The sequence below is a fragment of the Pogoniulus pusillus genome, chromosome 3 (genome assembly GCF_015220805.1).
Source record: "Pogoniulus pusillus isolate bPogPus1 chromosome 3, bPogPus1.pri, whole genome shotgun sequence".
Classification (NCBI taxonomy): Eukaryota; Metazoa; Chordata; class Aves; order Piciformes; family Lybiidae; genus Pogoniulus; species Pogoniulus pusillus.
The window spans coordinates 18936595-19168583 of NC_087266.1; the positions used below are offsets into that span (position 1 = coordinate 18936595).

Sequence of the window (231989 nt, forward strand, 5' to 3'; positions counted from 1 at the left end):
TGCTTTACAGATTAATATTTACTTTTCTGGGCTAATTCTATGATACCAGTGGGATTTGCAATGCCTTCAGCGATGGCCTCATTCTCATCTAAATGAAGGATAATTGAGTATGATGATTGCAGAATGTGTTTCCTTCATTTACTGCATTATACTTTTGGATCTGTGTCAAATCCTGCATGGTCCAATGCTGCCTTCCAAGTTAACTCAGACAGGGAAAGAGTACACTACTAATACATCAGTAATGCTTCTAATGGTATTTGCCACGTTTTGTAGGAGCATATTTTACCTTTGCCCTGGTAAGCCTGTCAGTGCTGTCCCCAGCAGCAGAGTGACCTCTTTGCCAGGTTAACAGTCAGTATACTGCTTCTTGTTAGGAAAATGCTGTACAAATTAGCATACCATTGGCAGAACACTGAAGCATTAACTTATTCATGCCTTCTTCAAAGTGGACTCGTTACCAGTGACTTCTAGAAATATGCAGAACTCTAGAAAACACTCTGTAAGCTGTAACCCTTCATCCTCACAGGAAACTGGATACCCTAATAAGTATATCCTAACTGTGTTAGACTTCAGCACCTGTGGCCTCTGAGACATCAGGCCAGGAAGAAAGGTGTCTAGCATCATCTTGAAAAGCATATTAGTCTTTACTTGGGTATTAACAAGGTTGTAGAGAACTGATGTATGACTCTAGCCCATGCCTGTAAGATAAATGTGTGTGAAGCAGTTCAGTCATCAAGAAGAGATGATTAAAGACATTGACTAATCCTATCTCTCTCACACCCACTGTACCAGCCCCATTCCCTACACTTTATTAATGAGTGCACCATTGGAAAATCCATTATCAGTGTTCTTATTATGCAAAGGTCACAGACTGCATTAGCATTTGCAATATAGCAGTTATTTTCCTAGAGGTTATGCAAGTCAGTCACTTGCCAGGCAAGCTACCATATAAAGAACCCATCATCTTTCTTACATTCACTCCTGACTAGACTTAAAGCAGAATCTAGCAGAAATCAAGAATTTCATGAGCATCAAGCAGTCAACATATCTCACATCTCCTCTGTGATGCCCATTTCTTGCAAAATATCTGCCTATGGTGATCTGAAAAGCAAGACGGTTGAAACTGTCTATGTGCCAATATGTACAAACAAATGTCTGTGTATTCTCAGGATGTGATTTTGTGACTGCTACTAAGTTCTCAAACAAATGCCAGTGCTGTTCTCAAAGCAGAAGACAAATTGGGAAGGAAAACATAGCATCTTTTCTTAAGAGTTGCCAAACTTTACAGAAGTCTGAGGTCAAAAGATGACATTCAGATCTTGATAATGAACATGACATTTCCAGTTGTCCTCTCTAAACGTCAAAACACAGTACAACAGCCGTGATGCATCTGTACGCTCAGAGTGGATCTGGTATCACAGTATCACAGTATCACCAAGGTTGGAAGAGACCTCACAGATCATCAAGTCCAACCCTTTACCACAGAGCTCAAGGCTAGACCATGGCACCAAGTGCCACGTCCAACCTTGCCTTGAACAGCCCCAGGGACGGCGACTCCACCACCTCCCCGGGCAGCCCATTCCAGTGCCCAATGACTCTCTCAGTGAAGAACTTTCTCCTCACCTCCAGCCTAAATTTCCCCTGGTGCAGCTTGAGGCTGTGTCCTCTCGTTCTGGTGCTGGCCACCTGAGAGAAGAGAGCAACCTCCTCCTGGCCACAACCACCCCTCAGGTAGTTGTAGACAGCAATAAGGTCACCCCTGAGCCTCCTCTTCTCCAGGCTAAACAATCCCAGCTCCCTCAGCCTCTCCTCGTAGGGCTGTGCTCAAGGCCTCTCACCAGCCTCGTCGCCCTTCTCTGGACATGCTTAAGCATCTCAATGTCCCTCCTAAACTGGGGGGCCCAGAACTGAACACAGTACTCAAGGTGTGGTCTAACCAGTGCAGAGTACAGGGGCAGAATGACCTCTCTGCTCCTGCTGACCACACCATTCCTGATGCAGGCCAGGATGCCACTGGGTCTCTTGGCCACCTGGGTCTTTTATTCCCTCACATCAGTTTTACATCCCTTTGACTTCACTCAGATTAACAGAATCTTAAAACGTAATTTGAAACATTTTAAAATACACCTACACCCCCCCCCCCCCCCCAAAAAAAAAAAAAAAGCAACCAAACAAAAATTTAAATGGAGGAACACAGCAGAGGGATGGAGCCAGTAACAATTTCTGTGGCAAACATTTAACTAAGATATCTTGGACATCGTAACAGCTGCAAAGATTATTATATTTCAGGAAGAAGTCAGCTCAGCTGTCCTATAATATTTCAGGCAGTACAATGTCTGGGGCTTTGCTCAGATGTAAACCAAAACTGACACTTTCCCTTGTACTTGGTACCTCTGTTAATTACCTGAACTAATCTGAACTAGACTTGCAGGACATCTATAAAGTGGCAAGCAGAAAATGAAAAGAGTAAACCAAAGAGAAAGAATCAAACTCCAAAATATTGATGCAGTGGGTTCGGAACTTTCTTTCCCACTATTGAAATCTACCAGAAGTAAGATGAAGCTACATTTACAGCTACATAAAAATTACACAATATATGTATGAGTATTTACAATTACATACAACTGAGATATAATACAGGAACCCAAACTCCCTCCCAAAGGAACCCGCCCAGAAGGGGCTCAAAGCCTCCTCTCTTTCTCCCTCTACTTTCCCAGACAGACAAACAAAACAACCAGCAAAGCTTACTTTGTCTTCTGTTAGCCGATATTAGTAGAAAGATCATAGAATCATAGAATCAACCAGGTTGGAAGAGACCTCCAAGACCATCCAGTCCAACCTAGAAGCCAGCCCCATCCAATCAACTAGACCATGGCACCGAGTGCCTCATTCAGTCTTTTCTTGAACACCTCCAGGAATGGTGACTCCACCACCTCCCTGGGCAGCCCATTCCAATGCCAATCACTCTCTCTGGCAAGAACTTCCTCCTAACATCCAGCCTAGACTTCCCCTGGCACAACTTGAGACTGTGTCCCCTTGTTCTATTGGTGATTGTCTGGGAGACCAACCCTCACCTGGCTACAGCCTCCCTTCAGGGAGTTGTAGACAGCAATGAGGTCACCCCTGAGCCTCCTCTTCTCCAGGCTAAACAACCCCAGCTCCCTCAGCTTCTCCTCATAGGGTTTGTGTTCCAGGCCCCTCACTAGCCTTGTTGCCCTTCTCTGGACACGTTCCAGCACCTCAACATCTATCTCAAATTGAGAGGCCCAGAACTGGACACAGTACTCAAGGTGTGGCCTGACCAGTGTTGAGTACAGGGGAAGAATAACTTCCCTCGTCCTACTGGCCACGCTAGCACAGAGTGAAGAGGAAGCAAATAGATCCAGTGTCATAGAACAGAGTGAGAAAAAATGTTGACATTTTGGCTTTTAATCCCTCTCAGTAAACCAATGAATGATATAGACTGCATCATTATTTTCTTTACAGAACCAACTATTTTCTTTCATTAAAATATTCCAATTACCCTCAAACCAGCACAACAGCCTTCAACACAATCAGTTCAGAAACTGCACCCTTTTTTATGAGAATACTTGGTTGAAACTATCAGACAGATATGGGTACATGGACAGTCAGAGGAGCTACCCTGCTGAGACCATCTGTCATTATCACCTTCCATTACACAAGCAAAACCTTTTAGTGAGGTTAACACAGTCCCTGGCTCCTTATTGCTATCAGTTTACCTTTGGCACATCACATGATTAGAGTCAGAACCTGTTGCACAATAAAGAGGGAGCACTTCAGTTTTAGATCTCTACTTGATTCTCCCCATACTGTCATAACAATGTTCATACTCTTATGATATTTTCCCTTTAAGTCCCTTTTCAAAGGTATAATTACACGAATACATACATAAAAAGCTTTGACAAACTCATGCATCCACAAAGCAGTGAAAAAAACAATCTGTGTAATTTGGCAGATGAGAAATTCTACTTTAGAAAGCAGAAAAAATTACAAGGGTGTGACAAGGTAACCAACTGAATATGAGCTGAGTGTGATTTAACTTTAGCCAAGAGCAATTTTATTTTAGCAAATGAGAGCAAAAAGACAACCTCACAGTGCATTAACAAGCACAGTGCAGCAAAAGCAGTAAAGTGGTACTCATTGGGTACACAGCACTTTGTGCAGTCCTCATGTCACACAAGCAAAGGGTCAGAAAGCTGTTCTTGCAGATGTGCCAAGTAATACATCCAGATACAGCTCTGTAATAAAAGTAAGGTTTACACAGTCTACACAGCAGAGATGTTTCTCAATGTAGAAGGAACTTCTAGCTAGCAGAGGAAAGATGTGAGGTTCAATACGTCAGAGGAAAGAGACTCAACACCTAGATATAAAAATTGGAGGTTTTGGCCTAAAAGCAGGCAGAAATCATGAACATGGAATTTAATAATTTTCTGATCAATCTTTAATTTACAATGTTTAAAGCAAAACTAGGTGATGTTCTAAAGGCCATTAATACCCATGGCAGTTAAGATCTAGCACAAAAGACAGTGAAGAATAGCGAGAGTGATTTTTTTTTCATAAATATCTAGCTGCTTTAATTCAGCACATTTAAAACACAGCCAACATAACTGGTAACAAAAGCTACATGACCTACAAATTATTGCAAGAAAATTCAAACCCACAGTCTTCAGGTTCCATGTGTTGAGCTAAAAATACTTGGGACAGTTGGAATTCCAGTTGACTCTTCTCCCAAAGCTGTTGGCTTTTCACCATTTAAAGAAAATCACGCATTGCAAGTGATATTTCCCACATGCAACTGCTCAAATGTGCTTTCTCCATTGATGTTAACCACATTGTTGATGTTAGTCACATTTTGTTCAGAGAGCAAGTAAGAAGAAAATGCCCATTTTCAGAAAAGGCAACAGAATGAATAAGACGAGGAAGAAATTCCAGCCAAGTTAACTATGGTCTAATACAAAACCTCACCTGTCTATCACATCTCACACAGCTGGACACATCTCAGCAGGATGCATAGATATCAGAGATCAGGCACATGGAGAGCTCACCACCAGCAAAGCAAGAACTGTGGGCAGTAATTTCTCCTTGCTTCCTTAGATAAAGTGTATTTCTCTTGTACAATGAGCCTGATCTTTTCTAATTAATTCTGCTTGGAATAAATAGTAGTTCTGATAGATGACACCTTACATTAGCATGGTGTTAAGATGTAAGCATTACCTGTTCTTTATCTTGTATGGTGTCATAATAATTAACTTCAAAATTCTTTTTGTTAAAAAGGCTGTTCCTGATACCTGCAATTTAATAGACTCTGATGAACAAAGAAATAAAAATACAAGTAACTACTAAGTACAGCATTCCTCAAAATGTTTTAATTAATCATTTACTAACTTATTAGTAATTCAGATCTTAATGGTATTCTTTGGAAGAGTTTATATCGCTGCAGGTACGTATCCTTATACACTTCTAGCATCCTTCTCACAAATGCCATCACTCATTAGTTAAAAGAAGAGACAGGAACATGCAATGTCTACATATTTAAAAACATTTTAAATTATTATGAGAATAGTTCTGCATAAAAAATTCTTTCTTCCTCATGCATTTTCTAGCTCCCACACATCATCTATCTCATCATCTTCAGGATATCTGTTCTGGCCCTCTGAGAAGGAACTATCTCTCACATCAAATGTCAAAACTGCAGATTCGGTCTAGTATTTGACCACTGCACAGCTAACAGGCAGCTCTTGCTAACATGATTACATATTGTTGCTTAGCTTTGCACAGTTGAGTACAAATCCAGTAAAACACATTTGTTGGACTGTCTTCATTGTGGATGCCAACACTCAGCCAGATCATTACCAAATTCATCATTTTGATAAAAGGTTTATTTCTAAGTTCTTAAATGCATGGGGAACACTTAGGAAATGTTAAATAGTAAGATTATTAAGATTCCAAGAGCAGTGAGACCACAGACAGTAACTTACTGAGAAGGCCACTACAAGATATCTAACCAGGCACACAGATCCAGTGCTTGTCCTAAATCTGCTGGGGACAGCCATAATTCAAACTACTGGAGGCAAATCCCCTGGTGTCTTAGAGGCGATTCTACATCAGGAGGACAAGAATCTACTGCCAGTGGACCTGCCTTAACCTGACAATATTTTATATATCTTTGTGCATTGCACATTTTTCTAAGGGGCAGGTGTTAATTCCTGAGTGGCTGCTTGTAGCCTCTGGCAGGACCAACGTTTCAAGAACATTTCCACCTTCATAGACTGAAAAGTATGCTACTCTATTTGGAATTAATTTCTTTATGCTTCTACAGCTACCAGTTAATGGGGCCTTTCTGATATTAAAACCATTTATACTGAATCTTCTGTTTATTTACTTTTCTTCCTGAACTTTCTCTTTCTCAGTCCTGTGTTCACATTTTACCAGAAATAAAGCAGTTTCACGTGAGCGATGTAAGATCATAAAAGATATAGAGAATATTTCACTTCTTAGCAGAGCAAAAATATTCCAGAACCTTTGGCAGTGACAATTGTCTTTTCCTTGCCCTGTCCATCCTTGTATGGGCAATACTGTCAGAATATAGGTTGTTTCCTTCTTCATGGTTTTTAAAATGAAAAATCTATATTAAGGATTGAATTAGATTAGACTGGAACAGATCAGATTGGATTAGATTAATGGTCAGTACTGATTCCTCCTAACCTAGTCTCCTTTTCAGTTTGCCTTAAAAAGCCTCTTCACAAGGGTCTTCTCCAGGGCCTTGTACACAGTAGTATTCTTAGGGTATGCAGTGCACTGTCCTCAAGCATACTAAATATCTCCTATGTGAGCCCTATCAGCTCTGACAGTGGGTGTCAGCATGCTTTTGAACCTATGAGTGCTCTTCCCTTCAATCCTGCACAGCAGGCCAGCCTTCATCTGCAGTCCAAACAGCAGAACTCCCATGGAGAAGCCTGTCACAGTGAAGATGCCGAGAGATGTTTCCTGACCTTTTCCATGTAGACACAGCAGGACAGTTACTCCAGATCTCCCATATCCCTTGTGCTGGAAATATCCTTCTGCTTGAACTCCATTTCATATAGGAAAGCTGAGGTCCCTGCACATTCTTCATCTTTCTAATTTACGGCTCTGGAGATTCATGAAGAGGCAGGGGTTGCAGAAAGGGATGCGGAGATAATGCTCTTAATGCTCTGGCTCAGCAGGACACTGGGTTACCACCTCTGCATCTGGTTTTGTCTGTATTATCTGTACCTCAGTAAGGCTGGAAAGGACCTCTGGATCATCCACTCCAACATCTTTGCTCAAAGTGGGGTCACCTAGAATGGGCTGATCACAGAATTACAGAATTAACCAGACTGGAAAAGACCTCTGAGATCACCAAGTCCAACCTATCACCTAACCCTTCTAATTAACTAAACCATGGCACTAAGTGCCTCATCCAGCCTCCTTTTAAACACCTTCAGGAATGGTGCCTCCACCATCTCCCCAGGCAGCCCATTCCAATGGCAAATCACTCTTTCTGTGAAGAACTTCTTCCTAACATCCAGACTAAACATGCCCTGGCACAGTTTGAGACCATGCCCTCAGCTGGATTGCAAATATCTTCAAGGAGACTCTACAGTCTGTCTGGGTAACTTTTTTTCCAGTGTTTCACCACCTTTACAGTAAGAAATCTTTTTCTCATGTTGAAAAACAATTGCCCATTTTTCCATCACAGTATCACACAGTATCACAGTATCATCAGGGTTGGAAGAGACCTCACAGATCATCAAGTCCAACCCTTTACCACAGAGCTCAAGGCTAGACCATGGCACCAAGTGCCACGTCCAACCTTGCCTTGAACAGCCCCAGGGACGGCGACTCCACCACCTCCTCGGGCAGCCCATTCCAGTGTCCAATGACTCTCTCAGTGAAGAACTTTCTCCTCACCTCGAGCCTAAATCTCCCCTGGCGCAGCCTGAGGCTGTGTCCTCTCATTCTGGCGCTGGCCACCTGAGAGAAGAGAGCAACCTCCTCCTGGCCACAACCACCCCTCAGGTAGTTGTAGACAGCAATAAGGTCACCCCTGAGCCTCCTCTTCTCCAGGCTAAACAATCCCAGCTCCCTCAGCCTCTCCTCGTAGGGCTGTGCTCAAGGCCTCTCCCCAGCCTCGTCGCCCTTCTCTGGACACGCTCAAGCATCTCAATGTCCCTCCTAAACTGGGGGGCCCAGAACTGAACACAGTACTCAAGGTGTGGTCTAACCAGTGCAGAGTACAGGGGCAGAATGACCTCCCTGCTCCTGCTGGCCACACCATTCCTGATGCAGGCCAGGATGCCACTGGCTCTCTTGGCCACCTGGGCACACTGCTGGCTCATGTTCAGGCAGGTATCAATCAGCACCCCCAGATCCCTCTCTGTCTGGCTGCTCTCCAGCCACTCCGACCCCAGCCTGTATCTCTGCATGGGGTTGTTGTGGCCAAAGTGCAGCACCCTGCAGTTGGAGCTATTGGACGCCATCCCATTGGACTCTGCCCATCTGTCCAGGCGGTCAAGGTCCCGCTGCAGAGCCCTTCTGCCTTCCAACCCAGTCACATCTGCCCCCAGCTTGGTGTCATCTGCAAACTTGCTGATGACTGACTCGATGCCCATGTGCATGCATTGCCTCTTATCCTGTCACTGGATACTACTGAAAAGTTGCTGGCCCCATTTTCTTTGCTCCCTCCCGTCAGGTATTTATCAAGACTGATGAAGACCTCTAAGTCTTCCCCAGGATAAACAGTCTCAGCTCTCTAAGCTTCTCCTCATATGGAAGATGCTTAAAGACCTTAACCATGGCAGTGGCCCTTCATGGACATGTTCCAGTATGCCCACCACATTCTTGTACTCCTCATCCTTATCTTCCCATCTTGTGTTTCCAAAGCAGCTACCCTGCCACATCTCTGTGATGACAGTGGGATTGTAACCCTGTCTCTATATGCACACCTCTAACTCCACCTGTTCACTCCCCATCTGGCATACACTAGCATACAGACACTCCAGAGAGGTATTTGGTCATGCTGATTTAAGTGGCTCAATCCTGTGGCTTTGCTCTGATCCTGCAAGGCTACTGTTATGGTTTAAGCCCAGGCAGCAACTAAGCACCACACAGCCACTTGCTCATTCCCTCCTACCAGTGAAATAGGTGGGAGAATCAGTACAAGTGAGAATATTTGTGGGTTGAGATAAAAACAGTTTAACAATTAAACTGAAATAAAAATAATCACAGAATCACAGAATGTCAGAGGCTGGAAGGGACTTCAAAAGATCATCTAGTCCAATCCCCCTGCCAGAGCAGGATCACACAAGGAACACATCCAGGTGGGTTTTGAGAATCTCCAGAGATGGAGATTGCACAAGCCCCCTGGGCAGCCTGTTCTGGTGTCCAGTGAGAAAAAAAAAATTCCAAGTTGTCAGAAAAAGAGGGAAAAAATAACAAACAGAGAGAAAAATAAGTCCTATGACAGACAAGTGATGCAAATGAAAACAACTGCTCACTACCAACTGAATGACCAGTCCCTGAACAGTGGGCCCACATCAACTTCCCCCTTAGTTTTACTGCTGAGCATGACATTGCATTGTATGGGATATCCCTTTGGCCAGTTAGGGTCCAGCTATGGTCCCAACCCAACTTCTTGTGCATGTGTACCCTCAGCCTACTCACTGGTGGGGCAAGAAGCAGAAGATGCCTTGACTCCATGTAAGCCCTTCTCAGCAGTATCTAAAACACCCCAGTGTTATCAACATTGCTTTCATCACAAATCCAGAATACAGCCTCATACTAGCTACTGTGAAGATGACTACCTATCCCAGCCAGCTGCTCTTAGAAACTGGTGCTTTGAGTTTTTAACTTTTCAGGGTCAATGTTATAGCTAGTTACAACAAAATTATAGCTAATATGTTGATAAGTAACATTATAAGGTCACGGTCCAACACCTCTCTCTAATATGGTTGCTGAGAGATGTTTTTTAATGTATCTTTAAAACATGGTAGCAGTTTCAAACATCAATTATTTCACTAAGTGCTCATCTCTTCCTAATATTTGAATGCATTTCCACAGCATTTGACCTAACTAGCCTTCACTTCAGCTGAAGTCCAAACTTTGTTCATTTAAAGCTCCTGGAAGGATTTTCCTTCTTTAGCGAACATGGAATGCAGTACAACTTCTGGTACCTTTTATGTATTACAAGACAACCCATCTCACTGTTGATGGTTAGAGAGGTGATTCTGCTACTTTATTCTACCTTGGTAAGACCTCACCCTGGAGTACTGCATCCAGTTCTAGAGCCCAAATACTGGAAGGACAGGGACCTGATGGATCAGGTCCAGAAGAGGACCACAAAAATGAGCAGGGGTTTGGAACATCTCTCGTATGAAGACAGGCTGAGGGAGCTGGGGTTGTTCAGCTGGGAGAAAAGAAGGCTTCAGGGAGACCTAATAGCAACATTCCAATGCCCAAAGAGGGCCTACAAGAAGGATGGAGAGAGACTGTTTACAAAAGCCTGTAGTGACAGAACAAGAGGCAATGGTTTCAGACTAGCGAAGAGTAGATTTAGATTGGACATTAGAAGTTTATTACCATGAGAGAACACTGCAACAGGTTGCTCAAGGAGGCTGTGGATGTCCCATTCCTGGAGACATTCAAGATCAGGTTTGATGGGGCACTGAGCAAAGTGATCAGGGGCAAGATGAATATTTAAAAGTATGTATGCATATGTATCTCCATAGGAGCTGTCAAAAGCTTCTGTTCCTGCACACATAGGGGCATAGGAATCATGTAATGAAAGTGCTAATGCCACTGTGTTCTACTGGCCTTCTGGTAGAGTAGCACTTCTGAAAACCAGACGTGTCTAAGCTAATTTTAGCACAGCACAGCACATTAATGACATTAAATTAGGTCACCTTGTCTTTCAATGATCATTTTCACTTCCTCCTTTGATAGAGCATGTAATTCAAACTTCCCTTCGGAGCAGAAGCTTAGATGAGTATTAGCATTATAGTCAGAGCAAGGATAAAAGAAAGAAACACAAGGGAATATCAGCTACATTTGGGTTCTGAAGGGAATTATGAGTATTACAAAGACACTATAGCATTCAGGCCTGGAACTAGGAACTGAGTAGCATTGCTCCTGCTAGTGATTAGGCAGGTGATGAAGATAAGGTGTTTACAAATTCAGGTGATCTTGGAAGTAAAACTTTCTGTGAAATTAGGTCTTCCATTCCCTCTAGTTCACTCTTTCTCAGAAAAGCTCTCACAGATTGCCAAAATCCTACTATTTATTAACCTGCAGATTTCTCTGTTGTAGACAAAAAAAAGACCCAAACCACAAAACCTAATTTTAAAGTATTGCAGTTGATACTCTATCTTAGGCAGAAAGCAGACAGCAATATCCATCAGTCTTTAAATCCCCTTGCTTATTGTATCACTAGACTTTACGTAATGCTGTTTTTCTTCCTTTTGTGCATGTGCCAGTGATATGAAATGATCACAGTGTAATATCCTAAATGTTTTCATCATGTGTAATTATTCATAGAAAGGAATCATAGAATCAACCAGGTTGGAAGAGACCTCCAAGATCAGCCAGTCCAACCTATCACCCAGCTCTATCCAGTCAACTAGACCATGGCACTAAGTGCCTCATCCAGGCTTCTCTTGAAGACCTCCAGGGACGGTGCCTCCACCACCTCCCTGGGCAGCCCATTCCAATGCCAATCACTCTCTCTGTGAAGAACTTCCTCCTAACATCCAGCCTAGACTTTCCCTACCACAACTTGAGACTGTGTCCCCCTGTTCTATTGCTGGTTGTCTGGGAGAAGAGACCAACCCCCACCTGGCTACAGCCTCCCTTCAGGTAGTTGTAGACAGCAATGAGGTCACCCCTAAGCCTCCTCTTCTCCAGGCTAAACACCCCCAGCTCCCTCAGCCTCTCCTCATAGGGTTTGTGTTCCAGGCCCCTCACCAGCTTTTTTGCCCTTCTCTGGACACCTTCCAGCACCTCAACATCTCTCTTGAATTGAGAGGCCCAGAACTGGACACAGTACTCAAGGTGTGGCCTGACCAGTGCTGAGTATAGGGGCAGAATAGCCTCCCTTGTCCTACTGGCCACACTGTTCCTGATCCAGGCCAGGATGCCATTAGCTCTCTTGGCCACCTGGCACACTGCTGCCTCATCTTCAGCCTACTATCTATCAGTACCCCCAGGTCCCTTTCCTCCTGGCTGCTTTCCAGCCACTCAGTCCCCAGCCTGTAGCTCTGCTTGGGATTGTTGTGGCCAAAGTGCAGAACCCTGCACTTGGCCTTGTTAAATCTCATCCCATTGATGCTCATGCCACTCTGAAATCCTAGGCAGACTGCTGACTTGATGATCATGTGTTCCCCCACCAAAATACTTAGCAGACAAGAGACAAAAGCGTTAGAAGGATCAGAAGTAGAACTGTTTACATAACCTGTCACTTGAATCATCAGAAAGTAAATGCTCTATAAAAAAACAAAACCAAGCTTTTCTTGATGGCTTTTTATTCATTCTTTGCTGTAAACGTTTATCAATTAATTACAGTGATAATTACAAACAGGAATTACAGCAAAACAAAGAAACAAACTAGAAGTCAAACTGACTGAAGTAATTTGTACCACCTTTGCAAAATCTGCTGAAAGATTGACGTGTAATTTCAGCTAATGTTATTAATTTAATTGAATGCCTCTAGTACTGCAGTTCTATTAATTCAATTTACAACTATTTGCAAACAAATTTACAGTGTAGGCCCTAGTTTTTAAACTGAACAGAGAGAAATGAGTTAGAACATCATAAGTTTCAAAAATAAGTAAGATATTATGTGAATCTTTCAAAAAATAATGCTCAATAAATTCTTATACTAGATCTAAATTTAATGCTTGCCATCAGAGTGGATAAAAATACATGACCTCAAGAGAATGGGGGTTGCTCTTCTGAATGTCACAGCATGAAAAACATGTGCTCTCTCTTGCCATATTATTTTATCACTTGGGTTGAACTAATTCAACTTTGAAAATTCAATTGCTGGATGAGCATAAAATGAAACCTTTGCTTTTTGTCTAGGGACTTAGTTTTCAGGCTCCACTGGTATTTTTGCTCATTTCACTTGTAGTAAACAATTGCACTTTGGTCTTTCCTCAGTTGTGCTTGAAAAAGTTAATAAATCCCAATCTCAGTATATGGCTAATGTGCATGGGCATGGAATGCAAGAGAACTTATACAGGCTGGAGAGAAAACTTTTCCAAACATATTAGTTATCAGAATCATTCAGCTGGAATTCACCTCAGCTAAAGGCTGTAATGTAGATGTCCCCTTCTCAGCTAGTCTAAGGTCCCTTTATGGTCAGTGGAGACAAATAGGCACAGTTTTGATTAATCTGTTTTGTTTTAAATGTCTTCTTAAGAATGCAAACACTGGTATTCTACAGAGTGTTTATTTCTCTTTCCTAGCCACAAGAGGGTGGTCAGATAAACCATGTCCTGGATGTAAAGATCTAGGAAGCCACATGCTTATAAACTGACCCTTGAGGTGACACAAAAAACACCTGCTATGGTTGCAGACATGACAGCTCTTCCTCACAAACAGAAGAGGTCATGTATTCTCCACTTCTCTGGGCATGCCATTCCTGCCAGCTTATTCACAAGTAATCGTTAGACAAGTCAGTTTATTCACAAGTAGGGCTAAACAAGGGCTTGAAACTGCAATCATTGACTTTTTGCAGGGAACCAGCACCACCTGGAAAATGCTATTCTGTACACTCATTTCTGCCTAGGCTTTTCTGTGTCCCTGACTTCCTTTAGAGGATGTCAAATGGATGACACGAGGGAGAAGAATTATTTAGCCAGACATGTTTTCAAACTTTTTCATGTGATGCCTTTGAGAATCTTCAGGAAGAACCTAGTGAAGCCATACTGATGTTTTGCTGTCATTATTTCTTTCCAGCCTTACAGAGATAACTTATAATGAGGACCAATATTGCTCAACAGTACTCTGTACAAGTTCTGGAATTCCTTTCGAAGGTGAACCTTTTAATAACACTGCAGGAAACCTAGAAAATACCATGTTCTTAATAGCCTCAAGAGCTACTAAAACTTAGGGGCTCTTACCAGACCTAAAAAGACCTCTGCTCCCACCTACACTTTAACGAACACCATAGCTCCTTTCTTCTTAAGTAATCTCCTTTCAAATCCACATCCAGAGGCTGCTGAACCAACTTGACTTAATTACATTCCTCAACTGCAAACTCCACACAGAATCCCATCTAAGACAGATAGGATTTTTAGAAGTGTTAAAAAAAAACAATCACACACACTTTCAAATCAATCTACTGGACCTTTCATGGACTCATTTGCAGCTCCAGCATAAGCACAACTGGATGGGGGGGTTCTAAACATGTGCCCAGCACTCTTGGAACTACGACCTGCTTGGAAAGACTGAAAATAACTGGCCAGGGATGAACTGATCAGTTTGTGTCTGGAATGTGACTAAGCTCCCCTTTGGAAATACATGGAAATATACTCTGTGGAATTTCTAACATTTCTGATTGTATCCTAGTATTTATCATTATTTTAACTGAAGTCTGCCTGAAAAGTTTGGATTTGTTTTTCTCCTTATTTCCTCCTTATTAATTTTGATATTCAGAATTCTTGCCACCCCCAACCACTAATTTTAATAGTAATTGGTTCTTGCATGGTCATGGAAACATTTTACAGATAATAACCGGATCTAGTAATAACCAGCAAAATACATAAACATTACCTAAACTGGAAGAGGAGATTCCTGCGGCTGAATGCCACTTGCAGTCAATATACTGCTTACCCACTAGATGGATTCTAGGAGCTCCTTTCTGCTTATGGCAGAAAGCAATGGAGAATACAAAGAGGCTTTAAGCATTTACTTACAAAATTATTATTACTTGACTCACAAGGCTAGACACAGTCCCAGAAAGATGTTGAGGTGCTGGAACATGTCCAGAGAAGAGTGACAAAGCTGGTGAGGGGCCTGGAACACAAACCCTCTCAGGAGAGGCTGAGGGAGCTGGGGTTGTTTAGCCTGGAGAAGAGGAGGCTCAGGGGTGACCTCATTGCTGTCTACAACTACCTGAAGGGAGGCTGTAGCCAGGTGGGGGTTGGTCTCTTCTCCCAGGCAACCAGCAACAGAACAAGGGGACACAGTCCTAAGTTGTGCCAGGGGAAGTATAGGCTGGATGTTAGGAGGAAGCTCTTCACAGAAAGAGTAATTGGTATTGGAATGGGCTGCCCAGGGAGGTGGTGGAGTCACCATCCCTGGAGGTCTTCAAGAAAAGCCTGGATGAGGCACTTGGTGCCATGGTCTAGTTGATTGGATAGGGCTGGGGAATAGTTTGGCCTGGATGATCTTGGAGATCTCTTCCCACCTGGTTGATTCTATGATTCTATGAATATCCAAACGCTTTCAGGGAACTCTTTCTTGTCGGCCACTGAGACTTGATTCTTCCCAGGATTCTGGGGAAAGGAGGCACACATTTTCTGACCTTGTCTCTTGGCTCCTCTGGACAATCTGTGTATCTCCAGGACTTCTCATCTTGCCAGGAGACTTTCAGATGTAGGCAGGATGTCTTGTGGTGTGCAGTCTTAGCACGATGTTGCACTGGCTATGCAGGCCAATCACATGGAGGCATTTAGAGCCTGTCCCTGGTAAACTCACAACAGTGGAGTTTCCAGGCAAACAATAAGGCAGTAAGCAATAACAGCAGTCAACAGCAGGCACAAATACAATGGCAGAGCACAGCAGAGCACACTGCATTTACCTGTGTATTTCTTTTATCAAAGTGGGCTGACACTAACGGGTCTTTGGACACAGAATAGCCAATCAGAATGGCAGTTAGCCAAGCCTGACCATATTAGGTCAAGGCATAGGCTTGCTTTACCCAAATTTGGGAAAAGCACAGATCTTGTACAAGGCAGGCACGAGCTAAGTGTGTATACCTTGTTTACCACAGGACCAAGACAAGTCTGGGCAGGCCAGACTCCCTAGACTTAGCTGCTCCAGGTTCTTCTGTCTTCTTTCCCATGGTTGCGTCTCCCCATAACAGAAGAAGGGAGAGCTGAAAAAAGTGCCTGGGCAAGCCAGGACATGTATAAGCCTATTTCTGGCCCATCATGCCTCTGACAACAGCGCTACAAGCTTGAGATACGTTGTAAGAATTCATCAAAAACCAGTAAGGTGTCAGTGTGCCTATCATAGAAATGCAAGTCTGCACTTTGACTACTCTTCATGATTCCCCATTGCACCCCATCAGCAAGCCACCAGTCTATACTGGAAGGATTGTATTTTCATAGTAAGAATGTTTTTTCTCATTCTCACCTCAGGGGCAACCTTGCTAAAGCTAGTGTATTCACCAAAATATTAACTATTTACCCAACCAGGGGATACATTAAAATTCAAAACATAGAAAGCATAAAAAATGTATTTTAGTGACACTACCAAATAGATTATGTGTAGCTATGTAGTCACTGTTATCATAAATGGATTTAAACAATGTATAAAAAACTAATCACACACCTGAAATATGTGTAAAAAAATGTATTGGATGTGTGCTGAAGCATTTTGTGACCTGGCTGAATTTAGTTCTCCAGGAAGTAAGGCAATATGTCACAGTAAAACCCTACAATACTAACTTTGTATTAGACCCTTAATAGATTCTTGGGGTCAGAATCTATTAGCTTGGAAAGAAAAGGGAAAATATACTGGTCCTTACCAAAAGACAATTTGAGAAAAGGCTCCATATCTCTTACTGTGGCCAAAAGTGAATGTTTAGAGCAAACATGAAAATAGCCACATGTGGAACAGTGTTTCCTTTAGTAGATTCTCTTGCTGTGAGCAATGGGAAACTAACAGGGTTATAATAGATCATGTGTGTATCATCATTTTTAATAGTTCTTGTGGTTCAATTCATGTACCATAAAATTAACAGATTATATTTTAATGAATTTATAATCCTGATGGAGGTATGTTTCGTTGTTGTTGTTAAATTATGGGTTGTTTTCAAATTCACTTATTGCTTAATTTGTATCTCTCATTGTATCATTTTGTCAGATGCCTCCTGGTTCTTATGTTAAGTAGAAGGAATGAACAACCACCCCTGTCCATGTTCATACCTAAAACTCTATCCTATACTCCATTCTTCTACAATATCTAGCTTCAGAGTTATAACCCATGCACATCTTTTCCAATGGAAACTTTTGCATATTTTTAATCATTCACAGTGATTTTTACCTCTAACCTCAAATGCAAAGGACAAAAATGTATGGTTCTGTAAGTGATTTGTAGTAATTTTTCCTTAAATGTGGTTACCAACCTCGATTTTATGCTCAGCAATATATGAATGTGCTAAAACAACCTTTTCATCAATAAAAGTTATTAAATACCTATTTCAATTATTAGTCCAGAAACAAATCAGGATTATTAAGTCCATGAAAGATGAAGCAGCCAGTTGTATCAGCCAAGGTAAACAAAAAGATTTTCTATTCATTATATTTTCTTGCATTTTGAAAGGAAGTGTAACTTAAAATATGGATTTTTTTTGTTTTTAAATTCAGCAAAAGCTCTGGGTGTATCAATTCTCATATGCTGTATACATAGCAGCAACACTTTACACTTGCTCAAGTAGCACAAGTGTATCCAAAATAAACGAAGAACACAAAATCATTTCTGGGAACAGTAGGTACAAGAAGCATAGAAGCATAGATTTCTCTGGGATCACAAACATTGTGTTTCTTGGATTTTTAATTTTATATCTTGTGTAGAGAGTTTTAAATTTACAATACACTCCCGAGAATGTGCCCCACATGCTTAGCAGTCTCTTGCAATTCAGACTCTCTGTTTGTCATTGATTCCATTTCTTTTCCTCTGTGCATAAACAACAGAAAAAGCTTAAGACACAGAGTACCTTCCAGTAAAATATTTAAATACCTTTCCTAGAACAGGAAGAATTAATTTTATAGCAATTTCAATGCCAGAGATTGGAAGGGGTATGCCATGGGGTGGTAACCCTGGTTTCAAACAACATCCCTTTCATTGCTAAATCAACAGTATTCAGAACCAATGGGATATTTCCTACAGGTATCATAATCCCTAATAACTACTATTTTGTCTGCAGTTTTGGAGAAACCATCACAAAACAACCAAAACAGACCAGGGGAACTGATGACAAAGTAGCTAACTAAATCAACACAAGGAGTTAGTGAAGTATTACTATACTAAATGGTCAATACCCAACCTCATCAGACAAAGCCTTATTAACCACAGGAATAATCCATATTGTCCCTTCATCATACTAATTTTCAATGCATTGTGAAGAATTCTAACTAGTAAATCCTCTAAATGCCTTTTTAAGAAATCAACTATTTTCTATATGGTGCTTACAAAAGACAAAGAAGCTGCCAACTTTGTCTTATGGAGAGGTAGAGTAAGAGACACTAAAGCTGAGCAGCCCAGTAGGATGCTGAGCAGTTTATACAGACACACATGGTAAATTGTATTTTCAACAGTCTGCTGTCAGAGCAATCTCACTGTGTATTCGTACCTTGAACGGCAGAAACTTTGTGCACAGGCACTGAAAGATCATTCACCTTTAATCTCACCTAGGCAATTCAAGCAATCTTCTAATAAATTTGGCTCTTTAGCAAAAGAAGATAATTTGTTGAGAGCACTCTTTATATGTCTGCATTTACTTGAGCATCCACTGCAGCATAGCTACTGACTTAGACTCCAAAGGAGAGGAGTGTCTTCTCTGTCCATTTCAGGTAAGGCATTCTGACTACCCACAGCCTTTGCAGACAGTGTCTCAGCGTGGGTCATAAGCCAAATCTCCCTCCAGCATGTTTTCAGCTGTCAGAAGACACCATGTCTGTTTTTCACAGTGGTTATGCTCTTCCTAAGCCTTTGTCCCCACCACCTCTGTTTGCGACTGGCAAATAATTTTCGTCTTTGTCTCTGAATAACATAGTGCAGAGAGGATGCAGCTGCAACATGCATTTAACTACTTTGGACCCAGCTACTTCCAACAGTAATACATGAGAAGATGACACTATAAGCCTGTGTGCACTGCTCAACAGCAAGTCTGGTTGCCCAGGTTACCACATGTTCAGTCTCTTTCAAGCAAGCTCCATAAAACATAGCTCTAGTTGTTCTTCCTGTGCACAAGCAGAAATATGTCACTCAAAACTACGTGCAGCCTTTGCAGCACAGTGTGTTGTACTATTTTCTGCAATATTATATCCCACAGACTATGGAATTGCTACAAATATAGTCTGTCATCTCATTTGGTTTCTGAAAGCACTGACAGAGAGTCATTCTGGTTTTTTTTACTGGAGAGTTTGTAGTGATTCTGGACTACACAAGCATGCATGCAGTTGAAATACTCACTTCTAAAAAGCACAGCTTAGCATTAGTCACAGTTGGGTTCTCATGTTTTTTGAATACTGGTATTCCTTAGGCTCTAATAAAGTCTCCTGAAGGCTTCATGTACTGCCTTCAGCATTTTTGAAGCTGTGTTTCAAAACTGCATAACAACAGATGAGCTTAGAAGTACATTATATGACAGGGTAAAACCAAGTAACAAACCTGCTCACCAGCATGTTCCCGTTAGCTATTTGTTTACACCCTACAAACTCAGAGGTTTTTTTCCTCTGTTATACTAGCTAAACAATAATTTATGGTCCAAATTTTGGACTAGAAATAACATTTTATGAAGAATTTCATCAGGTGGATTTTTTTTTCTGTGAACCCGAATTTCTTAAAGAACAAACGAAAAAGCTTGGTTTGTCTTGAGGCAGAATTTCATCTTCAATGAGCCTAACTGGCTGATCTGCAACACATATTTCAGAAAGACTCCTACATCTTGTGCACATCTACACATGTGCAAACATAACTTAGCTCCAAATTTTGGTGCCTTCAGTCAGATCTCATAGGATACCAGTCTCTGATGCTCATTTCTGTGTTAGGGCCCAATGCATTTCAGAAGTTGAAAGTTAAACTCAGACAAAGATTTTCTGCTTGTTTAGCAAGTCTTTATTTCCAGATATTCCTATTTACACTTTGTGGGTCAAGACGTGTTGTAGTCTTTTCAGTAGTGAATAAAAGTTGAGATATATGCTTAATCTCGCCACTGGCTGACCTGGAGGGGAAGAGTTCCAACAGCCTCACCTCTGTCAAGCTCCCAGTTTCAGTTGTCTTATCAGTATCATAATGACATTTTAAATTAAGTGCTTCTATACCTGTGAATTTTCATGTCATATTTTTACTATTAATAAATCTAAAGACAGACTCAGCAAATCTCCTGCACCATGCTTCAGACAGAAAAGAAAGATTCTACAGAGAAAAGAAAGTAGTGTGAGTGCAGCACTAACGTCAGAGAAGTGCCTAGGACTAAACTCTCCACCATTACCTTCACAGATAGTTTGTTGTTTGTAACCAACAGGGTGGGTGAGGAAAAAACTATCTGGCATACTTTTCAGTGAAAAAAAAAATCATCTGTAGTATTAAAGAGTTAGAAATTATGCACACTGAGTAATTCTAGCAATCACCAATATGTACAACCTAGCAACAAAAAGACCCAATGATGCTGATTTTTTTTTATCCCTTTCATAATGTAAATAACATGAAACTTGAATAATTAGGGAAGATAATTGCAAATATTATGAATCAGGTGAGGAGTTAAGATTACAACATGTCCCACAGGTATTAGTGTGTCTCTGTTAAATAACATTTTGAAACTACTTGTCAAACTCATGTGAAACTTAGAAACCAAGTAGTTCAGATCTTAATGCTATGTTATTGGCATTTCATTGATTAAATCGCACTTACAGTACAGCAACACAGGATCATTGCATCTGGCCCTGACTGCAGTGATATAGAAGGTCTCCTTCCTTCTCCAAATGCACATCCACTCCCTCACTCCATATTTAGGGGAAAACTGTTTTTCTACTTACCATGTAATCACATGGCCATACCATAGAAAAAAATCGATAGTGATTACATACCAAATAACCAACATAAATATTTGCAGAATCTATCATCTTAATTACAGAGGAAGATAAAACAAACAAAGCCCCAGAACAAACAACTCCCCCCCAAAAAAAATCAAACAAGCAAGCAAGCAAACGAACACATAAACAAAAAAATCAACCCAAAAGCCCATCACTGGTCGGTTTTAGTATATTTAGCCATTAAATCTGGAAAGCAGAAATTCTTGCTGGGAAAAGGCAAGACACAGACAACAGCATACATTTTAAGAAATAACAACTAGTTGGAAAGATTTAGAATTATAACATGTGGGTGGGTGGGTGTATATATATGTGTGTGTGTGTGTGTGTGTGTGTTTTCAACTTGTATTTGACTCTGATTTTAAACACAACTACACTGTTCACTCCAGAGACAACAGTCTGTCTAATACAGGGCACTAACAGAGACAACGCGAAGGAAGTGGCTCAGGTCGAAGGAGAAAGGGAAGCGTGAGTCCACCTAAGCTTAGTCCATGCTGCCACCTTGTGGTTGTCTGCGCTAGAATCACTGGCTTTACACTGGCGACTATGGTGGAAAATTCATTGATGTTGTCTGAAGAGCTAAAGGCACGGGCAGAAGGCATTCCTTCCTCTCTGGAAATCCGCGCTTACCTTTTCATACTTGTCTTCAGATATTCAGGGCACAAAACTGAAAGGGTACATGCATGTTTATTTATTCTTTCATAGAACCATAGAATCGATCAAGTTGGGAGAGACCTCGAAGATCATCCAGCCCAACCTAGCACCCAGCCCTATCCAGTCAACTAGACCATAGCACTAAGTGCCTCATCCAGGCTTTGCTTCAACACCTCCAGGGACGGCGACTCCACCACCTCCCTGGGCAGCCCATTCCAATGCCAATCACTCTCTCTGGCAAGAATTTCCTCCTAACACCCAGCCTATACTTCCCCTGGCACAACTTGAGACTCTGTTCTGTTGCTGGTTGCCTGGGAGAGGAGACCAACCCCACCTGCTACAGCCTCCCTTCAGGTAGTTGTAGACATCAGTGAGGTCTGCCCTGAGCCTCCTCTTCTGTAGGCTGCACACCCCCAGCTCCCTCAGCTTCTCCTCATAGGGTTTGTGCTCCAGGCCCCTCACTGCACAGTGTAGCACTGTGCTGTTCGAGATGTTAATACACTGCCTTAGTTTAGCTAAATACACTTCAGCAGACATACAGCCTATTCAGAAGCAAAAAGAAAGATGCTTACCGACAGAAACATAAACTAGTGTAACACATGCACAATATAAACATAGCAGATACATTTATCTTTCATAATTGTTTGTAATGGCATAGAGACCATAATGTGCAGATATGTTATTAATGTTAACAAGCCCATAAGCAGAAAACGATGACATGATGCTGTTGTTCATTTAATTATCAAATATCACAGTATCACAGTATCATCAGGGTTGGAAGAGACCTCACAGATCATCAAGTCCAACCCTTTACCACAGAGCTCAAGGCTAGACCATGGCACCAAGTGCCACGTCCAATCCTGCCTTGAGCAGCCCCAGGGACGGCGACTCCACCACCTCCCCGGGCAGCCCATTCCAGTGTCCAATGACTCTCTCAGTGAAGAACTTTCTCCTCACCTTGAGCCTAAATTTCCCCTGGAGCAGCCAGGATGCACTGTCTTCCAATCAAAGAGCTAATTAGGCCTAATTAGGCTTCTCATCAAAGAATTGGTTAAGCTTCTTTTTAGACATTCCTGTACACTGCTTGTTTAAAACCGCATTCAGTCCTTAAGCTGAGGCAATCCTTACCACCGCTTCCCTTTCTCTGCTACATCCACAAGCCTGCCATCAGTCACTCTAGATTTTAACCCTCTGCTGCTGTATTCTTATATGTTCTTAAGTAATGCTTATAGAAGTTAATTTTTAAGTGGCAATTTACATAGAATACATGAGACAAAATTCTTGGTGCGCAAACCTTTCATCTCCTTTGAAATGAAGCAACCAATTGCCAGAAAGTGCCTCAGATTTTAAAAATCCCAGGATTGCAAAAGTCAGTTGAAAATTCTGACAAAAAAAGACAGCTGGTATTTACAGAGCAGAAAGGTGTTTAGCTCTTATAGGGCAGAGAAAGGGGATTGATTTGTTGCCCATACAGTACAGGCTAACTGATGAGAATGTGCTATAGAACCAATATCTCACTTGACTACGTAAATTTTCATGTTAAGGAGAAACAAGAATTTCAATACTTGTCTTTTGACAATATTTTACAGGAGGTTGTTCCTGGAAAACACACTACTGGTAAAGAGGATGTTTACACTGCAGGTACAAGTTCACCCTAGTGCATACTGATTCATCAGTCTCGCAAACTGATTTTTCTGTAGCTTTCCTACAATTTCTGTAGGTCTAAGCACACCAAATGGAATCAGTGTATAAGACACCACTGTAAAATCCAGTGACATATCTCCACAATGTTTTTATATAAAGTCAGATCTAATCGTGTCCAACCACAAGACTTCTGAAGGAAATTTAGAGAATTAGTCACTTTGAGGACAACTTCTGTAAAGTTTTGTTCATCACAAACTCATCGAGTGTAGATAAACAAAAACAGTGCAAGCTTGCCTGATTTGAGTGTGTGATGGTTTGGGTGTTCCCTGCCCCCATACACTTTGGAAGTCACCCAGATTAGACTCAGCCAGCTCTGAAAATTGAATGAAGCTTATATTTACAGCTTAGCACAATATACAAACAGATATTTACAGTATATACAGTTATAGACTGAAATATCCAAGGTAAAAGGTATTACAGAAACACAACTCCCCTCCCAGAAACCTGAGTCCCAGGAGGGGCTCCCAACTGGTTCTCATATTCTTATATTCTGCTTTGCCATTCTTTTATTGACACGGGTACCATTTTTCACAATGGCTAAAACTTGTGGGAGATGATCAGTTTCTTTTTTAGAACTTTTACCGAACAGAAAACTAGACAGTGCCACGCTCCCCACACCTAATGCAGGAATAGTAAAGCACTGCAAAAGCATCTCTTACTCTGCAAATAATGAACGCACGTACACGTAGCACAAAGCAACGCCGAAGCACAGCTTCTGTCTGGCCCACGAAACGTCCTCCCATTGAAGACGTCCGGCAGAAAGACGGCGGGAGAGGCCGGGAGAAGCCGAGAAAGGGCGAGGCGAGGCAGCGCCCAGCCGAGCAGCGGAACGCAGCGGAACGCAACAGCCCGGCCCCGCCCCCTCCCTCCGGCCGCGCCCTGATTGGCTACGCGGGGAACGCGGGCGCGCCGAGCGCGCGGGGGCCGCCGGTTGAGGCGGCTGGTTTTGGCGCGCGGTGGGCGTCGCGTGGCTGCGTCGTGTGGGCCTGCCGGTGACACTCGCAGGGGCACGGCCGCCTCTGCCCTGCCGTCCCGTCCCGGTATGTCCCTGCGCCAGCCAGCCGCCAGCCGGCGGCTTCGTAGCGCCTTCAGCAGCAACGGGGATTTAGGCGAGAGGAAAAGAAAAAGGGGGGGGGGGGGAGGGAGGAGGGAGAAGGGAGGGGGGAGGGGGTAGGGGGTAGGGCCTGAAGGGTAGGGGTTGCCGGAGTGGGGTAGGTGCTGCGTGTAAACAAAGGTAGAAGGCAGGATAGCAGGCCTTGAAGGAGCGGCGTTGGGGTCACTGTGCATGCTGGATTGCAAATGGCGTGAACCTACAGTACTGAGGTCCCTGTGCATGCTGGATTGCAAACGGCGTGAACCTACACTATTGAGATACTTCAGAGAAGTCATCGTACTGAGAATATATGGTCAGTAAGGAGGTTTGAAGTAGTGGCGTTTCCTGCTGTGCCCCGTAGCGGTAAGGTGGAGCAGCGTAGCTGGATAGTGTAAAACGGGCCGATGGTTTGCTGCATTTAAAAGCGTTGGTTTTTAGAGAGGAAAATAAGCATATGTTTTCAGGGAATTTTGTGCCCTTTTTTTGTAGCTTGCTCTTTAGGGTGCTGTAACTAACCTGTAGTGTTTGCTCAAGCGATGAAATGGCATGTCACAGATAATTTGCCACCTTGTTTTTCAAAGTTAGAGGGAGTCATGAGTAGAAAAGAGTTTCACTTGGATGACGGTGAAGACCTTAAAAGAAAACTAAAAGCTATAAGGTATGTACATTGTGAGATTATTCTAGTGACTGCTTTAAGTATCTATGTAAGTATAATAGCATTGGGGAAATTTAGAAAACAGTGCTTGCTTTTTGCGTTGTTATGAGTCATGTGTTAGGGGTGTGTGTAAAACATGCAGTTGGTGGAAAACGCTAGCATTTGGAATAGGTTCAGGGAAAAACACATTTCAAATGCATCCTGGATTATTATGAAATAGTTTCTGGGATGCCAATATCTCATATTGACCTGTATGGGTATGTTACAAGTAAACAAATCACTGCTGAATTTCTCAATGTGTGTTTTCAGTTAAGTGAATATAGAATTAATGTGATTAAAATGGATTACATAATAACTCAATTGGTTTAGTTATCTGATGTGATGTGTACCTGTAAGTACCACCTTTATGGATGATGAAATCAGTAGAGTTAATTTTTTTCTCCATTGGGTGGGAGAGTAACCAAATTTTTATGTACATGTTGTGTATTTCATTAATGGCAGTTTCTTCATGTCATTTGGTAAAAGCAAGCAAGTTTAAGAGAGCTGAAAATCACAACTCATGTTTGGTCCATAGCCCTCACGATTTTAAACCTTTTAATTCTGAAGGCAATGTCTTAAGATGCTAGAAGAGGATGTTACAGAAGCAAATCAGAGAAACAGTGGTTTGTGTCACATGTCAAAAGGTGCAACTGTGAAGGGTAAGGCTTTTGGATCCTTTATTTCAGCAGTTTTGTGGTGTGCAATATTCACTCTTATTTATGTTTCTTATGGGCTGTTAAAGGCAATAGATGGGCTGCCAGATTTCATTAAATGTTGGTTATTTACTGGTTTTCCATTACTTGGCCACAACAATCAACAACTTTTTCTTCCCATCCTGTTGTTTTTCCTTGGCAAAGCTGCTAAAAAGTTTGCTTTAAAAGAATTCTGACTTTTTCCCTTATATTTTTTGCTTGAATTTTTTCTTGCTTCCAGAAGTTGCAAAATTGTATTAAGTACATGGATTTGTGAACGTTTTGAATTCTTTCGCCTTTTTGCTTTCCTTGTTGTGTGTTTATCCTGTCCTAAATGTAGCAATGAAATACAGCTAATCATGCAGATAATGTCCTAGTCATTTAATGCAAGTAAGTTTTTGTCCAGGTAACTTTCATATCTATTAACCTGAACTTCCATTCCTAGCTTTAAAATTCTGTCATGAAAGTCAAATGTTCAAATTCCCATTGATGAGATACATGGTCACTGGAGCAGCTTTCTAGATGGTTTGTATTCCTGTTTATCTCATTGATTGAGGTTAACAGTTAACATTCACAGCTGTACTTCCTATACTTGTTTTGACAGCATTTCTTGATGTGAAAGATGAAGACAGCAATTTCTTTTGTTCCTCTTCTACAAAAGTAAGTTGATAAAAAGTTTTTGTTCAGCAGTTACTGTGATGGTGAAATAGTAGTATTCACAGGACCTTTTGCATTTACATTGGGATTGATTGAGCAAGCTTGGAAGGGCCTGCACTTCATAACCACCTGCTTCTCAGCAAGTCTTCACTAGCATTTCTATATGTGAAATGTAGCTATGCAGACCACATCTGATGTCCGAAGTCTGTTTTTAAGAAGATTTACAGTATTCATTAATGCCAGCTCCATTCCACGTAATGTGCAAGAAAGTGGCTGATGCATATCTATGTTGTGGAGTTGGTTGGTTGGTTTGTTTGTTTGTTTTTGTTATTAATCTTTTTCCTGGTCAGCTCCCAAATCAAAACATTTTATTTTTTTTAAAGAAAAACAACTTTATGTGATAGTACATAATGTGGGATTATATTTTTGTTGCTGCATTTGAAAAATATGCAATTTTCTTTTGTGTAATGACATGTTAATACCGTTTGTTAAAAAAAATCTATATTTTGGACAACTATAAAGGGGTTCTATGCAAACCATATGGTGTGGCCATTCCTTTTTTTTCCTGCTATGAAATGAAAATTTAACCTTTATTGTGAAAGACAAGTTAAATCTTTGGAATTAGGTTCCATTATTAAATCTTATTGAAAAGAAGCTGTTATCAGGTTCAATAATGCAGTACACTAGAAGTTGTGTGTAATAGTGGGGAAAATACTAAGAGCAAGCAGAAAACCAGTATTCATTTTGCTATTAACTCTTCACATTTATCACAAAGAGACTGATGGCTACAGGGCTTTGGCTTAGAAGCTGCATTCTTGCACCTCTCATTGCTCAGTGCGTTCAGCGGTACTACTTTGAAGCTTAATGAAATGCAGGGAGGGAGCTGATGGTGAAAACAGCTTATAGAGCATTTTTAAATTTGGGCTTAGGTTTAACCCTCTATTTGGTCTTTACTGTTCCTCTGAATGTAGACCAGAGCTGATTTCGAAGTTGGGCTGTGTGATGACAACTCGCAAAGGCCAGCAAGGTAAACCTTTACTAACTGAGCTGGTTTTCATCTCTTTAGATGCCAGACTAGGAGGGACTTGATAAAGCAAGCATTTCTAGATATTTCTCTTGGTCTTTGTTGTTTGGAGTTATTAATATGTTCTTTAAACTTCGTTAGCATATCCTCAGTCTGAGTGTCTAGTAATGTGGGAACACAACTTGCTTGATACTTGAGTACTAAAAACATTTCACTGAAATGCAAAAAGAAATATATTGGTTTAGCTTAAAAACATTTGGAACTGAAAGTTTTCAAGCACTGTGATAACTGCATGGTTCAGAGGGAGAGTAGAGAACTACTGAAATGCCAGGCTGTGGCAGGTAGGACTGTGTAATTGATGTACCTCCTTCTCCTCCCAGCCCCCTGCTGCTGACATTGCACCTTCCACTCAGATAACCAGACATAACTATAAATGGCAGCAGTTGCCGTATCTAAATTATATTCACTTGCCTATGTGAACTTGAAGGAAGTCTTAGAGTGAGTGACTTTCCTCCCACTGATATTGCTGTGGAGATTGACATTGAAAAAAAATGGGAATAGGCCCAGAAAATTCTTATCTGTTACATGAGGTATCTCTGCTATACAGATCTGTTCTGTAAGGGAGGTATAGGAAGTATTGGTACATAAAAGATGCATCGCTAGCCTTGCCCAAAGTCAAGATTTTTTACAAGTCCTCTGACAGTCCATCAGAAAAAACAGCTCGAGAAGAACACCACAGTGCTTTCTTCCTATGAGTGGGCCAGCTTTTAGAGACTGTTTTTTGAGACTCTTGCAGCTATTTAGCTGCATGTGTACTTGACAGAAGAGCAGATATGGGTCACCATACAACATTTTAAGAGCTTTCCTAGCAGGTTGTCAGTAAATGATGTTGTAATCTGTAGGCTAAAGATTTCACCAGCTTAATCACTATCAGATGGGATGTCTAAAAATAAATATTTGGGCAACAATAAAATAATGAATCTTGTAATGTTAATAGTTGTGCATTTTACTCTCACTGAGGATAAACATCACTACCACCTACTAAAGCTTTATTCAGCCTTGCCAAAATTGTCAGATGAAGAATAATTGGTAAAGATGAATTTTAAGATTATACTAATGAAAAAGAAACTTTTAAAAAGAAAATGAGGTCTCTGTAGTGTACCAGTGGTAATTCTGCTGTTTAAAAATGTGTGTGTGTGTGTATACATGTATATAATGACAAATTTTAAAATCTGCAAGGTATGTCTAAATATTTATGGGAAGTTTGATACTTTGTTTAAAATATGTAGATTTTTTTCCTTAAATCTTTGTTTTGCAGGCACCTCAGTCGCAATACTGAAGAGAAAAATGTTCAGCATGTAGTTCCTTCAAATGGTGCTCTAGCAGCAGACATGGTACGTTAATATGGAACTTCCTTACGTTCTCACTCATTTTCTTACACACATCTCTAACACATCACCTTTTAATACAAAACCCTGCAGCCTTAAAATTATGTGCTATTATTCCATCTTACTAGAATTATCTTCAGATGCAGTCTTAATAAAATAACTTGACAAAATGGAAAGCAGTTCAAACCCAACCATATCATAGCTAAGGAGGGCTAACACATTCAGCTGCCTGTGAAACTGCATTTTGAGTTTAATTTTTCTTAAAAGACACCTGAAGCTTCACAATACCTAGTCTAGGGGCTTTTCTTGTTTCCCTTTAAATTCAAGACAGCTGCAAGGTTCATGCAACACATCTTTAAGGTGGTTATTCAGGGCCACAGTGGTGTTGGATGAATGTATGTCATTCAAAGATATATTCTGAATGAATATATGTTTTTTTGAGTTTTGGAAGTGTTTTTGTTCCTCTGTCATTGATTGTTGTGAGAAGCATGAGGGGGAGAAATGGAATTCCATGACACTTTTACATCTCCTTGAATCTGCTCAGAGTAGAATGAGAATAGCTGTTACAAGCAAGTATTTCTAACACAGTTCCCATCTGAGTTACAGGATGAAGGATTTTATTTTCTTTATATGATCCCAAAAAGGAAATACAATTAGTCTGAGGCGTTCATGTATTCTAACTGTTCTAGAGATGGAGATGATAACAAACGTCCTTAATAAACACCATAATGATGCGTGTGACTAAGAGGTCTCTCTCGGATCGTGGGCAGCGCTTCCTTTCACTTACTACACCAGTGTCTGGTCAAAGACAGGATCAACTTTTTTAATCTGAGCTTTAATTTCTCTAGTTGGTGTTTGTTTACCTTAACACTAGTGAGGAACCGTTTAGAAACTTGAGATGATCAGGGAGCTGGAGCACCTCTGCTGTGAGGAGACACTGAGGGAGTTGGGGCTGTTCAGTCTGGAGAGGAGAAGGCTCCAAGATGACCTTATTGTGACCCTACAAGAAATCTGGAGAAGGACTTTTTAGGATGTCAGGTAGTGATAGGGCAGGATGAGGCTCTAGACAGCCTGATCTAGTGTGAGGTGTCCCTGCCTATGGCCGGGGGGAGAGGTGGGATTGGAGCTAGATGATCCTTGTGGTCTCTTCCAACCCTGACTGATTCTGTGTTTACATATTAGTTAAGTTGCCCTTTGACAAGGTGAACTGGTTGCCCATTATAGCAATTAGACCTAGACAGCACCATACCTGACTTTGTGGGGTCATCCCTGGCTGATCATCTTATTTTGCTTTTAGCAAAGTAGCAGTGATCCAAACAGTACTCTTTAACACTAGCTTTAGTAGTGCCAGTAACAAGACATTTCTGTGTCTAGATTTACTTTTATGGCAATTCATAATGCAATCATTTTCTTGTATTTTCTGGCATCAGCGTAATGCTAGGAGCTTAGAATGTTAACTATTTTTTCCCAAAATAATATTCCTAAATACTCTACTTTTTTTTTCTAGACTGCAGTATTCCAGTTCTTCAATCTTGCATGTTTTCTTTCTCCTGTATTGTTAATTTTATCTTAGTTTTCCTTCACGTACTATCTTTTTCATTTGGTTTTTTTGTGTGTTTGTGCAAATAAATGGTATATGTTTAACAAGCAAAAAACTATGGAAATACAGTATGAATGTTCTCGCTGAGCTAAGTATTTTGGGCCTATTTGCAGAAACAGAACTGCTCAAATCCTTACACAGATCATCAGTCACCCATATCAAGCATATGGGAAATGAGTATAGCATATCTTGTCTTTTAATACTTGCAACTCTACATTCATTTGCAAATCTTTCCCCAGGACAGCAAAACTACGGAAGATATTGATGAAGCTCTATGCATAGGTCTTTGTAATCTCCGCCATTTGTATGATGCAGATGAGGTGGGTTAAAATAATTTAAATAACCAAAGAAATACTAAATCCTTGACCAAAGCTTTTTGTTGTGAGTAGTCACATGTTAACGTCATATTTAAACACACTTTTACTGCCTGTCTTTCAATTTGTTGTGCTATTTCTGTGAATATTCAGCTTTAAATTCCTGACTGTAATCTGGAGGTAAGAAGTCTATCATCTTATCCATAAATTTTAAAGTTAATAGGGTCGGTCCACACATTTAGGAGAACTGTATATGTGCCAGTCTTTAAGTATTAAACTTGGGTTTCCATAAGCGAGGGTAGAATTCAGCATTTAACTGTAGCAGCTATGCTAACCACATAGCATTCTTGTGCCTCTTTCTGGATTTAAAGGTGGAAAAGAAATTACATGGGCCACAGGAGTAATAATTTTAACAGGCACAAGATTCATTAAAGCCCTAAATCATGTAATGCATTTTTCTGCACAGTACAAAGTCTAGGAAGAATCCTAAAGTACTGGAAAATGCTGTTAGGTTTTATTGAATAACCTATGAACTTGTTCAAAGATAATTATTTAAACTTTAACTGATACTAAATGTGCTGTGGTAAAGCTTGCAGTTCTATCTTTGCCTGGAAATGTAGGTACATTTTACATATATTTTAAGATACCCCGGTATAGATGTGTTTAATGATCCAAAAGTCTAATGAAAGTTCATCCTAATAAGTATGGCATGAAATGTCCTTAAAACCTGTTCGCCATTTCCTTTCTAACTCATTTTGTTGAAGTTGCCAGTTTGTCAGTTTAGCGAAGTTACACTAATAGCATCTTATGAAAAACAGCCATTTCAGCAGCTCTAATATAATAACTCATGCATATGCCTGTGATCTTCAGACAGCTTTTCAACACAGACTGAGACTTAGCAAATCAATATTGCAGTACTGAGACTGTTTTCCAGTCTCCTCATTAAATGTAACTGGGACATCAAAACTGATGCTTAGCCAGAGGAAGAATCTGGTCTACTTAAGGGTTTTTTTATCCCTTATGCTCACAGAGAGTTTCAGAAAAACAGTAGAAATGCTGGAATGGTAGTTTTCTGTGTATGGTGCTGTATTGAAATGTCAGGTAAGAAAAGTGAGGCAGTGGGCCTCATAGACCTCGTGATGTTTTGCCTCACAGACCTGAAGACTTCAGCTGACATGAGGATCCAGACAGTGATCTGACTAGAAGTTAGAGAACACAAGGGAATTAATGGACGATAATTGATTCATATGTCACTCCTAAGTGGCTTAGTGTCAGTCTGCTGGAGTATTGATCACATTTCATTGCTTCTGATTTTTTTTTAAGTAGTATGAGAATAATAATTAATATTGAAATAGCTAATGCATGTTTATTCAATACTGCACAAAATAGATGCTGAAACATTTGAAAGTAAAGCAGGAAGGAAGAGAAGTTGCAGAAACTGCAGAGAGAATATTTGATGAACTTCTTGCTTCTCTTCTCTCAAGGTAGTAATCTGGTTTGTAGGATGGAAGGGGTGTGAGTTACTTTTACCAAGGAGCTGTTTCTAATTCAGATTAAACAATTTAAATAAAACTTTAGTCTTCCTCATAGGAGTATGTCCTTTCTTCATTTTTTTTGCCCTTTCATAGTGACATCTTGAAGCTGGTTCGCTTGGTTCAAGAACATTAATGCAGCCTCTGCTTTTCAATAAAAGAATAAACTTAGTGAGGTTACTTTTCTGAAACTTTTTTTTTAATTGACTGCAGATTTTCAAGCTCATAGAAGGCCAGGGGAAAGGATATCAAACCTTAGGATTTCAGAAGAGTCTCTAAGAGGCGAATCTGATGTCTTAATAGACCGAGTTGTAAAATCCAGCTGTCTAGTTTGCAGTTGGACATGTATGAAAATACCAGGAGGCTTAAATGGAAATGTACTTAAATATTTCATAAAGAAAATGTTTCTTCAAAGAAAGTGACTTCTCAGTGTGAACTCTTAACTTTGTAGTTCTGGTTAGCTGTGGATTTTCCATGCTTTCTGTTTTTCATTGTTTGAAGAAAATGATATTTAAGTGTGTGATGCATTTACTCTGTATTTTAGTGCAACTGCCAATTGCATTTTATAATTGAAATTTGAATCTGTGTCAGTGAGTGCTTACTAAACTCTGAAAAGTAATTTTTTTAACACAGGAGAGGGAAATTGTGTGCAGAAATAATGAAGGGCATCAGCAGCTACAGTGCTGATATTGCAAAAGCTAAAGAAGTTATTGAAGAGAAGAAAAAGCACTTGGCTGGTGCCATTAAGATTGCAAAAGAATTAAAAATTACGCCTTCTCTAAGAGCCTGTTGTGATCTCTCTCAGGTAGTTAACATTTTTGCACTGTGGAGCAGTTTATTTGTAACGTGTAGGTTCAGCTTTGGATTGAAAGTTTCTGTGATCTGCCTTTCAGTTTGCAAACATAATATTGAGACTTCTGCAGTAATGTGTTCTTATCCCACCTTGATGCACATACACAGAGTTTATATTTGGTCTTGGTAAGAAATTTTAAATCCAGTGGCTGGTGTGAAACAAAGATGGTCCTTTCCTCAACTTTCTATCTCAAACAGCAAGTGGAGGGGGAGGACAGAAAGATAGTGACACAGTACTGATCAAAATAAAAGGGCAACATTTCAGCCCTTCAGAAGTCTAAGGTTTTCTTATTTCAGTGCCGTCCAGTCTCTTCACTGAACTACTTCAGAACTAATAGCCGTGCTGTCCTAATCATCTTGGTCACAGATGTTTGCTTGCATTCTTCCTCCTCATTACACCTGCTTTTCATAGAACCCCACATTACCTGCCATGCTGTTGAAGTCTCCTATCTGACAGTAAAGAGGAAAAGATGGCTTGGAGAAAGAATCTAAGAACCTGGGCACTTAGTAAATATAGGAATTTGAAGGTTAATGGTTTTATAATTGGTAGGTTATATCAGGGTTGCTACACTGAACAAATATTACATCATTCTCTTGAAAGGTTGTGTGGCACTTCTTGAAGACTTTGTAATGCTTGTGGCTGTGTGGGATTGATGCGTGTGTACATATATACATAAATGGTACTTAAATGCAGTGGCGAGGAGTGTTCCATTATAATACTAGGTGCATATAAAATATTTCCTTCTGTTCTTTATAAATGTGCTACTCAATTATTTCATTTAGAGCCTTTGTAGTCCTTATGTTGACAAAAATAATAACTGGTCTTGTCATTCTTTGAATGACTTATGCTGTGGATAATACAGATGTATAATCTGCTTTTGTGTAGTAAAAGCTAAAGCTGTACCTCTTAATTTCAGGTTATTTATCTTTTAAAGTTACCAGTTGAGGCTGAGCTCTCAAGAGTGCATAGTTTGAGTGAAAATGTATTTCCAAGGTAAGTGACTGGTGGCTGAGTTATATTGGGAGGTAAATGGATGCATTGGTTATTTTAATTACAAAAACTGCTCATAAAACAGGTAAACAACAGAAATTGAGCTTCTTCACCTTTACTGCAAAAACTACTCATTGAAATGTGTATTAACTCATCGTGAATTGAGCTGAGAAACCTTGGACTGTTTAGTCCAGAGAGGGGAGATCTTGTCAATGTATACAGATATCTGAAGGGTGGATGGGGCCAATTTCTTCTTGGTAGTCCATAGCAATAAGACAAGGAGCAGTGGCTACAAATTCGAACATAGAAGGTTTCACCTCAACATGAGGAGACACCTCTTTACAGTGAGGGTGACAGATCACTGAAGCAGGCTGTCCAGAGAGATTGTGAAGATTTTGAAAACCTGCTGGGATGTATTTATGTGCAAACTACCCTAGGGAATCCTGCCTTGGCAGGGTGGTTGGACTCGATATCTCGGGGTCCCTGCTAGCCTGTAAGCTTCTGTGATCACTAACCAGGGGTCTAGTAGCCTTTGTCTGAGAAAGCACATGCCGTTTACTGGTATGTAAAAAAGTATATGCATTTTAAAAGTTTGTAACAGACTTATGACACTTAAAATTCCTCTCATTCACTTAGAAATAAATGAGGGAAACAGTGGACTTTTTTTTTTAAATCTCTTTTTCTTGCTCAGTAAAGACGTGCATGTGTTTCAGGGCACTGATGTCCAAGAAGAAATTTATGGATGATCCTACTTACTCTGTTAGCCTCAGTGGAAGTGACAGATCTTATTTCTAGATCAGAAATGACTGAGAAACATGTCATGGCTGTTGTATGGCAGACCCTGTGCAGCTTGGTTATAGGACTGGTTGAAGTGTTGAAAGCCTAGCGTATAAAGGCCATGGTCCTGAATAAGGAAGGAGGACAGAACAAAGATGGGGTTAGATTGGAACATCTTGGGGATGCCATTGTTTCAATGTGTGGAACCACTTTAGAGAATAGAGTTTTTGTATGCCATCAGATTCTGACTGGCACAGAAAAATGAAGCTTTTAAGTTGATCACTTGTATGCAAAGTGCAAAACATTCTCAGAATCTTAAGTAGGGGAAGCCCGTTTGAGATCATTTGAGTCCAGCTCTTAACCTAGTACTACCAAGTTCACCGCTAAACCATGTCACTAACCCACCATGTCTTACAGGTCTTTTGAATCACAGAATTGGAATAGTTTGGGTTGTAAGGGACCTTTAAATGTTACAGAATGGTCTGGTTGAAAGATCATCTAGTCCAACACCTGTTGCAGTAAGCAGGGGCATCCTCGACTAGGTCAGGTTGCCTAGAGGCCCTCTTGAGTCTCACCTTGACTATTTCCAGATATGAGGCCCCACCCTCCTCCTTGGGCAATGATGCTCCACCACCCTCCTCCTTGGGCAATGATGCTCCACCACCCTCCTCCTTGGGCAATGATGCTCCACCACCCTCATAGTAAAGAAAACCTGTTCCTAACATCCAATCTCAGTCTTATGTAGTGTGAAGCTGTCACCCCTCAATCTATCACCACAGGCCTTCCTAAGCAAGTCTCTCTCTCCGTCTTTCTTGTGGCCCCCCTTCAGGTATTGAAAGGCCACTGTTAAGTCTTCCTGGAGCCTTATCCAGATTGAAGAACCCCAGCTCCCTAAGCCTGTCCTTGTAGCAGAGGTGCTCCAACCCTGTGATCATAAAGCCCTCATGTGGTGGTGCCACTCAGAAATCCCAACTAAGATAAAAATCAGAACTAGGAGACGCATAGGACTTGGCACATTTTGTAGACATTAACATAGTGTAGACATATTCCTGACAGAGGTTCAGAGAAGAAAATGGGCTGTTCGATACTGCTTCCACTTTAGTTTTCACAAATAGCTCATTGTTACTGGACAGCAAAGCAAAGGATTTGACTGTGTGGCATTGTATTTGCAGTTCTTTTAGCCTAACTTCAAAGATTTTCCTGGATGTCATTGGTAAATGGAACAACTGTTCATTACTGTGACAATAAACAGAACAGGAGGTTCTGGGCTTCAGTTACAGTTTTATTCTTCAGAACTGTTGGAGAAATTCTTTTTCTCCATGCAGAATAATTTAACTAAACTGGGTATATGTAAAACTGAGTAAATGAATGTTGTAGTAGTCTATGTATGACAGATAAAGCGAAAAGTAACAGTATGAATGTGAAGATAAATAAGTGACCAAATCTGTTATTAGGACGGAAAAAAATGAAACCAGAGTGTTCTACTCCTTCATGAGTATTGTTCTAAAAAATGCCATAACATGTCAGAGTGCTTTAGGTATTCATGTCACCTTCTGTAATGTTTTTTTCTCTCGAGATTCTTCCTAAACACTGAGATTATATCTTTGTTAGAAAATTTGGGCAAGACTGAATGGGGAGCAGCAGAGATGTAAGTTGTTGGGTTTTTGTTTGTTTTTTTAATATAGGATAGGTACAGTAACTTAGTTGTTCTTCAAATGATTAATATTCAGTGGAGATTAAATATAAAAAGACTTGTATATGCTTCTGGGTTCCTAAGAGTACAGTGAAAGAAAGCAAAACTTCAGGTACTGGTATTTCAATTCCAGTTAACATGAAGTTTAACATTCCAGTTAACCCAGTTAGTGTCTCAGTTCTGACACTCCAGTTGTATTGGTGTTTAACCCAGCTGTATTTTACTGTATCAGTGAAGTCATCAAGATTTTGTTTTATACTGTGTGCTTTTCAGCTTTGACATTGAATAATACAGTCAGAAATTTAGGTTGGAAAAGAGCGTTACCTCAAGTCCAATCATAAACCTAACACTGCCACATTCACTATTAAACTAAGCTACTACACATTTATGTTCTTAGTGCATGAGATAGACATGTTTATTATTTCAGCATACAAGAACTACTGATAAAAATTGAAATAAAATCAGCATCAGATTCTAAAATTTAAAGTATTTCCTCTTAAGAGTTTAGATACCGATTGCATCAAATGCCAAAAGAAGTTACTTAAGATTAACTTTTACCAGAGAAAACCTGAATTCTATGTTTAAAAATACAATTTCTTTTATTTTATTAGTTCCTATTTTATAGTTCTTTATTTTTCTCTGCAGCCTTTGACAAAAACTTGAGAAAATGGAATGAAGTTGCTGTTAGAGCTGTTATCACTGGTTATGTTAAAAAAGGCTGTAATATTTGCACATTCTCTATATTCCAGTAAAGAAAAAATGTTAAGACAAAATCATATGATGTGCTTTTTGTTTTTGACGTGAACTACTGCATTAGTCACTTCTATTTCTTCCCCCCCCAAATAATTTATATCAACTACATTCAAATAATTCTCTGATCATTTAAGCAGGGATAGTTGTTGTACTGAGCTATGCTCAAGAATATGTGCCATTTCTGTGTCAATTCTTTTTAGGTTTCAGAAGTCATGTTACTGTGGTAGTCATCTTGGTATTTAAAAACATAACACAGTTTATTCCAGCCAACTCTTATGAGATGTTTTCTTGACACAGCAATATGTTCTTAAAACCTCTAATTTGACTTCTGTGTTTTTCTAAAACCAGACTGGATTACGTGAATGTGTCTCCAAATAAATGTTTTGCCAAATACAGTGAAGGTAATGGACAACACGCTCTTTCCCTTTGTGACAAAGAAATTGCAGGCTGCAATACTCAGTCGTCTGTGGAGGATACGTTTCCAGCACTTAGCAAAGAGAGTAAAATAAAGGCTCTTGAAAATAAACTCAGTGTTGACAAAGAAGTGAAAAGTACTCAAGTTCATCATCAGAACACACCTGCTCTAACCATGTCTTCATTCAGCCCTGATCTCATAATTGAGGAAATATTTGAGGATGATACGGAAAGTAAGTTTGTTACTACCAAAGCTTTCCATGTTCTGTTCTTCAGTGTGATGTTTGTTTGTGTCTGTAGTTGTACATGACTCATCTGAATCCTTCAGTGGTGTCTCTCTCTAAGAAAAGTTGTAAGTTCCTGTGTCTGTCAATTATTCTCTTTGACTCTTAGTTTTTGATAGCCCTTCTTAAAGTTTCTGACTTTGGCTACTGGAGAATGCTTTTCTGACATTCCGTTTGTCTTCGTGAATCTTCTCCCAGAACATTGTCCTTCATTAACTGGCAATAATAATTTAGGTTCATCAGCTTGTTGGGTTTTCCTTGGACTATATTAGAAAGAGCATGGCTAATAGATGCAGAAAGTGATCTTTCCCTTGTGTAAGGCTCATACGAGACAGAATCTGGGGTGTTGTGTCCAGGTTTGGATCTTGAGGCATTGGAAATCACTATCATCCTGAAGCAAGTCCAGCAGTGTGTACCCTCAGGGATAGGGCTCAAAAGTATTAGGAATGAGGTAGAATCACGAGGGAGGGGCAGTAGATAGAAGTAGTCCATTTAACTGGGATGCTTGAATTGAGAATATTCTATGTCCACAACATACTGAGAAAAGCCCTATGGTTACTAATGCTTAGGGAAGATGAAGAGGAGGATAGGGGTAGTACGTGTGAAAGTAATTGTAGCATATATCTGTGATCAAGGGGAGGTAAATGTCAAAGCTTGGATGCAACTATTTAAAAAACAGCATAACCCAGAATCTCACAGAACTCTCATGAAAACTAAATGCCTTCAAACTGTAGCATTATGTGCGTTTTGCACATCTTGAATCTTAAGAATTCTCATGATAGCTTTGTAGTCTTGTGCATAGTCACTGTATGTGCATCTGTTTCAGTCACATTGGATATAAGAGTTTTTGCCATATGCAGTTCATCTTTACTGTGTTTGCTGCTTTACTACGTGTGTATGACTTAGTTAACTAACTGCTTTCATTGAAACTTCTCAAACAAAGATGACGACCTTCCCACGGAATGTCATGCTGATGAACAGAGAAAGAATCTCATCAAGGAAATGCCTTTTCAACACAAAGCTGGTAAACTGTTTCGTTTAATAGAAAAATCTTATCCTCTAAATAGTGAGAGCAGACACTGGAATTTGTCGGAGAGTTGGACACATATGTTAGAATCTTAGTTCAGATTAAGAATGTACTAGGAAACATATCTCCTACTCTGAACCAGCTGGTTAGTTCAGCAGTTTTACTATACAAAATGAGTCCCTGGTCTGCTCTTCTTGCTACTGTAAAGACTACAGTCTTTCAAGATTTGTCCTAAAATCACTTAAAAGATGTGATACTGGAGTTTCCAAGCAACATTCAGAAACTCAGCACTGGTAGTGTTTCTCAACACCTGGCAGATAAGATAACAGAAGCAGTGCTTGCAGTCAACAGTGGAACGCATTTTTTAGGTCAGTATATACAGAGTTCTGAAAGTTTGTTCTTCCTCCACCAATGGCATTACAAATTAGTGGATAAATGTACAAAACAGTAATTTAAGGAACTAAGTTACTTCATTCATAGGTTCTCTAGACTCAGATTGTGCTTTTAGCTTTTATTGAGTGTAAATTGCAATGAAGGGTAGAGATTGCAGTTTTGGGAAAGAAAGAAAGAAAGAAACTGACTGAAGAAGTTGACAGAACAAGCTCAGCTGCAAAAGTGTGTGCCTTCAATCTAGGATGCAAAATAAGAAAGATTAAGGAAATAATTTTTGTTTGTTCATTTTTTTGTTTGGAATTTTTTCTTTTTTTTCTTTTCCTAATGTGGATGTTGTTTATCTGGACATGAATAAAAGCCTTTGACACCATTCTCCACAGCATCCTACTAGAGAAACTAGATACTTAGAGCTTGGATGGGTGGATGATTTGCTGGATTAAGAACTGTCTGGATGGCCAGGCTTAAAGAATGGTGGTGAATGAAGCTAAATCCAGTTGGTGGCCAGTCACTAGCTGCATTCCCTGGGGCTCAGTTTTAGGGCTAGTTCTCTTCAATATCTTAATGATCTGGACAAGGCAATTGAGTACACCCTCAGTAAGTTTGCAGGTGACACTAAATTGGATGGGAGTGTTCATCTGTTTGAGGATAGGAAGGCTCTGCGAAGAGTTCTGTACAGGCTGGATTGATGGGCCAAGGTCAGTTGTATCAGGTTTAACAAAGCTGAGTACCAGTTCCTGCAGTTGTCACACGAACTCCACGCAGTGCTACAGGCTTGCAGCAAAGTGGCTGGAAAGTTGCCTGGAAGAGAAGAAGCTCAGGGTATTGCTTCACAGCCATTTGAACACAAGCCAGCAATATGTGGCCGAGAAGGCCAGCAGGAGTAGGAATGTGATCATCCACCCTGCACTTGGCACTGGTGAGGCCTTGCCTTGAATACTCTGTTCAGTTTTGGGCCTCTCACTACAAAAATGACATTGAGTTGCTGCAGCATGTCCAGAGAAGGGCAACAGAGATGGTGAAGGGTCTGAAGAACAAGCTTTATGAGGAATAGCTGAGGAAATGGATTGTTTAGTCTGCAGAAGAGGATGAGGGGAGACTTCATTGCTCTATACACCTGAAAGGTGTTTGTAGTGAGGTGGGGTTTGGTCTCTAGTATCAGGTGATAGGATAAGGCAATAGCCTGAAATTGTGCCAGGGGAGGTTTATATTGGATATTAGGAAAAGTTTGTTTTCTGAAAGCTTGGTGAAGCTTTGGAATAGACTGCCAAGGAAGGCAGTGAAGTCATCATCCCCAAAGGTATTAGTGAAACGTGTAGACAGGGTGCTCTGGAATGTGTTTTAATGGCCATGGTGGTGTTAGGTTCAGAAGGTGGACTCTGAACTTAGAGGTGTTTTCCAACCAAAACAATTCTTTGGTTCTGTGAATACAAACACCATATTACTCATTTGAATTCAGGCTTACCACTTTGTAAGCAGTTCATCTTTTATTTTGCAAGAGTAGGATATGGGAAGTAGTTCAAAAGAACAGATTTAATCAGAAAGCAAACAGTAACTAGTTTGGACCAAGTGTAAGCAGACTTGTCAAATTAAAAGATATTTAAGGTAATCATATGATTAGTGGAACAGAAACCTAATCACATGTCTGATAATACTTGTTGGAGGCACTTGGGAAATGTCTGATAATCTGTTTTATGTCTCATTCAGGTTCATCAGAACTAGTGACAGTAAGTCATGTTACAAATCCATGCCACTTCTATATTCAGAGATTCTTACAGAGGAGAGAAGCAGAGATTTTGGAGAAGAAACTGAAAAACTTCTGTTGTAGTGAGAATTCATATCTCTTGCCTTCAGATGTTTTGGAATTAGGTGAATTAATTATTTCTAAAGGTCTATGTTAGTATAAAACACTATCTTGCAGTTTGTCTTCCTTAGTATAAGCTTTTTCTCCTTCCCTCTGTTCCTTAGTAAAGTAATTCTTACATGATTTGGAAGCTACAGTTAGTGCTTTTCCAGAAACACTGTTGTGATGGTTTGGGGGTTACCCCGCCCCCCCACACTTTTGTATTTGCCCCAGCTAACTCAGACGGACCCTGGGAATATAGATGAAGCAATTTATTTACAGCTAGCAGAATTTACAAGCAGCTATTTACAATATATACAGTTATATACAATTATATACAGAAATATACAAAGGATAAACAATACAAAAAGCACAACTCCCCTCCCAGAAACCTGAGTCCCCAGGAGGGGCTCTCAAACCACCCCAACACCTCCCCCCGGCCCTCTCAACCTTACCCCAGTTCTCAGGAAGAGGAGAGGTGCAGCCAAGAGGTTAGGGAGCAAGGTTAGTAGGAGCAGGGTTAATGAGATGTGACCAGGTCTAAGGCAAAAGCAAGAGTGAGTAACAAAATGGAGAAAAAGTCTTTCTTCTTCCCAGAGCTCTCAGCGAGACTGTGAGAGAAGTTGACATCAATTGTTTTCATTTCACTGCCCGTTATCTAGTTCTGCTACCAAAACATTCCAGCTTGCTTCAAACTAGCACAACTGTACACATTGTTTGGTAAAGTAGGCTTGTATTAAATCATATAAATGGAAATAGCAACAGTGAAAAAGACAGCAGTTCTTCTGGACCTTAACAAGTCAAGTGCTTAGAGTAACAAGCAGTTGAAACACCTGGCTGTAAACTTAATGATTTTCAGCTTTAGATAATGTTAACTGATCAGTATACTGATTTTAATGAGTAGCTTGGTTCTTCTATTACTCAGTAAATCAGCTTTTTGTCATGCAAGCAACGTTTTCCCTTTTAAGTTGATAGATGAATTTTACTAAAGTTCACTAAGTGAATGGAAACTATTCTGAAACTAAAATACAACAGTACATTACTATATTGTTAAAATTATTTTCTAGCCCACATGTTGACAATAATTACTCACTTGTAGAAGATGTTTAGAAAACTGTTTAAAAGTATGTAATAACCCTCAACTTCAGTGTTTTATTTGCCACTTTACTAAGAGATATAGAAAATTATACAGAAATGACGTACAAGCCAAACACCTCCTCACCTTACAGACATTGTATAAATGAATGTTGGGAGAGAACTTCTAGTGGCTCTGAAGACAAGGTATTTTAATATCTCATGTCTTTATTTTAGAAGTAGCACTTTCACTTCTTGTGTGGAAGACAGGCAACAATGGAACATTATGCAGCGCTCTAACAATACTTCAGTGTGAAATACTGAATACAAATACTGAATTTAGTCTTGCTTTTTTCTCTTTGCCTCTGTATAGGTGCTGAAACTTTTGTTAAAAGTAAGGAAACTGGAATGTGGTGCCGTGGAACTATCACTGAACTAATTCCTCTAAAAAGTGAAAATAAAAGGAAGCCTTTTGGTCCAAAAAGATGCAAAATTTGTGATATTGCACTGCTGGAAGTATTCCTGGTTGATTTTGGGAGCTCTGTAGTTCTGACTTCCTCAGGGTATGTTTACAGAGAAAGGTTTATGTCTACAGTTGTCCTCGGCTGTTGTCACTCAAAACTTTTACTAAGAAAGAAGCCCTCCATCAGCTTCACTCAGACAAACAGATATCCAAATGAACTTAGATTCTGTATGTATGTATTTCCCACAGGAAAAGTGTCAGCATATGTTGCTCATAAATACAGAAGCCTTCACGTGCTAAAATGATCAACTTAGACTTGCATCTCAAGAAAGAATATGTCACTCCTCAATGCTTTTTGAGAAAAGAAAAAGGGCCTTTCATTGAGACTTTGATTTGGCTTCAGTCACATGATGTGATGCCAGTTATTGCAGTTACTTTATTTTTTCTGGACTTTGGTTTTGATATTTTTTTAGTATTGGTATTTCTTTGCTCTACTTTTAAGCTATTGCTGGTTATATTCCCATTGAATAACAGATACGATCCCACTGAAAGACCTGAACCTGCTGCTCTGCAAACCACTGAATCGGATGACATTTGTCTGTTTGTGAGGAAGCCTGATCGGCACATTAAGGTGGAACTTGCAGCTGTTCCTCCTTTAGCAGTGCGGTGTTCATTGAAGGATGTCGTTCCCAAAAATGCAGTATGTAAAACTTTGTACTATTTCAGGACTTTTTTTGTCCTCCTTAAGATTTATTTTAAAGACCTTAAAAATTTGCATTACATACTTTACAGTGATCTTACTCCATTATAAACAGAAGGAATCTGGAGAATAGTACAGGATTTTTTTTTAAGTGTCATCTCTGGTAAAACGATGGGTTGTGTTTCTTTCATTGGAAAGGAAATAAAGAGCTTTTAGCAGTCCATGTTTACAAGTACATATGTCAGGGCTGAATCTCACTGCTTATTCTAGACACATTGTTTTGTTAAAATCAAACTACAGAATGTATATTCCACAGCTATTTGTTAACTTTATGCAAGTAGTAATTTTCAAAAATCATCCAAAGAAGAAACAGCTTCCAAAATTTCAAGAGAATATTTTCAGTGGTTGTTGTTGCTTACAGGTGCCACATGTTGAAAAGTGTTGTTTGTTCTGTTTCAGTATAACAACAAATAAAGTACCGTCAGCCCTTTATTCACATAGGAAAAGCACATATTGCTGTATTATTTTCAATATTCAGTTACATACTGTTTCTGACAGTATAAATGATGGTTGGTTTCACATTTGTTTTTTAACAAGGCTAGTGTTGTCTGAAATAGCCTTAAATGGGAAAGATCTGGAACAGTTTTCACAAATGTGGGTAAAATGCCTTCCTTGTATGTGCTTTCATTTCGTTCACACCTAAAAAGCAAAGCTTTGCAGTGTCAAAAAGAAAAATGCATTAATTTGATCCAAGATAAATACAGAGAGGCTTTTTCAAGGTAGGTAAAATGATAAGAAAGGTATTGAGAAGGAATGTGGAAATGGACCAAACTATGTTGTACGTTTGTATAAACACACAAAAAGATGAGAATAGTGTTTGTAATTTTTTGTTTTAAGATTCTCTAACATCTTCGGTAACTTTTTGTCTACCACAGAGTGAAGGTTGGGGAAAGGAAGTAAAGACAAAATTTTTAGAAATAGTTAAGAACAAAGTTGTTTTAATGACCATATATAGAGAAGAGGATGGTATTCTCATTGTGGATTTGAAAAAATCACCATTTAGTAAAGCAGATGACATGCCAGTGTCTCTCAAGGATGCATTAGTTTTTTTAGACTTGGCAAGGTATGTGTTTTTCTTTAGTTTATGCTCTTAAAACAAATAATAGTGCCATCATACTTACAAAATTAAGTTTAGCAAGCAAGTTGTTTTTTGCACTGTTTGATATATTGACACGTAATGTATTAATCTTCAGCACTATGTATTGATTTCCTTTATTCACCTTTAGTAGTATGTACTGTGGTACACTCAATTGGCACAAGTCTGGGCTTCATTTATGTAGTAAACTTTATTTTAGAATATGATAAAACTTAATTTCTCTGCAAGATTGAATAACAGGGGTGAAAGGATAAGCCCATAGGGTCTACCATGAACAGAAAAACATACAGAAGTCAGTTTCATATCTGCGTGGCTTGGCTGGTAGGCAGTGACAGGCTAGTCAGCGTGTCTGAGCCAGTCACATGATGTGGCACGTACAGCACAAAGAAAACAGGAGAAACAACAATAAGGCATAGGTGGGAGATTGATGTTGGCATTAAGTCAGAGGAGAGTTGCTTTGAAGTCACCAGTGGAAAGTGACAGAACAGCGTGAGCCTTTTGGTGTTTGGATACAGGAGTATGTCATGCAAACCTGTACAAAATAATAGCTCACACAAATGTCTTTGTTTATATTGGAACATAACTAGTCAGTGGTGAGATCAATGGAGATAATCTTTTGCTGTATCTGTGTTCCTTAGGCAATTGCTTTTCCTCACAAGTGTGGAAAAGAAAATCTGAAAGAAATTGGTTTTGTCAGAGTAGTATAAATTACAGAATCACAAAACTATTGAGGCTGGAATAGACCTCTGAGATCAAGTCCAGCCCATGACTTAGTACCACCCCATCAACTAGACCATGTCACTGAGTGCCAGATCTCATCTTAAACATCTCCAGGGATGGCAGCTTCACGTCTGTCTGCCCCGGGCAGTCCATTCCAGTGTCTAATCACCCTTTCTGTGAGGAAGTGCTTCCAAACATCCACCTTAACCCTCCTTTAGTGCAGCTTTAGGTTATGTCCTCTCATCTTGTTACAAGTTGCCTGAGAGAAGAGCCTGACCCCCACCTTACTACACCTTCCCCTTGTGATAAAGTTCCCCCCCGAGTCTCCTCCGTGCTAAACAACCCAAGCTCCCTCAGCCTCTCTTCGTAAGACTTTCTTTCCAGTCCCTTCACCAATGTCATAGCTCTCCTCTGGGTCCGCTTCAGCATCTCAGTATCTTTCTTGAAGTGAGGGCCCCAGAACTGCACATAGTACTCCAGGTGAGGTCTCACCTGTGCTGAGTACAGGGGCACAATTACATTTCTAGTCCTGCTGGCCCCACTGTTACTGATACAAGCTGAGATGCCATTGGCTTTCTGTGCCAGCTGATGTTCAGCTAGTTGTCAGCCAGCACTCCCAGGTCCCTCTCTGCCAGGCCACTATTCAGTCATTCCTCTCCCAGTCTGTAGCACTGCATGAGGGTATTATGGCCAAAATGTAGGACTCGCACTTGGCCTAATTAATCCTCATACCATTGGTGCCTCAGCTCATTGACACAGACTATTCAGGTCCCTCTTCAGTGTCTTCTTATCTTCCAGCAGATTGACATTACCTCTCAACTTGATGCCACCCACAATTTCACTGATAGTAGACACAATCCCCTCATCCAAGTGATCAGTAAAGATATTGAATAGAACTGGGCATAGTACTGATCCCTGGGGGACACCACTGGTCACCAGACAGCAATTGGATGTCTCACCATTCACAACCACTCTCTGTGGCTGGTCATCCAGCCAGTTTTTAACCCAGTGAAGGGTGCACCTGTCCAGGCCATGGGCTGTCAGCTTTTCCAGGAAGGTGCTGTTAGAGACTCTGTCAAAGGCTTTGCTGAAGTTTAGGTACACCACATCCACAGCCCTGCCCTTGTCTACTGGGTCACCCAGTCATAGAATGAGACCAGATTGGTTAGGCAGGACCTTAATTTCCTATACTCATGTTGTCTGGGCCTGATTTCCCTGGTTGTCTTGTACACACTGCTTGATGGCCCTCAGGATGAGCTGTTCCATAACCTTGCCAGGAGCTGAGGTCAGGCTGACAGGCCTGTAGTTCCCAGATTCTCCTTCTGGCCCTTTTGGATGGGTGTCACACTGGCCAACCTCTTGTCATCTGGGACCTCCCCAGTTGATTTTAGCCTTGTAGTTTGGGGGATTTTTTAACATTTTAAATGTATGCTACTGCATCCTAACTAACAAAATCTCAGGGGCCAGTTTCCTTATACAGTTCTTCATATATTACATTTGCAACAGAGGAACGTTGGGTAGAATTGGCTGGACCAATTGACAAGAAGGAAAGTGAAAGCTGTTCATACAAACATGAATCAAGTTATTTTTGTATGACCATTTTGGGTTTTTTGTTTGGAAAGTTGACATTTTAATGTAAGAATTCTTCCTTAATTCTGACAAAATTTGGTCACAATTTCATTTTTCCTTTTTTTTAACTTTAGGTTTAGATCACAGCTTCCCAGTAATTCAGAAAATAATACTATCTTGCAGTATAGTCCACCTAAGATTCCACAAGAAGGAGAAGTTGTCTCTGTCATAGTTTGTCACATTAATAGTCCAAGTGATTTCTATGTTCAGTTGGTAAGTTTCGAAGGTCTATTTAAATAAAACTCTGAACAGATATTTTGAAGTTGAGTTACTTGTAGTTTATGTTAAATAAGCTGCAATTTCCATTAACTTCTACCACTTGTTACCAGTTTCAAGATTCCTGGATGAGATTAATTCCTACAATGCTAGATTAATACTGTATTCTCATAATTCCCATGATGTTCACTTTTTTGTTAATCTTGTTACTTGGCTAATTCCTGTGTGAGTCTGTAATGTTTTACTGTTCTGATTGGATTGAACAGGACAACAGTCCACTATTGTTCATCTCTTTGATTCACTTTATGTATTTGTAGCCACTGTTGAATATGGAGGGCTGCAAAGACTAGCAAGTACACTTTTACAAGTGTACACTTGCAAGAGCCAAAATACCATTTATAAACCATGCATACCACGTTATAAAAAACTCTACTGTGTACATAGGTTTTGTTGTTCTTGTTTTAGGAAGATAACCAGGATATGTTAGATCTTTCAAAGAAAATTCAGGAGGTGTATAAACGTGATTATGGGAATCACGTGGAAATTCTCTGCCCGTTTGAAGGCCAAGCCTGTATTGCAAAACAGGAAGATGGGAGTTGGTGCAGAGCACGGATTACTGGTGAAGTATTGGTTCTTTCACTTTAATGCTAGGTTGCAAAATCAGATGTGGTACTAGAAAGGTCATATAGTGTAAATGAATGGTAACAGCTGGGTTTTTTTTTACTAGATGTTTGCATAGGTTCATAAAGTCAGTAGTACTAATTCACATTCTATTCTTTTGCTATTAATAGAGTTTTATACTATTTTTAAAACAAAGAGAATAATTATACTTTGCTTTATATATATTCTGGTTCAAGGTTAATTAGAATATTTTAGTAAGAGATACTAGATTATTGGCTGTGAAAAGAAATTACAGTGATGTCTATGTTACCAGTTCCTTCTGCTGGCACATATAAAAGCAAGGACACAAACACAGATTGTGCCTGGCTATTGCTGTATTAACTCTTCTGCCTGACCCTGCACATTTTCCAATTAATCGTTCTGCTTCTAACACCCCTTGTGGACCTTTTAAGCTCACCCTGAACATAAGAGACATTCTGAGATAAGGGAGAGGGTGGAAAAAAAGTGGAGGAATGATTTGGAGCCCCTCCTGGGCACTCTTGACTTCTGCAAGGGATCTTGTATTTCTGTATTACTTTTCACTTGTATATAACTATTTATGGTTGTAAATATATGCTTGTAGATTGTGCTAAGCTGTAAATATAAAGCTTCATTCTTTAACTTCCAGCCAGCTGAGTTTATTCCAGGTGACACCCAGACCCACCACAATATATATAATTGAAATTCTATGACATAATTATTTTCAATAGTGTTTCATGTACTATTACAACTTTGTCCGTTATTGCCAATCTCTGAGTGTAATTGTTGTGGGTTAATAGTTCTCCATGGCAATTTCAAAGAGATCAGTGGATGGGTTTCTGATGACATCTGTGTTACCTGTATAGTTATGTCTGTTTGATGTGTATTTAAACTGCCAGCATCTCATAATGTGATTAGATGGGAAAGAAACTCAAAAGAGCTGGCTTTTAAAGAATGTATTTTTCTAACAGTGTTATGGAACATTTAAAGATGAAATGTTTTGTGATTACATGATGTAAATGTGGATTTTGCTCTGTAATTCTGGTGCTTTTAACTTGTATCAGATGCTCATTCTGTATTTTAATAACTTCAGTTGTTTTGTTTTTTTTGGAGGGTTTCCAAATGATCAGGAAGTAACGGTCAAATATGTTGACTTTGGCAGCATTGCTCACTTAACTCTTAAAGACATATGCACAATCAAAAAGGAGTTCTTGAGCTTTCCAGAAAAGGTAAAATAGTGCTTGCCTGAATTATGCAAAATCAGTATAATCTCAGTGGATGGAAGGAGCCTTGTTTGAGAACAAGGGCAAGGAGGCATTCTGAGAATGTAAAATATTCTTGCAGCTGCTGTGTCTTAATGCTTCAGATCTGAGTGCATAATGAAGAAGGGTGTTTAGACTACATATGAGTAGGGGTAGATGACCACTAGAGAATGGGACTTGAACCCATTAGTTATTCTCCAGTCTCAGTATTCTTGTGTCATGTATAGATAGGGCTCCTGGTGAAATACTCTGGTAACTTGGAAGCTTGCACAAGAAACAGCAAGTTCCTTTTGCTATTAGCTTTAACAGGAGTAATAGAAAGACAAGTAAAGTTAATTTTGCTAATGTGTTACTATGATTTTAGATATTTTCTATTTAAAAAATATTTTAAAGAATTTTGAGTTCATTGAAATACAGTGGAACACAAGACTGCAAAAGCAGGCATTCACAAAGTTGGAGTATCAGAAGTGAGATTGCATAGGTAAATATTCATACACGATGACATAGTGCATTGCCTCAAATGTAAGCTAATTGTTTACAAGATTAGAAATAGGCTGCTGTAGTGGAAGTTGGGCTTTTGCTAGCCAGTTAGTACATTTTCATTGACTTAGGTGGTGCAGAAATCTTGGCCAAGACTGGAATGAGCAGTGCTTAATGTAGTGTTGGTTCTTTCTTTTAGTGGTTATTTAACCTGTTGGTCAGACATATTCTCATATTCCTGACTGTATCCTAAGAATATCTGCACAAAACATTCTTATTTTCTGTTTCCTTTTTCTTTGTTTCCTTTTTTCCCCTCCCTTTTCATTTACCTGTGTTACTCTTGCATTTCTTGGTGCAATGAGCAAGACAGAAGAAACAGTAATATTCATGGGTGATACAAAGTTGAACCAGGGTGTAGCCACCAAAGGTTGCATTAAAGGTGGTGCTAAACAAAAAAAAAATATTCGAAGTACTTAATCTGATTTCCTGTGGTGTTTGGTTTTTTTTTTTCCCTCCTAATTAACAACTTTCAAAACTCTGGCAAGAATTTTTTGGTAGAAGTACTGTGGTGCCTTTCTTCAGCACCTCTCTGCAGTAATTTTTCCTGACTCTGCACCAATTCTATTCCTAACCTTAAAGAGAGGCAAGAAGTGAGCAAGAATTCGTATGAATCTGATTTTGATGCTCAGCTGCCAGCAGGGGGGGCAAGGAGCACGTTAAATCAAACCAAGTAACGGTATCATAGAATCACATCTGGAACTATAAGCCAAGGTCTTGCTGTCTTGTCCTGCGTGAGTGCAAAGCTAAGGCTGTGATTCAGCTGTAATGAGAGGGTCTTGGTGATAGATAATTTGGGTTATTCTTTAGGCAATCGGGTGCAGGCTGGCTTTCATTGGGCCCTGTAAAGGGACAAATGAGTGGAGCAGAAAAGCCAAGGAAAGATTTGAAGAAATGACTGTGGATAAACCTATGCTGTGTTCAGTTGTTGGTAAGTTGTCAAAAGTGTGTTGGTTTATATTTAAATATTACGGAATTGACTCAGATGCAGAAATGTGAACTTCAGTGTTTTAACTCGTATTTATTTGAAATACTTGCGTGAGGACATGAAAAAGGTAACCCAGAGCGATGATACCTAAATAGGAGCTACTATGAGGACACTTAGCATATAACTTGTGACAGAAGCTCTTAAGTGATGTAAGTATCCTGATTTATTAAGATGGGCTTGTTTCCAGAATTTCTAGCTGTCCTTGATTTTTCCAGATGTATTGGTAGCTGTGAGTGTGATTGCTGCTGCTCTAAAACATGAGGGAGGAATCAGACAACAGATACATGCCTTAATAGATTTTTCTCAATATCATTTTTTGTTAATGTACAGCTGTATTTTTTTCCAAAAACTGTGGTATCATGGATTGGAGCCCATCTAATAGATGAAATAAGGTGTAGTAGTTGGTGTCTTTGTAGAAAAATATTTTGCAGTTATGGGTGTATTGTAAGTTAATTTCATAGAGATGTGCAAAGATAAGCTTATATATATTGTTGATGTTCAGAGCAAATAATCAAATGTAATTCTACAAAACTGTCTTCTGGTACCATTTCCAGTGCCTTCAAAGCTGTAAATAATGTCTATACTATAATTAAGTGGCTCTAATGATGTTTATATTACTAATTCACAGAAATTTTAGGCAATAACATCATAGCTGTTGAGCTGTTTGATTCCTCTGCTGTTCGTGGAAGAAGCTTTAGTATTAACTGCCAGCTAGTTGAAGAAGACCTAGCATCCTACATATCTGGGTAAGTACATTGAGCATAATTTGAGGTATTTGGTATTACTGAATTTGTATCACAAAATTATTGGCTTTGGTATGTCATCTCTGGTGAGTCAAATTTACCACAATTCTGACCAATTCACTACAAATAACATTCATCAACTAACGTTAAGTTACAGAGAGTAACTCTGAAGTTTGGTGTAGTTGAATCCTCAAACTAAATCTTGGCTAGCATAATAAATTGTAAGCATTTCAAAAGTTGGGATGAAACATTTATATCATACTTGTAGTGTGGGTAAGTGCTGGATTTTCCAAACTAGCTATCATTAAGCTTCTGTTTCCCTTGTAGTAAGAAAAGATACGCTGCTTCTATGCATGTAACTTGTACGTAGGATAAGTCATCTCTTTGGGAGGCCTTACTGGAAAACAAATACTCCAGTAACCAGCTATGATAGCAACAGACAGAAGAGTTGGGAAGCCTGATGCAGGAGATGGGATTCATTATGGGATTGTACTGCTGAATTTAATTTGTTGGCATTTAGAAGATAATTCATGTACTATATGATTGAAAATAGATAATCACTCTTCCATTAATAGTTTCTGAATACTGTTGTGGTTTTTTTTTAATTGTTTTGTGTAGAGTTCTTATTCCAAAAAGGAATTCCTGAACTGGCTTCTTTCAGGAGAGGGCAAATAAGTGGGTTTTCATGTCTTTTCTCAGAAACAGAAATAAATCCTAGGAACACTTTTCTTGTACTAGTCACAATCTTTAGTAAGATTTTTGTATAGTTAAGCAGCTCTATTTAAACCTGTAGAGCTGCACTGTTTTGTTGTCACTAGGGTATTTTTTGTTGTCATGGCCATACGTAGATAACTGCTGCACGCTACACATAGGTGAGTTTATTACTATCATATCAATTACTGTGTAACCATTCAGTGATGTGGATTTTGTGGTCACTCATCCTTCTTTAATTTGGCTGGGGAAAAACAAAATAGAAGAAACAGATGCAAGAAGGCAGCAAAATCGCTTACCAAGTCCTGTTGCAAACAAAAGAGGCTAAATTTAACTTTATTACTAATTAGTATCTGTATTTCATTACCAATCCAGGCACTGGGACACGAAAGACAAACACTTCTCGCACCTACCCTCCCCCTTTCCCAGACTCCTCCTGCACTTAGACCCAGATTACATTCAGGCCTCTAAGTGAGACTCTGAACTGTGCAGGGCATGGGAGTCAAGACATGGAAATTTCTACCTGGTGCTCATTCTTACTTTCTCTTTTCTTCTTGAGCTCTAGCTTGGGCCCTCTACAGCCCTTAGTCTCTTCAGGAGTATGCTTCTTCCCCCACAAAATACACTCTTCTTACCTTGAGGTTCTCTGTTATTTCTTTTCTGTTCCCTCCTCTCTCTGCCTGGCACTTTCTACTCCTCATTAAATTAGAGGTGCCACCAGCCTCATTGAAGGGTTCAGCCATGTGTTGTAGAGGATCTGTTGCAGACGGCTGAAATGAGCACTGTCCATCATGGGGCAGCACCTGTCCTCCTCGGAGGTAGCTGCTGCAGCCTCTTTCCTAGATACCAACACCTTACCATTTACATACAGGGCACTTTGTCTTTTAATTGAATGATGTTTCCATTTGGAAAAAGAGTTTTGGGGGAAGCAAAGGGGTTGTTCTGGAGCAGTTTGGGACAGTTTTGATTTTCTTTTCTAGTGCACGTTGCCCTCCAGAGCTCTTATGTCCCACATTTCCACTGTATTTTCAGTTTGTGAAGATGGATATCTGTCAAGGGGCATGACACTAGTGAATAATTTAAACCTGCTGTAGGTCATTTAGAATTACATTTGGGTTATGATTACTGTTAAATACTGTTAGGGACACCTGGGTCAGCTCTGACAGCAGGAGCAGAACAGCACAGTGCTGCATTGAAGCTGACTTCCTCATAAACAAACGTCAGGAACCTTATCCTTGCATTGGGTTAGGAAGGAGGCTATAGAGAGTTCCAGGAAGAAATCTTGGAGTCTGAAGCTCATTCCAGATTGAGTGTTTTTTCTAATGGATCTGCAGTGATAATGCTACACTAGAGTTTAGTACTAGGGAGTGGATTGTTAAGACGTAAAACATGTGTTCCACTTGGGAGAACTCTGCAGCATGTTGTCCATTTCATAGTTCAGACTAGCGCTATGGAAGGTAAGAGTATTTGTGAGCCCTTGTGTTGCCATTTCTTTCCTAGTTTTACAAGGTACTTGTTTTACCCAGCACTTTCCGAAGACCTGCATCTGGCAGGTTTGCATAAATAATAGTGTAGCAGCATATAATGGATGATTCAGTACTTGGAATTTTACGTCTGACAGAGCAGTTTGTTTCCTTTCTGTGAAGGAAAAGACAGGTGGTAGGTCTCTGAAAACAAAAGAGTTTCTGCTGGCAAACTTATTGCATAGTGCTCTCATCTGTCAGTAGAATGTGCAAGGATACTTTCTGAAGGATAATAAAAGTCAGCTGCTACCATGAGTGTTTCAGAAGTAGCATTTGGAAATAGTGTTGTGTTTTGTTATGATTTTATTTTGCTTTTTTGAGTTACTCATTTTTCTTCACTTTTTTTCATGTTGAACGATGCCTGTCATGTAGGACAATGCCTGTGATTTTTTGAGCTGCTCTTCATTGTTTAAAGTACTTTTGAACTGACAATTCAAATTCCTTTCCACTATTCACAGGTACACAGCAAGTACTGCTGTACAATCCAATGAAACACAGGATATTGCTGTAGAAGAAATTCCCGAAACCTTGGAAACTTTAAATCCCATGGACATGGAATCTTGGGATGAAGGAGATTTGAAATCACTTTCTAAGAAAGAGATACAAGCGAGAGTTACTCATATTGTATCTCCTAGTAAAGTTTTTATACGGTGGCTGTCATCAGAATGTATAATGAAAAGGTATTAAAATGCAAAGAACTTCTCTCAAAGCATTCTTACTACAAACTGGTGCAGAATAGTTGGAACAAACTGGTTAGGGTTGCATTTCACACTGGCTACTCCTTCAGATGCCTAATTTCCTTTATTGAGGAAAGTGTAGGAACAGAAGACAGGTTCTGGTTTATTAAGTGTGATTCCAAATTAAGTATATGATTTAACCTGTATTTCAAATCAGTTTTGATGTATTAAATATTAGGGCCTGATAAATGCACCACTGTACAGAAAGATTAAATCTTTTTGCTCTTTCTTTTCTTATCCTCCTTCCTTTATTAGGTATTTTGTTAAACAATACTTATATCCCAAGTCACAGTTTAATCAAGCTACTTCTTTGTGATGGTTTGGGTGTTACTCCACACTTAACAAAGTCACTCAAACTAAACTCATCAATCTGGAAATTGAAGAATGAAGCTATATTTGTAGCTTAGCACAGTATACAAGCAGATATTTACAGTATGTACAGGTATATAAGGAAATGTACAAATTAAAAAGTAATACAGAAACACAACACCCCTCCCAGAAACCAGAGTTCCCAGGAGAGGCTCCCAACCACCCTTCCACCTTCTTCCCGTCCCTCTACGTTATCCCAGACTTCACCCTATGTTCACGGTGAGTTTGGAGGATCGGCCAAGGGGATTAGTTAGATGGATTAGTTAGCAAGTTAGACAAAGAAGTGCATGCAGCTAGAGCCAGAATGAGAGCAACTGTGTTATCTGTATTTGTGTTCTTGTTCTTACACAGCTCAGCAAGCCTATGAGTGAACATCACCATTGTTTCCTTTTCATAGCCTGTAGTTTAATTCTTCTCACCAAAATGTCCCAGCTAGGCTCAAACTAGGACATTCTTCCAACATCATACTAATATGCCATTGGGAAATTTTGAAGGCAATTTCTCTATACTCATTTGGTAGACATTTAGGCAAGATTTAGGTTAGTGCCTAATGTTAAACAGAAATACCTTTGCTTAGTTCAAGATACATATTTTCTGTCTCTTATTTGTCCTTTCATTTTTTCACTTGTAGCTATGTAGAGTTCAATTGAATTAGTCATGACATTAAGTCATGCTCAAATAATTGATAGAAAATAGTGCATCTTTCAAACAGTGCCATACAGAAGAGTCAGGGTCACTCAAATTAATTCCATTGTTTAAGAAAGCATGGTTTTTTTAGAGACTTTTTATCAGATTGCATGTGTTTTGAAGCTCCATTTATTTCTAACATTTATAAAGAAAAACTGCAATACTATGTGTCTATGTAACTTTTACTGTGTGCTGCTTAGGTAGTAGTTGACTAAAGATACCCTTTATTCAGCAAATAAATTTTTACCTCTAGAAAAATGGGATTTCTTAATCTTAGTTTGCAGGAGAAGATGGCCACAATCTATAAAGAATCCCAGCCACAGCCTGTTAAGTGGGAAACCAGTATGCACTGTGCTGTTTACCTGCAGGATTTGGAACAGTGGCAAAGAGGTCAGATAAGCAGAATTGTCTCCGAAACAAGTGCAGAGGTAAACTTCTTACCATAACAGGGTTCATAATTTTGTTTCTGAAGCAAAAGTTTATGATCTAAGTAATGCCAAATCCTTGCTTCTTTCTTCTGTGTCCATCTGTACTCACACCTTTTTTTGCTTTTGGCAAGAGTTACTTTGTACATTTCTGCAAAATAAATTTACAGCTTCATCAAAGCTCATATGCTTTTAGCAGAGGATCTGTTAGTTGAGGAAAGCTCCTGAGGCTCGCTACACTTTGCAGCATGGTATAGATTCCCAAGCTAGAGCCTAGCAGTTTATTTTAGATTCCAGAAGCTGTTTGAACCTGCAGGTCATGTTAATTCACACTTACTGCAGACTGAAAAATTGAGCCAGCTGTAGTAAGTGCAGTGCCCCAGGAATACCTGTAATCACATGCTGTGTGAACCCTAACCCCATGCACTATGCAGCTGTAACATTTTTAAAATGCGTTTAGTTAAAATAATTTGAAAACAGGAGCATGAGAGGAGGCCTTTCATGAATAGATAACTACTTGTCTCAGATGTAAGAATATATTTTTTGATCATACAGATAATAGCAGATCATCCAAGACTGCATTGCTGTTGGTTCTCACTGCCATCATCATATTATGCCCACAAGTATTGTTAGCAGGAATCAGAAATAGGGCTTCTGTCCTTCATCATCTGCTTTCTAAGGCTAAGAGCCCTCAAACAGCTGTTTAACCATGTCAGAATGAAAACCTAAGTGTAAAGGGAAGTTATTTTAGCATTTCTAGGTTTACAAATTTAAATTCAACATAGCCTTTGTAAAGTCAATGGACCCCATTTGAGCAGATTTGTGGTTTGTCCTCTTGGTACACTGTGGTGGTACTTCAGTACAAAGACCATTTGTTGGTTCCTGGTAATATGTATTTGAATTTTATTGACCTATTCAGGCATGTTTTGAATTCTAAGAGATTTTTTTTCCTGTTTCATTTCTTGTCTGTAACAGGTACTACTTTATGATTCTGGGCCTGAAAGAACAGTAGATATCAGCTGTCTAAGAAAGCTTGAGGAAAGCATGAAGATAATTAAGACATTAGCAATAGAATGCTCCTTGGCAGACATAAGGTAGTGTTTTCCTTATGGCAAGTGACAGTATTAGAAACCTATTAATAAGATAACTTAATGTCTTCCTGTCTTAGCAGTATTTATTTGAGATTCTGATGTGGTTTGCTTTGGGAATAAAGAAGAAATGGGATGGTGGCTGAGTGAGCAGAGTTACACTGCACAGAAACTCTTCTGTAGAAAGAAGGAATACTTACAGTACAAATTCTGAACTACTGTACAGATGATAGAGGTTTTTGTTATTTTGTTGACTGTCTTCTTTGCTCAGAATTTGAGATTAATTAGATCTCATGAAAATGTACAGGAGGTTTCTCTCTGCTGTACTGTAGACCAAAGAGAACCAATACATTGCCCTGTGCATTCCTGTATGTGCTGTCTGCATTGTGAAATAAAAAACAAGTTTGTAACACCTGTTTGCTTTGACCCATTGAGACAGGTGTCAGACTTCTGGAACTCATTATTCCTTCTCATTTTGAAGTTTTGGGGTTCTGGTTTTGAGTTCTTTCTGTCATATAGATACCAAGATTAATAACCATTTCTTTTTACTGTTGACTGTAACATTGTTTGGGTTTTTTTGTTCTTCTGAAATTTATGCAATTTAAAAAATAAATCTCAGTAAGGGGAAGGGGTTTGTTGTTAAACTCAGGAGATACCAGCTTCTCTTGTACTAAAGATCAGTTTTTTTCTGTTAGGCCGACAGGTGGAAGCACACAGTGGACAGCAACAGTGTGCGAATATTTATCCTATTACCTAATGGGGGCACAAGTGAAAATAATCATACAGGTTTGTAATCAAAGCCAGCAGTGTTTGTAAAATTTATTCAAACTGTCTATTAATCCATTTTTTTTTTCTGAATGTTTTTACTGTTCAAAAGTCCTGAGTGGAAGTTACTTAGGTTGCTTTTTACTGTAGGGGAAAGATGTTTTGGTTTTTTTTTCCGCTTTACTTTTATTACTCGTTGGAGCATTAGAACAGTTTAGCTACCCAGTGTAGGAAGAACACAGGCTAAGATATGTTTACTTACTGAAGAGCAAGATTTATGTCTTTGGATATAAATACTATCTTTGGATGTGAACAGATGAGCAAGACTGTCATGTTCTTAGCAAGAATTATTTCAGCAGCTACTGTATCAGTTTTCAAGCCTGAGAAGCTGAAAGAACCAGTCTGCTGCATGAACATCATTAGTAATTTCTTTGCCTGGTGAAAGAATCACAGAATGTTAGAGGCTGAAAGGGACCTTGGAAAAAAAAATACTCCTCATGTTTAAATGAAACTTCCTGTACTTCAGCTTCCACCCACTGCCCCTTGTCCTGTCATCAGGTATCACTGAGAAGAACCTGTTCCATCCTCCTGGCACTCATATTTATAAACATTGATGGGGTCACCTCTCAGTCTCTCTTCATAAGAGAGGTTCCACTGCCTTCTTCATCTTTGTGCCTCCAGGATGGACTCTCTCAAGCAGTTCTGTATCCCTCATGAGCTGGGCTGGGGGAAGCAGAGCTGGACACAGTACTCTGGTTTGAAAAAAAAAAATTAATGAGGGTTTGATTTGCTTACTATCTATTGGCAGCTGTCAGTGAGGCTTTACAGTGTGCCTGGGAGTATAAGCACTGATAAGCCAAGTTGCTTGTGAGTGGGTTTAAAGTTCCTGATGGAGGAAAACAAGCATTTGGCAATTCGTGCTAATAGCTGAGGGGAGAAGAAAGGTTTTTACTCTGTTACTTTTTCTTTTCAGTGTAATGTCTAGAACAGTTGGTAAAATGTGATGGTTTGGGAGTTATCCACTCCACCCCCCCATGAATTCACCCAGACTAGACTCAGCCAGCTGGAATTTAAGGAATGAAGCTTTATATTCACAGCTTAGCACAATATACAAGCAGATATTTACAATACATTACAAATATTTACAGCTATATACAGAAATACACAAGTTAAAAGTAATACAGAAACACAGTACCCATCCCAGAAATCAGAGTCCCCAGGAGGGGCCCCCACCACCCTTCCAGCCCCTCCCTTATTCCAGAGTCTGCCTTACATGCAAGGTGAGTTAGAAGGATCAGCTAGAGGGTTAGAATCATGAGGAGGAGTTGGGTTACACAGAATCCAAGCAGAAGCCAGAGAGAGACACGGGTACAGACTCCAACAGACTGGCTTATCTATGTTTGTGTCCGTGTTTTTATACATCTCAGCAAATGTATGAGTGAAGTAGGCATCACCATTGTTTTCTTCTCACAGCCTATAATCTAATTTCTCATTAAAATATTCCACTTAGCTTCAAACCAGCATATAAAATGCTGGGGACTGTGATGTGAATAAAATAAATTTTGTGTCTTCTGGTGTTGTGCTAGTTTGAAGCTAGCTAGAGTGTTTTGGTGAGAAGAATTAGATTACAGGCTGTGAAAGAGAAACAGTGGTGATGTCTACTTCGCTCACAGGCTTACTGAGATATATAAGATCTGGAGTGTAAACATAGATAAAGCAGACACTCTGTGTCTGGGCTGTGGGCTGCATTTCTCTAACCTAACCTGCCGTCTCTCTGATTGATCCACCTGCTTCCTAACCGCCCATGCCGACCCCTCAGTCATCCTTGGGCACAAAGCAACATTCTGGGTAAGGTAGAGAGGGGTGGGAGAAGGTGGAAGGGTGGTTGAGAGCCCCTTCTGGAGACTGGTTTCTGGGAGGGGTGTTGTGTTTCTGTATTACCTTTTAACTTGTATATTCCTGTATATAACTGTATATATTGTAAATATCTGCTTTTGTATTGTGCTAAACTGTACATGTAAAGCTTCATTCAATTTCCAGAGATGGCTGAGTCTCGTCTGGGTGATTTCCAAAGTAGGGGGGGGGGGGGGGCGGGTAACACCCAAACCATCATAGATGTGGATATCAGTTGTTTAGCAAAGTCTGATTTGCAGTCAGTACCAAAAGAATGTACAGCATGCCTGTAGCTTATGCACTGTAGTGTCCAGCCCTCTCACCTTTTTCTTTTTCTTCCAGGAAAGTGATGTGGCTTGTGCACTGCCTGTAAAAATACTTTGCAAAGATGAAATGGGAAAGTTGACTGATATTTCTGAACACCTTGTTAAAATGGGTTTAGCTTTTAGAAACAAAAGGTTTGGATGCTTTTCTTTTATAGTCTTTGAAACTCTCATATTCTTCACTATATGATAAACTAACAAGTAAAAGAAAATTTTGGATTGTCTTATACAGCATATGTAGCAACAGAGCCCCCATGTTTAGTAAACTTATCTGAGTATAATATCCATTGCATGGTTCAGTTCTCTAAGTTGGTAGATGTTTGACAGTGTTTTAAGGTGCATTATCCATCTTTGTGTGTTTGGAGTTTTATTTCTTTTGTTTTATTCATTGCACTTTTCAAATTCTTTGTCAGTTAATATGTTGATATGATCTCGTTCAATCTGCCAGAACTGATGAAGCTAATGTGACTTGCTCAGTCTCCGAGGAACATCTTAAAGTACACTTAGAGCAAGAGAACACACGAATGAATGGTTGTCATTCAGAAACTCCATGTGCAAGAAGCATCACTGCTCCAGAGGAAAAAATGATTGTTTCAGAGAGTGAACGGAAATCATGCCAAACATACGAGTCACCACTTCATTCAGGAATAGATGAAACATATAAATCCCCCATTATACCCAGAGAGAAGATTTTCCAAGCTGCAGTAAGTTACGTTGGACATGATGGAACTATTTACATAATACCAAAATCATATGGTAAGAAAATATGTTATGACCATAATAGCTTTGATATACCAGAATGCACCAAATGCATGTTCTAGTTTGTGTAATGGATCAGAACGCAATTCTGGAAGATTCCTGGTGGGGAGGATTACTACTGTGAGGAGATGAAACCTGTGGCGTCAGGAGTGAGATATGTGCTGGTGCTTTACAGCAGTGGGGAGAGGTCTGGCACTCCCTGGCAGGTGGCACCTTGTCCTTAAGCCCACTAGAAAGGGCTCTTCTGGTCCTCCACCCTCCCAGGCATCAAAACCCCAAGTGCTCAGGCAAGCAGGTCACTGCCTCTCAGCACTGAGTAAAGCAGTAAGGATCATCTAGTTCCATCCACTGCCATGGGCTGGGACACCCTACCCTAGATCAGGCTGCCCACAGCCTCATCCAGCCTGGCCTTAAACACCTCCAGGAATGGGGCCTCAACCACCACCCTGGGCAACCCATTCCAGCCTCTCACCATTCTCATAATGAAGAACTTCCTCCTCACATCCAGCCTGAATCTACCCACCTCCAGCTTTGCTCCATTCTCCCTAGTCCTCTCACTCCCTGATATCCTAAAAAGTCCCCAGCTTTTTTGTAGGCCCCCTTCAGGTACTGGAAGGCCACAATAAGGTCAGCTCAGAGCCTCCTCTTCTGCACACTGAACAGCCCCAACTCTTTCAGTCTGTCCTCATAGCAGAGGTGCTCCATCCCTCTGATCATCCTCATGGCCCTTCTCTGGACACACTCCAGCTATGTCCCCATCTCTCATGTAACAGGGACTCCAGAACTGGATGCAGTACTCCGGTATCATATAATAAAAAATTGAAATCCAGCCTGCTCCCTTTGTCTGACTGTATTCTTGCCATTGTTGCTGCAGACTGCAGCCATAGCAGAAGGGAATCTTCTGGACACCTCTTTTCTCTGGCTTCATGGTGTTTCCCTGCCGCTGTTTTTGCAAATACGTTGTCTTGTTCTTGGAGAGGCTCTTGTATCAGTGCTGCCAAAGGGTCAGTGACAAAATTTATAGAGCCTTCTTCTCTGAGGTTAGAATCCAGAATTGCTAACGGCTTTGCAACTGGAAATGCACTTTTTGTTTAAATCAGTAACTTGTTTACATATACTAGACATTGAATATACATGTTGTATCAGTGTTGAAAAACAGCTTTTGGAGTAGCACATGTATTGCATGTTTGCACATCTTTGTCTCAGTCTGCTGAGTTTCAGTGATTGAAATAATTTGCACTAATAATAGACATTGGGAATTTTTTTTTTTAACACTCTTTCCTCCAGAAATTGCACTAAAGAAATTGATGGTAGAAATACAGAGTGCCTTCAGATGCCTTGGTCTTCTGGAATCATACCACTGGAAAAAGGGAGAAGCTTGTGTTGTAAGAGGTTCAGATACCATGTGGTATCGAGGTAAAGTGGTACAAGTTGGTGGTAGTACTCTCCAGGTAGGTTTGATTATATAAAGGGGAATGTGTGCATGAACATGTGCATGTGTATGTTATAAAAAAAAAAAAGAAAATAATCTGATCTTCCAAAATAAATTTATGATCACATTTTTTTTTCATTTAGCTGACCTCACTCTACAAATGCTCATTCTGCTTTGAAGTATGATAATTATCCTGATTTTCACACTTATTTTAGAGATTAATTTTATTTCAGTTGTTACTAGTTTTCCCATAGTTTTCCTGGTGATGATAAATGTTCTTAAGTAAAATCCTACCCATGATCACCTAAATCCCTTATAGGTTGTTTTTTTTCTTCTTTTGGTGTTACTGTATGTGGAATGCTTTGAAAGTATTTGGGTTTAGATTCCACTCACCCTGTCCCCACTTGGGAAGTAGTGGGGGGTCTTTGTTTTGAATTCTTTCTGCTGCTTGAGTCTCACATGCTTTCTGAACATACGTTTGTAAATCTGACACTATCCTAATTCACAGACATTTTGATTCTCTAAGTTTTAAACTGCTGTAGTTATTTCTTGCAAGGCAAGTTTAGAAACTGAACTTTTAATCTGCCATACCATTTTTTTTAATCCTTCATGTCCACTCTGTGACAACACCTACTTAACAGCAAACCATTATTTTTTCCTCCAGAAGAGTGAATGCTGTGAGTGTTTTCTTTCATTAAACTTACATAAATTATTTCAGGAACACTTTTTTTTTTGGTGCAGGTACAGTACGTAGATGTTGGTTGCACTGAGGATGTTCTTCCATGTCATCTGTATCCAACTACATTGTATACTGCTATTCCTCCATTTTGCATACCTTGTCAACTCTACAAGACAGTACCAGTGAGTAATGATAAATATGAAGATATTTTAGTAGGTTAGTAGGTAGATACTCAAATGGATGCACTATGTGTTTAGTCATGCAAACGCTGAAATTAGTTGCTGGCATTTTTTTCTTGCCTACAGGGATTCAGATAATAGTTGTTGAGGATTGTTTGAGCAAGGCAGACTCTTAGCAGGAGCAGCCAAATTGCTTTATGAAATAAGTGTCCATGCCTCAAAAGCAGCTGTCATTGGAGTTAAATCTTTGTGAAACAGGACACTGTAGTAGTTGACAGAATGATACTCTGCAGTGATAGTTTGTTTTGCAGTAGCTGTAACAAGAAGCAAGTCATGAATTTCTTAATGTTAAATGACCAGAAAAAGTCTTGCCTGCAAAAGTGTATGTATCATTCTGAACTTAGCTGTGTAGGAAACAATCTGTTTTGCTAAACTAACTCAAGTGAATTGTTTTGGGGGGATGTTAGTAATAATTGATACATAAATAGCATCTTCACATGTCACCATATCTAATCAAATTTGAATGGTGCATTTAGTGAGTGAGTTACTGAAGTTACTAGTTCACTCTTAACTTCCTTTTAAATAAACCTTTTTTATTACTGGAAGCAGTTCAACTGATAAATACTTTTGGAAGGCAAACAGATATTGCAGGGAATAAAATATTTAAAGTATTATCTGTTTGCTGTTGTCTGTTAAGTTATCTTGTGTTAATTCTGTATCTTTGGGTTCTGCTTGGGGTAACTGCACATGTATGTTATCATCTACATAGTAAAGGTTGGCAAGCAGCGTTTCTAAGCCAGTTAAATGTCTGAAAATTGCTGCATGGCTCTGTCACAGGAATTTGTAATGTACCAAATAGCAGATAATGTTTAAACCATTGTAGACAAATCAGTCTAATGATTTATGTTTTCAAATAAGTTTTGCAATTGTAGCCACATATTTTGATCTTACCATGTTAAAAATAGTAAGAGTATTATTTGTCAGAATCCTAATGTGAGGGGTTCTTGCTTTTCACCACATAGATTGGAAATTTTTGGCAGCAGGATGCAGTAGATTGCCTTCAGGAACTACTTACAAAAGAAGAGGTTGAAATACATGTTCAGGTAGCTTAATTTATTCATAGGTGTGGAATGAGGCCTAGTTTTGGTTCTTTTTTTAAAATTTTTCTACTTTGAATTAACAACAATAGGTGTAGGAGCAGTATATGTATTTCTTAAAATCCAAAATTCATGTTATTTCTCTAAGACTTTACTTCTAATATAGTTTCAGGCCTTAAGTGTGTCTGTTAAAGTTAGTAATTTTTTTTGGTCCTCTTTGTATTGTGTGCTTACATTCTGACAACCTACACACCAACAGCATAAATTCTCCTACATTCGATTTTAAATGATGAAAATTTGGCATAACTAAATATAGACATGCTTAAATTAATATTTTAACATTACAGGGAAACATAGTCTGTACTGTCTGAAAACCTATGATTTCAGATAGCTTAATTACTTGCTATTATTTGTGAAAGAGAAGAGTTTCAAGCTGAGTGAGCAAACATGAGATAATGTTTCAGAGAGTGAGTACTTGGTGTTGCCTTTCCAGAGAGATGCATTCCGATTTGTAACAATAACTGATGTTAATAGCCATCCTTACAGATTTTGTGTCTCTGATGAATGAGTATATTGGCATATAAGAATGACAGGTTTGAATTTCCTAGTCACTGTTTCTAAAACCTCAGTCACACTGTTACAATCTTATTTTGTCTTAACTAGGAATTACCAGGCAACCCATGGGATAAATTGTCCATCAGCCTGTATTTTGGTGGAACGTCGCTCTCTTCCCTCATGGCTTACCGGAAGTACTGCATTGCTGAGGATTGTGAGGATGCATCAAAGCTGGTGGGATATGTGTGTGTCTTTTGCTGTTGTTATTCTGACATTAAAAAGATTGCTCAGTTGCTTGTTGCGATTATTTGATAATTCTTTTATTATTTCTGTCCAGTTTTGTGATGTTAGCTAGAGTAAAGCTAAGTACACAGCTCTGTCACATAACAAACGTGGATAGGATGTGTTGATAAGGTTGTATGGAATAGTGAACTCCCAAGAGTTTGTTCATGAGCTCCTTACTGAAAAGTGATCTTTGCATTTCTTTTATAAGTCCACTTACTTTTCATGTTCCCCTTAAACATAATTGGAACAGTGTAATGCTTTTGTCACTCAAAGGGATTAATTAATTGTAGAAATACATTGAAGGATGGAGATGTTTAAAATATTTCAAAGGGAGTTACCTAGGTACTTCATTTCAAGTGTCTGGGATATTAATCTGATGTTCTTTAGGGGACTTAAGTATTTACCAAACTTGCTTGTCACACCACAGAAAAAAAATAGAGAAGCAATTTCTCTGGGTTTTTTCCCCTTGAAATCTGGGCATCAGGTTTATTTAAATTCTGCATGATTTGTTGCTGTGTTTTCCTCTTAAGTCTGCTTCAGCTTGCCAGTGTTTTTCTCCTTCCAACAGCAGTCTCTGCTTCATAAAGTATTTTTTACAGTGCACACTGCTGTCACTGATGTAAGTCTTGGCATGTGTGCCAGTGGGCTTGTGATACAGTTAGAAAGATCTCTGTATTAGAACTGAGCATGGAAAACTTTCAATGAACTGAATATGGATCTTGAAATGAGATTTGTACTCAAAAATGAAATTGGAAAAACAAAGCTTTGTAAGAAGGTCATAAGCAAGCCTGAAATGCTTTCCACAAAAGTATGGCATTGAGAAGATCCATTCCCAAAATAATAGGTTCAGAATAGTTTGTAAGAAAATGCATATCAGAGATGTTTGGTTGTGGACCAGAAAAGGAGCAAGGTGTCCAGAGTTTGAACTGGTTCCAGAAGCAGAATCTTTGGAATAGCAGAAGTGGGAAGCATGCATACTTTCAGTGGAGAAGCCTTATATTATCCTTTGCCTTAAGATTTCTTAAGGGCTAACTTGCTCTGGCAGACTGCAGTAACATGGAGTGTGACATTTAGAGTAGTCTGTGCCAATTAATTGCAATTGTTGTAGTTTTTCTTTCTAAATATTTTCTCTCTTTAGATGGAATTCCATATTTAATGGATTTTTTTTTAATTAACATCAATTAAATTAGCAACTCAGTATGTTAGGAACATTTCAAATACATATACTTTATATTTTAAGATTGACTCATTCTGTTTTGTAATCTTTTATCTAAAGCTTTTTTATAACACAAGTCCTAGTTACTTACTTTTTTTCCTCAGGGACACACTGTTTACATTAAGAGAAAACTCATTTGAACCAGAAATCATTCCAAAGCTAGTTTGCATTTTGTTGCTCGATATGATGCATGACCAGAGTCTGTCTTGGTATAGGTGCTTCCTGAAGGAGATGCTCCTGGTTCGCCTTCATACATCTTGCCACAGCTACCTGTTCCAGGAGATACCTTTCCTGTCAGAGTTAGCCATTTGGTGTCCCCTAAGGAGGTATGTTTTGTAAATATCTCATGTATGCTGCAGAGAGGAAATGCTGCAGTATTACCCTGCTGGTGAGAAGTAAATCATGGCCAACATGGTGCTATTTGGTTTACAGATTTACCAAAACAGGCACAAGGACTTCAATATAAATCAATCCATTTGAAGGTCTTAGATTTTGTAACACAATCAGCTTCTCACTGTTTCCTGTTCCCATTTCATCATGCAACATTCAAAGTCCACACAAGAATCTTTTATTTGAGCAGTGAATCTTTTGCCTGGGAGACCAGAGGAAAGCTATGTGGGTTTACACAAAAATCAATGACCAGTTTTGGGCTCCCAAGTCCAAGAGAGACAGGGACCATCTGGAAAGAGTCCAGCAGAGAGCCAAAATGCTCTAGGAAGGCAAACAACATCCTGTCCTGTATCAGAAACAATGTGGCCAGCAGGAATAGGGAAACGATTGTACCCCTATACTCATCACTTACGAGGCTACACCTCAAATACTGTGTTCAGTTTGGGGCTTCTCACTACAAGAGAGACATTCATGTGCTAAGAGTGTCCAGAGACAGGCTATGAAGTTGGTAAAGGGTCTAGAAAACAAGCCTTCTGAGGGCAGCTGAGGGAACAGGAGAAACAGAGAGTAATAAAGTCTCTTCTCAACCTCTACAACTACGTGAAAGGAGGTTGTGGCAAAGTGAGTATTGGTCTCTTCTCCATAGTATCAAGTGATAGAACAAGAGGAAATGTCCTTGACTTTACATGGGGAGATTTAGATTGGATATTAGGGGGAAAAGTCTTTACTGAAAGGTTGGTAAGGTATTGGAGCAGGCTGCCCAGGGAAGTGGTTGTCACCATCCCTGGAAGGTGGAGTTTTTTGTTTGGTTGGGTTTTTTTTTGTTGTTATTTTTTTTAACATGTATAGATGTAGCACTTAAGGACATAGTTTAGTAGTGGACTTGACAGAGTTAGGTTTGTGGTTGGCCTTCTACAACCTAAATGATTCTAATGTTCTATAAGGTACAGCTATTTTGATCAGATACAAGATGGAAACACTTGCATCTCTTAGGAAAGGGCTTTTTTTTAATTGTGTGTTTGTTTCCTCTTAGAGGAGAAGCATAATTGATACTTTCTGTTCCTTTTCTCCAAGTGATTTGAACCTTGGTGTTGATCATGATATGTAATGCCAAACATTAGATCCTGCTCTGCTTTCCTGTGTCCTTAACAGTTGTGGTGCAATGGAGTTACAACTTAGTTAATTGCATACAAATTAGAAAATCAACTTTCTTCCTGACTAGTGAATTATAATGCTGGGTTTAGAAAAAATAGTAACCCACTCATTAATTTGTTTTGGACTGCTAGTAAAATATTTTAATGTTACCAAAGCACAGAATCACAGAAACATTCCAGTTGGAAAAGACACTCAGGATGACCAAGTCCAACCAATATCCCTGTTCTGCAAGGTTCATCCACATCTCCAGGCACCACATCCAAACAACTTTTAAACATCCAGGGTTGGTGACTCGGCCACCTCCCTGGGCAGCCCATTCCAATGCCTGACCACTCTTTCTGTGAAAAAACGTTCAGTCTAAACCTATCCAGTTGCAGTTTGATGCCATTCTTCCTTGTTCTATCACTATTGAGCTGTGAGAATAGGCTAGCACCAGCCTCTCCACAATGTCCTTTCAGGTAGCCGTAGACAGTGGTGAGATCTTCTCTCAGCCTCCTCTTTTTCAAACTAAACAGCCCCAGCTCCCTCAGTTGCTCCTGATAAGATTTATTCTCCAGGCCCTTCACCAGTTTCGTTGCCCTCCTCTGCACTTGCTCCAGTACCTCCACATCTCTCGTGTATTCAGGTGCCCAAAACCGAACACAGTACTCATGGTATGGCCTCACCAGCACCAAGTACAACGGGACAATCACCTCCCTACTCCCCCTGGACACAGCATTTCTGATACAAGCCAGAATGCCATTGGCTTGCTTGGCCACCTGGGCACACTGCTTGCTCATACTGGCTGCTCGTGTATTACAAACCTTGGGTCCCTTGCCACTAGGCAGCTTTCCAGCCACACTTCCTCAAGCCTGTAGTGTTGCTTGGGGTTGGTGTGGCCCAAGTGCAGGACCTGGCAATTTGGCTTTGTTGAAGCTCATGCCATTAACACTGGCCCATCGAGCCAATCTATCCAAGCCCCTCTGTAGAGCCTCCCTACCCTTATGACGATCAGCACTGCAGTGGCTTTGTGGTTTGATATTTTGTTGGTTGGTTGTTAGAAGCTGTTATACAGGCATTTAAATTTCACAGAATCACAGAATTAACTAGGCTGGAAAAGACCTTTGAGATCATTGAGTCCAACTTACCACCCAACAGCTTCTAATCAACTAAACCATGACACTGAGTGCCTCATCCAATCTCCTTTTAAACACCTCTAGGAGTGGTGAATCCACTACCTCCCCAGGCAGCCCATTCCAATGTCAGTCACTCTTTCTGTGAAGAACTTCTTCCTAACGTCCAGCCCAAACCTGCCCTGGCACAGTGAGACTGTGTCCTCTTGTTCTGCCACTAGATGCCTGGGAGAAGAGACCAACCCCCACCTGGCTACAGCCTCCCTTCAGGTAGTTGTAGAGAGCAATAAGGTCTCCCCTGAGCCTCCTCTTCTCCAGGTTGAACAACTCCAGCTCCCTCAGCATCTCCTTGTAGGGCTTGTGCTCCAGCCCCCTCACCAGCCTTGTTGCTCTTCTCTGGACACGTTCAAGTGCCTCAACATCTTTCTTAAATTGAGGGGCCCAGAACTGGACATGTTACTTAAACTTGCATTTCCTTGACCTACACCATTATCCTAATGATCCAGTTCTAAACAGAGTGAATGGAATGTCTTTTCACAGCAAACAAAGCACCATTTCAAGAGTTCCTCTGTTAGTTTAATCTTTGGTTTGATACTATGAGGTCAGATTATTTAGAGAGCAGGAGGGAGGAATCCTGGTAAGACACAGCTGTGGAATCTTACATGGGTATATTTTCTAGTTTGTGCATTCCTTTAATTCTTAACACTTCTAACACTGAAATGTGATGCTAGTGAGTCATGGCTCTCTTCTGCTGTTGGAAAAAAATGTAAATATGAAATTATTAACATCAATTGAGTAAAGAGAGGAGCAAGGATGTGCTTTTTCTGTTTTCTAGTAATGTTCTTTTTAAGTGATGGAATTTGAAGGTTGTAAGTCATCTGCAAAATAATTAATCTGAGAGCCTTTTCTTTGAGTAGGTGTATATTTGCTTTGATCCTTCAAAGAGCCACGTGAAGCAGTCTGACACACAGGGAGATGTCAATTGCCTTTCTGAGTTGGAGAGCTTTGATGAAGCCCTGAAGCGGTGCAATGAAACTGTGGAGTCTCTTCCTGTAGTAACACACTTCCAAAAAGGTATGTTAGCATGTTTGTTTTCCATGTAGTTTCATGTGGGTGTGCAAAAAGCCTGAAAGCCTTTTTGAAGGATCTGAGTAGTTATATTTCTCTATATCTTTAACTAAAACTACTACTATGCTTTTTTACTTTCCATAAAATTGAGACTCTTTTGTCACTCTGCTCCACTGGCAAATAAGGAAAGGAACTTGGACTTCTGATGCCAGTGAACGCTGAGTTTAGATTGTGTATGATAGTGGTACAGCTTCAGTGACAGTGCCCTTAAGGGAAAAGTTTTAACTATGAATATTTTGCCATTAAATATTAAAAAGAAAGTTATGTACAGAAAATTATATTACCAGAAGTTATAAATTATGTGAACTCTAAAGAGCATCACTTCAATTCTGGATTTCTCCATTTAGGCAGACAATGGACTTTAATTGTCTTGTCTGTAGCTGTTGAGCCTAAAATAATGTAAAGATGTGGCTCTAATACTTAATGACGAAAAAAAAATTACTGCTAGTACTTGGTTCCAGCAGCTAGTAAAATTCTGCTTGAGGCTTTGGGCATCATCTGCCTTGTGTCCTCCAAACTGTTGTCTATTCTCTTATCGGTAGTCCATTTACTAAATGAAATGTGCAAGTCAGTAAAGTTGGAGAATTTAAAGAGTTTGGATCACTATCATGGACTAGCAGTTTCTGCTTGCCATGTGAGGTAGAGAAACTTGAGTTAAATTGCGTACAAACAATTGTGAATTCAAGTTCGGAGAGAACAAAATAGCATGAATTTCAGACAAGGGAAATAAAAGATTAAGTCAAAGTAAAATGGATTTTCAAGTTCACTTTGTACTGCACTGTGGAGTATATTTTGGGGTGTTGGTTGTTTTTTTCTGTTTACAGAAATGCCCTGCCTTGTAAAATACCAGGATGATTTATGGTACAGAGCAAAGCTTCTTTCAGTTAAAGAATTGGATCCTGTTCAGATCCTGGTTCAGTTCGTTGATTATGGTAATTTTTCAGTTGTCCCAACGCAGAGGTAAATACTCAGGAAAAACATTTGAAATGTCTCCATGTGTACAGTTACACTATCAAATATGTACTTAAAAGTAAGCATACGTTATCTTTTAGCTTTCATTTATTTGTACATAACACTAGACATTTAGAATAATTTAGTTTTAGCTTCCAGTTGGAGAGAATTTTGGCTAGTTAAATAATTTCTGTCACCTGGTGATGGGGTTGCAGACCTGCTTCTCTTCTCCAGGTTGCTTTGAGAAGCACATTGTTATGACATCAGATTTCCTCTTCAGATTACTTAACCTGTGAAATAGGCTCAGGTTTATAATCTTTTGCACCCAAGAAGCCCTCCAAGTGTACAAACAAATCCTCCAATTCAATGCAGCTGCATAAAACAGCTAGGGAATAAGGAAGTATCTTAGTGGGATGCACACTACAGTGCTTGTGTGGAAAGAAGTTCAAATCGCTGTTCTGCCTGCCGCTGAGATACTGTAGGAACTGCTCTTGTGCTGACACACAGATACTAACTAAATGTCTCAAATGCCCCAGAATTTTGGGGCACCCTAAGCTTCTCTGAATTTTCTTTGAAACCCATTCAATTTTTTTATATATGCTGCTTAATCCCATTGACTTGCTCTTAAACTCATTGAGAAATCTACAAGTCCTTGCTGAAAAATGTGGTAAAATGGGTATTTGAAGAGATTTGCTCCTTTGCAGACTATTAGGGTCATGAGAGACAGTGTGTAATTTATTTCAGAGTTGCATTTCCTGCTCTGCTTTCCCATTCCCTTGCTTCTGAGATGGGAAGGTAGAATAGGGAAATGATGACATAAAGCAAAACATATTCCTAGTAATGTGTCTAGAGCACATCCAGGTATGAAGCATTTTGGACCACAGCAATCTGTATCCAGACACACTGGATTTGGAACCTGCATTCTAATGACTTGCATTTGCATTCCTATGCTTAAATCTGTATTAGGCACCTCAAGCTTTGTAATAAGAGTCATTGACAGGCTCAGGGGTCAGCAGTTATTGTGCTGAAGTCTGTCAGAGGGTCTAGCCCCACCTGATTAAGTATTCAGTCTGACATTGGCATGCTAGTGTAGGGCAGGGACTCTGATTCTGTGGCTGAGCCCAGTTTCTACACCGTAAATCTACTGCATGAACCATTAAGACATGCTTAGGTTCATGCCCTACAGCATAGCTTGATGGGTGGATTGTTAGAGGCAGCTGTTTCTCGCCTTTGTTTTAGATTGCGCCACATACCTTACTACCTGCTGAAGTATCCTGTACGAGCAGTACGAGTGCTATTGGCTGGATTTAAACCTGCTGTGTATGACGAAAACGTGAAAAGGATTCCTTATTCTCCAGAATGGAGCATGGAAGCACTGTGGGCTATGATGGAGAGTGTTGAAGGAAAACAGCTCTCTGCTTCCATACTTGTGAGAAACATTCTGTTTTCCATCTAGTTCTTGCTTGGCCTAAAACTCTTACTAGCCCTCTACGTATAATTTCTGGATATGTTTTATTGTGAACCCTCACAATTGAAATCGTGGACTGTTTACCATAAAGAGTTGCTGAGTAGAGAAAATCCTGTGGCACTCTTAATCCTACAACCAAAGTTTCTAAGCATTCCTGTTATTTTCAAACCCTTTCCCTCTAAGTACAGAAATATTCTTCATATATTCACAGCTCCCATTTAAGCAGTGAGTATAGCCAGTAAAGTTACTTTCGCTATTGGTTAGCTTGAGCTTTAACTCTCTTACTGTCAAAACTCTGTCAATTTCTGGTTTTCAGGCTCTTTCACCAGACATCACCATTTCTTTGTTCGAAGATGACAAAAATCCCGTTCATATGAAACTGGTGGAAATGGGACTTGCAGAGTTGGATGAGTGACATGTAAGTACAATGAGTATTAACTACAAATCCATACTGTTGCAAATGCAAGGTCTCAGAAGGTTTGAGTGAAGTCTAACTTGTCATTAACGTTGACAACTAGAACTGGTTTTTTGAAGTTTTCTCTCCTCCCTTTTACTCTCTTAATTAAATTTGTTTAACAGCATTTAAGTTTTCTTTATTGTACATATTTCACCCACAGTATAGCTTTAGGAACTAAGAGATAATGAAACAAAATGCCTTCAGGTAATAGAACAGAAAAAGCTTCTGCTGCTACATAACAGAAGGTAACTTGATATGTGGCAATGTACTCTGGCTTAATCACAATTAATTGTTTTTCTTTGTTTTCAGCATGTCATCTTGATGTCCTGTGCCAGTTGTTCTGGAATTGATTCTCAATGACATACAGATTGCTGCAAATCTAGTCAAACACTGAATATTTTAAATCAGAATCCTTGCACTAGGAGACTTGGATCTTCAAATTTCTTGGTCAAGTCTGTTGTCATTTTTCCTCCCATTTAATAAGCATTCTCCTAGTTGATGTTTAGAGTTAATGTTCCTAATGCTTTTTGATACACTGAAATTATACTTTCACTTCTAAATCTCTGATCTTTTAGTGTTAGGTATTGCTCTATCACATCCTTTTCATAAGAGTAGATAGAATGAGTGTGTGTAGGCAGAGTAGTAAAGAAATAGATTAAAAAAAGCTGATGCTTGTGCACTTGGTTCTCATACATTTTGTTAAAAGACTTGGAGGGAAGATGATAGCTTTATTACTGTGCTATAACTCTTGTTTTTTGGAGGGCAAATTTCACTACCAGAGTCTGAAACTGAGATTGAACAGTTGGAGATGTTTAGTGTTGTGTTACTAGCTTTATTTTGGAATAAATTTGCATTGTTGATGTGTTTTCTGTTTTCAGTCATAAGGAGATGGATGTGTTTTGGGTGTCCTTGCACCTCCTTTCTGCTCCAGGAACTGCAGTGTTCATTTGAAAGGGTTGGAATAAACAAAAGCTTGCTCAACATCCATCTGAAAGATTGTTTTCCTTTACTGCTATAATAGGTAAGATTGCTCTGGATGTCTAGGGTACTATCTCACTCACATTTTAAAGCCCAGTCTCCCCACAGAGACTTTTGTCTAGGTTGCCAGGGAAAAAAAACATGCATGCTGAAGCCTCCACAACCTTTCTGGACAGCTGGTCACCCTCACAGTAGAAAAGTGATGGTCAGAGGCAACCTCCTATGCGTGTGGTTGTGCACAGATACGTGTAACCTTACACATGTCTCTCTCCTTAAGCTCACAAGTGTACAAAACTTAATACAACAGTGCTGCCAATGCATGCTGCAGGGGTAGCGTGCCTGCCGACGCTAGCAGTGGAAGGATCCTTACAGAGCTTTGGTACATATTTTGCCATTAATCAGGCGTGCTCCACGTTGTTCTAAATACTCAGAGCTGTTGTGCACTGTCTTCAACATGGGTTTGTTTCTTTATTTGCTTTTTAAAAAAGCCAAACACCCAACCACACTTTCTTATTAATCATCATTAAAGGGTTTTAGCCCTGAATTACATAGGAGCTGCTGGTTACGATTGCCAGGAGCTGCTTATCCACTCTACCAAGCACCTTCTAGTTTTGAGTGTGAGCTTAGGTCCTACTACTGCAAGTTGATATACTCACCCCAAGTTAAAAATGACACAGGCATGTTAACTAAAGAGCTTGCTTTCCCTGAGGAGAATGGGCAGAATGAGGCACACATGGCAGAAAGTATCTTGTACTGTTATAGGAAAAAAAAAATTCTTCAGCTACCAACTGCAATGGAGAGTTAGGGCAGACACTAGCAGGACCACTTTGACCTGTCTTAAAATTTTCCAGTATCTGCAACCAGCTTAAAAATGGATGAGATGACCTTTGTTCATGGTGTTTCCTCCCACAATTTTAAGTAGCTTGGAGAAGTAATCTGTCCCACAGACTCACCTGTCCTAGCCTAGTGAATATTACAGAAGGGCAGTTTACAGAAGAGACTGGAGTCTGCTAGTACTGTGGCCTCCTTACTGTGAGATGAATTTAAAAAAAGTATGAGGAATGAAGAATAGCCAAAGGGTCACTGAAAAGGAATGCTGCCATTTGTTTACTCTTAAGCAATAAGGAAGCTGATAACCAGACTCTCACGTCTGGTCACCTGTATTTTACCAGAGCAGGGGCTTCCGCAGCAAAATTTTACCCTAATGAAAAAAAAACCACCACAAGTTTTTTTCTGAGATGTCTAAAATTAGGTCATCTACAGCTTTTTGGTGACTCTTTGGTAACAGATGAGGATTTACATAAACTGCATGTAACAGAATACTGAATCAAGCTGCTGCTTAGAAGTAGAAATGGGGAAAAAATTAGAAAAAGCTCTGATATATTAAGACCCACTGAAAAATTTATTTGAGGACAAACTATAAACAATATATACACAAGCTTAAAGCCTTGTTTACAAAGCCTCATTTACAGAAATTTACATTACTTTTGCCTTTATCTACACCTTTGTGTCCATGATAACATTACCATCCTTGTCCTTTACTCTGACTCTCCCAGAGACATACTTTGTTTCCTGCTGTCCATTCATGTACACAGTCTTGACGGTCCCATCTGGATACTCCCGTCTCTTGAACTGTGATGTATGTAGTTCTCTCTGTCCATTATTGAACTCTATGCTTTTGCTTCCATCTCTACATTAAATGAGCATACAGAAGAAAAAAAAAAACAGCCTTATAAGGACTGTAGATAAGCTTAGCTTTAACCTCAGAAAACAACATTAAATATGCAAGCCTCAATGAAGGAAAAACTTGTAAAATACAGTATTTGTTAAATATAATCAACAGAGTTTAAAACAATGTTTTGAGCATGATCAGACATCAGTCAGACCTGCTTGCAGCACCAGGTACGTTCTCACATGTTCTCTACAGTTAAGTTGTCCTGGAGTCCTGTATACCCCTAAATTCCTCTCCCTCTGTGGTTTGAATGGGAGAGGAAAAGGAGTGAAAAGACCTGTTTCCCCCCCCCATGCCCTGCAGGTGTGAAGGGGGGGAGCAAGGGGCTCTTCCATGCAGTGCCCGTGCTGGAATCGGGCTGGGGATTGGCTGTGGTCTTCGCGCCTAGGAAGTGGTAACTCTGCTCTTTGTCTAGGAAGGGTATAAATATTGGGGGACATCCCGCCTTAGAGTTCTCCCCCGCCTGGATAGATTCTGCAGAAGGAGCCCCTGGCGCTCTGCTCTGAAGGAGGCTTCCCACCATTAGCACCCTTTAAGCAGGCTTAGTAGGCCTTAACGACCCTCCTACGGCCTCTGAAAGAAAGCGAGGGGACAAGCAGCTGGACCGCGCTTGCTTTCAGCCAGTCGACTCACCTGTGAGTAATTTTGGCTCAGCTTTATTATTAAGTGGGAAGTGCTATCATTTAATAGCTCAAGCCTTTTTCCAACTTCTGACTTCAAAAATAGACAAATTACCTATGGTATCCTTGTAGATCTTCTCAACCAACTGAATCTGCTAATTAAAACTAAATTAATTTCTGTATATAGTTTTAGGGGCAGGTTTGCAGGAAAATAATTTTATTTTTATATAAAATTCCTGACTCAGCCATGTTAATTCCCTGCCTCCACAACATATGTCCAAATAGGCTCCCTGCTCCCTCTTATCAGTGAGCCTTTGCATTGCAAGGTTAGGGTATCCAACAAAGTAAAGCTTACCGCTGAATACGAACAATAGTCCCATCTGGAAAGATACTTTCTTCTTGCCCATCCGCAAATAAGTTTTTAATAGTTTGATCAGGGAAGGTAATTTCTTTCTTGCCATCAGGATAATGCTTCTCTGAAATGTATTTTGAGACAATGTACTTTTTACATAAATACAGTTAAATATGTGGGCAGCAGTTCTGGGGGTTGGTTGGGTAATTTCTTACCTATTTGTCCATTTGAAAACTGCAGAACCTCTAACCCATCAGAGTATGTAGTATGTGTAGTCTTAGAGTCAGCATAATAATAAATCTGCAGAAAAGAGATTTCCTGTTAGTGTGAAATTCCTTGTGTGCGCACCCATGTGGGCACAAGGCTTTGTAGGAAGATGCCAAAAGCGTAGGATACCTACCACTGTGCCATCGGGCATCATCTGCTTCACATCCCCATTGAAGAACGTTACAGTGATGGTCTTCCCATCAGAACCCACTTTTTTCCATGTGCCATTAGGGAAAAATACGAGGTGACAGCCATTTTTCAAGACCTTTTCGACCTAATGGATACATTACCGAAAGGTCAGGATTGGAGCCATCACATTCACATACTCATCCCTCTTTACAAGGACTGTCTTGTGGAATTTCAGGAGTGCTGAGCTCTCATTTTACCTTCCCATCAGGGTAAGTAGTCTCTCTTTCTATCTCTTCACCAGCTGTATATGCAGGTCCAGGCAATAGTGACACGTGAGCTTCATTAGTAGAACCATCCTGAAATGACAACAGTAAGCAGAAACTCTTTTAAAGAGAGCTTTGTCTTTATCCGTGGTTCTTCTCCTAAGCTGACACATACTTCAGGAAACAGGAAGCACCAAGAGAAGATGATGAGTATGGGAAGGTATAAGCACAATCTGGGATTTATGCAATTCCCGGTGTAATTCAAGTGGTAAAACAGACTCAGCAGTAAATGTTTGTCAGCTGTACTGTGGACTAAAGTGAAATTTGGTGGTGTATTTTCACCTGGGTTAACTGCCTTAAGTCATCTATGTCCATATGAAATTCCATAAAGCTTAAATGCTACCTACAAAAAGTAATGCAAGAATGAACTATTGACAAGAGGCTCACATGGTTGCCGTACACAGAGCATGTAAACATCCATTTTTCCCCTCTCTCAAAAGACAATGTTTTGCACAGTTCAGAGGAGCAGGAGCTTATTTTCTTTCCTCATCCAAGAAATGTTGCACTACTGGACACAGGTGAAAACACTCTGCATTGCCATTTTCTGGTATGACAATAACATTGCAGGTGAACACAAGAAAGCGAGTCAATAGTTTTACCCGTCACCTCCAAATATTTAAGTAAATATTGGTTTAGGCTTTTCCCTTCCCCTTAGATCAAGATAACTTACTCCCATAAAAGTCCTGGAAGAGTTTTCTAGTGCTGTCATTGTCTCAGAGTTGTTTCCATTACTCACAGGTCCCAAGGCTGGTGTTTTAGAAAGCTTTCCTACTCAGATACATATAATACAGTTAATTTAAGTGTCATCAGTTATATATGAGATTAAGCTGTAAGGAACAGTCACATTAAATGCAGTAGAAACTGAAAGCAGTACATTTATGAAAAGAATGATCACAAGCCACCTCAGGCAGGTCATTGCTTCAGGTGTGTTAACAAGGAGCTACAACTGAGGAATTGTTGCAACAGGCATAATATTTGCACTTTCCTATTTCATCTCTGCCAATTTACAGAGGATTTTTCCCCCCAAGTCATCTAGAAACTTAACTAAGCCTTCTAGAGAAAAAAAGAAAGATTACCAAAACAAAATTAACAAGGGCCTCCATTCCAGGTACACTTCTTTAACAATTAACAGGATGGTTGCCTCAGGTGTCAAGCACCTCCTAGTTACATTCTGAATGTTTTTATTCATTTGGAAGGGGCAAAACAGCCAACAGCTTTTGCTCCCAGCTATGAACAACTGCTATGCCACTGCCCACATGATTACCGATCCTGATACCAGAAGGTTCTGAAGAGACATAGCAGTTCCCATGCTATCAATGTAGTCATCTAGTCAACATCTTGGAGAACATCAAGGCTGAATGCCATTTTGGATCACAGAACACAGCTTTTGGTATGCTCCAGACCACCAAATACAACCAGAAGCCCTTTTGCTCTGAGAATGGTCTTGTCACAGCCCTGTGAAGCATTTATCCACTTGCTTGAGTCCATTGTAACTATTCTCTATCTACCCTTGAGGTGGTAATGCACTCTTTCAGTACAAACAAAACCCAACATTAACTTCTATTTAAAGGGTTAACGGAATTATCTGATTAGACAAACATTTATACCTTTTGCCTGTGAGTAACTTCTGCCATTTAGCTTGCTGCATTTCTGTACTGTAGGAAGAGGAGATGCAGTTTGACTTCTGGGGCCTGTACTTGGTAGACACTAAAATAAAGGAAGTTGTGTGTAGTTTACATGACATTTATTAGTAACCATACAGTGGCAACAAAATTTATATACATGTGACATGGAATTTACTGGGAGGTTTCTTCACAAACAAACCGTTTTTGAGATTCAGCATGCATGATGCAGCCCAAGGTATACTTTGGAACTCATCCCATCTGTTGTCTCTCTACCAACAACTGCAGAATGTTTGGTGTGAGCAATCCAGAGCAATAGTTACAGCTTCAAAACTAAATATAACTGCTTTGGGCAGTAATGAACTGCCTGTTTTGCCCAGCTGATGCTTAAGGTGCAGGAGTTCACATGTTAGATCACATCAATGTTTTTCTCCTGTAACTGCACCACTTAGAATTTCTAAGATAATGGATACTGCGTATCGTAAACAACTTTTGAAGAGATTGTGACATTAACAAAAGTTTGTGTCCATCATCACTAGTGAAGTCCAAAGATGAGTCAAATACAAGTAAACATCTAAGTTGATGCTAATGGATTAGAAATTTATAATCCAAGGAGCATTCACAGATTAAAAACACCAAGATTAGTAACTTACAGACTCTGCTCTTTTTAGAGTCGTCCCAGAATTTTCTGTTTTCCTCTTGCTTCCAGCAGCTTCTGCTTTCTTCCAGGATTCTAGACGAAACCTCTCCATAATTTTTACTTCCTCTTTGAGCTCCATATTCTCTTCTACTAAAGCTTCTATTTGATCTTTCAGGCGTCGATGGGTGGTTGACCATTTTGCCTCTTTTCGCTTCAACTCATCCTGTAACTCTGCAATCTGCTGCTTTAAAGCCTTAGAAAAATGGATATTTATTAACAGCTTTCTTTCAAGAGGGTAAATGATTTTAATGTTCTAATCTAAATAAAAAAAATCAGTGTCAAAAAGATCAACTTAATGATGCAGACAGTAAAAGACAGAAGCATCCTTCCTTGGAAGACATATTATTTACTTCAGTTTACCAACATTATTAGCTCAACTTCAGCCACAGGACTTGTCTTTCTTGCCCTCTCAGCATGCTTTACACTTTGTACCTTAGCCAGTACAAGCACACTTGAGACAGAAGCATAGAATCTTTAAGGCCACCCTTGAGAGGACCCTTCAAAAATCTTGCCACAAGAAAACAGGCAGGGCACAATCACATAAAGGGCTTGGGAATCAGTCTAGACAATTTAGCAAATGCCAGTTTCTGCTGAAGTAAGGAAAATTTGTAAGGAATGAGGAGGGAAATCTGCATATGTTTAATATGACTTGTCTATACAAATCATGTACCATACATCCTGACAATGAGGGAACAAACACATCTTGTTGCTTACATCCCTTATACATTAAGACCTCCAAGTAACAGTGAAGGGTAAATCAAACTTGTAGAAGATTAATACATTTACTGTACAAAAGTTACAGGCATAATAAGAAAGCACAGTTCCAGTCTGTGCTTTGTATCAGAGTTGAAGATCGTTCTGCCATAGCTGTGAACAATTTTGAAAATGGAAATGTGGCAAAAAGAATTGCTCATCAGTCTTACAATCATCAAAACAGCATTATGAAGGCTGTAGTACCCTCCTCAATTAGACCACATTTACAAACAGTCACCTTTCCATTAAGTTAGAATATTGTTCTTGACTGCCTTTCAATGAATTCCTGTGTTTAAATGAGTTCCTGTGTGGACTACAAAAATAAGACATTTTTATACCTGGATTTCATCTCGTTCTTTTTTATCTGGAATTGCTCTAGCTTCTGTGGTGTATTTTTCAAAAACTCTACGCTCCTTTTGCAGTTTTTTCATTGCCTTTTTTTTATACTCCTCTATGTCAGCCAGTTCTTGAGCTTTCTGCTGTTGAAAGTCTGCAATTTCTTTCCTATAATTATGAAACAAAACAAATACTTCAGATAGGAAATTTTAAGGAAGAAAAAGAGGACTGTATTTTGTGGCCATTGATTCCAACTCAGCATCTCTTACCTTCAGAAAGGCAGACCTATAAATGGTATTACTCATTTAAAGAGTAAGAATTGTCACACCAGTTAATGTTGAAAGTCCAACAATTTCTATTTTTATATCTTAGTCACAAAAGTTTTCCTTAACAAATGTTTGGCTAACATCTTCCAGCATTCTTTAAAGCAGAAAAACACCACTCCCTCAAATGTAGCAGAATTTGCTAACAGCAGGAGGTCCCAAATTAAAACATTAACCAACAATATGATGCTTTTTGCAAACAAAAAGAGACTTTGGTCACAACAGGTGTGCCACATTTAAGTCTCCAGAGATAAATATTCTGCTCTATATGTCACTGATAAGACCCCCAATTCAAATGAAAATATTCTCTGTACACACAAACATCTGATCCCAATGAAGAACATCAATCACATTGACATGAAGATCTGTTTTGCAAGACCAGTTTAGGGCTGTGTTATCACTCAGAACAAAAGTGTACACATTCTGCTAAGCATAGCCTTTAAGGATATCATACTAAACTAACAAGGGTTCTTAATATCACAGTCTGTGAGTAGTAATAATCGTTTAATACATACATGCAGCAACAGCCAGTTTCTTGACCTGTGTCTCCACTGAAGCACACCAAGTATTTACCTGTGCTGTTGGTAACTGGACATAATGATAGTCTGGAACATATGCAAGTGAATACACCAGAATGTTTCAATTAGGATTACCTGATATTTGCCAAGGCACGCTCTCTTTCTTCACGGAGCCTAGCAAGAGTCGCGTTTTCAGCTCTGAATCTCTCTATTTCAGTTTCCAGTTCAATGATTCTCTCTCTCAGTATCTGGGATGGAACAGTGTTTCCTGTCAAAGAACAGCCAGATGCAAGTTACTTAAGCAAAATCCACAAGACTGAAGTAAACAATTAGCACACACCCACTGAAAACAAAACCCTGATACTATTTTAGACAGAAATATTACCCGGGAAAAAAATGTATTCAAGTAACATAGGATTGACATGATTCTATGATTTTAAAGCACTCTGCAGTATTTATTGATCCCTCGAGTGTTGAGAATATCTGTCATCTTTGTAGAACTAAATTTATATTAGGAATTGAAATGTGAAGGGCTTCACATCAAGCTAGAGAAAATAAATGAAGGTATAAGGGCCAGAGTCATCAAACAGGGAAGTTTATGGATGCAAGCTTTTCTTTCTAAATTTTATTCACCACAAAGTCTGCTTACACCTATCACCCTTGTGAAATCCACTAGAGGTCAATAATAGTATTTATGGGGTTCTTCTCAAAAACCTAAGGGAAAAAAAAGTGTTAAGCATTCATTGGAGCAAAGTTTGAAACCAAGATCTCACCACCTTACAAAGAAGGGACTTCGACGCTAAGACTATGCTCTGATGCCTCCATGGAACAAGTGTACTTTAATGATCTTAAGTAAAGGCAGTAGCTGCAACAGGACCTTTTAGAAATAATCCTTCCCCAGAATAGAATCATGTAATTGACATTAACTTAGGCAAACCAGAAAAAGCAACCCATGGTTCCCATATTCCATGTGAATTCCCTAGATACTATACTACCATCATTAATAAAAAAAGAGGTTTGCTGCCTCCTTGTATTTTACAGATGTGAACAAGCAAACCTAACAGTGTGTAGCATTACCCTACTGTGGTGTAAACATGCACTGTAGTGGAAAGGGGGCTAATACTTCATTTACACTATGCCTTTGGTATTTCTTTCGACTTGGAAACACTCATCTAGCAGCTCCAGATCAAGTTAGTTCAGTGAGCTGGTCTGACAGAAAAATAGCTTCTAGGAAAAAAATTGGTTTCACTGATCACACTCATTTTACAAGCTGCAAACTATTAGATCTGTCATCAGAGATGCAATCAGGAGAGGAACTGAAAGGTGAGAACAGCAGAAGTTTGTGCTTAAAAACTTTGGTGTAATGTCAGGTTGCAGCTTAAGCATTAGGAGGAGAGACTTGTAATGTGGGACTTCAACATTTCCTACCAATTGCTGTTTTTTCACCTCCTGGCTCCTGGTCCACATTTGATTTGATTTCATGCTCTGAATGACAGCCTGCCTTCAGTTTTGGTTTCAGTGAAGGAAAGAGTTTTGTCATCAAGTTTGATACAGGAGGTCCATTCAAATCACTGTCCACTGCAGAGTCTTTGGATGCTTCATCTCCCCTCTTTGAGGCAACTTTTCTCTTTATTGCTCTATCTGGGACAGCTGTATCATTCTTAGTGGAAAAGTCCATCTGTAAAGGCATTTTATTACATTTTTCAGGTAAATCACTGTTAACATAATTTTCATCGAGATCACTCCATGTTCTTTCATCATCAAACTCAAACTTACTCCTACTCATACAAGGCATGCTACTCTGGTGGTCTGAAGATTTTCTAAGTGTGTTCTTTGACAGTGCACTGTGATCTTTGTCTGGCAAGCCGAGGTCAGCATCTCCATTTTCACTTTCTTTGCTGATGTCTGTAACAGGACCTTCACAATCAAGAGATTCTGGATCATTTTCTCTATGGCTCATAAAAGATGCCTTAGTATCTTCATTTTCATGCTTTAATGTGCTGTCAAGTTCACTCTCAGAATCTGTAGTAGAATCACTATTACCCTCACCCTTATCTTCATTTATAGTCCATTGATTACTTTTTAAAGCAGGAGCCGCTGTCACACAAGGAGCTGACAATATTCTACTGTCCATTTTATTCAGTGGATCCTTCATTCTTACAGCTGTTCCTGAATTTGAGACTGCATGCATAACTGTTCTGTCCTTTGTATTTCCCTGTGTCACACAGTCTGCCTTTTTATTACTCTTATTTCCAAGTTCAACAGCCAGTGCCTTTACTTGCTGCTGCTTTGCCTTGATAGGGGTAGAAGACATTCTACGGCCCGTTAAAATTTGTTGATCTTGATCTAAGAGCCTCTGAACAAATGAGGAATTACTTGAGAAAGACATTTCATCTGCAGCTTGTTCTAGAAACAAAAATTCATCTAATTCTAGATTTTCTTTTTCTTGTTCTTTTTCCCAGTTTTCCAGCTTATTCTGAAAAGAAACTTCAAAAGAGAGTTCTGAATCTTTTACAGAGTGACCCACGAGACATTCTGGATTAGAAAAGGCACTGGGCAGCTCACAAGACAACTGAGACTTTTCTGTGCCACATAATTTGTTTCCAGTTTTGCCACTGTCAGACTTAGAAAATTCTGCTATGTTCTCTTTATTTTCTATCCTGCTGTTAATTTCTGTTGGGAAAGAGTCTCTCATCTGTCCATCATGATTTTTTCCTGGTTGCACTCTTTTTTCTAGCAGCATGTTATTTTTTCCATTGTGATTCCCAAGTATCAGGGTCTTCTGAGTAGGACGTTTTGCTTTAACAGGGTGCTTATGTTTCTTGGATGGTGCAAAACGCTTCTCAGAAACCTCTTTTATCCCAGGAGGCAAAATTTTCTTCAGTGTTTGTGATCTGTCCACTCTAATAACATTTCTGTCATCTGAAGCCCTTTGTTCAACTTTTGGGGTGTTTTCTCCAAGTTTTGTAATTTTAGATTTGGCATTAGTGAATCTTGCTAAGCCTTCTCCTCTTTTCAGGAAGGGTCGCCTGATCACTGGTTTCTGAATAACTGATCCATTTGTCTCCTGAAAAGGGGCAGAGTAAAACACAAAATGTCAAAAAACCCCTTGCAGTTTGAAGATTTCTTCAAATGAACCCCACAGGTAAGTAGGAAACCATATAGTATATTCCTAAGGGATTTCTAAGGACATCTTACAGAAGTAAAGCATTTGCTACATATTATTTTTTGAGGATGTGAATATTGCATTCAGTATTAGCTTTTACTGCCAGAATCTTCCTTGTACATCTAAGCACATCTTGACACAATGTATTACAGAATAACCAACCTCTAACTTCTGGTTTTGCTCCAGGCGCTGCTCTTCCAGTTGTATCTGTTCTTCCAAGAATTCCTCAAATGTCTGTTTCTTCTCCTGAATCGCAGCTTTAATAGGTCTAGTGTAATTTCAAACAAAATCCAGTCTCACATTTCTCCATAAAATAACTGTGTTTAACATCACTGCTATTCAAAGACCTCAGATGTAATTACATAAATTGTGACATACTTTGGCCGTTAAGCAGCAGAGTTAACCTGAGAAATGCATTATAACACTACCTATTTATCTTTTGAGAAAAGGTCTACCAAATTCCTGCTAAAAGGTACCCTGAAGGTACTGCAGCTACTACTGTTTCTTCTTTTATTGCTTATCTCCATGACACTTTCCTCTGGCCTGCAGCACCAAGCTTTCACTTGTATTTCAGTCATGCTGCTAACTGTGGTATCTGCATTATCACCTTCCCACTCAGTAATGCTACCGAGATTGTGTTTCTCATCTTCCTCTTTGATATTCCTGCACCTTCACAGAAGAGCTGGGTCTGGCTGAGATGCTGCTGCATTCTGGATTTATAACTACAACAGTGTTGATAACACACCAGTGTATTACTGAACACTGCTTGCAGAGCAACAAAGCTTTCTTCAGTTTTTCACGCTGCTGCCCACTCTCAGCAATTAAGCCGAGGGTGGGCATGACTCAGAAGGGACACAGCCCTAAATGCTGACTCAAATTGACCAAAGGACCATTCCTTGCCATATAAAAGCAGTAAAAAACAGAAACTTGATCTTCCAAAAGCAGCTGTTGCTCAGAGATCAAGTGGGCATCAGTCTGGTTGTGGGAAATGGAGGGTGACTAACTTTACATCACTTGCAGAGTTTTTCCTCCTCTTTCATTTAGTTTTTTTGGAGCATGTTTATCTTGACCCACAAGTTTTTTAAGAGTCTGCTCCTCGGATACCCTCTCTCATTCTGCTCTGCAGTACTGAGAACAAGCAATCAGGGGGGTGCTTAGTTGCTATCTGGGCTCAACCCACCACAACCTGGAATGAGTCTTTCTTGGATTTGTGATGACCAGGCAGACAAGACAGGGCTTTAAAACAATGCCAACACTGTTAATTCTATTAACTCCATAAAGTAAACATTTACTATAAATCGGGCCATGGTCTAGTCGATTGGATAGGGCTGGGTGCTAGGTTGGACTAGATGATCTTGGAGCTCTCTTCCAAAATGTTTGATTCTATGAGAAGGCTTCTGCCACAAGCACTATTATCACTTCTTAGCTATATACAGGTATCTAGTCAAACTCTTGGTAATAAACTAAAAAGTCACAGCCTTAAGCTCCTCCTTCACATTTCTGCTCTCAACACATAATAGTGGGTAGGAGGCTGTCATAAACCAAACAGAGATCAGATAATGACAACTGCTTATATACTATAAGCAGTATATAGCTATGCTAAAATATGCTTCTAAACTATCATTACTCCAGGCTGCACACAGATCATCAGCCAACACACATCATCTCATCTTTCACAGCATAAGCAATTTCAGCCCAGAGCCTCTCTTACTACAGGTCTCCACAGTACACAGCAAAATGGAATCCTTGGTTGAGGAAGTTACACAAATCCAGAATATCAGCTTCTTTCAAGCAGGAGTGAGAAAACAGTGTTATTTGACAAAAGCTGCACAATAATGGTTTGAATTACCTTTCCTCTGTATTAGTCCAAAAATGTTTTCCTCCACCGGAATTTTCAGACAGATCTGTCCTTTCCACACATAATGGATCCCTGTATTGATCTTCACCCTCCATTAATATTTCCACCTTTTGTTCTGGACACCACACATTTTTTCCTATGAAATTAATTGAACTTTTTTTTTACTCCAAAAACTAATCAGTATTCATCTTATACTTTAAGCAGCATTCAAGCCACATTAAAAACATATGGGAGCTTCATGGTAATGTAGTCTGAATTCCTACACAAAATAGTTAAGATTTCTCCAAAGTAAGTCTTATTTGAATTTGAGCTTTCTTTTTAAAAGAACATCCAATTATGCATTTAAAAAATTCACAGGCCTTAAATAATCCATTCTGAATGTTAATCACTTATGCCATTGTTAATTTATGGCTTTAAAATAACAAATTTGGATGTCTGCTGTACTGAAAAAATCTCTTTATCAAGCTTCTCTTTCCCATGTATTAACTATGATCAATTTGCCCTTTCACATTCTCTTAAACCAAGCTCTCTGATTAAAGCTTTAAAGCTGATATGAAGTATGATGAAATGCAATCTCATACCTTTTCCCCAAAACCTCTACAGCTTAAGGTTTCACTTTATTAAATTGCTAGATCCAAACCAAAATCACTATTCCATCCATAGCAGCAAAGTAGTTATGCTGGTGCCAAGGGTAAAACCGAGTAGATGAGGAAGAAGAAAGAATTTCAGTGCATTGCTTCCGATGTGCAAATAATTTTTAGCCATATGGTGGGACCTTGTTGACCCATCTTGATTCACAATTCCAGTTGAGTTACTAATCCTAACAATAAGGCTGGTCTGAATACATTCTGTACCCCTGGATAGATTGTTATTCTCCATTTGGCATGTAAAAATGTGAGTAAAGCTCGACCCAAATAATTTAGCTGTCCAATATCTGTCATTGTTTGCTATTTTCTCAGTTTTTGTCATATATAAGCTTTAGTAGTTTTTTTCCCTAAACCAGACAAGAATTTCATACGGATAAAAGGACTTGTTTTTTGTCTCATGCTGCTTTTAACAACACTCACAGGAAAACTCCAAAGTTTACAAGCTGTCAGTAAACCAACCAACAACTCAAGTAAACCAACTTCGGTATAAAATCTTCACAGTAAGTAGGAAATTACGCTCAGAAACTACCAGGGAATAAAAAACAGACATACACCAAGTTATCTTTATATAAATGACTAACCAGTAACATACTGGTCTTCCTCTTTTTTCAGACAATTCTGCATTTTCAGAGACACACTCAGACCTTGTTTCTCACAGGCAGGCACTCCTGAAAGACTCTTCTTCAGAGATGAGGTGCATTCTTTGTTGCTTAACTTTTGTGAAAAATCACTGTCTTGTGTATGTGGAGAAACAGCTGGAGCACAAACTGTGTCTTCAAAGCCTGCTGAATGCCCAGGTCTTAGCTTTTGACTTTCAGTCATCAAAGTATAGCCTTAAAAGAGAAAAAAAGAAAAAAGCCCACAACTGTGTCATTGTAATTGTATTATTACAACACCACTGTTCCAGAAGAGAAAAGAAATTGCACTGGATCAGTCAAGACTGATCACCCAGCTTTAAGTTAGTTCTTAATAATAATTGATGAGGCAATCAGGATTTTGTTCTCCTGAGGGTAAGCCCTAAATTCATTTTCTTAGGTGTTCAGAGTGAAAGAAAAACAATCATTTAAGTTAGGTTGGCAAGATACTGGGACAAGAAATCTCTCTGCTCAGCTCTAGGTTTTTCCAACCCAGCACTGCCTACTCTATTTGCACACAGTAAATGTGACTGGAAATCTGATAGTGGTTACAAGTGTTTGGTTTTAATACATATCATCTTCCTAGTCTAGTTTAGTTCACCACCTGAACAAATCTGTGCTGTGTGAGCACAAAGGAGACCGCTTCATTTGAGTACACTGAGAGCTTAAAGCAAGCAAAAGCATTATGAAGAACAGCCAATCAGAAAGAAAAGCAACTGTGTGTTTTACACTGTCTTTTATATTTAAATTATGTTTGAAGCAGGGGCTCCCATCATAACACATATTGATCAAGTTCCAATTACAGGTGGCGTTTTGTAAGAACCAGACAGTATTCCTTCCCCGGTAGCACTCAACTGTCAGGCACTGAAGCGATGCAGCATTTATCTTCAACTAATTAATTAGTTTTAAGGTGAATAACACTGAACACACTTTCAGATTTTAACTGGAAAATGAGATTAGCTTTTTTAGTTTCCTTGAAGCATGCCATGTGCTTTCTTTCTCAGCTTACCAAGAACTCCTGTCTGGCCAGAAACCATGCTAAGCAGCTTCTGCTGTTCTTCCATTAGCCTTTGAAGTTGCTCCATCTGCTGTTTCTTTAGCTGCTCCTGTTTCTGTTGTTGTAATTCCTTCAGCTTTTCAAACAAAAGAATAAGTGTATTATAGGCTACTTTAACTTAGAATGCACCACAGAGTCAGTGTCATCAAGACAACAGGTATTTCTTCTTTTAAAGATTAGGTAAGTGTAACATGAAGGAAATTATTATTTTTTTAAATCTTTGAATACAGATTATTCATAATGAAAAGAAAAAGCACATGATTAAGGGACTGGAGCATCTCTCTTATGAGGAAAGAGTGAGAGACCTGGGGCTGTTTAGTCGGGAGAAAAGAAGTCTGAAAAGGGACCTTACCAATGTCTGCAAATATCTGAAGGGTGGCTGTCAGGAGGATGAAGCCAGTCTCTTTTAAGTGATACCCAGTGATAAGGCAAGGCAATGTAAACTGAATCACAGGAAATTCCATCTCAACATTTGAAAGAAAATTTTCACTGTCAGGGTGATGGAGCACCAGAACAGGGTGCCCAGAGAGGTCGTGGAGTCTCCTTCTCTAGAGATTTTCAAAACCCACCTGGACAGGTTCCTCTGTGACCTGCACTAAGTGGTCCCTTCCAACCTCTAGCATTCTAGGATTCTATGAAATGCAGTGGACAAGGAGGTGAGACTACTTTAACAGTAAGATCTATTAAAGTGCTGCTGAACACTTTCAGCTAACATAATTTACATGTGGTATGGAGAAGAACTTGAGCAAATGTATAGGTTACAATGGATTTAATTGTCATGTTTGCACTATTAAAAAACAGTAACACCAAAGCATTGCCATTCCAGGCCTTTTTGTCCCAATGTCTTGGATGCTTCACATTCAACATTAACATCCCCATCCCTGGAGGTCTTTAAGGCCAGGCTGGATGGGGCTTTGAGAAACCCGATCTAGTGTGAAGTGTCCTTGCCCATGGCAGGGGGGTTGGAACTAGGTGATCCTTGCGGTCCATTCCAGCTCTGACAATTCTATGATTCTATGGACATATCTCTTCAGCTAAACAGAAACAGGGATTTGGATGCACATACCTACTTTGGGAACTAACAGATGATGCTGCTACAGATACAAGACAATGCAACTTCATCATATTGTGAATATCTATGGTGAAGTATTACCACTGCAATGACCAGCACCCCATTGCCACAGCTGCCAGTGAAGAAACAGTGGAACATTGTAAAACTGTATGCAGATTTCCAGGTAAAAAGATTTTCAGAACAGGTACACTACCACTGAATGCAATTTCACTTTAAACAGGAATCTGTGCCAGTTGGAAACAACAAAAGTTAAACTCAGTAACTGCAAATCATAAGAAAGGTTTTTGCATGTATAAATGTGACTTAGGACTTTCTCTTTTAAGCTTGTGCTCTAGAGATACTTTGCAAAGAGTCTGCTTACTTCCAGGTAAGACAAATCATATGCAGAAACAAAATATTTTAATAGATGTACTCCAAGGAATACTAGGTCTTTACCTGCTCAAGCTTTTGTAAGAGTGGATCACTGTGATCAGATTTATTCTGACCATGCGCTTCATCAGGGACGAAGTTTGTTTTAGAGGCTTCCATGCCAGCAGTGGCATAGTGCTGAAATGTAGGAGAGCTGCCGGACACTTCACACAAGGAATCATCACTTACAGAACAGCTGTCTGAAAGACCCAGCTCTTCAACAGGGAAAGCTGTGAGGTTCTCAGGTCCAGGTAACAAATTTTCTTTGTTGGTTTTCAAACAAATAAAACTGGGATCTAATAAGACTCCAGCCCGGGAACTATTGGATATCCACTGTGCGATGAAGTTTTGGTCACTACTTGGATCTTCAACAGTTGGCATCACGTAAATTGTATTCCACTTCAATCACTGATGTAGCATTAACATAACATTACATTACGTAGTGTTAGGATAGTAAAACTTCCAAAGTTCCAGATACTCGGTATGGATGGTTACCAACTTTTAGCACCTAGAAATTAAGCAGATAAACAAAGAAAGAAATCTACAATTAACAGATGCCCAGTAAAAGAAAGCTGGTTTTTTAATATATATAACAAACACAGTGTATTTATAAAAATAACTCCCAATTTACTTATCACTTGGCAATACAATTTGGACAATGAGTAATACTTCCTGTGCAGAAAATCAACATAAACCAACTTTAAATCTTACCATGTGGGTCCAGTTAATATTATCTCAAATACTATAAACCTATGTATAATATTCTCTCCTATAGTACAGAGAGATGAAGAATTTAAGCACCAGCAACTGAGAAGGTGATTTGAGTAGCTGAAAGATTTCCTGCTTAACACCTTCATATTAATGCAGTTTCAAATATGTCTATCTAAAGACAAACGTATTACTCCATAGATACCAATGAAAATGTTTGTGTTTTCTTTAGTTTCTCATGGGAACTCTACAATCGTGCTGCCTGACAGGTTCTTCCTCCCAGTTAGCTTTCTCTTTTTTTTAACTATGAAGAAAAGAAAGACTGAAAATGTTCCAGTGATAACCAAATTCCTGCAAGTGTCATAAGACATGAACGAATCCACGTAGGTAGGACACCCAAAATATTTCCTCACTTAGAAAAAGACACAGAACTGCTGCCACGACGATGTGGCAGTCAGAACCTGAGCACTCAGCCTTGATACCCCTGATTAATCCCAGAGCAATTAACTCTGCTTGTGCGCAAGTTGTGCCGCGGGGAATACAGAGGAAAGAAGGGGACAAGGAACAAAGAGCAGACAACCACAGAAGCCCAGGTCCAACGGTCTTGCCGATCAGGAAAGTACTCTTTCAAGCTTCCTCATTCCCAAGAGATTTGTTCGTGCCAGCTGGCTCTTAATTTGTCTCTAAAAGGGCTTATATGTTCAACCCGAAGCCTGAGACTGCGAGGAGAAGAAACAGCAAAATTCCCCTAGGAAAACGGTTTTTTCAACTGCTTTCTGCTTTGATACGACACTGGAAGTTTCCCACCCATGTAGATTCCTGCACAGGCAAATTCAAGCCTAGAGGGTTCATGGGCGGTTTCCTCTGCCCATTTTTTTAGACCCTTTGGAGGCAGCCTGCCAGTTTAAAGGTTCCCCCGAAGCGTGCGGGCAGCAGCACCTTCGCACCGAGAGAAAAAGCTGTCAGAGCTGAAGGAGTGACGAAGCGATCCCCTTTAAGGCTCACCGATGGGGGGGACGAGTATGTCCACGCTCCTCGGTCGAGCCGAGGGGCCAGGCCCGGCGTTTTCCTTCCCCCGCGGACGCTGCCCCGGCCCCCCGCACCGCGACACCCTCGCAAGAGGACACCTCGAGCTCGCCGCTAGTCCCGAAGCACGCACACCGCAGGCACCAGCACCGCTCCGCAAGCTGCTGCCACAGCGACGCTCTCCGCTCCGGCCGCCACTGCCTTCCTTCTATTACAAACCTGCCGCCATCGCACAGCCTGCCGGCGCCACCAGCCCAGCTCCGCCCCAGCGCCGAGCATACTGGCGGTTGTAGTCCCGAGCCGCCGCCGTCCCTGTCCAGCTGCGAAGCAGCTCTCAGGCGCTCGAACTACAGCTCCCAAGAGACCCAGCGGTGAAAAGGCCGTTGATGGGTGGCTACAGTGCACTATCGTAGTTTCTGCCCGCGGCTGTCGGGGCGGGACGAGGAGGTGGAGATAACTTCTAGGCGGCGGTCCTGAGGGCGGACCGTAGATGGAGAAGGCTGCCCAGCCCCTGCGCCGCCGCCGGAGCTCCTCTGGGGAGCCGCAGAGGCAGAAAGCTCTGCCCGTTCCGTGTTCCTCTGCCGCCCGCCGGCGCGGTATGTGAGCGGATTCGTGTCTAGTGAGCTGTCCACAAGCGTTCCGGGCCGGACCTTGGGGCTGTTAGCGCGCTTTTCTTGCGGCTGCGGGTAGCCCTTTCGTCTTTAAATAGCTGCACTGAGGGAGGAACGGAAGGACAAACGGGCGAGAAGCATCCTCTGGCTTTGTGACATTTCGTGCCATATGCATTACAAAGCGAAGTTGCGGGTTTCCCTCAACTCCAGTCAGTATCGGAGCATCGCCCCGGAAACTTGTGACATGTCTAAGGCAGTGAGGTATTTTTGCGGCTGTTGCGAGCAGGTACCAAGCATAGCCCTGGGCTGTATGGACACTGGGCAGCCCTTCAGTTGTCTACTACTAGTTTTAATTTCCGGTGGTGCTTCATACAGTTTCACAAGGCGCTTTCTGCTGAGCTCCCCAGCACCTTTTCTGTGCTGTAGTTTTGCCGGATGCTACCTGATTATCTTCAGACCGGGTTCTGCATTAATGGTGCCAAGCTGCTGCGTTAAAAAACACAAGGGTGTGTATTCCTGCCTTTTTCAAGCACAACATTGCATTCAGTCCTTTTTGACATCTTCGGCTGGAGAACAGAATAGAGGTTTGTTTTCAGTTTACCCGCACCCTGAAGCCCTTACAGGACTGCAGGTTATTCATGTTTGGGTGCTCTTTTTGGTTGGTTGGTTTGGTTTTTCAGTTTGTTTGGGTTTCTTTCCTTTGTCTCACTCTCTGCTAAAAACACAACCAGTTTCTAACAATTATGTTGAATTTGGCAATCAGTTGAAAAGGGTCTGATTTACAGACTGATGCATATAAGGTTAATAAATCACAAGATGACACTTCTAACCAAAGGCCAGACAGACAAGGGTAGGTGTATTTGACAGAGTTTATTAACCTGTCAGTTACTTCAAGAAATAATGTTTTACAATATGAGTATTTAGAATCAGCTTTGAAGAAAACAGCAATTTTGGAAACTTGCAAAGGTTTGGAGTTTTTTTGGGGGGGGTATTAGATTTATTTTGTGGAATTTTTTCCTTTTTTAAAAATGATTATTATTTTCACAAAGCTTCAAGTAAGACTTCAAGTTGGAAATATATATATAAGATAAAATAACCCCCAAAAAAATCCTGCTGCAATAACACAGTCTCAAGTTGTGCCGGGGTAGGTATAGGCTGGATGTTAGGAGGAAGTTGTTGCCAGAGAGAGTGATTGGCATTGGAATGGGCTGCCCAGGGAGGTGGTGGAGGCACCATCCCTGGAGGTGTTCAAGAAAAGCCTGGATGAGGCACTCGGTGCCATGGTCTAGTTGACTGGATAGGGCTGGGTGCTAGGTTGGCCTGGATGATCTTGGAGGTCTCTTCCAACCTGGTTGATTCTATGATTCTATGAACTGTGTTTATTTGACTCCACTGGGAACTCTGAGTTAATTTCAACAGAATACAGTGGGTTTTAAATGTCTTTGTATGAAGAAGTGTTATGTCTTGAAGTCAAAATTATGAGAAAAGATAGCTAGACAATAATTAACATGGGCAAGAAATATTATTCGATGTGATTAAAGTCATAGAATCCTATAATGGCCCAGGTTGGAAGGGACCTCAGAGATCATCTACCCCAACCTCCCTACTGTGAATAGAAGAACGTCAAGCATTCCAATATGTGATATAGTTTGGATGCAAACAACTATAACAGTGTAGAAAGAAGAAAGAATAATCACAGTATCACAGTATCATCAGGGTTGGAAGAGACCTCACAGATCATCAAGTCCAACCCTTTACCACAGAGCTCAAGGCTAGACCATGGCACCAAGTGCCACATCCAACCTTGCCTTGAAGTGCCCCAGGGACGGCAACTCCACCACCTCCCCGGGCAGCCCATTCCAGTGCCCAATGACTCTCTCAGTGACGAACTTTCTCCTCACCTCAAGCCTAAATTTCCCCTGGCGCAGCCTGAGGCTGTGTCCTCTCGTTCTGGTGCTGGCCACCTGAGAGAAGAGAGCAACCTCCTCCTGGCCACAACCACCCCTCAGGTAGTTGTAGACAGCAATAAGGTCACCCCTGAGCCTCCTCTTCTCCAGGCTAAACAATCCCAGCTCCCTCAGCCTCTCCTCGTAGGGCTGTGCTCAAGGCCTCTCACCAGCCTCGTCGCCCTTCTCTGGACACGCTCAAGCATCTCAACGTCCCTTTTAAACTGGGGGGCCCAGAACTGAACACAGTACTCAAGGTGTGGTCTAACCAGTGCAGAGTACAGAGGCAGAATGACCTCCCTGCTTCTGCTGACCACACCATTCCTGATGCAGGCCAGGATGCCACTGGCTCTCTTGGCCACCTGGGCACACTGCTGGCTCATGTTCAGGCAGGTATCAATCAGTACCCCCAGATCCCTCTCTGTCTGGCTGTTCATTTTAATGCTGTGAGACAAGGCAAGAATGTGTAAAGTCAGTAAAAAAGTATAATCCTGAAAGATATCAGCATTTTAATTCTATTTTCTGTCTTCTTAATAACTACACCTTTTATTTCTTTTTTACTTTCGCTTCTTTAGGATTTTAATGGGTGCTAGTCTGCCCTTTAGGTATTTTTAAAAGTAATTCCTATTTGACATAATAGATTTTATTTTATAAATATTCTTATGTCATGAATCAATACAATTTTCAGAACTATATGTCAGAATCAGGACTAATGTATCTGTACAGGTGTTGTGTCATGGAGTCTGCAAGACGAATGTGATGGTTTGGGGGTTACCCCGCCCCCCCACACTTTTGTATTTACCCCAGCTAACTCAGACGGACCCTGGGATTAAGATGAAGCAATTTATTTACAGCTAGCAGAATTTACAAGCAGCTATTTACAATATATACAGTTATATACAATTATATACAGAAATATACAAAGGATAAACAATACAAAAGCACAACTCCCCTCCCAGAAACCTGAGTCCCCAGGAGGGGCTCTCAAACCACCCCAACACCTCCCCCCGGCCCTCTTAACCTTACCCCAGTTCTCAGGAAGAAGAGAGGTGCAGCCAAGAGGTTAGGGAGCAAGGTTAGTAGGAGCAAGGTTAATGAGATGTGACCAGGTCTAAGGCCAAAGCAAGAGTGAGAGAGAAAATGGAGAAAAAGTCTTTCTTCTTCCCAGAGTTCTCAGCGAGACTGTGAGAGAAGTTGACATCAATTGTTTTTCATTTCACTGCCCGTTATCTAGTTCCTTTACCAAAACATTCTAGCTTGCTTCAAACTAGCACAACGAATCTGGTTTTGCACAGCAGAAGCCATGGGTATTAACTGACTGAAGCCCACTAGATTTGTTTCATAGCAATCCTAGATAATTTTAAGCTAAAAGTATATCTGCCTTCATGCACTACAGCTATACAACTTGGGAAAAAAAGCGTGGGGGAGGGAGAAGAGACAAACCAACTAACAAAAAAAAAAACCCAAAGAGACAAACCAACTAACCAAAAAAACAAACAAACCAACCACATGAGCTGTGGAGGAATGGTTCTCAGGCTTTGTGGCCAAGTGGCAGAATAGCTGTGGTTTCTGTTAGAGGTGACATGAGGTGAAGATGATGGAGAGAAGAATCACTAGGATAGCCTGGGGCAGTTTCCCTTCAATCACAGAATTGTCAGGGTTGGAAGGGACCTCAAAATTCATCCAGTTCCAACCCCCTTGCAATGGGCAAGGGCACCTCACACTAGAAGAGTTTGCTCAGAGCTCCATCCAGACTGGCTTTAAAAATTTCCAGGGATGAGGCCTCCATCATTGCACTGGGCAACCTGTCCCATGGTCTCACCATCCTCTTGGTGAAGAGTTTTTTCCTAATATCCAATCTGAATCTACCCACTTCTAGTTTTGCTCCATTCCCCTTAGTCCTATTGCTACCCAACCTCCTAAAAAAGTCTCTCACCAGCTTTCTTGTAGCCCCCCTTCTCAGTCTGTCTCCATAGGAGAGGTGCTCCAATGCCTGATTCCATATCCTGCCAGTTATATGGATGAATAAAACATGACCTTAGAAGCTGCTAACTTGTTCCAATGTGTACAATATTTATGAATATTAAGTGGTAGTATTGTTTTTATTAACTATTAATAAATGAGGAAAATCAGTTGCTATACCAAGTAAATAATGTTCTGATTGCAGATGTACAAGGCCTGTTATCACTGAAAATGAAAAAGCCACAAAGAAAAATGAAAACAATTCCAACCTTACTGTTGCTGAAGACAGTAAGAATTGAGCCCAAACTGGGGTAAAAAGAGTTGTGCTAGGCAATGTCGCATGTTTTGCACAACTCCAGTTCGATGACATCAGTTGCTCTTCCCTTATCTGCCTGGTGAATGTGGGGAAGGCTGTGGATGTAGTCTACCTGGACTTCAGCAAAGCCTTTGACACTGTCTGCCACAAGCTCCTGGCAAAGCTGGCAGCTTGTGACTTGGACAGATTCACTCTGAAATGGGTCAAGAACTGGCTGGAGGGCTGGGCCTAGAGAGTGGTGGTGAATGGTGCCACATCCAGTTGGCAGACAGTCACTAGTGGTGTTCCCCAAGGAACAGTGCTGGGCCCAGTCCTGTTCAGTATCTTTATTGATGATCTGGACCAGGGGATTGAGTCCATCATCAATAAATGTGCAGATGACACCAAGCTAGGTGTAGATGTGGATCTGCTGGAGGGTAGGAGAGCCCTGCAGAGGGACCTTGACAGGCTGGATGGGTGGGCAGAGGCCAATGGGATGAGATTAAACAATGGTTATTATTCCCTTGTTGAGTACAAGGGAAGAATAACCTCCCTTGTCCTACTGGCCACACTGTTCGTGATCCAGGCCAGGATGCCATTGGCTCTCTTGGCCACCTGGGCACACTGCTGGCTCATCTTCAGCCTACTATCTACCACTACCCCCTGGTCCCTTTCTTCCTGGCTGCTCTCCAGCCACTCTGTCTCCAGCCTGTAGTGCTGCTTAGGGTTGTTGTGGCCAAACTGCAGAACCCTGCACTTGGCCTTGTTAAATCTGTATCCTGTCTGTCTGGACAAACTGCCTGGAATTAGTAATTACTTCTGTTTTCTCTGTAGGACTTCTACTCTGCTTTATGTGTTTAAAGATAAACCAGTGCCTTAGAAAATGCATTTCATCAATGCATTAAGGCTGGCGATATGAATCAGTGAGATGTTAAGGAATATTATCTTTCAATGTGATTCATCTTCTATTTCAGATAATTTACTTCACTGTCTCTTATCTCCACTTGAGGTGCTTTGCAAGTAGCCCTTTAGGGGGTAGAATAATATCCAACTTTTAAATACTATAATCATATCCTAGCTGCAAGAAAATATTTTGTGACTATTTCCTTAACAAAAGTTAAGGATTTATTTCAAGAAATAATGATCCATTTTCAGTATTTATTGGTTTGTGCTCTTTTTGCAGTTTTGAAGTAGCTTTTGGTTTAATAATCTCTTCTCCATTGCTTTGTAAATGAATCTAGTAGATCAAAATCTTTGTCCTTCTAGGTTGCTACTTCAAGGCAGGGATGACAGATAGTGGCACACCAACAGATACGGTTATTGTCTAGATATCCAGCAAGTTTTTTACTTTTATTAATTCTTAGTTATTTTGAAGAATAATACTGCTTTATAGAGAAGAGGAAATATGAGTGTGGAGAATGCAAAGTAAGAAGAGATACTGTGGTGGAGGGTTGCAAAGTCCTCTTGCAAAGCCCTCATTTATACAAAATGCAGGTTTGCAGCGATACAGAGATATCAAGGGAATGAAAGTAAAAGTTGTCAGATTCTTTTTCCAAAATGCTGTGTCATTTAGGTTCACCACTTAATTCACATTTTTTAGCTACAATCTACAGCTTTAATTTTATTGTAAAACACCATTCTATGTTTCCAGCAGGATCATTATTTTGTTGGGTATAAAACTTGTCAGGTTAAAATTAGATACGTTGTTAAGTTTTGCTCTACTGATATCAAAGGAAACCACTTAGGGTGGAACTGGTGCACGGTAACAATGAGCCAGAGTCTCAATATCATTTACAGCACAAGAGTAAGAAATGTTTTCTCTTTGGATGTTGACTTGTTTCCAGATGTTCCTAATTACTTTTCAGATAACACAATAAAAACTAATTTGTATTTTTATTTGCAGATGTTACCAAATTAGTGATTACCATGTGATGTCTGTGTAGCATCAGCTTAGCAGATTTCCTACAGCCATAATTACCAACAGCACTTGCAACTCCTCCTGGCACAGTGTGTTTCAAGAGAAGGAAGGAAGCAGTTTTGCATAAATCATCAGGGGTGACCTTATTGCTGTCTACAACTACCTGAAGGGTGGTTGTGGCCAGGGGGAGGTTGCTCTCTTCTCTCAGGTGGCCAGCTCCAGAACAAGAGGACACAGCCTCAGGCTGCGCCAGGGGAAATTTCAGCTCGAGGTGAGGAGAAAGTTCTTCACTGAGAGAGTCATTGGGCACTGGAATGGGCTGCCTGGGGGGGTGGTGGAGTCGTTGTCCCTGGGGCAGTTCAAGGCAAGGTTGGATGTGGCACTTGGTGCCATGGTCTAGCCTTGGGCACTGTGGTAAAGGGTTGGACTTGATGATCTGTGAGGTCTCCTCCAACCTTGGTGATACTGTGATGGTCTTTAAATAATTTAAATGCAAGGTTCTGAACAAACACCTTGTAAGACCTTAAAGTACTATCATCAATTCATGATCCCTTAGGCAGAGAGCCCACAGCTCAGCAATGCAATTCATAACAGAGTGTTACTTCTGTGTGCTGAATTGCACGAATAAACATGGACCACTGATACAATCATCCTTCCCAAACGGGATATTTCATAAAGTATCTTTTTATTCTTATATAAACTCTTCATTTAGGCTATGCATTACCAAATGTAAATCTTTCAAATCCTGTAGCAACTTGCTTTCAGGGCAGATTGGGAAATCCTGTGCCTCTGGAAGGCATTTAATTAAAGGCAAGGATCACAGACTTAGCACATGCAAGGATCACTTTAGCACATGCAAAACATGCTATTTATTGTCCTTTTCCATAACTCATCTCTAAAAAATTAGTCCATTTGTTAAATAGTGGTTTAGTGGAAATGACAGTGTTTAGTTAATTGGGGGGGGTAGTGGAGGGGAATAAAAGGCAGTTCAATCTCTAAATGAAGGAAATTCCTGAAACTGAGTGGAAACAGTTTTTATTCCTAGAGATACATAATCAAACACATGCCAGAAGCTCTTTGGTCAGTGAAAGGCTATACTTTATTTTCAAGTCTGGTTCCAAACTATACATAATCAAATCACCATTCCGGAGAAACTTTTTCCAGTAGTGTATGCATCCAATAAAAGTAGTTCTATGACTCTAAGCTTCTATTCCTTTTTAAAGAGCTTTGCATTAACTTGTTTGTTCCCCCTTTTTTTTCTTCTTTAGGCCAAAGTAGAAAAAGTATGCAGCTGATGGCTACTTTTCTTGTGCTACAGTCCATGTGCTGCACAAAGGAATTGAAAGGTACAGTTTTCAAAACTGGTGAAACTGGATGATTCAAGTAATTCAAAGTGTGCTTTTAAATAAAATCTTATAATTTAATGCAATATCGTAATATAAATCTTCCCAACATACAGATGATTAATTTCATTCTGGAGGGTCAATGATTATACTACAGTATATGCCTGCAGAAAAGGAAATGGAAGGTATTAATCATATCGATGGCACCTGGTTTCTTTTAAGAGGATGGATGGAGGAAGGAATACTTTGATAATATGATACAAACCCTGAGAATTATAAGAAGTAGTAAAGGATGTTTTATACATCGTAGAATCATTGAATAATTCACATTGCATATGACCTCTGGAGGTCATCTCTTCCTTAAAGCAGAGTCAACTCAGATGTTGGAGAGGTTGTTCAAGCTCTTGCCTAGCTGAGCTTTAACTATCTAAGGATCTTTAATGATCGAGAGCCACCAGTCTAAACTTTTTGAAGGGCAACCTTTACCAGTCTTTAATATAATTTATTTTAGGAATTAAGAAAAAAAAAATCCTTCATGTAACTGATGCCCACTATGAGTCTGCACCTTTTTTGAGGATTGTATTCATGGCTTGGTGTTCTTCACAAGCATACACCATAAAATATTCTGGACAGGATTTTTTAAATTATTTGAGCAGATGATTCTTCACAGAACAATTTTTACCTTTAGCTTTGAGGATTGATGCTGGCTCACTCTGAACCCCACACCTCTCACTTCTGTATGCCCCAGTGCTATAATATCTTTTTAATACAGGGTCTGGAAATTCCCTTTTTATGTGGATGAAGTGAAATATTATCAGCCAGCAAGTTTTTTGATATAGAGCAAACACAAAGGTCTTAAAAGAAGCATGAAATTTGGCCTCCAATGAATCTGGATTGCCCCAGCCACCAACAGATTCCTTGTGCCAAAGCTGGAAGCTTTACACACTGCACAATTTATAGGACATGTAGGAACAGGACAAAGAAACAGACAGGAGAGCCCAGGAAAATTTTCTGTCTCTCTTGAAAATCCTTGACAGAGTTAAAAAATAGTTGTATAATTTTGGCTCCACAGACACCATAAGTCACGTTACACTGTTCTATCAAATGGGAATAGTCCCTAGCAGTAATAGCAAAGTGTTGTAAGAGGTTACTAAGGAAGAGAAGAATTTAAGCAAACATCCGCCAAGGATGGAGTAGATACAGTTGATACTGTAGAGAAAGCTGCAAAGAGACATACTGTGAGGTCCTTGTTTCTAAAGTGCTCCAAATCCTTATTTTCATGTGTGTGATGATATTGCCTCTTTTTTAGTAAAAATACTAAGGCAGGATTTTTCCTACACTCTATATTTGACAAGAGCTAAGTCATAGGTTTCTTAAGAACTCAAAGGGCTCTTTAATGTAGACAATGATAAAGTAGCTTCTAAATCTGCTGTTGAGTGTTTGTATGGTCAATTGCTGTATTACTAGAGTTACCATATAAAGTGCATGGTGGCAAAATTATTAATAGAAGCAGGCAAAAAATACAAATTATGAAGCAATAGTAATTTTTTCACACCACTGCAGTGAATTATTCAAATAGTTTGGTATTTTCAGTGTTGCAACAATACAAGCCATATGGGTATGCATACAAAAAGTGTGCATTCATGCTAAAGCTTGAGTTTCATTTGAGTCATGTGTGTTCATTAAGGAACTGTTTCTGAGATACTATATATTAACAGTGGCTCTAGCAAAAGCACTTGAACAAGGAAATAAGGTTATGGTTTGTTTGCTCTTTCCTACAGGATTCCCTCCCGCCCTTATTACATAAAAAAGTTACGCTTTCCTATAGACAATCAACATACAAAATACTACGGAATGTTAAAGGACTCCTTTTCCTAGTAAGAAACCCTCTTTTCCGGCAAGAGCTTGTGCTGAGGTGTCTATTGGTTCCTTTCTCGGACGTCCCCCCAGAACCTCATGCAGCTGGCGGCGAAGAGTCCCCTTGTACGGGGATGTTCGGCAGCCTGTGTTTGGACAAGCTGGGGCCACTTAGGTACCGTATCTCCTGGCAAAAAGGTCAACAGCGGGAACAAGCCTTTGCGTGCCTCTCGTCACCGGTAACCACTTACGTTATGGATACCGCACCAGGGAGCCAAATCTTACACTGGGACCAGCAGCCACCTACCGCTCACTCCTCGCCAGCCGCATCGGGGCTCTCGGCAACTGGAGTGCCGAGCTGCGCGACGGCCAGCGCTGACGGGAGGCCGGGGCGGGATGGCACCGCGGTCTCCGCTGCCACCACCCATCTCTGCGGCTAGAATCGGGATGGACAACAGCCCCCCACAGGGAGCGCAGAGCCACCACCTCCACCTGCGAGCTCTAGCAATAGACAGCTGCCACTGGCGTGGGGCGGGGCCAGCCTATCCCCTGCTCCTTTCGGGCCCCGTGAGGGTCTGCTGCAGCTGCTGCCGCCGCCGCCCCTGCCCATTGGCTGCCACGGGCCGCCGCGCTGAGGGCACGAAGGCCTCCGGGCTCAGGGCCTCGCCCCTGTGCGTCACCGGCTGGCGGGGCGGCGATTGGCTGCGGCTGCCGCCTCTCTCCTTCTAGCCCGGCGGTGAATGTCGCAGCCGCTTCTCACCGTTGGCGTTTGAAATTCGGCCTAAAATGGCGGCGGCGGCCGGGAGTGGGGCTGAGGCGTCGGTGGCGGCAGCAGCAGCCGCCAGGATGAAGGGGGCGGAGGAAGAGGAGGAGACGGCTCTTGCGGCGGAGGATGAGGAGGACAGGGATGAAGACGGCAGCGGGACTGCCAAAGTGGTGGGCGCGGCGGCAACAGCCGGCAAGGGGGCCGGCGGCGGCGAGAGCGAGGAGGAGGAAGAGGACGTGTTTGAGGTGGAGAAGATCCTAGACGTGAAGACGGAGGGGGTGAGTGCTTGTCGCCGCCGCTTATCAGCGTGGCGTCCCCGGCCTCTGTGCTAGGGCCGCGGCGGGGAACCCTGGGTGGCGCGGCGGCGGGAAGTCCTTCAGGGAGGCTGCTGCGCTCCGCAGTGGCAGGGCTGGCGGGCAGCCCGGCTGGTCCTGACGGGGCCTGGCGACTGCCCTGGGGTCGTGTTTCGCCGCGCTCCCTGAGGCGGTGCGCCTGAGCCGGCAGAGGTTGCTGCCAAAGCGCTGGCAGCAGAGTGGGCCTGAGCGCTCGGCCCTCGCGTGCTCTTCCCTGAGCTGCTGTGCGCGCAGGCAGTGCAGACTGGCACTTTCCTGCGCCTTTCTCTTCTACTTGGACTAGAACCACACAAAAACAGGAGGTCGTTTGCAAGTGTCATTTAACATCTGTTGTGCTTAACTTTGCAAGGAAGCTTTTTGCATCTCACAGCATTAAATAAAGGTATTTCGAGTACAGTCTTTTTAGTTAGTTGTTTTTGTCCACGTTGTTAAACTAATTTTTAGTGTTAGGAATGACTTGCACTGGTGTTTTGATGTAGAGCAAGTGCAGAAATGGACAGGATTGAATATAATGGAGAACGTGGAGATGGTTTCAGGGTATATTTAGTGAGACTCTGTTTACTGGCTTATAAAATGCGTGAATACCTCTTAAAATACTCCAATTAAAATAACTAGCTGTAGCGGTCTTTGAATTGTTTAGTGACAAATATGCCTTCTTTGAAAGCAGAAGGTGTTACAAAAATTGCTAAAACCTCAAATACAAAAAATACATACTTTTACATACTTTTTAAGTTGATTCTGTGTCTGAAAAGTATTTATTTTAGCTAATTTTTGTGTTATTTTAGTCTTCAGTTGATACACAATAGTACAGAATTTTGATAGTTTTCATGGAAAATATCAGGGGTTTGAAACCCTTGGGCTGGAGAGAATTTCTCTGATTTGTGATGCTGTCATGATTGGGCAGTATCTTGCCTGAAACGCCTTGATGGCTTAGGAGGTAATACAGTGTTTATATATAGCTTTTCTTGTGTGAAGTATCTGTCAATATAGTGTCAGGCAGTCAGACTTCAGAAAGCAAGAGGACCCTTTTTTTTTCCCCCTTCAAACCCCAAATCGATGGAACTAAAAATCTGTATTCTGGCAGAGGAGGGAATTCCATGCACTTCTGAAGAATACTGGAATACATCGAGTACTATCTCTTAAAAATGCAATTGGCATATGCTGGTAAAAGGATGTGTTACACCCCCTCTTTTCATCCTCCAAGCAGAGCATTCTGCATCAGGTTCTGACCTATATACACTTGAGCTTTTCCAGACTCTGTCCGAAGTGCAGGTAGCTTTACTGCATACGTGCCCCTAACCCAGCACATGTTGGTTTGTAGATTTGTAGCGTAGACTGCAGTTGCATCATCAGGTCTCCTTTCTGTTGCTCTTAAGTGGGGGGGCAGTTTCCAGCACTTCAGAAACAGTGCAAGGTAGATACTTGCATCCACTCCTCACTTCTGAAGTGGCTGAAAAAGCTGTGTATTACGTTCAAGGGAGTATATTTTACTTAGTCTGCCTTGGACTGGTGGCTTCCAGCTTGCAGACTCCCAAGTCCAAGCAGATACACCAAGTCAGCCACTGTTCAGCACAGCATGAGACCAGTCAGTGTGTTCTTGTGTCACAGTTCAGAAGTGGGAGAGCTGGAGAGCATCACACAGAAGGCCTTTTCCTTCACAGTTGGACTGGAGTGGTAAACCTGCTGATAAATAAAACGTTAACATGTTGTATTTAAAACAAGGAATAAAATTTTGGATATGTTTCCTTGTATAATCTAGAAAGCCTTTAATACTGTACTACAATTATATTGATACAAAAAAGCTTCAATGCAAACAGTTCCATTCCCCAGTGGAAGTAGTTAACCTTGACTCTGCTCTTTAATGATATGGTCCTACCACTTTTCTAGGAGTTGGTTCTAGCCCACCACTAGTTTTCATAGAAGCTACAGCAGTATAAAAACACTTGGAAATGTACTGTTACTGCTTAGAGATACAGAAGAAAGAAAGAAATAAATAATGTTGTCAGGTGAGTATAAGGCTGTGTACATATCTTCAGTACCATGATCAATCTCATCTTCGTTTTAAGCTATGTTTTTTTTAATTGGTCTCCATGTATTGGATGTGGAGTCATTCAGCAGCCAAACAGTCTTGCATTTGCATTGGGCTTTGTTTTATTCAGCTTTCTCATACAAAAAGCAGGACTTTTAACTCATTTTGTACCCTGGGTTACAAGGATGTAATGGTAACTCAGCAGCTAGCTGAAGTCCTGCATCTGAAATGGCATAACCTGCTATCACCAGACAGGTGAGGGCCAGTTGTTTAGGAAGCAGATCTGCAAGAAAGGAGCTGTGAGTCCCCATATAAAAGCAATTTGAACATGAGTCAGCAGTTCTTGCAGCAAAGAAGGCCAACAGCATTCAAGAGTGGAGCCCGCAGATCAAGAGACATGGTTTTTACTCTCAGCACCACTGAAATGTATTAGAAGTACTGTCAAGTTCTGAGTGCCCCATGACAGGAGAGACACAGACATACTTGAGTGAAAGGTTATGAAAATGTTTAAGGTGCTGGAGCCTCAAAGGCTGAAATAGCTGATTTTTGTTCTGCTATTAGAAAAGAGGCAAGGTTGGTCATAGTATCTGTATCTACTTACTGGGAGGATGTAGAGAGGACAGAGTCAGATCCTTCTCGCAGGTGCACAGTGAAAGGATGAGATGCAGTAGCCACAAACTGAAACACGTGGAACTTTGAACAGATACAGTGACTGGGCAAATTTCTGAGCAACGTGGTCTAGTTGGTCCTTTCAGCAGGGCATTTTGTTAGCTCTGGAGATCTCTTATAACCTATTCAGTGACTGTAATAAGAAAGCTACTAGTTTATTTCATGAGTAACTCCATGCTTGGTTACCAGTATAGGATCTTTCAGAGCATTATTAATCTGTTTTTGAAAGAAAGCAATATTGTTTTGCCTTTTCAAAGGTGCTTTTCTTAGTACATTTGCTAATACTTGTTCAGGAATGTCTGCCTTGTCTCGTGTTCCTTAATTTTTTTTTTTTTTCATTTGGACAGTGGCATTTCTTAAATTTGGTGCTTGCTTTTTGTCATAATAGCTGTTTAAAGAAATGCAGGTTTCATCAATAAAGATGACCAGATTGATTTCAAAGGACCTGTTTGTGCTGATTGGTTAAACCTGGTGCAGGAGGTCCTGAGTTGCCACTTGTGTGGCTGTATCAGCAGTGTGCTTAGTCCACGCTCATAAGCCTTGGCAAGTAAGTTCATCTTGAAACAAAAAGTTCAAACTACTTATTTAGGAGAAAGGCAAAATATGATACAGTGGAAAGCACTTTTTAATTGTTTGTTCTTTTTTGGTTTTGTTGTTTGTTTTTTTTTAATAGTGGTAGAACTCATTCTAATCTAGTGAAAGGACAAGAGAGACTAAAGGGTGCAATTTCATCCCCCAGGGAAGTTACATACTGTTGAAACAGCTGGTCTAGGATTTTCATAAGTAATCCTTTACCACAGTATTTGTAACTAACTTGGCTGAGGTGCATTTGTTCAGATTTTGTCTAGATTTAACTTGATTTCATTGTTTGCTTGGGGTTTTTTTCTCTTTTTTTGATATTTGCATTTATTAAAAGAGGCATTGATTACAAATGTGACATAAATTATAAATTCCAATATAAAACTGTATGTATGGTGTTAATGCATTGTAAATGTTAAGATTTTTTTAGCAACTTCCATGGCAAAGAGAAGCAATTCACAAGATAATTTTTTATTAAAAGAAATATTAAAACTGCTTTTAAAAGCAGTTTCATAACTGTCAGAAAATCCATTTTGGTATAGTGACTGGGAATTCACAATTTGTACATAGTAGCTATGGTTCTGAGTATGTTTCAGATATAACCAATATTTTTGATCAAACTACTCCAGCTGCAGGAACATTTTACAGCCTGCTTCGGTAGGTATGTGACACAGATGGAAATAATTCTGGGAATTCTTATGTCAGTGTTAAGTTGAACTCCTATCATATTCACTTCTGTATACACAAACTAATCTATCTACTGACATCCTCAAGAATTGACTAGATGGTGCAGTACTGTGCAGTGTTGTATTAAATGTTGGGTTTTTTTTTCTTTACAGGGTGAAATTCTCTACAAAGTGCGGTGGAAAGGATATACTTCTGATGATGATACCTGGGAACCGGAGGTTCATTTGAAAGACTGCAAAGAAGTGCTGCTTGAATTCAGGAAGAAAATTTTGGACAATAAGCCCAAACCAGTTAAAAAAGAGACACAGGTATGTTTCATCTTCCTGTATCATGTACTGAAGTTTTATTCCCTAGGTGGCCTCTGGTTTCAGTGAGACTATATAAATGGTATATGGTCATTTTAAGTTTGCTTTTCACAACATAACCCCATTTCACTACCCACTTGCCTGTTGCCATGTCCATGAAGCTGGGTACTGCTCAATTCACCCTCCTGCTTTGTGTAGCAGATTGAGTTTTTTGCATGTTAGCCATTACATTGAATTGCAGGAAGGCAGAATGTGGCTTGGTGGTTTGTTTGGGTTCTTTGGTTGGTTTTTTTTGGGTTTAACTGCTCAGTCAGTCTGACTAATGTCTGGGGTTTTTTTTTTTAAACTGATACCTTGCTTCTAGAAAAACTTAAGGTAAATTTCACAAAATCAGGTTGAGTTTTTTAAAGAGAAATAGTTCAGATTTAGTTCTGTTCTGGAAACTGGATGTTGGATGTCTGATTGGTTCACTTCTTGTCTGTTTGTCGATTCTAATCTGAGCAGTTAGTACTGTAATTAGGTAGGTGAGCTTAAAGCTATTTACAAGTTTTGCAGTGTGATGAGGAGCAATGTGTGTTCCAAAATGCACTTCTCCCAAACACCATCACTACTGTTTTTGTACAGTTGGCACCAGAATGATACTGTTTAATGGAGAAAGACATATTTTCTTTTTTTCCCTACCTTTTAGAAATTATCTCTAAATGATGATGTATTTGAAGCAGAATCTGACAGTGACTGGCAAAGCGAAACAAAAGATGATGTTTTACCAAAGAAGAAGAAAAAGAAGTCAAAAGATGGAGAAGATGGAAGTGCAGATGATCTGAAGAAGAAGAAGCCTAAGTCTGCAAAACTCAAAGAAAAAACAGAATGTGAAAATTCCTCAGATGCTTTGGTTTTAGATTCAAAACCAAAAAAAAGGACTTCAGAAACCAAGGAGGATTTAAAGGACCCAAAGAAGCAAAGGAAGGAAGATACTAAAGAAGTTAGGAAAAAGAAGGGAGAACTTAAAGATGTAAAAACAAAGTCTAGAGAAGATTTGAAAGAAAAAAGACCACGAAAAGAGAAGCATGGGGATGTTCAGTTTGACTCAGAATTGAGTACTCTAGACAATGTCTTTTTTCAAGGTACTGAAAATGAAAATTCAGACTTAAATTGTGAAAACAAAGATGTGAAGCAAAATGAGGAGAGACTGGAACAGCAAATTGCTGAAACAGATTCCATTGCTGATGGGCATCTTGATGAATCAGCAAATAATGATGATAGCATGGATATTAAGGTTAAAAGAAAAAATAAAAAAATTCAAAAACCCGAAGATTTTAAAGAGGAAGAAAGGAAAGTGGATACTCAGGATGCCTATTTAGAGAAGAAAAGCATGCACAGAAAGCAAAAAGGGCAAGAAAAAGTAAAAACAGTACCGATAGAGTTGGAGAAAGCATCACTTGCTCCTTCACCAGTGCACAGGGGTTTGAAATCAAGTGCTGATGAAAAAGGCCGCAAGTCCACCGATTCAGCTGGAGAGGTAAGCAGTGTTAAGGCATTGGGGTGGGAGCTGGGGATTAAATCTAATATCTTTCAGGTTCAGATATATCAAAGGGATACAGTTCATGATGACAAAAAAATAGGAAAGTTATGAGCTGGATTAAACTTAAGAAAGGCCAACTGCACAGTGTGTAGGGGAGACTGAAAAATTTCTAGAGTCTGAACACTATCAAGGAGAGAAGGGTGTCTTTAAGTGTGAAAGTACACATTTCTGCTGTTTGTATGCTTAACTAGAATGAAATCTCCTGTTCCTCTAAAATGTGTTGCCATTTTTTCGGTTTCATTCCTCCCCATTCTTCAACAGTTGCCTCAGCTTGACTTCTTTTTACTTGTGTAGTAAGTTTTTTTAGTCTTTAGCAGCTGTCTATCCAAGACTACACAATGAAGTGCACTTTTGAGTTAAAGCACACACTTGATCTCTCTCAAAAGCCAGCCTCTCCCTTGTACCTTATGTGCATTAGCACCTGAGAACTGGAATGCCAGAATTGCTTTTAAACAGAAGTCTTGCAGATAAGTGTGTAGTTGGCTTCTCTAAATGCCTTGTTTTCTTGGTATGGTTTCATATTAATTACAAATACTACGCCTGTTATAAGAAATGAGCTGGGCAAATACTAGAAACTAGAAACTTTTTTCTTAGTTAACACATTAATGTTTTAAGAAAAGCAGGTTAGTAAAGGTAAAAGAAAAAAATAATGGAGACACTATTTTTTTTAATGTTTCTGAGAATAGAACTTCTTTCAGCTGCTTCAAACTACTCCAATAACAGTGCAGTTTGTGAACTGGCTGCTCAGACAAACCTCTTTCTGATTTGTAACAGGATTGCAGCCAAAACACCTTAATACTCAACTGGGTTATGTGCCTCTTAAGGAAGTTGATTTTGAGGTAGAGAATTTTCTGGCATAATCTGAGTAGAGTTACACAAAATAACTTTTTTTTTTTGCAAGAGGTTAGCGATGAAAGCTTTTGTGAACAAGGTAGAGAAATTACTATGGATCATGTGCCAGATTCAGAAAAGTTGTTAAATGAACAGAAAAAACAGGGCCTTCTGTTAATTTTCTTGCAGTTCAAGTCTATAGCATTCATAAGAGAGACATCAGCAATGACAATGAGAAAAATCTTTGGAATTCTCATTTATTTGCCAGTAGTATAAAAATCCTGTTGTCCCCAACATGAGGACACAGCAGGTGAAAATTGGTTTGATTATGCTTCTTCAGCCATAACTCTCAGTAAGTTGTCTGTATGCCTTTCTTGTGGTTGTGCTCCATGGAAATTCATGCTCCAGGGTACTGAGAAAGGATGTAAGGTGTTATGTTCTTTGTTGTTTTTTACAGTCTAGGAGGCTTATACAATGTTTTCTGTGCCCAGTTAATTATTCTCCAGAGCAGCTATCAATTTAATATATTGAGAATGTTTTTGGCACAGAGTTCTGGAGGTGTCTTTGTGTTCACTTAATTTTTGGCCCAAGCAGATGATTCTTTTCAAACAAAATTGCTGCCTGTTCCAGCTACTTGCCTTTCCTTGCATAGCTCTGATTATGGAACGCTCTCACGTTGATTTATAACACAGTATTCTCTGGAGTCAGTTTGCGTGCTCAGCCATTCTTTCATTTTGATTTACCTCTAAAAATAAACATGTGGTGTATGTTGTGAATCTGATCAGTATTGGAAATCTGGAAGAGAATTCAGGATTACTGATTTTAACAGCCTCTCTGAGTACAAGTGTGTGGTATCCCTTTAATAAGTTACAGATTTCCTCCTAAATACTGGGCACCTGCAGTGGTTAATGGCTATCTGTGCTACTTGTTAATTATGTCACTGATCAAAAGCTGAGGTTTTGTGGGAGGGAGGTGATAAAGACATTTAAATATCTTATCTCTGCTAATATCTTGTGATAAACCAAATCTGTTTTAATTAAAAGTTTTTCCTATGTTAAAGATATGGTAGCTTTAAATGATATACTCAGTCTGCAGTACTTGTGGAGACTTCTTGTGGGGCAATTTTTCAGAAAGCCATTGCTCTTCCACATACCAGGTTAATGTTGGGGGCTGATACAAAGCCATGCCAAGGAGCCTTGTCCCATCTACTCTGCAGTTTGGAATTTGCTGGCTGAATGAAGAGAGGGCATTACAGGAGAAAGGCAGCCTTTGGTGGAGGCAGTTGAATGCTGTTTAGGTGAATTTGATTATATATCTACATCTACCATATTTTTTTCTGTGACACTGAATGTTGCTAAGCCCAGTCTTCTCCACAGATATAGCGGGTTTGGGTGAATTTTGCTGATTTTTATTATTGGAGTGGTGAAAGGAATTAATTTTACTTTTTTATTTTCTCTCCCACTTTGATTTGATCTCTGTTCACAGTCTCAGGAGAAAGAAATAAAGAAAATTGAAACAAAAGAAAAATCCCAAAAAAGAGAGACTGAAAAAGAAGAAAAGAGCAGGAAAGAACAAAATGCCCTAAAAAGTAAGAGAAAAATCTGTTTAGAAGATATGTCTTTTTTTCTGCAAGGGTGGATGTTGTGTAGTTTTGTAAGATATCAGAAACAAGAATGTCTGTTTTTATTGTAGATGGCAAGCATCTACTTTATTAATAGCTGCTTCATGAGAATGCTGTGTGTCCTCACATAAGGATTTCCATGTTTTTCCATGCTTTATAAAGTTTTTATAGACAAGTTAACATTTTGATCTTTTCTGTTTACTATTATCAGCTATGGATGTGGCGGTGATCTTTTTTTCAGGGGAGCATGTCCATGTGTTGGCTGTTTTCCAGAAGTGCTCTGATGATGTGTACACACTTTTTCTATGTTTAGAAAGGCTAGTAGAGGTTCCCATCAGACAAACTTCTTGCCCCTGGCTTTAACCACTGTATGTAGTAATATACAGCCCTTAAAATATCAGCAGAACTGGATGATTTGATACATGAAAAAATGTCTATGTTTCTATACTAAATAGTATAATGGAGTATTAATATTATCACTTTTGATCTCAGTAAGTTTCTGGATGGCTTTATTTAGGATAAATTTCCTGGTAAGGAATACTCCATTGAGGATGAACTGAGGAAAACTAGGTAACTCCACCTTTGACAGTCATAAATGGCTAAACACAAGATGCTATGATGCTTCAAATTACTGCTGGTAGAGGAACCAATTTCACTGGAAGTAGCATAGATGTTCACAGTGCCTAAGGAAAGTAACCACAAAGTGAGTGACTGTTGTTCTTTAAACACAGCATGTGTCCTTTATCTGTTCATCACAGATAATAAACCATATTTTTAAGGTAGTAATTTCTGCATAATTCCAAACTGCATTTCTTAAAGAGGTGGTACCATGTTCAAAGTAGTCAGAACCCAGACTTGCCAGGGTAGCTGGAGGTGAGCTAGCTCAATTTTTGACTTATGTTGTTAAGCTTACTGCTTCACTTCAACAATGATTAACTTGGAGAAAGAGAACAGAGCTTTTTTGCATGCACTCTGGCCACTCTCTAAAACTTTGTTATGCAGTCATCTTTAGTGGCTCAAGAAGTCAGTCTTCATACCTGCCTTAACGTTCTAGGCTTTAAGGACTTGAAAAGTGCATTTCAAATGTTGAATGTAGTCTCAGAAGAAAAAAGTGAATACTCTCAGAATAACTGCAAAAGAGAGGAATCTTTGCTAGAATATAAATTCATAGAAGAATTAAAAGACAGCAAGGTGTGCAAGGAAAGAAGGAACATAAGAAATGAAACAGAGACATAGACTTACATTGCTGCAGAAGGTGATTGAGAAGTAGTGGATGTGTGTCAAATGGAAAATTCTGGTGAGCAGTAGAAAAAAAAGGCAGAGGAAAAGTTGAGCACTGGCCATTCCTGCTTGCGTCTCTCAGTGCTCCAAATCATGTCTGCAGGAGCCTGAAATGATGTTTCCTTTTGAAACTCCCTGTAACTTTTCAGTGTATTTCCAGTGTGTTTCTGCTATACAGTAACAGTGTTGTGCATCATTTAACTCAGCCTAATTTAGTACAGCTAACAAGCAAACAGTTTGAAGTTAAAGCATTTTATGTCTAACACAACATTCATTGTTTGGAACTATTCCACACTGATTCTAGAGTCCGTCTGAATGAAAAATAGTAGTACGTCAAGCTGCTGATCATTGAAACAGTGGCTAGCAGTGAATGGTTTGAAAATGTATGAGTTACTTGTTACTTATTACTCTATTTTATTCTTCCTTTCCATAAAATCAAATACATGATAGATGGCAAGCAACAAGTCCTGAGTTTGGGTATGGACATGCAGTTAGAATGGCTGACACTAGAAGACTTGCAGAAGCATCTTGATGGGGAAGACGCAAATCATGTGTCAACAGAACCGATATCAAGTAGTGAGTATTTGCTGGGAGGAAGGGATATTTCTTAGCTGGCATTTCAAAGCAAAATATCCTATAAATGCATTGAATTTATTTTCTAGCTCACTTGAGGGATGCTGTTAAAAGTGGAGATTATATGACAGTAAAGATGGCACTTTCTTCAAACGAGGAGTATAATCTGGACCAAGAGGTAATTTTTTTTCCGCTATAGAAGTTTTGGGGGAAGGAGGGAAGAGTATAGATTTGCATTATTTGAAAAGATTTCCCCACTTGCTAGCAGCAGATTTCTGTCTCACCTTGGAAAAAATGTGCAAGGTGAGGAAAGAGTTTGAGGCTGCAATATTCATTACCATTTTTATTCCCAAAAAAAAAACCCAGGGAGGTTGTAGCCAAGTGTGGGTCAGTCTCTTCTCCCAGGCAACCAGCAACAGAACAAGGGGACACAGTCTCAAGTTGTGCCGGGGGAGGTATAAGCTGGATGGCAGGAGAAAGCTCTTCACAGAGGGAGTGATTTGCCATTGGAATGAGCTGCCCAGGGAGGTGGTGGAGTCGCCATCACTGGAGATGTTCAAGAAAAGACTGGCTGAGGTGCTTAGTGCCATGGTCTCCTTGACTGGATAGGGCTGGGTGCTAGGTTGGACTGGATGATCTTGGTCTCTTCCAACCTGGTTGATTCTATCATTCTATGAAAACCTGATAGAAGTAAAGTTTAATAGAAGCATCCCAGTAGCTGGAATTACAGCATGTTTTCTCAGTGGATTTAACTGAATATTAAATTTATAACTTTGTCACTGTGTAAGGAATGATGGTACCTGTTGGATCAAGTGGCTAAACTATGTATAACATCTATACATGCAGAAAACCCCACAATGTTTGTGTTTTCTGTTTGACTGGGACAGCTTTACTCCATATTTTTTGTTTGTTTTTTTTTTTCTACCAGTTCTTCATTAGCTTCATTCTTACATTCTTTGAAGGAATTATTTTCCTGTCAAACAGCACTGTGGTTCCACTTTTGAGGATTAAATCTCTGAGATCAGTGCTTTATGTGGCATTTTGAGATCTATACATTATGCTAAGAATTCATAGCATAGTCAAAAAGATGATGAATGAACTACTGAGGCATGCTGGTGTTCCTTGAATTATAGCACCTAGTGGAGAATACAAGAATCAGTGAGGAGATTTAACCACTTCCAGAAATATCTCTATACCTACACTGATCAATTTCAGCAGCAGTGTTATTCTTCTAGTGGCTAGTGATTTCTTTTTCCACTGTTTTTCTGTGTTCCCCAGTTTCAAATACATTGCTGACTTTCTTGCTGGTTCATTTTGGTTTTCTTCTTTGCTCTGGTCCTTGAGATGATAAGTGTTTTGCAGATTACAGAGCTGAGAGCATGGGTGTGATGGTTTGGGTGTTCCCCTCTTCCCCAGACTTTAGAAATCACCCAGACTAGGCTCAACCGGCTCTGGAAATGTGAATGAAACTATTTATTTACAGCTAGCACAATATACAAGCAGATATTTACAATGTATACAGTTATATACAGAAATATACAAAGTAAAAGGTAATACAGAAACACAACTCCCCTCTCAGAAACCTGAGTCCCCAGGAGGGACTCTCAGCCACCCCTGCACTTTCCCCCTGCCCCTCTCAACCTTACCCCGGTCCTAAGGAAGAATAGAGGTTTGGCCAAAAGGTTAAGAAGCAAAGTGGGTTAGGCCAAATGGAAGGTGAGGTTAGGGAGAGGCAGAGAGTGAGAAAATGGCGAGAGTGTTATCTAATGTTTTCATTTCTTCTTCCCAAACTCCTTAGCAAGACTTCTGAGGGAAGCAGACATCCTCAGCCTGTAATCTACTTTTTCTCACCAGAACATTCTAGCTTGCTTCAAACTAGCACAATGGGGTTTGCAGACAAGAGAAGTGGGAGGTGGTGGTTTGTGGGTATCTGTCAACTGTGTAAATTCTTCTCTCAGGAAGAGGAGTCTTTGCAAAACTTGTTGATGCAGTTGCAGTTTTTTCTTTTGGCAGCTCTGATTTATCTTGAAGTATATTTTTAAGTCAATTTAAAACATTTTTTAATGATAGCGGTTCTTTCTTCAGGACTCCAGTGGAATGACTCTAGTAATGCTTGCTGCTGCTGGTGGGCATGATGACCTTCTCAGAGTCCTCATCAGGAAAGGAGCTAAAGTTAATGGTAGACAGAAAAATGGAACAACTGCACTGATACATGCAGCTGAAAAGGTAAAGGTTGGCTTGGTTATTGCTGTATTTGTGGCTCTTGCCTCTCATATGTTAAAGTGGTACAGACTTTTTTTTTTTGAGTGCAGGATATTGCAGGATGACATTAACTGCATAATTTCAACAGCTGTGGTTATGGTAATGTAGATAAATTACGATCACAAACTACCTTGAGAATATCATAGGGCTACCTATAGTGGAAGTGGAGGCAAAGACTGACTCTGAATCTGTCATGAAGAGCTGAAGTGCTCATGTTAAAATTGCTTGCTGTGGTCTCTGGATCCAAATTTGGGAGACTTTGAGAGCAAATCTCTGAGCAGAGCTTACTGTTGGGAGATGGAGATGGTGGCAAGCTCGAGACCAATTAGAGCAGTAAGTTAGAGTATGTTTCATCCGCGTGCTCTTCAAGCTGGTTGCTGTTTTTTGCCCTGTACAATAGATACAAGGGCAAAATGGAGCTTGATTCCGTTTTGGTGATTAATTCAGACAGACTGTTTTCTTCCTGTGATGTTCACTATTGCAAGATACAGGGGGGGAGAAGTAAGAATTGTGATGACTCTGTAATTGCCTGAGTCTGCATTGCTCTTTGTTAGCCACAGGAGAGAACAGTTTAGTTACGTTATACATCATGCTTTGGATTTTGCTGATAGATTTTTAAATGCATGTAGCATTTTATTCTGAAATAAAACCAGAGTATTTTCTACTTACTACTTTTGATGGCCAGTTTTACTGTGTGTTTGTGGTTGTTTTTTTTCCCCAGAATTTTCTAACAACAGTAGCTATTCTTCTGGAAGCTGGAGCATATGTGAACGTGCAGCAGAGCAGCGGTGAAACGGCTTTAATGAAGGTAAATTTCATGTTTGCCCTGACACTGCTTAATAGTAAAAGTTGTTTTGCAAACTAATAACACTTAAACATTTGTAGAGCTCATTTAGAGAACCCATAATGTATTTGAAATACTAATGCTACTCTAGGCAGTGTTTGGATACTTTTTAAAAATGTATTGTTATATCTGTGATCTAAACAATAAAAGCAGGTGCCATCAGTATATAGTGCTGTCTGTGACTCCTCATCATTTTCCATTGTTTGGCTTAAAGAGATGTAGATGTGGTCTTAAAACTGAAATAATCTGGATGTCAGCAGGAAGAGAAAAAAAATGAGAAAGCAGAATCTTTCGCTTGAGTGCTGCTGTAATTGATTCCTGTCATTTCATTGAAGGCTGTAAATAAGTCACCCATCCTGATGACCATTCTCTCACCTTTACTCACCTATCACAAAGCAGATTCCTATTCTTTTTTGTTGACATGGTAATGGGAAAATGTTAAGACCTTTCAAACAGTCTGCTCTTGTTAGTTTTTTGCTTGTTTATATAAAATAATTTCTCCCAAGTTCCCTTTCCTGATAAGTCTGCAATGTTTTTATGTAGATTGATTAAGGTACTTTGTTTGCAGAAGAGATCATGGAAGTTTTTCTGTCCAAGTCAATGTTGTGTTGTTTCTCTTCCGTCTTCTGCAAAGCTTAACAAGTATGGGGAATTTACATAATGTGCTTGTGATTTCCACAGCAGCTTCAGTCCAAGATCTCTTCATAATTTGGCTTCCTCCACAAACCACAGTTTTGATCTTTGTTGTTTTTGAAGATTTGATACACACCTGGGCATACTTTCTAATTGGGAGCCTCCATTATCATATTCTGGATATTGGGTTTGCTGTCCAGATAAACTTTTCCAGTAACTCTAAGTTCAGCCATGTATAGATAAACGTATACATGTGTTTATCAAGTCACTCTTGCTTAACCCTAGAGTTGGATCATACTTTTTAAAAGCCAAATTTGTTAAAAAAATAATGAAAATTCTGACACACAATTCCTTTCCCAGAGGTGGTGTGTGATTTCTGGAGGGGGTTTGTGTTTGGACAACAAAGTGAGTTTGTTTATGCATTGAAAAGCACAGGTGAAAGTTCAGAGCAGAGGTAAATTGCAGAAATTAACTTCTGAAAGGCCTCATGAAGATATGAGGTTTTATCTTCTTTTCCAATTTTTCTGAATGGCACATTTGAAAGCAAGCAACAAGAGCACATGCTTACATTCTTCAAAGTAAAGCTTTCTTTAGACTTTCCAGTATCTTTGTCAAATGTTTGGCTGACATACCCCAACATTCTTGCTGTAAGTAAAGTTGAACAGCCTTTGATGCTGAAGCAGGTTTTCACAGATTCATAAAATACCAGGTTGGAAGAGACCTCAAGGATCATTTAGTCCAACCTTTCAGGGTAAGAACATAGTTTAAATGAAATGGTCCAGACCCTGTCAAGCTGGGCCTTGAAACTGTCTGATGTAGGGGAAGTTCATAGCAGTCATTGTCTAACGTTGCCAAGTAACAAACTGGGACAAATTCTGGTAACTTGCTGTACCCTTGATGGACCATTTGAATGAGTATTCCTAGAAAAAGATAACTTGAAGTGTTCCTTTAGTCACTGTTAGTACTTCTGCAGAAACTGTTTATTCAGGTAAACACTTGCAAGAAAGTTTTACAGTTAGTAAACTCCAGCAGGTATTTTCAGAGAACTTCTGTGTTTGTTTCTTCTTGTGTGTTGCCTAGCAAACACCTCAGCCTGTTTTCTGAATTATGACTCATTTTGGATTTTAATTCATTTCTACTTACTCCAATGTTTGGCTCTGTTGTAATGGAGAACTACTTATTTTTGTCCTTCCTTCCATCATCTCGCTTTCTGCACAGGCTTGTAAAAGAGGGAACTCTGATATAGTGCAGCTTATGATTGAAAGCGGAGCAGACTGTAACATTTTGTCAAAGCATCAGAACACCGCCCTGCATTTTGCTAAACAGTGTAATAATGTACTGGTATATGAGCAGCTCAAGAGTCACTTGGAAACGTGAGTAAACTCTACTTTGAAGTTTGTTCTGCTGAAGTTTACATGTCATCATTTTAGTTTAAATCAAAGGGAAAAGGGAGAGATTTAAGGGAAAAACAGCTCTTGATACAATCAGAGAGCTAATAAGTGGTGGTGAAACGAAAATTAGGCAAGCTAACAATTACCAGACTTGAGTAAAAAGATGAAAGGGAGGAAAAAAGATTTGCTAGAAGTGAAACCTTCCTTAGACCAGAAATGTAACAATTAGGAAAACTAAAAAGTGTATAAGCACTGGAGAGATGAATGTAATTAGGGCATGCTAAATAAATACATCTTGCTAAAAATAATTTTTAAAATTAGAAACAAAACAACAACAAATGAAAACACCTTGAAAAGTTGGTGCAGACAGAGTGTTGTCAGACCCTTAAATGTTAGCTGAGAGTGGTAGGGGTAAGTCTTTCATGCTAGTAGATCACTGACATAAAAATCTTCATTATGCAACAGAGTGAAGAGTAGTGCAGTGTATGTGTTAGTAAACATCCCTGACACTTGGTCATGTAAAAAATACTGAGCTGATGCATGTAGGTGCTAAATGGAGACAGTATAAAGAGAAGGAACAAGCTCTTCAAATGCTGGTTTAGAGGAATAGTGGTACTTTAAAGTGTCAGAGCAGAAAATAGTAACTAGCAATCTGCAGTTGAAGAAGACTCAAGGAGGGTCTTGGAGTTTCTGCAGCAGGTGAGATTTTGCTTTGAATGCATAGTGAGTGCTGGAAGGACACTGCCACGGCGCAGTAGTCACAGAAATGTTCAAGTTGGAAAAGACTCGGGATCACCAAGTCCAACTGTTATCTTTACTCTGTGAGGTTCACCCTGAATCATATCCCTAAGAACCAAATCCAAACGACTTGTAAACACATCCGGGGTTGGTGACTCAACCACCTCCCTGGGCAGCCCATTCCAATGCCTGACCACTCTTTCTGTGGAAAAAAAAATAATCCTAATGTCTAGTCTAAACCTATCCAGTTGCAGCTTGAGGCCATTCGCTCTTGCTCTATCACTGATTACCTGTGAGAAGAGACCAGCACCAGCCTCTCCACAATGTCCTTTCAGGTAGCTGTAGACAGTGATGAGGTCTCTCAGCCTCCTCTTTTTCAAAGTAAACAGCCCCAGGTCTTTCAGTTCCTGCTCGCAAGATTTATTCTCCAGGCCCTTCACCAGCTTCATTGCCCTCCCCTGTACTCACTTGCAGCACCTTAACATCCCTCTTGTATTGAGGTGTCCAAAACTAGACAGACTACTTGGAAGTGTGGCTGCACCAGAGCAGAGTACAAGGTGATAACCACCTCCCTACTCCTGCTGGACACAACATTTCTAATACAAGTCAGGATACCACTGGCTTTCCTGGGCACACTGCTCATATTCAGCTACTTGTCAATTACAATCCCAAGTCCCTTTCAGCTAGGCAGCTTTCCAGCCACACCTGCCTAAGCCTGTAGCATTGCTTGGGATTGTTGTGGCCCAAGTGCAGGACCTGGCAATTTGGCCTTGTTGAAGCTCACGCCATTAACACTGGCCCATCAGTCCAACCTATCCAAGCCCCTCTGCAGAGCCTCCCTACCCTCATGATAATCAACACTGCCACCTAACTGGGTATCATTTGCAAACGACTGGTAACACACTCTGTCTCCATCAAGGTCATCAGTAAAGATGTTAAACGGAAGTGGTCCCAACACTGAGCCCTAGGGGACACCACCTTGTGGCCAACCACCAGCTGGATTCATCTCCTTTGGGCCCTTTTATCCAGCAGAGCTGTGCATGTCCGAGCTGTGCTTGTCCAAGCTGTGAGCAGCCAGAGAGAGAATTCTGTGGGGAACAGCATCAAATGCTCCTTGAAAGTCTAGGTATACAATATCCACAGCCTTTCCCTCATCCTATAGTTGGGTTTATCAGGCAGGACCTGCCCTTCATAAACCCATGCTGCCTGGGCCTAATCCCCTGGTTGTTCTCTATAGGGCATGTAATAGCCCTCGAGATGACCTGCTGTATGACCTTCCCTGGTACCAAGGTCAGACTGACAGGTCTGTAATTTCCTGGATGCTCCTTTTTTCCTTTCTTGTAGACAGGCATCACATTTGTTGCCCACCAGTCACAGTAACTGGGACCTCCCAGCTTAGCCTGGACTTCAGGTAAATAATGGAGAATGGCTTGATGAGCACATGTATCAGCTCCTTCAGCACCCTTGGGTATAGCCTGTCCGGCCCCACAGACTTGTGTGGGTCTAAGTGACCTAGCACATCACTGACCAATTCCTCATTTGTTGTGATGACCTCATGCTGGTTTTTGCAGAGCTAATGTGTTCTGATCGAGTTTCATATTGGGAGAAAAGTATGGTGATGCCCATGTTTTTATTGCAGTGAGGTACCATAGGTCACTGCACTGGACTAAATGTCCTGAGCAAATGGAACATTTAAGAAATGTTTTCTTCTTACAGGAAGTTAAAGGGGAAAGTGCTAAAAGCATAAAAACAAAAAGTAATTTTTCAAGCACAGGAAACTTAATAAATGGAGCAGAGACAGTTGAGTGGTTAAATGGAGTATGTGGCTTTTTTCCAAAGGAAGGAAATTTGTGAGTTAAGGTTTTTGAATATAGCAGCAAGCTTGCAGGTACAGATGATCTGGTATCTGCTGCTTGGTGTGTTGATACTGAAACTTTGCAACTCATTCACCGTTTGATGCCTTTTCCAGTTTGTGTCCTGTTTTAAATGTGCCACCTTCAGTTTCAGCTAACCCGAAAAGGGAGTTTTGAAAGGTCTTGAAGATCCAATTTTCTCACTGAACAGCAGCTGAAATTAAATATTGATAAATGCAAAGTGACTGTGGTAACATCAACTATACAGAAAGTAACACAGCTCTTGCCAGTTGAGAAAGCTTCTGGGTTTTTTACCTGGGAAGAACAGTTCACTGCTTGTCAGTCAAAAAGGAAGACAGAATAGTAGTAGCAAAGCTGAAAATAAACTCTGAGTCCATGATAGTGGTGTTGGGTTGACAGTTTGACTTGATGATTCAGCCTTCATGATGTTATAATTCTGCATCTGTCTCTGAATGCTCTAAACCTTGGGACAGATTAAATGGTCAAAATGTAAAATTGGAGTGCAGCAACAGAACAGAGTATCTTAAAGCCATGAGGCCAGCCCTGCAGGCCATCCTCTTAAATGCTTTAGTGATAGGCTTGAAACAGAGGAATATTTTTGCACAGAAAAGCTGAAGTACAGATCTTGTTGCAGAATGCTGCGGTCACAAATGTATGGGATTAAGTAGATCCAAGGAGAAATGCGATTTGACTGCAGTCTAGTTTTGGATGCCTCTAAATCAGATTGCTGAGAACTAAACAGTTGACCTTTTTGATACCTTGTCCTAGTTTTGTCTGGTGTCTGGAAACTGGGCTGGATGGGCTTCCAGGCTTGCTTTGGCATGGCAATTCCTGTCACTTCTTTCCAGTCAAACACTTAAGTTCTAGATTCTGCAGATTGTATTCTCAGCTAGCTTGGAGGGGAAGTGTGCTCTTAATAGCTCAAAAAGCTACCAAGCTGAAAGAGTTCTTAAAGAGGGTCTTTTAAAACCCATTTGTGCAAGTACAGTTTCTGAAGAGAATTACTTAGGAGCCTGCTTGTTAAGGTGCTAAATACTGTTGGTTAATGTGGTCTCTTTTTGAAGGCTAGGCTGCTCAGTTAAACCCTCCTCACTCCCCCAAAAGACAAATCCAACCAGCAAAAAAAAAAAAAACAACAAAAAGGCAATTTGGCTGTGTAGTGGTAGTGCTGCTACTTTTCCACTTCATTGTTAAGACTTTAATTGGAAACTGCATTTTTGCAGTAGTATTGCCAGTGACTCTATTTTTACATTGTACTTGCAGTGTAGATGATAAATCAGCTGTGCTGGGCAAGTGTTTGTCTTTCTATCCAGCCTCTAGATACATAATGGTGGTTTTGGAGACATATTTCTACTGAAAGCCTTCAAACTACATGGAGAGTTGGATTTATTTTTTTTTAAATCTGTTGCAGTGCATTTGTCTTAGCTTTCTGTTTTTGTGGACCCAAGAGATGAATTTCATAAATCACTGATAAAATGTTTCATTAACAAAGTGTTGGGACCTGGGGATCACCTGTGCATAAATGCTGATGATTAAGACATTCACTCCTGAAAATCAGGAATCCAAAAATGTGACCTGGAGTCCCTTTTTTGTGTCAGCTCTAAATCTGTGTCAGTTAAAGTAATCTTACTGTGTGAAGCACAGAGCTAATGCATTTTGTCTTCTAGGCTCTCCAGAGTAGCAGAAGATACCATCAGGGATTACTTTGAAGCTCGTCTTGTCCTGCTGGAGCCAGTCTTTCCAATTGCATGTCATCGCCTCTGTGAAGGGCCAGACTTTTCTACGGATTTTAACTATAACCCCCCACCAAACGTGCCAGAAGGTAGGGGGCTATGTTGGGGGTGGGTTGGAAAGCAGAACAGTGCAATAAACTGCCCTTAAAGCATGTCTTAAACAATCTGCTGTGCTTAAGTATTGTTGTATGCCTTACTGGAGTGCTGCTTGTGGAGCACAGGGAGCAGCAATATCTTAATGTGTCGTGGGTGGTGTTTGTATTCTGGGGGATTTGTTTCTGAATAGGTTTTTTATTGCTACGTATACAGCTTCTATATTCTTTTTATGGGTTATCTTAGCTTTGAGGGTTACATTAGCCAGCTGACAGGTATTACAGGAAAGGAGCAGTTAATTTGGAAAAAAAATAGCCAAAAAGCATACTTTAAAAACCTCATAGTGGATCATCATGGTTTGTAGACAGCATCTGATGCACAGGACTCTTGGAGTACAGTCAGTGCTAAGTATGGAAACTTTCCATACTACCAAAAAACCCCAAGCATCACTCAGCTCTCTTTGCCCCTTTGAAAAAGCCAGGAATTCCCAAGATAGCTGGAAATTCTTCATTGTTTCAAGAATCCAGAATCTTTGATGCTTGGTAAAGTTGAGACATTTTTTAATTCATCATTTATCAGGGAAGCATCTACTGATACTCATTTTTTTCTTGAAATAATAAATCCATGTGACTGTGAAATACTTCTTAAAGCAAGACTGCAAGTGGTTGTCTGCTCTGCCCACCTTCTGCTTGTTAAGTGTCATAGTGTAAATCTCGGAGCTCTTGATGAGAGGTGTCATCAGAATTAAGAAACTTTACGTAGGTTTATATATTCAGATGAGGTACCTGTGGTATTAAAGAGTGTTACTTACTGAATTTCAGTACAATTCATAAAGATCTATAATTAACTGGGCCCAGTTGTCTTTACCAAGAGACAACCCAAACCACATTAATTTCCAGAACTCTTTAAGCTAAATCTGACACTACAGAGGTGAACTGTTAATGACCATTTTGCTTTCCTTTCTCATAGCCATATAAAATTATTCTCTGTTGCCAAAAAGCCTTAAGGTAGTGGCCCAGGTCAGTTGAGGTCTGTGCTGGGATTCACTGGTGTTGAAGATGGGATTGCTTTGATACTCCACTGGGACTTAAATGCATTAATAGACTATAGTATATATTCAAATGTTTTCAAAGGGTCACTGTAAGCAGTTGTAAATAATGTCTCTCATTTCAAATTGTTGTGTCTGAAAATTGCCTTCCCTTCCAGGATCTGGAATTCTTCTCTTCATTTTCCATGCAAATTTCCTTGGAAAAGAAGTTGTTGCTCGGCTCCGTGGACCATGCAGTGTACAAGCTGTGGTTTTAAATGACAAATTCCAGCTCCCTTTATTTTTGGTAAATCTTTTCATAGAAAACTGGTGGAGTGACTCCAAAACTGCTTTGTGAAGTCTTTCTGGAGCAGTCTGGGAAATCTTAGTACTTGAATTTGGAAATTTCAGTATTTAATGAAGCACCTTTTTATCATGATAGGGTTTCTTTTAAATGAAACTTCATTCTTTCATACGGAGAGAACTACAAGCCTTGTCTGCAGTAGACTCCATAAAAATTTGATTTGGTGCCATAGTGCTGGAAAACTGGCATCTAGATGTCCCTGCCTGAGCTGGGGGTTGCACCAGATGACCTTGAGGGGTCCTCTCCACCCTCACCTCTTCTGTGACTTTTAGAACTGAGGGTTTGAGCAGGCAGGTGAGAATTCTGAGTTCTTACCTTCTAAAACTTCTGATCCAAGTAAGGTAATATTGCCTGCCCTAATTATTTCTGTTAGATGCATCACTCTGCAGAGTTTTCAATGCCTTGTTTTCTCTGGCTGCACTAGTTGGGTTTAGTTGCAGTGTGCACAACTGTATTGCAAAAAAATGTCCAATGAAAATGTCTTGCTCTCCTAGTCCATTTGCTTCCAGCCATGTCCTGCCATTAACTCTGTCCTTTTTCCTTTTTTTCCTTTTCAGGACAGTCACTTTATTTATTCCTTCAGCCCTACTGCAGGCCTTAACAAGCTTTTTATACGTCTGGCAGATGTTCCTGCTGCCAAGGTACAAAATGTTCTCAAAATCAAATATGCATCTTAACTGGTCTTCTAAAGGCTTCTGGTCTTGTGTTTCAAGTCTAAAACTAATCCCAGTTCCCATCAATTCCAGTTCCATCCTAGGACATTGACAATACTTAGGAACATGGTGAAGGGTGTTAAGTTTTGTCACAATCAAATGTTTTTATGCTGCAGTTGGAACAACTCATGCAGTAGGATACAGTAAGGTACAGGGTACAGCTTACCTGTTTTCCTCATCTACATTGTGCATTTAGTGACTAGCAGATACATGGAGTCTTAAGTTATTCTTGTGCACTCAGATCTTTTTGCTTGTGTTTAAGAGAACTTGGAGGCATTTACAAGGATACCGTCTTTTAAATAGTTTGTGTAGCCTGCTGTGTTTTCCAGGTGGGTTTGGGCAGCAATTCCATTACATGTTGCCAGATAAACAACAGACCTATCCTTTGAAGATCTAGGAAATTTACTGATGTGTCTTCAAGTGAAAACATGCTCTTACATGTTCTGTTGTGTTTGTTTTATAAGGAAAAAATTGAGATATTCAGAAGTGTGTGTCTCTAGTTCAGAGTTAGGGCTAACTGGCTGAAACAGCACTGAATGCAGCAGTATTCTACCCCGAGTACTTCCATGTGCCATTTGTATTTCAGTGGGGCTGCTATAAAGTGATTTTGTTACAATGCTGATTTTTCTTTCCCAATCACCCACAATTGTATGCCTTTATCCTGCTGTTAACACAGCAGTTACACATGAACAACCTCGACATGAAACCTTTGTTTGCTTTTACAGGTAAAGCTGCTAATAGGAGCATACAGAGTGCAGTTGCAGTGACCTCACAGCAGCAAGCATGTTGAGTGGACTGATACTGTTTTTGGATATACTTCCAATTCCTCTGGTCAGAGACCGACAAAGCAGTTTGGAACTTTTTTGCACCACCCTCAAGACCAAGTTCCTGTCTCTTTGTCACTTGTTGGCAGTCAGGAAGGTGTGTGTTGGAGAGCAATTAAATAGACTGCACTGGTGGAACAGGGTTGCTAGCACTGTTTACTTTGTACAGATGTAGATGTAAGTATTCGTGCCAATACATATCATTTGTTTTTCTCTAACTTGTGGAGTCCAGACTGCGTATTTCAGCTTTTCCACAATGTGGAACGGTGCATATAAGAACTATTTAAAATAACTGCAAGAAATGTCTTTTTTAATAGAAAGATCTTTTCCATTTGTAAACTGAAATTTTCTACTTACTTGTAACATTTCTGTGTAAAATGCAGAACTGTCATATTCTTGGAGCCACAGGCTGAAATGACATGTGAAGTTCACTGCATTAGATTTAATTTTGAATTGCTGAGGGCTGGCTTCTGGTTTGGAATTGTTCCTGCTCATGTCTCCTGCTGAGAAAGCACTTATGTGTAAAAAATTCCCTTTGAACAAACCTAGGTAAGTCTGCAGGTGTGAGCAAAGACAGCTGAAGAGGCTCAATTTCTAGAGGAGCACAGTCATTTTTCTGCTTATCAGTGTTTTTAAAGCTACTTTTGTGTTAGAGAAGCAGACACCTTTATTTTTGAGTTCTCAGTCAAGTCATATGGGAAGACAAAGGCAAGCTGAAAATAGCCAACCAGAAAGCTATGTAGGTACTTTCCAGGTGCAGGCAATGCTTTCTGTGGGCAAGATGCAGAGAGGACTTTTTTTTTTATGTTCTCAGCCTGACAAACAGGACCATGTACTGTCCTTCAATTCTGAAGTTCAGTTCCTCAGTGCAAAGAGATGCTATTTTTTTATTCTTATTTAAATGACCTATGTTATCAGAGGACAGCAGTTCTGTAATAGTCCTGTGCTATAAAACACAAATGTAGTATTTCTGCACAAAGTACAGAATATTTTTTTTTTTTAATTAACCAGTATCTGTAGAAGTTTAACAAAAGAAATCCAGATTGTGCCTTCGCAGTTCTGGGTGCCATGTGTAGTTCACATGCCACTGTGTGCCTGTATTAATAGTAAAGCTACTCTGGATAAATTCATGTATTGAGTGCTCACCACCAACATGGAGCAAGCGGAGTCAGTATCCTTCTGCAAACTGACTTTTTAATACAGAAACTCCAATTAACCAGTTTGTAATTTTTAGCTCTTTAAAATTCAGAACCTTTGTATACCAAGTAAGTAGCACAGCACACTATTTCAGTTCTGTGGAATGTCACATTAAGTTAGCCTAAACCAGAACAGCAAAACGTGCCCTACAAAAACTGATTTCTCTTTGGATTTAGAGTAGGTGCCTATCTTTCTGCAAACAGTATTGATGAGATGTTAATGTGTCTGGCTTTGAACAGACTTTGTACCTCCAGATCTGAAGTATGTTGGGATACCTCATTTTGCTACGTGTGAACTGAAATGCATGAAAACCGCTGGCTGAGAATCAGGTCTATCACTACCAGCACTTGGTACCTCAGGTAGCTCATTTCTTTGCAGTCACTGTGCATAACCTGGAAGGTAAGGAAAAGGCATTCCTGAGTGTTCCTTTATGTTGGAGTGACAGTTTCTGTGTTTGCAGCTACCCCTTTCTTGGGTACTCCTGCACTGTGCACCTGACAGTATCAAGCATGTGTAACAAGCTCTGCACAGCACAAGGTGGTGGTAAAAGCTGTCCAAGGTGAGGAGAAAAGGTTTGTGAACAAGTGTCCATATAATAGAGATCTACTCAGAAACTGCTGTACAATCTAACATAATGTCTAGTAATGTGGCAAGAGTTGCCATAGGAGCTAGTTTGTCAAAAGACTGATTTTAGGTGTTTATTTGGGCTTGTGTTTGGTGGTTTTCCCTTGAGACATCTAGGAGAGAAGGTGGAGTTCTACAGGACATAGGAATAAAATATGGGTTCATGATGCTTTTGTTAAGGAAAAGATTTTGCAGCCCTCTTTTCCTATTAGTTGGTGATATGAATTCAAACCTCCTGCTGAAGATGCATAAAAGGCATGTGAAAACATGTTTGAAGCTGCTTTTTCTGTTAGATTTTATGTGGCTTTAATCCAGTTGCTAAGAAAGACTTTGGTGGACAAAAGATGAAGAGAAAGCTACAATAAAGCGTTATTCTTTGGGTACAGTGGAGAAAAAACCTTTTAAGTACTTTCTCAGTTTCTTCCTGCAGCTACCTTTCAACCAGGCTAAGAAGCTGCACTTGCTACAAATAGCTGGTTCTGAAGATACAGATTCATTATCCTCTACTGCCACATCATCAGTTCTGTACAGGTTGGTGGCTGATGTAGCTGACCGTATCACAGATCCTCTGTGCTTCTTGCACTCACTTTTTATAAACAGGCAGGTTTTGATCAGGAGACAGCACAGGATACAAGTGGGAGCAGAAATGAAGCAACAGGAAAAACTAAAAGTGTAGGAAGAGCCGCGAAAAAGAGTAAAGTACAGCAATCAGAAAGGACCAGACTGAAGTTGACACAGGAGACATGCAAGCATGTAAAATTTCCCTTCGCTGGATGAGTCACCTCTACTCTTACCTCCGTAAACCAGTGAGCATCACCACACAAAACTGCCCAGAGGTTCCCTGCACCCACCCTTCCCAAAACAAAAGGGCTACTAGGACCTCAGAATAGTTCTATAGCAGAGAGAGCCCAATGAAGTATCACAGGAGAGTACTGACTTGCACTGTTTTTATTAGTGGTATGATGCAACACTTCCACTGAAAATGAGAGAAGACTTCCTCATGTCTCTGCACTGCCAAGGTAACCGTCTTCCATTAACACTGCTGAAGCAAGCTATCTTACTTCTGACCTCCTGCTTTCCAGACAGAACAAACCCCTACTGCCTGTCCTCGTGGCTCTTGTTCTAACCTCCTAAGCATCTTTGTGGTCTCCACTGCACTTGTTCCCATACATGATAATCTTCAGGAGCCTACCACTGGTCCCAGCACTCCAGCTGCAGTCTCACAAGTATTGAAGATTGCACTCCTAGCCCCAGCTCAGTTGTTCTCTTTGGACACCATCTTCCCTTGTCCCTCAGGACTTCCATATCAGCCTCTGCAAAGCATCAGAACTAATTTTTCATTATTCATTTCACAGACCTCTGTCAGGCTGTGTTAAGACAGAAGCTATCTTTATCGTAACTTCTCCACCTTAGATCATAAACAGGGACATTTCACTGCAGCTTTTAAAAACTCACCATTGGTTAACATCTTCTTCCAGTCCTTTCCAGGCTTTTTCTCTTTAAAAGCGTGCAGAAGTACTAAACTCTTAACACAATCCACACTATTGTTTTGTCTTTCAGTACCGCCCCCCCCCAACATTCATGTCTCTTATCATGTATTTTAGTGTCCAAAAATATTTTCTTATTTAACAGTTGAGTTTTTTAGTCCAAAAACCATTTAACCAAGCAGCAAGTTCAGTGCATCATTGATTCCTGCTGTAGCATGTATAGGCTCTATAATCTTCTTACCAACACCATCAATCTGCTTCTGGTACACTCTAGAGAAAAAAGAAGTCAAGATCTCAGTTATTCATCAGAGCTGGCCAGCATCAACTTTACTGTGAAACACTCAACTTTCCATATCACCGAGTTCCACTTCCTCAGCTAGGGGCTGAAGACAGTAACACCAGAAAAACTGCAACTCCTCTCCTTACATGGGAAGAGGCATCTTGAGCCTCACAAGCAGTGTTGCGTCCATATTCTTCCAGTATGTCTTCTCCAGGCTGAGGTGGTCCTGTGGGACACCATCTCCATGCTGGTCCCCTCCCCATCATTTCAAACAGCTCTGTTCCCTCGGGTGTTGAGAGCAAACCTGCCTGCAAAGCAGAAAGAAAAGAGCTTAAGTGAGAGTGATCAATTTACTACTCTCCACTGTTCAGCTACAGATTTAATGATAATTTTACTAGGTGACAGCATTATACTTGTGCCCAGGAGCACAGAGAAGATAAAAAACATGCTGAGCACAAAAAAATGTATTTCATCACAAAAATGGCCATGACTGTCCAGTGTTCTAATGAGTGAACAATTATTCTCACCCTGATGGTCCTTGTAACTCCAACTTGAAGAGCACCATTTTGCATGGGATCAGAGTGTGGCAGAAAGCCATCTTCCGTTCTGAAGGTGTACAGCCACCAGTGGTTTCCATCAAAGCCTAAATTAAGTGGAGAACATTTTCAGGAGAAGAAATGCAATTCAGGCTTAGACACTAAAGTGTGAGGTTTTTTTAAAACATACTTTTGCAATCAAAGGACAGCAAACAAGACTCAACAAACTATAGGGCAATGCTTTAGCAGATGGAGTGGGATAAAGAGCTGCAAGACACTAATCCTCTCCCAGATAACCTTTCCAAGAGATTACCTGGAACTCTCCACTGCTCTTTAGGAACCCCCAGCAGCAGGCAGACTGTCAGAACATTTTGGCCTCGCTGTAAATTAAGTTGGAGCTCAGTGCATTTTTGGATACAACAGAACTGTGTTTCAGAATTGAAGGGAAGGCAGTGACAGTGACACACTGAGGCCACCTCTCATCTCTCTGAAGGCTGCTCAGCAACAAGGAAGCTCAAGCAGAGTAGGTGTAACCTTTTCACATGACTGTTCAGGCTTGCTCCTAGTCTTTTGACTTCTTCACTGTCTGCTACTGCATAGCCTGCCCCAAACACAAAGTGCCTGCACTCCCTTTATCTCATCTTCCCTCAATGTTTAACACAATTTAATTAGGCCATTAGGGTTTGTCAGTCAGGCTCACACTGCAAGCCGAAGCGCACATGAATAATGGTCCAAGAGAAAGGAAGGATTTTATCGCTCCACTGAGACAAGGAGTCATTTAACCAGCAGTCAAAAATCCACGTGAGCAGTTTCCTGTGAACAACAGAAGACTTCTTCTATAAAGGTAACCAAGCACTGGTAGAGGTTGCAGTCTCCATTCCTTGAAAGCAAAACCCAAATGGGCCTAAAGCAGGCAGATTGTCTTGGATGTACATCCTGCTTTGAATGGGGAGCTGGATCACACCATCCCCACAGCACCCTTGCACCTCTGATAGTCTGACATTCTGTGAGTGTCCTGTTTCAGCTGTGAGGGCAGAATGAGAGTTAGCACTGCTGGGCTCCACAGAGAAGTGATTTCCAGTAGCAAGGGCAACTACCAGACTGCCAGGCATGCAACGTGTTACTGGGGTGACCTGAACACTCAGGAGGGGAACAAGGCTCAAACCCTTCATCTGAAGCTTGGAACAGATAAAGTTTTTTCTTCAGATGAATTCTTCACAAAGCAGTGCTAAGTGAAAGACACAGTAAAGCATAGCAGGTATGAGAGTAAAAGGTAGAAGGAGAAAAAAAAGGAGACAGCTTCTGTGGAGTATAATAGGATTCTGTCTGTCTTGGATAGATGTTCTGAACTATTTTAAGCCTTAGGAATAGAAGGCCACACGGGCAAGTTTTCAGTATAGCTGTAACTATACTCGGGGTGGGGGGAGGACAGGCTCTTCTCACTTGCTCCCTGATATAGGGCAAGGAGCAGTGGGTTTACGTTGCAGCACAAGATGTTCCACCTCAACACAAGGGGGAACTTCTTTACTGTAAGGGTCACAGAGTGCTGGAACGGGCTCCCTAGGGAGGTTGTGGAGTCTCCTTCCCTGGAGACTTTCAAGGCCTCTCTGGATGTGTTCCTCTGATCTGTGCCAGATTGTGTGGTCCTGCTCTGGTAGGAGGGTTGGACTCGATCTCCTTGGGTCCCTTCCAACTCCTAACATCCTGTGAACTCAGGAGTACAGTTTAAACACAAAGCTCTCTATTCTCATGCTGCCCTTCCCATGCTTTGTACAGAACGGCAAAAGGCCATGCCATAACCAGAAACTACAATGATCATCACACAATCTGTATTCTAAGAGCAATGTACTAGTACTATCCAATGTTTACGCCTCCCATGCAACTGTGAATACAACTTGCATCACACATTTACTGATTGGAGACTCAGTAAAAGGGCCTGTCATTCACAATAAATCATACACCCTACTGTAGAATCACAGAATGGCTGCAAGAGACTTTTGAAGCTTGTCTAGTCCACATCACTAATGTCTCTATTTAATCTATCTCATTCCCTATTTACTGTTAACACAACTATAGAGATAGATCCAAGAACTTGCCCAGATTCCTTCTGCTTTATCAGAACTTGCACAGCTTAGTCAAATCCCAATGTTTAAAATTATTTTTACTTTATAAAGACAACTAATGCTTTGGAATTTCAGAACTACTGAACTGAGATACATAAATCTTTCTTTAAACTCTGGCACACCAATCCCACAGGGACACTTCCAGCACCCGGGCAGATGTCACTGCATACCTGTGTATGCAAACTGATCTTTGCCTCAGCCTTCCAGACCAAAGCCTCCTGCCTAACCCTAAGGGCTGTTCATAACCAGAAACTACAGTATTCATCATACAATCTGGACTCTGAGTGTGATGCATTGGTAACATCCAGTAGCTCAGACACAGCATCATATTAATGTGTTTTTTCTGGATGCAAGACACATTATGGGCAGCCATATACCAAGTTGTCTGCAAAAGGTTATGTGTATATACTTCCAAGTCCTTTAAAAGCATATTAACATATAGCAGGAAATACACAAGAAATTACAATATCTGGAAGCAAGTATTAATTGAAGTGTAGAAGCAGAATGGTTCTACATCAAATCACAGATGTGAACAAAAAAAGGGCTCCTAATTTGCTAATTGTCAAATAAAGCCAAGTGTCCCAATACATACCTTGTTCTAAAACTTGTTTTAGGATTCCCTTTCATACGCATAAGCAAGCCAATCTTCATCTGCATTTTAAGATTGCAATAGTGATCTAAAAAACAAAGAGACAGTAAGTAATAGTGACACTTGAAGTTCATTTGAAAATTCAGTAGCTTCTTTCTTCAAATACCCATCATATGGAGAAATAGGCCATACTAAAAACATTAGGCCATAATAAAAACATTTTCATTACATGAAAAAAAAAGACACCACAGCATTTATTTTCTACCCATTCTTGGCACTTAACTTACTACACAGCTTCCTCTAAGATTGTACATTTTACTACCTCAGCAGTTGAACAGCTGTTATGAGAACGTTAACAAGTTCTCAGATTTTCATACTTTTGCTTGGTAAATGCAGGTCTGCTCCAAAGAGCCCAAAGTTACTCTTTTCAGAGGGTTTTAAAGAGACACATCAAACACAACACTGTCACCTTCTGTGCCTGCCACTGCATGTGGCCCCGAAGTGACATTTCATCTCGCATTATTTCCACTACGATAATTAGGAACAGTTATTAATGAAACTTGAGAGCCAACTGTTCTCACTGTAGCTGTAGTGGAGGTATGGAAGCACAAGCACAGCTTCCTCCTTGTTCTGCAGCCTGCTGTGACACAGGCATTTAACAGATGTCTACAAGGGCCAAAGCTACTTATGAAAATAATACAACTGAAGTGCAGATAAATGTCCTACTTTGTAACAACACCTCAAGACAGAACTGCATACAAGTCTCCTTGAAATACATTTTGAACTAAAGCATTAGAAAATTTATACAAACTTTTAAAGCTTTTATAATTTTAAAACTTCTGCAATAGATCTGCTTATACCTTGCAGTTTAAGTGCAGCTGGAAGAACACATGGCAGGTCAGAGTATCATTTTATTTCTATAAACATTAAATTTATTGTAATTACTCCTTTCCCAAGGGCCTAAATAATAACTGAAAGTGTTACAGTGTATCCATCTTGAACTCTGTCTCTCCACCCATACTCCCCACACAAAATAATTATTCAGTGCTTAATATGCTAAACAGCTCTCACCCATAAGCACACATTCCCTCCTCCTGCATCCCCACTTCACCTCTTCTCCACTAATTTAATGCAACATGTGAGTACTGCAGCATTTGATAGGTCAACAACCCATTACTCAGGCTGGGGGAGGAGACATGGAAATGTTAGAGCCAAAGAGCCCTAAAAGAAACATCTGTAGGGACGAAGACTGCCTGGAAAGACCCAACTACACCGGCACAAGAATGAACTCCATGCTCTCAGAGAACAGCTTCCTAATTTATCAACATCTTGCGGTCCTGTTTGATCGGAAAACTGTGCCAACCCTGCGGAGTGTTCATTACAGCAAGAATTACTTTGGAAAACCACAGCGAGGTTGCATGTTTCAGACTCAGTTCAGGAACAGGCCCAAAAAGCAACTTGGAGGTGATACATGTCCAAAATACAGCACACAACCACACACACTTACAAAAGGTAACATTTACCTTTTCAGATAGGTCTATAAAAATGCTGAGGCTAGCAGCTCAGAATAAATAAGAGTTCAAAGTTGGCACAATTTAATGCCCAAGTCCTATTAAAAGTGCTGTTAATTCATCAGTTCTCCCATTTGCTTCCTTCTCATCTTTCCTCCCCAATGGTGCAGCTCACTGTAAATCAAATTTCAAAAGTTCTGTTATCTCTTCCATAACAGAGGTTTAACAAGATGGATACTTTCCTCTTAAAGTACATGACAGAGTCAGTTCATGAACCCTCTGTAACTAGAGCTATCGTTTAAAAAGTGCTAGTGAGATATAATTTAGCACATCAAATGCAGTAACAGCAACAGCACTGATGGTCACATTGTGCCCACATAGTGAAACTAATCCAGTTACTGCTTAGGATGGATCCGAAGCCACAATTACAAACAGTACATCTTTCAGGTTATAATTTAAGAAAAAAAAAACAATTAGGCTTTTCTTCCATTTTCTGCTACCTACAAAAAAAGCAAGGCTAAGACTGACAAAGGCCTAAGGCAGACTCCAATTCCTATTAACAGCTAGTGTGTTCTTACCTCCTCTATCTTGGTCACCTAGATTCACTTTAGATTCAGACTCCTGGCAGTTGTGACCAAATTCTATCTAGATAAATCTGATGGGTTAGGGGTGTTGTGTAGGGTTTTGAGGTGGTTGGTTGGGCTTTCTGTGTTGCTTCTGGTTTAGGGTGGCTGGGGAGTTTTTTTGTTGTTGTTTTTTAATTGTTGTTGGTTGCTTGGGGGGGGTTGATTTAAAAAAATATGTACTTGTTTTTTTCCAAACAGTATGTCTCTGCACCTCTGCACTACTGCTTCAGAATTCTCTCTACAAGAAACTAAAATAATTTCAACTTCTCTACCCTACGTAAACTCTGCTTGAAAATAATTTACTGTTAGACCTAAATGCATTCTAGTCGGTAGTGCTAAAAAAAAAATGTATTTGCAAGAGTAAGCAGGAACACAGCAAAGTTATTCCAAAGCAGCAGACTCGTTTCTATCTTCACTCCTATGGTGACTCTTTAAATCAACACATTCACGCCTAGTCCGAAGAGAGTACATGTGCCATGTATGAACTGGGCAATACGGTGCACAGCTTGTGCCACTAACAATGAAAACTGGAAAAACACTCCTCAGAGCAGCCTACCTCAAGTAATGCATACTCAGGATTAACATTGTGCACTGCTGTCTTTCCCATATGGAATTGGCAAGTGAGACAAGCTACAAGCCCCCACAGCAGTGTACCAGGCAAAACAGCCATGACAGTCTACAACACTGAAGGATGTCTTACATTTACCTTGTACACTGATGCTATGCAGCTCTGACAGAACAGGCTGCTTTTTTTCCCAGTAGGATTTTTGGTGACTGGTGTAACAAAGAGCTTTCCCCCTTTACTTCCCTCCATTTCCCCCTTTATTTATGTCTATTTCAAAAATTACCTAGCAAGACTGAACAGCAGCATGGGTAAATTTTGACTTCCACCCAAGTGGACCATACGACATTTTGCACCAGCAGGAATAGGTTTCACTTTGAGAGTAGCAGAGACACTATCCATCACACAGAAAGGAAGAACTCCAGTGCTGAGCTGTTCTCAGGAAAACACAGTCCCCTGTGGCCAATTTTGGGGTTTCCAAAGGGAACCCAAGATGATCCGTAGAGCTGTGTTCATGTTTGCATTTGTTCAGGTTTACCTATCAAAAGGTAACAGATAACAATGTTGGCTGCTGATATATTAACAGAAGATACAGTGCTAAACATTTAAAAATGGGTCAAGCAACCTTTTACTCCCCATTATTCTTAGTCTTGACTCAAGTCTGGCCAAACCTGCTCCCATTAACCATCAGTAGCCCCACAAAGGACAAAAGCAGGCACTTGCAATAATAAAATCAAACAACTAACAACTGTCACCTGGGCATCATTGCATGGCTGACAGTGATTAAAGGAGATAACCTGCAACAAACCTTCCCAACCTTGCATTACACAAATTCCCACCTTAGAACACATACTCACAGACAGCAAAGTAATTGGTCTAGGAAAATTAAGTTCCTAGAAAGAATAAGGTCAAACACTACTTGAAGTGAGAGAGCAAGGCATTCAGATTCCTTGACAAGACTACTGAAATGTTTTACATCTAATTCACAATTTTCAATTTTTAAGGTATCTGGTGTCTGAAATTAGTATATTGCACAGAATGAGGAATATGAATGTAGTAATATTCCCTCTCTAAAATCAGGTTCCAAATAAAAGACATGATGGCAGTTACAACTGGCTAGGCAATAAACCTGTAACAGTAATAATACTACAATCAAGGGACATTTCTCTTTCAGGTTTGCCTGGACTGCAAAGCTTAATAAATATTGTTCATTTGCAAGTCATTATGTTCCTAGATGCAAGACCATTTAGTTAGTATGGAAGGAAAATAGACTTTTTTGGTGGGGTAAAAAAGATTCCCTCAATTACAAGGAAGTTTGGATTTGATCAGCAAAAAGCAATGAACTTTTTAGCTTCTTAACAGCATACTGTGCAATAGAAGCCTAAGTAGTGTTCCGGTTTTATGTATTTACATATATTTTTGCCAAACAGTGACCTGTGAAACTGCAGTCAAAGTCATTAAAACACCACTATATGAAACATCAGCTCAATGTAGTATTTTTCAATACAGCTCCTTCCCCTCTGTTGCTCACTAACATTCCCATGTTGGGGAATCTGCAGCACCAGAACAGCTGGCTAATCCAGCTGATTTTCCTATCTCTGTGTTGTCATAAATGCAGCAGCAACATCTTCACATACTTAGATTTCTACTTCCAATGATTTGCAAGCTGCTTGGCAGGAATGCAAGGTGTTTGGCAGTATCATTTTCCTCACTCAGACCTCACATGCTATGTTACATGGATGTGAAGTTCCTGAGCATTTTGTGACACATTACCTTATCATAAACAACTAACAAGCACAAAAATTGTTAAGGAGCAAGGGATTAACCTTTAACTCTCATATTTTTTTTCACCTAGAAACAATGATGTGTAAATGTAACTTCACCAATTCTCAAAGCAAGCTTAAGAAACTTGACTGATCAAAAGCATCTGACACCAGTGCATCACACAGCATTAGAAGTTACAGTAGAGTTCCCTGAGCTTGATTTATGTTAGGCTCAGGAATTTACTCAGAATTTCTAATCACAAAAACTGAACAGTTTGCTTACATACAGAGTCTGAAGCAAATTTAATCTGCTGTAAACAAGATATTGTTAAACCAGCACAGCTAGTATCAAGTTCAGTACTATCAGTATTGCTCTACTGTAACAGAAGGGTCAGGATATCATTGCACTACACACTGTGCAAATGAGTTTACAATTATGCAATCTAAGAGAGCTACTAAGAAAATTGTAGATATTTAAATAAGTATAGTTCTAACAATATCCATTTCATTTCAAAAGGACATTGTTTTGAAGGAGCAAAAATACGTATCAGCAAAGCCCTAGAGTTTTCTATAGTCATGAAATCAAAATCTGAGAGAAATCAGCATAAAATCTGTATTATAGAAGAATACTTCTATATAGTTGAGATGTGATGACTCCACTAGTTTAAGGCTATTTTAGACACTCCAAAAACTATGGGAATAATCTCATTTCAAGGGAAACTTCCCACATCACATATAATCCTGCTTTCTCCAATGGAAAAAGGCAGCATTCCTAAGGAACTGTGAAACTCACTGATACAGAGTGTGTTTATTTCTGAAGTGTCAGCAATGCTGCTTTACACAACTTCACACAACACTCCCCATTCCCTCCTGTAAGACTCCTTACCTGTCATTTTTGCAGCAGGTGCCAAGCTAGGGCCATGTCCTAACCTCCTCTTCCAAAATAATGACAGCAGAATTGATTATCTTTGTGGGGCTAAAAAAATCTGATACTTGGGGAAAGGGCAGGGCAAGCTGTGGTCACGTGGTCCTTATGAAGAGCAACAACTCAAGATTCACTGAAAGCTTTCAAGTTCTGCATGCTCCATTTAAAAATGTAAAATTAAGTATTACATACATCTATATTGAAATGAAACTTAGCAAAGCAGCATTCCAATATTTAAGCAAGTAATAGCATTTTAACATTAGCTCATATAAAGTTCAAAGTCAAAGCTTTATTTAGATGACAGAATGACTGAAAGGTTAAAGTTGGAATGGACCTCTAGAGATCATCTTGTCCAATCTCTGAGTTGAAGCGGGGCCACCCAACATCAACACCAAAACCACGTCCAGATAACTTTTGGTATCTCCAAGGATAGAGACCCACAACCTGCCTAGGAAACCTGTGTTCATTCACCCTCACATTAAATTTCCTGATGTTCAGAGCCTTCTGTATTTCAGTTTGTACTCACTGCCTCTGGTCCTGTCAAAAGATTCAGTAATGCATTGTGCCATTTATTTCCTTCCTGTGTTAATTATGCTGGATGACAATTGTTACCTTTGATTATTTCACGACAAATACAGAACACCAACTTCTTCTCTAGCTTCCACCATTAACACCCTCCACCCCAATATTTTGTAGAAAAAAGAAAATCTTACATTAGATTTGAAATACACAGTAACACAAACAACAGAACAGCATTAATAAATTGCAGGGTATCTTGCAAATGCTCAATGCTCTATTCACAGGCTGGTCTACTGACATAAAAGACTTACCTGATTCCAAAATAACCAACCACAAAGCGACGCTGAATCACTTCTCACGAACACTTGTGTTTTGTAGAGATGGAAGGCATTTACAGATCTGTTTCAATATGATATAAATAGTCCTTGCAACAAATCAAGCCTGCAATTGCCCAGTCTAAGCAGATTACTATTCAGACCTGGGCTAAAAGTTGTGACACCAGCAAGGGACCTGTGAAAATTTGTAAGGCAGAACATGCGGTGAAGTCAACCACACTGAAGAGCAGAGATTCTCTACTTGATACAGCTGTATAAGCTTCATTGTCTGGTAAGATGTGACTCAAACTCAGGTGTTTGTCCTTGCACAACTAGACATGCTGCTATCTTAGCTTCCTACTACCATTTTACTTTCCTTGTTTAAGGTGTCTACTACTTGTAAGATCAAGGTATTGCTCTTACCCCACGTGAAGCAGCTTCCTATGTGAGTACCAAACATTTTTAAAAGTATTAAGCCTCAGTTCTCATCTATGCAAAGGAAGCACCTGCTAACATGTAACGAAAAGGACTGAAAAGCAGGATATTAGGAATAATTCTGAATTTTAGTAACAGATTTAACTATCAGGTATCTCAGTGTATTAGGAATGTAATTTAAATTACTGCTTTCACAATCTATTAACTTTAAGACACTCCAGCTGACTACAACTTTCTTCACTTGAGAACAAAGTACAAAGGCCTTAATGATGAACCATACTTGCAGATGACTAAGCCACGACCACATGGTAAGAAATAGAGAACATCCTTTAGTTATCAGCTTACATACAAAGTTGGCATCATTTTCAAGAGTTCAGTATTTCAAATCGAAGAGACTGTTAGCACTACTTTTCATCATCACAGTTTGCCCAGAATCCATGATGCAAGCTCATACTACAATTCCCACATTAACAATACGCATTTAAATATTAGTTGTATTTTTTTCCAGGCAACAAATCTGTAAATGTCCCCACATGAAAACTGGTTATGAACACAGACTAAAATATAAAAGTTCTTACTTCAGTTACCTGTTTGTGACACTTGATGTATGCCAGGAAATAAACATCCTTTCTGGCACTACAAACATTATTTGCTATATCTAGAAAAAGAAACTCCACATAAGCAGCAGCTTCTCCAAAGTCCGTACTTCAAACCGAAGTTCTGATGCATCAGCTTCTCTGATAAGTTAATAGACATTTCCCATTATTAGACACTCACATTACTTTTTACAGACTATATTCAAAGAGCTTTGTTTATTCTCCTATTCTGCTCACATTATTCTTGTCATCCCCCAACTTTTACTGCCACCATATTCAACAACCTATTTCAGTTAGACTTCATCCTGAGCTCTGAAAAAAAGCACATCTTATTGCAGAGTATGCTCTGACAAGGTGTACTTACACAAGCCTGGAGTGATTCTAGTTTACACCACACTGTGTATCCTAAACACTAAAATAGTTTAAAGGTGCATATCTCAGCATTTGGAAGTAGAACCAGCTGCCACTGTCCAACCAAAGTTTGCTAAGCAGGAAAAAAGACTTGCAAAAGCACTTTCGTACCTGAAAACACTTAATGAAGTGAGGCAGTGAAACAGCTGCTGAAATAACTGAAGGCACTGCCATACTTCAAGTCCTGGGAAGGCTGTGACAGTCATATAGCTGTACACATACCCAGCCAGCAGACAAGCTACCTTCAGTGCTGACTGTTCAGCTACTCAGATTTAACACCACGCACTTTGTAAACCTAAATACTGAGTTCTATTCTTGTTTGTTACAGCCATGGCAAAGATTACTTCTTCCTGCAGTAAGAGTCGGACAAGATTTAGGCAGAATTGGTTTTCAATCAAGAGCTCTTCAAACTCATGACAGAAGTCCTCCATCAGAAGCATCAGTACACAGTTATATGTATCTGAAGTTTAAATGTACTAGACAATACTGTACTGAGAAAGAACTAGCCTTTCCCTGCATTTCATTAATGAAGCTCCACTTTTGTTCCTTAAAAGCTATGACAACAAAAAACAGGAGAAAATACAGCCGCCATCCCAAATAACATTATTCTTCTGCACATCTTAATGAAACACAGGCTTTCAGACTTCATTTGTCTACTAAAGCATGTATTTTATTTGCATGTTTACACTGAACTAGTTTTCTAAACAACATTTATGAATTGAAGATGAAAGTTATATTGGGGGGGGGGAAGGGTGATAATTCAATAATAGTTTTCAAATCCTTAGATTAAAATCTGGAAGATCAGGTCAAACCACATCTTCATGCTTTCCTACATTACTGTCTCCCCCATCTGTAAATCAATGAAGAGTACTTACCTACTGTTATTTTTCAGTATTAGTATTCCTACATAGCTATGAATTAAAAGGTACTTTTTTCCTTTCCATTATGTTCTCATGTATTATTTCAATTATTGTGTGTTGATTCACATTCAAGAGAAACAATCTAGGACAAAATTCTTCCACTTCCCCTTGAGAAGAGCCATAAATCCTTTTCAATGGCATAACAGATTAAGAATACACACACAATGTTCACATACTAACAAGACACACATGGAGAGATACGTAGCAACTTGCCAAATCATATAAACTATTTTCACTATGCATTTGACATCTGATTCTCTCCCCTATTTCCATGAAGTTTACTACTACAATCTCCAAATAAAGCTTTCCACAGCTTATATCTTCCACATTACAAGGAAAAGTTAAAACCTTTCACAATATTAGAAAACACAGGATACAGAATAGAAAAAAAAAAAAAATCTAAATTGAATGGGTAAAGATACCCAGTGCAGGCCAGTGTCAATATTCAAAGATGAAGGATTTGGCCCACTCCTACAGTCACTATGTTACATTACATCCTCCTATCACTTCTAAAGCCTTGCTTAAAAATAATGGAAGGTTAGGGTTGCATAATGATGTTCTCAACATCAAAACAGGGAGGGACTTAGAGCTCATGTACTTTATAAATATGCAAGACCTCGAAGTAAAACAGTTTCCCCACCTTGCTTAAAGACACATCTTTCAGCTTTCTTGACTGTTTTGAAAATAACACATGATTAAACAACTCTGGAAAACATGCTTTGTTTTGATTTTTAACAGTAACACAAAGGAGATTCTACATTACCAGTTTTCCCATAGGAAGCCTAGAGAATTAAGCAACATACAATAACCGATCTCTTACTCTCCCTACAAATACCTAGATGAATATTATACTTTCAAGCCTGAAGTACCTCTGCGACTACTACAGCAACACAGCAGAAGTGCATATTTAGATTCTGGGTACAGTTTTAAAATCACTGTTTACTTCCCCAAAATATCACCTGGGCAATTCAGGTTTGTGATTAACTGGAAGAAGAAAAACATATGGAAGAATTAAAAGATAGTAAGAATAACGTTCCAGATCAGCTTTTATCCAACTAGGCTTAGAGGCATACGTTACCATCGGTCTTGGGTAACTGCTATCACTTGGAATTATTGTACTTCTGACTTTTCATACTACATATAACCATCTCCAGTGAAGTACACACATCTAATCTAAATTTTATTTTTAAGATACTAACAAAGAATTAATACTTACACCTGAGTAAAAGTAAGACAAACAGTATTTCTTTTCAAGTCTCGACAACAGACAGCTTGGCACAATAGCCCAAATTTAAAGAGTAAGAGGTGCACACCCAGTAACTTAGTGCAGCTCAACTCAACGGCATGGTTTCTCCATGTATTTGTACTTTCCCTCACAACCCACAGAACTGGCTTACTTTCACACAATATAATTTTTAGAGTTTCACTTTAAAAAAGTATGAAATTCAAACTGATTTTTTGTTTGTTGGGGATATATATATATATATCAATGTTTAATACCATTCAGGAAGTTATTGTACTATTCAAAGGAAATGTAATTTCTGATTGATCTACTGTCTTGTACACGTGCCCGTGATAAAAATCAGATTTTCCCAAGCTTAGTTTCCATACACATTTATCTTTCGTACTGAAGTGGGCTGTAAGCAAGGAAAACTCTAGATGTAGTCATGCATGAAAGTATACCAAGTGATTTTACTCTCCTGAGCCAGCTGTCAGAAGACTTCTGTCTGCTTTCCAAATAAACATGTTTCCCTGACTCATCACTTTTCCCTCATAAGCAATAGAAAAGGTCTGTTTTGCACAAAACATGCAGAGTGAAAACAGAGAACAAGCTTAGCAATGAAAACCCACCACCACTACACCTCCACTCCAGGTTAAATAGTAGTAAACAAATATTTCAGTACCCTCCCTTCTAGAGACATCTGCATTCAGTAGTGTAAATAAAACATGAAACTGTACACAACAGTGATGCATGAATGATGCTGAACATGCATTACATGGTATTACAAAGGTTACCCAAAGCACAACATGGCAACAATAAACTGGCACACGTACCCAAACAGTTCAGAAAGCAGAGCCATCCCAACTGCCAAGTTGACAATTTTCATTTTTAAATCCATAATACAACATATCACAATTACTTCATACATTTTCTTTCCAAACTCCAATCTTCCCATTCTTCACACACTAAGATAAACACTTCATTTGTCTTATTCAGCACAGCTCTGGATCTGAAAATATCTGATGTGGACCCACTGCAACAGTGGAAATTCTAGAAGCACAAACCCAAAAAACTACTGTTTCATTATTAAAAGCTTTTCCTTCTGGAAAAGGCTTTAATTCAAAGTTGTTTAAAATTGAAACTGCAGCTTACCTTTCACATGCTCTGTCCCTTAAAAGTGGAACACAAAAAATGCAACAACACAGTGGTATTGTACCAAAGAACAAAGAACACAGATAGCATTTCAAAAGACAGTATTTCCCATCTTTACAACTGCAGTGTATGCATTTTCTTCTGAAAACAAAGCATGTGCAAATAGTGCTGCTTCTCTAAAGCAACTGTGCATATCACCTTTCCTGGAGAAATCACGGAGAACACTATTTTCCATATTTTACTGGCTTGCATGTAACTTTCATGGCAACTGCAGAAAGTGAACAGACAGATCAAGCTCACACGTAATTAGGCTTGGTATTTTAATTTACATTTTCCCCCTCATTATTTCATATACTTCCCCTCTTGCAGCAACTGTCACGAAGAATGTAAAACATAACTGGGGTAATTCAGAGATCTAAAGCCCTCAATGTATTTCTTACCTACTTGTTCTAAGCTTTTCTTAGAAGTACTGAAAAGTCATCCAAACTCATTCAATGAGAACTTCTATAGAACTCTTTTTCTCTATGCAGCATGCAGATAGTCTCACAGAGTCTCACTCCAAAGTGCATTTCCCTTCCACATAGAAATGAACAGAAACAATACATTTCACTAAATTTCTTCTACCCTGCTCACTGCATGGGCACAGAGGTGAATGGTGAGCCACAAAGCAGGAGCAAAGGAGGGCAAAGGGCTTACGCACAGCAATGCATGTAGTGAATTATTAAATAAGCATACAGAGCTCTCAAACTTCCCATGAGCACAGAAGTATGTAAAACATTTGTAAGCAGCTTGAAAGACCACTTCCAGGTGATACTGGAAATACTATAGCACCGCAACAGCTGGTTTATGCGGAGTTTATTTCCTGTAATTTTACACTAAAAATATTTAAAGCTTAATGAAAGTATTGCAGAATAAGTCCTTTCTTAAAGCAAATAATGAAAAGTAATGGAATTAAAAAAAAAAAACCAAAACAATAAAATACCCAGAAAATCAAGAGCAAATAGCTGCAAAAAGATTTATAATAAATCTTTCTAGTTTTTACATATTTTTGTATTTATTATGTCTTTCTTCCACCTTGCTTAGGTAGAGGTGGTTATTTAAAGAGCAAGAATCTGTTTTGCTCAGGCAATTAGGCGCTGGGGGTTTTGGGGTGGTGGGCTTTGTTTTTCCTTCTTTTTAAATATTAACTGACAGCAAGATTACTTTCCCTTTCACATAAATACCAATTATTACAGTGACATTAAGGCAAAAATACTAATGAAATACCTTAATTCTATTCCATAATTGCTAACAAATGTTCAGTATTTTACCTTCTTTCATACGATTTTCTGTTCAGTATTCCTCTGGCTACAATACATAAGTGTAAGACTGGATTCTCATTGTTTTGAGGAGAGACTAAGAATCATCTGTTTCATACTTAGGAGAACATGAGGACTGTGTGCTGTATACAGTTGCTGTATTTAGGCACAAAAATGGAGTCCTACAGAACAGTATCAGACCATAGAGAAAATATACCCAACTGCAACATTTGTGCACCAAATCCCAGGAATAGTATCAACCTTTTAGGGCACCACCATTAGTTTTTCTGACATTATTTGCCCATCTGCACAACACTTATCTCAAACTTTAAAAAAATCCAAGACATTAATGTAACTGGTACTTCCATCTTTCCCCTTAAAGTGTTTGCGGTTTTCATGTGTGACAAGTTTGGAAGTATTTATGATTATGTATATGCAAAAATAAAACTACATTCCTCCCATTCTTATGTTACTTTATTCCCTCTCCCCCGTATTTTTTTCAGCTTATATATAATACTCTTCACACACCTGGTTCAAGGCTCTACGCAGAAATTAAAGGCAAGAACAGAATCTTTATTCTCACTGTGCTTCTTTCAAGTCAAGCACTTCACATCCGGCATACAATTTGCATGTGAATTCAATCAAATTATATGGCCATGCTTCACTCTACAGAAGTTAAATATACAAGCACACCAGCAACATCACAAACAATCGAAGCTCTAGATAAACCATTTACCAGAACAAAGGGAAAAACCTTAGCAACAGAGGTATGCTGTAACAGTTCAATCCTTTTGAATCTCATACCAGCACTTCGTCCTCTATTCAGGGGACTACACACAAGTTAGTAAGTTTTTACTCACATTTACAAAGATCTTTTATTTCCATGCGATTTGGGTGTAAAATAATCATTATATGAAAGCAGTTTTTCAAAATGGTTTTACCCGTAAGTATGCTATGCTTGAAGGAGCAACTGGCTAGAACCAATTACTATCACATACAGTGAAAACAAAAAACGTAAAGACTCTTGAGAGTTCCTTCAGCCATGAAAAGAGGGTTGCTGTTCTAAACTGCTTTTCTGAAGAGACTCATCTCTTACCGCTCTCAGAAATCAGGTCAAGGTCCTTTATTAAATCTTCCTAATAGCTTAAGGAAGTTCAAGATGGAAAAGACCTATTAAATCTATCCCAATGAAAACATACACATAAGACCTGTTTCTGTGCATTTTAAGTAAACAGAAGTAGTTTTCATGAAAGTTTTATGTTCAGTTTATTCTACAACTCATATTTTAGCATACATAAACTTGATCAACTTCAGTATTTCATGGATGACTCTGAAAAGAAACCTGAAACACATACAGCTATGATTTAAAAAATATTTTAAGGGGAAAAACTCAAAGCTATTAGCGAAAACAGATTTCTTCATAAACACAAAATATCAGACTGATAAGACCACCTGCTAAGACTATTTTATAGTATATCCCAAGAGGCAACAAAAAGCCAATTCAATAGGGAAAATAATACCTAACATGAAAATATACCTGACAAATACTGCACATTTCACATTTTCAGCTATCCTTCTATTGTCACAGTCTCAGACATCACCGAATGACTATTTAAGAGAGCAAACGTTTTTGGGATAATACAGTTTGTTTGCCACTAAATTAGCAGCAATCAGCTGTACAGGGATAATGTCCAACTTCGGTATTTTCCATGGGTGACACTTCCTCCCTTATCACTATCTAAACATCACTGAAGTTTGGACTGATGTTCCCTCATGCTAGAAGCAAGCTAACAGCCCAAGGAAACCACCAGATCCCAGTATGGTTCTGCATTTCAATGACAGCACAGTGCCCAGATCAATAAATTCAGGGCTCCTGAAAACACAGGCTGCATTTGAAGTATTTGCTCTCCCAAGTCACCCAGTATAGGCCCCAAGCACATGGTAACTAGAAATGCTGGACACTCTTATTTAAAACACCTATGGATACATACAATTTCAAGTCTTCAGAATGGGACTAAGAATCCACTCACATTTTTCAATCCAATGTAAACTGACCCAAGTAGTTGCTTCCCTGAAATTTTAATAGTTTGTTCTTACGTGTGTTCACCAAGAAGGGAAGAACTACAATCCAACTTGTTACACATTCAATCACATATTAAGAAAAATGAAAAAAAGTATCCAGAATGTACTTAAGTAAAATGACTTTCAATACGTCAAAGCACACCACTCATACGAGCTTCTCATTTCAAAGCATATCCTCCCTTCAAATGCTCAAGGGGGCTTGTTTTCCACTTGAGAATCTTCTTTTTGATTGGCTATTTCAGCATTTTTGAACCTAATTATCCCAAGGGAGAGACTGTGACCATTCAACAATCATTATATTCCAAAAGATTTTGTCACTGGATATTATTCTATTTTACAAGTTATAAAAATCTGATAAAGTTTCAAAAGGGAAAAAGTCAGTTTAGAATAATGACTTTAAATATGACAGTGTACTGTAGATCAGGATGCTCCTCAAAGAATGCATACTACAAAATCCTATTGGATTATGGTTAAAATTCATGTGTTAGTTCATAGTATCTTGTAATCTGTTTTAACCATTTGTTTTAAAATGAGTCACTAGTCTATGTCCAATTGGATAAGAGAGATGTGGACAATAAACTGAACATCTTAAAGTCAGGAATTTTCTTTTTAAGCAACCCAGAGAAACTTATTTTTCTTGGGAAGAGACACAGTCAAGTACATTTAAATCACTACCGTGATGCTTTATCTAAGGAGCACATTGGGCAGAACTACAGATAAACTCACAACCAAAACGAGTTTAGGTGTCCAACAGCACCCCTTCATATGACCTAAGTGATAAATGCAGTTAATGAAAATGGATTCCGCTGGTGGTGCGTTTTATTTTATTTGAGGTATTAAAACTGTATCTCACATGAAAATCAAGCAGTTTAGATTCAAATTTCAGGAATAATGTTAAAAACTCACTAAGTATAACTGCAAGTGCATTGTAGTTGCAGCTTCCAAGCTGCATTTTCCAAGCTTATGTGTTTCACCACAGTGTAGAGTCAAAACTCCACTGTGCTTTCCAGTCCAACAGGCCAAAGTCAGTTAAAAATTTTGAGTACATGCCTGCCTAAGAAAAATGAACTGATCAATCAGATGAGGAACAAGACAAATTAATCATGTGCAGCACATAGGCAGTACCCTGAAGTAAACATACTGCTGCTTTACCGTATCTCTAGACCATTTTTAGGAAATAAATTTGGACCATTTCTTTTCTAAGAAAATTATGAATTTATCATGCAGCTAGAGCAAATTACTATCACATACAGTGAAAACAAAAAGCACTGCCTTTACAGCCGAACCATATACAGTCAACATATCCAGGCAGCCTTTAGTAAGCGTTTAAGAGCAGAATTTGGCCACCTGTCATCAGCTACCAAAAGCATTTGTCAGGAAATCTTTTAAAGTGTGCCCAAAACCAACACCCCAGTATTTTTTAGAACTCAAAATGCTTGGTTTGTGGATATTTTAAAATATATTATGTCCTGTTTTGGACAAATGCGTTTCTAACACACAGCAGAGCCATCCAACTCACAAGTTTTATTGAAGGGTACCTCAAAACTGTGGAATGAACATCACCAATATTAATTACAAACTACATTAACTTTCGAAAACATACATACCTCTGCTCGCCAGTAAAAAAAACAGTGCAACAAACATGCACTTAGAATACCATAAGGCTGGCACCACTTATTGCAGACTTGGTATATTTAACATACTTCTGAAAGAAACACTACAAGCTTAAGGATGTATATACCTAAATATACAGGAATTAGCCAAATGGCCTGAATTACGCAGCCTCTCTGAAAAACAGAACAGACTTCTTAAATCTAGTTTAAGTTTTATTTAAAACACAATCCTCTTAACAGCTTTACAGTTTAGAATTACCAGTATTTTCTCAATCCCCATTAAAAAATGCCTTTTAGAAGGGCAAAAAAGATGAAGAAAAAGCAGTCTAATGTTTAGACATCTTACTAGTCAGTGATGCAAACCGTGTTTTTAGCTGAATGCAATACAACAAGCCAGAGAGCTGAAGTAGTTGCTATATGCAAACATTAGTTTACACTTAAGGAAAAGACAGCAATTTTCCAAAATACTGAATTTTAGGAACACTGTGCTTAGTAAAACCAGTTGGTTTTTTTTGAAGAATAAAGTGCTAAAAGTAGGGAAAAGATTATTTTCAGACTTTTAAGTCTAATTCACTACTCCACTAAGAACTATAAAGTCAGTCACATCTCAACATGAGCAAAAAAGGGCAACATTAGAGATGGTCTAGAGGCAAAGGCTTAGTAATTAGAGATATCACAAGGGAGGACCTATACATCACTCCTGAAATGTATGAAAACAATCTCTTATTTCAAACCATGTAACACTGGCAATTTAAGTAAATGTACTTTCAAAATGCCAGCAATGCCACAATCTTCCTGTTGCCCATTTGCTCACAATTCAATTCACTAAGACCATCACCGCTATACTAAGAAGCAACACACACACGTTCTCTGCTGGTGATCAATCTAGTATCACTATTTATGCAGAGAAGTTTTAGTAACTTACTACTGAAAATGTGAGTGAACTGATAAAAAGAAGTACATGTACTTTGCACAGGAAAAAAAACCACCACATTAGCAACAGCAAATATCCCTACTTTGTTGCCATTACAGGAATAGAAATAGTAAGTCTTTTCCATCATCTTCCATGACTGAAACAAATTAGATCTTCCTAATAGACTTCTTAAAAGCATTATCATTTGATTTATCTTAACACTCACACAGCAAAACGAGCCTGAGTTGTGTTGGAATAAAGTATTTCTCATGTTCATCATTTTGTAAAACATTTATCAAGAGTACTCATGTGTAGTCCTTCTAAATGCATATTGCTCTACGTGAACAACTATTTTAACTGGAAAACGTGTACTTTTCTCTTAATTAAACAGTTAATTATTGTTAACTGACTTGTTTGTATTAAAACCAAACACTGGGGAAATGTAAACTTGTAGTAATGCATGACATAGCGGAAAGCTTTAAACGTGCTTGCACAAATGTCTCCTTCCTTGCAAGACGCTTTAATGGTCACACACACCCCACAGTAATTTTGCTTCTGTAAAAGTATGGTTTAGGTCAATTAATTCATATCATTACAAATAAAAAGTACACATACAGATTTCTTTTTCCATGTTGGGGTTTTCCCCCTGCCAAGTTAAGTTTTCCAATAACGTAATGGATATACTCAGTTGATAAGCCTATAGTAGTAGACTACATTTGCAAAGGGAGACTGAGATGCAAAACCACAGCATCCCTGACAACATTTTGTATGAAATTCAATGCTCTTCAGAAGATCCAGCAACAAAAGCAGCTGTTTTAGAAATTGTTCATAGTATGTACTGCAACATGGAGTTTAAACAGATTCACTACTAAGAATGGAATTTTGACACACAGTAGAAACTACAAAGAATGAAAATTATGCCACTTCAGCATCAAATTCTTCTCACCCAATATTAGTAATAACATTCCCAAAATCCTTTCATATAATTTTTATGTTTTATTGCAATCAGATAACTGCAGGTTTTACAGCATAGTCACACATTGTATTTTTAGCGCTAGAGTCACAAATACATTGCCTTACATCATGATCTGCATCATTTCTGCTCTACACTACAAAGCCTATGACTGAATACAAAAAAGGTTTTACAAAATAAACTGTTTTAAAGACTACAATAACAATAAAACCGTTTTCAGATAACAGCTAAAATTATAAAGGCATATCACTGTATTGTTTTACTGGAATTTCTAAACAGTAAGGAATGAAGTTAAGTTTTAGTATCTGCGACGCTTGTTAGGTCCTTCAAAGTTGCCCCCTGGGTTTCCTCTACCAAAGCCACCTGGTCCACCACTCACGGCACCTACACCACTCATTGGCGGCTGAGGAGTTTCAGAGCCCGTTCTACTAACCAGAGGTGAACCCATCTGTGATGGACCTCCTTGAGGGAATCTCTCATTATGCTAATAAAAGTCCATTTGGAACATGCCAAATGTGAGTTACAACAAAAACGACAAATGATGTTGTCATGAAGTTCAGCAGATAGTCCAGCAGAATCAGGATCACACATAGAAGGAAGAAAGGAGCAATTCAATTAGTTATTATGGAAAAAGAGCTGGAAAATCAAAGAGTGCTAATGTTATGCTCCGACTTTGTCAAGTAAATTAAAAAAAAAAAAAAAAACAAAACAAAACTCAAAACTTAAGACCAACTCTGGTGCTAAAATCACCTTCACCCTTTCAAGCACATCAGAAGCAGTTCACATTCTCTGTCACAGAACAGGCATCAAACAATAGTATTATGCCTGAGCTGTATTCTGCCTTACATAGCAGCTACAGTGCTTCTCCCTTACAGAGAAAAACATAGTCGAAGTAGGAAAAAAGTCAGCGCTCATTTCTAGGAACTGCAGGCTTATTCTTTTAATAGCAGCATAACCTGAAGACTTACATACCCACACATCTATGGATGTTTCAATCCATACTAACTGGAGCCAGTCTTTTGTATGACACTTCAAGAATATTTAGTTATAGACTTTTAAAACCCATCCCAAATAACGACATGAACAGTGAAGAAATGGAAACTCAACTAACTCTTTCTAAAAACATATTCAAAGCTTAATCAGAAATATCAATGGAAGATGAAAATTCAGTTAATATTCCACATTTCCTTAGTCCTGTGCCTAATATTAATAAACATACATGTGAATATAGACTTGACTACATCAATTAAGACTTAAAACGTGCATCTGAGCACTTACAGTTACGTATTTAGCAATGTGTTTAAAAACAAAAGTCTACATAATTAACATAATAACAAACTCAACATAACACAAATCATTAAAGGCATATATATATGCTAAAATCAGATCATGAAACAACTCATAATCCCCCTGTTGAGGACAGTTATGTTTTCAGAAAACATTCATTCTGTACTGAATATATACATTAACTGCCCAAGCATTTGGAGTTGAGCAAGAACATTCAAGGCTTAAAGGCTGGCACTTTATGCCCAGGTCAGAGAAGAGTAATTCTAAAAGTCTACCTCCAGGAACTGTAGTGGAGCTTGACATTTCTAAGGTCTGCTGATTCATAGAAGTACTATAAACCCAGCATTTTATGTATCAAAAATATATGTTTAAAATTTGACATTAAGAACAGTTAAACAGTTGCATAAAGACCTACTAGCGCTCCAAAATACCTTAAAATCTAGGGCATTGTTTAAAGAAAGAGCTTTAACTCATGCCAACTTGTTAGCAATAGATATGATTTTCAGCAAATAGCTTATCACACACTCTTGATAATTTCTACCATTTTAGATAAAAACTGCTCTTTCCAACAAGGACCTCTCTCTCCAGCTAGTAAGCAAACTGCAGTAATTAGCTACCTAAGTTTAAGTATGGGGGGAAAGCTGTTTTTAAAATGTTATGTCCAAAGACAAGCTATGTTTCAAAAGACCACTGTGGAACAAAAATATTGCTCCAATTTCCCCATAAAAGATTTCAGAAAAACATCCAATTAAAAAAAATTAACACTGTATTTCTTGTCATATTGACCATATTTTTCATTTCCTTCAGTGGAAATGAACTCTTAAAACATTTTAGTAAATAATCCTAAAAGTATCTTTCCAGTGTTTTTCCAATGACTAGAAAAATATATAAAGCTAGGTCTTTCTGCCTCAAAACAAAAACCTTGGGAATAAAAAGAGAACAGACACACACACCAGAAAAAAAACCCACCCCACTAAAAAAGCCCCCTCCCACACACACCAAAACCACCCACACCCAAGCAAACATGCAGAGGAAAATGCAAGTTAAAAATCTAGTTTTAAAAAACATGCATCTTGATGTGTCAGCATATTCCCTACATTTCCATACCTGAAATGACTTTCTGTAGAAAAACAACCATTTGAGATACAGATACTATGATTTTAAATATTATGTCCTTTTCCTTACACTTCACTTTCACTATTGATATAATCACAAGAGAATGTTCCAGGGGTGACCAATAACACTGCGGCATCCAGAAAATTCTTCTCCAAACCCACTATTTTGTGAAAAGCAGCACCCCCTCTGTCCAGGGAGTGTTGAGTTAGGGCTCCTTCACAAGAAGCTGGGAGGGAACATAGCCAGGACAGACAGCTGAACCAGCTGTGTGGAAACTCAGCCACTGGATGAGTCTAAACCACACCACCTCCTTAATTGTGAGAAATGATACAACTGATAAAATTATCTGGCTTCTATGATGTGGAGACCCTTTCCTGTAACTGGTAAAAACCAGGCTCATTATGTATCCTTTGCTCAATCAAAATCTCATTTTCCTTTAAGGAACAAAGGATTTTGTCTAAAAATCATTATACAGATTGCTCAAATGCAGACAGATACTGTTGAGAAGGCACATAAAAAAATACATGGCTACAAAATGTTTCTATGTTCCAATAAGACCATAATGCAATAATTTATAGTACATACTCCTTTTTATCAATACCACCACTAGAACATCCTAGTTATCGATTTAAACAGTCCTAAAAATACATAACAATCAGATGAAAAATTATATTGTTGTTTCTCTACATAAGACATTACAGATAGGAAGTGACAGGCTATGAGAACAGAGCAGAAATGAATAGTGCTTTAACTGCATCCCAATGGCCTATCTGCTCTTGATAAAATGGTTCCAGATGTATACATTTCTGGCAACTAGGCAGCATTACTTTTCCTGTATTAATATGACAATTACCCCTTAAGTCTTTGGCATACTTATCTTCTAAGCAGCATCATTATCATAACCTCATGCTTTCAACAGTGTTAGAAAGGAATTTAAAAGTTGCTTTAAAAATTTAAAGGTTTACACAAAGATATCTTCACACTAGGTAGTGTCCAACATTTAACTGTTCATCAAATACCTCAAACAAGCTAACATGTAACTCATTTTCACAGACATAAAAATGGCAATGCCTTCATTTACTGATGAACTGGCATATTGTTCCTACATTTTATAGAAAGGGTTTCCTTCTGTGGACAGCTTTTTTCATGACACACATGCAGTTTCCCACATGTGCTGCACATTTCAACCTCAATGTAAAGGTTTGAACTTGTCCCCTTCCTACAGAAAGTAAGATTTTCATAGTAATATCAAATAAAGATTCCCCTTCTCTGTTGAAACTGCATTGCATGAACAAGTTTTATCAATTACCTGTTCTAACAAGTTCAAAACATGCAGTATGTTCTTACTTAGTGTGAAAATATCTTTGGTAACAAAAATGGGCCATGAGACATAACAGCTACTCAAAGTAATTAAATTTGTGATACGTTACCACTGTTCCATTATCTGGCATCATTGGTGTTCCCATATTTGCAGCTCCTTCTGGTCCCATGGAAGGACCAGGACCCATTGCAGGGCCAGGTAAAGTTCCTCTGTTGTTCATATTCATACCCATCATTGGAGGAGGGCCTTGGTTACCAGCAGGGGCTGGGCTAAACGCATCTATGCAAAACAATCTATACTTAGAGCTGTCCTATCTGAATTTTGCAAGAACAAACAAACAATTTACAATATTAAAAAAGCCAGATGTACAAGACTTCCAATATGAGAAATAAAATAAATATATATATGCTCTTTGAGACTGTACATTTATCTCAATCATCTGCTTTTAAACAGATTTTCATTAATGCCTGTTATTTCGTAACACAATCTGCCTCATGTGAAAATCCTGAACTTTGCAGCTAAATATAGCTGTACAGTTTCTGTGCACAGACTGAAGTGCTTGCATAGCATATATATATGCAATATACACACTAAGACTTAGGAAGAATCTTGAGTGATTTTGCACTAATTGGCAGCTTTAAGGCAACTATGGCTCTTCAGGGATCATTACATATTAAATACATATTTGAAGAACTGTCCTACCAGTATTAGGCAACTGTATATAGTATTATGGTGTATTAGTCTATCAGCTAAAAGCTACACCAAAGATGGTGCTCAACTTCACAATAAATTTACAATATGGCATAAATAAACCTTGCATCTCAATATAATTTCTTATAGTAAAAGTAGCAGAAAACTAAGGAAAGCTTGGCTAGAATTGGAGAGTGACAAAACAGTGTCCTCCAAACCAGATTCAGGGTAAGAGGTAAGAGTTTTTGGAGCATCTTTGGAGGAGACAGTTTAGCTCTAATACTGTGCTAACAATAGAGGAAATGCTATTCTGTCAGTACCCACTACCATACTCAAAGACATGAGCTGCCTTCATAACATTCTCATGTTGCTAGAAGGACAAAAGCCACCTGGTTATATGTCATTTACATGTGCTACTATGAAATAGCATCAGATTCAAGACTGATGCATGACTCCCCCAGGAAAAAAAAAATTCTATCCTTTTCATTCAAAAGTGCATATTCACAATTTTATAATGGAAGATGACACACTTTTGGAATCTAGCCTACATTTTAATGCATGACAACATACAGTAACAAGAAGTCTGACATGTTGCTGGTCCAGAACATCTGTTATTTTGAAAAATCAACCTCTCAGCTATAATCATAACTGCAGTTTCTTCAGAAAGAAATATGTAAATGTACACCATTGTAAGCAGGCCATTTAGCACACACACCATATTGTGACTATATGCAGGTACACACAATTGCATCATAATTACCTGCCCTGAGAACACATCACAGCAGTCAGTGAAACCACTGCGTCCAAAATAATGCTGCTAAAATTGCTGACCTGGGCTTGACCTTATTATACATTACACCAGCTGCAAGCTGCTTAACAAAAACAATCCATGCAATGAAGTAGCATAAAGTGCTAAATAAGTTTGTAAGAAGCAATAGAGGAAGACTGTGATTCTGAACAGCAGAATTCACTTGAGCTTAGTCATCACAGACTCCCAGGCCCCTTCCTATGACACTAAGCCAAAGGTATGAGCAAAATGCTTCTTACCTACCCACAAACATGATCAGTTCATATAGCAGATAGAAGGCCATGACACAATTCAATAGAACTACCATTCAATGTACTCCAGAACTGTTTTTAGTATCAAGCATTCAGTGATAAATACGGATGGAAAATAAGAAGTTTAAATTACCAATACATAGAGAAATCTTTGTTTTCAGAGGCTAAAAGTACTCTTGCAGGACTACCATAATGACAGAACTTAACATCAGTGCCATGAACTAAAATCAGTCAATGTACAATTATCTATAACTGGCTTTCTTACCCAACCTAACTAAACTTAACCAGCTGGCCACATGTGAGAAGTGTTTGCTCATCCTTTAATCTCAACCAAGTTATTCTCTCTATCATAAAAATGCACTCATATTGCTTTTGGAGTGATGCATAGCAACCTATACTATCAATACTTGACATCATTAAGCCAGTATCAGGCAGGAGTCAGTTCTGACAGGACAACTAGAGAGTATATCGCAACAGAAGAATTTGGCCTTGCACAGTTTCAACAGGACACCCAGGTACTTTTAGCTGTACCTCAGAAGTCCTCCTAGATCCAAAGCTGACCCTAAGAGCTAACCACTTGACTTCCTGTTCTTTTTAGGGGACTCTGATGTCAGCAGTTAATTCACTGGACCTGATACAGCAAAAGATTGAGGGTTCACGCTACACTTTCACAGCCTAACTCCACTGCTGGAGCAGTGGAGTGCTGGACCATAGCTGATAGTGGTCATCAACAGAGACTTCCAAAGAAAGCCTTTTTTTCCCATACTGAAAAGTTTATCTGCTACATTTAAAGTGTACAGTCAAATGCTATGGAGCATACGCTGTCTGTCCAAAATTGTCTGCCACAGGGAAGAAAGAGTAAAAATGAGTGGCTCTGCACAAGTCAGTCCAATGCTAATTAAATCCATCACAAAGGCACCATACGCTGTGCCACATAATGAGAAGCTGTAAATGGCACAGGTAAAGGGCAATTAAAAATACAGTCACAACTCCAAAAGAAACATTGAGAAAGGATGCTAAAATGTCTGTTACTTGAAGATCTACTGTGGGATTCTAGAATCACTCTTTTGGTTGAAGTGGTAAGGTTGTTAACGCACTACCAAAAAAAGTATCTGCAGTGAGCCAATAAAAAAGCCAGATACTGTGGCAACAAACATGATCTCTACCTACACTATGGACATTTTCCCCTTCTTAAAATAGTAGTTGACTGTTACTGTAACTTTTTAGATCTACACATTTATTTCTAAAAGTGTTTGTATTAAGTCATGGCACAAAACCTACCAAACAAGGCAACAAAGAATATTGCTATTAACTATTAAAACTTGCCAAGAATAGGGCTGTAAATTGATTGCTGCAAATACACAGCTAAAAGCTGCCTGTAAAAAGAGGTGATCTGAACAACTAGCACATGAGCATTTTGAAAGTATCTTAATTAAAAGCAATTAACAAGTAGACTGCAATAATAAGCAAAAATAAAATTATAACATATTTAGTCATGGTTTATACTTCAGCTTATTTGCAGATAGCTTCACATCTTCCTTTAGATTTTTAAAGCTCTTTGCCTTCATTGAAAGAAAATGCCTATTTCTACTCAGCAGCAAAAAATGTGTATCAATAAATTAATTCAAGAAAATGGTTAATAAGGCATTTTAAAATCCAGACCAAGATAATTCATTAGTCTATAAATACCCCTTACTCAAAAGGTCAAGAAGCAATGTTTACTAACTTTTGTATGTGCTTTCAAATTTAAAATACGCAAAAAACAGTATTAATTTTTCTTTACATTATCACCTTAAATTAAGTTATCATCAGGAAGCTTTCAATAGACATATCTTAACAATTATCATCATTTAGTAGGATTTAGTTTTTAAAGAAACAACCTATGTTTCAGTCTTGTTTAAAAGCAGATATTCCAGGTAAGTTGCTAAACTCTTTCAGTTTGCACATACAGAGCAGGCACTAATAATTAAACGTACTTGTCTACACTTTTCACTTATTTCTGCTAAAAACTTACTGAACTGAGAATATTTGTAAAAAGCAAACTTGCAATAAATTAGTAGAACATCAACCACGTTGCTCATTTCTCTTTTGTCAGGTACGTCAGCAAGAATTTACTGGTTTTAAAAACTACATCGTTTCAGTGTATGCAATTACAGCCCAAACCTCTTTGAATAGGTAGTCTCTCCAAAACAATGCCAAATACTCTCTAAACAGAAAAATCCTCTTTTGTATTAATTTCTAGACCATCACCTTTTTGTTTCTCTTAATTTACAGACCATATTTTTCTCCCCATAAGTAATCAAAATAATAAAGATCCAGCTTAGGAAAAAAACCCAGCTGTAGGGAAGAAAAATGTGAGATGCTTTATTTCCTAATACTGTTTACTCATTTTTGCCATTAATTGTCACAAATAGTGCTTGAGTAACATGTACAGTCCCAAAGAAAAAGAAATTACATTATAGAAGCCTTTATCCTTCAGATCCCTACCTCCCATGTTTATTGCTCCACGAGGACCCATATCACCCATTCTCATTTCCTGTTCTCTCTGAAAGTAAACATAGTTTTTATGGTCAACCTGTCATTCTTAGAACTTAAAGCATTCCTATTTACTGCATGAAAACACAAATGTTCATGTTCCAAAAGTTTCCATTGATTGCAAAAATGTACAAAGAAGAAATCTAATTATACTCCCCTAATTTCATAAAATCAAGTGGAATAAATTATAGTATGTACAGTGCTATCTGTTTTTGCCTAATGCTCATTAAATACCCCAAGTTCATCAGATACAGACATCTAAAGTTCACAAATAGTCACATGATCAACTGCAATTTAATCCATCCTCACACATTTTTCATTAATAAGAGGTATATTACACTTCAACTGCAAATAAAGAGGGTCTTATTACAGTATCGTATAGAGGCCGTGGTTCATTAAGACAGTTAATCTGGCTTCACAAGTCAAATAAAAGCTTGACTGAAAAACAAGCTCTGATGTGTTATATTACTGTCATATAAACTCAATCTGCCAATTCATCTTCGTTCAACTAGTTTTGACTTAACTTGGTGGTGGCATATTTTTTGATATATCATGCTGTTGAAATGTCACTTCAGATACCGATCAGCCTTTCGAAGCCAGTATTGAAGTGTAGCATCAGCATAAGCTACGTGACATTGCATTTACACTTAACAGACACATAACACACCGAACGGATTCACATTCAATTGATGACTAGGCACCCAACAGCAAAACGATTCTGGCACTACTGATCACAAACCACGGTCTGCTGTGAAACAATACTCAAAGGATAATACCCAGAGTGGCAAAATCATCACTTAGGGAAAAGCAAAGTACACCTATCACAGGTAATTCCAAGGGATTTTAGTATAACTGCTTACATTAATGCTATGAAATAGAAACAAATTCACATTCCAAAAGGAAAAATAATTACTTACACAAAAATATGGATTTGTCATGAATGTTCTGCAAGAACAGTTATGTATATTCCACTCATTCATGGACACATATGCTGAGAACAAGCACACACAGCAACTTTTACCCGAGAATTATTCTACTTATTATTTAAGAGTCTAAGTTCAGATGCATCTTGAAAACAATCCCGTATACCTGCCAACTCAATCAGCATTGCTAAAAAGCAATCTTTAAACTGAAACACTAATGAAAACAGAACACATTCATAGTAGTTTCAGGGTTTCACAAAATTCCTTTTTGGTCAGTTATGTTTGGGATGCCAAACAGGAGTCTGCCTTTACACACTTAAAGCAGCAGACGCCAATTTTTTGAAAGAACAGACTCAATAGTTTTGTAAAAATACCCCAGTATGGAAAATTATCTCAAGATGCACAACAAAAGTCTCTCAGGTCAGTAACCTCATTTCTAGTAACCCGCATTAACCCAGAAAGTGTACTTAAGATTACACACCTTAAAAAAAAAAACAAAGAAAAGACACAGGCAGGTTTAAAGTCTAGCTAGGAAAGAACATGGAACAGTAGGAAAGATCTCTTCTAGCTCTAGAATCCACATTAAAACTTCGTTAACAGAACATGCCACTACTTTGTCAGACCTTTTACAGCAATGTCAACTGACATGAAATATGCCGCCTTATTGATACCAATGAGTTAGTCATAAAATCAGCATACAACCTTGTTGATATTAGTCTTCTTTTACATCTCAGCCTTGATACAAAGGAGAAGGAAAAGTGGTGTCATCATCCCTAATGTTAAGCCCTAGCCCAACACAGTAGGAAAACACAATGACTATCAGTTACATTAACCAGACTTCATGTACACATGTATGTGTACATATATGTATGAAAACAGGGCATGCCAAACAGCTGCAAGATACTTTTCAGCTACAAGGAAAAGCACCATATTTTTAATTACCTCAACAACTTTACTTGATGCACCCATCTCAGGTTCGTCTTCAAGTTGGTGGGAGTTTTTTAATGTGAAATGTGCAAGGTCAAGTACAGTAGCAGCTATATAAGGATGTTAAAAGTACAGCTATAAAGCTGTACTAGTTACAAGAACCTAACTAAATTTTCCTTGCAAAGGATTGAAGCATTTTGCAAACTATGGCATAGTTTCTTTCAAGCACAATACAGTTCTTCCTAGCAAAAAGCCACTTTTTTTCTCAGCTTAAAATGCTGCCACTCTTTAGTTAATAAGTACAACAAAAGACAGGGGTAGAACTTGTAATTTTTTACATTATTTTTCAGTCTACTCTTCTATCAAAAACAGTGGGTTTTTGCCATTTTATTGCTCTAACTGTAATGTTTCATTATTACCATTTAAAAAACATTTCAGCTGTAGGCTCAAGATCCATAAATATGTCTTATTATCTATGATGCCTGTTAATTTATCAACGTGCCTAAAAACATTGCATGTTCACAACTTGTCATGTTCTTGTGAAGTTTCAGTACAAGGAAATTCTTCTCTATCGTTCATAAGGAAAAAAGAAATTTAAGATAAATCTCCTGACCAAGAAAATACTCACATTTCAAGTATTAACTGACAGCATGTATCATTAATGTACTTGAATATTTAATATATTGATTACAAAAACCACATACTTTGATATCCATTTGCAAAAACTTGCACAAAAATCCATTTGCAAAAACCCCACAAAAATCATATCTAGATTGCTATTTACCATGTGAGCATAAACAAGTTAAGATAGGTAACTATTCCACAGGTTTTGTCCAAAACACAAAAAGGAATGCCAACAGGCAGCAATGACACAGTAGCCCAGACAGTGCTGTCTGATATTCCAATCCACCCGAGGGCTTTGTTCTTGGATACTCAGGGACTTTGCTGAACATGACAGTGATAGCATTAGCTTCTCAGAACGTCTTCTCACTATGTGATTGCCCATTCTTCTGCTGAGCAGCAATCTGCTTCAGTCCCTTCCTTGAAGCCACTGGTAACTACCCTAAAAGGGAGTTAACTGAGCAGCAAGAAAAGGCTAATCTTTTACTAAAGAAATATGTGGGGTGATGACTAAGAACCTCTGAAGTCACCAGGTACCTGAAAAAAAGAATTAATTGCAAAAGAGCAAGAAGAAAAATTATATGCAATTACAGGAAGGCAAGAAAGCTGTAAGAGAAAGAATGGTAGCAAAGTATAATTTAGCTTTTGGGACTATAAGCAAAAACAGCAACAAAACCACAAAACAAAGAGAAGCAAGGGATAACATCCTACTGTAACAAGATAATAGTTTACACAACTTCAAAGCTCTCCCAATTACTTCTGTTGAAGGATTCTTGTAAAATACTTCAGAGCTTACTGATGCTAACAACTCTAAACACATCTGATTCACCTGAGAACATTTGCTTTTAGAAAAACTGCTATGACAGTAACCAGAGCATTGCATTTACTAGTATCTTTTTAAAATACTTGTCTCTAAAACAATTTCCTCACAATTACAACTCATTTTCATGTCAGCTGAAAAAAGTAGATCTAGACAAAAAAATGAAGAACACACTGATTTTCAAATTATGCACACACCATGCTTTCCCATTTTCACAGCTATCACAAAAATAAATGAGTATTTGAGGCATATCACATGCAGTGTTCTTACATCCCAGTCACCACTAGTATCAGTAGTCTAAGTATACAGAGAATTGCCAAGACTATTCTTATAGGTTTTTAAAAACATATTAGGGTATTTTAAAAATCTACTCTATAAAACTGTTTCAAAAATACATCTCAGAACTGATGCAGATGATGCAATTTTCTTGTATTTCTGTTTTGTGAGAAGAGGTCATACAAATGTTGTGGGTTTGGGTTTTTTTTTAACTAACAAACCAGTATTTTCTTTATTTTTTCCCCTCAGAAACAGGACTTGCAATTGCAGCAACCCCCCCAAAAGATTAAAAAAAAAATCTTATCTCCCAATAATATACTCATGGTTAAGATTCATGGTAACAAAACTGTCAAAAATACATCATAATACATTACTATTATAATTTACAAATCCTCACATATATAGCACTCAATAATAAGATGACAGATCAGTTTTCTTCAATTCTTTGTGGCCAGAAGATGCACTTCCCAACTCACACAGGATTATTCACTCACCTCTCAGCTAAAGAATGGTGACAAAAATAACACCAAGACACAACATAACAAAAATCCTTGTAAAAAAACCCAAAACACACTTATCCTATGAACTTAAAATGAGCACATAAGAGTCGGTAACTTCATTAGCACTTAATTTAGGTTGCAATCTTACATAAACAATCTAGGTTGTGTACATGTAGATCAAAACATGATTCACAATGCTGTTAATTCCCACTTCTTTACATTAATATAGAAACTGGATTTAGTCGACTTGCAGACTTTGTCAAAATAGGAATGACATTTCTTTCCCTTTTACTAGAATTCATTGCTCCTCTCTGGAGTGGTTTATTCCATTAAGTTCTTGCTAGAAAAAACAAAATTATTCCCAACAGCCTTCCAGGTGGCATAAGACCCTTAAGTCTCCCACAAAATTGTAATTTACTGAAAGATGCCAGTATTTTAAAAACATAAATAAGTGGTTGAATTTACTAGGTTAGTAATCAAAACTAGATTTTGGAGGATATTTTCAATTGCGCAAGATTTCTTTTCTTAAGCTCCCAGCAAGGAGTACTAAAAGCCTTCTCTTCCACTGACCTCTTGTCACATTTCTTTCTTTAGCTTATCCATCAGTTAAGATCTCTACAGAAGGTCCAAAAGGACAGTATCACATGCAGTAATAAGCAATTTTAAATTTAAAATACTGATCTTCTTGCAAAAATCCAAGATTCCTGTGTATTACTGAGCACTGCAACTTAAATTGAGAGCTAATTCCTCTTCTGAGCTCGGTGTTGTACTAGGTATTCCAGAGATCTCTTCCAGTCTCAACTACTCAAGAATGCTATGGACTGAATGTTAGTTCCCACCCAAAGGGGTTTAATAGGTGAAAAAAAATCAAAAAACAAAACACAAAGACAGTAAGCTCACAAAGAAAGCAAATGCATTGAACTAGATCAAGTCAATGTAGCTATTAAAGTCACACTTTTTTTAATTAAAATGAATAGTTTAGGAAATCAAAGAGCCCTATTTTTAAATAGGAAATATAATGCAAAGAAGTTTCCTTAGCTTTAATAGCTATCAACAGAACTAAGTAGGCCGAGAAAACATCAGACTAATTAAAACAAATTTCCTCCTTGGTGAATCAAGTAATGAACAGAGTTGGAGATGACTCACCAAATTACAGCATTAAAAAAACTCTAAGTATGAAAGACCTATAACATCTTTGCATGTAATATATATAGACCTATGTATTCCAGTAAATTCTCTAAGTTGGAAAAAACGTTCCTGATGGTAAGAACAATGGTATGTTAACAGAAGCATAGAACCACAGGGATTGGAAGGGACCTCTGGTGAGTCTAACTGCCCTGCCAAAGCAGGACCAAGTGACAAGTCACACAGAATGAATCCAGACAGGTCTTGAAAGTCCCCAGAGAAGGGAGACTCCACAACTTCTCTGGGCAGCCTGTGCTCCAGTGCTCTGTCATTTTTACAAGAAAGAAATCTTTCCTCACGTTGAGGTAGAACTTCCTGTATTCCAGCTAGAGTCTACTGACCCTTGACCTATCACAGGACATCACTGAAAAGTTACTAACATCTTCTTGACACTCACCCTCCATGTATTCATGATACTCGTAAGATCTCCTCTCAGTCTTCTCTTTTCAAGACTCAACAGCCCCAGGTCTCCCAGCCTTTCCTTGTAAGACAGAAACACTCCAGTCCATTAATCGCCCTTGCAGCCCTCCACTAGAAACTCTCTAGTGTGTATCTGTCCCTTTTGAACTGGAAGGGCCGAGAGCAGGACACAACACTCCCGATATGGAGTAGCAGTACATGAGGGCAGAACAGAGGGCTAGGAGAATCTCCCTATAAGGGCACATGTATGTCCAACGGTTAATTCACGGTCACAGAATCACAGAATTAACCAGGTTGGAAAAGACTTCCCCAGTCCAACCCATCATCTAACACATTCTAATTAACTAAACCATGGCACTAAGTGCCTCATACAGCCTCCTTTTCAACACCTCCAGGGATGGTGACTCCACCACCTCCAAGAGCAGCCCATTCCTATGGCAAATCACTCTTTCTGTGAAGAATGTCTTCCTAATGTCCAGTCTAAACCTGCCCTGACACAGTTTGAGACTGTGTCCTCTTGCTCTTCTGCTGGTTACCCGGGAAAAGAGACCAACCACCACCTGGCTACAATCTCCTTCCAGGTACTTGTAGAGAGCAATGAGGTCTCCCCTGAGCCTCCTCTTTTCCAGGCTGAACAACCCCAGCTCCATCAGCTGCTCCTCATAGGGCCTGTGCTCCAGCCCCCTTACTAGCCTTGTTGTCTTTCTCTGGACACATTAGAGCACCTCAACATCTTTCTTAAATTTAAGGGCCCAGAACTAGACACAGTACTCAAGGTATGACCTAACCAGTGCTGAGTACAGGGGAAGAATGACCTCCTTGGTCCTGCTGGCCACCTTGTCTTTGAGGTCTTTCTCCACGGAGCTGCTTTCCAGCAGATGAACCTCTAATCTGCAGTACTATTCTCAATAAACTGCTGCAAGTCATGTTCTTTACGACTAGTTTTAACATAGTTTGTAACATTTTAAGTTTTCCTTCAAAATACTTGCTGTTCTTGCATTTTGGCCAAGAAAAATTATAACTTACTTCACAAACATGACTGTTGTTACAAGAGACAGCAGTTTACATGTTCTTCTTTCCTTTCTAATGCAGAAGAACCATTATACTATCCACCAGATTTTAGTTTACATTTCTAGTGTCCTATTTTATTTGACCTTTTTTCTACATCCAAAATGTTCTACTTAATTCAACCTCTAGAAAAATCAAAGATCCTACAGGAGAGTATATACTCACACAACCAAAAAATGCATCCAAAAAATCAATTTCCTTGTCATAAAATACGGACAAAAACATGACCATTGGAAGAAACTCAACTTCACAACACAGACTCCTAAATATTTCTGTTACTCATCAACCTCAGCAAGGTACACCGGGCTTTTTCCAACCCTGAAATATGTCCCAGCTATTATTTCTAACTTAGCAAAGGGAAAACTAATAAACCTTGTAGAAACACACAGATGCATGAAGTTAAGAGTTGGCTGTTGTATTTAAAAGAAAATGCAAATGAAAATGTCAAATATATTAAGGTGAAAGAACTTGCTGCAATAGAGTCACTCTCCATAAACTGTTAAAATACTATCCAAAATTATGGGTTGAGGTAGAAAGAAAACTAGTTGAGGAAAACAGTCCAAAATACTTGTGACTGCTACACAATGGAGATGTTTTTTCAATACTCTGAGGAGAAACAGAAAGTAACCACTGCTCTGGATTACAGGAACAAGGCAAGTGAACCAGAAAAGACAAACTCAACTCAGAGTTATGCGGAAAAAGGTATGAATAATCATTATACTGGCTTTCATCAGAAGAAATTAACAAAACAATATTAATTGCTTGAGGTAGAAAAGGTAGCAATATAAGCATTCATGAACAGAGATTTTACAGACACCGATTTGGATGCACAAATGCTCACCCCACTTTCAATATCAAGAACTTACTGCCACCACAAGTTGTCAATATGCCTGCAGAGATTTTTCTGAATGCCTTCATCTACTGACCTTAGACACTGAACTTGAGAAGTGCCAATAATGTGAATTAAAAATACGAGTATTTTTTAAATCACAGTATCACACAGTATCGCAGTATCATCAGGGTTGGAAGAGACCTCACAGATCATCCCACATAAGCTACCACAGCTTTGTTTTACACAGAACTTATACTTCCAGGATGTTAATAAATGGCAAAAAAATCAAATGACAATCTAAATTGTTAACAAAAATAAGTCTAAAACAAGCGAAGGTTTACTGCAGAACCTACTCTGTTGACTATGGAACTTTGCTCCATATTGAGATTTATGTCTTTTCTGTTTCATTATTTTGACTTGTAGTTATTTCCTGTCTCTCTGAATTCTAATACTGCATTAAACACACAGCATTAATATAAAATTATTTGGGTTTTTTTCCCCCACCTCTCTTATATCCTTTTGGCACAAAAGCAAAACACTGTATACACATCCACAGAATAAGGCTGACTAAAAAAGGCTTCTCATTGTTATTCACTGGCCAGAAGGAAAATTCTGGCCCCAAATAAAGTACCTATAAACAGCAGCATAGAATAGAAAAGAAACATTTTTCAATCCATGTCTCTATTCAATCCTCTGTATGTCATCTGTTCAGGTAAAGGGACACTCTGCCTGGTAGATCTCCACTATCTGCAGCCAAGCACTCTCTAAGGACATAGTTGCAAAGACTTTTCTTCCCCTCCTTAAAATGCCATGGCTCTTGATCATTTGAGAGCAAAGAAGAAAACAGATATTTTGTCCAAAATTCCCTTTCATCTTCCACTTCTCAAATATTTTAAGCTAAAATTCAGGATTAAGATTTTTTTTTTCAGAAGACAAAGGTGCTTTCAGAATGCAGTTACATTAATGGATCTGCAAATACTTTAAGAGAAAAAAATGATGTCAACTCTCTTCATGGAAACTTCCTCATTACAACATTCTGTTAATTCCATCACAGTTAAGAGCCACTTTAGATCCATGCATTCAATATATAAAACCACTTCTCATATTAGCTTCATTTTTTGAGTGACAGTAATGAAAAAGCTAACATTAGATACAGCTCAACAGCTGAACACAAAGCAAATATTTTTTATTTTGCTATTAAAGTCCCTTAACTTACCTACAAAATTACTTTCTGAAAGCAATACTCACATCACCAAGTTCACAATTGATACATGTAATTATATTAGATTCACAATATAGTCACATCTGGATGAGGCACTTGGTGTCATGGTCTAGTTGACTGGATAGGGCCAGGTGATAGGTTGGACTGGATGATCATGGATGTCTCTTCCAACCTGGTTGATTCTATGATTCTGTGATCTTCAAAGGTGTATTAAGAATTACATGCTGCAGCATAAATTGTTCTGGTTTTATATTAGCTAAAGAACATCAAGGGAATAGGTTAAATATCAAAACATCCACAGGAACACGGAGAACCTTGCTTTCACAGAAATTGTACATGATTTAAGATGCACTCCACAATTCACACTGATGGGTGTGGAGGTAAAGGGCTGTTTAACTGGTAGCAAAGCCTGGCCTAACTGTACCATCATGCAAAAATACACTGTAACAGGTACCTGAAAACTGAATGTTATAAAACAATGCACTTTAGACTGCCCAAATCTTAAGTTTTCCTTGCACAGGAAACAAAACTAGGGCAAATATTACAAGTGAGTGAACACTGGATTGATTCAAAACAAGACTTTTCCTCAAGTGCAAGATCATGAATGGAGACAATGTATAAGTCATCAGTGTTTACTCAGAAGAAAAATTAACCAGCCCAGAATATCCCTTGTCATGAAGTGTTTTGCAAAATATAACTACTCATCAACTGGAATGTCAAACATTAACAAAGTAAAACCAATACTTCCTAAGCAGCACTAGTTATAGCCACAGTACACTAAATACAAAACTTTGCCAGACAACTGTATTAATTTTTCCTCACTAAGTAGATATTATACATGCTAACTGCAGCACAGAAGTCTAACTATTCCATAAGTGCGCTGAGTCAGCAAGTAATTAGAATGTGCAAGTGTTCTCAAAAAGAAGCTGAAAGTCGATTTTTTTCATGGCTACAAACATATCCTACAGAAGAAACTTCTAACAAAAACAACCACACAAGTGTAGTATTTTACACATATTATGAATGTTGTTTACATTCAGAGCAGTTCAATGCCTAAGACTTCCCCAGCAAAATTCTGGCCTGTCCACACATACAGCATTTTAACATATAAAACATGAGCAAAGCATCAGTGAAACTTCCTGGCATGAATCTAGGCTCCATAGTTTTCCAGCTAGCACTTTCATGAAACCTGAAAGCCATTTACTGTGAAATAGAAGCAAGATGAGCCAGACTTAAACGAACCAAGTAGTTTATAATTTGATTAAACAGTGTTCTGATTAAGGAAAACAATGTACAACGTAACAGGCAATTCAAGTACTTCAGTAACAAGTTTAAGAAACCATTTATCTGAGTATATCCAAATGGCTTACAAAAATTTGCTTTCAATTTAAATCCCCTGACCCAAGTCTGCATGCTCTTAAGCTGCAGTGTCTGCTTTTATCAAGAAATATCTAATAAAAACATACTTCCTTTTTAATGCACTACAGATGCAAAGGTCAGAATCGTGCTAGGTACACAACGAGCATCATAATGATTAGAGGCAAAAAAAGAGTAGTTGGTTCTTACCTAGAAAACATGTATGTTCCTCTATACATAAATGTACATTTAATAGAAAGGCCCCATGCGAATGAACAAAGACTTCAAAAACACATGAACTTTAACAAAAAAAATATAGAAATCAACACTACATATGGAAGAGAAACAAAGCCTGAAGAACCAAATTTTGACATTGCAATACAAAAGATTGGATAAAGATACTAATATATTTAGAAAAGACACTTACCAGCTGATTTTAACACAGGATGCCACTAGTAATACTAGTAAAAGCAGCGTGCTTCATGTCATGCAGAAAACAAAACCAATATAAACACTCCATGATACACAATGATGGTCACTAAACTAGTGACCCATTAGCCAAGGTAGGAAATCATAATGGGGCCACACATTTCACTAGAGTCCAACAAGGACAAGGAGCAACGGTTTTAAACCACTGCCAAGGTAGCAGACTCAGGCAAAAACTTTTATGATGAGCAGTACAACACTGGAATGCAGTGTCCAGGTGATAAATGGCCTGACCCTGGAAACATTCAAGGTCAGGTCAGAGGAGGCTCTGAGCAACTTGTTCTAGCTGAACACAATTTTGCTTACTGCAGAGGAGTCAAACTAGATGACCTTTAAAGGTCCCTTCCAACCCAAATCATTCTATGCTTCAAGTATGTTTAGAAAAAATATCTTTAACTTGTGAATGATATTAATCAATTCTTCCAATCCCAATCTGGATGTGTAGTTACAAAACAGCTCTACAGAAACTCTTCTCAACCTTTTTCTTCAAACCACGCTACTTATTAAAAACACTAAAATTAACACGTCATTCCTGGAAAACCTAAGTACAACCTTCAGAAAGGCACAATGGAAGACAGAAACATCATTTAAATTCTATATTCCACATGGAAATTTAGTAACCTAAAACAAACATCAACTCCAATAAGACAAACCTATATGATTCCTATGCAACAAAAAGGAGGTTTGCACAATTTCTAAGAAAATACCTCGTTTTTAATCCAAAAATAGCATCTAGCCTGTAGTAAGACAGGCAACTTCATTAAACAAATTAATTTTCTAGGTCTCAGTTTATCGCACTGCCACTACTAAAGCAAAACATTAGAAGCTAAGCAAAAGGTCCGAGTTTTACTGCTAACACCAGGAAAAAAAACACAAAAAAACACACACAAAAAAACTCTGACACCACACCACACCCTTCCCCAAACAAAAAAGAACAACAAAAAGAAAACCAACAAAACAAATCAGAGACATTTGGAATATTAATATTCATTAAATATGCCTTCCTCGAAAAGAGAAAACAGATCTAAACTCTCCTCACATGAGGCAACAGATCAATTAGGATGTTTCCCCACTTCTTAAGAATAGTATTCCTGAAGAAATTTCATTTATTTCTTCTTGAGTGTTTTATCACTTCTTGAAATAGAGGCTATATGACCATCCTAATCTAAGGTAGGGTGTCTCTGGCCATGGCAGGGGGGTTGGAACTAGATGATCCTCGTGGTCCCTTCCAACCCTGACTGATTCTATGAAACAAAGACAAACTTCTCTAAGCAGAGGAACTTATTTAGCCTCCAAGTCTCAAGGCTACCAAGTAAGATCTCAAGATTTAGACAGGTGGATCAGTCCACAATAGGTACCAAGCAGATAACTGAAACTGAAAGGCTGTACATGTATTTACCCAGACTAAGAAGAAACTAACTCCAAGTCAAGCTTAACTCCAGAAGCTGAAGAAGGAAAACAAATTAAAATTAAGGCAAAAATTTTAGCTTATTAAAACAATGCAGGGCACTTACCAAACACATTTTAACAAAAGATTTTTCTAAAAAACTATACTAAATATGACATATATACTTATTAAATCCGCTCTTTAATGGATTTTTTTTCATTTCTATTCATAAAAACAATATGAGAATCTAAGTATGCAACTGGAGTATTCTGAAAACAAGCACACCAGGTGCTTTTAAGTCTTTTCATTAATAATTAAATATATGCATCACCTGCTAAATTTGAGGCCTTATGAAACCCTAAGACTGGCAAAGACCCATGACATGTAGACATTGCATTAAACAAATCTGACATGTGATATACCAGTCTTACTGAAAGAATTGAGTTCTAAACAAGCACAGAAAATCTAAAGAACATGGACAAAACATCCTTATCTATTACGGCAGAAAACAAATCTGGAAATGCTTACAGGCAGTATTGCAACACCTTAATCCACACTGGGCATTTATGCACATTTGACATATTGAAGACATAAAAATCAAAGTTTGAGTGGTCACTTGTTCTGTTTGCAAGTTCAGCACAAAGTAAATACTGCTGTGTTCTAAAGCACTTTGTGCAAGCGTTAGAATATGATGGCAGTCTCCTAAATACCTGTAATGTAACAAGGGAAATGTATCACATAATCCTAAACATCCAGTTGAGACATACTGAAATATCAAGTTAGAAAATAAATGTAGTATAGTAATGTTTATTTGCTGAAAAATTACCTTAAGTAGCATCCTTGATGTACATAAAACCAACCTATAAAGTCAATTATGAACCATTCTAAAATGGTAACAAAACACAAGTACCTTATTCCACAAACAGATCTGGCTTACATATACAAATCTGCAATACGCTACAAAGATGGCTGCAGTTCCGCATTGATTTTTATGCAATGTGTTCATATACTTGAACTAGACATGATAGTTAAAAACAGTTTGGCATATCACAATGTAGTTAAAGGTTAAAAATAACTGACTTAGTTCTTGAAAATAATACAAAGTGAGTACTTAAAGACCTGTTAAGGAGTTTATGTTCTTACCTCAAGACCAAATAGAGTATCTACATCACTAAGGAATAGAAGAACAGAAGAAATTCAGGGTTTAAGTATCTGTCTACCAACAAGTAACACTGCAACCCTGCAAAAATAAAAATGATTTTGTGCTACAACTAGAACTAAGACCACTCACAAAAATACAAACAGCAAATTTATAAGCTGCTTGATCAAAGGCCTAGCCTGTGTTGCTTCATATAGGAAGAAACTTGACCACTGAAATAAAACAACTGTCAAGAAAGAAGGAATATTTTGTCATTTTTTTTCAGTTCCACATTTAACAGTCTACTTTTCTCCAAGATAGTTTCACCTTAAAAGGCTAAGGTGTCAAACAAGAACTATTTCTGACACAAGTATATGTTCTGGATTGCAGAAAGGAATTCATCTCTCCCAATCAAGCTCAACAAAAAAGCTTATATAAACTGTTAGAAAGCTAAGCTGCTTTAAGAAACAGAGACTTGATTCATAAAACTTCACCACCATCAGCTTTAAGTAGTATATTAGGCTGTCAAGATAAAGTAATAAAAATTAATTAGAAGAAAATTTTTCCAAGTTTTTTTTAAATAGCCTTGGAAAATTTTAATAATTTACTTGTTGCAAATTCACCTTAGTTTAGTTCCGAGTTAAGGCAGAAAACAACTCTGCATTCAGCGAAAATTCAAGCTTATGTAACTGGGGCTTTTGAGATTAACGGAATCAGAATTGAAGGGAAGGGGAAGCAGTTCTCACTTCAGAGCCAAGAAGTGCAAAAAAATATATTTGTGCTACTGAAGTCCAAGGAAATCTGATAGTTGTTTCAAAAATTACCACTAAACTTGCAAGGGAATGTAGAAGGGTTAACACATACCTCAGTAGGCTCAAAATAACGAAGAAACAGGAAGCTACAACTATAAACTGCTCCAAAAAAGGACAAAACCCTTAGAAAGACAATTTGTGTACATCTTTTTTTTTTCTATCAAGTTTAACATTCTTGAAGGTATGAACTTTGCCATTGTTTTGGGTTGTGCTTTTTTGTTTTTTACTCCCTTGCTCTCATTTTCTGACAACTTTTGCCCAAAGTCCACTACAATCTACTGTTAAGGCAGGCCCCTGATTTAGCAGCTGTAACTTTATGCTGATACTTCCACAATATACTTCAGTAGCGGTGCCTCTGTGCGGGAAAATTCAAGCAAAGCGTAACAGTATCAAGAAATAATTGAAAAGAGTAGGAGGTAAAGCAGTTAAGTATTCAAAATACGAACTCTTACATGAAAGAACACTAAGTCTTCAGAAATTTAAACTCATGAGCTCACAGGGAACAGTTTCTTATATATGTTAGCTAGGTCTGAAAAAGGGTGAGTTTCCTTGGAGAGAAGAGGACAAAGACATACAAATCTCAAATTCCTTTCTAAGCAATCAGTAAGAAGAGCTGAAAGGTGTAGGCTGATACTGGTCATTTTGCCGTGCCACTACAGCATTAAACCTGTGCACCATAAAACTAGCACAACTATACTTTTTTGTAGACACAGGAAAGCTATTTTAATACAGTAAATAAAAATATACAAAAGTATATTTTTATACTTTTGTATATTTTTATTTACTGTATTAAAATAGCTTTCCTGGAAGTGGAATTACTAACAGATTCTGAAACTTAACAATGTCAATTTATGTAAGCCATTCACAATTGGGTAGTAACTACTGCACAGTTTGAATAATTAAGATGTTACTACCACTCGAATTTTAAAAATAAAAGTTAAAAATATTTGTGCTGCTGAAGAATAGAATCTTGCTTCCAGTCACCATCAGCAGGAAGTGTGTGCATAATTAAAAACTAGCAAAATTACACTACAACAAGTATCCTAAGCTACCATGAAGTTAAAATGCATGCTTCTTGAGCTCTAACAGCAGAATCAAACTAAACAACTTTGACAAAGGAAGAGAAACACCCTAATCAGTATTAAAGTGTTTATCAGTAACTTACTAGAGACCATACAACTAGATAAATACTTCAGGCATCACTAGCATGTCCATTAGATTACAGTCTATTCAATCTATTTTTTCACATACAGCATCATCATGAACAAGAATGCTTCAGGAAGAAAAACTCCATACAAAATATTTTTATCACCTACAACTGAAGTAACTGGATCCGAGTAAGGATTACAAATTTTTTTTCAAAAGTAGTTATACTGAAAAAAAAATCAAATTTTAAAACATCAGGGAACGACACAGAAAGAAACTTTAAACAGGAAAGCCTAATACTGCAGCCTTTTACAGATGTTCCAATTCTGGTTGTCATTGCACTTACCATTTGTGTCCTCCTCTATATTGCATAGTAAAAAGCGATAGGATCTAAGTGCAGGAATTTTACTTTCCAAAGCTTTTCAAAGATTTTAAGAAACAAAAACAAGGATTAGAAACAATTACTACTTTCCTTCTAAATATATGGTTGGTACAAGACTTCAATATGTTACGTGGATTATGTCAACAGAATTCATTAAGACCCATTATATATCCACCAGTATCATAAAACATTCACTAAAAGGCAACTTCTAAACTCTAAACAGTTGTTTGTTTTTCAGTGCACAACAGCAATCTGAAACTAGAAGTAATCACCAGATGCAGCCTGCTGGCACTGAACAAGTATTAATGAGAATTAAACAAAAAAAAAAATCAGTGGTGTAAGAAATTTTACTAAATTGAGAAAAGACCTGACACACCATTTTGTCATTTGTAGAAACGGTTTAAAATTCTTCTCTGATGCAAAATGCGAAGGCTTTTTCAATTCCTCTTCACACTATACGACTCCAGTACAGTTAAAGATACGTTACAACGAATGCCCATAAAATTATAGGCCATGCTCAAAGTCACATAGTTGCCCTTATTAGAAAGTTACTAAAGCAAGAGAGGCAAATGTAATTAAGCACATGAGCAGAACAGTGAAGACTACAGAAAACTTTTTTTTTTTTAATTACTGTATATACCACCTCAGCTCCACATGACATAAACCACCACTGCTACTATATATTCTTTATCCAACTTAAAACAGCTTTAGTAGCATGGCCACTGCACAGCTACATCTATATTTTCTTATGGTGCATTAATTAGTTCCAAGAGAACTCGCAACCCCTGTAACGCAACCCAGTGGGGAAGTTGCACCTTCCAAATCACTTTAACCCCCAAAAAATTCACTAAGAACCACATGGTGGTTGAAGTCCTTTCAATTTAAATCATTCCTCTTCCTTTCTTAAGCTAGGCTTTTGTCCTGTTCAGCACATCAGCTCAAACAGATTCCATCTGCAGATTTAAGAATTTAAAGATGCAGAGCAGCACCAGGATGGCCAAACTGTGGTGAGCACTTCAAGCACACAGAAGAAGCAACATTACCTCATGACAGTTGTAAGAAGAAAAACAATAGAGGTTGCTGTGGCCAACGTTAACTAGTTTTCCCCAGCACCCCAACCAACAATCTCCTAACAGCAATGGAATCTGAGGGAGCTATTGCCACCTCAAGCCTCAGGGTTGGCTTCCCAGCTTTCCCTTTCTGCAGCTAGTACCATGAGCCTCACACATCAACCAGAAGATTTTAGCTAGTAGCTTACAAAGTCAGAAAGTTATGCCACTCCAAAAGAGACTACATAAAGACATTTAAGGTGAAACAGAATTTTGCACTTGGTACTACAGAAGTCAGAATCAGTAACTGCTGTTTCTATATCACATCAGGCAACTGTTACATGCTCTTTCAGAAAGTATGTTTAATATGTGTGACACTAAAGGACAGTGAGTTTTAAATTCTTGACCATCAAAGAAAAGATAATACTGAAAATTGCTTTTTCTACACTGTGAGCACACATGGAAATAAATTATTGTGTTTTGCTGTTTCTCAAAACACAATCACCAAAATCAATTGACAGCTGTTAGCAACATCAAAGAAACAATTTTACTTCCTCCACATCCTGACCATAAATGCTAAGGTGCGGAAGATAGGAAAAATTATATCCTGGGAGAACAGAAAACCTGTTATTTTCTAACTTCTGTTAGGATGTCTCAGAACACATGTGCTATGTTCTTCTCAACCCTACAGAACATGTTACAGTATACTATGCCAAACAGGTATTTCTTCCACAAAACACAAAATTGTAAAGTAGCTGAGGAAACAGCAGTTTACCATGTTGTACCTGTAATGGGACGCAGTATTTCCTCCTGATCACTACAGCTGTTGTAGCACCATAAAAAAAGCACTGTGTAGATCACTTATTCAGTATTTCCTCATCAAGAGCAGCTGTAACAATTAAGTATCCTTCTCACATGAAATAGAAGCATTCACAGTAAAAATAGAAATAAAAAAAAAAATCATACCCTCGACCAAAATCATGAAAATCTAGAAGCTGACTCCTCTGATACCACCACTTGGCTAGTCCTGCAGGACAAGTCTTCAGTGGCAGAACACACCTAAATTACTAATATAAATAAGTTATAGGAGAGGACATAGGGGTTTTTTTTCCACCTTTATAATCTTTTGGTTTTCTTTAGTAAAGATATTGAGGTTTTCTTCACCTAATTTTACAGTAGGGCCAAACAGGAGAGAGATTATAGGCTCCATATGAAATTGATGCTGCCCATTTTGTTTCTGAAGTGTATTATTAAGCATAAAAGACAACAAGCAATTCAAACAAGCTTAAACGTCCTGAACTGGTTTAAAATTTAAAAGATACATTATTATTTGAATACCTTCACTTAAGCACTACATCACTTGACTGTAGGAAGAAAAAACAGTGATGCCGTCACACACAAGAATAACTACATTACTAAATTTGTGTCACTTCAAATCATGAAAAATAACTTAAGGAAGAACAATTGGCAGCTCAATAGCTAGCTTATACTGTTGCAATTTAAAAAACTTCTCATAAAACTTGGACTTTCACCACAGAATTTTACTTACATTGTCCATGAAATTTGGCTTAAATCCTCCCTCCTGCTGTCGTCGTAATTCCTCTTGCTCCCTCTGGCGTAGCATCTCTTCTTCACGACGTCTATGTTCTTCCTCATGCCTAGAACAGTTTTCAGAAACTGTACCAACTTAACACTGTTGACCTGTTCAGGCTTATTCTCAACTTCACAAAGTAAGATCAAGCATATAAACAAAACCAGTCATGTGACTCAATCTTTGAGATCTTTCATAGCTGAAACTATTCTGATTCTCTTAATATATATAGTGCACCTTTCTTTGGTCTTTGGGTTGCTTTTTTTAAACTTTTTTTTTTTAATTATTTTAAAAACTGGAATGCCAGTAATTGCAATACCAGTACACCCTGTATCTGCTCTTCCAGTTACCCACAGGTAAAGATGATTAAAATACTCCAGTTTTTAACAAGTCACTACGGAGTAAAACATTTCAATACTGCCAAAAGACACATTTTAACTCTGAGGTGTTTGCTCTTTTTTGTCATCTACATATCTTGTCACAGTTAACGTGGAAAGTATTGTACATACCCATGAAAGCATCATGTCAGACTATGAATTTGCAGCATTACTAATCCACATGCAGATGATCTGCCCATAAATCTGGGGTGCACATTCATACCAATTATGTCTATAGTAAAGTCATATTTCAGCCACAAAGTTAAAATAAATTAAACACAAAAATTTACATTAAGAAACTTCTACTCTATTTAGAAAGCTCAGAAGTTTAGAACATAACTAGAACATAAATAAAAAAATACTTGAAACCACTCTTTTCAGCATAAGGGATAACTTTTCTCAAGAATGTTAACAGAAACATTACATACGATGCCTTTTAAAATAACTTTTAGCAGCACATTTTTATTTGATATCAAACAAGCTCTACAAGCTGGAACATCTGAATTCACATAGGCCTACAGGGGCTATGTGTCAGATCTGCACATAGTACAAGACAAAATACCTCAATTGTATCTGTTTGCGTTTTTGAAGTTCTTGATTTCGAAGTTCTTCCAAACGCCTTAATTCTTCTTGACGTCGCATGAGATCTAACAATTAAAAACATAATAAACATAAAAACTGCCTATCAACAGCATGGCAACACAAAAAAGTGCTATTACTGCCAACATTCAATTTCAGTTTTTAAAGAAATGTCTCAATGCATTTAATTGTTTCTTCCCATAAAATCTAGTATATGGAAAGAATACACTGGCTCCGTGGCTCACAAACAGAGAAACAGAGGACTGGCAAAGCCTCCAACACAGATCATGGAAACAGAAAACTCAAGTTTTTTAATAAAGGAGAAAGACCCTGCAAGCTCTTAAATTATAGCCTGGTTTTATGTCTCAAGCAAGGCATCAATTCCCTCACAACACTCTGTACTGCTAAAAGTAACACCATCAAGAAAAATCAGTACAATATATATGGGCTTATGGTTGCAAATTACCAACTACAGACTCCATGGCATACACCAGAAAAAACAGTGTGAACTTCAGATGCACACATTCCAAGCCTCCATAAAGATTTATCATGACTTGGTTTATAGTCACTTACAGACACCATGAAAAACATTCCATAATATAGCCTGTAACATCCCTTTTATGCTCTAGGTCAAATAGTCCAAACATTTCTCTATGCATTTCTTCACTGTACTAATCAAAGCATCTTTTTTAGCTATGACAAATCATTGCCCTCAAATTTGCATTGGCGTATATTACAATTTAAGTTTTCACTTCCATATTCAAAACCAACTACAGTGACCCGTGTATTTTGCCAAAACATCATGTATTTGTTTTCTTTTCTAACAATGAAGATTACTACTCTCATAGCATCCTTATTGACATTAGAAGTTGCTTCTCAAGTAACAGTTTGCAGGCTTGCTTTTCCAATGTCTTCTGCAAAATTAACACATTTCACACTTCAATAGAATATGATTACACTGAAGAGTCACTCAAATCACAAAGACTGAGGGTGGCTTCTTTCCAACTGTGCTTGCCAGTGAAAGCTGGGACACCATTAACCCATCATACATCTTTAGATCCTTTCAGAGTACAGGTGTTTTTTTTTTTAATTAACCTTTTGGTTGTTTCAGGATCTTACAGAGACCAAGAACATATTCTACGCTTAATACTGATCACAGTGGGAAAATATACTTTCTTTTCAATTATTTTCTTTGAAATTTATGTAGCATTCCCTTTTCTTTCTCTAGAAGTATCTTCTACTTCCCTTTATTCTTATGGTGTAGAGTTCTACATTTCCCAGTGTCCCCTTCATTTTCCTCCACAGCATATTTCTGCTATTGCCCCTCCTGAAATTGGTAGTATTTTGAAATCAAACAGATTTTGAAGTCCAGCTCCTAACTTTCTGTGATTCTGTACATATTCATGATCCAGTAGCATTTGACAACTGCAGAAACTTAGCACAGAACCAGATAAAATATACAGTTACAGATTCAGGCTGTGCATAAAGCCATTCATACTAGAAGATCTGCAATGATGGCAATTCTGGACTCACATATGTTGGACATAGGCCCCTTCTCTGAATAGACAGAAAAAGCTCCAAAGTAGGTGTGAAAAGATACACAAACCCCATTATTATTAGCATCTGCACTTTCTTGTGCTTCAGGTAACGTCTTTATTTTATCCTCAGCCTCCTGCAGAGCAGAGGGCAGAAGGTGAAAGTGTACCATCACCTAAGAAGTCAATCCTTCAAGAAGGAATACTAAGTCTAAAAAGATTATTACGTTGTTTTAGCTCCTATTCTGGTTGAATTCAGTCATGTTTCCCAGCATCTGCATAAATTACTTAACCACCATTATGACAGAATATTCAGAGAGATCTGGGGCACACCACCAATGAGTAGAAATCAGAAACATCATGCCAATTTACTTGAAAACACATTGTGGCTATTTGAGCTGATTTTCTAGCTCAGACATAGGGGAAAGATGAACACTCCAGGGATAGGCCATATCATGGCAACAACAGATAAATTAATATAATTTTATTGGAGCATCAAGTGCATAATGTCTAGAAGCACAGCTTGTTCTTCCCCTTCTTCTGCTGGCTTCTGCTGCTTCGCCGCCGCTTGACCCCTCCCGCACCTCCCTTAAGGGTATTGTATTGGTTTTTTTTCCTTCCTTCTCTAGTTATTACCTCTCTTTACACTGTTATACTATAAGAAATACAATTTCATCTTTCCCTGACTTTCAAAAAAAACCTGTTGTGGTGAGTTTATTTCTCCCCAGGGGAGGGATCTGCCCTAACCCGGGACACATATGTTCTGCTTTACAAATTACTTCTGACTCAATCTGTCAAAACACAACACTTGAAACTGAAAAATTCCACATACTGAAAGAATGAAATCTACCTTCAGTATTAGCATCATACCACAAAAACCCGAGTACTCAATGTGCTGAATTCCCACTAGCTCTCTGAAAAGCAACTTCTATAAAACTTTCACCTGTAGGAGTGTATGGACTCCAGCACGCTCATTCTTTTTTAGCTCCTGACAATCCGTATTTTGCATTTCAAATTTCAGCATAATTACTTCAATGAAACCTTTGTATCTGTGATCTGTACATCAGGCATACAAAAAGTATTTATTCTAGATTATGATGCTTCAAAAGTTTCACAAAGTTTATCAAAACTGCTATGATGTAATCTCTTTCATGTAATATTCTTGGCATGGCCTGAGCTTCTATTCAGACACACCACTCAGACAAGCAAGATTTGCATAGTCTGAAAATAAGAGACAAAACCTACCTTACTTATACACACAAAAGCTGGAGAGTTCACTGAAAAGAGAATGTTAACTAACCCCTACTTTGCCAAATTGATTTCTACTTATTCATCCACAGATGTTTGATTATCTGAACACCAGGTTACTTTGTACCAAAGAAAAGTACTTTTAACCAAATGGAGAAGGGAAAAAACCTTCCTGCCACACTAGCAAAAACCATGTTTCCTCATCAGAATATTAACACCAGAAGCATCCATGGTTTTGTGGTTGTTTAATGGAAGGGGTAGTTCTCTTCCTTTTCCGTATCAAACTGAAGCTTAATAGATGTTCAAAAGAGGGAACATTCTCCCCTCACAGTGTCCCTAGAAGAAACCTTAGATATGTTTCTTGACTACTGTTCTCCCATGTTTTACCGTCAAGACCTTTTTTATCTTAGACACTGCTCTCTTGACTGTTAAAAATATAAGGATTTGAAAACCCTAATCCTGCTTCAAGTACAAGAAGAGGTGGATAAACTAAAAAAAAAAAAAAGTAAAATTCTACAACTGGATCATTAGCACTGACAAATATTAACTATTAGTTAATGGTGAATGTATCCAACCTGTATTTCCAGCACTGAACCATTTTTACCATCAGCCACACACAAAGAAATAAGTATCTGTGTGCAGGTGAAAAGGGGAGGTTGCCCTGTGCCTTACAGGTATTACTGTTACATTAACATTCACATTCCTCACCTATAAGGTATACCTATGCTTACATGCAAACCAAAAGCTTTAACATTTTGTTCTTCGAAATGAAACCAACAACACCCTCAGAGCTGTCATTTCAGGTGCTATTTAGCATGTCAAAACAGCATAATGCTCTGTATTTGAGCACAAGATCTTTCAGAAATAGTATGCTTTCACACCAAAACCAAGTACAGCTATTTAGTGAAAACCCAGGCTTTTTCCTAATGACAACTTCCATCTGCACTAGAATACTATATAAAAAATGCAATATGCTTTTTCTAGTTATGAAAATGTTTCAAACCTTATTTTAAAATACTATGTGTTTACATTCAACATGTCCAAGCATTTAGGTACTTTAATTCCACTGACTTAGTAAATAGTCTAATTTATGTAATTGAAATCAGCAGAAAAAACATCAGGTAACCCAGTCTTACACAGGGAATTCGTACTGACAAAAACGTCCTTTAAGAGTAAGCATTAAGCCAACTCAAATAACTGTAGCAGACAACTCACGGGAGTTAACTGGGTTTAAGTTCTGAAATGCATGCAATACTTAGAATCCCAAGAAATTCATATCTCTCCAAAGTGACAAGGCACATTTTGCTTAGCCCATCAAGCTAGTTACTGTACTGCCTGATAATCAAACACTAGGGATAAGGATTTTTTGGGGTAGCCATGATTCCCCTTAAAATTGTTAAAAAAAAACAGCAAACAAAATCGTGTTTAATTCACACAACAAATCTTGAGATACTTTCCGTAAAATGTGTGGTACATTTAAACTTTATGCACTCTAGTCTGTATTACTATTAAACTGCAAGACTTAATCAAGTAGTACTTCAATAGCTCTGCACCATAAAGCAGTGATTAAACATCTAACAATATATTTCGGAAAAGCTTTTTTGGGTCAAAGTCTAACAAGTCAAAGCATCAGATACTCTGCTACTGTCCTCTGCCTGAAACCCAAGTTCCACTCAATCCCATTTTTAAAGACAGGGCTTGAAAGTAATTGCTAGAGGACCTTTTTCCTCCCAACAGAAGCAGAACACAGTATGTCCAAACAATTGCAAAATAGGAATACGTGATCTTAAGTTTCAAGAATGAACAAAATTCATTGCTACTGTCAGCTATTTTGAGTTGTTACATACACAAGACTACAAACATTAGACTTCTCAGTTATGTTTCATAGGAGAAAGTTATTATTACCTACCAGAACATTTAAAATCATACCAGGGGGCACAAAGCAGCCAAAAGAAGTATGAGCACACAGAGTACAAAAAGTCTCCAGTCCTATAAAGTACCATAAGCAACACCCAAAAAAAGAGAATAATTTTCCTGATGAGTATGAAGTACTCCATTTCTTCACATAAATTACTTATTACAGATTTTAAAAGTGGAGTAAAGAGACCCTGATAATCACTTCTTTCTCAGTTTCTTAATCTGTGTCTGCAAACCAAAGAATGCGTGTAAGGACAAATTATTACTTTGTTTTTCTCTGTTCAATGCATTTAAGTAATGTCTGACAAAATCCCTAGGTTTAACATACAGCTCAAAGAGTCTTCACAAAGAAAATCTGTGACAAAATTTAATACTAGCAGATTATCTGACCTTACCTTGCCTCATCAGCATTAGCTGATGTTCATGTCTAGCTGCTTCCATTTCTGCCTCTAGTTTCTCTTTGGCTTCTCTAATGTTTCTGTCAACCTGCTCACGCTGTTGCTTTTCCATCTCATCAAGAGCCTTCCAACGTGAAGCATACTCAAACTCAAATGTTCCAGGCTGAGCAAAACGTGGAGGTTGTTCTCTTTCCCTAATAAAAAGGGCAGTTAAAATGTATAAAAGGACACATTTAGATCAATAGCTGTAACAATTGAAGCATTTACAGACAATCACATCAAGTATAGATTGACTTTAATTTGTCTTGCATCAGCACAAAATACTAAACTCTAACACTGGATTAACTGTGCTCAGCCTTCTAAAGCCAGCAGTCCATTCATAAAACCAGTCAGATAAACATTAAAGTTTACTAGGCAGCTGAGAACATTAGCCAGAATCTCAACATTAAAAGATGCCAACATTCTGTATTGCACTCTAACACTAATACTGTTACTGTGACACATTCTTTAAGAAGTTGTATTCTCCAGCCTTGCCAAAATAATCATTTTAGAATTAAGCAACATAATTTTTATTGCTGTTTAGAAAGCAGTATTAAAAATTAGTACTGTAAGATTAGGCAACTTCTCTTCCACCTCATGATCAACACTCACTTTATGCCATGCTCAACGTTTTATCTAAACCAGAGGAACTGAAGAGATTAACACTCCACCGACTTCACAAACAGCTACAGAACTGTTTTAGTGTGTGTGGGGGGAAGTAGGTATAGAAATCACTGAAGGATTAGACCACATCTCTAATCCATCTAATCCATAAAACTACAGTCTGCACGGCAACAAGCTCTGACTTCACTTTATGCCAGGAAGCTACTTTAGTCAAGGTACAGAAAGTTAAACGAACAACTCAAGTCTGAACTTTGGCAAGGACCTCTTGAATCCTTTGCACAATGGACAATGTACAAAACATTACTTCCTGTTACACAAACTCAGCAATAAAAACTAGTGTATATATATCAAACTAAGTAAGTACACAAATCACATTTTATAAAATAAAGCTGAACACAACTTACTTGTGATACTGCTGTGTTTTCTGCATTAGTTTCTCTGGGAGACCATCTTCATCATCAAATTGTTCCATTGGTTCTACAACGACAGGTCGAGGTGTTCTGGAAGACATAAGTAAAGCAGAAGTTGTTTTTATATTTTCAGTAAACACTCCAGAAATGCTAACGTACATTATTTTTAATTCCCGACTCTTGTAAATTCTTAAAGCATAGAAGCATCCTAATTAAGAATTAGCTTTGAAAATGTTTTTCTGTACCAAAACCAGATATTCGACCTACAATCTGTAATTTACTTGACACAGTTTTGCTTGCTACAAGTATTTAGAGATTAAAAATAAAAATCTCAAAAATGCCCACAAACAATCACAAAATAATTAGCAAGGAACCACCTTTTTTTCCCCCCCAATCAGTGAGGCAATACAGTGGCCATGATTATACTGGGAAAGCACCAAACAAACCCAAACCAGAGCAATGCAACCTATTCACATTTCCACAGAGTATCAGAAGTTCTTCTGGAAGTTACTCTAAAATTGAAAATATCTTGATTATTAATATTCCATTAGAAAAATGTTTTCTGCTTAAGTTATTTAAAACCTGTTACTTGAACAAAAGTCTCACAAATCAGAACCCTAATTTATGTTTGGAAATACCATTTAGAACTCTCATCATGTGTAGTAATCAGATGCAAGTATTAGCCAATACTGCCAAGAATAGCAGTATAAGGATACTGATCTCTGTAAAAAGCTCTCTCAGCATCAGTCTTTAGAGCATAGTCTATAATAAATACCTTAAAGCAGTAAGAAATTAACTAGAGATACTATTTTCATAACAGCATTATTTGTTGTATTGCACACGTTTATTTCACTTTGCAGATCTTTTCACACAAAAGGGGGGAAAATAATCAATATATTTTAACATGGAGAGCACACACACCAAAAACACTTAGACAAGAAGTGTAAACTAAAAACATTTAAGTCCCGAATCACAGAGCACAACTTGACAACTGTTTCTCCTGCTATCAGCATGGCAATTACTGGCAGTTGTTACTGAAATTCAACAAAATGTGGTGTTAACAAGTTGTGATTTTCAAGTGACAATTTTAAATTTCTACATTAATATTTAAATGTCTAGTTCTGATATATTTAGCCCAAGCAAAACATCTAATTATTAAAGCAGCAGATTCATGCTAATTATCGTTGCAACAGTGTGCATTAGGAACATGTCAGCCATCTAAACAAGATGAAGACCACATGCTTTTCACCTACTCAGGCCAGAGTCAGATGGTCATTTCAATCCAACAAGAATAACAGCCCTCATACACCAGACTCTCTCTCATGTCAAGAAGAGTTTTCATGTAACACTGAACTAGATTACCCTTGTTTGGTTCACCTTGCTTCCATTCAAACAGTAATACCAAGAAAGCTTGAGGGGAAGAATAAATTGCTGGAATCTACTGATACAAGTAAAGACCTACTAGACTGAACTTACTATGTAGCCAGCAGTTCAACAGCACACAAGGTTTACAGGATTATCAAAAGCAAGAGAACTTCCAGACTCTTCCCCCACTTGCAAATCTCCTCTTGAACTTTCTCTTGTTTTATCCTCTGCTGGACCTAACCTTCACAGCATTCATGTCAATAAGCACTGTCATGTGCTTAAACAGTTAAAAATGAAGCAAACAAAACAAGCTGGATACTTTCTGCTATTTTAGCAAGCACAAGTGGCTTATGGAAGATCCAGACAGAACTTAACAAGCACACACAGCCAGTGCAAGAAGGGAAGAAGCTCCCCAGTTTGCTGGCAGCAAGCTTCCACACTGTGGAATCAGACTTCAAGAAAGCATTTGAAAATGTCACTACTGAATGTGTTAAAGTACAGCAGCTCATAATTCTCTTCAGAATAGTACAGAAAGGAGATGCAAGAGAGAAGTGCTGTAACGCACAAACTTGTTCACCTTTGAAACTTTTCCACAGACTGTTGCCACAGTCTTCTACAGAATAGAAGTCTTCATTAAAAAAAAAGTGGCCTTTATTTATGGCCTTTTAAGCCATAAATAAAACTTCTAAGAAAGAAATACATGCAGGAATCGTGAGTTTACAGGAGTATCAGCAATGCAGTTCACTGTTTTGCTAAGCAATAGAGCAATATTACAAGGTCACATTTACTGAGATCAGGAAGAGTGCAACCAATGAAAACACTAGGAAAATTCTTACTGTATGGACAAGGAAAGCAAAAATGTTGCTATCAGAATCTCAAGGAGATTACAAGTCTTAGAAACAATAAGCAGAAAAAGATGCTTTTCCTCACAAAAAAAAACCCACACAACAATCCAGGAATATCTGGGGTATTCACGTAAAACACTACAATTTCTTACCTCACGACCTTTGTAGTTTCAAAAAGACTTGCAGTGGAGTAAAAATTTCAAAAAGAACTAGGAAATATCCACATAAGCAGTTTTATTTCAAATTAGAAATATATACTTGCACAAATTCAAACAAAAGCCTGTGAACTTACGTTGTTAGCAAGAATGCCCCTTCACTACATCTTTCTAGAGCTTTCCGTGCTGGAGGTTTTGCTGCAAACTCTACAAAACCTTTTCCTGTAGCTCTGCCACGATCATCTACTACAACCACTGCTCTTTCCACTGGCCCAAATTGCGAGAATGCTTGTTCCAGCAGCTCATTAGAAACCACGGGTGAAAGGTTCTTGACTGTTAGGGCAGCTCCATGTGTAGCAAATCGAATTCGAAGTGGTCTGCTCTTCAAAATCGTACCATCAAGTTCTGCTTTTGCTATTTCAGCCAGAGTCCTAGATTCCTTTTTAAAGACATAAAAAAATTTAGGTAATTTTCGAAGACAAGAGATATCACTTTCATGTTCCCCCACCCACCTTCTGCAAGAAAATAGCAGCATGGGTTTTTTTAAAACAGCAGGGTCACTGAACTTCCCCCTCCTTCCTCTAAACTAGCAAAAAAAAAAATCCTTCCACCAATTTAAAAAAATGCACATTTGTCATATGATTTACTCTAAAAATAAAATAAATGCATTAAAAACCCTCCAGACGCACAAAATTTTGTTATGCATTACATGACTTATATTCTCATTATGATGGACACACTTTTACTGCTCTAAAAAAGCTTTCAATTCATAGAATCAACCCGAATGGAAAAGACCTCCAAGATGATCCAGTCCAAACTATCATCCAGCCCTACCCATTCAACTAGGCCATGTCACTAAGTGCTTCATCCAGTCTTTTCTTGAATACCTCCAGGGACTGCGACTCCACCACCTCCCTGGGCAGCCTTTTCCAATGGCAAATCACTCTCTCTGTGAGGAACTTCCTACTAATATCAAGCCTATACATCCCCTGGCACAGCTTGAGACTGCATCCCTTTGTTATGACAACTTTAGCTTTTTTCCGTATTTACCTACTCAGTTCTCCACCGCTAGCTCCATGCAGTAGGAATCAACACTTTCAAAGATTACATTACAGGATCTACAGTGCTTAGGAGGTTGTTTTTTAAATAAGTGAAAAAATCGCAGCTGCTCATTACCACTGCTGGTAATGAACTCTAGACGAATGTCCAACCGATTAAATAAACTTCTTGCCTTATGTATTCATTCTTATCACATTTATAGGCTTTATGCACCCACATCCATTAGACAGCCTCCATCAATATCTGCCTTTTTTCTCATTTCAGAGATTTTCACTGAGTTTGGTAATGGCCATTCGTTACATTTAAAAAAAAATAATAATTTCGACCACAGCTGTTTGTTCACAGTTCAACTACGTAAATTATCTTACAAATAACGTGTTCCCTAAAGAAAATGGAAAAGGGAAATTCAGATAAAAACTAATCTATATTACATACAAATTGAGTAATGACATGCAAGTATTTAATACTTCCTCCAGAAAATTGCTATTACAGGCCAGAGAAATCTCGAGGTACAAGATGTATGGCAGAATGCCGCAAGCACTTATCTTTAAAATGACAAAGGCAAAAAATCCTAAACAGTGAAACATACGTAAAAATCGTATCAAAAGACACCCAAAGCATTCTAAAGCTATTCCCACAATATAAATTAGTGCATCCTAGATACAGCAATCATGAAAACTGATCCTGCATATTGACATTTTGAAACAGTATCATCAACTTTTCACAAAGTGATCCTTTTTTGCAAGCTCAATTTAAGCATAGTTGATCGAATTCTGCATTATGTCTAAAAATCTAATCTTATCTGGACACAAGTAATTTAAATCACCCCAAGGCCGATGTCTTTGCAATTCTGGGATGACACGCTCTGCTTTCGCACTCTGTAAGCAGTGGCATTTTCAAAGAACCCGGTTCAGTCTTTTATATTAACTGTTTCCATAATTAATTGGCAGGCTGAAATTTTCTACTGCACGAAGGGTTTTTTATGTAGGCCTTAAGTACGACAAATTCTCCCAGTTAAATAAGTTACTATACAAGTATTGTATGAATAATATCATGCAACTTCAAGTTCCATTCACTACAGAATTACATACTAAACAAGTACCCGAGGCAGCAACACGTAAACGGTAACCGGTGGAGACCTGAAACCAGTGGAGCACCGCGCTGCAAGGTGGGAATCTAAACGCAAGGGGCTTAAACGCCGCTCGCAATGAAGGCCTCTGGTCTGCATGCATGGAGGCACAGAAGGGAGGGGGGGGGAAGAAGAAAACAGCAACGAGAGAAAAGGGTAAGGGGCTGCCTGGGTTTTATTTTACACCCGCTCGACAAGAAAAGGCGGGGAGAGGGGGGGAACAAGGGGACAGAAGTCTCCCGCTTGCAAAGGCAGCCCACGAGTTACGACGCGGCCACAGAGACTCGCGCTACTCCTCACCAGGCGAATGAAGCCGAAGCCGCGATCCCGATTGATGAAGACCTCGCTAGGCTCCCCGTAGCGCTCGAAGAGGCGCTTGAAATCTTCCTCAGTAATATCAGTAGGCAGATTCCCCACGAACAGTCGGCAGCGCTGCGTGTAGCTTTTCTCTCCAGGTTTGAGAAAGCTCTTTATATCGATGGTGAACCCAACCTCCTGTTCCTCATCTCCACCTTCTTTACTCGGTACTAGTGCCATGGCCGCCGATGCCTCACCCTCCGCTTCTAGGCCTCGCAATCCCTTCAGGTTGCCGCCGCCACCCCCGACCATGCCCAACGGCGCTGCCGGGGAGCTATTCTCGATCCGCACTTGCTTCAGGTTCCTATTCGCCGCCATATTTAGACCTCTCTCCTTCCCCGCTCTTATTCCTGGAGAACGCGGAGCTTGGCTAACCAGCCACTACCGCCAACCCGCAGCCAATTCAAAATGGCGCCGCCGCCCACCTCGACGAGTTGTGAGATCCCTACGGAAAGCACCGCCCGCACCGCCCTCCCGGACCCTGCTCCCGCTTGTTGCTGGGCGTGGGGAGAGGTTCGCGCATGCGCCCTCCAGCGCGACCGCGGGGGCACGGCGGGCTCCTGGCGTTTGCGGGCTTGGGCGTTGGTACTCGCTTTCTGCTGCGGTGTACAGGCGCATTTCTCTCAAACCATGAGAGATCGCGTTTTGCGGCTCCTGACAGACGCCTACAAGCAGGCTGCACTGCCTGAGAGGACAACTTGCCCAGAAGCTTCTCTGATGCTTCCTGCCAGTTCGGTTCCTTCAATGCCTGCCCCGCCCCCCTGAGCGGAGAGCAGCTGCAAACACAATCATAGTGGATTAGAGTAGTGGTCTGAGAAGTGTTCACGTTCTGCAAACTCTGCGGCAGTCCGCCCCCAAGCAGAAGAGCCCTTTGCGGAGATGCTGAGGTGCCTGCAAGGGAACAGCCCGGGGGAAGGAACCGCCTAAGCGCTGTAATACGGCGTTGAAGAGGAGCGAGGATCTGCGGACAGCGCAGGAAAAGTTCACAGAGTTAGATGTGGGAGACAAATCTGAGTGGAGAGGTCTTGTTACCTCTGCTGCTCACAGAACAATTTCTTTCAGGGCAGCACCTTTCATTATAAAGATGGTACACTTCATCTGAGAGGTGTCAGGTCAAATGTCTCCTTCCTTCGGGACTGCTTCTTGCATCTAGGACACGTCTCTTGACCGCAACACAGGACTTGTGGTTTTCTGTCCTCGCCTCCTAGACACCCAGCTGCTTCCTCTGATCTGTGTTCTTCAACCAGTAATTAAATTGGCATCGATTTCTCAGACAAAGAGTTCATCAGCCTGCCTGAGGCCTCATAGAAAGTCTGATAATCAGTTCCCGGCTCTTACTACTATAATAGCCTGTGCTTTGGGTGCCTCTCTAGCTTTGCATTATGAAGCAGAATTCCTGAATAATAGAGCAAGGCTTCATGAGAAAATAACTGCATTATTTGTGATGGTAATACAATTCTAGCTCTGAAAACCCCAATCTCGTATTGCTGCTAGTTGCTTAAACTACTGGATGGCATGTACTGTTCTTTTGAAAAACAACATCAAACACGTTATTCAAGAAAAAGTTGATTTGCAACAGGCATGAATCCATTACTCAGAGATTTCCTTGTCCATTGGGGAATATTTTTAGTTCTAATCCCTTTTCCCTATTTCTGGGCTTGTACCAGGATCTGGAGAAAACACAAGTTCCCAGGCAGCATGAATTGTTTCATCAGTCCACCTGTTCCTGAGGCAGACTCAGGGACATTGATCTGAACTCAGATTTAAACTTCTGAAAACCAGGAAATTCAGATGATAAGTGAATGGCAACTATTCAAAGCAAAGGCAGCAAGTCAGGCAGTGTTGGAACATGAAGAAGGTATTAAAGTAGTAGTATGGGATCGCTAAAGCTTAATCACCTTCCCTGACCAAAAAGGTACAGTTTGTAGTATATTTAGGACTTAATAACAAGAGTTAAGACAAAAAAAGAATCAACTTACAGCAAACTAATAGCTTTTTAAAACTAGTAAGCATGTAAAGGTAGTAAAATACATATTAGAAATAATGTGACTACAGATTGCACAGAGTGAAAGCTCAGCAAATGGAAAAAGTTAGTTCTGTAGTGGTCTACTTGTTAAGTTATTGCCCATGCTGTGTAATAAAATTGCCAGAGTTTTCAGACACAGCTTTTCAAGTCAGGCCAGTAATAAAATCTACAACCACTACGTGCTACAGAAAAAATCAATAGAAGGAGCAGCAGTGTTTACAAATGTCATACTATTCTTAACTTTACTTAGCTGTAGTAATGTCTCAATAGTAAATGATAATCCAGTAAAATAGATCGATAAAATTCCAACTCTCATAAACATGCAAATTATTGATATATCTAAATATATCTCTATCTATCTATTTAACATGCTCATGCATCCATAGCATACCTTCACTAGTCAGACCTGGGGTATAACCACAATGCTCATACTTGCATTGGTTCTAAACTTTGTCGAGCTGGAGCTATTTGCACATGACTTAAAGTCAAACATGTCAGTGTGGTATTCAAAAAGAGCTTGATACCTGCTATGCTGAATCACTTCCTGACCTTCATTTACAATATAGTTCAGATTTTATTTGTTCACCAGAAAGACACCAGAGGTGTCCTACCCAACTGCCCCAGGTTTTCGTGGATTGCCACTGATACCAGTCAACAACAATGTGTTTTGAAAGGAGACAAAATGGATCCCTTGAAATCATGTCCCTTCTGTTACAAACATTCACTTAAATTTTTATGACTTACTAATTGAAACTTGTGTCACAGAAGGACTTCTGCTAGATGGCTCCAGCCAATCTCCATAAGTTTGGTATTATTATATTTAATGCTTTGAATGCAGTTGAACTACATGAAAGTAATTTCAACAGAGTGGGGGGAATAAGAGTTAATGATCACGTAATAATTTATTTTCACTCTGCACTTCTTGAAGATTTTTTTAAAGCCCAAATTTACTCATATTGTCACTCAAAAAAAGCCACAGCAAACACCAATTTTGTACTAGCAAAGTTTGATTTGGCCTGGAATTAAAAAGACCTCAAAAAGGTACAACTTCTTGTATCAGTGCCTTTAAACATATTACCGAACTCTTTTCCAACTCATGGAGCCTAGTAGAAACAAGGGAAAGTAGGAAATTCTGTACTGAAAAGGTACAGAATGCAATAGCCAATGGTTGATGCCCTCAGGTTGGGATCCTGTTCAGAAGTGCAAAGCCAGGGCACATCTGACACACTTGGAAGCTGCTGCTGCTATTCATCTCTTTGCCATGAAAGACAATATTTGCTTGCAGTATTACTCATGGCAAGATCAGGACAAATTCATCTTAGGGTAGATTTTGGTCTCTATTACTCAGCTTTTCTTACAAAGTTAAACTGTGTAGCTGTCATACCTGTGCCAGAAAACCTGATGGTATAAACATAGCAGTGTAGAGAAAAAGGTGCTTAATGCAATGTGAAGAAGCAATGATACATGTTTGTAATTATGTGAGGATGACCTCATTATGCTATTCGAAGTCGTTACAAGCTAATGTCATTGCAGTGCCACCTGGTGGCAAATACTGGAATTACAACTAGAAATGGAACAATCGAGTGACAACTAAAGATGGAAAACCTACAATAAAACTATCTCAGAATGGTTTGCATTGGAAGGGACCTCAACGATAATGCCTCTCTGGTCTCCAGTGGATCTGATATTTTTAAACATGATGAGCAAGCCTCCTTACTCTGATCTCCTCAATATTAGCATAATTCGACAAGATACATTAATTTACATGGAGATAAATGTGTATGAATCACATTTTTAAAACAATCTGTAAGACCTGACATAATATGGTTAATATTCACCTACACGGAAGCCTCTTAGTAGATTTTTTAAATGTGAATGAAAAGAAGTACTTCAGAATCATCCAAGTGTGAGAAGTTGGTACTCAAGCAACATTGATCTCAAGGAACCAAGGATTGAAAATATCAGAAAATACCTAATTTTTTGTGAAAGTGTGCAGCACAGATGGATATTTAGGATTGACAAAAGTTGCCTAGGTTTTCCAAAATGCTTACAATATGCTTCAGTTTCAGTATTTTCCAGCATAGTGTCTTTTGCCTATTCTGTAGAAGAATTACAGTTAAACCATTAGTTTGTCTCTAAACAATCATTCAGTGTACTGTCAGCACATCAGGCAGTTGAGCTTCCTGCCAGACAGTCCCTGGAATTAGGTTAGGAAGAAGAGACAGTTTACGTGGAAAGGTTAAAGTGACTGGCAAAACCCCAGAAGGGCTGACCTCCTAGCCCTGACAGCAAGCAGGGCCACAGAAATGTTGCATTCAGACCTATTGTTCTGAGCAGTTTAACACAAACTGGAGTATTTGCAATTTGCCACCAAGTCAGGACATTAGCTCAACCAAAACACCTCACAGGCCCCTGAGGCCTTCCTGTTTGCACTTCCTATTGGGAATATTTGTCTTTCTCTGGCCTCAGGAAGCCTCTGCATCCCTCTGAAATCCTACTGTGGCACATGATATGCAAGCAAACTTTAAACCATCTTTGATGCTCAAACCCTGATGTGAGCTGATGAAAACTGTACTACCAAATCACAGAACCACCTGTTACTCTTCATCCCATACTTTGCATACCATGAAAAAGATCCACCACCAGTCTGTCAATGATTATAGCCTCCACAGGGCACCTACCATCCACACACTAAGGTAATGGAAGAAATCTTAGCAGTGAGATCACTCAAAATCAAATTGTATCAATTGATACAGTACTAGGTAATTAAAAATACTAACCCCCACATCCATCAGGTATTTTCTTCCTTAGTACTTGTGAAACCACTTCTGATGCAAGCAGAATTTGTTGTTGGGATCACATGAGTAGGGCAAGAGCACTATGAAGATTAATTGGCTGTCAACTGTTGAGGATGAACCCTGCTAATTAGCACAAATCCTGATGCAGAGCTAACACCTCTCCTTTGCTCCAGGGTGAATTTATGTACAAGTGGTAATCAGGTGTTGACCTACCACATCTGGAGCATGGATTCAGAGTAGAAGAGGGCTGTGGCATCACACTAAAAAAGTGTAATAAACAGCTGTTGGACCAAGACAATTATAAGAGTATCATAGTAAATACGTAAAACTTGTAACAGCTGGAAGCATGGGACAGGCTGAAAATGCTAATACTATCCATTTCTCAATAACTAGATAAACAGGAGACATGCCTGGCTATTACACCATTGATTTGGAGGGAATGAGATTCCAAGCAGTGACAATCTTAGTTTCTTTTCATGGAGACTTTTTTTGGTCATAGTGAGCCATTCTTTTCAGCAATTCTCTGTTGCCCTGATGATTTTGAGCAAGAGATCTCACTGCATTACCTAGTAGGAAAGATCCAGGAGTTTGAATCATCTCCCTATGAACTGCTTCCCTAATTCAAGTAATGGATTCATAGTCTGCACACGTGGTGAACAAGTGACTGAGCTAGTCTAACAGGCACCAAAACAAACAGGGGAGTAAACATTCTCTTCCTTCCTTTACTGCTTCTCCTTTGCTTTCCTCTCACCCTTGACCACAGTGTCCCTTCTCCTTGTGCTGGCTTGCATGTTCAGCAGACACTTTCGTGATCCAGTTAGCTCACTAACCAACAGAAAACTTGATGCCTTTCTACTGAATTAATTTCCTGTTGGGTTAATGAATTGAATCAGAAAAAAAAGGAGCCTGGCAATGCACCTCACCCAACACAAAGGTGAACAGTGTCTAAGTAGCCAACAGCAAGGAGAAGGTGAAGTGACAAAAGAGTTGATGTGCTGCAGTGTCACCATTACGGCATTTTTACCTTTTGTCATACGTCATTTTAATGGAGCAGTGGAGGCTGAAGCCTGGATGGCTTTGCTGCTGAAGAAGGAGTGTATCCTGCCAGAACTGGGGACAACCATGCCTTGTTAACACCTGGAAAGAAGGACAATGTGATCAGGTGAAGAAACAATTCTGGAAAACTACCCATTCAAGAGAGATGTTGAAATACTGGAACATGTCCAGAGAAGGGTGACGAAGGTGGTGAGAGGCCTGGAACACAGCCCTATAAGGAGAGGCTGAGGGAGCTGGGGGTGTTTTGTCTGGAGGAGGCTTAGGGGTGACCTCATTGCTGTCTACAACTACCTGAAGGGAGGCTGTAGCCAGGTGGGGGTTGGTCTCTTCTCCCAGGCAACCACCACCAAAAGAAGGGGACACAGTCTCAAGTTGTGCCAGGGGAAGTATAGGCTGGATGTTAGGAGGAAGTTCTTCCCAGAGAGAGTGATTTGCCATTGGAATGGGCTGCCCAGGGAGGTGGTGGAGTCACCGTTCCTGGAGGTGTTGAAGAAAAGCCTGGATGAGGCACTTAGTGCCATGGTCTAGTTGATTGGCTAGGGCTGGGTGCTAGGTTGGACTGGATGATCTTGGAGGTGTCTTCCAATCTGGGTGATTCTATTCTAGTCTAGTCTAGTCTAGTCTAGTCTAGTCCAGTCTATAGCTAGGAGTACCTTTGTTTATGACTTCTTTGTAGTGATGCTTTTTTGAATTTAAGGACAATGAAGAAAATATTTTTTGGTACAAAAAATATTTGGCAACAATGCTGTATTTCATAATAATGACTGATGTTATCTAAAACAGTTGCAGGGTTCCAAACGTGTAAAAGATAAAGAATTCCAGTTGAGACTAGAATACTGCATCCAGCTCCAGTGTCTTCAACACAGGAAGGACAAGGACCTGATGGAGCAGGTGCAGAGAAGGCCCATGAAAATGTTCAGGGGTTGGAACACCTCTTCTACAAGGACAGACTGAGGAAGGTGGTCTTGTTCAGCCTGCAGAAAAGAAGGCTCCAGGGAGACCTAATAGCAGCCTTTCTATACCTGAAGGGGGCCTGCAAGAAGGGTGGAAAGGGACTGTTAGAAAGGCCTGTAAGCGATAGGATGAGGGGCAATGATTTTAAATTAGAGAAGAGTAGATTTAGATTGGACATTAGGAGGAAGTTCTTTACCATGAGGCTAGTGGAACCCTGGAACAAGTTGCCCAGGAAGGTAGTCCATCTTTGGAGATACTCAAGATGAGGCTCGACAGCATGCTGGGCAACCTGATCTAATGGAGAATGTTACTGCTCACTGCTGGGTATTTGGACTAGATGACCTTTGGAGGTCCCTTCCAACCCAAACCATTCTGATTTTATATAGAGCCTTGGCCTCTGAAAGTCCATTGATAGGAAATACTGTTCACACAATCCTGCAAAAGCTCCAACATCTAGAATGTTCTAGATTGTGATACATCTCGAATCACATAAGAGAATATAGAGAATGCTTGTAAGTAGTTCTTTATAAGTAATTGCAGATGTCTTTAAGTATTTACTACATATATCATTGTCTTCTACAGGGTTGCATAACTAAGCACTTGTTGCATCTGGTTGCCTAAACATGCACCCATTATAAATAAAATGACCGAGAAATTTTTGGTAGATCTTGTTTTTCATGCAAACCTATTAGAATGACAGCATTCAGAAGAGCAAATATTTAACTTTGTCTCTAAAGCAGGTATTATCATTGTGAAATACATAAGCAGAAGAGTTAGTGCTATACAAATCAGACATTCTCTAAGCATCTTACTAAAAGCAGTTAAATAATGCTTTTAACTCATAAACCCGGTAATGAAATGTACAGATGCCTATAAAATGACTTCTCCGTATTCAGCCATTGTGGAAGAGATGAAAGAATTTACCTACTCTGTGAAAGGCTTTTAACAGAATAAAAGTCTAAAGAGCCAGTACAGAAAGAACTGTCTTTTAAAATCATTGAGGTATGACTAACTTTATGACCAGCAGGATGTGGCAGATGGACAGTGGTTGGTTGTCCTTTGCTCCAATGATCTCTCTTACAATCTGTAGGAAAACATACTTCTTGCATTCAATTATTTGTGTCTTCTTTGCTTCAGCTAATTACTTATGTAACTTTTCTTACATTATTCATCTTTGTACAATAATTTCTTCGTCTGATTTTTTTTTTGTTCATATTCAGGCATAAGAATATTTCTCTGTGAATTGAAATACTCTTTCACAACACCACTGGGGCTTACAGTGTTCTGTAGTCTGAGCAATTTAAGAACTCTTGCAATATACAGTGACTATGATGTGGACAAATATGAGATGTTTCTCTGTGGTCTTTAGGATTGAAGTTTGTGTATGACAAGAGAAGAAGGTTAAATTAAAATTAGGAAATATGTGAACTCAGTTTTCAATAGTTTATCTAATACTTTAGCCTAAACTTCTCTGATTTCACCGTATCTGTCAGTCACTCTTACAGCTAGACAAGAAATAGCATTTCTAATCTCAGCATTTTCTACAGGTCAAAATATTTTACCATCCTGAAAATTTTGCTTAATCAGAAGTATGAAATGATGAAAAAATTAGGTGAATCAAAGCATTGTTTTAATATTTTGCTTCAATTTTATTTATATGTAAGGCAAGATGTGGTTTGTGTATAGTGCAGCACACAGGAATTCAGGAACTGCTTCAACAGAGAAACCTCAAAGCCTATCTAGTTCACCATAGTATCTTTGACAGGTAGTTGATGCCAAATGTTTAAGGGAGAAGTGTTGAACTGTCTAGGAAGTAGGCAGCAGTCTGAGAAGCTGTTTAGGAAGTAGGCAGCCTATGTACAATTCTAATTTTTAAAAAATGAACAAAAATAATGCAAGATGTGTAATCTCAAAGTTGCTAAGCTAGAATTCATGTGAGAAAATTATGTTTCATTTCACGTTATATACTATGGCATTAGGCTGTTTTCAAGTTGCTACAGTTGCTATTCAATATTTGTTAATTCAGGTGTATGTCTAAAAATTTTACTGCACATAAATCAGATTCTAAATACTTTACATATTTTTATTAATTTTGCAAAATTCTGAGATTCTAAGTCTTGAGAGTGTGGCTGTAGCCAGCAGCACCACTTGTGATGGTTTGCAGAGCCTCTGCTCCATTCTTTCTCCTGACATTTCTTACTGTCCCCATCTTATTTCTTACTGCAGTTTTTTTTTTTTAACCTTATTCAGCCCCATATGAATGGGACGAGGGAACTAATTCAGCTAAAAGAATAGAGGGAGAGAGAGAAGAGGAGCAAGTGAAGGGTTGTTTAAACAAGTGTCAATATCTAATAAACATGGTATCACTTTCTATCCTAATCTCAAACATTAACTGTTAGAAGCTTGATCTTGCCTGCAGGAAGGGAAGGAAAACTGGCCAGGCTAGCGTGCTGGATAAAGGCTAACCATATAAAGCTCAGTAAGGACAACTGCGGGGTCCTGCATCTGGGGAGGAATAACAACAGGCACCAGTAGAGGCTGGGAACTGCCCTGCCACAAAGCAGTTCCATGGAGCAATGTGCCCTTGTGGCCAAGAAAGCCAAAAGCATCCTGGGGTGCCTCACGAAAAATGTGTCCAGCAGGTCTAGGGAGGTTCTTCTTCCCCTCTGCTCTGCCCTGCTTAGGCCACACCTGGAATACTGTGTCCAGTTTTGGGCTTCCCAGTTCACGAGAGACAAGGATCTGCTGGACAGAGTCCAGTGGAAAGCCACGAGGATGACTGGGGAACTTCAGCATCTCCCCTATGAAGACAAACTGAGAAACCTGGCAGGCACTGTTTAGTCTGAGAAGAGATCTCATTGATGTCTATAAATATCTGAAGGGTGGGTGTCAAGTGGATGTGGCCAATCTCTTTTCAGTGGTCAGCAGCAATAAGACAAAGAGCAATGGCTACAAACTGGAACATAGAAGGTTTCATCTCAACATGACGAGAAACTTCTTCACATTGAGGGGAACAGGCTCCCCAGAGAAGTCTCCTCTGGAGACTTTCAAAACCTTCCTGGATGCATTCCTGTGTGGACTACCCTCGGTAGGTAGCCTTTTGGCAGGGTGGTTGGACTTGATGATCTCTGAAGGTCCCTTCCAACCTCTAATGTTCTGTGATTCTGTGGTTCCTTGAATGAAGATATTTGGAATTTGGAGGTACCCGTCTGTATGAGGATGACAAACAGTCTTTTCCTGTAACAATACAGCCTGAGGAATTTGAGGAAGAAGCCTAACAGATCCTGCTGCAGTTTAAAATTTTTGTACCTCTGTGTCAGCTGTCTCTCTGCTAAGTCTTGCCAGTTTTCTCCAGTATACTGCTCATCAAACTGGTTTGGAGTTAAACCAATAGGCTGAACTGGAGTATATGAGACATGGGCACACATTTCTTGCTCCTAGCCTTTTTGGGGATTAAGGTAAAGTTAACTTGACAAGGAGTTAGCTCATCTACCAGACAAGCAGTGAGAAATGTGATGCACTGAATTGTGATAGTAAAATTAACCATGAACTTTTACCATAGTGAAAACATTAAATGTTATTGTCCATGTAATAGTTCAATATGATCTATTTTACTTCTTTTCAGACTAGAAAAAAAGGCCACAGGCTCCCCAGTTAATCTCTCAAACAAATTTTAATCCCCAAATAAATTAAAGGGCGGTTTGGCTCATTCAACAAACAAGTACAATAAACTGTTCTACATGACTGCAGGTCAGGCAGCCTTGAAGTGATAGCTTGGTCTCAAAGAAAACCTCTTGCACTTAAAGATAGCCCTTCTGTAGCCAGCTGGCTTCCGCTGAGACTCCACCTAAGCCTAGTAGCAGGGAACTGTTGCCCTGAGCACTGCCCCGCATCAGTGAACTGATTCGTTACAGGCAGAATAAGCTGCTCCCACAAGTCCTCATGGTGCTACTTAGACTGTATGACAATTACTGCAAGTCACTGGTTAAATCTGTAGCATAGCAAGATTGCTTCGTTGCCCAGCAGTGAAGAAATCTGTCAGGAATTGTGCTGTTTCTTACAGTAATTTAAGACAGCTTTCCATCTTGCCAGCTTCTAGATAAGACTAAATATAAGAGCCAAGAGCCTTCTTGGTTTGGCTGTTTAGGTGTGTGTGTGTGTGTGTGTGTTTTGTTTGTTTGTGTTTGGTTTTGTTTTTTTTCCTAATATTGAAGACTGTAAAAGGAACTAAATTTGGGGGTTTAGCTGAATGGCAGACCAAGCAAAGGCAGATACTTTCTGTGAACACATTTAATGCATGACCCTATGACCCAGATCAATAGACTTAAGTCAGTATTTTCAAAAGCAAGTGAGCAAAGCCAGGGGCTTAAATCAGTAGCAATGGCAAGTACTTACTACCTTCAAAAATAAAGCAATTTTTAAATAGCTGTCTATGGGACATGCAGTTTACCAGATTCTTGATCTTCTTAATATCTCCATTTCTGCACTCAGTTTCTGCAGGGGGAACTGTTTATTTGCTTCACAAGTGTAATATAATATGAATTAACTTTTAAGCACTCTGAATCCTCAAAGGAAAGAAATTCTTCAAGTATAGATTCCCAAGATGAATAGTATATTGTCACACACACAATCCCAGTTACCTTATGGTAAAAATGTGAGCAGGACAAATCCCCAAAGCAAGTGATCTTCGTTAGGCATTCCAATTCTGAGAAAAATTAGGACACTGTGGTAATTTCTTTTATCAGGCAAAGGACTTAATGTATTGCTTGTAGGAACAGGACTGCAAAGATTAAAAAAAAAAAAAAAAAAAACAGATACTCCCACTACAAACCTACAGTCCACTTACATGATCACCTCACAGAGGCATCCTCCATACAACCTACTTTGCCATACACAATGTACAAAGCAAGACAAGTGCCAAACCAACAACCCATAGTGTTTGCATGGTAGGACACACATGTGTCTGAGCCTAGGTAAGGGTGTGTGCCTAGTGGCTAAACACAAATGTCTCATTTGGGCTGTGGGGGAAATGAAGTTTGAAAACAACATGATGATCATAAAACCATAGAACCAAACAGATTGGAAGAGACCTCCAAGATCATCCAGGCCAACCTAGCACCCAGCCCTACCCAGTCAACTAGACCATGGCACTAAGTGCCTCAGCCAGGCTTTTCTTGAACACCTCCAGGGACAGTGACTCCCTGGGCAGCCCACTCCAATGGCAAATCACTCTCTCTGTGAAGAACTTTCTCCTAATATCCATTAGTGACTGGCTGCCAACTGGATGATGCAGAAGCACCTTTTATCCAGTGAGATTCCATGATCCTGGAATGCCCTCAAGTCCTGTTTCCAATTCCTTTGGACATAGTGAAACCAAATTGGAACTATATGGTCACAGAACGTTACTAATTCAACTTTTTTTTCAGATGAAATTATCTTCATCCTGCTAGACACACTTCTTTTGATGCAGCCCATGATATGGTTCTAGGTTGCAAGCACATTGCTGTTTCACGTTGAGCTTCTCATCAAACAGCATTGCTAAGTCCTTCTCTTCAGGACTGCTCTTTATCAATTCTTTGCCTGAGCCTGGTTTTGTGGTTAAGATTTTCCCAACCCAAGTTCAGCATCTTGCACTCAGCTTTATTGAACCTCATGAGGCTGGCTTTGGCTCACATGTCAAGCCTGTCAAGGTCCCTCTGGATAGCATCCCTTCCCTCCAGCATGATGACTGCTTCACGCAGCTTGGTGTCAGTGGCAATCATGCTGTGAATGCCTTCTATCCCACTGTCCATGTTGCTGACAAATATGTAAAACAGCAGTGGTCCCAGTACTGACCCCAGAGGAACACCACTCTTCACTTGTCTCCACTTAAACATGGAGCTGTTGGCTGCCACTCTGAGTGCAATCATCAAGTCAATTCCTTATTCACCAAGTGGTCTACCTATCAATAGGTCTGGTAAGAGAAGGTTGTACTTCCAATTTCGAGACCAGGATGTTGTGGGGGACAGTGTCAACCACTTTGCACAAGTCCAGGTAGCCACATAAGTTGCTCTTCCCTTGTCCATCAATGCTGTTACCCCATCACAGAAGACCACCAACTTTGTCAGGCACAGTTTGCCCTTGTGAGGACATGTCAGCTGCTACAAATCACCTCCTCATTTTTCATGTGCCTTAGCAGAGTTTTCAGGAGGATCTGTTTCATGAGTACAGATGTGAGACTGACTGGCCTATAGTTCCCCGGGTCTTCCTTTTTTCCCCTTTCTGAAAATGGGGTTATATTTCTCCTTTTCCAGTCAAGGGGAACTTTAGCAGATTGCAATGACTTCAGATACAATGGAAGGCAGCTTAGCAGCTTCATACATCAGTTCCTTCAGGGTTTGCTCTGAAAAGAATTTGCTCACAGGCAAAACTGGTCTTAAATACAGGGCCAAGACTGAATATCAAAAGCTAAGTAGAGAATTAGAGCATTGTTAGGAAAATTTTACCCATCAAAATGCATCTGCCTCTCTGCTGCCAGAGACAGAGGTGCTGCTGCTGCCAGCATGCACAAAATAGATGGGGTTAGAGTACAAAATGGGTGAACGATAACAAATACACTGAACTGGGTGAGGTGCTTAAATTTGATAAGTAGCGAGCTGTCTAGATAATAGATTTTCTGCTTTCAAAAAGAACAGCAAAAGTATCATGAAAGGTATGTTTGAATTAAGAAAAGATAAGGCAAAGGAGACTGCTACAATCAGAGAGAAATACCTGATATTATTCAAAACACACAGTTAAGCATTTGGTGAGTCCAACCATCACTTTGTAACACTGAAGAGTGGCAAAAGGCATCTTTCCAAGCCTCACTGTTATATCAATCATAGAAGGAAGATATAAATGGGGACAAAATGAAAATAATTTGAGAATGTTGGCATCTAGCACATCTGTCAAGACAGATAACCCCAAATCTAGCACATGAATGACAGAGAACATAATGCAACATAATCTGCCCTGATACAAAGTAAAGAAGGAGGAAGGTGCATGATCAGTGCATGGAACCATCATGTGCCAACCTGCAGGGCAATGCACTGAAAGGATTAAAGCTTTCATCTAACAGCATGGCAACATCACTCCCACTTCTTTGTGTTACTGCTGTTAAAGGGAGATACCCAAGACAGTGTGCTTGGAGGATGAGGAGACAGATGGGTGAAAATAACAAAACACATTGAGAACAGATTTGAATTTCAAAAACCAAAACCAACAACAACAAAAAAAGAGCATTAAGGATTTTCCTTAAAAGATGTTCTGAGGAGTTACACTTTTAAAAGGGATCTGGGGGTGCTGATTGATACCCGCCTGAACATGAGCCAGCAGTGTGCCCAGGTGGCCAAGAGAGCCAGTGGCATCCTGGCCTGCATCAGGAATGGTGTGGTCAGCAGGAGCAGGGAGGTCATTCTGCCCCTGTACTCTGCACTGCTTAGACCACACCTTGAGTACTGTGTTCAGTTCTGGGCCCCCCAGTTTAGGAGGGACATTGAGATGCTTGAGCGTGTCCAGAGAAGGGCGACGAGGCTGGGGAGAGGCCTTGAGCACAGCCCTACGAGGAGAGGCTGAGGGAGCTGGGATTGTTTAGCCTGGAGAAGAGGAGGCTCAGGGGTGACCTTATTGCTGTCTACAACTACCTGAGGGGAGGTTGTGGCCAGGAGGAGGTTGCTCTCTTCTCTCAGGTGGCCAGCACCAGAACAAGAGGACACAGCCTCAAGCTATGCCAGGGGAAATTTAGGCTTGAGGTGAGGAGAAAGTTCTCCACTGAGAGAGTCATTGGACACTGGAATGGGCTGCCTGGGGAGGTGGTGGAGTCGCCGTCCTTGGGGCTGTTCAAGGCAAGGTTGGATGTGGCACTTGGTGCCATGGTCTGGCCTTGAGCTCTGTGGTAAAGGGTTGGACTTGATGATCTGTGAGGTCTCTTCCAACCTTGGTGATACTGTGATACTGTGATTCTGTCTGGCATGGGCTGTGCACTACTACCCTCCATCCCACAAAGCAGTGAATGTCAGCATAAAAGACAGAAGGATTGACAGTATAAAGAAAATACACTGCAGTCAGCACAAAACCTGGAAATATCCGAGTGGACTGCAGTGCAGGCTCGGAGCAGGAGCTGGACTACACAGACAGCTGCACTTGCAGGCAATGGGCAGCTCGGTTTTCCACCTGTGAGCTACCTTCGTGCAGCTACTCTGTGCATGCTACAAAACACAGGCATTTGTTGTTATGTACGTGGCAATGCTTCCCTTTCTTCTGCACCCATGTAGATCAGCACACCATCGCACCGCTCTTATTCCAATCTCTTATCACAGGTTGTCTTCTAAAATATGTTTGTAGCACTGATGGGCTCGTTCTTTATGTAATTACTACCTTCCTCCCTCCTGTAACTGCAAGCTTCTCTGTCAGCAGAGGCTGCTGTATAAAGTCGCCTGTGAGGAACCTCATGAATAATTTATCCCTTCCACAATGCCGGTGCCTCCCCTTCTTCCCAGTGGGCTGAGGCCGCTGGCTGATGAGCTTTTGTCTGCCATTTTACAGCCCTGTGCCATTGTTTGGGGCGGCCTGAGCTCGCTGCCCGCCAGCCTCGGCTGTGGCCATGCCGGGAGGCCCAACCCCCTCGCAGCCACAAAGCTGCCGCCACGGCTCGCAAAATGGAGGCCTGCGAGCGACGGTGGCTTCGCTCCCGTTGAGAGCTGTGTACATTCGGCACCATCTTTGAAGAGGGCGCTAGCTGTGCCGGGCCCGGCGGCTGCAGCCTCTGCAGACGGTGAATGTGTTTGTATTGGGGAGGAAGGGAAAGGGTCACCCGTGAAGAACAGCGCTGAGTGCACTACTGCAAGGACGTGGAGCTGGAAGCTCCAGTGGTTTTCAACAATGTAGGAATATGAAATACCCACTTTGATTCCATATCAGGACAAAATGTGTGAGAGGAAACCTATGCACACTGTAAAACACTTCAGATACAACAAGTTTTAAATTCAATTCACAGACTGCATCGGGTTGGAAAGGACTCTTAAAGGTCATCTTCACTAAACTCCCCTGCAGTGATCAGGGGCATCTCCAGCTACATCAGGCTGCCTAGGGCCACATCTCAGATGTCTCCAGGGATGGCACCGTGTACTCAGGTACACCGAAATCTTCAGCACTATGCTCTCTTTTTTATATATAAAGAAGTTGGATTTGCACTGGTACGTGCATTCATGCCTGCAAACATCAGGGTCGAGTGCTGTCTCCCAAATCAGGATCCTTTCCATCTTAGGGGGAAAGTAAGAACTGACCATCACCCTAATGGTAGCTTGGCCAAATTAACCAATGTGTGTTTACTCTCAAAAGATACTTCTCCAGTGAGCAATATAGTTGAAAGAGAATAATGTCCTTTTACAGGTTCTTTCCATTTAACCTTTCTTACAAAGAATATTCACCATATCCTCAACAGAGGTGTTGCAGCCATCCTTGCGCATCCATCATTGCCTCATCATAGAATCATAGAATCAGACAGGTTGGAAAAGACCTCCAAGATCATCCAGTCCAACCTAGCACCCAGCCCTATCCAGTCAACTAGACCATGGCACTAAGTGCCTCATCCAGTCTTCCCTTGAACACCTCCAGGGATAGCAACTCCACCACCTCCCTGGGCAGCCCATTCCAATGGCAAATCACTCTCTCTGGGAAGAACTTCCTCCTAACATCCAGCCTATACTTTCCCCGGCACAACTTGAGACTGTGTCCCCTTTTTCTATTGCTGGTTGCCTGGGAGAAGAGGCCAATCCCCACCTGGCTACAACCTCCCTTCAGGTAGTTGTAGACAGCAATAAGGTCCCCCCTGAGCCTCCTCTTCTGCAGGCTGCACACCCCCAGCTCCCTCAGCCTCTCCTCATAGGGTTTGTCATGTGTCATATCTCAGTGGATGTGGGTACCTTGGTGGGTGTGACTGCAAGGCCAGGTGCCTGGTGAGCCAGTGGTACATTGGGTGGTCTGGGGCAGTTGGTGAAAATGCTTCAGATACTGCTTCACACATATGAACATCCCCATGAGGGAGCTGGATTTTAACAGCAGTTTTGGACTAGCTTTAGGTATAACCAGTGCATCTCGCCAGTCAGATATAGAAGGGTGAAACAAGCAAATTTGGGGTTATTAATTTAATAACATCTCTTGTTAAGTACACTTTTTAAAAGATGTACTCCTCAGAACATCTTTTAAGGAAAATCCTTAATGCTCTGCTTTTGGTGTTGTTGGTTTTGTTTTTTTGAAATTCAAATCTGTAAAGTTTCAAAGACAATATAAATTCTAATGTGCTACATGGTTTTCTGTAGTTTTTTCAGGTAATGAGAATATTTGGAGTGATGTTTTGAAGAAAGGGATAGATTTTTTTAAAAATAGCTATCTTTAAAAAGTTATTATAGCCCCAACTGATTTTTTAAAAAGTCTGAAAAATAAATACATTAAATGTTCCTTAGAAATATCTATCCAAATATCTAATGGAAATTTTATGCCTTTTCTTCTTCTTTTTTTTTTTTTTTTTAAGATTGCCTCAAACTAATTCTGAGAGTGAAGTAAGAGAAAAGCAATATATATGTTGGGGAACTTAAGCAGAACATTTTAGGTAGGTAGGTAGGTAGGTAGGTAGGTAGATAGATAGATAGATAGATAGATAGATAGATAGATAGATAGATAGATAGATAGATAGATAGATAGATATCCCCTCAACTACTAGTTTCTTTCTGAAGTCTGAGACAGATTTTATCTGAATACACACATTTTAATACAATTTCTGTAATTTAATTTCATTTAAAACTGTAATTGCAGCATCCTTTAGAGCATATATTGACTGATCTGATGGAACTGCTTTTAAATCCCAAATTAAACAGTAAATCAAGACTGCATGAAGTTCAACTGAACATATTTAAAATATAAATACTTTGGAACAGGTATTAAGATGCTTATAAGGTCATTAACACAGAGAGCTTAAGTGTTATTACAGTGTAAAACATTACACTAAGTAAACCATGATACCATTGAGATTGTCTGTGCCAAATACAAGTACTGAAGATTGCATTTTAAGTTCTTATAACATTGAACACAATTTTATATTAATAAATGCAGGAAGATGAGCATTCAGTTACACTCTCTTACACAGATAGAAATCGCTACTTTTTAGTAAGACATCCGTTGTCAGGATGTAGGCTGAAAAATGCTGGGTTTAATTTAAAAATTTATTGCCAGATTTCACACTTTATACTTAGCAAGAACTGTTTCTTGCCAAGTGAACTTTCAGAAGACCATACTGTGTAAAACGGGTGATACTATATTTGAAAGATACACATAAATCTGTGAACACAGACTGCAGTCCATCCAGACAGTGTGAATGTTTAACCTAGAGAAGAGCTGCCTGTGAGAAGCACTGTATTTGCTGTTATAAAACATTCTTTCTGTATTTCAGTATCACTTCAGAGGAGCCTATTCCAGCATCCTCAGATGCAAATCGTTTTGATTAAAAAATGTGGTTAATCAAGAGTTAAAAATACATATGTTCCCTATTCTGACATGAATCTTTTTTCCCAAAAGAATGTTTGAGGATGAGAGGAACAAACAGTACGAAAAGAAAAACTAAGCACATTGTAGAACTGTGGAAAAGGCTCACAGCATACAAGGAGTGCAGTAAATCCATCAAAGGTAACCAATACCCTTTTTCTAAACTTGTGGAAAGAGACAGAACTGCAAAACTTGCTCTCTAGGCAGCTTAAATGAATGGAGGAATGGCACAGAGAGTTAAAGCTAGAAGTCTCCTATTCTTCTTGATATGCAGAGTTATTTGATGTAGAACGACAGGAATTGCAGTTGAAAGTGTTTCGAGATGATCACTACACAATCAACTAGTTGTGCTACACAGTGAAATAATGAGGAAGGAAGAATATCCAGCAGCCTGCTTAGCTGCCAGTCTTGGAGACTAGAGCTGCTGCCAAATGAACATTTTATGGGAATGTGTGTTTTGCTTTTGCCTTTGTCTCTGCTGAGACGTTTTAAAGATCTATGTGGATCTGTTTGGAAACAGGTCACAAAACTATCTACTTGCAAAGACACTCTGGTATGTATGCCTAGTATTACAAATACCAGGTGTTCCCAGACACGGTTACACATTTCTTCTTAGTTACAGTTACAGGTCCATTTCTATTGAACAGGAGTAACTTGGAAGTGAAAAGTAACTGTAGGCACTTAATTGATCATTAAGTGGCAGAATATTAAATCTCCACTTACTCAACTGAAATGTCCCAATTTCCTGATTTTTTTTCACTGGAATACATTATAATTACAGCAGTTAAATATCTCGCTGAGATCAATCTTATGTAAAGAAACTGCAGTGCTATAGCTGTAGAAATGTCACCACAATGAAGCTTTCATCTAAATCCTGTCTTTAGTCTTGTCTTATTTTAGTAAATTTGAATTGAAAAGTTGGACAGACTAGTTCTGAATTTCAGATGATGGAGGAAAAAAAAACAAATCAAGTGCTGTGCTTTAAAATTGCTTCAACCCAAAATCCTCATGTTATATGGAACTACAGCCACTATAGTGCGATAGCCAAATGCTGTGCAGGATCTGGACCTTAGGATCAAGTAGTTCAAAAGGATCTATTTCTACCTTACTTTGCCTCCCACTCTTAAAAATAATGAATAGGTTGTTTTGCTTGAACAGAGGATGTAATTAAGTAAAACTATGATCAGCACTATTAGCATCCTGATCATTGACTAGAATCCTTCTGCTGACCTTCTGTTCCAAATTTGTACATGTTGGATCACCTTCCAATACAGATTTAATCCAGATCAAGCATGAACACAGCATTGCATTTCCACCACATTACCAGAGCACTTGATACAGTGTTTTTGTCTTTTTTATGGTGGCTATGCTTTTTCATACTGTTGAGAGGAGGACAAAAGATGCTTGATTCACCAAGTTGTCAAAAGTACCTTGGTGAGATAATACCTCATCTAATATCAAATCCTCTAGGGCAGGGTTAATCTTCACCTTCTGACATGCACTTGAAGTTGTCTAGGCTCAGCACTTTGTTTCATGTGGCTGCAATATTTTTTATACAGTACTACTGTATTTCCCCAAAGAGACTATTATCACGTGAAACTATGGCTTTATGGTCTGTTTCTACCAGTTAAGCAAAAGAAGCATGTCTTCAGAAATCAACTACAGGATTTTAGATTGATTTTTTTTTTCAATTAAAACACTTGACTAACAATTTCAGATGCACCATATAAAGATTTGGTAAAAATTACTTAAATAGGGACATTTTCAAGTAAAATTTCTCTCTCACAATAGAAGGTGTCACATGGAAAGTCCATTGTTTAATCTCAGAGTGCAGAAGTTTCTTGCTATGTTTCAAACTTAAAAGATCCTTAAAAATATGTCAGTCTTCAAATGGAAATCTAAAATTAGTATCTCCTGTTCATAATCTATTTTCTAAACACATAGTTTGATTTGGGAAAACAGTAATCAACAGCTACCAGTAAGTTCACTAGGAAGTATTCAGTGTCACTTTTGAAAACACAGTTGTTTAATCAATGTCTTTCTTACTGTCTTATTCTTAGCCTATCAAATAATGAGATAGAAAAACTATCATATCTGAATTATAAATTCCAGAGTTTTTCTAGGATACTGAAAGCTAACTTTAGCTAGGGTAGGAGTAAAACACAGATTTTATATACACATGTCTGCTGTCTACCTTCTGGAACAATGTACTTCAGTAAAAATCTCTGACTTGTATTTAAAACTTATAAAGCAAATTTTCAGTCTTGTGCTTGTGAAGGAAATACTGCATTCGTGAATTAGGTATGGCTGATTGAAGATTTCAGTTTCCTAGCCTAAATGAGAAGTGTGAGCAGTAACCAACAATTACTGATTGTGATGGTTTGGGGGTTACCCCGCCCCCCCACACTTTTGAATTTGCCCCAGCTAACTCAGACGGACCCTGGGAATATAGATGAAGCAATTTATTTACAGCTAGCAGAATTTACAAGCAGCTATCTACAATATATACAGTTATATACAATTATATACAGAAATATACAAAGGGTAAACAATACAAAAGCACAACTCCCCTCCCAGAAACCTGAGTCCCCAGGAGGGGCTCTCAAACCACCCCAACACCTCCCCCCGGCCCTCTCAACCTTACCCCAGTTCTCAGGAAGAAGAGAGGTGCAGCCAAGAGGTTAGGGAGCAAGGTTAGTAGGAGCAGGGTTAATGTTGTTTTTCATTTCACTGCCCGTTATCTAGTTCTTTTACCAAAACATTCCAGCTTGCTTCAAACTAGCACACTGATATAACTCTGTGAGCAGACAAAAGAAGTCATAGATGGCTTTCTTCATACTGAGACACAGAGAAGTATTATCTCTGCATACCCTTCCCTGCTCCTGCTTTTCTGAAGAGAGATGGGAATTCTTCTAGTCATTTGATTGTTCCTAAGAACAGGCCCCGAGGCCTTTCTGGCTGAAGATAACAGGAGTCTGTGTCATTGCTCTTGCCAGGATGATATGGAGTGCAACTCCTGCCATCACTATTCTAGCATAATAGCCACCACATGGGAACCCCATATCATAATACACCTCAGTCCATCAACTACCTCAAGTACTAGAAGAAGATGCCCTAGAAATGTATGGATACTACACTGGGGTTTGTCAAGACAGGTCTTTCAGGCTGAGAACTTGCTGATACCCAACGTGGAATAAAAAGAAGGGAAGCCTCTGTTTCTTTGCAGTATAGAAACTTAGAGAGTCATGAGGCTATTTTAAAATAGTCAGAAACTTTGAGCTTTTATGCTTAGTATAAGTGGTCATGAATCTTCAGCCTTCACCTGATGCTTAGATTAACACCCCTTTCCATCACTCTTCTGCTTAAATATAACTGTTCTAAATGACTGTTTAAAGACACTCTTAATACACGACTCATGTTATGGCCAAATTGGTGTAGCAGTTTGTATTCTTTTTCAGGGAACTAGAATACTAAGGGGGTAAAACCTGCTCTAGGATAAGGGAAGGAATAAGCAAATAAGCAAAGATTTACTTTTGGTATGAGCTGAAGATGATAGAGGGACATCTTTTACTTTGGATAAAGGACAAAAGAAATACATCTGGGTATTATCCATAGGAACCTATTAGGGATCAGCAAACCAAAATTTGTAACTACTTGTGTGCAAGTAGATAAGTGATCCAGAGCAACTGTTTGATACTACTGTAGGTTGTTAGTTAGGCTTATTATTTGTTGGAAAAAATAACACAGTAGGACAGAGATTTCCAGTAAGGTCTGATGAAAACTTTTTGATGCAAAGAAAGCATCCTGAAGGATACTTTGCAAGATACATTTGTAGCCAACTGAGGAACTGGTTGAAAATGGGAAATTAGGAGAACACCTGGGAAGGAGACACTAAGAAATTACGAATTCAAGGTCTTTAGAAAAATAAGGGCATCCAGAAATTGGAGACAAGCTGCCAGTTCCTGAAAGAAATAATTTACACGTACAAATGTGAACTGTTTTGTTATGTAGGAAAGATAGTAAATGTACGAAGGGACCAACCTGGTTATACCATGACATACAAATGTAAAACACAGACAAAATGCAAAATTGGGCAAATGACCAAGGAAGAAATAAAAATATATAGCATAAATATAAAGGTAAAACAAACAAACAAACAAACCCCTAGAGGGGCTAAGATACACAAAAAAGAAAACCAAAAAAGGGAGGCGGTGAGCTAAGACTATCAGCGAACAGTATATATATAACTACAATGATACAACAACAGCAACAACAAAACAGCTCACTGATCGCACCTAAGATGGCTTTCAACAGATCTAACACTTCAATAGTTCTGGGGTGGGTGCGTTTTGTTGCTTTCTTTTCATCAGCTTCTACCATCAAGGACAATGGTGATCAGATGGTAGCACAATGGCACAATTAAAGGAGTTAAGTACCCAGCCAAAAATAAGAACAGATTACAAAATACTATGAATGGTGCATTCTCCAATTATCTGAACGTGAGGTACTTCAGTCTAAGATACTTACAGCACTGAATGAAGTAGTTAACAGCTATCTTTGACAGATTGTGAAAATCACAGGATCACAGGACCACAGGATATTAGGGGTTGAAATGGACTCAAGGAGATCATCGAGTTCAACCCCACTGCCACAGCAGGACCACACAATCTAGCACAGATCATAGAGGAATGCATCCAGACAGACCTTGAAAGTTTCCAGAGGAGACTCCACAGCCTCTCTGTGGAACCTGTTCCAGTGCTCTGTGATACTTACAGTAAATAAGTTCTGCTTTGTGTTGAGGTGGAAACCTCTTGTTCTGCAACATATACCCATTGCTCCTTGTACTATCACAGGGAGCAAGTGAGAAGAGCCTGTCCCCCCTCTCCTGACCAGCCCTCAGATGTTTATAAGCATTTATTAAATTCCTTCTCAGTCTTCTCTTCTCCAGACTCAACAGCCCCAGGTCCCTCAGCCTCTCCTCATAAGCCATGCCCTCCAGTCCCCTAATCATCCTTGTAGCCCTCTGCTGGACCCTCTCCAGCAGATCCCTGTCCCTCTTAAACTGGGGAGCCCAAAATTGAAGGCAGTACTCAAGATGAGGTCTCAGCAGGGCAAAGTAGAGAGGAAGGAGAACCTCCCTTGATCTGATGGACACACTCTTCTTAATACACCCCAAGATCCCTTTGGCCTTCTTGGCCACAAGGGCACATTGCTGTGCCATAGTTAACTTGTTATCCACCAGGACCTCTAGGTCCCTCTCCACAGGGCTGCTCTCCAGCAGATCACCTCCCAACCTGTAGTGGTGCAGTTTATTATTCCTTCCCAGGTGCAGGACTCTGCACTTGTCCTTGTTGAACCTCATCTGGTTCCTCTGTGCCCAGCTCTCCAGTCTGTCCAGGTCTTGCTGCATGGCTGCACAGCCTTCAGCTGTATCAGCCAAGCCTCCCAGTTTGGTGTCATCAGCAGACTTGCTGAACAGACACTGTTCCCTGATCAATGTCACTGATGAAGATGTTGAACAGGACTGGACCCAGCACTGATCCCTGTGGGACTCCACTGGTTACAGCTCTCCAGATGGATCTAGCACCATTGGTAACCTCTCTTTGAACTCTATCTTGTAACCAGTTCCTAATCCACCTCACTGAATATATTAGAAAAGGGAAAACACCCTACTTGTAAATAAAAATGGGGGAAAGAGAAATAAAGGGATCCTTAAGCAGAATCTGAAAGATTCTTTTAAGAATAAGAGAGAACAAAAGTTACAGCCAACATAAAGCAAACCATAGAAAGCTATTTTAATTGTTTTGTATGTCAGGCTAATAGGTTTCATAGATAAAGAACCAGTCAATCTTTTGTATACTGACTTTAGTAGTGGTTTTGTTATTCCTGTATGTAAAAGTCTAACAAATAAAGTGGAGATGTATGACCTAGATGAAAGTACTGTAATGCAAAACTGCATTAATAGAGTCACTATTGATTGTTCTCTGTCCAAGTGGGAGAGCAGAGAGTGTATTGACTGGAGTCCTGCAGGGGCAGGGAACAGTTTTATTAATTTTGAAAAGATATTTGAGTACTTTAATAGAAAATCCAACTCTGCAGATGAAGAAAAAAATTAACTATATTTAGTCAGGGTTAGAATTCAAAAGATTAAATCAGAAATCTTTAGATTTATAGAATGGTTTGGCTTGCAAAGGACCTTAAAGATCATCTAGTTCCAACCACCCTGGCATTGTCAGGGACAGCCTCCACTAAACTAGATTGCTCAAGGTCTCATGCATCCTGGCTGTGATCACCTCCAAGGAGAGGGCATCCAGTGTCTCATCACCCCTACTGCAAATAATTTCTTTCTAATATCCACTCTAAATCTACTGTCCCCAAGCTTAAATCAATTCCCACTCAATCTATCACTACAAGCCCCTTCCCAGTTTTCTTGTCGGTCCCCTTTGGGTGAAATTATACTGGAAGGCTACCATGAGGTTTCCTGGAGCCTTCTCTTCTTTGGGCTGAACAGTCCCAACTCTCATAGCCTCTTGCCATAGGGCAGGTACTCCAGCCCTCAGATCATCTTCACAGCCCTCCTATAGACTCTGGACATGTCCAGGAGTTCAATGTCTGCCTTATGCTAGAAGCACCAGCACTCCAGGGGGTGTCTCATCGGAGCAGAGGGTCAGAATCACTTCCGTCCATCCTGCTGGTCACATTTCTTTCAGTGCACCTGATGTACCTGAGGAAATTATTCTCATTCTCTGTTATGTCCCTAGCCAAGTTTAATTCTACCTGTGCTTTTGCTTTCCTAACCTGATCCCTGGCTGCTTGGACAACTTCTTTGTAGTGCACCCATGGGGAGGACTTGCTTCCATTGCTTATAGACGCTCATTTTTTTCCAAGTAAGTCTCAAAGTACCTTGTTCATCCACAGCAGCCTCCTGGCACTCTTGCCTGCCTCACTGCGTCTTGGGATGCACTGCTCCTGAGCTTGGAGGAGATAGTCCTCAAATACCAATTTTCTTGGGGCCCCATCTCTCCAGAGCTTTATCCCATGACACTCTACCAAGCAGACCCCTGAAGAGGATGAAGTCTGCTCTCTTGAAACCCAGAGCAGTGAGCTTGCTTTGCACCCTCTTTGGTGCTTTGAGGACCTTAAACTCCAATCATTCTGTGGGCACTGCACGCAAGGCTGCCCTTCAGTTTCACATAGCTTACCAGCACCTAGGAAAAAGAAAAAAAGATACCTAACTCAAAGTGAAAGATGCTATTTTCAGGAAAAAAAATCAAATGCAGGATGGAGAGCAATTAAGTGCTGAAGTGACTATTCTACAAAGAAGGACATGGGACTCCTAGTGTATTACCAACAGACAGTGGAGTAACAAAACCCACCACCACTAGTGGGGTGGATAAACACAAATACTGTCTGCAAGACATAGGAAATAATCCCACATCACATAGCACTGGAAATTCTTCAATTGTATTACTGTGTTCAGTTCTGGCTGGGCACTCAGAAAAGTCAAGCATTAACTAGCAAGTGTCCAGAGAAAAACAAAAGAATGACTAGAGCTGCAGAAAATGTGCTATGAAAGAAACCAGGAATACAGTTTGCATATGTTTGTTCTGAAAAACCAAGAAAGATTCAAGCTGGATGCTAAGAAAAACTTCTGAATGTTGAAGGTGTTGAAATACTGGAATAAAATTCATGAGTTGGGTTGTTTAAGACCAAGCTAACTTAAATTTTAAAGAGCAGGTTGGGTATGATAAAAACATAATAATTAATTTCTCATTGTGCAAAAGTGATAGGCTACATGATCCTGAGAGATCCCTTTCAGCCGTGGCATGCCATGTCATTACCCCAAGCTAATTAGCTGTGATTTCAGCCTGGTGAAGCTGACGACCAGTCTCTGTCCTAATTACTCCACCTTTCCAAATTGCCTCAGAAACATCTTTTTATTTTTAACATGAAAACTGCTCTCTCAAATATTTCCAGTTGTGACTATTCAGACATAATATTTACTTTCAGCATCCTCTTTTAGATTAAGGGTTAGGATATCCTGGAAAGGTCGTAAATTAACTCCTATAAACAGTAGTGCTAGAGCATGTTTCTACGGACAGAAGATTATTGTGCTGTTAACTAGCTTGAGCTTAATACCATGAAGGAATAGAGCACAGATTGCTTTCTCAAATGGCTGAATGAATCATTTCACTAATCCATTCATGACAGGAGGGTGAGAGGCGGATATGTCACTTTGATACCATTTCCTTGAAAAGCAGCTGGAACTCTTCATATATGAACTGAGCCATTGTCACTTAGGATCTGCCCAGGGAGTTCTTGTTCACAGGCCTTATTACTTTCACTCTTTCCAGTTCTTTGCATAGAATACTTCAGACTATTTTAGACACCTTTCACACCTGAAGATACAGCACAGTAGTATGGTATTAATTATTCATTCTCCCATCAGTATCTGAAAAGCACCAGAATATTTCTTTGATGTTCTCAAAAGAGCTGGTATGACACGCTATCACACACTGGCCCTTTCTGATCACTTGGTGTGCACAAACTGCTATGGAGTAATAAGCCATACCCAAAGATGTAAGATAGTTTCTTTTGCATGTTTATTGTTATTCCACGATTATTATTTGTGGAGGATACTACACTGGCTGTAACAACAACTGTAATTTTTACCATTCCCACTGGTAAGCTTCCCAGGAATAACTGTTCTGGTGTTCCACACTATCTTCCAAAGGTGGAAGAAACTGTTCACTTAAGCAAGTCCTTTTTCTCATTATACCATACGTGAGCTAACATTAACACACTTCTTGTTTCATCCTGCATCTCTGTTTCCACAGGATTCAGTTTGTGCCATACACAATAGATGAGCTGCTTCTAGCTGTGAATTTTGATAGTCTTACCTGCTATCACTGATAGCAAATGTGAGAAGTCCATTAGCCTGCTGGTCGTTAACTGTTATCTCTGCATCTTTTTCAGCAAGTTTCTAAACCCATTTATTTATCTAACTGAACATCTGGAATTCCAGGTGTTCCTTCTTTTTGTTTTTTTTTCCAATTGTCATTCAGAGTAGAAGGTCTAAGTCACATCCATTCTAGATTAACCTTCAGCCTCACCTTAGCACCTCTGCTGAGGTGCACTCTTTCTGTCTTGTGGTGGGCAAACCACAGCACCTGAATCCAGCTACCACACAACACTGGAGCTGTCTCCAGCCTTGAACACTAAAATTTGTTGGTGTTACCTATAGGTGAACTAAGTTGCTTTCCATATCAATACTGGTGACATTTTTCACTTCTCAGAACTTCTTATCAGTGCAAACATGGTTGTGTGCTACAGAGTTAAGTGATTTGGAGTTAAAAATATAAAAGCCTTTAGTATCATCTTAAGATATTTTAAAATGCTGCTTATCTTGTCTCCAAAGGAGGAGGACAAATTATATGTAAATATACATTATGATACGAAAGGATCATTTGAGATTACAAAAAGGTAATGACAACTGGAAACTCTGGTCTGCTGAGACCAACTCAATTTCTGTACTATATAATGCTTGATTTGACTTTATTTGTTCTGGCCTACTGTTAGGTAATGGAGCTAGTGCAGTGACTAAAATTCCCATAAACAAACCTAAAGAAATCATACCATGTAGATCAAGATGTCTAAAGACAGCTTTTAATTGATGGGATTAATCTTTATTAGTGCCATAGCCTGGAGTGGAACTCCTGCTTTGTTATTTTTGAAACCCTTTGATCTGTTTGCTCTATGACCATACTTGGCTGCAAAATGGATTTTGGAGCTGAGAGGTGCTGTTGCTCACTTGTGCCACTAAGAAATCTAAGTACCATGAACAGGTTAAGGATTACATCTCATTGTGTCCTGTGGTCAGTTGGAATGCTCTGGGAGTCACTTTTTAGCCTATAGGTGATCACAGCAAGTCTTGACAAGTCCACACGATAGAAGGTGGCCCCAGAGCTTTGTCTTCTGTATTTAAATGAGATGTACCCCATACATTTCACGTGCACTAGAATTCTTTGCTGTTCTTTGTATTTCACATATAATGATGCTCTTTTGCTCTTGAGTCCTTACCAATATTCTTGAGATCCGCCTTCTGGTCCTATCTTGTTTCCCCTCCTACTCCGGTAGTGGCACTTGTTTTTAACTGGATCTCCCTGGCTCTCTGCATACTTTCTTAGATTCTTTTTGTCAGTGGACATACTCCTGACTGACTGTGACAGTTTAGGTGTTCCCCGCCCCCCCCCCCCCCCCCCCCCCCACTTTAGAAATTACCCAGACTAGTCTCAGTCAGCTCTGGAAATATGAATGAAGCTATTTATTTACCGCTAGCACAATATACAAGCAGATATTTACAGTATATACAGTTATATACAGAAATATAGAAGGTAAAAGGTAATACAGAAACACAACTCCCCTCCCAGAAACCTGAGTCTCCAGGAGGGGCTCTCGACCACCCCTGCACCTTCCCCCTGCCCATTTCAACCTTACCCCAGTCCCAGGGAAGAATAGAGGTTCGGCCAAGAGGTTAAACTAGCACACTGACTACTTAATTTGACAAAGCCTTTGACAGTTCTGGCTTCCTGAATTCAGCATCTTCATTTACAAAGAAAACCTGTGGGTTTTGCTGTTCTATTTTGCAGGATCTATTGGTTGTTGTGAAATAGTAGGTGCAAATATTCTCAGGTATTAATACATGAATGATTTTAAGTGTTTTAACTTCAAAATGCTACTTAGAACTGCTTTCAATATCCATTGGTTTGGGATAGATTTCTCTTGGATTAACGTTTAACAATAGCAGTTTTTAGGTAAGGAGGATTGATCTCAAGCCAGTATTATTAACCTTACATATGAAATGAGAATGTTACAAGTGTTTTATTTCTATGTTTCTTTCTCTGTAATAAAAATATACTGGATTATCTTTTCTCCATATTCAGGCAATATCACACTCCTGCTTTTAAAAGTCCTGTGCTATGCAGAAAAAAATCACAGTGCTGTGGGTTTTTCAAAAAGGTTAGCTAATTCTGGTTTTTAAATTATCAACACAGTTGGATATCCTTCAATCGCTTACTATCAAATAGTACATGATTCCTTCATTTCACAGCAAAGAAGTGTAATCATGGGTCCCTGAGCCAATCCAAATATACAAGACAAACACTTCATCAGCTGGATTATACCTGAGAATATTCAATATTTCAACTTCTAAGAGACAATTAAAAACTGAGAATGACAAAATAGGAAAATACTGAAGCATCTCCAGGTCTTCTTAGTTATGTAATTCAGTTAGAGATTTAAGTGATTCATGTCTAAACTCCCCTGGTTTAGAGTTTATGGAACTGAGGTAACTGGGAAATCCAGAAATTTTGCGAAGCTTCTGAGTCCTCTGATTCAGTTAAAGAAGGAAAATTAAAGCAGTTCCAATTTCTACTCCATACACTGAGAGAAGTTTATTACAAAAGTCCACATCATACAATATACAAGTGAAGAGTTTTGCTTTTAAGTTAATTTATACTTTCCAAATTCCTGTTTACCTCACTGCTTCTAAAACAATTTGATTTTTGTTCTGAAAGCATCATATTGGATTTATACATTTGTGATGATGATAGCATTCCCAGCAGTGATAGATTTCCTATAGAATTGCAGCAAATTCTGACTGCACCTATTAATCCACACAAAAGTGTCTGAATCAGATTATTTTCTCTAGCAAATACAGAAGTTCACAACAATGTAATTATTAATGTAAGACATCTATGCAAGTTTCCATCGAGGTAAATGTATAGAAAATCAAGCCCCTTGCTATTTGTTGATGGAGGAAAATCAAAATTAAGAAAGGCAACACAATTCAGGAAAAATAACTTTTCAAATATTATTAACTGTTCTTTGTAAATAAACCCCAATTTTTTCATGCTATGCTTATCTTAGAATTTATTCACCCTTGAAAAGCTCTCTTACCAAAATCAGTATATGCTACAAACAACAAAACCAACAATGAACAACAAAAAGTTCTTTAGTGGAAAAGACAATACCTCTGTTTAGTTTCCGTGGCTTTCTGAACAATGTTGGGTTCTGTTTCCTCCAGAATCACACAGAATCACAGAATTAATCAAGTTGGAAGAGACCGCTATGATCATTGCATCCAACCTACCATAATAACCCTTCTAATTAATTAAACCATGGCACTAAGTGGCCTCATCCAGCCTCCTTTTAAACACCTCCAGGAATGGTGATTCCACCACCTCCTCAGGCAGCCCATTCCAATGGGCAAATTTCTGTGAAAAATTTCTTCCTAATGTACAGCCTAAACCTTCCCTGGCAGTTTGAGACTGTGTCCTCTTGTTCTGTCACTGGGTGCCTGGTAGAAAAACTGATAATAAAATCAGTGATTTTTGGATGCAATGCCACTTATTTCCAAAGAAATATATGTGTGCATATATATTCTAGGGACTCTATAAATGTTTTTATCTTTCTTTCATAGCAGAAGAACCAGAAAGAGATGGTAACTCTTCTCTAGAAAGTCTACATTCTGAATTCTTTTCTTTCCCATTCCTTGGTGTGCCATCTACTCACATCTAAATGAATTGTAAAACAAAACTTAAACTTAACCAGTCTTCCTCTGACAAACTGATGACACCACATGTAGTTTCAGTGTCATAAGACATTCTTCCCTTTTTCTGCCTTGATTCTAGTTAAACTACCTGGGCCCCATTAATAACAACAGAACATCGAGGATGGCTTCAGTAAGTGGAAAGCCAAGAAGTGCTGAATGATTCTAGAATAGACTTGTGACTGCCTAATCAACATAGAAGGAAAGACTTCCTCAGAATTAATTTCCATGCAAGTTACATTATAACTTTATGAAGAAAAAAAATCAACCAACCAACTCAACACCACCAAACAAAAAACACCCCAAAAAAGCCCCAACCCCAGAAGAGTAGTTCTAGTGCAGCCTTTGCCTTTATTTTGTTTTCATTTTTTTGTTTATTTTCTACATGTTTTGAACTATGTACTTCAGTACTGGTCTACAACTTGCTAGATACAGTTGTAATACAACTTCTCTACAACATCTATTTTGTTCTTTATACATTTAAGGACTATAATTATCTTCGTGTCTACAAAGCAGTGCTGAAAGCCCATAGTTCACAGTGACCCTGTTAGCACTGGCCAGGATACAGTGATGGGACTTCTGAAGATGCTAACATTTCTTCCCAACTGATGAGCTTGCATGTAGAAATTCTAAAATGCCTCTTTATTCCTTGCACTCTCTTACTAAATTATTAGATCATTCTATGTGAGTGACAGGCCCTTACAGATTAACTGTATTTCTTAACTGGCTTATAGTCAGAAAACAAAGGAGTCATCCAGTTACATTGTATAAATATTGTACAGGGTCGCATTGCTTTATGTGCTGCTCCTGTATACGATGGAAAGTGACTTTTTTGAGTCCCCACAGAAGTGGTGCTGAATGGAGCTAAATCCAGCTGGCAGCCAGTCCCAAGTGGTGTCCCTCAGGCCTCAGTTTTGGGACCAATCTTACTTAATACCTTTATCAACAATCTGGAAGATGGGATTGGCTGCACCTCCATTAAGTTTGTAGATGGTACCAAATCAGATGGGAGTGTCCATCTGCTTGAAGGTAGGAAGGCTCTGCAAAGGGATCTGGACAGGTTGGATTGATCGGCTGAGGTCAGTTAGAGTTTAGCAAGGCCAAGTGTCAGGTCCTACACTTGAGTCACAACAACCCCATGCAATGCTGTAGCCTTGTGGGACAGTAGTTGGAAAGCTGTCTGGCAGAAAAGGACCTGGAGGTGTTGATCATCAGCTGGCTGAACATGAGCCAGCAATGTGCCCAGGTGGCCATGAAAGCCAGTGATGTCCTGGCCTGTATCAGGAATAGTATAGCAAGTAGGAGTGGGTAAGTATTAGTGCTCCTGTACTTGGCACTGATGACACTGCACTTTGAATGTTATCTTCAGTTTTGGGCCCTTCATTACAAGAAGGACATTGAGTTGCTGGTGCATGTCCAGAGAAGAGCAGTGAAGCCAGTGAAAGATCTAGTGGTCAAGTCTTACAAGGAGGGGCTGAGGGAACTGAGATTGGAGAACAGGAGACTGAGAGGAGACCTTATTGCTCTCTACAACTATCTGAAAGGAGGTCATAGTGAAATGTAGGTTGGTCTCTCCTCCCTATATCAAGTGATTGGATGAGAGGAAATGGCCACTGAAAGTGGTCAGGCATTGGAATAGGCTGCCCAGGGAGGTGCTGGGGTCGCCATCCCTGGAGATGTTGAAAAATACGTGGACATGGCACTCTGGGACATGGTTTAGTGGCCATGGTGGCATTGGGTTCATTGGTTGACTTGATGACCTTGAAGGTCTTTTCCAACTGAAATGACTCTGATTCTACAATTCAAAGTTGAAACAAAAGTTTCTCTAAATTCTGCCATCGCAGATTTTGCTGATGTTATCACTGACCCATCAAGTACAGCATAAAAAAATCTCTGATACTCATTTCTTTCCATTCCCAGACTGCATAAATTGTATGATTACATGAATTCACACTCTCTGATTTCCTAGTTATCTGCTGATGGAGAGTTCTTCATAATGGAGACATTCCACTATCTGTAGCCATTTTAATTTTAGTGTGTGTGGAAAAGTGACTTTGCAGAACAAAATTTCCAGCATAGACCTTTCCTCACAAGTTTTCTTGTAGTTTTACTTCTGTTTTACCAACATAACTAAACACACAGTCATATACTCTTAACTCGTTCAGTAAAATGTGTCTGTTGACATTTCGCCATTAAACTAAAGTCCATAAATTGCAGAGTTAAAATTTATGACATTTGGCTTTGCTGTAAATGGATTTATAATAAGGTATTTTTTAAGTTCAGATGAAACTTTCTTCTGGTTGTAAGCTTCCTTTCTCTCTTGTGACAGCGAAGTTCTATATCTCCCTTGTCTAACAATTGGTATCTCACTTCTATCTGAGTAGAGAAACAAGCCTCAGTGGGTCATCTGTTCTCTAGCAGAACAATGACTTTGGAATAGTTTGGGTTGTTTTGACAATATGATCAATGTCAGGGATCTTGAAGTCCTGAACCTTTAAAAGCACAGCACATGGATAATTACATTATCCAAAAGTCACACCAAAACCCATAGAAATCCACTGATTGTTCCAAAAGAAATCTTGAAATTCATTTAACTGCTATGATCCATGGTAGTAAATACAACTTGTTTTCCTTCTCTGTCCTTCGGGATTTCTGTCCACTAGCCTACATTTGCAAAAGTTCTAAGTGGTTGGCTAGGAGAACATTTGGGGAGTTATCAGTGTATTGCTGTATTCTGCTGTTCTCTAGACATCCACCACTGCCAACTGTGAGAGAGGGGATCCTGGGCTAAACAGACCTTTGGTTTGACTGCTTTTATGTTTCTATGTTCCTGTAAACATAGAAATTCTGTTACACAACTTAGCATGTGATTGATAAATTCTTAGATTCCATCCATACTGATATGCTCCAGTCTAATGTGCAAACTCTGCCACTGTTCCTGAACAGTTTGCTGTAATGCCAAGAGCTGAGAGCAGGTAAGCAGTGCCAGATTATGGGAATGTGAAGAGATATGCTTTAGGAGACTGAATGATTACTGAGATAAGGAAAGCACGGGAGCTGGAACAAGGTTTCAAAAATATGTGGGACTAGCATATAAACACTGCATGTGCCAGAATGTGCACCTTGAGACTGGAAGTTAGGATATATGTGAAAAAAAGAAAGACTGAGACATAGGCTGTAGAGCAGACAGTGATGGAGAACAAAAAAGAATGCATGGTCCTTCTGAACACAAATTAGGATCCAGAATTCCTGAGTTAGCTGGTAAAGAGACACCATAAAATATTCGTTTCTCTCTCTCTAATGATTGAACTGCACAGAATTAATGAAGATAGTTTTCTCCTGCTATTAGCTCATGTCACCAGAACTTAACTCTATGAACATTTAAGTCCTGAGCTTTTTTTCATGACCTCTAGGGGAGTGAATTTGCTTCAATAAGGCAGAATTTCCAATGGTTATTTTTCCAGATTACCTTTTAGGAAGTTATCTCCCAAAAGTAATCTTAAGAGCATTAAGATTATAGAGACTAAAACATTAAAAAATTAGAGAGCACCAGAATTCAAGCAGCTTCTGAAAACTTAATTCAAGCTCCTGGAATATATGTACTATCATAGTCTTTTATTTAAGAGATTACATACTACTTTTATCATAGGTCATTCCCTCTTTCAGTACACAGGATATGTAGCATTCAGGATATGAAGTCACCAAGTATCTTGTTGTTTTTATGACCCCTTCTTCATCTGGTAAAAAAGCTACACAATACAGTGACTGAGGCAGAAGATTTCAAGAAGGAAAATTTGGTCATGTGTTTTGGAGAGAAGAGTGTCTCCTGAAAAACTGGATTCTCTCCTTGTCTCATTCCAATGCATTCTGCAGGAGGCTGAAACTAATTTAATTCAGATTTTGGATAGGTGATGAGACATACATATTTTTTACTTCCTAGATACCCAGCCTCATGCTCTGGAGGCTTCTGAGATGCAAGTGAAATTTATGTCAGGTGTGGCTGACAAATGAAGTGTAAAAATAAATGTTATATATTTGACAAATGTAGCCATCCAAAACAGGCAGATAAAACATACTTTTGACACTAATGTAATTGTACTTTATTTCTCCGTGTACAGAGTGGGGATAAATGGGATAATGTCTGTGAAGCTAACAGCTGCCAGTGATAGGTGTCAAAAGAATCATAGAATATCCTGACATGGAAGGGACCTATGAGGATACTTCAGTCCAATTCCCGACTCCACAGAGAGCAACCTAAAAGTTAAACCATGTATTTAAGAGTGTTGTCCAAACTATTCTTGAAGACTAACAGGCTCAGGGCCCTCAGCACTCTCTGGAGAGCTTTTCCAGTGCTAGATCACCCATCCATTGAACTTTTTCCTAATACCCACTCTGACCTTATCCTGATGCAGCTTTAAGCCATTCCCTTACACACCAGAAAGTAGAGAGCAGCACATCCATCTCTGTTCCTTCTCATGAGGAAGATGCAGACAGCAACGAGGTCACCTCTCAATTGTCCTCTAAACTAAACAAAACTAGATCCTCAGTCACTCTTCATAAGTCATGCCCTCTAGTTTCTTCACTGTCTTTGGTGCCCTCCTTTGGATGCCTTTAAATATCTGAATAACCTTCTTATGTTGTAGAGCACACAGTACTTAGGGTGAGGCCACACTTACACTGAGTATAGAGGGACAGTCATTTCTTTTGACCAGTTTACTATGCAATGCCTAATGCACTCCAGAATGTGGCTGGTTCTTTTCGCTGCCAGAGCACTTTATTCACTCATATTGAGCTTATCAACCAAAAACCCCAGAACTCTTCCTGCAAGTATGTGCTTGCACCCCAGGCTCTTCTGCCCTAGAGCATTCATACACCAAGGATTACACCATCCCAAGGAAAATTTAGAGCATGAAATAGTGTTTCTTTAAAACAGCATGAACTGAGTAACACAGGGATAAAAGGAAATGCTGAAGGGCATTCATGAATGCCATTCACCTTCTATGCTGAATGAGACAGAGTTGATATGAAAATAAGTGCTAGTACAATTTGGAAATATGACGTAATGCATATGCTCCAATGTGCATTGCCAATTAATTACTAGTTCAAGGGGTGGAAAGCATAGGAGCAGGTCTGGAGGTGTGATCACAGGGTGGGGAGTTTGGCTCAGCCTAAGGTGACAAAGTGGGAGAAGGATCTGTCTGCTGAGCTGAACATAGGCAGATCCATGCAGTGGAGAGCATGGGAGGAATTTCTCAAAAGCCATGTCAAGAATTGGCTGTAATTTTCACAGATAGCTTCTTAGACATGAATTGAAGTTGCATGGAAATATTAGGGAATTGCCTAAGCTGTGAGCATTTGACTTTGCAAACTTACTATTGCTTCCATTACTTTTTTTCTTGTGATATATTTATTTATAATGGAGAACACAGGAATGGTTCAAAACAAAATGAAGACATTTTTCTGAAAGAATACAGTTTAACAGTAAGAGCAAGAGATTTAAGAGACCTTAAGGGACACTTGAAAGTTAGAAGGAATGTTGGGCCTTTGGAGAACTACAGGAGTAAAGAGACCACAAAAGATTCAGAATTGGGGGTAGAGGGACTGAGTGCTTGTGGATCAAGCACTGGTTAATGTTATGAAGAAGGAAGAAAAGTTTTGTGTGTGTGGAAAGGACACTGCAATATGATTACAGATGTTTAGAGAACACAGATTTTTTTTTTTTGTAAAAAGTCTCATTTTGCTGACATTTCAAAGGAAGAAGTGGTAAGGTCAGTAAGGAGTCTTATGTTAGTCTCATAGCACAATGTTATTCTCATGGAGAGTTGGTTCAGTCCTATTCACAAGGCTTCATGCAGCACACATTTTGAGTTTTATGGCAAAGGAGAGACTGTGCTGTTGAGCATATTCTCCCATCCAACTTATGGTTCAATGAAGCCCTGGTGGAAAGATTCTACAGTAAATTTCCTATCTCCTGCCATACATATTTTATTTCAAAATGGCCTTTTAGCATATAAATCAGCAAAGCATTAATCCAGTCTGAAGATACCAATAACCATGGTACAGTCCTCAACCAACAGGAATGGAAGAACAAGTTGCCTGAAACAGCAGCTTTGCTCATTGCTGTAATAGGCTCAGACACTTTGAACGACGCTGAAGAAAAGTGGGTTTGCTTTGAAAATGAAAAGGTTTGCAAAAATTAGCACTTTTCCAAATTTTTTGTCTATGAAGTATGTGCCAAAATGTTGTCAAAATTATCATCTTACTGATTTCCAGTAAGACAATCTTACTGTGATTTTTAATAACGTGATTTTTAAATTAAAATTCCTACATGTCTTAGAGAATGTTTTAAAAGCTGACCAATTTTAAGCCTTATGAAATACAATTCACAGCTTAGTGCTGTCCAGTTGGTTTTATGTTTCTCTTAGCCAGCTCTAACTGGTGCTAATAAGCAATTAAAAACTACACAGTGGATCTTACTGGCAGAAGCCACATTACCAGTCAAAACCTACCCATTCCTTTTCATATATGCAGCATCACTTTGACTTATGCAGACTCGCACTGCAGTTTCACAAATGAGATATACATTGCTCTCCCATGCTTCCCACTGCATCCCCTTATTCTGCCACTATCATTTATCTGATGGCAACTGCAGCAAGATCAGTGTGTTGGTCCAACACACTGGTCCAAATTGGCTAGTTTTAGCCACATGAATGCTCTTGTCAGCACAGAAAGGCAATAGAAATTTACAGCCAGTCATCGAGGAGAGGACAGGACTGCTACTTTTGGCAGCAGCTTTATCATGTAGCAACTTGCCTGTGGTGAAAGCCATAAATTAAACCTTGTGGAGCCAGATCTTGTTCAAGCTCCTCAACGTAAGAAATATCAGGAAAAGGAACCTCATATGCCTGCTGTTAATGGAAGAAACCAAAGCTGAGGGCTGCTGCATACTGAAGCCCTTTCTGCCAACATTGTTCTTAGAGACACTACAGGAGGAGATCTTCGATCTATTAAGTAGAAAGATGCTGTTCAACAAGAGACTAAGGAAGTCTTAATTTACCAGATCCAGTGCTTCGTTAATATTTGTGATCACAGATTTTGAGAGCCACTAGTGAAAACCTAGAAGGAAACTGAATTTACAAAGAATAAGGAATTTTCTTTATATATACAAATACATACACAGATGCTGCTCCAAAGATAGGTTATGGAAAGATGATGCAACAACTCCCTTCTGCTGAAATGGAGTCATTCTGTTCTTCGGGCTGCACATTATTCTGTGCTGTCTTTGTGGGTAACTGTCTGATGCATAAGGCACTTCAACTCACTAAAGCAGCAAAAAGCTATTTGTTTTTTTTCACCTTAATTGGTTTATTAAGTTGGAGAATAAGTTTTTCTAAGGTAGCAAGGCCCCACGTATAGCTGACATCATAGCTGACAGCTTTTCTCAACAAAATGTCACTAAATGAACATGAAATGATGAGACTTTAGACTTGCCCTTACAGTTCAAGGACCATATAGAAAGGCTACTTGTGGAAAGTTATCCTAAAGTTTATTTGGTGTAAATTAATTGGAAAGAAAACAAGATACTTAAATATATATGCATGGGTTTAGGAAGGGCAGGTCCTGCCTCACCAACCTGATCTCCTTTTATGATCAGGTTACCCGCCTGGTGAATGTGGGGCAGGCTGTGGATGTAGTCTACCTGGACTTCAGCAAAGCCTTTGACACTGTCTGCCACAAGAAGCTCCTAGCCAAGCTGGCAGCTCATGGTTTGGACAGATTCACTCTGTGCTGGATCAAGAACTGGCTGGATGGCAGAGCTCAGAGAGTGGTGGTGAATGGTGCCACATCCAGTTGGCAGCCAGTCACTAGTGGTGTTCTCCAAGGATCAGTGCTGGGCCCAGTCCTGTTCAATATCTTTATTGATGATCTGGACGAAGGCATTGAGTCCAGCATCAGTAAGTGTGCAGATGACACCAAGCTAGGAGCAGGTGTTGATCTGTTGGAAGGTAGGAGAGCCCTGCAGAGGGACCTGGACAGGCTAGATGGGTGGGCAGAGGCCAATGGGATGAGATTTAACAAGGCCAAGTGCAGGGTTCTGCACTTTGGCCACAATAATCCCAAGCAGTGCTATAGGCTGGGGACTGAGTGGCTGGAGAGCAGCCAGGAGGAAAGGGACCTGGGGGTACTGATAGATAGTAAGCTGAAGATGAACCAGCAGTGTGCCCAGGTGGCCAAGAGAGCCAATGGCATCCTGGCCTGCATCAGGAACAGTGTGGCCAGCAGGACAAGGGAGGTTATTCTTGCCCTGTACTCAGCACTGGTCAGGCCACACCTTGAGTACTGTGTCCAGTTCTGGGCCACTCAATTCAAGAGAGATGTTGAGGGGCTGGAACATGTCCAGAGAAGGGCAACAAAGCTGGTGAGGGGCCTGGAGCACAAATCCTATGAGGAGAGGTTGAGGGAGCTGGGCCTGTTTAGCCTAGAGAAGAGGAGGCTCAGGGGTGATCTTATTACTGTCTACAACTACCTGAAGGGGCATTGTAGCCAGGTGGGGGGTGGCCTCTTCTCCCAGGCAACCAGCAATAGAACAAGGGGACACAGTCTCAAGTTGTGCCAGGGTAGGTATAGGCTGGATATTAGGAAGAGGTTCTTCACAGAGAGAGTGATTTCCCATTGGAATGGGCTGCCCAGGGAGGTGGTGGAGGCACTGTCCCTGGGGGTCTTCAAGAAAAGACTGGATGAGGCACTTAGTGCCATGGTCTAGTTGACTGGCTAGGGCTGGGTGCTAGGTTGGACTGGATGATCTTGGAGGTCTCTTCCAACCTGGTTGATTCTATGATTCTATAAGGCAAATTCTGGTAAACTAAGTGACATAGAGATATATCTAAGTATCTTGATTTTATAAGGCAAATTCTGGTAAACTAAGTGACATAGTTAATCACATGAACTGAACCAAAGAGGTCAAGAGTTTGAAACAGAAACAATTTGCTATGTCTTTCTAACACAGTGCTGTGCATAAAAAAGGAAGTAGAGCACTTTCAGGAAAAGGGGAGACTCCCTAGGTAAAAAATAGCAAAAAAAATCTGCTACATGTTGAGAAAGTATGTCATATTTTCCAGAGCAGAACAAGGATAATGGCATCAGATAGTACCAAACAGGAGACTGTCAAATTGGAGAGTATCTGATAGCAGTTTTCTTTGGAAGTTATTCTTGGGATTGATCATTTTTTTTTTGGCAAAGACGAGAAAATAAGCTTACTTCAAGGGCTAATTTCACAGAATTCAGCAGTATCGTCAACACAGCTGCAGTGGGATGTCATATGGAAAAACAGTGAATGACCTTGGTTATTAAACTAATGGAAACAAAACAAATGGCTATAAGACAAAATGTGAGGTCATACACTTGGAGGCCAATTAAAAAATTGCTGTTAACAGAGAACCTTCCCAGTTAATAAGTTGTGTAAAAAAGAACACAGATACTAATAGAAGAGATGGTGGTTATCTAATATAGCTGTGCAAAAAGGCAACTGCATGCCCCTGACTACAATATTTCATGGATACGTGAAAATATGAATGTACTGCACAATGTAGTAATCAAATTTAAAATGGAGTATTATGGGAATTTGAAACCACTTTCAAGACAACTTAATTAAAATTGGGATAGGTGGCTAGTAGAATGACCAGTGGGATGAAGAACTGTTGTACAAGAAGAGACTAAAAGATCTTTGTTTAGTCTAGCAAATGGAAGGCAGAGAGGGAATATGATTACTGTCTATAAATATAGCAAGGGCAAACACCAGGGATGGAGAACAGCTATATAAGCCAAAGGACAAATACTAGCAGAAAAGTGAATGTATTCTTGAATAAATTTAGTCTCAGAAGTTTTCTAACCACCAGAAGTTCTGGAACTGTTTTGCAATAGGAGTTGGGGTAAACATATAAAACTACCATTAAGATGGAGCTTGATAAGTTTTTGGAAAGGATTATATGACAGTTTCCTGTAATAGCAAGAAACTGGATTCAGTAACCTAGGAAGTCTCTTTCAGTCTTAAGATCCTACATTGTTGTGGCCGTTTGAGCTGATCCTCTAGCTCAGACATAGGGGAGAGATGAACATTCCAGGGATAGGTCACATAAATGGCAACAATAGATAAATTAATATAATTTCATTGGAGCATCAAGAACTTAATGTCTAGAAGCACAGTTTGTTCTCCCCTTTTTCTCCCGCTAGCTTCTGCTGCTGCAGCTTCGCCTGTCGTCCCCCAGCTGCTGTTTTGGCTACTGCTGCTTTGCTGCTTCGCAGCCGCTTGATCCCTCCTCCATCTCCCTTAAGGTTATTGTATTTTTTTTTCCTCCTTTCCTTCTCTAGTTATTATCTCTCTTTACATTGTTATACTATAAGAAAATACAATTTCATCTTTCCCTGACTTTTAAAAAAAAAGGGTTCTGTGTTGTGCTGAGTCCACTTCTCCCCGGGGGAAACCTCCCCCAACCCGGGACAATTGTATTTTGCAGTATTATTTCCTGCTCATAAAGATGATAAATTTATCCAACTAAAATCCTGAAATGCTTCAAAAACAATAAAAATATTTTGTGAGTAAAATTTATGTTGACTGTTGTAAACTCACTGCGAGTGATTTCCGAGTAACACTTTATTGGCCATTACATTCATAGTCTTTATTGTATCACAATGTCTCCTGCAGGAAGGTTATGCAGTTCAGAACTGAAGTTGTTCTTTACTTTTTCAAGACTGGAACTTGGATGTAGCACAAAGTTTCTTTGAAGCCATACCACACAGTGATCAGTAACCTTCCAGGGCAATATACATTGTTTCATGATTCAACCTTTTGAATCACAGAACTTTAGAGGTTGGAAGGGACCTCCAGAGATCATCAAGTCCAACCTCCCTGCCAAGGCAGGGCCAATTTGATTAAATAAGCTGCAAATTAAACAGCTGAATGCAATTTATTTATAGATAGATATTTATTTGTTTATAAATACGATAAAAAGTATATGTAGTCCAACAACCATAATGAAAACCACAGGTAACGTTTTTTTAATAGTATGGTATGGGGTTCTGATATGTAAGTACAAACACACATATACATATGGTATCTTTTAATTGAGAATTTTGATCTACAAAGAATACCTGTAATGTTTAACAAAAGTCAAAAATCAAAACACCAATAGAGGGAATACAGTATTATAAGACCAAATGATCAAGGTGTTACTTATAGGTGGCTTGAGATTCTAATTATTCTTTTGTTTAGTTTTGTTTTTAAAATACTTTTCCATCCATTACTATTTCTTAAACTTGTACTAGGCAATCAACAAGTAGGCCATTATTCCATGACCCTGAAAACACATGTTCCATCAAGGAATATAGTTTGTTAACTGTTCTTCTTTGGGACAGACAAGAAGGATTAAGCCTAAACAGACAAAGTAGTAAGATTAAGGAGTTGAAAAAAAAGAGAAATATTGGCAGAAATGACAGGGGAAGAAAGTAAAGAATAAAATTAAGAGGATAAATAAAACTCTGTAAGGCAGAGATTATTAAATGCGTGGGGTGAAGCAGCACAGAAGCCAATAAGGACATTAAATAAATGTTGAGATCACATACTCTACAAAGGATTAGCCTCCATTTCCTCTTCCACAGGTGGCAGAAACACACGGACACTTCTGTAAGTTCTACCTGCACTCTAAACATATTTTTTTTCCCCAATCGAGTCTTCAAATCAGATGTAATAAACTGTGTTGTAAAGGACTTCATGAACCTCTACTTTCCAGGTGTGAAAATGTGAATTAGTGATAGATATCTTGATTAAGTATTTTATTTTTGTTCCTCTGAACTATATTCTAGGCAGCCAGACAGTTACATTAATGTAAATCTGAATTAATGTAAACCTGAACAGTGTTCAGGCTGAAGTTCTCCAGTCAAAAGAATATGTTTCCTTCTAGTTCTGAAACAAATGCCACAATTCTTTAACATAAATATTGCCGATAGCAGTAAATAGCTTCAAATTCCCTTCCCACAATGCGCTATGCACCACTTGAAGGTTGGTTTGGTATTGTACTTAAGATTCCTGCTCAGACATAAACTCTTTAAAATACAACAGACTACTCCTTCTCAAATACAGTTGACTGCTATTTGAGAAAATTGTACTCCATGACAGACAGAAGGATGTCACTCTTGTACATCACTGTTGGTTCAGCTTTGTTGAATTTATCTACT

At 39.4% G+C, this 231989-nt stretch overlaps 4 protein-coding genes and 1 long non-coding RNA gene across 10 annotated transcripts; 2 read left to right on the forward strand and 3 right to left on the reverse strand.

Moving 5' to 3' along the window:
• Window positions 1-25117: 25117 nt before the first annotated feature.
• RNF17 (ring finger protein 17) lies at window positions 25118-73952 on the forward strand. Its single transcript, XM_064171363.1, has 37 exons — window positions 25118-25189; window positions 25793-25884; window positions 26522-26577; window positions 27546-27601; window positions 28917-28992; window positions 30826-30906; window positions 32290-32384; window positions 33066-33237; window positions 34202-34278; window positions 36629-36700; window positions 37895-38145; window positions 39140-39220; window positions 41321-41482; window positions 42904-43093; window positions 43528-43693; window positions 44629-44816; window positions 47273-47411; window positions 47880-48033; window positions 49167-49282; window positions 50663-50783; window positions 51469-51586; window positions 54276-54497; window positions 55888-56038; window positions 57011-57129; window positions 57819-57909; window positions 60124-60239; window positions 60553-60860; window positions 62151-62314; window positions 63037-63156; window positions 64176-64256; window positions 64914-65048; window positions 66522-66632; window positions 69881-70037; window positions 70916-71051; window positions 72282-72471; window positions 72827-72928; window positions 73277-73952. The coding sequence occupies exons 1-36, from the start codon at window positions 25125-25127 to the stop codon at window positions 72923-72925; spliced, it is 4728 nt and encodes a 1575-aa protein (XP_064027433.1). The 5' UTR covers window positions 25118-25124; the 3' UTR covers window positions 72926-72928; window positions 73277-73952.
• A 1374-nt stretch (window positions 73953-75326) lies between these two features.
• CENPJ (centromere protein J) lies at window positions 75327-92367 on the reverse strand. Of its 2 annotated transcripts, none has more exons than XM_064171376.1 (17): window positions 92177-92367; window positions 90491-90971; window positions 88936-89059; window positions 87873-88124; window positions 86636-86780; window positions 84949-85054; window positions 83049-84687; window positions 81756-81888; window positions 80782-80947; window positions 79644-79883; window positions 78976-79075; window positions 78039-78136; window positions 77303-77401; window positions 77050-77190; window positions 76865-76949; window positions 76653-76773; window positions 75327-75635 (listed from the first exon to the last, which is right to left on the reverse strand). In XM_064171376.1, the coding sequence occupies exons 2-17, from the start codon at window positions 90842-90844 to the stop codon at window positions 75443-75445; spliced, it is 3996 nt and encodes a 1331-aa protein (XP_064027446.1). In that variant the 5' UTR covers window positions 90845-90971; window positions 92177-92367; the 3' UTR covers window positions 75327-75442. The 2 variants fall into 2 exon arrangements, with proteins under 2 accessions (XP_064027446.1, XP_064027455.1); XM_064171385.1 differs by having other exon boundaries at window positions 90653-90971; window positions 92177-92366.
• A 310-nt stretch (window positions 92368-92677) lies between these two features.
• On the forward strand, window positions 92678-127988 carry MPHOSPH8 (M-phase phosphoprotein 8). Of its 2 annotated transcripts, none has more exons than XM_064171469.1 (15): window positions 92678-92793; window positions 100198-100275; window positions 102054-103173; window positions 107365-107520; window positions 108206-109036; window positions 111416-111518; window positions 113283-113408; window positions 113495-113583; window positions 115491-115631; window positions 116389-116475; window positions 118363-118517; window positions 122815-122969; window positions 124180-124307; window positions 124922-125005; window positions 125803-127988. In XM_064171469.1, the coding sequence occupies exons 3-15, from the start codon at window positions 102916-102918 to the stop codon at window positions 125842-125844; spliced, it is 2355 nt and encodes a 784-aa protein (XP_064027539.1). In that variant the 5' UTR covers window positions 92678-92793; window positions 100198-100275; window positions 102054-102915; the 3' UTR covers window positions 125845-127988. The 2 variants fall into 2 exon arrangements, with proteins under 2 accessions (XP_064027539.1, XP_064027547.1); XM_064171477.1 differs by lacking the exon at window positions 92678-92793 and adding an exon at window positions 92918-93392.
• On the reverse strand, window positions 99608-102877 carry LOC135190302 (uncharacterized). The gene is made up of 2 exons (XR_010308477.1): window positions 102437-102877; window positions 99608-102316 (listed from the first exon to the last, which is right to left on the reverse strand). It is a non-coding gene; the product is annotated as an uncharacterized LOC135190302 (long non-coding RNA).
• A 667-nt stretch (window positions 127989-128655) lies between the features above and the next one.
• On the reverse strand, window positions 128656-189279 carry PSPC1 (paraspeckle component 1). 4 transcript variants are annotated; one of them, XR_010308474.1, is made up of 9 exons: window positions 188702-189278; window positions 186351-186652; window positions 183843-183938; window positions 182773-182969; window positions 177661-177745; window positions 176680-176788; window positions 132741-132825; window positions 130017-130132; window positions 128656-129797 (listed from the first exon to the last, which is right to left on the reverse strand). XR_010308474.1 is itself a non-coding variant. In XM_064171492.1 (9 exons), exons 1-9 carry the CDS (start codon window positions 189074-189076, stop codon window positions 150871-150873), a joined length of 1578 nt encoding a protein of 525 aa, XP_064027562.1. In that variant the 5' UTR covers window positions 189077-189270; the 3' UTR covers window positions 150576-150870. The 4 variants fall into 4 exon arrangements, 2 of the variants coding, with proteins under 2 accessions (XP_064027562.1, XP_064027580.1); XM_064171492.1 differs by lacking the exons at window positions 128656-129797; window positions 130017-130132; window positions 132741-132825 and adding exons at window positions 150576-151056; window positions 154406-154575; window positions 158533-158590 and having other exon boundaries at window positions 188702-189270; XR_010308473.1 differs by lacking the exons at window positions 128656-129797; window positions 130017-130132 and adding an exon at window positions 135723-135974 and having other exon boundaries at window positions 132739-132825; window positions 188702-189279.
• Between the last annotated feature and the right edge of the window lie 42710 nt (window positions 189280-231989).

What these genes read in the sequence shown, in the direction of transcription:
- RNF17 (XM_064171363.1), top strand. Translation starts at nt 25,125, where the DNA reads ATGAGTAGAAAAGAGTTTCACTTGGATGACGGTGAAGACCTTAAAAGA. An exon ending in AGAAAACTAAAAGCTATAAG is followed by an intron (nt 25,190 to 25,792) that starts GTATGTACATTG and finishes TTAATTCTGAAG; the next exon opens with GCAATGTCTTAAGATGCTAG. An exon ending in AGTGAAAATGTATTTCCAAG is followed by an intron (nt 34,279 to 36,628) that starts GTAAGTGACTGG and finishes TTTTCTCTCGAG; the next exon opens with ATTCTTCCTAAACACTGAGA.
- CENPJ (XM_064171376.1), bottom strand. Translation starts at nt 90,844, where the DNA reads ATGCCAACTGTTGAAGATCCAAGTAGTGACCAAAACTTCATCGCACAG. An exon ending in TGGACTAATACAGAGGAAAG is followed by an intron (nt 85,055 to 86,635) that starts GTAATTCAAACC and finishes AAATTACACTAG; the next exon opens with ACCTATTAAAGCTGCGATTC. An exon ending in CTACTTACCCTGATGGGAAG is followed by an intron (nt 77,191 to 77,302) that starts GTAAAATGAGAG and finishes TGTATCCATTAG; the next exon opens with GTCGAAAAGGTCTTGAAAAA.
- MPHOSPH8 (XM_064171469.1), top strand. Translation starts at nt 102,916, where the DNA reads ATGGCGGCGGCGGCCGGGAGTGGGGCTGAGGCGTCGGTGGCGGCAGCA. An exon ending in AGTATAATCTGGACCAAGAG is followed by an intron (nt 113,584 to 115,490) that starts GTAATTTTTTTT and finishes TTCTTTCTTCAG; the next exon opens with GACTCCAGTGGAATGACTCT. An exon ending in CTCAAGAGTCACTTGGAAAC is followed by an intron (nt 118,518 to 122,814) that starts GTGAGTAAACTC and finishes TTTGTCTTCTAG; the next exon opens with GCTCTCCAGAGTAGCAGAAG.
- PSPC1 (XM_064171492.1), bottom strand. Translation starts at nt 189,076, where the DNA reads ATGGCGGCGAATAGGAACCTGAAGCAAGTGCGGATCGAGAATAGCTCC. An exon ending in AAAACACAGCAGTATCACAA is followed by an intron (nt 182,970 to 183,842) that starts GTAAGTTGTGTT and finishes CCTTTTTATTAG; the next exon opens with GGAAAGAGAACAACCTCCAC. An exon ending in CGCAAACAGATACAATTGAG is followed by an intron (nt 176,789 to 177,660) that starts GTATTTTGTCTT and finishes AAACTGTTCTAG; the next exon opens with GCATGAGGAAGAACATAGAC.